Below are 243,841 nucleotides of genomic sequence, written 5' to 3' on the forward strand. Positions count from 1 at the left end.
CACATACGCCTGTGAAAGATTTCACCAGTTTGTGGCAGGACAAGCAATCAGTGTAGAGACTGACCATAAGCCCTTGATTGCATTGTTCCAAAAGCCACTGAATAGCTGTCCGCTTAGAATACAAAGAATGATGATCAGGCTGCAACGCTATACACTGAATGTTGCGTACACACCGGGTAAGCTGATGTATACAGCAGACACGTTGTCCAGAGCTGTTGACCCAAGTGAGCCCGCAAACACCACAATGGATGAAAAAGTGAACGCCTACGTGGACATGATCACAAGTGCACTGCCCATAGCAGATGCAAAAATGGAGCTCATAAACACTGAGACAAACAAAGATGAAACAATGAGACGACTGAGAAAAAGCATCTTGGATGGATGGCCCAACATGAAGCAAGACTGCTCACCTGATATAGCAGAGTACTGGAACTGCAGGGCGGAACTATCAGTGGTCGAAGACATCATCTACAAAGGAAGTAAAATAGTTATCCCAAAGAGTCTGAGAAGAGAGATGCTAAAAAAGATCCATGGAGGACATCTGGGAATCGAAAAGTGTAAGAAAAGAGCACGAGAGGTGATGTACTGGCCACGAATCAACCAAGATGTGACAAATGAGGTGTCAAACTGCACAATATGCCTGAAATATCGAGCAAGCAATCCGGTAGAACCACTAAAGCCACACCCAGCACCAGACAGACCTTACCAGAAGGTAGGCGCTGACCTATTCGTATGTCAAGGGAAGGACTATCTTGTCGTCACAGACTATTACTCCCTGTATCCAGAGGTTTGTAGACTGTACACCACCACTGCAGAAGCTGTGATAAGAAGTATGAAAGCCATATTCTCCAGACATGGCGTGGCAAGCGAGGTCTTCACAGACAACGGACCCCAGTTTAACAATGCAAATTTCCGACACTTTGCCAAAGAGTGGGACTTTGTCCACACAACGTCAAGTCCTCACTATCCACAGTCCAATGGACTAGTGGAAAAATCGGTCCAGACAGTGAAAAGACTGATGTACAAGGCAAAAGACAGTGGAACTGACTTCTACCAAAGCATGCTTGTATACCGCACAACGCCGCTCGAGTGTGGTATGTCACCAGCCCAACTCCTGATGGGACGTCGGCTAAGGTCAAACCTACCCATCCCGGAGAACCTCCTGAAAACAAAAGAGGGGGAGAAAGTGAGGAAGTTCAAAAAGCAACAGAAAGAAAAGCAAAAGTACTACTATGACAGAGGAACACAAAACCTACCTGAACTCCACACTGGTGACCAAGTAAGGTTGAAAGACAAAACAAACACATGGACTCAGAAGGGAACTGTCCTGAGTGAAGTTCAACCAAGATCATACACCATTCAGACAGATGAGGGTGCTGTTCTGAGAAGAAATCGTTGAGATCTTCTCATGGGACCAGCCACAGCAGGTCAAGAGACTGATACTGGTGAACAACCTGATCACACAGCTGAGAACCAATCATCTGAGGCAACAACTCAGATTCAAGGACAATCAATCAGAAAATCCTCAAGACACGTGAAGCCTCCTGAGAGACTCATTGAGCAAATTTAAGGACTATTGTTAAAGAAGGAAGTAATGTTATCTTATTCTTTCTTCAAGTTCTAGTGTATTGACATATTTCATGTGAACACACAAAGCAAGGGTAAAAAACCTTGATCATGATAATGATAATGTAAGTTCATTAAATGTTGTTAGTTAAAAGTAAAATACATTTGTTTTAAGAAAGGGAGATGTAATGATATCAGCAAATAGTGATGATATTTGTCTGTGTTTGATTACTTATGCCTTACAGCATATTTGTCTGTGTTTTTGATTACTTGTGCCTGACCAGCAGAGGTCATGTGAGAGACAAGCAGTCCAGAGGAGTTTTACTTTCAGTTTCATTCTAGATGCATCACAGCATAGTGTGTTCTGTAAAAAGCTGTAGAAAGTCTTGAACAAGACTTTAGATTAAACAACATTCTCTTTCAGAAATGAGTCTTTATTGAACCCAAAAAGAAAACAAAACAATAAGAATGGCTTCAACTGAAAGGGAGCAGTCCACTAGAAGGAAGCAGAAAAGAAGAGCACAAAACTTCACTGAGTCTGACCTTCAGACTCTCTTAGAAGAAATGCAGTAAAAGAGAGAAAGACTGCTGTGTACCCATAGGCGGAAAACTCAAAAAACTGCCTCATGAGTCACGTGAAAGGAGATGGCAGTTTCAGGACAGCAGACCAGTGTGGGAGAAAATGGATAGTGTACGTGAGGAAGTGGCACTGGGTGATTCACAGAGGACAATGGGATCGGTGAAGTTTGGATGTGTTAGCTTCCCAGCGAACGCTGCAGAGATGGCTGCCCTTGGCTAGGGAGTTGGTGCTTCCTCCTCCAAGAAGCACAGACTGGAGGCAGTAGGAGACCAGTTAGTCAGAATCCTGTATTATAATTTTCAGATATTTGGGGCCAGGTTACAGGCCACTGTCTCTTAAGGCTTTCCAGATCTATTAACAACAATTAGACCTGCCATCCTGCTGATCAGTGAACACATAGGTCCTGGACCCAGTTGAATGATGAGGGCTGGAGTTGACCTGCCAAGAGGCTGCCATTTCTCAGGACAGCGGCACATGCCAGGCATCCAGCCTATCTCCGCAGAGCTCCGCACAATGAGGCAAGACCAAGCTGCCGAGGTAGATACTCGAGATGAATTCCCAGCCGGTCCTTCCCTGAACCAAGCTGTTATGACAGGAGGGCCATCTCAGTTCCAAGAGTCTCTTGTACCATATAAGTAGTCAAGGACCTCTCATGATACTGGACCTCAAGTCACACCCAAGAATCAGAAAAGCGCATTTAGACACCCCAGGGAAGCATTGTATGAAGGAGTAGATTGTCTAAAAAATTGTTGCAATAAAAGGAAAGGATGTATTTATTTCATGCTCAGTTATATGCAACAGGAGGCAACAGAATTTATAATGTCTTGCAGGGTTTGGTAGGTGCAAAGAGGTTTGAGATGCTGTGAGGTTCTAAACTATGTCCTGTCATTGAAGGGGAGTAAAAGGATGTGGGAACAGTGTCGGCAAATGGGATTAAGACCACTGCTTATGTGGAGGAAAACAGCAGCATGGACTGGTTGGGCTAAACAGCCTGTTTCAGTGTTGTAATTTCTGTGTGAGGCCATCCACTTTGGATCCAAGAAAGATAAATCAGAGTATTTAGGAACTGTGAGGGACCAAATAGATTTGGGTGTCCATGTACACAAATTATGAAAAGCTAGTGCACACGTACAAAAAGCAATCAAAAAGGCTAATGGATTGTTGGCCTTTATCTCAAGCTGGAATACAATGAGGAGGGACTAATGCTACAGTTCTATAGGGCAATAGTCAGGCCCTTTCTGGAGTACTGTGTTCAGTTCTGGGCACCGCTCCTCAGGAAAGTCATCATGGCCTTGGAGGCGGTACAGTGCAGCTTCACCAGAATGAGACAGGGCTTAAAGGGTTAAATTATGTGGACAGGCTGCATAAATCTGCAGAGTAAACCTGGCTTATATTGGAGTGATTTAATCAAGGTGTGTAAAAAGATAAAATGATTTGATAGGGTAGATACAGAGGAACTATTTCCTCTGGTGGGGGAATCAAGAACAAAGGGGCAAAATCTTATAATTAGAGCCAAGCTATTCGGGAGTGGAATCAGGAAGCACTTCTTCACACAAAGGGTAGTGGAAATCTAGAACTCTCTTCCCCCAAAAGCTGTGGGCTCTGGGCCAATTGAAACTTTCTAGACTGAGATCGATAGATTTTTGTTAAGTAAGGGTTTCAAGGAATATAGAGCAAAGGAGGGTAAATGGAGTTGAGGTACAGATCAACCACTCTATGCATGTGAAATTGCTGAACTAATGTACCCAGCATACACCAATGTTAAAATGCATGTCAGTCTGATGGACTGTAATTCGCAGAATGAAATTAAGGCAGCTTCTTTCTCTCCTCTGTCTATGCTGGACAGTACCATACTGGACAAGTTTGGTGGGGTTTCATAGTTTCTGTGAATGGTTAATCTCTCTGTCAATCATACAAAAATTATAAAATAACAACAGAGAATGCTGGAAAAACTCAGCAGGTCAGGCAACATCCGTGGAGAGAAATTTGAGTTGACGTTTCGAGTTGAAACCCTTCTTCAAAACTGGAAAGAAAATAAAAAGATCGAAGGCAAAGCTGCGATCGAACAAAAGAAGAAAAGGAGACAATAAAAGGTATTAGAAGCCAGATGAGATGGTAATGGGCCCGTGGAGACAAAAGGCAGCTGAGATTAGGTGTGAAGTGTACTGGCAGGATAAGGACAGCTGCCAGGTGAGAGAGAGAAACAAAAGGAAAGGAGGTGGGGGGGGGGAAAGGAGGACCCAAAACAAAGGGGTGGAAAAATTTAAAAGGAAGAAAGTAATAGAGGCTGAGGTTATGATCTGAAATTATTGAACTCGATATTGAGTCCGGAAGGCTGCAAAGTGCCTAATCGGAAGATGAGGTGCTGTTCCTCGAGTTTACGTTGAGCTTCCGTGGAACAATACAAGAGGCCAAGGACGGTGAGGTCCGAGTGGGAATGGAGCGGTGAATTAAAATGACAGGCGACCGGAAGCTCGGGGTCACCCTTACGGACTGAACGGAGGTGTTCCGCAAAGCGGTCACCCAATCTGCGTTTGGTCTCCCCAATGTAGAGGAGACCACATCGTGAGCAGTGAATACAGTATACTAGGTTGCAAGAAGTACAAGTGAATCGCTGTTTCACCTGGAAGGGGTGTTTGGGGCCTTGGACAGTGGGAAGGGGGGAGGTATAGGGGCAGGTGTTACATCTCCTGCGCTTGCACGGGAAGGTGCCAGGCGAAGGGGAAGGGCTGTTGGGGGTGATAGAGGAGTGGACTAGGGTGTCTCGGAGGGAGCGGTCCCTACGGAATGCTGAAAGGGGAGGGGAAGATGTGTTTGGTGGTGGGATCACGTTGGAGGTAGCGGAAATGGCGGAGGATGATGCGTTGAATGTGGAGGCTGGTGGGGTGAAAGGTGAGGACAAGGGGAACCCTATTGTGGTTCTGGGAGGGAGGGGCAGGGGTGAGGGCAGAAGTGCGTGAGATAGAACAGACACGGTCGAGGGCTGTGTCGACCACGGTAGAGGGGAATCCTCGGTTGCGGAAAAAGGAAGACATGTCGGAAGCACTGGTGTGGAAGGTGGCACCGTCGGAGCAGATACGGCGGAGGCGGAGAAACTGGGAGAATGGAATAGAGTCCTTACAGGAGGCGGGGTGGGAGGAAGTGTAGTCCAGGTAGCTGTGGGAGTCAGTGGGCTTGTAGTGAATATTGGTCGATAACCTATCCCCAGAGATGGAGATGGAGAAGTCGAGGAAGGGAAGGGAGGAGTCAGAGATGGACCATGTGAAGGTGAGGGAAGGGTGGAAATTGGAGGCAAAGTGAATGAAATTGTCTAGTTCGGGGCGAGAGCAGGAAACGGCACCGATACAGTCATCAATGTATCGGAAAAAGAGGTGAGGGAGGGGACCTGAGTAGGACTGGAACAAAGATTGTTCCACATAGCCCACGAAAAGGCAGGCATAGCTAGGACCCATGCGGGTACCCATAGCAACACCTTTAATTTGGAGGAAATGAGTGGAGTTAAAGGAGAAGTTGTTCAATGTGAGAACAAGCTCAGCCAGGCGGAGGAGGGTCGTGGTGGATGGGGACTGGACGGGCCTCTGTTCAAGGAAGAAACGGAGCGCCCCCAGGCTATCCTGGTGGGGGATGGAGGTGTAGAGGGATTGTACATCCATGGTGAAAAGGAAGCGGTTGGGGCCAGGAAACTGGAAACTGTTAAAGTGGCGGAGGGCGTCCGAAGAGTCACGGATGTAGGTGGGAAGAGACTGGACAAGGGGAGAAAAGATAGAGTCGAGATAGGAAGAGATGAGTTCCGTGGGGCAAGAACAGGCTGAAATGATGGGTTTTCCCCCTCCCCCTCCTTTCCTTTTATTTCTCTCTCTCACCTGGCAGCTGTCCTTATCCTGCCAGTACACTTCACACCTAATCTCAGCTGCCTTTTGTCTCCACGGGCCCATTACCATCTCATCTGGCTTCTAATACCTTTTATTGTCTCCTTTTCTTCTTTTGTTCGATCGCAGCTTTGCCTTCGATCTTTTAATTTTCTTTCCAGTTTTGAAGAAGGGTTTCAACCCGAAACATCAACTCAAATTTCTCTCCACGGATGTTGCCTGACCTGCTGAGTTTTTCCAGCATTCTCTGTTGTTATTTTGGATTTCCAGCATCTGCAGTATTTTGCTATCATACAAAAATTATCGTCAATTAAAGGCATATCTGAATTTTCTGAATTGACATAAAATCTTTTCAATTGGATCTCAAATCCAGGACAAAAAATTCTTGACAGGTAATCTCCAACTTCTCACTTCTCCAACTCTGTTTGCAGAAGAAGACGGCCCATAACAATCGCGAGAGCACATGCAGGAGGAGGAATCTCTAACCTTAGATGCCATATGAGGAAAATGTGCCGGGAAGGATTTTCTTAATCATTTCTGGGCATGGGAAAGTGGAAGGTTTACTGCCAGCTCAGATTCATTATAAACTTCTGCTGCTCCTCTTTCTTATCCTATCCGCTAATTCACTTATTGCCAGCAAAACATATGCTTAAGCCCCTTAAAATACGGAATGTTTATTTGCACCCCATTTTTGACTCTCTCTGCGCATGCGTGCCTGTTTGGTACTGTGCATGTGCACTCAATCCGGTCGCACATGCGCAGTACCCAACGGTGGGGCGGCTGCAGCCTGCATCGCCACGCTTTCCTCGGCTCCGTGTGGAGAAGGTCAGGGGATCAGATATGGGGTGGGGAGAGAGAGGAGAGGGGATCGAAGTGGGGGAGAGAGGGGAGGGGATCGAAGGGGTAGCCTTGGGAAGCGTTCAAAATTGGTTCTAATTGCTGATGCCGATGGCACAACAAGCGGGCGGGAGTTCCGGGCCAGGGTGGCGGTGAGCCCGAACACTTGCAGAGGAAAATGATATTGGGAGGCAAAAACTTTGACTGCTGGAGGGGGGAGTGGAGAGGGGATCAAAGGGGAGAGGAGAGGAGAGGAGTTCGGAGAGGGGAGAGGAGAGGGATTGAACAGGAGATAGGAGAGGAGATCGGAGGGGGGAGAGGGAATCAAAGCGGGGAGAGGAGAGGGGATCGCAGGGGGGAAAGGAGGGCATCAGAGGGGAGGAAGGAGAGGGGACTGAAGAGGGAAGAGGAGAGTGGATCGGGGGGTGAAGGAGGGATTGGAGGGGAGGAAGGAGAGGGGATCGGAGGGGGGAGAGGAGAGGGGATCAGAGGGATCAGAGTTGCAGGAATCGAAGGGGGAGCAGAGAGGGGAAGGAGAAATGATCGGAGAGGGAAAGGAGAGGGGATTGGAGGGGGAGAGGAGAGAGGAGAGGGGGTGGTTGAGGAGAGGGGATCGGAGAGGGAGAGGGGAAGGGAGAGGATGGGGAATGGAAAGGGGATCGGAGGGGAAGCAGGGAGGAGCTCGGAGTGGAGAGGTCAGGAACTCGGGGGGAGGGAGAAGGTCAGGAACTTGAAGGGGAAGGAGGTCAGGAACCTAGTGGGAAGAAGAGCACAGAGAACAGTGGGGATGGGGGAAGAACTTGATACAGGTCTAAAGGGGAGGGAGGGGAAGGGTGGATGAGAGCGAGAACGTGATCTGGATGGGAAGACGGATCACGTTCTCCCCCTCTGTTAGACGTGGACCATGTTCTCCCTCTCCTCCCCCCAGACCTTGTTGATCTCTTGGAAAGCCTGGCGCATGTGCGGCAAGTGGCATTATTGGACTGGATGGAATCTGGAAGTCATGACATTGTCACTATTTACTTCATACCCAATAAACCTGTTACCAATCCATGACCCGCACACAATGCCCCATCTATGGTGGGGGCGAGGTCAGGAACTTGTTGGAGGGGAGAGACGTTCAGGAACTTATTGGGGGGGAGGTCAGGAACTTGTTGCGGGGGGAGAAGGTCAGGAACTTGTTGGGGGGGAGAAGGTCAGGAACTTTTTAGGGGGGGAGAAGGTCAGGAACTTGTTGGGGGGAGAAGGTCAGGAACTTGTTGGGGGGAGAAGATCAGGAGTTTATTGGGGGGAGAAGGTCAGGAACTTGTTGGGGGGAGGTCAGGAACTTGTTGGGGGGGAGAGACTTTCAGGAACTTGTTGGGGGGAGAAGGTCAGGAACTTGTTGGGGGGAGAAGGTCAGGAACTTGTTGGGGGGAGAAGATCAGGAGTTTATTGGGGGGAGAAGGTCAGGAACTTGTTGGGGGGAGAAGGTCAGGAACTTGTTGGGTGGGGGAGAAGGTCCTAACCCACAAGGGTGAGCCCTGTCTGTTCTCTGAAAGCAGTAGTGTTTGCACTGTGAGCTCTGCCTGGAGCCTGACTGTCATAATGAATGGATCAAATTACACATTGTAAAGATCTTGATTACTCAGGCAGGCAGGATCTAATTACACATTTTGGACAAATTGCTGGGTGTGCCTTGTCCTCCAAGGGGACCAATCAGAAATCTGTTCTTTTCATCCAAGGGGACCAATCAGAACTTTGGTGTTGCAAATACAGGCTGCCCTTAAAATATCACACATACTGAAAGCTGTATATGATGCTTGCTTATTAGGACACCATTGTAACCTGTCAACCTCCTCTCTTTTGGTAGGTGTATCACAAGAAGGCAAGTCAGGTCCCACTACTGCTGGCTATACCAGCGTTTCACACCCCACTACCTTTCTCTCTCACCACCCTCCATCTTGGAAGATTTAGAGAGTGAGCTAGAGATGAGTGCACTGGATGAGACACAGTACCAGTGAGGAGGAGCAGGTTAATAGTTTTGGCCTGTATGCATTTGTCTAACAACATGGTATTTTCTGTCTTTTGAGAGAAGCAGGAGGGCGGAAGGGGCATCTCACATGATCTCCAGTATAATGTGAAATACACAAATATGAGCATTAGTGACACTTTCATCTCTTCTCCTCTCCTGAAGGTGTTAATCTATAGTAAGTAATAGTTTCACAAGCAAAGGCAGTCCTCTGGTACGTCATTCAAGTACCCATTCTTCACCTATGGGCCTAGATAGTGAGTGTCAGCAGGCTATTCAGCTGAGTCAAATTGTATTTTCTCATGGCATTCAAACACATTTACACACACACACACTTTTCAGCAGCGGCCACTGGATAGCAATCAAGAGCATGGACTGATTTTTTTCCCCTTTAGCCACAGACACTGAAGCCAATTGTTGCATCATTATTGCTGCCCTGACTAAGACCAGCTCAACTCAAACTGGGGATCGCATCCGAGACCTTCCTGGCCTGTATAATGCCATTTTCAGATGAGTACATTTAATCAAACATAACTTTTATAACAATATACATACATGCTGTATAAACATGATGTAAAACTCAGGAGTGGTAGGCTACAGTGTTCACTAGATATTAGGCCTAACATCATATTGTTTAGTTCCCTGTAAAGTACTACTCAACAAACATACTAGTTGATACATGGTTATCTTTTGTGTTGGGTGAGGAAAATAAGATACTTCTGAGAAACCTGCATGACTATTAGTCAAACCACTTTTAAAGTTGACATATTTGGTTAGTTCAAAATAGCATCATTGTCTGTGAGAGAAAATAAGGTGACTGAAAATGCAAAATGTCAAATAACTTTAATAACCAGAGGATATTGATTATAGCAAGGCTAGAGAAGCATTGTAAAATGCCATCCACTGCCCCAGCAATCCTGTGCAGCACCATGTGGTCATCACTTAACAGTTCAATTGGTTCATATACGGAAAATGTTTCTTGCTTAAAAGTGCTTTAGATATTATTAATTAATATGTATTATCCCTCAGCCTCAAATGTGACTACCCTCCTCTATCCAGAGAGCTTGGACCTGTGGGAGAGCAGCAGCGCGACCGGCGGCACTTAAAACCGGCGGGTTCAGCAGAGGCGAGGTCAGAGAGCTTGGACCTGTGGGAGAGCAGCAGCGCGACCGGCGGCACTTAAAACCGGCGGGTTCAGCAGAGGCGAGGTCAGAGAGCTTGGACCTGTGGGAGAGCAGCAGCGCGACCGGCGGCACTTAGAACCGGCGGGTTCAGCAGAGGCGAGGTCAGAGAGCTTGGACCTGTGGGAGAGCAGCAGCGCGACCGGCGGCACTTAAAACCGGCGGGTTCAGCAGAGGCGAGGTCAGAGAGCTTGGACCTGTGGGAGAGCAGCAGCGCGACCGGCGGCACTTAAAACCGGCGGGTTCAGCAGAGGCGAGGTCAGAGAGCTTGGACCTGTGGGAGAGCAGCAGCGCGACCGGCGGCACTTAAAACCGGCGGGTTCAGCAGAGGCGAGGTCAGAGAGCTTGGACCTGTGGGAGAGCAGCAGCGCGACCGGCGGCACTTAAAACCGGCGGGTTCAGCAGAGGCGGGACCAAATCAACAGCAGAGCAGAGAGGCCCACAGCCCCGAGACCGGAGAAGCAGCGGACCTGCGCGGGAGCAGCCCGAGGCGGGAGAGCTTAAAAGGCTTGAGAGGGAGCAGTCAGAGGCACCGACCAATCCAGGTTCCAGGAGAGAGCTGGTGCAGTCGGGAGAGCAGGAGGCCAGTAACTGCTGGGGCAGTCGGGAGAGCAGGAGGCCAGTAACTGGTGAGTTTAAAAGCTCACCTTTCGCGGGCTTTTTCTTTCACAGCTGGTGCAGTCAGGAGAGCAGGAGGCCAGTAACTCTTATATAAGTGGAGCTGTTGCTAAACCCAAAACACTACAGTGTAGTGTCTCCCACCCTTCCACCTCCTCTAACCTTTTAGGGGTTAGGGGAAGTTGAAAAGGTAGGTTCAATTTATTTTATTTCAGGAGCCTAACCTAGGTGGAAAAGGTTCCAGGACAGGAGGCAGCAGTGAAAATACAACACCAGAAAACAGGTAGGTGACTGGTTGGTGAGTACTTTCACAAACTTATTCTAAGTAGAATTCAATAATTAAGCTAAATCGTAGTAAATAAAAGGGTCTTGTAAGGGTTAAGTCATGGAAGGGCAGCTCAGACCCGTGTCATGCTCCTCCTGTGCCATGTGGGAAATCAGGGACACTGTCCCTGACAACTATGTGTGCAGGAAGTGTGTCCAGCTGCAGCTCCTAGCAGACCGCATGGCGGCGCTGGAGCTGCGAATGGACTCACTCTGGAGCATACGCGATGCTGAGGATCTTGTGGATAGCACATTCAGTGAGTTGGTCACACCGCAGGTAAAGGCTAGCTCAGACAGTAAATGGGTGACCAAAAGGCAGGGTAAAAGCAGGAAGGTAGTGCAGGAGTCACCTGCGGTCATCTCCCTCCAAAACAGGTTTACCGTTTTGGGTACTGTTGGGGGAGATGACTTATCAGGGGAAGGCACCAGCAGCCAGGTTCAGGGCACCATGACTGGCTCTGCTGCACAGAAGGGCGGGAAAAAGAGGGATAGGGCTATAGTGATAGGGGATTCAATTGTAAGGGGGATAGACAGGAGTTTCTGTGGCCGAGACCGAGACTCCAAGATGGTATGTTGCCTCCCTGGTGCAAGGGTCAAGGATGTCTCGGAGCGGGTGCAGAGCATTCTGAAGGGGGAGGGGGATCAGCCAGTTGTCGTGGTACATGTAGGTACCAACGATGTAGGTAAAAAGAGGGAGGAGGTCCTACAAGCTGAATTTAGGGAGTTAGGAGCTAAATTGAAAAGTAGGACCTCAAAGGTAGTAATCTCTGGATTGCTACCAGTGCCACGAGCTAATAAGTTTAGAGAGAGTAAGATAGATAAGCTAAATACGTGGCTTGAGCAGTGGTGCAAGGGAGAGGGATTTAAATTCTTGAGGCATTGGAACCAGTTCTTGGGGAGGAGTGACCTGTACCAAGGGGACGGTCTACACCTGAACTGTGAGGGAGCTGATGTCCTCGGGGTAATATTTTCTAGGGCGGTTCGGGAGGATTTAAACTAATTTGGCAGGGGGATGGGAACCTAGGTAGTGGAAAAGAGGGAAGTCATATGAAGTCAGAAATAGATGGTAGAAAGGTGAGAAGCAATAAGCAAAGGAGAGAAACACAAAGGGCCAAACTAATTCATAATGAGAGTGTGAAAAAAGCAAGCCTGAAGGCTTTGTATCTTAATGCTAGAAGCATTAGGAACAAGGTGGATGAATTAGTTGTGGAAATAGAGGTAAACAAGTATGATTTGATTGGGATTACAGAAACGTGGCTGCAGGGTGGGCAAGGCTGGGAACTTAACATCCAGGGATATACAATATTTAGGAAGGATCGGCAAAAAGGTAGGGGAGGTGGGGTAGCATTGCTGGTAAAGGAGGGGATTAATGCAATGGAAAGGAAGGATATTAACTCGGATGAAACGGAATCTGTATGGGTAGAAATGAGAAATAGCAAGGGGAGGAAAACGTTAGTGGGTGTGATATATAGGCCTCCAAATAGTAATATGGAGGTGAGGGAAGGCATAAAAAGGGAAATTAGAGAAGCGTGCGATAAGAGCACAGCTGTCATCATGGGTGACTTTAATTTACATATTGATTGGACTACCCAAACTAGTAAAAATTCTGAGGAGGAGGAATTCCTGGAATGTTTTCGGGACGGTTATCTGGACCAATATGTCGAGGAGCCGACTCGAGATCAGGCCATTTTAGACTGGGTATTGTACAATGAGAAGGGACTTATCAGCAATCTTCTTGTACGAGGCCCCTTGGGTCAGAGCGATCATAATATGATCGAGCTCTCAGTCGAGATGGAGAGTGAGGAAATTGAATCAGAGACTAAGGTCCAGAACTTAAATAAAGGGAATTACGAGGGTATGAGACGGGAATTGGGTAAGATTGATTGGGTGGTGTTTCTGGGGGGATTGACAGTGGATAGACAATGGCAAGCATTCAAAGATAGAATGGAAGAATTCCAGAACATGTTTATACCGGTTTGGCACAAAAATAAACCTAAAAAGGTGACTCAACCGTGGATAACGAGGGAAATTAGGGACAGCATAAAATCAAAAAAAAGGGCATATCAACTGGCAAAAAAAAGCACCAGACCGGAAGATTGGGGGCAGTACAAGATACAGCAAAAGAGGACAAAGGGATTAATCAGGAAGGGGAAAATAGAATACGAAAGTAAACTTGCAGCAAACATAAAGACAGACTGCAAAAGCTTTTATCGGTATATCAGGAGGAAAAGACTGGTAAAATCCCAAGTCGGTCCCTTGCAGTCCGATTCGGGAGAATATATAATGGAGAATAAGGAAATGGCAGACCAATTAAACTCATACTTTGGTTCTGTATTCACAAAGGAGGACACAAATAACCTCCCAGGAATATCGGCAAACATAGGGACTAATGAGAGGGAGGAGCTGACAGAAATTAGTATCTCTAGGGATATGGTGCTGGGTAAGTTGAGGGGACTGAAGGCCGACAAATCCCCGGGGCCTGATAAACTACATCCTAGGGTACTTAAGGAGGTGGCCCTGGAGATAGCAGATGCTCTAAGGATCATCTTCCGGAACTCCATTGACTCGGGAACAGTACCCGTGGATTGGAGGGTAGCTAATGTTACCCCAATATTTAAAAAGGGGGGTAGAGAGAAAGCAGGGAATTATAGACCAGTAAGCCTTACATCGGTTGTGGGCAGAATGCTAGAGTCCATTATTAAGGATAAAATAGCGGAGCACTTGACAAATGGGGAAAGGATCGGACAGAGTCAACATGGATTTACAAAGGGTAAATCGTGTTTGACTAATCTGCTGGAATTTTTTGAGGAAGTAACTGGTAAAATAGATGGGGGAGAGCCAGTGGATGTGGTGTACCTTGACTTCCAGAAAGCCTTCGATAAGGTTCCACACAAAAGATTATCATGCAAAATTAAGGCTCATGGGATTGGGGGCAAAGTATTAACGTGGATAGAGAACTGGCTGGCGGATAGAAAACAGAGAGTTGGAATAAATGGCTCGTTTTCGGAGTGGCAGGCAGTGACCAGCGGGGTGCCGCAAGGATCTGTCCTGGGACCCCAGCTGTTCACAATATATATAAATGATCTGGATCAGGGAATTGGATGCAATATTTCCAAATTCGCTGACGACACTAAACTAGGAGGAGGGGTGGGCTCTGATGAGGATGTCAGGAGGCTACAGTGCGATTTGGACAGGTTGGGGGAATGGGCGGATACGTGGCAGATGCACTATAATGTGGATAAATGCGAGGTTATCCACTTTGGGGGTAAAAACAGGAGGGTAGATTATTATCTAAATGGCAATAGATTGGGAGATGGGGAAGTGCAGAGGGACCTGGGTGTTCTTGTGCACCAGTCACTGAAGGAGAGCATGCAGGTGCAACAGGCGATTAAGAAGGCAAATGGTATGTTGGCCTTCATATCAAGGGGGTTCGAGTATAGGAATAGGGATACCTTACTACAGCTGTACAAGGTGCTGGTGAGACCGCATCTGGAGTATTGTGTACAGTTTTGGTCGCCCCATCTGCGGAAGGATGTTCTTGCCATGGAAAGAGTGCAACGGCGATTCACCAGGCTGATACCTGGAATGGCGGGAATGACCTACGAAGAGAGATTAAATAGTTTGGGCTTGTACTCACTGGAGTTTAGAAGATTGAGAGGGGATCTCATCGAAACATATAAAATTATGGCAGGCCTGGACAGGCTGAATTCAGAGAGAATGTTTCCAATGGCCGGGGAGCACAGAACCAGGGGCCACAGTCTAAAAATAGCGGGCAAATCATTTAAAACAGAGATGAGGAAGAATTTCTTCACTCAAAGAGTGGTGAGCCTGTGGAATTCCCTGCCACAGAGGGCTGCGAAGGCTAATTCAATAAATATTTTCAAGAGAGAATTGGATATATTTCTGAAGGCTAAGGGGATTAAGGGTTACGGAGAAAAGACGGGGACGGGGTACTGAACTGGTAAGATCAGCTATGATCTCAGACGAAGATCAGCCATGATCTCATTGAATGGCGGAGCAGGCTCGAAGGGCCGAATGGCCTACTCCTGTTCCTATCTCTATGTTTCTATGTTTCTATCATACCATATTTACAACATGTTGTGTTGGCCATAGGATACTTACAGTATTTATCACATCTGGGCTCTTAATCCACATCCGTCCTTTGACCAATCATTTACACATTAATGATGGTGGCTTACTTTTGTTGAACTTCTTTCTGACTTCATCTGTGGTCTAGGGGTTAGATATGTAGGGGTTGAATTTTCACAAAGGCGCTCGCCACTGACCTCGAAGATCTCTGTGGCGAAAACTTGAGGTTTCTCGACGTGTAATTGCTTAGCAGCCAATCACATTGAAGAATTCTCACAGACGGCAAACTAGGAATTAATTTACTTCAAGATGTACCAATGAGAACACAGATACACAGAGACGATGATGTACGGAGCCCTCACCTCCAATCATCGTAAACTACAGTGTGGTTTCAGTTGCCCATCAACTATCCAGTCTAAAACCTGTATACTGGTAGGGGTACGAGGGTGGCTGGTAGATCTAGAAGGGGGTACACAATAAGTAAAGTATGGGAACCTCTGATCTAGGCTGATGCTTCAGTGCAAATTCTCATTCTCATGTTCAAATCCCTCCATGGGCTTACCTTTACCTACCTCTGTAACCTCCACCAACCCTACAATCCTCTGAGAACTCTGCATTCCTCTAACTCTGAAATCTTGTGCATCCTCACTTCCTTCACACCACCATCAACATCCTGGGGGGTCACCATTGACAAGAAACTTAACTGGACCAGCCACATAAATATTGTGGCAACAAGAGCAGGTCAGAGGCTAGGTATTCTGCGGCGTGTGTCTCACCTCCTGACTCCCCAAAGCCTTTCTACCATCTACAAGGCACAAGTAAGGAGTGTGATCGAATACTCTCCACTTGCCTGGATGAGTGCAGCTCCAACAACACTCAAGAAGCTCGACACCATCCAGGACAAAGCAGCCCACTTGATTGGCACCCCATCTACTATCTTAAACATTCACTCCCTCCACCACCAGTGTACCGTGGCTGCAGTGTGTACCATCTACAAGATGCACTGCAGCAACTCGCCAAAGCTTCTTAGGCAGCACCTCCCAAACCCGCAACCTCTTCCACCTAGAAAGACAAGGGCAGCAGGCGCATGGGAACACCACCACCTCCAAGTTCCCCTCCAAGTCACACACCATCCTGACTTAGAAGTAGATCACCGATCCTTCATCGTCGCTGGGTCAAAATCCTGGAACTCCCTACCTAACAGCACCACACGGACTGCAGCGGTTCAAGAAGACGGCTCACCACCACCTTCTCAAGGGCAATTAGGGATGGGCAATAAATGCTGCCCTTGCCAGCGATGCCCACATCCCATAAACGAATAAAAAATGTCTTTAAAAATTGGCAGCTATGCCTTCAGGCATCTAGGTCCTAAGATCTGGAATTCACTCCCTAAACTTCTCCAATATCCTTTAAGACACCCCTTTAAACCTATCTCTTTGTCCAAGCTTTAGGTCACCTGTCTTAACGTCTCCTTATTTGGTTTAGTGTCAATTTTTGTCTGATTATGATGCTGTGAAGCACCTTGGGACATTTTATTACATTAAAGCCATTATATAAATAAAACTTGTTGTTGTCACAGTAGTACATTGCTAGAGGTGCCACTTTTTTGAATGAGAAATTAAACCAAGGAATTTCTTCTCCCAGAGGGTCGTAAATTTGTGGAATTCTCTGCCCCAGAGAGCCATGGAGGCTGGGTCATTAAATACATTTACGGTGGAGATAGACAAATTTTTGCAAGATAAAGGAGTGAAGGGTTATGGGGAGCGGGCGGCGAAGTGGCTTTGAGCCCAAGATCAGCCATGATCTCATTGAATGGCGGAGCAGGCTTTAGGGGCCAAGTGGCCGATTCCTGCTCCTATTTCTTATAGATACATAGATACATAGATACATAGAAGATAGGAGCAGGAGTAGGCCATTCGGCCCTTCGTGCCTGCTCCGCCATTCGATGAGATCATGGCTGATCCTTTAATTCAGTATCCCGTCCCCGCCTTCTCTCCGTAACCCTTAACCCCTTTTGCCCGTAGAAATATATCTAATTCCCTCTTAAATATATTTAATGAGCTGGCGTACACTGCCCTCTGTGGCAATGAGTTCCACAGGTTCACCACTCTCTGAGTGAAGAAATTCCCCCTCATCTCTGTCCTAAATGGTTTAGCCCTTATCCTTAAATTATGTCCTCTAGTTCTGTTCTCACCCGCCAAGGGAAACATTCCTTCTGCATCCAGTCTGTCTAGACCTGTCAGAATTTTATACACTTCTATGAGGTCCCCTCTCAATCTTCTAAACTCCAGTGTGTACATCCCTAAACTACATAGTCTCTCCTCATAGGTCATTCCCGCCATTCCTGGTATCAGCCTGGTGAATCGCCGCTGCACCCCCTCCATGGCAAGAACATCCTTCCTCAGATGAGGCGACCAAAACTTATGTTCTTATGTCCCATCTGCTTGTTGAGGTGAAGTTAATAGATCCCATGGCACTTTTCCAGAGAACAGCAGGGAGTTGTCCTGGCCAACAATCTTCCTTAGATCACACTGCAAAAAACAGATTAATTGGTTATTCATCTCATTGCTGTTTATGTGACCTGCTGTGTGCTAATTGGCTGCCGAGTTTGTCTACATAACAATAGTAATTACATTCCAGAAGTAATTCATTGCCATGAAACGTTTTCTGAGTTTGTGAAATATGCTGTACAAATGCAAATTTGTTCTTTATATTCAGATTGATTGGCAATTTCAACCACATTATAACATGTTTTCATCAACCTTGTGATGAAAAGATTCTACCGTTTTGCTGGTAATTGTAAGTTATCCAGTTTCTTCTAAACCACCTAATGTTTTCACAGGCTTTGAGAGGTTGGACACTACTAGAGCCACACTTAATGCGGTGTGGCATTAGGTTTATCAGCCCTTGGAAATAAACTGCACTGTGCAAATTTCATGTCACATTAAATTGGAATTTCACTTGCGGCAGTATCTGCTTCTGTGATGATAGCACTAAGATCACATTAAGAGATCTCTGAATAGACATACATGAAGAAAATTAAATCAGTAATTGGGTGTCATGTTTATATACATTGCTATTTAAGATGAAAAGTTATTGCAACTGTAGTAAAGCCAAAGCAAATACACAAACACTCAAGATTATTATCTATTGCCATCTTTTATTGTCCATACAAAGTAGTCAGACACTCTAAAGGCAATAACAACTTACATTTATGTAGTGCCTTTAATGTAGAAAAACATCCTAAGGCGATTCATAGAGGTTTAAGCAAAAGAAGGAGATATTAGGAGGGGTGACCGAAAGCTTTATTGAAGAGGCGAGTTTAAAGGAGAGTTTTGAATTAGAGGAGAGGTGGAGTGGGAGCGGGGTTTAGGAAGGGAATTTCAGAGCGTCAGGTGTAGGCAGATGAAGGCATAGCTGCCAATGGTGGGGGAATAGAGGGGGGCTGCACAAGAGGCTAGATTCAGAGGAAGAGAGTTTGGTGGCGGGGGGGGGGGGCGGGAGGGTGTAAGGTTTGAGAAGGCTACAGAGATAGGGAAAGGTGAGGCCATGAAGGGATTTAAACACATGGATGAGAATTTTAAATTTGAGGCACTGAGGAACCGAGAGCCAATGGTAAGCGAGGACTGGGTGTGGGATGAGCTGAAGTTTATGGAGGGTAAAGGATGGGAGATTGCCCAGGAATGAAAAGAAAGAAAGACTTGCATTTATATAGCGACCACCTTTCACAACCACCGGACATCTCAAAGCGCTTTACAGCTGTTTTGAAATAACAGAAGCAGTCTCCGCTGTCAGTATCCTGATGTGAGAAAAATACTTTTGTGAGAGAGATAAATTTCATTTTATTCTCATTACCTTGTTTGTGAACTGTCCAGCTGTTCCACCCTAAAAAATATACTTATCATTTCTTTCTCCTCCCATACAGTACCCTTTGCTTATATGCAGTCTAAGACAGAGTTCACCAAATCACTTCTCTATAACCAGGCCCATTGCTTCATTCCTCATTTAAGGAAGGGTACACCCTCACAGCCATTATTAATGGTTCCAAGGTATTGATTATTTAGGTACAGAAATGTATTATTTCACTGGGGTACAGATGAAGAAGATATTATGAGTGAGGCCTGAGGGATTTCTGCCTCAGAACAAAGTCTCTGAAATTGAGGTGATAACTGTCCATGTCATTCTGTGCCAGCAGCTGGAATTCTAACTGAATTGGCCCGTGAGAGGGTGAATGAACGGTGAAGAGAACCAATCCAAACACTCGGAATACTTCGTTATTCTCTAAACAAACTTTATTTCCTGGTAACAATATTTTCTTTGGTTCTGGAAACTGGTGGGGGTGATGGCTCCTCTGGAGAGAGAAGGCCACGGCCACGGCACCATGAGTGGTTCAGCTGCACAGGGGGGGAGGAAGAAGAGTGGAAGAGCAATAGTGATAGGGGATTCATTGGTTAGGGGAACAGATAGGCGTTTCTGTGGACGCAGACGTGATTCCAGGATGGTATGTTGCCTCCCTGGTGCCAGGGTCAAGGATGTCAATGAGCATCAGCAGGACACTCTGAGGGGGGAGGGTGAACAGCCAGAGGTTGTTGTCCATACCGGTACCAACGACATAGGCAGAAAGAGGGATGAGGTCCTGCAGGCAGACTATAGGGAGCTAGGAAAGAGATTAAAAAGCAGGACCTCAAAGGTAGTAATCTCTGGATTACTCCCGGTGCCACATGCTAGTGAGTACAGGAATAGGAGGATAGAACAGATGAATGTGTGGCTGGAGAGATGGTGCAAGAGGGAGGGCTTTAATCCTGAGGCATTGGGACCATTTCTGGGAAAGGTGGGACATGTACGATGACGGGTTACACCTCAACAGAGCCGGGACCAATATTCTCGCGGGGAGGTTTGCTAGTGCTGTTGGGTAGGGTTTAAACTAGCTTGGCAGGGGGATGGGCACCAGCATATAGGAGTAGAAAAGAGGAATAAGGTGCATAAAAGAGTGAGTGTGTTGGATAGTACTAGAGAAGAAAGTAGTACTAGAGGCGGAAGTAAACATAGAAACATAGAAGATAGGAGCAGGAGTAGGCCATTCGGCCCCTCGAGCCTGCTCTGCCATTCAATGTGATCATGGCTGATCATCCAAATTCAGTACCCGGTCCCTGCTTTCTCCCCATACCCCTTGATCCCTTTAGCCTTAAGAAATATATCCAACTCCTTCTTGAATATATTTAATGAATTGGCCTCTACTGCCTTCTGTGATAGAGAATTCCACAGGTTCACCACTCTCTGGGTGAAGAAATTCATCCTCATTTCTGTCCTAAATGGCATACTCTTTATCCTTAGACTGTGACCCCTGGATCTGGACTCCCCGACCATCGGGAACATCCTTCCTGCATCTAGTCTGTCCAGTCCTGTCAGAATTTTATAAGTTTCAATGAGATCCCATCTCATTCTTCTAAACTCCTGCGAGTACAAGCCCAATCGACCCAATCTCTCCTCATACGTCATACCTGCCATCCCAGGTATCAGTCTGGTGAATCTTCGCTGAACTCCTTCCATGGCCAAGTAGTACCATATTAGATAGGAGCAGACTAAGAAAGACTATGAAAAATTCAAAAATGGGTTTAGAATGCATGTATGTAAAGGCATAAAGTGTGGTGAATAAGGTTGGTGAGCTACAAGCACAATTATCCATGTGGCAATATGATGTTGTAGCAATAACAGAAATGTGGCTTAAAAACAGTGAGGACTGGGCACTTAATATTCAAGGGTACAAGATGTTCAGAAAAGATAGGGAGGGAAAAAAGGGAGGTGGGGTGGCAGTGCTGATTAAGGAAGACATTCTAGTGTTGGAAAGGGAGGATGTTCTTGAGGGGACAAGGACAGAATCCGTTTGGTTAGAGCTGAGGAGAAAAAAGGGTATGATCACGCTATTGTGGGTATTCGACAGGCCTCCAAACAGTGAGAGGGAGGTAGAGGAGCAAATCTGCAGGGAAATCACAGAGATATGCAAGAGCTATAGAATTGTGATATTGGGGGACTTTAATTACTGAAATATCGATTGGGATAATGCTAGGGTAAAGGGAAAGGAGGGGGAGGAATTTCTGAAATGTGTTCAGGAGAATTTCCTTGACCAGTATGTTCTTGGCCCAACTAGGAAGGAGGCATTGCTGGATCTGGTGCTGGGGAATGAGGTGGGCCAGGTCAACCAAGTGTCTGTGGGAGAACACTTGGGTACGAGTGATCATCGTATCGTAAGATTTAGATTAGCAATGGAGAGGAGCAAGGAACAATCTAGAGTGAAACTTCTAAACTGGAATAGGGCTAACTTCAATGGGATGCGAAAGGATCTAGCCAGGGTAAAATGGAACCAAAGACTGACAGGAAAAACTGTAACGGAACAATGGGTGATCTTTAAGGAGGAGATGTTCCAAGTACAGGCTAGGTACATTCCAACAAGAGGGAAGGGTAAGGGAACCAAAGCAAGGGTTCCTTGGATGATGAGGGAGATAGAGAAGATGATGAAACAAAAAGAGGGTGTATGATGAATGTCAGGTGAGTTCTTCAACGGAGAACCAGACCAAATACAATAAGTTGAGAGGGAAAGTGAAGATGAAAATAAGGTTGGCAAAGAGAGAATATGAGAGTAGAATGGTGGTTAACATAAAAGAGAACCCAAAAATCTTCTACCGGCATATAAACATTAAGCGGGTAGTAAGAGGAGGGGTGGGGCCTATTAGGGACAAAGAAGGTGATATATGCTTAGAGGCGCAGGGCAAGGCTAGAATACTCAATGAGTACTTTGTATTGGTGTTTACTAAGGAGGTAGATGCTGACAAAATATCAGTAGAAGTGGAACAGGTAGAAGCAATGGAAGGGGTGAAAATTGATAGACAGGATGTACTAGAAATGCTGGGTATGCTTAGAGTGGACAAGTCACCTGGTCCAGATGGCTTGCAACCCAGGTTGCTAAGGGAATAGGGAGAGGAGATAGCAGAAGCGCTTGCCATAATTTTCCAATCTTCCCTAGATGCGGGGGAGGTGCCTAAGGATTGGAAAGTGGCAAATGTGACACCATTGTTCAAGAAAGGGTGTAAGGACAATCCTAGTAACTACAAGCCAGTCAGTTTAACATCAGTGGTGGGTAAAGTTTTAGAAACAATAATTAAGGAAAAAATTAACGTGCACTTGGTTTAAGCTAATTAAGGAGAGCCAACACGGATTTGTAAAAGGCAGATCATGTTTGACTAATCTAATTGAATTTTTTGATGACATAACAGGAAGGATTGATGAAGGGAATGCAATGGATGTTGTCTACATGGATTTTAGGAAGGCGTTTGACAAAGTACCACATAGAAGGCTGGTTAACAAAATTGAGGCTCGTGGAATAGGTGGGTCAGTGGCAGCTTGGATAAGGAATTGGTTGAAGGACAGAAAACAGCAAGTTGTGGTAAATGGCTGTTTTTCAGACTGGAGGATGGTAGACAGTGGTGTTCCCCAAGGGTCAGTGCTGGGGCCACTGCTTTTTTTGATATATATATAAATGATCTGGATATTGGAATACAGAGTAGAATTTCTAAATTTGCCGATGACACTAAACTTGGGTGGGTGGCAAACAATGAGGATGATACCAATCGACTGCAACAGGACATAGAAAGGCTAGCAGAATGGGCAGACAAGTGGCAGATAAAATTTAATAGAGAGAAGTGTAAGGTGATGCATTTTGGCAGAAGGAACAGGGAGAGGCAATATACACTTAATGGCACAGTTTTAGAGAGTGTTCAGAGGGACCTGGGAGTTAATGTGCATAGGTCCCTAAAGGTGGCGGGACATATTGAGAGAGTGATTAGCAAAGCATATGGGACCTTGGGCTTCATAAATAGAGGTATTGAGTACAAAAGTGGAGAAGTTATGCTGAACCTTTATAAAGCGCTGATTAGGCCACAGCTGGAGTATTGCATCCAGTTTTGGTCACCACACTTTAGGAAGGATGTGAAGGTACTTGAGAGGGTGCAGAGGAGATTTACCAGAATAGTTCCGGGGATGGGGGATCTTAGCTACAAGGACAGGTTGGAGAAACTGGATTTGTTTTCATTAGAGCAACAGGACTAGGGTCACAGATTTAAGGTTTTGGGAACGAGATATAGCGGGGATATGAGGAAAAACACTTTTATGCGGCGAGTGATGATGACCTGGAATACGCTGCCGACAGAAGTGGTGGAAGCGGAGACACTCAGGCCTAGAAATTCAGTTGGTTGCGCCAGCCGTTAGCGCCTTAGGAGGAGTAGATGTCGGGCGCTAGGCGGCTAGCGCCTGGGCGCAGTGCGATCTGCGCCTCGCCCCAACTTCACTAGAGATTTAGCGGCGGCGCAAAGTCTTTGTGCGCGCTCAGCTGCGCGCGCAGATCATGACGTCATTTCCTCGTGCAACGCCCTTTGTGCGCCCCCAACCGGAAATTCAGTGGCGACGCCCCATTGTGCGCCTGGTGCCCCTAGCGACTGTTAGAGTGGAACGGTGCTCAGCCGATGCGGGACGCGGGGGGCGCAAATTAAAGGGCACTCCTCCTGCACTATAAAAGGCTGCCATTTCGCAGCACTCCTTCGGATCTTTGGAGAGAGACCAAGGTAGAGAGCTTTCTGCTTTGGACCAACACTCGGATAGGTACTTCTGGCTTCAGGCCACAGCTTTCCACTAGTCTTTGCCTTCATTGACACCTCATTGTTTGCCAGCATATTATGGGGGCTGCAATGGGTGTCAACGCTGGCTTTCTCAATTACATCCAAAGGGCTCACAGACGCCGTGAGAGAGTGGCAGCCCTGGCTAGACGGAGAGGGGGCAACAGGCGTTGGGAAAGGAGGCCTTACCCACCCAGGGTATACCGCCAGCAGTTCTCCTATCTCAACATGTCTGAGGAGCAGTGTGTTCGGAGGCTGCGATTCAGAAGGGACGTGGTCACAGAGATCTGCCAGCTGCTTGGCGGTGATATGCAGCCACAGCTGAGGAGCAGGACGTCTCTGTCGGTGGCAGTGAAGGTGACGGTGGCTCTCAACTTCTATGCCACCGGCTCCTTCCAATCCGCTACTGGGGACATTGCCAACATCTCCCAGTTCGCCGTGCATTGCTGCATCCGCCAGGTGACCAATGCCCTTTTCAAAAGGAGACGTCAGTTCATCTCCTTCTCCATGGCCCTTGCCAAGCAGCAACAGCGTGCAATGGGCTTTGCAGCATTCGCGGGCTTCCCCATGGTGCAGGGCGCCATTGACTGCACGCATGTGGCTTTGCGGGCACCTCTGGAGAATGCCGAGGATTACCGCAACCGGAAGGGCTACCATTCGCTGAACGTCCAGCTGGTGTGTGACCACAGGCAGCTCATCCTAGCTGTCAATGCCCGCTTTCCAGGCAGCAGCCACGATGCCTTCATCCTGCGACAGACTTCTGTGGCAGACATGTTCCAGGCACAGCCTCACCCACGAGGATGGCTTATCGGGGACAAAGGCTATCCTTTGTGTACCTGGCTGATGACCCCGCTCCGTGCGCCCAGCACCCCTGCTGAAGAGGGATACAACGAGAGCCATCAAGCGACCAGGAACATCATCGAACAAACAATCGGCGTCCTGAAGCAACGGTTCCGCTGTCTGGATCGTTCCGGTGGAGCCCTACAGTATTCGCCGGAGCGAGTCTCCCATTTCGTGGTCGTTTGCTGCATGCTGCACAACCTGGCTGTCCGCAGGACTCAGGCACTGCCACCAGAGATTGGAGGACCACCTCAGGAGGAGGAGCAGGAGGAGGAGGAGGAGGACCAGCACAGGAGGGAGGCACAAAGTGCAAGGGCCGCCCGTCGCCGGCTTATTGAACGTCGGTTCTAGGCCCCCTCTCAGGGAATGGCTTGTGCCAATGTCAGCAGATGAATGTAGCCGCTCCACAAGCCCTCAGCCGAGCAGGGCAACCAGGACTTAACCAAAAAACCATGCACACTGCAATTTAATAACAATAATTTATTGAAAACCTCTGCCCTTCCCACATTACATGCTCATGTGGAGAAGCCCCCTCCAAAAACACAAAACTACCAGTCTCGGCCTTACAAAAAGAAAGAAAGACACCAGTCTCGGCCTTACAAAAACACAACTGCACCAGTCTCGGCCTTACAAAAAGAAAGAAAGACACCAGTCTCGGCCTTACAAAAACACAACAGGCATTTGAGCATACCTTCTACTTTTTGCCCTGCGAGGGCGATGCCTTGCGCATCCTTGCCTGGCCCCTGCCCGCCCTGCTGCTTCTCCTCAATGGGAGCCCAGTGGCTGCAGCAAGGCTGGGGGAAGGCTGCTGAGGGGCAGATGGCGAGACGGCAGATGCCCTTGGGGGTCGGCCTGCACCAGCTCTGGCTTTGGAGTGGCCGGCTGCTGACTGCTCCAACTCTGGCTGGGCGGCAGCAGTCTGTCCAGCAGCTCGTGGCAGCTGCAATGGCGGAGTGGCAGTGTCGGCTGCAGGAATGGTGGCAACGTGGCAGATCGCAGGTGCTCGCTGGTCGCCTGAGACATTGGCACTCGCACGGGCCAGCACTGCAGCATGCGCAGCAAACAGCTGAAGAACAGACTGCTGGGCTGCTGCTGCGCAACGAGTGCCCTGGCGATGCCTGGCTGATCCAGCGAGGGTGGCAGCAGTTAGTGCCCGTGTGGCCCTGGTCTGTGTCTGCATGACACCAGCCAGTGAATGGACGGCACGACTGAGCACTTGGCTAGAAGCCGACTGTGCTGCCGCGAAGTCCTGCAGACTCCTGGCCTGTGCTGCACTGAATTGTTCCAGACTCCTGGCCTGTGCTGCACTGAATTGTTGCAGACTCCCGGCCTGTGCTGCTCCGAATTGCTGCACACTCCTTGACAGAGACTCTATGGAGTCAGGCATCCTTGCCACTGCAGCCATGAGCTCAGTGTGCCTGCGCTCAGCCTGGACGGCCATTTCCTCTAGGAGGCGCACCTCCTCTGCGCTCACCGTCGCAGGACTGGAGGCCGCACTCACCCTCTGGGGAGAAGTCCGCCGAGCTTCCCCACCCCTCCTGCGTTGCTGCAGGCCGCTGGGCCCCGGAGCTTCACTCTCCTCCGACCCTTCCCCCCGGCTCCCCTCCAGGGAAGACGTGTCCCCTACATCGCCATGGGCTGGCGCGGCTGAGGGTGGCACTGATGGGCCGGCTTCCTCTTCCTCCTCCTCGTCTTCCGAAGGGCTGACAGTGGCAGCTTGAGGGCCCGCCTCCTCACCTGGCGATTCACCATCTGAAAGCAGGAAGGCACAAGAGTAGCTTTAGAGTGAGGACAGGGCGGCAGCGAGGGAGGCATGAGTGGTGCCATTCACCGCATTTGTCGGACAGTGGCAAAGGATGCTGATCTGATGCGCCAGTGGAACGAGAGAGGTCCAAAAGGTGATGCCCTTACCATTGGTGCCCAGAACAGGGTCGGCATCTCCACTGGCGACTGGGCCAATCAGCCGGCCTGCCATAATGCGCTCCACACGCTGGTCGAGGTCGGAGAGCCCTTTGAGGTCAGGACGGCCTCCCCCGGTCTCAGTTCGGTTGCGCCGGTTGTGCGCCACCTTGGCCTGCAAGAGAAAGGACGGCCTCTAAGTACAGTGTGAAGCCCTGATCTTGTCTGCACTGCCTCGCATGGTCGAATAGCTTGTGCAGTGTGTAGCCCTGATCTTGTCTGCAATGCCTCCCATGGTGGAATAGCTTGTACAGTGTGTAGCCCTGATCTTGTCTGCAATGCCTCCCATGGTGGAATAGCTTGTACAGTGTGTAAAGTGCTGAATGTGCAAGTGATTTTCATGCCAGTCCCATAGCTGCCGGATGAGGGCTGGCCATTAGGGCTTTCAGGTCCCTTTGCCCATAAAGTGAGGTGCACATGCAAGGATGAGGAGGGCACTGGAAAGGGTACTTACCCTGACAACCCGAGTGAGGTCGTTGAACTTCTTCCGGCATTGCACAGGAGTCCTGGCAACCACGCTGTTGGAAGACACCCTGTTGGAGACCTCCCTCCAGGCTTTCCGGTAGGCGCTGGGCAGCGGCCTCTTGCCACCTTCTGGGAACAGAACATGGTGCCTGCGCTCCACTCCACCAACCAGCAGCCTCAGGTCACCGTCGCTGAAGCACTGCGCTCTTTCCCTGGCCTTCTCCATAGCCCTGGGCGTTGTGCAGGTGAAGCTGAAGTGGTCAGGCCTAGGTTGAGGGCTGCAGTGTGCAGGGCGTGGCAGGTAAACAAATCCACCCTCCCCCTTTAAGAGCTGACCGGCGCCAGAGTGTCTGCCGTCAATCAAGAACTCGCCGCACCTGCGCTGCGCCCGGCCTCGGGGGTATCGCTCAGCACCGCCGGCTTAGCGCCTAAAGATAGTCGTGCATCGTCTGTTTTAGCGCAGCAGCAACCTCTTGGGGCGATGCGACTGATTATCGGCGAAGGGGGCGCGACTTTGCGCCGGGCGCAAACTTTAGCGGCCGCCCGACTTTACCGCCCCAAAAGTGGCTATACTGAATTTCTAGGCCTATGACTCTATGGGCTCGATTTTACCAGGCCCAAGGAGGCGGGAATGGAGGCGTGTGAGGTGTTAAAATCGCAAAAACTGGCGGGCGGGCCCGATCCCGCCTCCGAGCAATTTTCCCACATGCGAGTTTTCTGACACTGTCTCCATCCCGCCTCCAAGGGGCGGGATAGGCCCTTAAGGCCCTTAACAACCAGTTAAGTGCCTCTATAATCCAATTTTGAGAGGCCTTTCTGATTTTAACACATTCTCCACGCGCTTCACGCCTCCTCTGAAACACGCCAGTGAAACCTGGCGGCAGCACAAATAAATTGCTTACTAACAGCTGTAGCTCCACCATTAAAAAGGAGTTTTCAGCAATCTTCATTTGCAGGTGGCAGAACTTTGTTGTCTCAGGTCCAGGGGATCTTTTAACAGGCCTACTCATTGTTCTGGAAGCATGGAGCCTGACACCCATCTCCAGTGTAACCTCCTGGGAAACCCCTCTCTCTACCTTGACTGAGCGCTTCCTCAACTGAGGCATATACCAGAAGCATGGGAACCATTTATTTCCTTTCCTCCTGGACATCAGATTCGGACAAAGACCAGCCGTGGCAGCAGCAGAACCATGAACAACAGCACCACCAACAGCAGCAGCAACAACAGGAGTGCCAAGCCGCTGCTCACCCACCTGAAGCTGCACAGGCCAGAAGGGGCCAGCGCACAACCTCATTGCTGCCCGGGATGCAAGGGAGGCAATTGGCCAGATTTGCTTAGCCTGCACAATCAAACACTTTTGCCTCGCAGCTTCTTATCAGACCATCGACAATGGCCAAGAGCCTACGGATTCCTATCACTCTGACCACCATACTGACAATTGCAAGTCACCCTAAGCCCTCAATGTGGAAGTCCCATTTGTGAAATGACAGACGTCACAACTGCAACAGTTTCCCATTAGTATTTTTTATGCCAATATGCAACTGATGGCATGTTAAAAATAAACACAAAATTACACCCAAGTGACTACCCTTGTGACTACTTGTGCATTATCTTTCTTTTACGCATGCTCCTACGTGGTGCTTCCCCTGTGGCTTCAGGAGATGTGGAGGTCGCTTGCTCACTTTGTTGCTGCTCCTGCCTCGACACGTTTGGCGGGTGTCCTCCGGGGTTACGAGCCTGTGAGGGCTCGTCAACAGTCTGCTGCTCCTGTGGCTGTGCAGGGGTTGAGACGCCGATCTCAGTTGGGTGGGGACTCTGGTGGGGCTCTGACTGAGGGCTCTGCAGTGGCATGGAAGTGTGAGCACTTGGAGAGGAGCCCCCACTTCCTTGATGTCTGCCACCAACTTCCCTCTCATGGGTCATAGAGTCATAGAGTCATAGAGTTATACAGCACGGATAGAGGCCCTTCGGCCCATCGTGTCCGCGCCGGCCATCAAGCCCTGTCTAATCTAATCCCATATTCCAGCATTTGGTCCATAGCCTTGTATGCTATGGCATTTCAAGTGCTCATCCAAATGCTTCTTAAATGTTGTGAGGGTTCCTGCCTCCACAACCCTTTCAGGCAGTGAGTTCCAGACTCCAACCACCCTCTGGGTGAAAAAGTTCTTTCTCAAATCCCCTCTAAACCTCCTGCCCTTTACCTTGAATCTATGCCCCCTAGTTATTGACCCTTCTACTAAGGGAAAAAGCTCCTCAGCATCCATCCTATCTATGCCCCTCATAATTTTGTACACCTCAATCATGTCCCCCCTCAGCCTCCTCTGCTCCAAGGAAAACAAACCCAATCTGCCCAGTCTCTCTTCATAGCTGAAGCGCTCCAGCCCTGGTAACATCCTGGTGAGCCTCCTCTGCACCCTCTCCAACGCGATCACATCCTTCCTGTAGTGTGGTGACCAGAACTGCACACAGTATTCCAGCTGTGGCCTAACCAGTGTTTTATACAGCTCCATCATAACCTCCTTGCTCTTATATTCAATGCCTCGGCTAATGAAGGCAAGTATCCCATATGCCTTTTTTACCACCTTATCCACCTGTTCCGCCGCCTTCAGGGATCTGTGTACTTGCACACCCAGATCCCTCTGACCCTCCGTCTTGCCTAGGGTCTTTCCATTCATTGTGTATTCCTTTGCCTTGTTAGTCCCCCCAAAGTGCATCACCTCGCACTTTTCCGAGTTAAATTCCATTTGCCACTGTTCCGCCCACCTGACCAACCCATCTATATCGTCCTGCAGACTGAGGCTACCCTCCTCGCTATTTACCACCCTACCAATTTTTGTATCATCCGCGAATTTACTGATCATACCTTTTACATTCATATCCAAGTCATTAATGTAGACCACAAACAGCAAGGGACCCAGCACCGATCCCTGTGGTACCCCACTGGCCACAGGCTTCCAGTCACAAAAACAACCTTCGACCATTACCCTCTGCCTTCTGCCACTAAGCCAGTTTTGTATCCAATGTGCCAAGGCACCCTGGATTCCATGGGCTCTTACCTTCTTGACCAGTCTCCTGTGCGGGACTTTATCGAAGGTCTTACTGAAATCCATGTATACCACATCCACTGCGTTACCCTCATCCACACACCTAGTCACCCCCTCAAAAAATTCAATCAAATTAGTCAGACATGATCTTCCCTTGACAAAGCCATGTTGACTATCCCTGATTAATCCTTGCCTCTCCAAGTGGAGACAAATTTTGTCCCTCAGAATTTTTTCCAATAATTTTCCTACCACTGATGTTAGGCTCACTGGCCTGTAGTTCCCCGGTTTTTCCCTACTTCCCTTCTTGAATAATGGTACTACATTAGCGGTTCTCCAGTCCTCTGGCACATCCCCTGTGGCCAGAGAGGTCCTGAATATATGTGTTAGAGCCCCCGCAATCTCTTCCTTTGCCTCACACAGCAGCCTGGGATACATTTCATCCGGGCCTGGGGATTTATCCATTTTTAGGCCAGCTAAAACCGCCAATACCTCCTCCCTCTCGATGTTAATATGTTCGAGCATATCACAGTCCCCTCGCCCTATTTCTATGTCTACATCGTCCTTCTCCATAGTGAAAACAGATGCAAAAAATTCATTTAGAACCCCTCCTACATCTTCCGGCTCCACACACAGATTGCCACTTTTGTCCCTAATGGGCCCTATTTTTTCCCTAGTTATCCTCTTACCCTTAATATACTTATAAAACATCTTAGGATTTTCCTTTATTTTGCCCGCCAGTGTTATTTCATGGCCCCTCCTTGATCTCCTAATTTCTTTTTTAAGTATCCCCCTGCACTTTTTGTACTCCTCTAGGGCTTCCTCCGTCTTTAGCCTTTTGTATCTGCCAAAAGCCCTCCTTTTTTTCCTAATCCATTCTCGTATATCCCCTGACATCCAAGGTTCCCTGTGGTTTTTGGAACCACCCTTGACCTTTACGGGAACATGTTGCCATTGTATGATCTCAATCTCCCTTCTGAAAGCCTCCCATTGCTCCGATGCGGATTTTCCTACAAGTAGCTGATCCCAGTCCATTTTGGCCAGATCCTGCCTTATCCTATTAAAATCGGCCTTCCCCCAATTTAGAACCTTTATTTCCGGCCCATCCCTGTCCTTTTCCATGACCACCTTAAATCTCACCATATTATGGTCACTGTCACCAAAGTGCTCACCTACTAGCACTTTTTCCACTTGGCCGGCCACATTCCCTAGAATTAGGTCCAGTACCGCCCCCTCTCTTGTAGGACTTTCTACATGCTGGCTCAAAAAGCTTTCCTGGATGTACTTTAAGAATTCTACACCCTCTGAGCCTTTCACACTCTGACTATCCCAGTTAATATTGGGGAAGTTGAAATCCCCCATTATTAATAACTATTATTTGCACATTTCTCTGAGATTTGCCTACATATCTGTTCCTCTATCTCCCCCTGACTGTTTGGAGGCCTATAGTACACTCCCAGCAAAGTGCTTGCCCCCTTTTTGTTTTTAAGCTCCATCCATACGGCCTCATTAGAGGAACCTGCTAATATATCATCCCTCCTTACTGCAGTAATTGACTCCTTAATTAATATTGCGACACCCCCTCCTCTTATACCTCCCCCTCTGTCTCGCCTGAAGATTCTGTACCCCGGAATATTGAGCTGCCAGTCTTGCCCCTCCCTCAACCATGTCTCCGTGATAGCAACAATATCATACTCCCATGTGCTTATCAACACCTTCAGTTCATCCACCTTATTTGCAAGACTCCTTGCATTAAAATAGATGCCATCCAGCCTTGCCCTTATATGTTTGCCCTGTCTACCAAGCTGACTTGTTTTTTTCTCTATAATTGGCAGCACATCGCCCCCTATTTCAGCTCCCCTCTGTATCCCATCCCCCTGCCAAGTTAGTTTAAACCCCCCCCAACCGTGCTAGCAAACCTCCCCGCAAGGATATTTGTCCCGCTCTGGTTCAGGTGCAACCCGTCCAACTTGTACAAGTCCCACCTTTCCCAGAAGGAGGCCCAGTGATCCAGGAAAGTAAAACCCTCCCCCCTACACCAACTCTTTAGCCACGCATTCATCTGCTCTATCCTCCCATTCCTATACTCACTAGCACGTGGCACTGGGAGTAATCCAGAGGTTCCCCTTAGCGCTTGCAAATGGCTTGAGAGCACCTTGTTGCAGATCAGGGGGGCCATGGGGACCCATATCTGCACTGGCAGTCCTACTCAGAAGGACTTCCATGAAGCTCTGTTTTCTCTGTTCAATAGCTGACCATCGCTCCTCCAGAGATGTCAGTCTATTCTGAACACTCACCATGTTTTCCACACTCCGGTGACTTACTGCCTCCATGGCCATAGCCAGCCTTTCCACGGAGGTTGCCATCCTTTCCGTGCTGCTGCCTTCATGCGCCAACACCTCCACAAAGGCTCTGCTCATGTTAGCGAGGGACTCCTCCATTCGCTCCACACTCGCAGCTACCCTAGAGACAAAACCTGCCAGAGACTCCTGCACCTGTTCCTGGAGTTCCAGCACTGCTCTTCCTCTGGGTGGGCCCGTAGGTACAGGGTCGACATGCAGCTGAGCCGAGCTGGCAGAGTCCTGCGTCCTCCGACGAGAGCTCTCCACTGCTGTCCCTGTCTCCACCATCTGCTGATGCTCACTTGTGAGCTGTGATACACCAGGTGACAACACTGCACTATCTCGCGAGGGTCCCACCGAGGTGCGAGTGTCTGCGCTGGTGCTGGGTGCTTTGAATTATGCTGATGCTGCGCCCTATGAGATTGCAGCTTCCTCAGAGGAGTCTGGAAGCTCAGGCTCTTCCTCCTGGACAGTGGGGACGGGGGCTCTCGATGGTCCCGTGGGGGAGTAAAGGAAAGAGTCAGAGATGTGAGGCCAAGGTTACATGCACATTGAATATTGCAGATGATCAAAAGTCAATCTGTTAGAGCATCAGAATCATTATCAGTGACTCATGCAATGTCAATGAAAGAGATGATAAACTATTCTGTCACCAGCTTGCTCTGATGCACCCGTCTGTCCGTCCCCCACTTGCGCATCCTCCTCCACTCCCATGATCTCCAGGGCCCAGGGGGTGAGCTGGGCTACTGAGGTTGGCCCTCCTGCTGTCCTCGCTCTTTCCCTCTTATTGTGAGCTCTCTTTTCCTGCAATGAGGGAGACAAGTGGAGTTTGAGTGAGAATGAAGGAGTGAGTGTAGAGAATCTATATCATTGATGGTTAGAAGGAGACAAAGATGGAGTGAGGTGGCAAGACCAAGAGCCCTCCCTGTGTGTTGTAAGTTGTTTTCATGGCATCACAGCAATAGGGAGTGTGAGGGCTGCATAGTCGAATGGTTAGGTGAATGTGACCATAGAGAGAGAGGGAATGGGTAAGGGTGCAGGGATGTCAGTGTCAAGTGGGATGTGGAGGAAGAGGTTGTCAAAGCTGAGTGCTGGTGAGGAGAGGAGATGGGGATCAGATTGAGGGTGATGGGAAAGCCATACTCACTTTTCCAGTGCGCAGAAGGTCATGAAACCTCTTCCTGCACTGCAACCAGGTTCTGCAGCACATAGACATTGATCTCCTGGGCCACTTGCATCCACACAGCTTTAGTCTGCTGAGGAGGCTTTTTCCTCCCCGAGGAAGGGAAGAGCACCTCCTTATTGGAGCTGGCTCCCTCCACCAGAGCTAGCAGGGCAGCTTCATCAAAGTGTGGAGCAGACTTTGGCCTGCTGCTGGACATCGTGGCTGAAATAAGGGCTTACAGCAATGGGCATGAAGTTTGTAGTCTCCAGAAGAAGCAAGGCTGCTTGCAGGCCTTAAATCCAGCAGCATTGATGACGTCATCGGAAGCGACTTTCAGGATGGAAAGACTAATTGGGCCAGGGCTTCCTACATGCTGGGAATCAATTGGCCAATTAGGTGAAAATCGCATTTTTCCCCCACATCAAAGTGGAGTCGGGTGGATAACACGAAAACCGGCTGACACGCCCCAGCCCACCCCAATGACAAAATCGAGCCTTATGACTCTATCCACAGGGGCCAGGAGGCCCTCCAGAAAGAATGATGTGGGACTACATCACCGAGGCCATCACTGCCAGCCGTGTCACCCCCACCCCCTCCGCCCCCCGACCTGGCTCCAGTGCCCAAAGAAGCTTCATGACCTCAGACCAGTGGTTAAGGTCAGTCAATGCATCTTCAAAAGCCAACTCCTACCAACTGCACTACTAGCCTCACATACTTCTTAATGCACGACTCCCCCCCTCCCCAATCACCCACCTACAATCTGTACCAAACACGAGGTACACCTCCCATTCCTAACTTCACCTTACCCCCTTGGAGGAGACGGTGCAGGCCATTCTTGACAGGGGCACGGCTGAGCCCTTGGCCAGTGGAGGGGTTGCAAGGATACAAGATGTTGGTATCCTCATATGTTATCCTCCTTCTCGCATGCGCCTCTTGGTTTCCCGCCCTCCCCTCACCACAACTGCACCCTTGTGCCTTCCTCATTTCACACACCCAAGAAATGCAGCCTGCCCAGCCAGTGGATGACCAAGAAGAGGGAGAGGAGAGTGAAAAAGAAGAAACACCGTCACTCGATTTGACACTCACAGCGGCCAGCTCCTCAAGGTCGACCAGCAAGACCACTTGCAGTGTCCCCACTGAAAGTCAGCAGCCTTCCACTAGCCATGCTGCAGCCACTGGGGTAGCATTGCTTGGCATCAGTAGGATAGGCAAAGGCACACACAAGACAGTCACTAAGGGAATGCATAAGGGTGATGAGTTGATTTCTTGATGTCATATTGGATGGATAGATGTATAAAGTTGGATTGGAAAGTTTGCTTTATGTTGGGTTTTATTTCAGCATCGTGGCCAAGAGGACAGTGTGATGGTCAGTAACAGAGGGAAGGTAAGGTGTGGAACTAATATTGAAAGGGGAATTGGGTTGTGGTCACTGGTACCGCAGGTGGATGATTGCATCCCGGATATCCCGGCCAGAAAGGGGCTGTCTGGGTTGCAACCTTCCTTCTGCTTCTTGCTCTTTTGCTTCCTCCTCTTCTGTGTCGTCCTCTTCTGCATCTTCCTCGTCCATCTGTGAGCGGATGCTGTAAATCTAAAATAAAAGCATAAAATGTTGGAAATACTCAGCAGGTCAGGCAGCATCTGAACCTGAGATGTGAACTCTGTTTCTCTCTCCACAGGTGCTGCCTGACCTGCTGAGTGTTTCCAGCATTTTCTGTATTCTCAGAGGCCTTCCTTTACCATCCAAGGCCTTGCAAGGGTCCAGCAGCACTCCCTGCACTCTTAAAATCTTTTAACATGTATTGCACCAAGTCACTACTTCAATAAAATAAAAAAAATCCAGTCCAAAACCTTAAATGCAAACTTATCTGAAAGATGTGTGTGTCCCTTTAAGAGGGGCTGACAGCGTCTCTCAGTCTGCTGCACGCTGGGTTTTCATGGTGAGCTTAGGACCCAGCGCTGAACTCAGCGCTAAGGTTGAAGTTCGCTTAGGTGATGTTAAGAACATAAGAAATAGGAGCAGGAGTAGGCCAAACGGCCCCTCGAGCCTGCTCCGCCATTCAATAAGATAATGGCTGATCATCCACCTCAACTCCACTTTCCTGCTAGATCTCCATATCCCTTGATTCCTCTAAAGTCCAAAAATCTATCCATCCCAGCCTTGAATATACTCAAAGACTCAGCATCCACAGCTGTCTGGGACAGAGAATTCCAAAGAAATTCCTCCTCATCTCAGTCTTAAATGGCCGACCCCTTATCCTGAGACTATGCCCCCTAGTTCTAGACACTCCAGCCAGGGGAAACAACCTCTCAGCATCTACCCTGTCAAGCCCCTTCAGAATCTTGTATGTTTCAATGAGATCACCTCTCATTCTTCTAAACTCCAGAGAGTATAGGCCCATTCTACACAATCTCTCATCATAGGACAGCCCTCTCATCCCAGGAATCAATCTAGTGAACCTTCGCTGCACCACCTCCAAGGCAAGTATATCCTTCCTCAGATAAGGAGACCAAAACTGTGCACAGTACTCCAGGTGTGATCTCACCAAGGCCCTGTATAATTGTAGCAAGACTTCCTTACTCTTATAGTCTGACCCCCTTGCAATAAAGGCCGACATGCCATTGGCCTTCCTTATTGCTTGCTGTACCTGCATGCTTGCTTTCTGTGTTTCTTGCATGAGGACACCCAAATCTCTCTGAACACCAACATTTGAATGTTTCTCACCATTTAAAAAATATTCTGTTTTTCTATTCTTCCTACGAAAGTGAATAATTTCACATTTCCCTACATTATACTCCATCTGCCACCTTACTACCCAATCACTTAGTTTATCTATAACCTTTTACAGACTCTTTGGGGGCAATTTTGCCAGCTCTGGGGAGGCGGGTTTGGAGGCGGGACTGCCGGGAAAATGGCAGAATCTGGGGGTGGGTACCCATCCTGCCCCCAATCCGCCTCCGTGCCATCTTCCCAGGAAGCGGGTACCTGACCCGTGCTGGGTCCCATCTCCTCGAGCCGGGAAGGGGATTACAGCCACTTAACTGCCTGTTAACAGGTAGTTAACAGGCAGATAGAAGATAGGAGCAGGAGTAGGCCATTCGGCCCCTTGAGCCTGCTCCGCCATTCAATGCGATCATGGCTGATCATCCAAACTCAGTACCTGGTCCCTGCTTTCTCCCCATACCCCTTGATCCCTTTAGCCTTAAGAAATATATCCAACTCCTTCTTGAATATATTTAATGAATTGGCCTCTACTGCCTTCTGTGGTAGAGAATTCCACAGGTTCATCACTCTCTGGGTGAAGAAATTCCTCCTCATTTCTGTCCTAAATGGCTTACCCCTTATCCTTAGACTGTGACCCCTGGTTCTGGACTCCCCGACCATCGGGAACATCCTTCCTGCATCTAGTCTGTCCAGTCCTGTCAGAATTTTATAAGTTTCAATGAGATTCCCCTCTCATTCTTCTAAACGCCAGCGAGTACAAGCCCAATCTCTCCTCATACGTCATTCCCGCCATCCCAGGTATCAACCTGGTGAATCTTCGCTGAACTCCTTCCATGGCAAGAACATCCTTCCTCAGATAAAGTGACCAAAACTGCACATAATACTCAAGATGTGGTCTCACCAAGGCCCTGTACAACTGCAGCAAGACATCCTTGTTCCTGTACTCAAACCCTCTCGCTATGAAGGCCAACATACCATTTGCCTTCTTTAACCGCCTGCTGCACCTGCATGCTTACCTTCAGCGACTGGTGCACAAGGACACCCAGGCCTCGTTGCACTTCCCCTTCTCCCAATCTATTGCCATTCAGATAATAATCTGCCTTCCTGTTTTTGCTACCAAAGTGGATAACCTCACAATTATCCATGTTATATTGCATCTGCCATGCTTCTGCCCAATCACCCAACCTGTCCAAATCATCCTGGAGTTTCTCGGCATCCTCCTCACAGCACACATGCCCACCCAGCTTTGTGTCGTCAGCAAATTTGGAGATATTACATCTAGTTCCCTTGTCTAGATCATTAATATATATTGTGAATAGCTGGGGTCCAAGGACCGATCCCTGCGGTACCCCACTAGTCACTGCCTGCCACTCGGAAAAAGACCTGTTAATTCCAACTCTTTGCTTTCTGTCTGCCAACCAAGTCAATACCTTGCCCTCAATCACATGTGCCTTAACTTTACACGCTAATCTCTTATGCAGGACCTTATCGAAAGCCTTCTGAAAGTCCAAATACACCACATCCACTGGTTCTCCCTTATCTATTTTACCAGTTACATCCTCAAAAAATTCCAGTAGATTAGTCAAGCACGATTTACCTTTTGTCAATCCATGTTGACTTTGTCCGATCCTGTCACTGTTTTCCAAATGCTCTGCTATTACATCTTTTATAATGGACTCTAGCATTTTCCCCACTACCGATGTCAGGCTTACCGGTCTATAATTCCCCGTTTTCTCTCTACCAACTTTTTTAAATAGTGGGGTAATATTAGCTACCCTCCAATCCATGGGTACTGTTCCAGATTCCATCGAATGTTGGAAGATGATCAGCAATGCATCTACTATTTCTAGGGCCACTTCCTTAAGTACCCTAGGATGTAGATTATCAGGCCCTGGGGATTTATTGGCCTTCAATCCCATCAATTTCCTTAACACCATTTCCCTACAAATACTGATTTCTTTCAGTTCCTCCCTTTCATCAGACCGTATGTTCCCCAACATCTCTGGGAGGTTATTTGTGTCCTCCTTTGTGAAGACAGAACCAAAATATGTATTTAATTGGTCACCCATTTCTTTGTTCCCCATTATAAATTCCCCTGATCGCAAGGGACCTACGCTTGACTTCACCAATCTTTTTCTCTTCACATAGCTATAAAAGCTTTTACAGTCAGTTTTTATGTTCCCTGAAAGCTTACTCTCATATTCTATTTTCCCCTTCTTAATTAATCCCTTTGTCCTCCTTTGTTGAATCCTAAACTGCTCCCAACCCTCAGGTTTACTGCTTTTTCTGGCCAATTTATATGTCCTCTCCTTGGATCTTATGCTATCCCTAATTTCCCTTGTTAGCCACGGTTGAGTCACCTTTTTTGTTTTATTTTTATGCCAAACTGGGATGAACAAATTCTGTAGTTCATCCATGCAGTCTTTGAATGTTTACCATTGCCTATCCACCGTCAACCCTTTGAGTGACGTTCCCCAATCAATCCTACCCAACTCGTGCCTCAGACCATCGTAGTTTCCTTTATTTAAATTCAGGACCCTAGTCTCTGAGTCAACAACTTCATTCTCCATCTTAATGAAGAGTTCTATCATATTATGATCGCTCTGACCCAAGGGGCCTCGTACAACAAGATTGCTAATTAATCCTTTCTCGTTACATAATACCCAGTCTAAGATGGCCTGATCTCTGGTTGATTCCTCAACATATTGGTCCAGGAAACCATCCCAAAAACACTCCAGGAATTCCTCCTCCACAGTATTGTTACTAGTTTAGTTACCCCAATTTATATGTAGATTAAAGTCACCCATGATGACTGCTGTGCCCTTATTGCACGCTTCTCTAATTTCCCTTTTAATGCCATCCCCAGCCTCCACATTACTGTTTGGAGGTCTATATACCACTCCCACTAACGTTTTCTGCCCCTTAGTATTTCTCAGTTCTACCCATACAGATTCCACATCATCAGAGCTAATATCCTTCCTTACAATTGTGTTACTCCCTTCTTTAACCAGCAATGCTACCCCACCTCCCTTTCCTTTTTGCCTATCTTTCCTGAATATTGAATACCCCTGGATGTTGAGTTCCCAGCCTTGGCCACCCTGGAGCCATGTTTCCGTAATCCCAATCAAATCATAATCGTTTACCTCTATTTGTGCAGCTAATTCATCCACCTTATTACGAATGCTCCTCACATTAAGACACAAAGCCTTCAGGCTTGTTTTTTTAACGCTCTTAGACCTATTAGAATTATTATTTACTGTGGCCATGTTTGATTTAAACCGTTGATTTCTCTGACTGCCATTTTTGTTTTTCTCCTTCCTATCTTTTGCTTTTATCCTTGTTTCCCTTTCCTCTGTCCCCCTGCTCAGGTTCCCAACCCCCTGCCATTTTAGTTTAAACCCTCCCCCAGAGCACTAGCAAACACTCCCCCTAGGACATCGGTCCCGGCCCTGCCCAGGTGCAAACCATCCGGTTTGAACTGGTCCCACCTCCCCCAGAACCGGTTCCAATGTCCCAGGAATTTGAATCCCTCCCTCTCACACCATTCCTCTAGCCATGTATTCATCTGAAGTATCCTTCTATTTCTACTCTGACTAGCACTTGGCACTGGTAGCAATCCTGAGATTACTACCTTTGAGGTCCTATTTTTTAATTTACCTCCTAACTCCCTATATTCAGCTTTTAGGACCTCATCCCGTTTTTTACCTATATCGTTGGTACCTATATGCACCACGACAACTGGCTGTTCACCCACCCCCTTCAGAATGCCCTGCAGCCACTCTGAGACTTCCTTGAGTCTCGTTTGCGGCCGCAGAAATGCCTATCTATTCCCCTTACAGTAGAATCCCCTGTTACTATAGCTCTACCCTTCTTTTTCCTCCCATCCTGTGCAGCAGAGCCCTGGTGCCAGGAAGTTGACTGCTGCCGCCTTCCTCTGCTAAGCCACCCCCCCCAACAGTACTCAAAGTGGTGTATCTGTTTGAGAGGGGGATGTCCACAGGGGACCCCTGCACTACCTGCCTGTGCCTAGTACTCTGTCTGTTGGTCACCCCTTCCCTTTCTGCCTGTCCAACCTTTGCCTGCGGTGTGACCAACTGATTAAATGTGCTTTTCACGACGTCCTCAGCATTGCGAATGATCCAGTATGTATCCAATCGCAGCTCCAGCGCCGCAATGCGGTCTGCCAGTAGCTGCAGCTGGATACACTTCCTGCACACATAGTTGTCAGGGACACAGGAAGTGTCCCTGCGTTCCCACATACCACGTGGCCGGGCTGTTGTGCCATGACTTACCCTTTAATTAATTGAAATTAAATTAAATCAAATCAATCCCACCAATTACACTACAGTTAAATGGTATATTTAAGGGCCCTGGTTTACCAATAGTCCCCGCTACGCCACAGAGAGCTTAGAAACTATAAACCAGAGAGTTTAAGTTTAAAAAGAGAGAAATACTCACCAACCAATCACTTACCTGCTTTCTGGTGACGTCACACTTCAATTACTTTTTACTTCTCTCCCTCTCTCTGAGACTGGAGATTAGTACGCTCTGAGACCTACCTGGTCTCTGGGGCCTCTTTAAATACTCGCCACTCCGAGTTTTCCGCCGCCGCTCGCGCCGCTCTGAGGCCTACCTGGTCTCTTGGAGCCTCTTTTATACTCGCTCCGCCGCGATTCCCGCCGCCGCTCGCGCCGCTCTGAGGATTATCCTAATTTTTCCAACAGAAGTGCGGGCTTCCCGACGTTGGGAAACCCCGCCAGGGTCAGCGAGGTGAGCAGTGGGTCTGTGGGGGTGAGAGGGGTCCAAAAGCGCGCTATGGAGGTGAGTGATGGGTGCAAGTGTGGAGAGGTAAGTATGTGAGGTGAGTGAAAAATCTTAGAAAAAGTTTCATTACCTTTGTTTCTTCCTGCAGGCTTCAATCGTTGAGGATCCGGAGGCCTGGCATCTCCACGGCAGAGATGACAGAATGGCTGCTGTATTCTCTGATGCAACAGCCATCTGCTTTCTGCTCAGGAAATAGGTTCTTTGAGCCTTGAGTACAAGAACTCACCAAACAACAGAGACTGTCAGTGTTTGACAGCTTCTCAAAGCTGTCAAACGATGACAATTCATCTGTCAAAACATTTTGACAGATGAAACATCATGCGCTGACGTTCTCTGTCATTGGCTTTCCCTTAATTGGCCTGCTAAGCATGGGTTGGCCACAAGTTGATGGAGGCGGGACTAAAACCCGATAAGCAGCAGTCCCACCTCCAATGCGCCCCCATTGGCAAAATCACCCCCTTTGTGTTCTCCTCACAGCTTACTGTGCCACCTATTGTTTGGGGGCCTATAAACTACTCCCACCAGTGTTTTCTGCCCCTTGTTATTCCTTATCTCCACCCATACTGATTCTACTTCCTGATCTTCTGAGCTGAGATCCTTTCTCGCTACTGTCCTTATGTCATTCTTTATTATCAGGGCGACTCCCCCTCCTTTTCCATTCTGCCTGTCTTTTCGAAACGTCAAGTACCCTGGAACATTTAGTTCCCAACCTTGGTCACTTTACATTCACGTCTCTGTAATGGCTATTAGATCAAACCCAATTGTCTCTATTTGTGCCACTAGTTCATCTATCTTGTTACGAATGCTTCGTGCATTCAGATAAAAAGCCTTTAATTTAAATTTTTTACCATTATTCCCTGCTTTGACTTTATTCTCTGCTGCACTACTACCGTTAAACTATCTGTCCCTTCCTGTCACACTCTGCTTATACCCAAATCGCTACACTGCTCTATTGCCTTGACCACTCTCTTTAGAGTTCTAAATTTCCCCTCACCTGACCGCTCCATCCCTTTTTTTAAGTTTTAATGTTAAGTCGGCATGACGTCACCCTCCCTTCATTTACATTTCCAGGGCCAGCGCTGCTATCGGCAGCACTAAAGCTCTTACCAAAATGCCAGCCACTGAGTCCCGCCCACCATTTTTCAACAGATCGCGGGGGTATCTTGTGGCGGTAAATGGCCCAATTTCTAGGTCTAAGTCCTTTGACACCACTGGTGGAAGAAATAGTAGCACAGCAAAGAGAGACACAGGTTTAATCTTGCAAGCATTCATTGTCCAGCCTACACAACACTCAGTCATCCTTCAGTGGCTGCCAACACAGAACAGCACTTCTCAGCTGTACGAGCCTGAAACCTGTACTGTCTCCCTACTTACTCACACCTACTTCACACTCCACTCAAGTGGTTTTAGCCACATGCTGGTAGTCATTGCCCACAGTGAGTTGCAGGATAGTCTGTTACGCATATGTAGCTGCTGTCCTGGTGGAGATATTGACGTTGCTGCGTTAATTTTCATTATGTCCTTCTCTATTGTATCATGGTCTAATTCGCCAGGATGGGGTCCTGTTGTCTCATAATCTTGAGTATGTTAACCTATTATTAATTAACAAGATTATAAAGTGATAAATTTCAGGTAAAATAATAAATGGAAGTCATGATTACGATCTAGCTAACCTTACTGATAAAAATATTGAAATCCTGCCGATGCAATGTGAGACAGTAAAATAGCAAAATGCTGCAAAATCTAATGGAACTGAAGAAAATGCAAAAAATATTTTTTTAATGAATTAGAAGTGAGTAGTAGTTAATTTGTACTGAGATATAAATGCATACACATTTATATTAATTTATAACATTTAAAAAGAATGATATGTGGAGAAGTTATGTGGGGAATTAAGTCTTAAGAAATGATGAAAAAGCATTTAAATAAAAATATAATTCAGACTCTAAGATATACATGGGGGAAGGCGAACGAGGCAGCAGGAAAGGAACTTGGACCTAAGGAACTGATTTGGACCTAGACGCCCAATCTCAGGAGGAAGGGGAGGGGTGGGGTGAAGAGTAATCAAACAAGTTAAAAAACATATTTACATAAGTAAAATTAAAAACGTAATCCTGCCTCTAATATCCAAGCAGGGAAGCTGTAAGATTGATTGTGCCCTGGAGCTGTGAAGATTCTGACCTTGTACAATGGTGAGTTAGCAATGGGAATGTGGAGCGTCTGAAGCTCCACTTGTCGCTAGAGGTGTGACTGGAAAATCAAGACAACTACTGCGACACAGGTCGTGAACTTTTAGAGACTCGTATACTGTAACATTTAGGTCTCTCTCCTGCTCAACAGAACGCAGCATGATATACACATGCTTGGCATTAGCCCTACTCATATGCATAGTACTACGTTTATCTACATTAAAAGGAATAACCCCCCAAAAGAAATTGTGATATATTGTGTAATGGGATATATCTGAGCTAAGGTATTCATCTGGCGAGTAACAAAGAAATTGTCCTCCTCAACCTGACAACATACATCTTAACATTTCCTCAGTGCTGACAGCTCTGAGGAAGTTGTGCACGTCTCTTGTCCCAGACTGTAGAGGTAAACATTAGGGATTTGAGGTAAATTTTCATATAGATTATTAAATCCGTGTGTTAATGGAGATATAAGTCTTTACTGAATGGAGACAATCTGGAAACTGAAACTACAGAACCCTGCCAGGGCCTTTTATACAGGGATGGTCACTGCCGGTACTGCAGTCTGAGACCAGTTATTCCCTTAAAGGGACATACACAACAATTCCTCCCCTTTTAGATAAACAGTACATAACATTCATTTAACAACTAAATAATAATTAATTACAATTACAATTACGGTTGCTAGATACATTGGTTGAAGTTAAGCAATTATAAGTTCAGTCTTTGAGGAGGCTTCCTGATTCTGTCTGGATAACGCCTCTTTGGGATATCAGGTTCTTCTGGCAAGGTTGAGTCGGGATCAATGTTGTTGTTTGGTTCGTCTGCTTCCAATATCACCGATTCTGCGGTAGATGCAATTGGTACTTCGGTTTCATCGCCAGGTGTATCAGATCGTGGTGTGGAGTTGAGGTTTTCCAGTGACTCTAGAATCTGGTCAGCATGGCGTCTTACAATGCTTTCTCCAACGTCCACGGAATACATTAGAGGTCCTTGCCGTGTACAGATCGTTCCTGGCTGCCATTTCTCTGTGCGGTAGTCCTGGGCCAAAACTGGTTGACCTATCTTAAAACTCCTGGTCGGCCTTTCATTCATATTCTGAAACTGCCTGTTCTCCACATCTCTTCTGACGTTTGGCTTAACCAAATCCAAGCGGCATCGTAGTCTTCGATTGAAGAACATCATGGCTGGAGTTTGGTTGGTAACCGCATGTGTCACATTCCGGTAGGCAAACAAGAAGTTATCCACCTTGTGTTGTAGGAGTATATCTTCATTACACATTGCCTTGATAGCCTTCTTGAATGTTTGAACAAACCTCTTGGCCAATCCATTAGTGGCTGGATGATATGGGGCGGATGTGTAATGCTTAACACCATTGTTCTTTAAGAACCTCCGGAACTCTTCAGGCACAAACTGTGGTCCATTGTCAGAGCAAATCTGTTCAGGCAGCCCATTCCTGGCGAATATGGTTCATAAGACTGTGATAGTTTTTTCTGTGGTGGTTGAGGACATTTTTATTAACTCTGGCCACTTTGAATGTGCATCCACCGCAATTAAAAACATCGAGTCCATAAAGGGACCAGCAAAATCAATGTGCACCCTTTGCCATGGAGATGAGGGCCACTCCCATGGATGTAGAGGGGCTTGTGGTGGGGCGTTTTGGACCTTCTGGCATCCTGTACAGCTCTTGGTCATCTCTTCGATTTCTCTATCGATTCCCGGCCACCACACAAACGCTCTGGCTAAGTTCTTCATTTTTACCCCTCCCAGATGACCCTCATGAAGCTCATTGAGCACTCTATCCTTCAATTTGGGTGGAATTACTACTCTGGATCCACACATCAAGGTTCCTCTGCACACTGACAGCTGTTCTCTTCTCGGCGAGAATGCTGGCAGCAGTGGTTCGCCATGTGCTGGCCATCCCTTCACTGTTAAATCATAGACCCAGGAGAGTGTCGGGTCATTTCGTGTTTCCTTTTCTATGTTTGCATTCGTCACAGGGAGACATTCGACAATAGTCGAGTGGAATAACTCCACTGGATCCACTGCCAGCTCTTCTTCCACCGTCGGTAACGGTAGGCACGACAATCCATCAGCATTCCCATGCTGTTTAGTCCCTTTGTACTCGATGTCATATTGGTGTGCCCCTAGGAAAAGGGACCACCTCTGTAGCCGTTGTGCCGTCATTATCGGTACGCCCTTCTGAGGGTTGAAAATGGAGACGAGAGGTTGATGATCAGTTAGTAGAGTAAACTTCTGACCGTGCAGGTAGTGATTGAACTTCTTCACCCCCCACACCAGGCTGAGGGCCTCTCTGTCAATCTGGGCGTAGTTACGCTCGGCTGAAGTTAACGAGCATGACGCAAAAGCTATCGGCCTCTCAGAACCATCAAGGAATTTATGTGACAGTACCGCCCCAATGCCGTAGGGAGACGCATCACACGCCAGTCTTATCGGTAGTGATGGGTTGTAGTGAGCCAATACTTCTCTTGAAGTGATTAGGTCCTTACTCTTCTGAAAGGCCCGCTTACATTCATTGCTCCATTTCCATGCTACTCCCGTTCGTAGTAGGGCGTTCAGTGGATGCAGAATTGTGGACAAATTCGGCAAAAACTTATGGTAGTGTAATACCCACTGGAAATGTTATGTACGCTAAGTATGGTTATCAATCTTTAACTTAGACACTGTATTATCATTGTTATAAATCCCTGGGTTAAAGTTGCCATGTGAAGATACGGCAAGAACTTTTAAGGACACAATGTGACTAAGAGCAGACTTTCCATAATTCTGCACCAGTATCAACTGTTGCAGACAGTGAGGCTGCGCTGTCTCCAGGCAGAAACCCCAGGAGGAAGGGGTGGAGTTGGGTTTTTCGAGCGGGAAAAGCTGCGGAGAGCGACTGGAAGAGGAGAGGGCAGGAGCTCTGAAAAGAGGGCTCAGGAGGCAAATGGCTGCCGCATCCCGTCCCGGGCTTCCAAAATCGGCCGCCACCCTTCGTATTAGTAGCACTGCATCCTGAACTGGCTGGCTGCAAGTCACCAGTACCGGGGGATCGTCGTCTGAACCCAGATCTGCAAGGCAGAGGTCTGGGGAGAGCTGCTTGCCTCGTGCTGATGGGGAGCTACTTGGAAAAGCTGCAGAGAAAGAGAGTCACCAACTCCAGCGGCTGCTGTGTGCTCTGCATCCAGAACTCAAAGTGGGATTCAGTGATCGTGAAGAGAATTCAACGAAGGGGTTCGGAGTCGTAAGTCTTGCAGACATTATACATACCATGAGCTCCAACTTAAGCGCGCCAACGAAAGAGTGCACTTGAATTTGGACACAGGGACAGTCCTTTGAATCCATGTAAATGGAGAATGTATGTTTATTATGTCTAGAGTCATTCTAATGTATGCAAATGTCTAATTTAGTTCATTGACCTGTAATCTTCTTATACTGTCTGATGTTAAAACTATAAAGTAAGATAGTTAGAATTAAGCCATTGTAGTAGTGATCTCCTTACTGGACTATAGAATACTGTCTACAACAGAGACCACATCTCACATATATCTAAAGAACCGTGAAGGGGTTACATTTTGGGGGCTCGTCCGGGATTGTGGTCTATTTATGTCAGTAAACTAACAGTATTGAATGCTCATTGCTAAGAGAGTGGTTTGTGGTTTCTACTGGGCTGTTTGAGCATAAAAGATGGATGTTATTGAGATTGAAGCTTGGTGCAAACGGAAGCAGATAGCTACTACCCATGCCATTGTGCTGAATGGTGTTGCTAACGATGACCCTAATGATGTCTTGCTAAGGGCTCTGAATTGTGTCAAAGCCTTTGGAAAGGTTAGGATAGTTGAGCGCTGCCTGGATACAGCTACCAAGAAGCAGTTTGTGTTGATCCAGACATCAGAGAACCTGAGAGGTCATGGTTTACCTGAGGCAGTTGGGCTTTCTGAAGAGGCTGGTTCCTGGCCAGTTCAGTTTGTCCCTATTACTATTAAGGAAGAAGAAGGGTTTCAGACCAAGTTGTTGTCATTCTTGAGACAAGAAGGAAAGACTGTTGCTGATGTCAAAGGTCTGATAGGTCCTTCGGCCCTGGATATGAACACTCAGTTGGTCAGTGCCATTAGTTCTCTGGTGGATAAATGCACCAATCTGCCCTTCGAGGCTCAGGGATACCGTAAGCTCCGTATGTTCTCAGGAGTGAGACCAACTCCCAGTGGGGAAGAGGAGTACGACGCCTGGGCTGAGCAGACCCTGTCTCTGCTAGAGGAATGGCAGTGCAGTGACAATGTGAAGAGGCAGAGAATAGTAGAAAGCCTTAAGGGTCCTGCTGCTGACATTGTAAGATTCTTAAAGGCGCAGAACACCTCTGCTACTTCCTTTGACTACATGCAGGCTCTAGAAACTGCCTTTGGAACTACTGAAACCATTTCAGATTTGATGGTCAGATTCAGAAGCACATTCCAGTGTGAGGGAGAGAAGCTGTCCAGTTATCTGCTGAGAATAGACAAACTGCTACATTGTATGTTACGGAAAAGAGGGATTGAGTTGCCTGAAATGAATCGGTTCCGCATTGAACAGGTTGTGCGAGGTGCATTGCTCGAAGACGTGACTGCTCTTCGCATACGCATGACCCATAAGTTGCGAGATCCACCTACCTTCACTGAGCTGCTAAGGGAAGTCAGAGAGGAGGAGGATATGCTTCAGGCCCGGAATGTAGCAAAGAGTGCTGTGATGTCCAAGCTTGTGACTCCTGTTACAGTTCCTACTCCTAAGGGTGATGTCAACCTTGAGATGGAACAGCTGAAGAAGGAAATAAATGTCATGAGAGCCGAGATGGCATATTTTCGGTCTAAGCCCAACACAGAAAGGGATGACGCACAGGTGCAAAAGGTTGAACACCCTGCGAAGTCTAACAGCAAAATGAATGATTCCTCTAAAGGATATCCCCATGAAGGAGATAGACCTGGAGTCTTTTGTTATAACTGTGGAAAGGTTGAACACCCTGCGAAGTCTAACAGCAAAATGAATGATTCCTCTAAAGGATATCCCCATGAAGGAGATAGACCTGGAGTCTTTTGTTATAACTGTGGAAAGGATGGACATTTCAAGTGAGAATGTAGGTGAGGAAAATCTAAAAAAAGTAAATGACCGTCTCATAAAACTTACCAAGAAGTCGGGAAACTACAAAAGGGGCACAGTAACGGAATGGCCTGCTGTCCCTGTAGTTAAGACACGTTCCGCTAAGTGCAATAATAGACGAGGGGAGAAGAAAGTCATCGCAACAAAGGTTCTTGGAACAGTAAAGTGGTTCAACGTACGAAATGGCTATGGATTCATCAACAGGAATGATACAAAGGAAGATGTATTTGTACATCAGACTGCCATAAAGAAGAATAACCCACGGAAGTATCTACGCAGTGTTGGTGACGGTGAAACTGTGGAGTTTGACGTAGTGGAAGGTGAAAAGGGTGCAGAGGCGGCAAACGTCACTGGTCCAGGTGGAGTTCCAGTTCAAGGAAGCCGATATGCCGCGGACCGAAATCGTTGCCGTCGCTACAACCCTCGCCGCCGAGGGCCACCACGTAATTACCAACAGAACATTGACGCAGATGCTCTGTCTCGTCGCCCACACTACCAGAAACCAGAGTGGAAAGATGTTGCTTCAGCAGATGTGAAAGTAATGTGTCAGATGTCCGTGGTATCTGGACCAAAGAATTCATTTCATGCCCGAGAGATTGACCACTTGGGAGCGTCAATGCATGTTGTTCCCCAGGCATTTTGCAACCTTTCCAGTTTGGATGTACAAAACTTACCCATGTTGTGTTCATCTGAAATATCCAAAGTACAACAGGAGGATCCCTGTATTCATGAGGTGTTTTCAGCTCTCCATCTGGGTGATATTACACAGATCGACAAATCAAAACATCCTGACTGTCGTCTGCTCCTAAGAGAATGGGACCACTTGGAAATTAAAGAGGGAGTGTTGTGTAGAATCACTCACCCACCCACTAAACCATATCATTCACAGTTGGTCCTGCCTGAAAAGTACAGGGAAATAGTGATGAAGTCTTTGCATGATGACGCAGGTCATCTGGGAGTAGATAAGACCTATGGGATGGTCAAGGACAGATTCTATTGGCCACGTATGAAGTCTGCGGTTGAAGTCCTGTGCACGTTGTGTCCAGAGAAAGACTTTACCTAAAAGAGTTGCTCCTCTGTTTCACATGCAAAGTGACTAGGAGTGCCAAGTGTAATGATAGCCCTTACGGTTCGATATGTTACCTCCCTTTATACATGGTTGGGAAGCATGCAACCACTTATGTGTAAAGTTCATTAGTCATAGGGACATGCCTATATTTGGTAGGGGGGGAGTGTAATACCCACTGGAAATGTTATGTATGCTAAGTATGGTTATCAATCTTTAACTTAGACACTGTATTGTCATTGTTATAAATCCCTGGGTTAAAGTTGCCATGTGAAGGTACGGCAAGAACTTTTAAGGACACAATGTGACTAAGAGCAGACTTTCCATAATTCTGCACCAGTATCAACTGTTGCAGACAGTGAGGCTGCGCTGTCTCCAGGCAGAAACCCCAGGGGGAAGGGGTGGAGTCGGGTTTTTCGAGTGGGAAAAGCTGCGGAGAGCGACTGGAAGAGGAGAGGGCAGGAGCTCTGAAAAGAGGGCTCAGGAGGCAAATGGCTGCCGCATCCTGTCCCGGGCTTCCAAAATCGGCCGCCGCCCTTCATATTAGTAGCACTGCATCCTGAACTGGCTGGCTGCAAGTCACCAGTACCGGGGGATCGTCGTCTGAACCCAGATCTGCAAGGCAGAGGTCTGGGGAGAGCTGCTTGCCTCGTGCTGATGGGGAGCTACTTGGAAAAGCTGCAGAGAGAGAGAGAGTCACCAACTCCAGCGGCTGCTGTGTGCTCTGCATCCAGAACTCAAAGTGGGATTCAGTGATCGTGAAGAGAATTCAACGAAGGGGTTCGGAGTTGTAAGTCTTGCAGACATTATACATACCATGAGCTCCAACTTAAGCGCGCCAACGAAAGAGTGCACTCGAATTTGGACACAGGGACAGTCCTTTGAATCCATGCAAATGGAGAATGTATGTTTATTATGTCTAGAGTCATTCTAATGTATGCAAATGTCTAATTTAGTTCATTGACCTGTAATCTTCTTATACTGTCTGATGTTAAAACTATAAAGTAAGATAGTTAGAATTAAGCCATTGTAGTAGTGATCTCCTTACTGGACTATAGAATACTGTCTACAACAGAGACCACATCTCACATATATCTAAAGAACCGTGAAGGGGTTACAGTAGTAATTCACCAATCCGAGGGATGACCTCAGTTGTGACACATTTGCAGGTGCTGGAGCCTTAACTACCGCTTTAATTTTGTCAGGGGACTTATGCAACCCCTCTTCATCAATCACGTGGCCACAATACGATATCAGTTTCTTAAAAAACTCGCACTTGGGGCGATTGGCTCGTAGCCCATGTTCACGTAGTCTAGTGAGCACCTGCTCTAGGTTGGCAAGGTGTTCACTGTCATCTTCACCTGACACTAGGATGTCGTCCAAGTAACACTGAGTCCTCGGAATCCCTTGCAGGACTTGTTCCATCGCTCTTTGCCATATCGCCGGAGCTGATGCTACTCCGAATACCAGTCGATTATACTGGTAAAGACCTTTGTGAGTGTTAATCGTGAGATACTTCCAAGAGGATTCTTCAACCTCCATCTGCAAATATGCTTGCGCTAGGTCAATTTTTGTAAAACGCTTCCCTCCGGATAGTGAGGCAAAGATATCTTCTATCCTTGGAAGAGGATATTGTACTGTGTGAAGGACTGGGTTCACTGTCACCTTGAAGTCCCCACAGATGCGAACCTTCCTTGGCTCCACAGACTTATTGTTTAACATTTTCTTCATGACAGGGACGATGGGTGTCGCCCACTCGCTCCAGTCTACCTTAGATAACACGCCTGCATTCTCCAGATTCTCCAGCTCTGCCTCGATAGCTGGGCGAATTGCATATGGTACCGGTCTTGCTTTGAAAAACTTGGGAATTGCATTCTCTATTTTTATCGAGGCGGTTACGCCTTTAAGAGTGCCCAGTTCTTGTTGAAATACCTCTTTGGCGTCAGCTAAGATTGTTGACAATCGTCCAGGAGTGACGTCGTCATCCTTTTTACCAGCCACCGTCAGTGCCTGAATGGAGTGGCAGTCTAAACTTATCTTTCTGATCCATTCACGTCCCAATAACGGTGGTCCACCATCTTGCAGAATGTAGAGATACAATTTCCGTATTTTCTTGCCGTTGTATTCGACAGGCACCCTTATTTTTCCTCTGGGGTATACTTTTTGCCCCGTATACGTCCTCAAGACAATGGATATTGGCAGCACGGTGGCATAGTGGTTAGCACTGTTGCCTCACAGAGCCAGGGACCCAGGTTCGAATCCGGCCTCGGGTGACTGTCTGTGTGGAGTTTGCACATTCTCCCCGTGTTTGCGTGGGTTTTCTCCGGGTGCTCCGGTTTCCTCCCACAGTCCAAAGATGTGCGGGTTAGGTTGATTGGCTATGATAAATTGACCGTTAGGGGGATAGGGTGGGCTATGTGTTGGTGTAGGGGTTAGAGGGATCGGGTAGGATATGTGTCGGTGCAGGCTCGATGGGCCAAAATGGCCTCTATCTGCACTGTGGGGTTTCTGTGATTCTGATTCTGTGATTCTGTGATATCTCTCTCAAGGGTATGTGTGAGAATAGCCGCTCGTAGTCTCGTCGATTCATGACGGTTAGAGCTGATCCTGTATCCAATTCCATTTTGACTTGAGACCCTGCTATCGTGAGGGTGACCCAAATGGTTCGGTGATCCTCTTTTGCGATTACGTTGTGAAGTTTGAGACAGCTTAGTCTCTTGTTCCCGGATTCACTATCGCTCATCTGGTCTTCGGAACTACTGTCCGTCATCTTTTGTACTTTCCTGTATGGTTCCTTAGTAGCCTTTTTATTGTCATTGGTCTTCTTCTCAGACCTGCAAACTCGTGCAATGTGTCCCATCTTTCCGCATTGCCTGCATATTTTGTCCTTGGACCAGCAGTCCTTCTGGTCATGGTTTGTTCTGCCGCAGCGATAACATTTTGCAAATCCCCGTGTCATTTCGTGGGTGCCGTATTCCTGTGGCTTTTGTTGTATTTCTGCAGCTCCCCTTGCTGCTGCTTCGTACGATACTGCCACGCTGAAAGCCTTATCTAGCGTCAGTTCTTTCTCTGAGAGTAACCTCTTCTGGGTTCCTTCACTCAGGAGTCCACAGACAAATTTGTCCCGTAAGGTATCTGCCAGTCCTGCTCCGAACTGGCAGTGCTTTGATAGCTTGCGTAGTTCCGGAAGGTAATCAGCATTGCTCTCATTTTTATGCTGATTTCTCCTGTGGAATTTAAATCTTTCTGCTATCAGCAGCGGTGTAGGATTTAGGTGTTCCTGTAGGATAGCAACAATTTCGTTAAAACACTTCGCCTTCGGTTTGGCTGGGGTAATCAGGTCTCGCAATGGGCCGTACGTTCTTGCGCCCATTAAATTTAGCAATACCGATGCCTTTTTCCCCTTGGCTATTTCGTTTGCCTCGCAATATACCTCGACTCTTTCCACAGACATGGTCCAGTCTTCTATTGCATTATCGAAGGCAGTGATATCGCCAGTCTTTGGCATCTTGAAAATCTAAGATGGCGTCTCCCGCGCTTTTCCTTCGTCCCCGATGGATCAAAATGGCGCCTCCCGCACTTTTCCTTCTTCCCCGCCGAGTTAAGACGGTGCCTCCCGCGCTTTCCCGCCGCTGCCACTGCTGTCAACGCCGCTCTCCGCGGTATTTTTATTTTTAACCGTTCCCGTCGTGGAGCGGACCCTCTGGGACACTTCCCTCCCTCTTCTTAGGTCCGAACGCTGCCCGGCTGCGAAGCACCGGCCGCGCCCTGTGTGCTCCACCCTCTCTCTCTCTCTTTGCTTCCCGACTCGCTGCCCGGCCCCGTTGCAGAGCCACCCGATCGAGCTCTAGCCCGCTGCAGCCCAGGAACGATCAGTGCACTACCTGCCACCAGCCCGATTAGCTGGGAAACCACAGACTGGGGAACCAAGCCTGGCTCTTGACAGTCTCCCCTACAAGTTTTCAATCCGATGATTTGGAGGGCGGTTGCCCACGGTTGACCCCCGTTTCTCGAGTTTCTTTGGATTTTTTTTTTTTCTTTTCTGGCTTCGACCTTCAATAACGTCGTCTGTGGTGCTGCCGAGTTGCAGGTAAGTTCGTTTCTTACTCGTCGCCAGTATTAAATCCGTGTGTTAGTGGAGACACGGAATGCAGGAGTTGGTTTAACAAGTCTTTACTGAATGGAGACAATCTGGAAACTGAAACTACAGAAGCCTGCCAGGGCCTTTTATACAGGGATGGTCACTGCCGGTACTGCAGTCTGAGACCAGTTATTCCCTTAAAGGGACATACACAACATAGACAAACTGAGAATAATGAACATCTATTTATGCAAGAATATTAGTACAGAATAGCTTTTTGTGTATAGTTGAACTGCTCCACATTGTTGTGTATGTACCTTTAAGGGAATAACTAGTCTCAGACTGCAGTACCGGCAGTGACCACCCCTGTATAAAAGGCCCTAGCAGGCTTCTGTAGTTTCAGTTTCCAGGTTGTCTCCATTCAGTAAAGGCTTGTTATAATCAACTCCTGCAGTCCGTGTCTCAATTATACACGGACATAATACTGGTGACGAGTAAGAAACGAACTTACCTGCAACTCGGCAGCACCTCAGACGACATTATTGAAGGTCAGAGCCAGAAGAAAGAAAAAAAAATATTCCAAAGAAACTCGAGAAACGGGCGTCGACCGTGGGCAACCGCCCTCCAAATCATCGGATTGAAAAATTGCAGGAGAGACTGTCGAGAGCCAGGCTTGGTTCTCCAGTCTGTGGTTTCCCAGCTAATCGGGCTGGTGGCAGGTAGTGCACTGATCCTTCCTGGGCTGCGGCGGGCTAGAGCTCGATCGGGTGGCTCTGCAACGGGGCCGGGCAGCGAGTCGGGAAGCAAAGAGAGAGGGGGTGGAGCACACAGGGCGCAGCCGGTGTTTCGAAGCCGGGCAGCGTTCGGACCTAAGAAGAGGGAGGGAAGTGTCCCAGAGGGTCCGCTCCACGATGGGAATGGTTCTTCAATTAACGGAGCAAATACTGAAGCGCGATAGAAAAATAAAAATACCGCGGAGAGCGGCGTTGGCAGCAGCGATCGGGGAGGCGTGAAGACCATAGGGCGTCGCCATTACAGGATAGTAAAATAAATATAATCGCCAGCAACAGCGTTGGCAGCAGCGGCAGCGGCGGGAAAGCGCGGGAGGCGCCATCTTAACTCGGCGGGGAAGAAGGAAAAGTGCGGGAGGCACCATCTTAGATTTTCAAGGTGCCAAAGACTGGCGATATCACTGCCTTCGATAATGCAATAGAAGACTGGACCACGTATGTGGAAAGAGTTGAGGTGTATTGCGAGGCAAACGAAATTGCCGATGAGAAAAGGGCATCGGTATTGCTAAATTTAATGGGCGCAAGAACGTCCGGCCTATTGTGGGACCTGATTACTCCAGCCAAACCGAAGGCGAAGAGTTTTAACGAAATTGTTGCTATCCTACAGGAACACCTAAATCCTACACCGCTGCTGATAGCAGATTTAAATTCCACAGGAGAAATCAGCATAAAAATGAGAGCAATGCTGATTACCTTCCGGAACTACGCAAGCTATCAAAGCACTGCCAGTTCGGAGCAGGACTGGCAGATACCTTACGGGACAAATTTGTCTGTGGACTCCTGAGTGAAGGAACCCAGAAGAGGTTACTCTCAGAGAAAGAGCTGACGCTAGATAAGGCTTTCAGCGTGGCAGTATCGTACGAAGCAGCAGCAAGGGGAGCTGCAGAAATACAACAAAAGCCACAGGAATACGGCACCCACGAAATAACATGGGGATTTGCAAAATGTTATCACTGTGGCAGAACAAACCATGACCAGAAGGACTGCTGGTCCAAGGACAAAATATGCAGGCAATGCGGAAAGATGGGACACATTGCACGAGTTTGCAGGTCTGGGAAGAAGACCAACAACAACAAAAAGGCTACTAAGGAACCATACAGGAAAGTACAAAAGATGACGGACAGTAGTTCCGAAGACCAGATGAGCGATAGTGAATCCGGGAACAAGAGACTAAGCTGTCTCAAACTTCACAACGTAATTGCAAAAGAGGATCACCGAACCATTTGGGTCACCCTCACGATAGCAGGGTCTCAAGTCAAAATGGAATTGGATACAGGATCGGCTCTAACCGTCATGAATCGACGAGACTACGAGCGGCTATTCTCACACATACCCTTGAGAGAGACATCCATTGTCTTGAGGACGTATACGGGGCAAAAAGTATACCCCAGAGGAAAAATAAGGGTGCCTGTCGAATACAACGGCAAGAAAATACGGAAATTGTATCTCTACATTCTGCAAGATGGTGGACCACCGTTATTGGGACGTGAATGGATCAGAAAGATAAGTTTAGACTGCCACTCCATTCAGGCACTGACGGTGGCTGGTAAAAAGGATGACGACGTCACTCCTGGACGATTGTCAACAATCTTAGCTGACGCCAAAGAGGTATTTCAACAAGAACTGGGCACTCTTAAAGGCGTAACCGCCTCGATAAAAATAGAGGAGAATGCAATTCCTAAGTTTTTCAAAGCAAGACCGGTACCATATGCAATTCGCCCAGCCGTCGAGGCAGAGCTGGAGAATCTGGAGAATGCAGGCGTGTTATCTAAGGTAGACTGGAGCGAGTGGGCGACACCCATCGTTCCTGTCATGAAAAAAACGTTAAACAATAAGTCTGAGGAGCCAAGGAAGGTTCGCATCTGTGGGGACTTTAAGGTGATGGTGAACCCAGTCCTTCACACAGTACAATATCCTCATCCAAGGATAGAAGGTATCTTCGCCTCACTATCTGGAGGGAAGCGTTTTACAAAAATTGACCTAGCACAAGCATATTTGCAGATGGAGGTTGAAGAATCCTCTAGGAAGTATCTCACGATAAACACTCACAAAGGTCTTTACCAGTATAATCGACTGGTATTCGGAGTAGCATCAGCTCCGGCGATATGGCAAAGAGCGATGGAACAAGTCCTGCAAGGGATTCCGGGGACTCAGTGCTACTTGGACGACATCCTAGTGACAGGTGAAGGTGACAGTGAACACCTTGCCAACCTAGAGCAGGTGCTCACTAGACTACGTGAACATGGGCTACGAGCCAATCGCCCCAAGTGCGAGTCTTTTAAGAAACAGATATCGTATTGCGGCCACGTGATTGATGAAGAGGGGTTGCATAAGTCCCCTGACAAAATTGAAGCGGTAGTTAAGGCTCCAGTGCCTGCAAATGTGTCGCAACTGAGGTCATTCCTCGGATTGGTGAATTACTACCATAAGTTTTTGCCGAATTTGTCCACAATTCTGCATCCACTGAACGCCCTACTACGAACGGGAGTAGCATGGAAATGGAGCGATGAATGCAAGTGGGCCTTTCAGAAGAGTAAGGACCTAATCACTTCAAGAGAAGTATTGGCTCACTACAACCCATCACTACCGATAAGACTGGCGTGTGATGCGTCTCCCTACGGCATTGGGGCGGTACTGTCACATAAATTCCTTGATGGTTCTGAGAGGCCGATAGCTTTTGCGTCACGCTCGTTAACTTCAGCCGAGCGTAACTACGCCCAGATTGACAGAGAGGCCCTCAGCCTGGTGTGGGGGGTGAAGAAGTTCAATCACTACCTGCACGGTCAGAAATTTACTCTACTAACTGATCATCAACCTCTCGTCTCCATTTTCAACCCTCAGAAGGGCGTACCGATAATGACGGCACAATGGCTACAGAGGTGGTCCCTTTTCCTAGGGGCTCACCAATATGACATCGAGTACAAAGGAACTAAACAGCATGGGAATTCTGATGGATTTCGCGCCTACCGTTGCCGACGGTGGAAGAAGAACTGGCAGTGGATCCAGTGGAGTTATTCCACTCGACTATAGTCGAATGTCTCCCTGTGACGAATGCAAACATAGAAAAGGAAACACGAAATGACCGGACACTCTCCTGGGTCTATGATTTAACGGTGAAGGGATGGCCAGCACATGGCGAACCACTGCTGCCAGCATTCTTGCCGAGAAGAGAACAGCTGTCAGTGTGCAGAGGAACCTTGATGTGTGGATCCAGAGTAGTAATTCCACCCAAATTGAAGGATAGAGTGCTCAATGAGCTTCATGAGGGTCATCTGGGAGGGGTAAATATGAAGAACTTAGCCAGAGCGTTTGTGTGGTGGCCGGGAATCGATAGAGAAATTGAAGAGATGACCAAGAGCTGTACAGGATGCCAGAAGGTCCAAAACGCCCCACCACAAGCCCCTCTACATCCATGGGAGTGGCCCTCATCTCCATGGCAAAGGGTGCACATTGATTTTGCTGGTCCCTTTATGGACTCAATGTTTTTAATTGCGGTGGATGCACATTCAAAGTGGCCAGAGGTAATAAAAATGTCCTCAACCACCACAGAAAAAACTATCAGTCTTACGAACCATATTCGCCAGGAATGGGCTGCCTGAACAGATTTGCTCTGACAATGGACTACAGTTTGTGTCTGAAGAGTTCCGGAGGTTCTTAAAGAACAATGGTGTTAAGCATTACACATCCGCCCCATATCATCCAGCCACTAATGGATTGGCCGAGAGGTTTGTTCAAACATTCAAGAAGGCTATCAAGGCAATGTGTAATGAAGATATACTCCTACAACACAAGGTGGATAACTTCTTGTTTGCCTACCGGAATGCGACACATGCGGTTACCAACCAAACTCCAGCCATGATGTTCTTCAATCGAAGACTACGATGCCGCTTGGATTTGGTTAAGCCAAACGTCAGAAGAGATGTGGAGAACAGGCAGTTTCAGAATATGAATGAAAGGCCGACCAGGAGTTTTAAGATAGGTCAACCAGTTTTGGCCCGGGACTACCGCACAGAGAAATGGCAGCCAGGAACGATCTGCACACGGCAAGGGCCTCTAATGTATACCGTGGACGTTGGGGAGTGCATTGTAAGATGCCATGCTGACCAGATTCTAGAGTCACTGGAAAACGTCAACTCCACACCACGATCTGATACACCTGACGATGAAACCGAAGTACCAATTGCATCTACCGCAGAATCGGTGATATTGGAAGCAGACGAACCAAACAACGACATTGATCCCGACTCAACCTTACCAGAAGAACCTGATATCCCAAAGAGGCGCTATCCAGACAGAATCAGGAAGCCTCCTCAAAGACTGAACTTATAATTGCTTAACTTCAACCAATATATCTAGCAACCGTAATTGTAATTAGTTATTATTTAGTTGTTAAATGAATGTTATGTACTGTTTATCTAAAAGGGGAGGAATTGTTGTGTATGTACCTTTAAGGGAATAACTGGTCTCAGACTGCAGTACCGGCAGTGACCACCCCTGTATAAAAGGCCCTAGCATGCTTCTGTTGTTTCAGTTTCCAGGTTGTCTCCATTCAGTAAAGACTTGTTATAATCAACTCCTGCAGTCCGTGTCTCAATTATACACGGACATAATACACATGTTCCCACCATACAGACTGTCTGGAAATGTAAGAATGTGCTTATAAACATCCACTGACCTCTGCTCATCTTCTGTACAAAACTAATAGGAAACAGATCAACAGCTGTAGTTTTTATAAATTTGTTTATATGGAATTCTGCAATGCCCAATAAATTATTTATTTTTGATGTGTTTAGTTACGTTTGAAAAAATATACCAAACATTAAAGATAAATGCAGTCTATACATACATTCTGACATTACTAAGCATTCCCTGCAGATTAAATTTTACTGAGACAAGTACCGTCACCAGAATGGGATAAAATAACATTCACAAAGGCTAGTGAATCTCCTTGGGTATTGCTCAATGAATTGGGGATATGCTATTTTATAAGGAAAAGGACTATTATATCATGTAATATAAGATGCGTTTTCTCATTTTATTCAACTTTATTTTACAGATATGGTAAAATGTATGAAAACAGTCATTTAATTTTCTTCATACCTTTATTTATGAAATGCTGTCACGTGTTTGGCAGAACACACCGACAGTGAATCCTGCCTCACCATAAGAACATAAGAATTAGGAGCAGGAGTAGGCCATACGGCCCCTCGAGCCTGCTCCGCCATTCAATAAGATCATGGCTGATCTTTGACCTCAACTCACTTTCCCGCCTGAATCCCATATCCCTTGATTCCCCTAGAGTCCAGAAATCTATCTATCTCAGCCTTGAATATACTCAACGACTGAGCATCCCTTTGGGGTAGAGAATTCCAAAAATTCACAACCCTCTGAGGAAAGAAATTCCTCCTCATCTCAGTCTGACCCCTTATCCTGAGACTATGCCCCCTAGTTCTAGACTCTCCAGCCAGAGGAAACAACGTCTCAGCATTTACCCTGTCAATCCCCCTCAGAATCATAGGTTTCAATGAGATCACCTCTCATTCTTCTAAACTCCAGAGAGTATCGGCCCAATCTACTCAATCTCTCCTCATAGGACAACCCTCTCATCCCAGGGATCAATCTAGTGAACTTTCATTGCACTGCCTCTAAGGCATGTATGTCCTTTCTCAGATAAGGAGACCAAAACTCTGCACAAAAATGTAGTCCCACCAAAGCGCTGTACAATTGTTGTAAGACTTCCTTACTCTTGTTCTCCAAACCCCTTGCAATAAAGGCCAACTTGCCATTTGCTGTCCTAATTGCTTGCTGTACCTGCATGCTAACTTTCTGTGTTTCCTGTACAAGGACACCTAAATCTCTCTGAACACCAACATTTAATAGTTTCTCACCATTTAAAAAATATTCTGCTTTTCTATTCTTCCTACCAAAGTGAATAATCTCACATTTTCCCACATTATACTCTTATCTGAAGACACTTGATGAATCTAATTTTCATCCATTAATCACAAGTCTCTATAATTACATCATTTTTGGGCTTCAACATCATATTCCCATCAAACATAGAAAGCTTTCTTTTGGGAGTGGAGCAGTAAGCACCTGCAGAGCTCACTGACCCAGTCAGCATTCATATAGGTGATGCATCAGCATGATAGTCCATGTGATAAAACGGCAATGGCATGCACAGCACAGATGCTGCCAGAGTCTCTGCTGCCTGTATTTTTTCTGAGTCATCTGGATACAGGAGCATAGGTAATTTCTCAGGAGATTTGAGGAGGAATCCAGCTGGCATCTCATTGAACTTTATCATTGCTTTGTCCTGTCTTTGTTTAGTCTGTTTAAAAATTAAGTAAATAGCTTGGGAACTGGCTGTTGCACTCAAGGTCACTTGGGTAAGGAGCTAGCTGGCCAGTAGGGAAGTAACACTCCATGTGGACAGCTGAGGAAGTAACACTCCATGTGGAGATAGGGAGGTGACACGCCATGGGACGGATAGGGAAATAACACTCCATGTGTGCGGATAGGGAACTGATACTCCATGTGGGTGGATAGGGATGTAACACTCTCCATGTGGGTAGGTAGATAAGCCACACACCATGTGGGCAGGTAAGGAAGCAATTTTTTTAAAATTCATTCATGGGATGTGGGCATCGCTGGCAAGGCCAACATTTATTGCCCATCCCTAGTTGCCCTTGAGAAAGTGGTGGTGAGCTGCCTTCTTGAACCGCTGCAGTCCATGAGGCGAAGGTACTCCTACAGTGCTGTTAGGGAGGGAGTTCTAGGATTTTGACCCAGTAACGATGAAGGAATGGCGATAGATTTCAAAGTCAGGATGGTGGGTGACTTGGAGGTGATGATGTTCCCATGCGCCTACTGCCTTTGTCCTTCTAGGTGATGAGGTTGCGGGTTTGGGAGGTGCTGCAGTGCATCTTGCAGATAGTACACACTGCACCCACGTTTCGCCGGCAGTGGAGGGAGTGAATGGTTAAGGTGGTGGATGGGGTGTCAATCAAGTGAGCTGCTTTGTCCTGGATGGTGTCAAGCTTCTTGAGTGTTGTTGGAGCTGCACTCATCCAGGCAAGTGGAGAGTATTCCATCACATTCCTGACTTGTGCCTTGTAGATGGTGGAAAGGCTTTGGGGAGTCAGGAGGTGAGACACTCGCTGCAGAATACCCAGCCTGACCTGCTCTTGTAGCCACAGTATTTATGTGGCTGGTCCAGTTAAGTTTCTGGTCAATGGTGACCCCCAGGATGTTGATGGTGGGGGATTCGGCAATGATAATGCCATTGAATGACAAGGGGAGGGGGTTAGACTCCCTCTTGTTGGATATAGTCATTGCCTGTCACTTGTATGGTGTGGTGTGAATGTTACTTGCCACTTATCAGCCCATTAATTAGGTCCCTACAGCAATAATAAATTCAACGAACGAAAAATCAGTATTATTTAATAGTTATTTACAATGACTTAGCTTAGTTATTTTGTCCTCTCAAGGAGTTAGGTGGAAGGAGGTCTACTGTTAGTACACATGTATATTATATGTTTTATATAAAAATGAACTGGACTTGGGTATAGGGGTACAATTTTTAAGTTTGCGGATGATACAGAACTTGGCAATGTAGTAAATAGTGAGTAGGATAGTAGCAGAGTAGAGGTAGAATGGAACCAGTGAGCAGAGAGGTAGAATGGGATGTGAGCAAAGAGGTGGAATGGGATGTGAGTAGAGAGGTAGAATGGGATGTGAGAGAGTAGAGGTCGAATGGGATGCATGAGTAGAGGTAGCATTGGATGTGTGAGACTTTTCCCAGAATGTATGTTGAAGCAAGGTTACTTCTCACCAAACCTCCAGACCTTGATGTAATGGCCAATGGACAATTTAACCTGATGTTTCCTGTCTGAATTTACAAAAGAATAGGAGATGACCTGGACATTCACAGATAGTTAACGTGACCTTGCTAACAGTTGCTATGTGTTAGCTTCAGTGCCTCCATTGTTCTGGACGCCTCACTTGAGATGTTGCCGACCCATCTGCTTTTACTCCCCCATTGTCCCAACTAATCTCTAATATTAGCATATCATAATCAGACAATGACCCCAAGATGTTATGATTAACTTTGATGAGACACCTGACAGAGCAAATTCTAACGTGCAACATGTGTAATATAGCTTTTGTAAGAGCTGTGACTTGTTAGAGATTAAATAAAGCCACCAATGAGGTTTATAAACCAAAAAAAAACCTGATTTTAGGATTTTTAAGTGTTTGTCTAATTGTCTCATGATTTGAGAGGGTGGGGTGGCAATATGGCATTACCGTATACAGGAAACTTTGTGCTATCCGGAGGTGAGCTATCCGGCAATCTGGAGCCACCGGCAAAAATCAGCAGCCGTTTTTAATTCTTTTTGTTTGTTTTTTTTGCTTTGTTTGAACAGTCAAGCTGTGCAAGGTCTGTAGCTATAGCAACAGCTTCAGCTACAGAGCTTTAGGGCCACACCCGAGTGTTTAGAAGCTGTTGCTAAGCAACAGTGTTTGTTGTCAAATACGGAGATAAGAATCTCCGTATCTCTCAACATTAACTCTGGAGAGTACGGCACTTTTTAGGCAACGGCAGCAGCTCGGTCCTGTGGGTGCCGGATAGCACAAAGTTTCCTGTATATGCTTTTAAATGGTTGCTGTTGTCATTGTAAAAGTTGTTGTTGTAAAATGTGCCCACAGACAAAAAAGGTTGCACTCAAAGGAGTTTGTGGCATGGTCAGTACAAAAAAAATTAGAAGGAACATTGGTGGGGACCTCAGGAGGAGGCCGAGATGGATCATTCACTCGGCCCTTCTGGCTGAAGATGGTTTCAAACGCTTCAGCCTTGTCTTTTGCATTCATGTGCTGGACTTCGTCATCATTGAGGATGGGGACGTTCATGGAGCCTCCTCCTCCAGTTAGTTGTTTAATTGTCCACCATCATTCACGACTGGATGTGGCAGGACTGCAGAACTTTGATCTGATCCGTTGGTTGTGGGATCGCTTAGCTCTGTCTATAGCATGCAGCTTCCACTGTTTAGCATGCATGTAGTCCTATGTTTTAGCTTCACTAGGTTGGCACCTAATTTTTAGGTACACCTAGTGCTGCTCCTGGCATGCTCTTCTACACTCCTCATTGAACCAGGGTTGGTCCCCTGACTTGATGGTAATGGTAGAGTGAGGGATATGCCAGGCCATGAGGTTCCAGATTGTGGTGGAATACAATTCTGCTGCTGCTGATGGCCCACAGAACCTAATGGATGCCAAGTTTTGAGCTGCTAGATCTGTACTGAATTACAAGATTATGATGGGTTTGGATAGGCTAGACGGGGAAAGGCTGTTCCCACTAGTTGGTGGTACAAGGACTAGGGGACACAGATTTAAGGTTTTGGGCACGAGATACAGAGGGGACGTGAGGAAAAACTTTTTTACGCAGCGAATGGTGAGGACCTGGAACTTTCTGCCAACGAAGTGGTGGAAGCGGAGACACTCAATGTTTTCAAGGGGAGACTAGATAGGCACTTGACGAAAATAAACTTGCAGGGCTACGGGGATAGAGCAGGGGAATGGGACTGACTGGATTGCTCTGCAGAGAGCCAGCACGGACACGATGGGCTGAATGGCCTCCTTCTGTGCCATTATGACTCTATCCTATTTAACACGGTGGTAGTGCCACAAACACGATGGAGGGTGTCCTCAGTGTGAAGACGGGACTTTGTCTCCACAAGGACTGCGTGGTGATCACTCCTACCAATACTGTCATGGATAGATGCATCTGCGACAGGTAGATTGGTGAGGATAAGATCAAGTAGGTTTTTCCCTCATGTTGGCTCTTTCCTCATCTGTCGTAGACCCAGTCTGGCAGTTATGTCCTTTAGAACTCGGACAGCTCGGTCAGTAGTGGTGCTACCGAGCCACTCTTGGCGATGGACATTGAAGTCCCCCACCCAGAGTACATTCTGTGTTCTTGCTACCCTTAGTGCATCTTCCAAGTGGTGTTCAACATGGAGGAGTACTGATTCATCAGCTGAGGGAAGACAGTAGGTGGTAATCAGCAGGAGGCTTCCTTGCCCTTGAGACTTCATGGGGTCCAGAGTCAGTGTTGAAGACTCCCAGGGACACTCCTTCCCGACTGTATACCACTGTGCCACCACCTCTGGTGGGTCTGTACTGCTGGTGGGATAGGAGATACCCAAGGATAGTGATGGAGGAATCTGGGTTGTTGGCTGAAAGGTGTGATTCTGAGTATGACTATGTCAGGCTATTGCTTGACTAGTCTGTGGGACAGCTCTCCCAATTTTGGCACAAGTCCCCAGATGTTAGTGAGGAGGAATTTGCAGGGTTGACTGGGCTGGGTGTGCCTTTGCAATACTTCATGTGGGCAGGTAGGAAAGCAGCACATGAAGTCTCAAGGCAGACAGATGACTTAAAAAAAAAAAAATTGCATGCATCTTGCTGAAAGGTAATTAGCAGTGGCTTCTGGGAATTGTATTTCAGCTCTTTGGCACAATTCCCTAGCTCGAGAAAGAGATGTTTTAAATATTATAGGTCTAGCCTGAAGCAAATCTATGGCGATTGATAAGTTTTTTTCTTATGCTGTGTTTATTTTAGAAATATTTTTAAGGACTAGATGCTAGGGTCACTAAGAAATTGAGATGGCAGCAGAAATCACTGCTAAATGTTTTATGCAATTTAATTTGTTGGCTTTGCAGTGCTTCCTCATTGGTTGATTTTATTTTTGAAATTTGTCGTTTTGCTTGGGCCTCTCCCTGACCATATGCATGATGCAGCTACTGCTATGCAATATAGATTTTTCTTTTAAAGAAAAAGGGAAGGTGAAGGGAGAGGTCCTATGATATAACATTGATTGTTTTGAAAATTATAACCACACTTCATTGAAAGTACAACAGAGTTATGCTTATTATACTCATCACACAAAATTGGTAAAATACTATAACCTTACTCGCTCAACCCAAAATACCAATACTAAATTAATAACTCCATAGTGAAAGCCTCTGTGGATTATAGCTCGCTCTAGATTTTTGTAGGTATTTTCCATTTTTTTAAACACAACCCCATGCTAGTCAGTTGTCAGGAAGTCTGTGCACAGAATTTAATACCATCATGACTAAAAAAGTAAAAAAAGTTGTAACTTGCATTGTCTGGTTGAAGTAGTTTACAGGAAAACATTTTACACACCACGGTTCAAAGACAGGTTTCTTTTGTTACTGGGAAGGTTGTAATTTCCTTTCTGGCAGCGTGAATGACGAGTTATGAAATAGAAATTAAAAAGCAAGCATGGAAATGCAGTTAAAATTAAATAAGATCAACTCAAATGCCTACAGAAATAGAAAGTTGATCTTAAGGAAAGTAGTCATATTTCAGATGAAACAGAGTAAAGCCACAAAGTACGACACAATGCATACTCTAAAAAATGACAGATATAAATGCTGCTATTCTATATGCTTTTTAAAGTCACATCTCTGTGTCTGAAGTCCCAAGTTAGGACCGCTTGGGCCTTTGCATTCCCCACAGCCATCATTGCTGTTCCATAATAAGCCAACGGAAGGCAGACAGGCGTCTTCCCCAACAGTTTATCCTTGTATAGATGGAGTATTCCACCATGTCAGAAGATTCCAGCACAACTTGCTTACGGCAAATGGAGGACTTCAAACCCACTTTAAACTTGGATGTCTAGCATGGAGATCTAGAATTCAATCAGACCTTCTGTGTGACATGTCAAAACAATACCCACCTCTATTAATATTACTTATGAAAATGAATAAATGCATAAATGATGTGCTCTATTTCAGGCACTTTCAAAATCATAGTTTATTAACTGAAAGGTAAAAAGCTAGTATACAGATCAGGGATCCCTTTAATTTCAAGTCTACAGTTCTACACCATCTAGAATTTTTGCTTTGAATATTTAAACAAAAATAATTCACAAACACCTGTAAGCCCCATCATTAGTATGCAGTATATCTTGAATCACTGTATTTCTAATCATCTCCTTGTTATATATACAGATGGTGAAACCAGCAGCAGTGAAGCAAGCAGTGGAAAGAGCTCACAGGTTAAAAAAGCCAATAATTTCATATGATATGCTAAATCAAGTTATATGTAAAACTAATAATATCTGTGCCATAATTGGAATATTTGCTATCCCACAAAGGAACAACCGTAATAATTACAGTGGCTGTTATTGCTACAAACAATTCACATACCATGCCTATAAAGGAACATTTCCAAAGTTGGTATTAATTAAAAATTAGTAACAATATTTGCAGAAACCAAAAATTGTGATTTCACATCCTTTTTCAGTGTACAAAGAACAAAGAAATGAAAAAATTGCACTCAGCTTGCCATCAGTCACAAACGTTCTTTGACATGAAATATATTCTTTACAATGACATAGAATTAACTCGTACTGTACATTGAACAACATAATAAAAGGCTATGCATAGGTCAAAGTACCTGCAAGGTACTTTTCCACACACATCAAAATCACATACAAGAGTTTTGCACATGCTTTACAGAAGAAGCCCCTTTTCACCATATATCAGTGGCTAAGCACAGATGAGGCCAGGTGTAGAATTCATTGTGTCTTGCAAAAAACTAGGATGGGGTAGGTAAATATACAAGTCGAACTATATACATAATATACTGGAATGTTGGCTATCCCAGAATTGCTTCCATTTAAAATTGTGACTTGTTAGAAGGCCTCCTCTGCCAACTAAGTTGATGTAATAATTTAAAAAGAGAGATGCCTTACAAAAAAGTATATATGTAACAAAAACATATAAACTTACAAAAACTAACAGAAATCTTCAAACTTTAAAGAGACTGTTATTCTTCTGTTACAGGAGCAGGATTGAAAAGGGGGAGAAAAATGTACATACTCACAATCTAGTCCCAATGAAGGAGGATCTCTAAGTGAGAAAACACAACTAAATTGTGACTATAGAAATATTTTCCCATGTTTCTTTCAGACATGAACCAGAATGCCATTTCCTGACCATGTATTTTTAAGATTTATCAGATGTGCGCAAGTTTTTTGTATTTTATGGTTTTATTAATTTACGTGAGCATGCCTATTTTTCCAATGTTCATTGTGAGCAGTGCTGTCAATAGTTTCACTGCTGTCATTACAATGAATACTTACTTTTGCTGGAATGAAATTTTTGGTGGCACTTTACAGTTGATGCCACACACAAACAATAACGTAATACTGCAAAGCTGCACTTAAACTTCTAAAATGTAGTGTGCAAGAGCCCCCTAAATTTGAGTAACTGGCTTTAAAAGGATGGGGGGGGGGGAACAAAACACTACACACATTTTCTTACATATCATCTTTATAAGAAGATTGACATTATTTTAAACTGTAACAGAAAATACTGCAGTAAAAAGGCAGATCTTTAGTGTTTTACACTGCAGCACTTTGAATCTTTTCTTTTTAAAGGGCAACTGCATATGATGGTCGTTCTAAGTGGCAATGCAGTTTACAGTCCAGATAAATGCATACTTGATCCAAGTATAAAACCCACCATCCCCATTCACTCCTATTACATAAAAATTCTGACACAGACATAAAACATCTTGGCAGACTGGTTATGAATTTATCAAGAATAAACTGCATTTGCTTTTCTTTTGACACTATCAATCACTTAAATCTACCTGGGGGTAGAGAACTGGACAGGCCACAAAATAAAGTATACCGTATCTCTTTGGCTGTACTAACTGCAGCGTTTCATAGGCCATTTATGAATCAATCTTCCTGCATTAATTGCAAGAAAAGCCTTTAGCAGCTTTGAAAGGAAAGAACAAATTTCATGGAAAAAACTAGTTTAAGGAGGACATGAATAATAAGGAGGAAAAATGGGGAAAAAAATATACTTCATATAATTCAATAAATTTTACTTAGTAAAGGCTGCCACTACAGCCCAAAGCAATTCATTTGTATTAGACTTCATAGATTCAACTTCAGGATCCAAGTCCAGTAGCTGTCGTACTCTTTTCATGGCCAAGTCATAATGTTCATCCAAGAGTGGGGCAAAAGCATTCTCCAGTACATCCGAGGCATGGGCTAAGTAAATGAGGGCGAGCAGGCGCTTGTCCATCCGGTGAGGGTCATTCACCCACTTATCCAGCACTGCTTCCTGCACTTTTTTGATGAGGCGCTGCTTGATGACGTTGTTGGTAAGGGGGTGAGTTGTCATGTCGAACAGCAGGAAGTTCTGTTTCTCTGTAGTCAGTACACCTTTCTCCACCAGGTTTTTAGCCAATCGTTCACGGACATTTCGTAATTGATAGTGTAGTTTTAATGGATTCCATGTTTCACCTTAGGATGTGAAAGGAAAGAAAGAAGAAAAATGCATAATTAGTACTTCACCTTTGTGTATGATGGAGCTCGGACAAATTATGCAGCTTTCAGAAATTTCTAACAAACTTGAAGTCCAAATTCATTAAAAGTGATGTCTTCTGTAAATCTGAATAATGTCAGCGGACCCAACAATCCACTAACATTTCAAACATTTTTTCAAATATAACGTTTATAAAATAACTAAAGCAAAGCAGGAACAAGTTAACATTGAACATAGAGATTACTCTCTGAGATAGGCCCTTCTATTTATATAACAAATGCTTCAATCTTTGTCGGGAACCTTGAGTTGTGCAATGAAATAGCACATGGTCTTTTCAATTCATGGGGCTAGGTTTTAAAGCTGCCCCAACTAACAGAGCGAGTCTCCACACACTGCTGCTGCAAAGGTCTTCATGGAATGAGTTACACTGTCTCAAACAAGTGGCTGCAAGCACAAAAGAGGTTGGTTTGTATCAGCAACAGGAAAAATTAATATAAGTGTAGTGGGGTGTCCTTCCGAGATTAGAGTCAAGGCACACATTGGAGTAGATGCAGTTATTCTTTGCAACTAGCTGCATTATTCCACACCTGACAGCACTTGCTGTTAACAAAAGTGGAAAAGTGCTCCATTTGCCAGCACAAATACACGTCACCTTCAGCAAAAACAGAACTACAAAATTAAAAACTGCTCTGCACCGAATATTCAAAAGCAGGGTTCAGGAAATTAGAACCAATGTAAAACCTGGTGGAACTAAGCAAATTAATCAAGCATGTGATCATCACAATAATCAAACTTTATCTGTAGAAGCTTTAGAGTTCTCAAAAGAACTTTCAAAGCTTGAAGCAGTGAAATATATCACACAAGTTTTCAATGGCTATGGTTTCCAAAACTACTGTCCATTTTTAAACTGTAATGGTGAAAAACTTCATAGTTGTGAGGTGAAGCATGTTGGAATTCCAACAAGCTGAGACAAACTGCAGATTGCTGGCTTGTGCTTCCTGTTGACATAGCAAGCTACTTGTGTTTTCATGGAGAGGTGCCGGGCAAAGGCCAGTTTTCCTGCAAGGTGGGGCAGAAAATCAGCAGGAGGATCAATCCAAGTCACATTCACGCATTCTGGTGGGCACTGCCAGAGAGGCAGTCTGAGGCCTGGTGATAAATAACTTCATTTTATTAGTCTAGAACAACTATGAACCGTAAGAAAAATCAGGATGAGAATAGGAAAGTCAGGGTGGGAAAAGGCCATTTAGCCCAAAGCTCATTCCTCTACTTTGTGAATCTATTTTTTTTAATAGTTTCATCTCCTTGGTAGATTATTCCAAGCATTTATCATTCTTTATGTAAAGAACATTTTACTCAGATATCCATTCTAACTTTATATCCAGTAAGTCCAGGGGACATAAATGGAAATGAATGGAAAATAGTGTTACTAGGATTCAGTGAAACATTATGATAAGCACATGAATGTTCCCCACTACAGTCCCCACCTCTTACAGCGGGCACATTAGTGTCAATGCAATTTGCCTGCTATACACGGTGAACGCTGTAACCAACAAAGCCCATGTGAAAGCCAAGGGGCCATAGCCCTCACAATGACAAACCTCGTTTCTCATTAACAGCAAAGTTCAAAAAGGTTCAGCTTGTTATTATTCATGGTTTTAAAAATTGCAATTATTCCCACATTTGCTATCAGCAAATGTTAGACTCAGCACAATCAAAACTGCATTAACAGCGCCCCAGATTAAACAGATAACACGTAAAGTAGCCCCACGTATAAAACGGGCAACGGATTCGCTATGAGCACGTTTCATGCTACTGCTGCAGACCAATTTCACCCCCAAAATCTTTCACAAACTGACATGTGGTTTACTAAGTAACAATCTATTCCTGTCCAATAGTTTCAATATCAAGAAACAAACCTTTCACTTCAATGAGCACACATCAAGGCCAATTCTCAAGTGAAAGCAGAAAAACTAGAAACATTTTCTTAACAGCCTCAAAACAATCAGATTTTTTAACATATATTTGCTACAGTTTATATACAGTAAATCTTGTCAAATTGCTTTTCATTAGTATTTGATACAGTACAATGAAGGGAGTGGGCCTTTGGCGTAGCGGTAAGCATCCTCGCCGCTGGGCCAGAAGGTGTAGGGTTTCGAACCCCGCTCCAGACAGTCCCGGCAAGTAGAGTCGGAGCTCCGGCTCTAAATTCTGGGTTGACATCCAGCGGGATACTTGCGTCCGTGGGTGTGGGTGGCCCCCCTCGTATGGGTTGTGGGAGCCCGTAAAACCCTCCCACCATAGGACTAACCATCCTACTGGCTGGTATGAAGATGGTTACGGTCACGGAAGGAGCGTTTAACACGGCCAGAAATCCTTCTACTACTTCATACTGTTCCCCAAAGGGAACAGTGTGTAGACACGATAAGAAGAAGTACAATGAAACAGTTTCACCTTAAGCTGAAATTTCAATTTCACAGGGATACTTTCAACAAGTTACTCTGCCTCAGATCACCTCCTTTTTAACTTATAATATGTTGTACACCAAGGAAAGACCATTATAAACTTTCTGATATATAATTCAACAGAGGGATAGTTTATTTATGAGTAACAGCAAATTTCTCTTGGTGTGGTGCAGAGGAATCGTGCATAGGGCCACAGTTTTACTGTTAGAAATTCTTGCACAATAGAAAAATAGGTGCCTTGGTTTACTACTTTCCAGAGAAGGCGCATATAAACTACCAACAGTTAAAATTACAAACTAAATGGATTTGTAAATTCACGTTTGCAGTCCTGTATTACAAATAATAATTCACACCTCACTGAATTGCCAAGTACAAATACTAACTCAAAACAAGTTCTCTGTTTTCCCACATCCATCAGGGCTGTTGTCTTCCTGCCCCAATCCGGGTACAGGAAGTTTTCAAATGACATAATTGTTAAAGGAAGCCCCACCCCAATGCTGGATAACTAAAGGAGGGGCAGGTGACAAGTCAAAACAAGCATATATTCAATTTATTGCTCGATTCTGAATGAGTGCCGAGAATTGTGCCGAGAATCTGGATATTGTTACCCTCCCCCTGCTTTAAATGGGCGTCCCTTATATAGACATTTTAATTAACAAGGCAGTGGTGGTTTTGTACATGTGAAATTTCATTTTAAAACTAATAGCAAAGAAGCATTTCCGTTCATGATTGCAAAGCCTCAGCAGAGAGAAATGACCCATTTTTGAATGGATGGCTTAAGCTTATTGTTTAAAAATTAACTGTGTTTTGAATAAATTCAGTTCAAACCAGCAAGTATTTCAAAAGCCTCAAGAAATATCCAATTTATTTATTTTTTATTAATAGCTCTACTTATTCAGGTCTTTGTTAAATATCTCCCACAGTAAACTACTTATAAGCTAATGACTTTTAATTTTGTATAAAATTCTTATTTTATTCTCTTGCAGAATCTTGTTTTCAGTTGTAATATTTCAAAATTGGCATCTAACTAATGCAATTTCTAGATCAAACTTCATACATTTCAAGCAGAAATATTGCACAATTCTAACTTATCACATGAACACAAGGGGGGAGAAATTGAGTATAGCCTCGTTTGGGGCGCCAGCCTCGCCAGGGCGCTAAAAGTAGCGCCCCGGAAACATTCGCGCCCCCGCACCGGAAATTGAGTGGTTGCGCCCCAAAGGGAAGCGCGGCACTACTGGAAGCGCCCCGCATCCCTCTTGGGGCGCTGCGAGTGAATATCGTGGCGCAACGTGCCGCAGCGCCACACGCTGCGGCACGTCGCGCTGCGGTATTGCAGGCCTTCCTCCCCTTCTTAAAGGGGAGGGGCCTTGTGCAGCGCGATCTGGAGCCCAGCTGGGCCCCCGAGGATCGGGAGTGCAGGCAAAAGAGCCCGGCACCAAGGAGAAGTGCCGGGCTCTTGGAGCGCAGCCGGCACTCCGCGGGGGGCGAGGGTTCAGGAGGCCGGGGACGGGAGCGCAGGCAGGTGCCCAACAACAAAAATGGCCGCCCCGCACCTCGCCTTTAATTTGCGCCTCCCCGGCCGCAGGTACGCCACCCTGACCCTGTTGGACATAGCGTCTGGCGGTAAATCAGGGGGCGCTGCCGAATATCGCGGCCGGGGCGTCAGCTGGGCGCTGCGCACACCGATGACGTCATCGACAGCGGCGCAGCGCTAACGGTTAGTGCCACCACTAACGTCCCGCGGAATTTAGCGGGAGGCGTGGGCAGTGCCGCGTCCGGGCGCGAATTGGCTTGCGACCCACTTAGCGCCCTCTTAAGGTGCTAACGGGTGGCGCAGCCAACTGAATTTCTCCCCCAAGGAAACTATTGCTCTGATCAGAGCAATTTTCAGAATCTGCCCTAATCTTTCTCTGTACTTTCGTTAAAGTATATAATCCATCAGACTCCCACTAGCCACTTACGGAAAGCAAAACAAAAAGGTGTCTTCTTTCAGGTATTTTTTAATATCATGCAAGATGACCACTCCTACTGACGAGCGCAAAATCCCTTCAAACAACTGTAGATAACAGAAGGAGCCCGAACTTTAAACAGCACTAGATCAAACTTCAACTGGAATGTGGTGGAAGCTCTCACCATAACTCAAAGTTCTGGGAGTTTTTTGGGCAGCGAGAGGTTTATTTCATCCGTAGAATGCTACAAGGAATTATGGTCAGACCTCACATTGATAAACAAGGGAGACATTCAAGTGCTGGAGGCAGTGCAGAGACAAGCCACAAGGCTGATTGCAGTGGCAGAGGTCGGCATTACAAGGAAAGACTAAACCTGAACTTGTAAGCCTGGAAAGAAGGTGTCTGAGAGATGACCTTATAGAGCATTATTAGACAGTTACTGCTACGGAAAATGTTAATCCAGAATACTATTTTAAAATGAAACTGTGGGAGTAAGACACGGGTTCAAACTAGTAAAAAGTAATTTTAGCATTGATATTAGGAAGTTTTTGTACATGTGAAATTACATTTTAAACCTATTGGAAAGAAGCATTTCCGTTCAAACCGGCAAGTATTTCAAAAGCCTCAAGAGATATCCAATTTATTTTAGTGATTAACACAGAGTGGACTTCCAGGCAGAGTGGTGGGAGCAAAAACTGAGGAGACATTTAAGGAACAACTAGATGCAGTAGGAGAAGGCGGTCTGTTCAAGATGGATGCATTAAGAATGACCTTCGTCGTCCATAAATATCTTGTGAAACATAACTTAGATGGAGTCCATCAGAGGGCTATTTTTAAAAATTCATTCCTGGGATGTGGGCGTCGCTGGCAAGGCCAGCATTTATTGCCCATCCCTAATTGCCCTTGAGAAGGTGGCGGTGAGCAGCCTTCTTGAACTGCTGCAGGCTGTGTGGTGAAGGTACTCCCACAGTGCTGTGAGGGAGGGAGTTCCAGGATTTTGACTCAGCGACGATGAAGGAATGGCGATAAATTTCCAATTCAGGATGGTTTGTAACTTGGAAGGGAACTTGCAGGTGATGGTGTTCCCATGCGCCTGCTGCCCTTGTTCTTCTAGGTGGTAGAGGTCACGGGTTTGGGAGTTGCTGTCGAAGAAGCCTTGGCGAGTTGCTGCAGTGCATTTTGTCGATGGTACACACTGCAGCCACGGTGCGCCGGTGGTGGAATGTTTATGGTGGTGGATGGGGTGCCAATCAAGCAGGCTGATTTGTCCTGGTTGGTGTCAAGTTTCTTGAGTGTTGTTGGAGCTGCACTCATCCAGGCAAGTGGAGAGTATTCAATCACACTCCTGACTTCTACCTTGTAGATGGTGGAAAGGCTTTGGGGAGTCAGGAGGTAAGACACTTGCCGCAGAATACCTAGCCTCTGACCTGCGCTTGTAGCCACAGTACATATGTGGCTGTTCCAGCTAAGTTTCTGGTCAAAGGTGACCCCCAGGATGTTGATGGTGGGGGACTCGGCAATGGTAATGCTGTTGAATGTCAAGGGGTGGTGATTAGACTCTCTCTTGTTGGAGATAGTCATTGCCTGGCACTTGTGTGGCGCGAATGTTACTTGTCACTTATCTGCCCAAAGCTGAATGTTATCCAGGTCTTGCTGCATGCACTATTTTGGGAGTTGTGAATGGATCTGAACACTGCAATCATCAGCGAACATCCCCACTTGTGACGTTATGATGGAGGGAAGGTCATTGATGAAGCAGCTGAAGATGGTTAGGCCTAGGACTCTGCCCTGAAGAACTCCACTTGGGCGCTTGCGCACTGGAGTCCGCTCCAGGCCTGACCTTGAGGTAAAGCCCGTGAACGCTGATTATCCACACCGCCATTCCTGTGGCCTTCTGCGCATAAGCGCTGTGTCCCAGAGCCGCGCATCCACATTACCAACAGTTGTGGTTTTGCAGCGTGGCCACATTTTCTTCAGCTCCTTAGGAGAACTGGATTTGCTGGTGGCTGGGGGGGAGAGGAGAGGATCGAAAGGGGAGGGGGAGGAGAGAGGGCAAGCGTGGAGAGACTGGGCGAGAGAGGGCGAGCGAGAGACTGGGCGAGCGAGAGACTGGGCGAGAGAGAGACTGGGCGAGAGAGGGCGAGCGAGAGACTGGGCGAGAGAGGGCGAGCGAGAGACTGGGCGAGAGAGGGCGAGCGAGAGACTGGGCGAGAGAGGGCGAGCGAGAGACTGGGCGAGAGAGGGCGGGCGAGAGAGGGCGAGCGAGAGACTGGGCGAGAGAGGGCGAGCGAGAGCGAGCGAGAGACTGGGCGAGCGAGAGACTGGGCGAGAGAGGGCGAGCGAGAGACTGGGCGAGAGAGGGCGAGCGAGAGACTGGGTGAGAGAGGGCGAGCGGCTGGGCGAGAGAGGGCGAGCGGCTGGGCGAGAGAGGGCGAGAGGCTGGGCGAGAGAGGGCGTGAGGCTGGGCGAGAGAGGGCGCGAGGCTGGGCGAGAGAGAGCGCGAGGCTGGGCGAGAGAGAGCGCGAGACTGGGCGAGAGAGAGCGCGAGGCTGGGCGAGAGAGAGCGCGAGACTGGGCGAGAGAGAGCGAGACTGGGCTAGAGAGAGCGAGACTGGGCGAGAGAGAGAGAGACTTGGCGAGAGAGAGAGACTGGGTGAGAGAGAGAGAGAGACAGGGTGAGAGAGAGAGAGAGACACGGTGAGAGAGAGAGAGACAGGGTGAGAGAGAGAGACAGGGTGAGAGAGAGAGAGACTGGGTGAGAGAGAAACAGGGTGAGAGAGAGAGAGACTGGGTGAGAGAGAGAGACTGGGTGAGAGAGAGAGAGACGGTGAGAGAGAGAGAGACTGAGTGAGAGAGAGAGAGAGACTGAGTGAGAGAGAGAGACTGGGTGAGAGAGAGAGACTGGGTGAGAGAGAAAGACTGGATGAGAGAGAGACCGGGTGAGAGAGAGACTGGGTGAGAGAGACTGGGTGAGAGAGACTGGGTGAGAGAGAGACTGGGTGAGAGAGGAGAGAGAGAGAGAGACAGAGAGAGAGAGACAGAGACAGACAGAGAGAGACAGACAGCGAGAGAGACAGAGAGAGAGAGACAGAGAGAGAGACAGAGAGCCCATCACACACCCTATGAGTTCAGGTGAAAGCCACCAGACAGTAAACACCAACAAGGCTGACATCATAATACTCATAGACTCAAATGGGAAATTTCTATGGGAGAAAAAGCTCTTCCCTAGACATATAGTAAAAATGATCCGGTGCCCAACAACAGACAGAGCCCTGGAATGGCTGACCAAAACCCGATTAGGCTCCCCCCAACACATAATAATACACACTGGCACAAATGACCTAAAGGCCCAGCAGAAAGGGGTAGCAACATCGCTCAGAGCAGTGATTGAGAAGGCAAGCAATACATTCCCAAACACTAGAATCACTGTTTCCACAATATTGCCGAGAACAGACTTTAACAGCAAAACAATTCATGAGATAAATGCCAGCATAGCAAAAGACTGCGAATTAAAACACAACGTGCACCTGGCCCAACACCCCACCCTCGATGTGGAATGTCTTCACGACCGCGTCCACATCCACAAGAAACTAATATCGATCTTTGCTAAAGCCCTGAAGGACGTCGCTTTTAACCGGGTCCATACCCAGACTCCAGGAGGACCCCCCCTCGACCACCAGAGATCAGCGGGGTACATACCAGGACTACTACAGAGACCACCACCACACCAACCGGGACCAGAGAGGATCCCCATGCACAACAACATCAGACCTGCACCACTCCTGTCCTACAGGGGAACAGGACCGCCCCCAGCCAGACAGAGGGAGAGATGCACAGGGCGTACACAATACCTCAGGCAGAGACAATCCATTAAGAGACACTAAGCAGACGTGCAGCAGCATATACTTCCGCCTTATGGATCAGAAAATGAAAAAAAAAATCAAGGACTAATTACTAGAATGAATTGTAACCAAGTAGTATTAGCATTTATAGACAATTGAGATGATCTTTTTTTCCCCCATTTAGACACGACAAACACATATCATTCTTTAACCTATCATAGTAAAAGATCAAACTTAACATGAAATCCTTATATATTTCGACCTGGAATATCCAAGGTCTACGCTCTTCGGTGCTCGACGTGAAGAGTAGGACCCCAGAGTTCATAGATGAAACTAAAGATCTGGATATCATCATTTTACAGGAAACTTAGTATAGAGGAGAAGGACACACTGGCCGTCCCCAAGGGTACACAGAGCTGGTGGTCCCCTCCAATAAATTGCCAGGAGTAACCCAAGGCAGAGACTCCGGAGGCATACTGATTTGGTTTAAAACAGAGCTTAAGAATTGCATCAAATTTATAAAAAAGGGCGAAAACCACATGTGGCTCAAAATTGAGAGGGGGATTATCTCTAACCCCCAAGATGTTTTCATTTGCACACTCTATATCCCCCCAATGGAATCCCCGTACTTTAAAGAGGACACCTTCTCCAACATGGAGAGGGAGATTATCCAATTCCAGGCCCAGGGGAACGTGTTGATCTGTGGTGACCTCAATTCAAGAACTGGCGAAGAACCAGACTTCACCAATAATCAGGGAAACAATTACATATTCGGGAATAACCACTTCGATATCCCTTCCCATCCATACAGGCATAACTGCAACAAGCAGACAAATACCAACGGAAAACAGCTCCTGCAGCTCTGTCGAAGCCTGGGTCTGTACATTGTCAATGGTAGGTTCATGGGAGACCTCCTAGGAAGATCGACCTATTGCTCACCTCCTGGCTGTAGCACCGTAGACTATATGATTACGGATTTGGACCCATCCTCTTTCAGAGCATTCACAGTCAAACCACAAACAACACTGTCAGACCACAGTCAAATTACTATGTATCTTAAAAAGACAGAAACAACCAACACAGAAACACAACCCAGTAAGCTGTACAACACCAAAAAATCGTACAGATGGGCCAAAAACAGCACTGAAAAATACCAGAAAGCAATTAGCAATGAATCAACTCAAGCTCTATTGGACACCTTTCTGGATAACATATACACTCACAATAAAGAAGGCGTAAACTGGGCAGTGAATAACCTAAACAATATTTTTGATAATTTGGCAACAAGGTCAAACTTGAAAGCTCGCAAGAACAAACCCAAAACAAAAAACTATGAAAAATGGTTTGACTCATTGCCATAACATGAGGAAAAAACTTAGAAAAATATCAAACCAAAAACACAGACAGCCAGAAAACGAGGAATTACGCCTTACTTATTGTCAGACACTAACACAATACAGAAACACACTCAGAACCAAAAAAGAGCAGTATATTAAGAATACACACAGCTCCATTGAGGAATCCATTGATTCCAATTGTTTCTGGGACAACTGGAATACATTACACAAAAAACAACACGACGAATTGGCCATTCAAAATGGAGACACATGGGAAAACCACTTTGAAAAATTATACCAGAAAAACACACTAAGGCCAGAGCAACACCAAATATGCAAAAAACTGGAAAAGCTCGAAATGGCCATAAAAGATAACCAAAACCCGCTAGACTCCATAATAACAGAAAAAGAACTAGTTGAAAAACTCAAGGACCTGCGACCAGGAAAAGCTTGCGGTGCAGACGGCATACTAAGCGAGATGATTAAACACACAGACGATAAAATGAAACTGGCTATCCTAAAACTCTTCAACTTGGTTCTGAGTGTCGGTTACTTCCCTGATATCTGGAACAAAGGACTCATAACGCCCATATACAAAAGTGGGGACAAAGTCGACCCAAATAACTATCGAGGCATCTGTGTAAACAGTAACCTGGGGAAGGTATTCTGTAGTATCATAAACAAAAGACTTATAAACTTCTTTGAGGAGCACAATGTCTTGAGTAAAAGCCAAATTGGATTCCTGCCAAACTATAGAACATCAGATCATATCTTCACCCTACAGACCCTAATTGACAAACACGTTCATCAAAACAAAAGCAAAATCTACGCATGCTTTATAGATTTCCAGAAGGCTTGCGATTCCATCTGGCACGACAGTTTATTCCTGAAACTTATCGAAAGCGGGGTAGGGGGAAAAACATATGATGTAATTAAATCAATGTATACAAACAACAAATGTGCAGTTAAAATTGGAGACAAACAAACAAAATACTTCCCACAGGGGCGGGGGGTGACGCAGGGCTCGCCCATCTCACCGACACTCTTTAATATTTACATAAATGAACTGGCAAAACTACTTGAACAATCTACAGCACCCGGCCTCACCCTATATGAATCCAAGGTTAAATTCCTCCTCTATGCAGATGACCTGGTTCTGCTGTCACCAACTAAGGAGGGTCTACAGCAGAACCTGGATCTGCTGGAGTCGTTCTGCCAGACCTGGGCCCTGACAATAAATCCCCAAAAAACCAAAGTCCCATCAGGGACCCAAAATAAATTTCACACTAGGAACAACCAAAATTGAACAAACCACTAACTACACATACTTGGGCTTAAAAATCAGTTCTACGGGAAATTTTCATCTGGCTGTGAATGAACTGAAAGAGAAAGCAAGAAGGGCTTTCTATGCCATTAAAAAAACAATCCAAATAGAAATCCCAATTAGCATTTGGCTCAAAATTTTTAAATCAGTAATTGAACCAATTGCACTCTATGGCAGTGAGGTGTGGGGACCGCTAACACAACAAGAATTTGCAAAATGGGACAAACACCCAATTGAGATCCTATATGCAGAATTCTGTAAAAGTATCCTCCGGACTCAAAGGAAAACCATAAACAGTGCATGCAGGGCAGAACTAGGCCAATATCCATTAATAATCACTATCCAAAAAAGAGCCACCAAATTTTGGAAACACCTAGAAATGAGCAACCCCCAATGCTATCATTACGAAGCCCTGAACTGCCAAGAGAGGACCATAAAGAAGAATACCCTCAGTCAACTAGTCCTGGGACTCAGTGAAGTAACTACTAACACTACTAACAATAACCAGCCCCAGGACAGTGACAGCGTAACACAAAGAATTCGACCCAACACAATCGTCGCTAAGCAAAAGGAAAAATATCTGTCATATTGGACAGAAACAACAAAAACCCAAAGCAAACTCAATTGCTACTTGGCCCTAAACAGACAATACAACATGGCTGATTACCTGACCTTGGTAAAGGATAGCAAACTGAGAAAAACTTGACAATGTACAGACTTAGTGAACATAGCCTGGCGATCGAAAAAGGTAGACACAGGCAGACCCGGCTACCAAGAGAGGACAGGATATGCTCTCACTGCAGTCAGGGAGTGGTGGAGACAGAGATGCACTTCCTCACAGGTTGTAGAAAATATCAGGGCATAAGGGAGAATTTCTACCCAAAATTCACAAAAATATGCCCGGAATTCAGAAATTTGAATGACGACCAAAAACTCCCATACCTACTAGGGGAAGAGAGAAATTGTGTAACCTTAGCGGCACACTATGTTACAGCTTGCCATAAACAGAGGGACAACCACTAAATATAAGAAAAGAGTATATACAAATTATATGAATGTATATTTATACACTCAGGGATATATCTGTTTATACACTGTATGGATAGATCTGTATTTTTGTGTACAACCATGAATGTTTTTCGATGCTTTGGCAACATAAGATGTACCCTGTCATGCCAATAAAGCAATTCGAATTGAATTGAATTGAATTGAGAGAGACAGGAAATTTTCATTTGGCTGTGAATGAACTGAAAGAGAAAGCAAAAAGGGCTTTCTATGCCATTAAAAAGTCAACCCAAATAGAAATTCCAATTGACATTTGGCTCAAAATTTTTAAAGCAGTAATTGAACCAATTGCACTCTATGGCAGTGAGGTGTGGGGCCCGCTAACAGAACAAGAATTTGCAAAATGGGACAAACACCCAATTGAGATCCTACATGCAGAATTCTGTAAAAGTATCCTCCGGACTCAGAGGAAAACCGCAAACAATGCATGCAGGGCAGAGCTAGGCCAATATCCACTACTAATTAATATCCAAAAAAGAGCCATCAAATTTTGGAAACACCTAAAAATGAGCAACCCCCACTGCTATCATTACTAAGCCCTGAAATGCCAAGAGATGATCATAGAGAAGAGTCCCCTCAGTCAACTGGTCCTGGGACTTAGTGAAGTAACTACTAACACTACTAATAATAACCAGCTCCAGGACCGTGACATCCTAGCACAGAGAATTCGACCCAACACAATTGTCACTAAACAAGAGGAAAAATATTTGACCTATTGGACAGAAACGACAAAAACCCAAAACAAACTCGATTGCTATTTGGCCCTAAACAGACAATACACCATGGCTGAATACCTGACCATGGTAAAAGATAGCAAACTGAGAAAAACCTTGACAATGTACAGACTTAGTGAGCATATCCTGGCCATCGAAAAAGGCAGACACAGGCAGACCTGGCTGCCAAGAGAGGTCAGGATATGCTCTCACTGCAGTCAGGGAGTGGTGGAGACAGAGATGCACTTCCTCACAACTTGTGGAAACTATCAGGACATAAGGGGGAATTTCTACCCAAAATTCATAAAAATATGCCCTGAATTCAAAAATTTGAATGACCACCAAAAACTCCCATATCTATTAGGGGAACAGAGAAATTGCGTAACTTTAGCGGCAAACTATGTTACAGCTTGCCATAAGCAGAGGGACAACCATTAAATCTAAGAAAAGATTATATGCATATTATAGGTGTGTATATTTATATATACAGGGATATATCTGTCTATACACTGTATGTCTAGATCTGCATTTACGTGTTCAATCATACATGTTTTTCTGTGCTTTGGCAACATAAGATGTACCTTGTCATGCCAATAAAGCAATTTGAATTGAATTGAATTGAATTGAGAGACAGAGAGGGTGAGAGAGAGAAACAGGGTGAGAGAGAGACAGGGTGAGAGAGAGACAGGGTGAGAGAGAGAGAGACAGGGTGAGAGAGAGAGAGACAGGGTGAGAGAGAGAGAGAGACAGGGTGAGAGAGAGAGAGACAGGGTGAGAGAGAGAGACAGGGTGAGAGAGAGAGACAGGGTGAGAGAAAGAGAGAGTGACGGTGAGAGAGAGAGAGACAGGGTGAGAGAGAGAGAGAGACAGGGTGAGAGAGAGAGAGACAGGGTGAGAGAGAGAGACGGTGAGAGAGAGAGAGACAGGGTGAGAGAGAGAGACAGGGTGAGAGAGAGAGACAGGGTGAGAGAAAGAGAGAGTGACGGTGAGAGAGAGAGAGACAGGGCGAGAGAGAGACAGGGTGAGAGAGAGAGAGACAGGGTGAGAGAGAGAGAGACAGGGTGAGAGAGAGAGACAGGGTGAGAGAGAGAGAGACAGAGTGAGAGAGAGAGACAGGGTGAGAGAGAGAGACAGGGTGAGAGAGAGAGACAGGGTGAGAGAAAGAGAGAGTGACGGTGAGAGAGTGAGAGACAGGGTGAGAGAGAGAGAGAGACAGGGTGAGAGAGAGAGAGACAGGGTGAGAGAGAGAGACAGGGTGAGAGAGAGAGACAGGGTGAGAGAAAGAGAGAGTGACAGTGAGAGAGAGAGAGAGACAGGGTGAGAGAGAGAGAGAGACAGGGTGAGAGAGAGAGAGACAGGGTGAGAGAGAGAGAGACAGGGTGAGAGAGAGACAGGGTGAGAGAGAGAGACAGGGTGAGAGAGAGAGAGTGAGGGAGACAGGGTGAGAGAGAGAGAGAGAGAAACGGTGAGAGAGAGAGAGAGACTGAGTGAGAGAGAGAGAGCGAGACTGGGTGAGAGAGAGCGAGACAGGGTGAGAGAGAGAGAGACAGGGTGAGAGAGAGAGAGAGAAACGGTGAGAGAGAGAGAGCGAGACTGGGTGAGAGAGAGAGAGTGAGACTGGGTGAGAGAGAGCGAGACTGGGTGAGAGAGAGCGAGAGTGGGTGAGAGAGAGCGAGACTGGGTGAGAGAGAGCGAGAGACTGGGTGAGAGAGAGAGAGAGACTGGGTGAGAGAGAGAGAGACTGGGTGAGAGAGAGAGAGACTGGATAACATATACACAGGCTTCACCAATAATCAGGGAAACAATTACATATTCGGGAATAACCACTTCGATATCCCTTCCCATCCATACAGGCATAACTGCGACAAGCAGACAATACCAACGGAAAACAGCTACTGCAGCTCTGTCGAAGCCTGGGTCTGTACATTGTCAATGGTAGGTTCATGGGAGACCTCCTAGGAAGATCGACCTATTGCTCACCTCTTGACTGTAGCACTGTAAACTATATGATTACGGATTTGGACCCATCCTCTTTCAGAGCATTCACAGTCAAACCACAAACAACACTGTCAGACCACAGTCAAATTACTATGTATCTTAACAAGACAGAAACAACCAACACAGAAACACAACCCAGTAAACTGTACAACACCAAAAAATCGTACAGATGGGCCAAAAACAGCACGGAAAAATATCATAAAGCAATTAGCCATGAATCAACTCAAGCTCTCTTGGACACCTTTCTGGATAACATATACACTCACAATAAAGAAGGCGTAAACCAGGCAGTGAATAACCTAAACAATATTTTTGATAATTTGGCAACAAGGTCAAACTTGAAAGCTCGCAAGAACAAACCCAAAACAAAAAACTATGAAAAATGGTTTGACCCAGATTGCCATAACATGAGGAAAAAACTTAGAAAAATATCAAACCAAAAACAGACAGCCAGAAAACGAGGAATTACGCCTTACTTATTGTCAGACACTAACACAATACAGAAACACACTCAGAACCAAAAAAGAGCAGTATATTAAGAATACACTCAGCTCCATTGAGGAATCCATTGATTCCAACTGTTTCTGGGACAACTGGAATACATTACACAAAAAACAACACGACGAATTGGCCATTCAAAATGGAGACACATGGGAAAACCACTTGAAAAATTATACCAGAAAAACACACTAAGGCCAGAGCAACACCAAATATGCAAAAAACTGGAAAAGCTCGAAATGGCCATAAAAGATAACCAAAACCCGCTAGACTCCATAATAACAGAAAAAGAACTATTTGAAAAACTCAAGGACCTGCGACCAGGAAAAGCTTGCGGTGCAGACGGCATACTAAGCGAGATGATTAAACACACAGACGATAAAATGAAACTGGCTATCCTAAAACTCTTCAACTTGGTTCTGAGTGTCGGTTACTTCCCTGATATCTGGAACAAAGGACTCATAACGCCCATATACAAAAGTGGGGACAAAGTCGACCCAAATAACTATCGAGGCATCTGTGTAAACAGTAACCTGGGGAAGGTATTCTGTAGTATCATAAACAAAAGACTTATAAACTTCCTTGAGGAGCACAATGTCTTGAGTAAAAGCCAAATTGGATTCCTGCCAAACTATAGAACATCAGATCATATCTTCACCCTACAGACCCTAATTGACAAACACGTTCATCAAAACAAAAGCAAAATCTACGCATGCTTTATACATTTCCAGAAGGCTTTCGACTCCATCTGGCATGACGGTTTATTCCTGAAACTTATCGAAAGCGGGGTAGGGGGAAAAACATATGATGTAATTAAATCAATGTATACAAACAACAAATGTGCAGTTAAAATTGGAGACAAACAAACAAAATACTTCCCACAGGGGTGGGGGGTGACGCAGGGCTCGCCCATCTCACCGACACTCTTTAATATTTACATAAATGAACTGGCAAAACTACTTGAACAATCTACAGCACCCAGCCTCACCCTATATGAATCCAAGGTTAAATTCCTCCTCTATGCAGATGACCTGGTTCTGCTGTCACCAACTAAGGAAGGTCTACAGCAGAACCTGGATCTGCTGGAGTCGTTCTGCCAGACCTGGGCCCTGACAATAAATCCCCAAAAAACCAAAATCCTTGTGTTCCAGCAAAGATCCAGACATCAGGGACCCAAAATAAATTTCACACTAGGAACAACCAAAATTGAACAAACCACTAACTACACATACTTGGGCCTAAAAATCAGTTCTACGGGAAATTTTCATCTGGCTGTGAATGAACTGAAAGAGAAAGCAAGAAGGGCTTTCTATGCCATTAAAAAAACAATCCAAATAGAAATCCCAATTAGCATTTGGCTCAAAATTTTTAAATCAGTAATTGAACCAATTGCACTCTATGGCAGTGAGGTGTGGAGACCTCAACAAGAATTTGCAAAATGGGACAAACACCCAATTGAGATCCTACATGCAGAATTCTGTAAAAGCATCCTCCGGACTCAAAGGAAAACCGTAAACAATGCATGCAGGGCAGAACTAGGCCAATATCCATTAATAATCACTATCCAAAAAAGAGCCACCAAATTTTGGAAACACCTAGAAATGAGCAACCCCCAATGTTATCATTACAAAGCCCTGAAATGCCAAGAGAGGACCATAAAGAAGAATACCCTCAGTCAACTAGTCCTGGGACTCAGTGAAGTAACTACTAACACTACTAACAATAACCAGCCCCAGGGCAGTGACAGCGTAACACAAAGAATTCGACCCAACACAATCGTCGCTAAGCAAAAGGAAAAATATCTGTCATATTGGACAGAAACAACAAAAACCCAAAGCAAACTCAATTGCTACTTGGCCCTAAACAGACAATACAACATGGCTGATTACCTGACCATGGTAAAGGATAGCAAACTGAGAAAAACCTTGACAATGTACAGACTTAGTGAACATAGCCTGGCGATCGAAAAAGGTAGACACAGGCAGACCCGGCTACCAAGAGAGGACAGGGTATGCTGCTACGGAAACTAAGTACTCAGCCGGACCCTGACCAGCCCCAGACCAACACAGCCGCCCAAACACCAATCCGAGTGAACCAAATCATTAAAAAATGCAAAGAAACCTACCTGGAACATTGGAACAAAATAACCGAAAGCCAAAGCAGATTAGAATGTTACCGGGCCCTAAAAAGAGAATATAAACTGGCAGACTACCTCACGACCATCAGAGACACAAAACAGAGACAGACCCTCACCAGGTACAGACTAAGCGACCACCAACTGGAAATTGAAAAAGGCAGATACAAGAAATCCTGGCAGCCTAGAGAGAATAGAATATGCGATCAATGTCTGGCTGGCGAGGTTGAAACAGAAATGCATTTCCTCCTAAAATGCGAAAAATTCAACACATCAAGAAACATATTATTCAACAAGCTAAGCCAAACAACCCCAGATTTCAAGGAATTGGATGATCTGTCAAAATTGAGATTAGTCCTAGGAGAAGGAGACAGACCATACCTTGGGGCCAAATATGTAACAACATGTCACAACCTGAGGACTGTTTAAAATTAAGACTGTTTAAAATTAATATTGAACGTACCAAATGAAGTACAAAGACTGTTTAAAATTAATATTGTTTAAAAGTAATATTGTATGTACCCAACAAATGTCAAATCGATTGACACCTACAGAATGTTGGAAAACTGTACCTTTTTGCTATGTAAGCTTTGGCAATATGGTTCTCTGTAAACTTTCATGCCAATAAAGCATTTTAATTGGAATTGGAATTGGAATTGGTATGCTCTCACTGCAGTCAGGGAGTGGTGGAGACAGAGATGCACTTCCTCACAGGTTGTAGAAAATATCAGGGCATAAGGGAGAATTTCTACCCAAAATTCACAAAAATATGCCCGGAATTCAGAAATTTGAATGACGACCAAAAACTCCCATACCTACTAGGGGAAGAGAGAAATTGTGTAGCCTTAGCGGCACACTATGTTACAGCTTGCCATAAACAGAGGGACAACCACTAAATATAAGAAAAGAGTATATACAAATTATATGAATGTATATTTATACACTCAGAGATATATCTGTTTATACACTGTATGGATAGATCTGTATTTTTGTGTACAACCATGAATGTATTTCGATGCTTTGGCAACATAAGATGTACCTTGTCATGCCAATAAAGCGATTTGAATTAAATTGACTTGAATTGAGAGAGAGACTGGGTGAGAGAGAGAGAGACTGGGTGAGAGAGAGAGACTGGGTGAGAGAGAGAGAGACTGGGTGAGAGAGAGGCTGGGTGAGAGAGAGAGACTGGGTGAGAGAGAGAGAGACTGGGTGAGAGAGAGAGACTGGGTGAGAGAGAGAGAGACAGGGTGAGAGAGAGAGACTGGTTGAGAGAGAGAGACTGGTTGAGAGAGAGAGAGAGAGAGAGACAGGGATGGAGAGAGAGAGACAGGGATGGTGAGAGAGAGAGGGGGAGAGAGACAGGGACAGAGACAGAAACGGAGAGCGAGAGAGAGGGACAGAGAGTGATGGATAGAGCGAGAGAGGAGAGAGAGAGGGACAGAGAGAGGGACAGAGAGAGAGAGAGACAGGGACAAAGAGACAGGGACAGAGAGATAGGGACAGAGAGATAGGGACAGAGAGAGGGAGAGAGACGAGAGAGAGGGACAGAGTGATCGATAGAGCGAGAGAGGAGAGAGAGGGACAGAGAGAGAGAGGGAGACAGGGACAGAGAGACAGGGACAGAGAAACAGGGACAGAGAGATAGGGACAGAGAGATAGGGACAGAGAGAGAGAGAGAGACGAGAGAGAGGGACAGAGTGATGGATAGAGCGAGAGAGGGACAGAGAGAGAGAGGGACAGAGAGAGGGAGACAGGGACAGAGAGACAGGGACAGAGAGACAGGGACAGAGAGAGGGAGAGAGAGGGACAGAGTGATGGATAGAGCGAGAGAGGAAAGAGAGAGAGAGAGGAGAGAGAGAGAGAGAGGGACAGAGAGAGAGAGGGACAGAGAGAGAGAGAGGGAGACAGGGACAGAGAGACAGGGACAGAGAGAGGGACAGAGAGAGAGAGACGAGAGAGAGGGTCAGAGGGAGGGAGAGAGCCAGCGAGATAGAGAGCGAGAAGGGCGATGGTCCAGGCGGTGCGTGTAGTCCGTTCCCAGGGACTGAGCAGCGGCCGCACTTTGGAACAACACAGATGGAGGCGCAGCACATGTACAATGGCTGCTGGAAGGAGGCTAATGCAATTTTTAGGTCCGTGATGAAATATTTTTTTTTTTTAATTGTAGAAAATTATTTAAAGCTGGAAAAAAATATAGGAAAGTGATATTGAATGTCCCGCGGTAAGTTCCAGTTAAATTTTGCCAGGCATTGTCCCCTTTTTGAAAGAGTTTATCAGGGTTATTTAAATCATGTTATGAAAGAGGGGGAAAAGTTTGTGCCCCCGTTTGTACTTCAGAGTCTGTGAGAGACGGAGGGAACGGGAGCAGAAAAAGAGGAAACAACTTCTCCAAAACTGATCCCAGCTCATCGCCAAGTCTGGGGATAGATAACCTCACCGCCTTCTTAAGAAGTTTAACCACTTTATTCACTTTCTCATTTGAGCTTCGTTTGGAATCAGAGTATATTTTATTATTTTTTGTTGTATGTTTAATGACAGCGTTGAAGAGGGAAAGAAAAACTTGGCGCAAAGCTGCAATGAGACTTGAAAAGAATTTAAAGATTTTTCATGAACTTTTCACAAAAAATGAGTGTTAAACACTTTTTTTCGCCCCCTAAGTTTCGATTTTGGAAGAAGCACTGAGAGTAGCAAGCGCACAGAATGTACTCTGGGTGGGGGACTTCAGGCCTAGAAATTCAGTATAGCCACTTTTGGGGCGCTAAAGTCGGGCGGCCGCTAAAGTTTGCGCCCGGCGCAAAGTCGCGCCACCTTCGCCGATATTCAGTCGCATCGCCCCAAGAGGTTGCTGCTGCGCTAAAACAGGTGATGCACGACTATCTTTAGGCGCTAAGCCAGCGGTGCTGAGCGATACCCCCGAGGCCGGGCGCAGCGCCGGTGCGGCGAGTTGTTGATTGACGGCAGACACTCTGGCGCCGGTCAGCTCTTAAAGGGGGAGGGTGGATTTGCCTGCCACGCCCTGCACACTGCAGCCCTCAACCTAGGCCTGACCACTTCAGCTTCATCTGCACAACGCCCAGGGCTATGGAGAAGGCCAGGGAAAGAGCGCAGCGCTTCAGCGACGGTGACCTGAGGGTGCTGGTTGGCGGAGTGGAGCGCAGGCGCCATGTTCTATTCCCAGAAGGTGGCAAGAGGCCGCTGCCCAGCGCCTACCGGAAAGCCTGGAGGGAGGTCTCAAACAGGGTGTCTTCCAACAGCGTGGTTGCCAGGACTCCTGTGCAATGCCGGAAAAAGTTCAACGACCTCACTCGGCTTGTCAGGGTGAGTACCCTTTCCAGTGTCCTCCTCATCCCTGCATGTGCACCTAACTTTATGGGCAAAGGGGCCTGAAAGCCCTAATGGCCAGCCCTCATCCAGCAGCTATGGGACTGGCATGAAAATCACTTGCACATTCAGCACTTTACACACTGTACAAGCTATTCGACCATGGGAGGCATTGCAGACAAGATCAGGGCTTCACACTGTACAAGCTATTCGACCATGGGAGGCATTGCAGACAAGATCAGGGCTTCACACTGTACAAGCTATTCGACCATGGGAGGCATTGCAGACAAGATCAGGGCTTCACACTGTACTTAGAGGCCGTCCTTTCTCTTGCAGGCCAAGGTGGCGCACAACCGGCGGAAACGAACTGAGACCGGGGGAGGCCGTCCTGACGTCAAAGAGCTCTCCGACCTCGACCAGCGTGTGGAGCGCATTATGGCAGGACGGCTGATTGGCCCCGTCGCCAGTGGAGATGCCGACCCTGTTCTGGGCACCAATGGTAAGGGCATCTCCTTTTTGACCTCTCTCGTTCCACTTGCACCTCAGATCAGCATCCTTTGCCACTGTCCGACCAATGCAGTGAATGGCAGCACTCATGCCTCCCTCGCTGCCGCCCTGTCCTCACTCTAAAGCTACTCTTGTGCCTTCCTGCTTTCAGATGGTGAATCGCCAGGTGAGGAGGCGGGCCCTCAAGCTGCCACTGTCAGCGCTTCCGAATTAGAGGAGGAGGAAGAGGAAGCCGGCCCATCAGTGCCACCCTCAGCCGCGCCAGCCCATGGCGATGAAGGGGACACGTCTTCCCTGGAGGGGAGCCAGGGGGAAGGGTCGGAGGAGAGTGAAGCTCTGGGGCCCAGCGGCCTGCAGCAACGCGGGAGGGGTGGGGAAGCTCGGCGGACTTCTCCCCAGAGGGTGAGTGCGGCCTCCAGTCCTGCGACGGTCAGCGCAGAGGAGGTGCGGCTCCTGGAGGAAATGGCCGTCCAGGCTGAGCGCAGGCACAATGAGCTCATGGCTGCAGTGGCAAGGATGCCTGACTCCATTGAGTCTTTGTCAAGGAGTGTGCAGCAATTTGGAGCAGCACAGGCCAGGAGTCTGGATCAATTCAGTGCAGCACAGGCCAGGAGTCTACAGGACTTCGCGGCAGCACAGGCGGCTTCGAGCCAAGTGCTCAGTCGTGCCGTCCATTCACTGGCTGTTGTCATGCGGACACAGACCAGGGCCACACGGGCACTAACTGCTGCCACCCTCGCTGGATCAGCCAGGCATCGCCAGGGCACTCGCCGCGCAGCAGCAGCCCAGCAGTCTGTCCTTCAGCTGTTTGCTGCGCATGCTGCAGTGCTGGCCCGTGTGAGTGCCACTGTATCAGGCGACCAGCGAGCACCTGCGATCTGTCAGGTTGGCACCATTCCTGCAGCCGACACTGCCACTCCGCCATTGCAGCTGCCACGAGCCGCTGGACAGACTGCTGCCGCCCAAGCAGAGTTGCAGCCAGCCCCTCCAGGGCCAGAGCTGGTGCAGGCCGACCCCCAAGGGCATCTGCCGTCTCGCCATCTGACCCTCAGCAGCCTTCCCCCAGCCTTGCTGCAGCCACTGGGCTCCCATTGAGGAGGAGCTGCAGGGCGGGCAGGGGCCAGGCAAGGATGCGAAAGGCATCGCCCTCGCAGGGCAAAAAGTAGAAGGTCTGCACAAATGCTTTGTGGTTGTTGAAAGGCCGAGACTGGTGTAGTTGTGTTTTTGTAAGGCCGAGACTGGTGTAGTTGTGTTTTTGTAAGGCCGAGACTGGTGTCTTTCTTTGTTTTTGTAAGGCCGAGACCGGTGTCTTTCTTTGTTTGTGTAAGGCCGAGACTGGTGTAGTTGTGTTTTTGTAAGGCCGAGATTGGTGTCTTTCTTTGTTTTTGTAAGGCCGAGACTGGTGTCTTTCTTTGTTTTTGTAAGGCCGAGACTGGTGTCTTTCTTTGTTTTTGTAAGACCGAGACTGGTGTAGTTGTGTTTTTGTAAGGCCGAGACTGGTGTCTTTTTGTTTTTGTAAGGCCGAGACTGGTGTCTTTCTTTGTTTTTGTAAGGCCGAGACTGGTGTCTTTTTTAGTTTTTGTAAGGCCGAGACTGGTGTCTTTCTTTGTTTTTGTAAGGCCGAGACTGGTGTCTTTCTTTGTTTTTGTAAGGCCGAGACTGGTGTCTTTTTTAGTTTTTGTAAGACCGAGACTGTTAGTTTTGTGTTTTTGGAGGAGGCTTCTCCACATGAGGTTGTAATGTGGGAAGGGCAGAGGTTTGCAATAAATTAATGTTCTTGAATTGCACTGTGCATGGTTTTTTTGTCAAGTCCTGGTTGCCCTGCTCGGCTGAGGGCTTGTGGAGCGGCTACATTCATCTGCTGACATTGGCACAAGCCATTCCCTGAGAGGGGGCCAAGAACCGACGTTCAATAAGCCGCCGACGGGCGGCCCTTGCACTTTCTGCCTCCCTCCTGTGCTGGTCCTCCTCCTCCTCCTCAGGTGGTCCTCCAATCTCTGGTGGCAGTGGCTGAGTCCTGCGGATAGCCAGGTTGTGCAGCATGCAGCACACGACCACGAAATGCGAGACTCACTCCGGCGAATATTGTAGGGCTCCACCGGAACGATCCAGACAGCGGAACCATTGCTTCAGGACGCCGATTGTATGCTCGATGATGTTCCTGGTCGCTTGATGGCTGTCGTTGTATCCCTCTTCAGCAGGGGTGCTGGGCGCACGGAGCGGGGTCATCAGCCAGGTACACAAAGGATAGCCTTTGTCCCCGATAAGCCATCCTCGTGGGTGAGGCTGGGCCTGGAACATGTCTGCCACAGAAGTCTGGCGCAGGATGAAGGCATCGTGGCTGCTGCCTGGAAAGCGGGCATTGACAGCTAGGATGAGCTGCCTGTGGTCACACACCAGCTGGACGTTGAGCGAATGGTAGCCCTTCCGGTTGCGGTAATCCTCGGCATTCTCCAGAGGTGCCCGCAAAGCCACATGCATGCAGTCAATGGCGCCCTGCACCATGGGGAAGCCCGCGAATGCTGCAAAGCCCATTGCATGCTGTTGCTGCTTGGCAAGGGCCATGGAGAAGGAGATGAACTGACGTCTCCTTTTGAAAAGGGCATTGGTCACCTGGCGGATGCAGCAATGCACGGCGAACTGGGAGATGTTGGAAATGTCCCCAGTAGCGGATTGGAAGGAGCCGGTGGCATAGAAGTTGAGAGCCACCGTCACCTTCACTGCCACCGACAGAGACGTCCTGCACCTCAGCTGTGGCTGCAGATCACCGCCAAGCAGGTGGCAGATCTCTGTGACCACCTCCTTTCGGAATCGCAGCCTCCGAACACACTGCTCGTCAGACATGTTGAGATAGGAGAACTGCTGGCGGTATACCCTGGGTGGGTAAGGCCTCCTTTCCCGACGCCTGTTGCCCCCTCTCCGTCTAGCCAGGGCTGCCACTCTCTCACGGCGTCTGTGAGCCCTTTGGATGCAATGCAGAAAGCCAGCGTTTGCACCCATTGCAGCCCCCATAATATGTTAGCAAACAATGATATGTCAATGAAGACAAAGACAAGTGGAAAGCTGTGGCCTGAAGCCACAAGTACCGGTCCGAGTGTTGAGCCAAAGCAGAAAGCTCTCTACCTTGGTCTCTCTGCAAAGATCCATCTCTCAAGAAGGAGTGCTGCGAAATGGCAGCCTTTTATAGTGCAGGAGGAGTGCCCTTTAATTTGCGCCCCCCGCGCCCCGCATCGACTGAGCACCGTTCCACTCTACCAGTCGCTAGGGGCGCCAGGCGCACAATAGGGCATCGCGACTGAATTTCCAGTTTGGGGTGCACAAAGGGCGTTGCACGAGGAAATGACGTCAGGATCTGCGCGCGCAGCTGAGCGCGCGCAAAGACTTTGCGCCGCCGCTAAATCGTGAGTGAAGTTGGGGAGAGGCGCAGATCGCGCCGCGCCCGGCCGCTAGCCGCCTAGCGCCCGACATCTACTCCTCCTAAGGCGCTACCGGCTGGCGCAACCAACTGAATTTCTAGGCCTCAATGTCCATCACCAAGAGTGGTTCGGTAGCACCACTACTGACCGAGCTGGCCGAGTCCTGAAGGACATAACTGCCAGAGTGGGACTGCGACAGGTGGTGAGAGAACCAACACGAGGGAAAAACCTACTTGACCTTGTCCTCCCCAATCTACCTGTCGTAGATGCATCTGTCCACGACAGTATTGGTAACGGTGACCACCGCACAGTCATTGTGAAGACGAAGTCCCGTCTTCACACTGAGGACACCCTCCATCGTGTTGTGTGGCACTACCACCATGCTAAATGGGATAGATTCAGAACAGATCTAGCAGCTCAAAACTGGGCATCCATGAGGCACTGTGGGCCATCAACAGCAGCAGAATTGTATTACACCACAATCTGTAACCTCATGGCCCGGCATATCCCTCACTCTACCATTACCACCAAGTCAGGGGACCAACCCTGGTTCAACGACGAGTGTAGAAGAACATGCCAGGAGCAGCACCAGGCGTACCTAAAAATGAGGAGCCAACCTGGGGAAGCTGCAACACAGGACTACATGCATGCTAAAAAGCGGAAGCAGCATGCTATAGACAAGGCTAAGCGATCCCACAATCAACGGATCAGATCAAAGCTCTGCAGTCCTGCCACATCCAGTCGTGAATGGTGGTGGATCATTAGACAACTAATGGGAGGAGGAGGCTCCAAGAATATCCCCATCCTCAATGATGGTGGAGCCCAGCACATGAGTGCAAAAGACAAAGCTGAAGCGTTTGCAACAAACTTCAGCCAGAAGTGCCGAGTGGATGATCCATATCGGCCTACCCCTGAGGTCCCCACCATCACAGAAGCCAGTCTTCAGCCAATTCGATTCACTCCACGTGATATCAAGAAACGGCTGAGCGCACTGGATACAGCAAAGGCTGTGGGCCCCGACAACATCCCGGCTATCGTGCTGAAGACTTGTACGCCAGGATTAGCTGCGCCTCTAGCCAAGTTGTTCCAGTACAGCTACAACACTGGCATCTATCCGACAATGTAGAAAACTGCCCAGGTATGTCCTGTCCACAAAATGCAGGACAAATCCAACCCGGCCAATTACCGCCCATCAGTCTACTCTCAATCATCAGCAAAGTGATGGAAGGTGTCATTGACAGTGCTATCAAGTGGCACTTACTCACCAATAACCTGCTCACTGATGCCCAGTTTGGGTTCCGCCAAGACCACTCGGCTCCCGCCCTCATTACAGCCTTGGTCCAAACATGGACAAAGGAGCTGAATTCCAGAGGTGAGGTGAGGTGAGGTGAGTGACTGCCCTTGACATCAAGGCAGCATTTGACCGAGCCTGGCATCAAGAAGCCCTAGTAAAACTGAAGTCAATGGGAATCAGGGGGAAAACGCTCCACTGGCTGGAGTCATATCTAGCACAAAGGAAGATGGTCATGGTGGTTGAAGGTCAATCATCACAGCCCCAGGACATCGCTGCAGGAGTTCCTCAGGGCAGTGTCCTAGGCCCAATCATCTTCAGCTGCTTCATCAATGGCTTTCCCTCCAACATAACGTCAGAAATGGGGATGTTCGCTGATGACTGCACAGTGTTCAGCGCCATTCACTACTCCACAGATAATGAAGCAGTCCATGCCCACATGCACCAAGACCTGGACGACGGTCAGGCTTGGGCTGATAAGTGGCAGGTAACATTCGCGCCACAGAAGTGCCAGGCAATGACTATCTCCAACATGTGAGACCACCTCCCCTTGACATTCAATGGCATTACCATAGCCGAATCCCACACTATCAACATCCTGGGGGTCACCATTAACCGGAAACTTAACTGGACCAGCCACATAAATACTGTGACAACAAGAGCAGGTCAGAGGCTGGGTATTCTACGGCGAGTGTCTCACCTCCTAACTCCCCAAAGCCTTTCCACCATCTACAAGGCACAAGTAAGGAGTGTGATGGAATATGCGCCACTTGCCTGGACGAGTGCAGCTCCAACAACACTCAAGAAGCTCGACACTATCCAGGACAAAGCAGCCCGCTTGATTGGCACCCCATCCACCACCTTAAACATTCACTCCCTCCACCACCGGCATACCGTGGCTGCAGTGTGTACCATCTACAAGATGCACTGCAGCAACTCACCAAGGCTTCTTCGGCAGCACCTCCCAAACCCGCGACCTCTTCCACCTAGAATGACGAGAGCAGCAGGCGCATGGGAACACCACTACCTCCAAGCTCCCCTCCAAGTCACACACCATCCTGACCTAGAAGTATATTGCCGATCCTTCATCGTCGCTGGGTCAAAATCCTGGAACTCCCTACCTAACAGCACTGTGGGAGTACCATCACCACACGGACTGCAGCAGTTTAAGAAGGCGGCTCACCACCACCTTCTCAAGGGCAACTAGGGATGGGCGATAAATGCTGTCATTGCCAGCGACGCCCTGATCCCATAAACGAATAAAAAAAAAAGCAAAAATCAATTTTCCCCTCATCTAAACAAGTTTCAACCTGGTCTTGCAGTCCAAACGCTTTTAAAGATGCTCTGAATTGCTTAAAATGTTTTCAAATTGAAATTTCTCAATATTTGATTTTGAACAATCGACGGAAGTGAGTAGCTTGACACAAACATCCAACCATGCTTTTGAAGAGGGGGAGGGCAGGGGAGGGGAGGATTTGTAGTAGTTACATATTACTTTTTATTGACTTTTAAAAAAAATACTAAGACGTTTAGGAAGTGAACCAAAAAAGGGAAAACACACAAACCATTTTATTTTTTCTGTCATTCTATAGTCCGAACAAGTCCCAGGAATAATGTAAATATAGATTTCCTCTTAAATGTTTAGTGGAGTGTTAATAGTAACAAGGGTTATGTAATGATGTATAAAAATTGCAGGAAGCTACTTTAGAAGAAACCACTATTTGTTTATTGAGAAAGACACCATAATGTACAACTTTGGTTTGGTATAAATGTTTGAAATAGGAGTTTAAAAATTGAGAGTACAATGAAGTTTGTTACCTGCTATTTAATTGCGAAGTACCTAAAATAATTCAACACTTTTCGTGATAAGAGCAGGGATTAATATTGTGGAGAATGTTTGAGAGAAAAATATTAGAAACGAAATTCGTAAATTAACATCTTTACGTCACCATATTAGTAAACATTTCCAAGTCAGCCTGATTGATGCTCCTGTCCCGGAAGAAAGATGAATGTTTATTTCTGTTAAATCATAGCTTTTCCTGCTTTTTTTTCAGTGACGCAAATTGTGTATGTGTTTTTCTGCACTTGTGAATAAGTGCTGCATTTCTGACATGTTACATGGGGGTGTGCTGGTTCAAGAAGACAATGTTTATTAATGGAAGTGATTGCAGATGAAAATACAGATACCCGTTCTTGTTCAATTATTCAATTCTTTTTAATAGTGTGAACTAAAAAACTACAGCACTTTATATTTGGTTGCCTGGTTACATTGTGATTAATATTCTAATCACTTAAGTGGACGTACAGCACGTCAGCACCATAGGAAAGCCACTATTCCTTGCTACAGTGACATGAAGGATGGGCTAACACATTGAAAACTTTAAAATTAATACTAATTGCATGAATAGATATGCCTCTTTCAGCTCACCTTGGGTTTCTGGATTGTTTGTCGATGCATAACCGTGTAACTAAGTGACGTTTCTGAAGTGTTAATGCATTATTATGCAATTCCTTTATATCCCAGTCATTTCTGACAATTAAAAAAAAGAGTTTGTATATGATGAACTAAAAGCTTTTAATTAATTCTACCATAAACAAACTTGCAGAATGGGCATGTAAATGACAAATGAATTTCAATAATAGTTATAATAGCAAAATACTGCAGATGCTGGAAATCTGAAATAACAGAAAATGCTGGAAGCACTCAGCAGGCCAGGCAGCATCCGTGGAGAGAGAAACAGAGTTAACGTTTCAGGTCTGGGACCCTTCATCAGAACTGGAAAAGGTTAGAGATGTAATAATAGATAAGTGTGAGATGGTACATTTTGGTCGGAGGAATAAGGAGGCTACCTACTCGTTGGAAAATAAGAATCTAAATGGGGTAGAGGTGCAAAGAGATCTAGAGATATAGATTCACAAATCATCAAAAGTAGCAACTCGGGTTAAAGAAGCCATAAAAGTGCAAATAAAGCACTGAGGTTCATTTCTAGAATTCAAAAGCAGAGAAGTTATGTTAAACCTGTATCGAACCTTGAGATGGTGGGGGGCAATATGGCATACTGCTTTTAAGTGGTAGCTGTTGCTGTTGTAAATTTTGTTGTCGTAAAATTTGCCCACAGACGCAAAGGTCGCGCTCAAAGGAATTCATGGCCCGCTCTGTACCCTTTCCAAAGCCTCAATATCACCCACCATGCGAGGAGACCAAAACTGGACACAGTATTCCAAGTGCAGCCTGACCAAGGTCTTGTACAAGGACAAAACAGTATGCCTCATCTTGTACTCAACTGTCCTATGGATACACCCCAACACCCTATTTGCTCGAGCTATCGCTTCCTGGCACTGTTCATGTAACTTTAAAGATGCATGCACTAGAATGCCCAAATTTCTTTCTATCTCCACCTTCTTTAACACTTTTTCCTGAAGGGTGTATGAATGTTGAGCATTTGTCCAGCCCACATGCATAACACTGCACTTATCCAAGTTATACATCATTTGCCAGTCACGAGCCCAATCTCCCAACACATTAAGATCCGCCTGATGCAGACAAGTATTGTCTACAGTCATAACACTCGCACAGATCTTAGTATCATCTACAAATTTGCAGATCGTGCCCCCAAAACCTATATCCAGATCATTAATAAAAATAGTAAAGAGCAACGGTCCCAACACCGATCCCTGCAGGACACCACTGGTGACCGGTCTCCCAGCAGATCCAAATCCATCTATAACTACTTGTTGCCTACGCTTGCCAGCCAGTTCTCAATCCAGCTCAATATATTACCACTAATACCAGAAGCTTCGATCTTATAGAGAAGCCTCTTGTGCGGTACCTTATCAAAAGCTTTTTGGAAGTCTAAGTAGACTACGTTGGCATTCCAATATACTGTGCCTCTATGCCACCCAACTTTTTAAGTATACGGATGACGCTGGCAAGGCCACATTTATTGTCTATCCCTGGTTGACCGGAGATGGTGTAGTGGTACTACGCTTTCTCAAATGAACGTTGCACACTTAGGGCTCCCACAATGGCGTTAGGTAGGGAACTACAGGATATTGACCCAGCAAAAAAAGGAACGTCAGTAGATGTCCGTCGGGAAGATGTGTGACTTGGAGGGGAACTTTGCGGTGATGATGTTCGCATGACAGTCTGCTCTTGCCCTCTTGGTAGTAGAGGTTGCAGGAAAGGGTGGTGCCATCACAGTAACCTTGCTGAGTTGCTGCAGTGCATTCTGCAAATCATAGTTACAGTGCACCAGTGATGGTGGAGTTAGATATTGAGTTCAGTGGCAGAGGCATTGATCAAGCAAACTGCTTTGTGCTGGATGGTGTTGAGCTTGAATGCCGTTGTGGTGCACTCAGACAAGTGGCGAGTATTCCAACATGCTCCTGGCTTGAGCCTTGTAGATGGCGGAGCGGCTTTGAAGACTCAGGAAGTGAGCTACGCATAGCACAGTACCCAGTCCCACTCCTGTAACTAAGTTGCTGATATGGCTGGTCCAGTTTAGCTTCTAGTCTCTGGTGACCCCCAAGACGCTGATGGTGAGGAACTTGAGAAATGATTGTTCTAGTGAAGTTCAAAGGGAGATAGCTGGGCTTTCTCTTGTTCAAAAGGATCACAAACAGAAACAAAGGTGGTGTGACTGTTATCTGCCACTTGTCATCACATGCTTGAATGTTAGCCAGGTCCAACTGTAGGCTGGCATGGGCTGCTTCATTATTGGAGGTGTTGTGAATGAAGCTGAACACTCGAATCATCAGTAAACAGCCCTAAACCTGACCTATGACAGGAGCGAAGTCATTGATGAAGCAGCAGAAGATGGTTGTGCTAATGCTGCTTCCCTAAGAAACTCCTGTAGTAATGTATGTGGGCTGTGATGATTTGGTCTCCGACAACCACAACCATCTTCATTTGCATCAGGTATGACTCCAGCCACTGGAGGATTTTCCCTTTGACCCTCAGTTTTGCCAGGGCTCCTTAGTGTGAGGGTGCCGGTCAGTTCCTTCAGTAACCTCTAGATGGCACCTTCACTTGTTTGTTTCCCTTTGTTAATTGGTTCTAGTCTCCTCTCTTTTGGTAGGGCCAAATTTAAATTAAACAAATAAACTGTAAATAAACCTCTAAAAAGACTTTAAATAAACCTTAGTAAATCAAATTAAAATTTGGTTGTCCAATCCAATTATGCACTCCAGTCCCCGCTGCGCCCACCGGTCACGGAAGTGCTCGAGCGCGCCGGCGGACACCGCGTGCTCCATCTCCAGGGCCACCCGGGCGCGAACATGGCCGCGGAAGAGAGGGAGGCAATCTGGCTGGACGACCCCCTCGACCGCCCGCTGCCTGGACCAATTGATGGCTTTTTTTGCCAGGCCCAGGAGCAGACCCACGAGGAGGTCCTCCAACCTGCCCGCTCCCCTCCGCACCGGGTGACCGTAGATCAAGAGCGTGGGACTGAAGTGTAACCAAAAATCGAGGAGCAGCCCCTTCAAATAATGGAAGAGGGACTGCAACCGCACACATTCGACATATACATGAAAAACGGACTCCTCCAGACCGCAGAACAAACAGGCGGTCTGGGAGTCCGTGAACCTACTTAAAAATATATTGCACGGGACTGCCCTGTGCAACACCCTCCAGGCCAAGTCCCCAATAGAACAAGGGAGGACTCCCGCATAGAGAGCCCTCCATTGGGGACCTCGGCCTCCGCCGGAAGGCAAGACGGCACGCCACGGCGTGTCCGGATGGCAGGCGAAGATGACAAAGTGGAAAGTGTGCAGGAGCAGCCCGTACAGGAAACCCCTCCGTGCGGAATGAAAAGGCACGGAGGGTATCTCCTCGAGACGGCTCAAGTTGTGAGGCGCCGGTTCCCGAGGGGGGGTTCGGGGCTGGGCGCCGATAAGGAATTCCGTCCGAACGGGGGAAAGCTCGGACGGGATCGCCCCACGCGCCTGAGCCGCCTCGATGCACCTAGTGGCGCCGGGGCGCAGTTTCGCTTTTACCGACTCGATGGCATTGACCGAGAGCCGGACGTTGGCCCAAGACATGCGCCGCGCCAACTCCTCCGGCGCCATCCAGCCCGCTCCTCCGCCATCGAGCAGGTCCCCGACTCTAGTCACCTTACCAGGCACAGCCCTGCGTTCCGCCAGCCACCCGAACCCGCGGACGTGGAGGTGCGGATTCCTGAACAGCAGCTCCCGAAGGACAGCCGCCATTCCTGACGGGGGAGAGCTCCGCCTGGAAGCGACGTAGTTCCAAACCCATAGCAGTTCCTGGTAGAAGACAGGCAGCTCCCGCAGGCTGGCACGCGTGCCGCCCACTTTCACAAACAGGAGCTGCATGTCGTAATTGAGGCCGTGCAGCTGGCGGAAAAAATACGTCGCCAGCGCACACCATCTCGGAGGATTCTCGACGTACAGGTATCTCTGCAGCGTCTGAAGACGGAAAGTCGCAGCCTGGGTGCGAAGGCACACCAGCGCCTGACCGCCCTCTTTAAGCGGGAGACTCAGAACCGCGGCAGAGACCCAGTGCATCCTTTTGTCCCAGAAGAAGTCGACGAGCTTCTTCTGTATCTTGGCGACAAACGCAGGGGGAGGGATCAGAGTGACCAACCGGTACCACAACATGGCGGCCACCAGTTGGTTTATGACCAACGCTCGACCCCTGTAGGACAACACTCGGAGCAGTCCTGTCCAGCGCCCTAAGCGAGCGGTGACTTTGGCCTCCAACTCGTGCCAGTTCGCCGGCCAGGCGTCCTCGGCAGGGCTGAGGTAGACTCCCAAGTAGAGGAGGTGCGTGGTGCTCCAGGCGAAGGGCCTGAACTCCTCCGGCAGGGAGTCCACCCGCCACTGACCCAGCAGGAGTCCGGAACATTTCTCCCAGTTGATCTTGGCGGAGGATGCGTCCGAGTAAATCTGCTGGCATTCCCGCATCCTCCGCAAGTCAGCGGGATCCGTGACCGTGAGGAGCACGTCATCGGCGTAAGCCGAGAGGACAACCTCCATGCCCAGCCCTTGCAGAGCCAGTCCCGCCAACCTCTTCCGCAAGAGGCGCAGGAAAGGCTCTACGCAAATGGCGTATAACTGACCGGACATGGGGCATCCCTGACGCACCCCCCTCCCGAAGCGAAGGGGCGCCGTCAAGGACCCGTTGACTTTAATCAGACACTCTGCGGCAGCGTACAGAAGTCGGATCTGGGCGACAAAATGCGTCCCGAACCCGAATGCGCGCAGAGTCCCGAAAAGATACTCGTGATCCACCCTGTCGAACGCCTTCTCCTGATCCAGGGAAAGGAAGGCGACCGACAGACCAGCCCTCTGGGAATGGTGGACCAGGTCCTGGACCAGATAGATGTTATCGTGGATAGTCCGGCCCGGGACCGTGTAGGACTGGTCGGGGTGGATCATGTGGGCCAGCACGGCGCCAAGGCGAGCAGACATGGCCCTGGCAAAAATTTTGTAGTCCGTGCTAAGGAGGGAGACCGGGCGCCAGTTCTTAAGGAAGCGGAGATCGCCCTTCTTAGGCAGCAGGACAATAACCGCCCTGCGCCAAGAGAGGGGCATCTCCCCGGTCGCCAAACTTTCCCCCAGGACCCGCGCGTAGTCGCCCCCCAAGACGTCCCAGAACGCCCTGTGGAACTCCACGGTCAGCCCGTCCAGCCCCGGGGACTTTCCCCTGGAGAGCTGGCGGAGGGCGCCGGTCAGCTCCTCCAGACTTAGAGGAGCATCCAATTTTTCGGCGCCCTCCAGGCCGACCCTCGGCAGGTCCTCCCACAAAACTCTGCGCGCATCCTCGCTGGACGGATCCGGAGAGAACAGAGCCCCGTAATAGGCACGGGTCTCCGCGCTGATTCCCTCCGGATCCGAGACCGGACATCCGGCGTCGGCCAGCAGCCCCAAGAGCTGCTTACGGACCCCCCCATCTTTTTTCCAGCGAGTAGAAGAAGGGGGAGCCGCGGTCCAGGTCCCGCAGGAACTGGATCCGCGACCTCACGTACGCGCCTCGGGACCCGACGAGCTGCAGGTCCTTCAGCGCGCCCTTCTTCTCTTCGTACACCTTCCGCAGGGCCGGGTCCTCAACGACTCGACCGAGACGGGACTCCAGGTCAAGCACCTCCTTCTCCAACCGCCCGACCCGGGCCTCCCGCCTCTTGGTCGACCCCTTCGCATACTCCTGACAGAAGAGACGGACGTGAGCCTTGCCCACGTCCCACCATAGCCTCAAGGAGGGGAAGCCCCCCTGCTTCCTTCTCCAGTCGGCCCAGAACCGACTAAACGAATCCCGGAACCGTGCGTCCTCCAGCAGCAGGTTGTTAAAATGCCAGTACGCGGACCCCGCCCCCCCGCGCGCAGCGGAACGAGCTCCGCCCACACCAGGTGGTGGTCCGTGCACGGCACCGGCCGCATGGAAGCTGCCAGAACGCAGGAGACGTACGCCCGGGAAATGTAGAGGCCGTCGATTCTGGACCCTCCTCCTCCAGACCTCACGCAAGTGAAGGCGCTGGAGTCGGGATGGAGATTTCGCCAGACGTCCACCAAGTCGAAGGACCCGACCAGGTCCCTCAACTTCTCCATCGCCGCCAGGCATCGCGGGGGACCGTTACGGTCCCTCGCCTCGAGGGTGCAGTTAAAATCCCCCCCGAGGATGACGCACTCGCCTGCGTCGATGGAGCCCAGAAGAGCGGACACTTCCTCAAAGAAGCGCACTTGCTGCGCACCGCCCTGAGGGGCGTACACGTTCACTAGATGGAGCGGCACGCCCCCCAGGCGAACAGTGACCTGGAGCAAGCGGCCCAGCATGTGCTCCTTGACCCCCAAGATCTCCGGCTGAAAATGCGGGGCCAGCAAGATAGCCACCCCGCTGGAAATGCTGGAGAGGTGACTCATGCTGACCCCTCCTTGCCACTCCAGCAGCCACGTGGCCTCGTCTCGCGGAACGGTGTGGGTTTCTTGCAGGAAGCACACCGCATACTTCCCGTCCCGAAGGACCGAAAGGTTATTAAATCTGCGGCGAGCCTCCCTGCTGCTGTTGATATTGAGGCTGGCTATGGTTATCTTCATCTCAGAAGCATAGTGCAACCTCTACCTACAACTAACGGGGGGAGGGAGCGCAGCCGCTAGTCGACCGCCACTCCCTCAGCAGCCCAGTGAGGAACGACCTGAGCTGACACAGCTCGAGCGGGCTCACGTCCGCGCCCACGGCCTTGATGGCGGCGCGGACCGACCCGATGAGCAGCGCCAGCTCCGACCACCTGGCGAGGGCCAGCTGGGTCTTATTCTGACGACCGTGGCGCACGGCCACAAAATCCCGGAGTTCCCCGACGGGAATGAGGGGAGACCCGGCGAGGGGCACGAGGTCATCCACCGCCTCGTCGGCGATGGAATCCAACTCGTCCTCTGCGCCCATCACCGAGTCCCCGTCCTCCTCCGGGGAGTCGTCACCGGCGGCCGACCCGTCCGTCGCGCAGTGCGCAGCGAACGGCTCAGCCGCAACAGCTGGCCCGCCTCCGCCCGGATCCCACCCCCAGGATCGGTGGCAGAGGAATCCTCCCTGGGCTCCTCTGGGGGCGCCGGGCCAGAAGACGGCAGCGGTTCGGAGCCCCCCTCCGCCTCAGACGCCGGAACGACCGGAGGAATCGGAGAAAATACAAAACCGAACTCCTCCAAGTCGTCCGGCGCCGGAGACACAGTCAGAGGGCCTTCCTCTTCCGCGCCACCGGCCTCCGACCCAGCAGATGGGGTGACCTCGGCTAAAACCTCGACCAGGTCGAGCAGCCCCTGGGAAATGCCCGGGTCGCTTTGGGCAAGCTCACTTTCATCGAACTCGCCCGACCCAAACCCCAGGCCGCCCGACCCGTCGAGGGGTAACGGCACCGAAAGATAATCTATTTCAGCCGCGGGTTGTTCCGCGACCCCCCCCATGGGCAGGGTCTCGTCCCCATCCCCGGGAGGCGCGTGCTGGACGGACACATCTGCCTCAGCCTCCCGAGGGACAGGCGACCCCTGCCGAACGCCGGAGATGGTGACAGCGGGGGGGGGGCGGGGGGTGGACGCAGTACCCACGGTGGGCGATGACTCCCCCTGTTCGGAGGGACCTTCCTCCTCCCGGTCCTCCTCCTCATCCAGGGGGTCACGCCTTCTTTTTAGCGCGGTGGGAGCGAGGGAGACCTCCATGCCTGCAGGGGCCTCCTCCTCTGCTCCCTCCGACGGGGCAGGTTCGTCGGGTCCCTCGGGCCCAAGCCCGGCCGCAGGCAATAACATTTCCACCACGGCGGCGGCGGCCACAGGCTCGGGCACGAGGCCCCTCCCACCCCCGTCTACCCCGACCAGCTCCGCGATGAGTGCGGGTGTCAGGGGCTCTAGATCCAGGGGTTCGCCCTCCGCGGGGGGACCCACCCTGAGGTGTTTGACTTTCCCCCGCGCCTTTTTTCCGCCCGGACGCACTCCCTCCCCCCCGCCGGAGGCCTTGATGGCATCGGCCTCCGACGACGACCGCACATCAGTTGTTTGGGGGGCGCGGCCAGACCCGGGGAGAGGAGCGGTGGCGGCGCCAGCCTCGGCCACGCCAGACGATCTGGCGGCCTTGGAGGCGGGGCAGTTCTTTCTAATGTGCCCCACCTCCTTGCAGGCGTGGCACCGCACACCGTCCGACGTCCAAAAGGCGCGGTAAGCGGTCCCCTCGTGGAGGACGACAAATGCCCCGTCGGTGTCCTCCTCCCGCGCCAGCTGGATGTAGACCTGGCGCCGGAAGGAGAAAACGTGCCGAAGGCTGGCTTCCCGGCAGCCGAGCAGGATAGGCGCAATCCCCGACCTCACCTCCCCAAGTTGGCGCAGGTGGGGGAGGAGGAGCTCGCCAGAAATGTAGGGCGGGACGTTGGAGATCACGATCCTCTGCGTGGTGGCCTCAAGAGGATCCACCGGCAGGAAGGTCCCGCCCATGGCGAGCCCCTTGGCGATGGCCAGGGACATCGCCCGCTCCGACCCCAGGAAGAACACAGCCTTCCCGTACATTTTTGAGGCGGCGAGGATGGCTGAAGGGCCGACAACCCCATCCATGGCCTTAACGCACGCCTCAATTGTCATGTTGGGGTGGGTGTAGCTCTTCACCCCAAGCTTTTTGGTAATAAGCTTAAAAGGTGACGGGGCAGCAGAAGAAGCGGGAGCGGCTGTGGCTGCCACTCTCGCATAGGTCCTGGCTGACCCCGCCACCGGCGAAGATGTACTCGCCATTATGGGGTGGTTCTTTTTTTTTTAAAGAAAAAGCTACACTCACCCCAAGTCACAGGCCTGAAGGTGTTAAAAGGCCTCCAGAAAATTAAAGTCTTCCCTTGAGCAGAGGCAGCTGTTAAACTAAAGGCCCGCCTCTCCCCTTGTTGGAAGTAATTGGGAGAGGGGCCTTCTCCTCTCTGCTCAAGTGGCAATTAGTAAAAGGTTTTGAGAAAGGGGTGCCTCCTGAGAGACAGAGAGAGAGACAAAGAGAGGGCGAGGGGGGTGGGAAGGAGGGAGGCCGCAAAGGCAGGGGCGCCACTCAGGATGGTAGGTAGGTGGGTGGGTGTCGGCAGGGGGTGCACTCCCCGATGGAAAAATAAATAAAGTCTCTGTGGGTGGTCTTCAGGCAGGGGGAGAAGACGTCTTCGCCTGGGAAAGCTGCAGAAAAGCCCAGGCTCAGCCCCACACCAGGTCTTTGCGATGTACTGAAAAGGCTTCACCTGGGCAGCTCCAGCTAACCCAGGCCAGGCAATGGAAGGGGCTTTTGACACCCCTTGGTCTTCCGGCCTGGTCTTCTTTCCTCCCCCTACCCACAATACAAAGTCTTTGGGGAATGCACCGAATGACACCCCCCTGCAGAAGTTCAATAGAAAAGAAGTTGTTCCTACCCTCCTTCCAAGCAGCTGATGTTGAGTGCTGCTCCTCTGCCCTCTCTCCCTCTCCTGGAATGGAGGCCAATTTGGGGAGGCAGTGATGGAAAGGCCTCTCCTGTTGTAAATACTGGCCTCCTTTTTCCCTCTCCTCCTCCCCAGGCACCTCGGTAGAAGATGTTGCTGCCGGTTGATGGTAGTGGTGGCCTGGGGTCTCTCCTTCCCCTCCACTCCCTGGTCAAGGCGACCACCACTTCCCACTCTGCTGCAGCACAACCAGCTCCACAGAGAGCAAGGTCTGGAATGAGTGTGAGGGTGCCAGTCAGTTCCTTCAGTAACCTCTAGATGGCACCTTCACTTGTTTGTTTCCCTTTGTTAATCGGTTCTAGTCTCCTGTGTTTATTACTTAACTGCCTTTTATTAGGTTTATTGGGTTCACCTGTTTTTGCTTGTATTTAAGTTTTGTGGTTTCTCCCCTCTGTGCTCAGTCCTGACAAGGTGCTTGGTTTTGACAAGCCATTTGCCTATGTGGTAGCTTGCCTTGAGCTCCTATGTCTATAACTGTTTATTTGTGATATGTTTTGCTTGTATTAAGTTCTGTGGTTTTTCCCTTTGTTCTCGGTCTTGACAAGGTGCTGACAAGTTGCTCTGTCTTGACTAGGTGCTCAGTTTTGGACAAGCTGATTGCCATGTGGTAGCTTGTCTTGAGCTCAGTTTGGACAAGCCGGTTGCCTCACGGTAGCTTGTCTTGAGTTCCTATCTTGACAAGCCGGTTGCCCTGAGGTAGCTTGTCTTGAGCTCAGTCTGGACAAGCTGGTTGCCTCACGGTAGCTTGTCTTGAGTTCCTATCTTGACTAGCCATTTGCCTATGTGGTAGCTTGTCTTGAGCTCCTATGTTTTGTAACTGTTTACCTGTGTGATTCTAGTAAAGTACTGTTATTTAAGACTGCATAGCTGCTTCTCGCCTCGTCTGTCTGCACTTGGGTCCAGAACCAGCCTTGCCTGGACAGCACGACCCTGTTTCTACACGGCCCCGTGACACCCGCCCTGACACTTAGTGCCATACTCTGTCAAATGATGCCTTGATAGAGGGCACCTACTCTCCTCTGGCATTCAGCTCTTGGGTTTATGTCTGGATCAAGGCATAGATTAGGTCAGGAATCCAAACAAAGCTGTGTCAGCAGGTTATTGGTAAGTCAATGTTATTTGATGGCTCTATTGATGACTCCTTCCAGTACTCCCAGTGCTGTTACGTAGGGAGTTCCAGGATTTTGACCCAGTGACTATGAAGGAGAGTGATATTTGTCCAAGTCTGGATGGTGTGTGATTTGTAGGGGAACTTCGAGGTGGTGGTGTTCCAATGCAACTGCTGCCCTCGTCCTTCTAGGCAGTGGAGGTTGTGGGTTTGGGAGGTGGTGTCGAATAAGTCTTGACGAGTTGCTGCAGTGCATCCTGTGGATAGTACACACTGCAGCCACAGTGAGATGGTGGTAAAGGGGATGTTTAGACCAGTGGGTGAAGTGCTGATCAAGCAAAATACTTTATCTTGGATGGTGTCCAGCTTCTTGGGTGTTGGTGCAGCTGCCCCATCCAGGCAAATGAAGAGTACTCCATCACACTCCTGACATGTGCCTTGTGGATGGTGCAGTGGCTTTGGGGAGTCAGGTGAGCCACCCGCCACAGAATACCCAGCCTCTGACCTGCTCTAGTAGCCATGGCATTTGTGTGGTTGGTCCAGTTGATCATCTTGTCAATGGCAACCCCCAGGACATTCATGGTGAGAGATTTGGTGATGGCAATGCCATTGAATGTCACGGGGAAGGCAGCAATGTCCTGGGGTGGAGAAGATTGGTCTCCAATAACCACAACCATTTTCCTTTGTGCTAGGTATATCTCAAACCACTGGATATTTCCTCCCCCCCCCCCCCCCCAAATCCCCATTTATTTCAGTTTTACTAGGCCTCTTTAGTGCCACGCTTGGTAGAATGTTATTTTGATGTCAAAGGCAGTCACTCCCCTCTCACCTCTGGAATTCAGCTCTTCTGTCCATGTTTGGACCAAGGCTGTAATGAGGTCTGGAGCCGAGTAGTCCTTGGAACCCAAACTGAACATCGGTGAGCAAGTTATTGGTAAGTAAGTGGCACTTGATAGCACTGTTGATGACTCCTTCCATCATTTTACTGATGATTTAATTGCCCAGGTTGGATTTGTCCTGCTTTTTGTGGATAGGACATAGCTAGGTATTTTTCCACATTGTCGAATCGATGCCAGTGTTGTAGCTGTACTGGAACAGCTTGGCTAGAAACGTGGCTAGTTCTGGAGCACAGCTCTTCAGTACTACAGCAGAGATGTTGTTGGGTCCCGTAGCCTTTGCGGTGTCCAGTGCACTTAGTCGTTTCTTGACATCATGTGGAGTGAATCGAATTGGCTGACGACTGACATTAGTGATGGTGAGGATCTCCGGAGGAGGCAGAGAAGGATTATCCACTCAGCACTTCTGGCTGAGACCAGGATGGGAAAACAGAAGGGTAATAGAGAGATTAGGATGAGGAATCAAAGGCACTGCCAATGAGGGTATTTAGGTTTTGGAAGCAGAGTGAAGTGTGACAAGGCAGAAGGAGCTGCTTCTGAATTTCAGAGGGTAGCAGCATAGTGACTGACCATGCAGTCACTGAAAGCAGAGGGAGCAAGGGGTGAGGAAAATTAGTGTTAGAGGAGCAGGATGTGTGTGCAGGAGGATAGAATTAAGGTAGGCAAGGATATGGAGAGATTGGAAAAGGAGAATTCTTTCTAAAATCAAAATATTGAGTCACAGGGAGCCAATATTACTTGGAAAGAATGGAAGTGGGACTTAATATTATCAATCCTCTTGATTTTAGGAATCGGTTTCTGCACCACTTTGAAGGCTTGGAGGTTTCCCTACTGCCTCGGTGACTAGAACGGTAACATTCAAGATCTGGCCTGTCCAGGGTCCTACATGCCTCTACTGTTTTGGCAATGTCGCTCTGCATTCTGTTTGCTTTGTTGATTGCTGGACTGGGCATGATCAGTGCTGAATCGACTATCACGCGCAGATCCCCTTTAACTAATTTAATGCCATTAAGCATGATCCCCATTTCTTTTTCCAATGTGAAAGACCTTGCACTTCTCTGTACTGAATTTTGATCCATCTGCTCTGTGCTTCAGACTACTGTCTGCCCCAGTTTGGCATCATATCCAAATCTGACCATATTCTGGGATTCTGAATCTAGTTTATTTGTATTTAGATCATAAATGGTAGCAGGCCACGTAGGGATTCTTGGTCATGTGCATCAAAGCAGCATTGTCTGCCCGTTGATTGCATCCCAGAGGTAAAAATAGAGACTACTGATCAAAACAAAAACAAGAAATATATAGTGTGGCCATCAAATGGCAAGTTCACCAATATGCTGCTGAAGAGTTCCTGCCAGATGACCAGGTTTTTAAGGGTTAAACCCCTTTACACTTCAAAATAAGAAACTCTCTCACGAAAGGACTTAACGGATCCTTTTTTTTGTGTCACCAATATCAACATTGAAACTACTACCACTAAATGAGATTATAATAGCCATTATTTCTGCCAGGAGAGCGTGTTCTTCTTTGGTGATTAACCTACTTAAATATGTCCACTTCCAGGACAAAGTAACCATAAAATTACCCACCAGAAGAGTTACCCTGATTATTAAATATATTGTATAGTGCAATATTGATCCATAAAGACTAGCAAAGTCCCAAGTTTGTCCTGAGTTTGTCAATCTCAGCTAAGACAGCGGCGGAAGCACTATATCATCAATCTCAATCTCATAGGAGGAAAATTGGGCAGATTTGGCACCTCTGATCATTATCAAATGACCACTTGCTTGAAAAGTACACTAGGACCAGATCGCAGTCAGTTGTGATACACCCCACATTCAAATAGTCTATCAACTTTCATGCCTAACTCACATGAATTGTCACTTGCGAGAAGTACCCCAGCATGAGTCAGTTCCTTCAGAAGAGCAAGAGGAAGGAAATAAAAGAACTACAACAGTAGTACCAAGTGATAAAACATAACATTTTACATGGTTACTCCAGTGAATCATGCTCTGCATACATACGTCTGCTTCAGTGAACAGCAAGTGTTCTTCAGTCTGGTGGAAGAAAAATAAATATTCAAGTAACACTAGTACCACAGAAAAGGGCCAGCGATCAGCACAAGGATCTGATAATGTTTGCATATGATTCACCCCAAGACTTGTGGGATGAGAGGTTGTGCACGCATATTCAATTTAGCACAAAGAAAAGTGAAGGGTCACATGATGAGAATCAGAGGCAGGTCATGTTAAGTCACTCCTGCTTCATAGAATTAGAAATTTACAGCACAGAAAGAGGCCATTCGGCCCATCGTGTCTGTGCCAGCCAAAAAAGAGCTATCCAGCCCAATTCCACTTACCAGCTTTTGGTCCGTAGCCTTGTAGGTTACGGTACTTCAGGTGCACATCCAAGTACTTTTAAAATGCGATGAGGGTCTCTGCCTCTACCACCCTTTCAGGCAGTGAGGTCCAGACCCCCACCACCCTCTGGGTGAAAAAAGTTCTCCTCAACTCCCCTCTAATCCTTCTACCAATTACTTTAAATCTATGCTCCCTGGTTATTGACCTCTCTGCTAAGGGAAATAGGTCCTTCCTATCCACTCTATCTAAGCCCCTCATAATGTTATACACCTCAATTAAGTCGCCCCTCAGCCTCGCCTCCTCTGTTCTAAAGAAAACAACCCCAGCCTATCCAATCTTTCCTCAGAGCTAAAACTCTCCAGTACTGGCAACACTCTTGTAAATCTCCTCCGTACCCTCTCTAGTGCAATCACATGTAATGTGGTGGCCAGAACTGTACGCAATACTCTAGCTGTGGCCTAACTAGCGTTTTCTATAGTTCAAGCATAACCTCTCTGCTCTTATATTCTATACCTCGGCTAATAAAGGAAAGTATCCCGTATGTCTTCTTAACCACCTTATCTACCTGTCCTGCTACTTTCAGGGATCAGTGGACATGCACTCCAAGGTCTCTCTGTTCCTTTACACTTTTCAGTTTCCTACCATTTATTGTGTATTCGCTTGCCCAGTTAGCCATCCCCAAATGCATTACCTCACACTTCTCTGGATTGAATTCCATTTGCCACTTTTCTGCCCACCTGACCAGTCCATTGATATCTTCCTGCAGTCTACAGCTTTCTTCCTCACTATCAACCACACGGCCAATTTTTGTATTATCTGCAAACTTCTTAATCATGCCCCTACATTCAAGTCTAAATCATTGATATATACCACAAAACGCAAAGGACCGAGTACTGAGCCCTGCGGAACCCCACTGGAAACTGCCTTCCAGTCACAAAAACACCGGTCGACCATTACCCTTTGCTTCCTGCCACTGAGCCAATTTTGGATCCAACTTGCCACTTAGACCCCATGGGCTTTTACTTTTCACAGAAATCACAGAAACCCCACAGTGCAGATAGAGGCCATTTTGGCCCATCGAGCCTGCACCGACACATATCCCACCCAATCCCCGTAACCCCTACACCAACACATATCCCACCCATCCCCGTAACCCCAAGTATTTAATCCCCCTAACACTAAGGGTCAATTTATCATAGCCAATCAACCTAACCCGCACATCTTTGGACTGTGGGAGGAAACCGGAGCACCCGGAGGAAACCCACGCAAACACGGGGAGAATGTGCAAACTCCACACAGTCACCCGAGGCCGGATTCGAACCCGGGTCCCTGGCGCTGTGAGGCAACAGTGCTAACCACTATGCCACCGTGCCAGTCTGTCATGTGGGCCCTTGTCAAAAGCCTTGCTAAAATCCATGTAGACTACATCAAATGCGCTACCCTTATCGACCCTGCTTGTTACCTCCTCAAAAAATTCAATCAAGTTAGTCAGACATGACCTTCCCTTAACAAATCCATGCTGACTGTCCTTGATTAATCCGTGCCTTTCTAAATGACGATTAATACTGTCCCTCAGAATCTTTTCCAATAATTTTCCCACCACCGAGGTTAGGATCACAGGCCTGTAATTATTCGGTCTATCATTTTCTCCCTTATCAAACAACGGTACAACGTTAGAAGTGCTCCAGTCCTCTGGCACCACACCTGTAGCCAGAGATGATTGGAAAATGATGGTCAGAGCCTCCCCTTTCTCCTCCCTTACTTCACATGCCATTATACATGCATTCTCAGAATTTCACACTTCAATGTGAGAAAATCAAAATCTCTGACACTAACCAGACGTGATGACATGACGATAAGTTGACTTATAGGAGCCATTGGGTACTTAGCAATGAACAACAGCCACAATATGTTTTATGGCTATCACTAGACTGTACCAGTTCACGTGCTGCCTCTGTGGAAGTATCAGTAATCACACTAAAATTTAACTTTAAAAAGACAAAACAAGCCCAATGCAATTGTTGAGTGTGTTCAGCGCTTAGTTACTGTCTAGTAAAGTAGTGGTCTGCTATACAGACAGCAAAATGAGTGCTAGATATAATTTTCTCAACTCAAAGCAAAAACTGGGAGATGGGGATGGAAGAAAGATTTCTCTGGTCGTGTTATTCAACTACCCCCCCCCCCCCACAACCAATTTTTTCTCATTAAGGCACTTACATGCTGAGATATGGTTCCACAGGTGCCAGTTCAGTACCTTGCCTAAGTGGCCATTTTTAATGGATAAGCTAGAGAAAAATATGAGTACGCAAGTTATTCAATCTTGAGGGAATTACAGTTGAGCCCAAGTATCCTCTCCAGGTATCCACACATGATCACTTTGCAGCAGCGGTCACTGTATGTGATTAAGAATGAGGATCTTGGCTGGCTGTTCATCCCCTAGCCCAGAGGCACTATGGCCAATGCCAACACAGCTCATCACACACAGATAAGGAATTAAACTTCAGATCTTGCTTTTTCCTGTGGTTTAGCCCAACACTGAGTCATTATTATACAGATAGAACCATAGAAATTTACAGCACAGAAGGAAGCCATTCAGCTCATCTTGTCTGTGCCAGCTGGTTACTAGAGCAACCCAAAGCCAAACTGGTTGCCCTGCTCTCTCACAGCTCTGTATCTTTCTCTGCTTCAAATATTTATCCAACATTCCCTTAAACGATGCAATGGTCTCGGCCTTAACCACTCCCTGTAGCAAAGCATTCCATGCTCCTACATCTCTGCATAAATAAATTTGATCTAACGTCTCTTCTCACTCTCAATGACAATTTTAACTCAATGACCCCCCTCCCCACCCCACCAATCACTAACTTCCCAACTAGAGGAAAATCTTGAGAACATGCTATTTCAGTGCTAAGTCCATCTAGACACTTCCAGGTATAGTTAAATTACTTTCCAAACAGCAATTTAGAGTTTGTCTAATACATTTCACTATTAAAGATCACAACACTGCAGGATCTTGGAAGATTTCTATGCAAGAGTGATCCCGCAGCACAGCCTCTGTGGAATCTTTTTTAAATCCCAAAAGCAGTATTATCTGTAGGATATATCTTTCAATATGAAAATTTTAATTCAACTTTTCTACATCAAAATTAGTTTGTCTTTTTTTTTTATATATAATATATATATATACAGAAGAATATACAGAATCAAATCCTTCATTTCCTGTACAAGTAAGTAGCATTTCAGAACTCCAGGCCTATCTTTAGGAGTATTTTATTGCTATCAAAACTATTCACTTACATCATATTTTTAGCTGTAGCTTGCTGCATAACATTACTATTGAGAAATATTACGGTGATATTTTACAAACAGTAACAAAGACAAAAACAAATCCCATTTGAGACGCAATTATAAAAATAGTCCCTGTGTCACCAGCACACTGGATTGAAGCAAAAACCTCACAGTGTCAGAGGTCTTCAAAAGATTCACACAAGAACAAAACTGGTGCAGAACGTGAAATACAACCTTGTATAATTAGAAAACATTTCTTGCAGCAGCATAACAGGATGCAGGTACAATTCTTTCAAAGTCCCAATCTCAACTCTGTTGTCAATTAGAGGCGACCAGGATAGAGAATCAACAAAGAGTCATCACTAGGATGGACTCAAACAGACTACTGATGGAGGTCTCAGATGAGCTGGACAGAACACATCATACTTTTCCGAGTAATTGACCAATTCAAATAAAACACATCGTCTTGAATTAAACTCAAATTTTGCCTTTTATAACTTCCCAAGAAGCATACTTAAAAGCTTAAAGTAAGATTTCATAAAACCAGAGGATTCTAGGATACTTCGACTAATATAAACAATAATGTATAAAGCAGATTGTTGTGATTCATGACAGAATTTCCCAAAGTCAAGCGGCTGTAAAGCATAATACACGTAACCAATCACAAGGTAATGAATTTCAAAGATCTGCCGGTTAAGGTACTAGTAACAGTTATTGTCAATGCACTGCACCAACCATTGGAATGTCTTAACTGCAGTTTGTAATATTTCTGTTAAAAAGGATTTTTACAATTGTACAAAATAACATTTCTTATGCGGCAAGTTGCACTACATTCAGAACAGTACCTTCAATACATTTGGAGACAGAATCTGGAAACCTAGGAGATGGGGAGGCTTCAATAAGGGGCAAAGTGTCACACGCCACTTGTGTGCCAAGTTTCAGTCCAAGCCAGGATGTCAATGCAATCATCCCATATAAAGCTGTGGGTGGCAAGGGTCTTGTTCATGAATGGACATTCTGGAGGGAAACGTGCTGAACGACTGTGATTGTTAATATGCTGGCATTGACCAAGGGGCAGTGGTGGGTGAAGTGAGGTGAGCAGGGTGAGAAGGAGGTAAGAGTGTTAAAAGTGCAACAGCGAGTGCAACTAGTACGGCTAGTTTACAGTGGAATAAAAGTGCAACTGAAACAATGTGAAACCATACAGTATTTTTTTTTTGAAAACAGATGACACAAGTCCAAATTGTAGTTATAATGCATCTCAGTTCTTCTAATTAACAAATAAGGGCCTAGAAATTCAGTTGCGTTCGCCAGCCGTTAGCGCCATAAGAGGAGTAGATCTCGAGCGCTAGGCACTTAGCGGCCGGGCGCAGAACGATCTGCGCCTACGCCCAACTTCAGTAGACATTTAGCGCCAGCGCAAAGTGTTTGCGCGCGCTCAGCTGCGCGCGCAACTTATGACGTCATTTCGTCGAGCAACGCCGTTTGTGCGCCCCAAACCGGAACTTCAGTGGCGCCCGCCCAATGTGGGCGTGGCGCTGTTAAGAACTGTGAAGTGGAACGCAGCAGAGGCCCTGCGGGCCTCAGGGAGCGCTAATTAAAGGGCACTTAGACTGAACTATAAAGGCCAGCCATTTTGCTGCAATGACTTTAGTGCAACGGATTTCTGGACAGAGACCAAGGAAGAGACCTTACTGATTTGGGCCAACATAGGAGGTATTTTTGGCTTCTGGCCAGAGCTTGGAAATTTGACTCATTGTGATTTCACTGTTTGCAAGTATATTATGGGGGCTGCATGGGGTTCCAACCCTCAGTTCCAGCATTATGTGCGAAGGGCTCGCAGATGCTGTGTGAGAGGGGCAGCCATGCCTAGACGCAGAGGGGCCATCAGGCGTCGGCAACGTAGGCCTTACCCACTCAGGGAATACCGGCAGCAGGTGTCCTATCTCACCATGACTGCCGCGCAGTGTGTTAAGAGGCTGCGCTTCAGAAGGGAGGTGGTTGCAGAGATCTGCCAGCTGCTTCACAGAGATCTGCGTCCACAGCTGATGTCCAGGACGTCTCTGTCGGTGGAAGTGAAGGTCACGGTGGCTCTGAACTTTTATGCAAGCGGCTCCTTCCAAGCCGCTGCTGGGGACATAGCTAACATCTCCCAGTTCGCCGTGCATCGCTGCATCCGGCAGGTCACCGATGCCCTTTTCACAAGGAGACACCAATTCATCTCCTTCCCCATGACCCTAGAGAGGCAGGAGCAGCGTGCAGTCGGATTTGCGAGGATCGCCGACTTCCCCATGGTGCAGGGCGCCATTGACTGCACGCATGTGGCTTTGCGGGCACCTATCGACAATGCCGAGGATTACCGCAACCGGAAGGGCTACCATTCCCTCAATGTACAGCTGGTGTGTGACCACAGGCAGCGCATCCAAGCTGTCAATGCCCGCTTTCCAGGCAGCAGCCACGATGCATTTATCCTGCGCCAGACTACTGTGGCTGACATGTTCCAGGCACAGCCTCCCCCAAGAGGATGGCTTATCGGGGACAAAGGCTATCCTTTGTGTACATGGCTCATGACCCCGCTCCGCGCGCCCAGGACCCCTGCTGAGGAGGCATACAACGAAAGCCATCAAGCCACAAGGAACATCATAGAGCAAACGATTGGCGTCCTCAAGCAACGGTTCCGCTGCCTGGATCGCTCCGGCGGATCTCTGCAGTATTCGCCGGATAGAGTCTCCCAGTTCGTCGTCGTTTGCTGCATGCTGCACAACCTGGCTATCCGCAGGACTCAGGCACTGCCACCTCACGTTGGACCACCACCTCAGGAGGACGAGCAGGAGGACCATGAGGAGGAGGAGGAGGAGGAGGAGTACCAGCCCAGGAGGGAGCCACAAGGTCCAAGGGCCGTCCGTCGGCGGCTTATTGAATGACACTTCTAGGCCCCCTGTCAGGGAATGGCTTGTGGCAATGAAGGCACATGAATGCAGCCGCTCCGCAAGCCCTCAGCCGGTTAACGCAACAACCACTTGAAACATCACACATGGACAAGCTGAATAAAGAAAAAGCTTTATTGAACAAACTCAGGGCCCTTCCCACATGAAACCCAAAAACACACAACACCCCCAAAAAACAGTCAAAAACATATCTCACTCCCACAACCTGGGGAGGAATAACAAAACTTGTCCATCCAAATGGCCTTCATCCTCGGCCTTACCAAAAGAACCCCCCCCATAGACAGCACAAGCACCCCCATATAAAAAAACATTTGCCTTCATCCTCGGCCTTACCAAAAGAACCCCCCCCATAGACAGCACAAGCACCCCCATATAAAAAAACATTTGCCAACACACTCTACTTTGTGTGCCGAGAGGGCGAGTCCTTGTCCAGCCTTTTCCGGCCCCTGGCCGACCTGCTGCTCCGCCTCAACCTGGGCCCTGTGGGTGTTGCAAGGCTGGGGGAAGGCTCCTGAGGGGCACATTGCGTGACGGCAGATGCCCTTGGGGGTCGGCCTAGACGAGCTCTGGCCCTCGAGGGGCCGGCTGCTGACTGCTGCAGCTGGGCAGCATCAGTCTCTCCAGCAGCTCGTCGCAGCTTTGCTGGGGGAGTGGCAGCTGCAGCAATGGGGGCAAGCTGGCTGATGCCAGGCGCTCGCTGGTCGCCAGAGACACTGGCACTCGGCCGGGCTGGCACTGCAGCAAGCGCAGCAATCTGGTGAAGGCCAGACCGCTGTGCTGCAGCAGCGCGGCGGGTGCCCTGGCGATGCATGCGTGACACAGCGAGTGTGGCAGCAGTGAGTGCCCGTACTGCCCTGGTCTGTGCCCGCATCAGACCAGCCAGTGACTGCACGGCACCACTGATCAACTGTCCACTCGCTGCCTGTGCTGCCCTGAAGTCGTCCCGACTCGCGTCCTGTGCTGCCCTGAATTCGGCCCGACTCGCGTCCTGTGATGCCCCGAATTCGGCCCGACTCGCGTCCTGTGATGCCCCGAATTGTGCCCGACTCGCGTCCTGTGATGCCCCGAATTGTTCGAGACCCCTGGCCTGTGCTGCCGCGAGTTGTTCGAAACCCCTGGCCTGTGAGGCCCCGAAATCGGACACACTATGAGCCAGGGACTCAATGGCCTCAGGCAACCGTGCCACAACCCCCATGAACTCGGTGTGCCGACGATCCGAGTCCGCGGACATTTGATCAAGGAGGCGCACCTCCTGGGCGAGGACCGTCTCCGGACTGGAGGCCGGACTCTCCCTCTGGGGAGAAGGCCGCCGAGCTGGCCGACCCTTCCCGCGTGGCTGCACGCCACTGGGCCCAGCAACTACACTCCCCTGCAACACTTCCCCCCTCTGGGGAGAAGGCCGCCGAGCTGCCCGACCCTTCCCACGTGGCTGGACGCCACTGGGCACAGGAGCTACACTCCCCTGCAACACTTCCCCCCTCTGGGGAGAAGGCAGCCGAGCTGCCCGACCCTTCCCGCGTGGCTGGACGCCACTGGGCACAGGAGCTACACTCCCCTGCAACACTTCCCCCTGGCTCTCCTCCAGGGAAGACGTGTCCCCTCCATTGCCATCCCCTGGCACGGATGAGGGTTCCCCCGATGTGCCGCCTTCCTCTTGCTCCTCCTCGTCCTCCTCTTCTGAGGGACTGACACTCACAGCTTCAGGGACCTCCTCCTCACCAGCTGAAAGCAGGAAGGCACAAGAGTAGCTTTAGAGTGAGGACAGGGCGTCAGCGAGGGAGGCATGAGTGGTGGCATTCTGCGCATTGGTCGGACAGTGGCAAAGGATGTAGATCTGAAGCGCAAGGGGAACGAGAGAGGTCCAAACGGTCATGTCCTTACCATTGGGGCCCAGCACAGGGTCGGCATCTCCAATTGCAACGGGGCCAATCACCCGGGCACCCATGACTCGACCCACGCGCTCCTCCAGGTCACTGAGCTGCTGGAACTGGGCAGGGCCTCCCCCGGTGACAGTCCGGCTCTTCAGATTCTGGGCCAGCTTGGCCTGCAAGAGAAAGGACGGCCTCTAAGTACAGTGTGGTGCCCTGTTGTTGTGTGCACTGCCTCCCATGGTCGAATAGCTTGGCCAGTGTGGTGCCCTGTTGTTGTGTGCACTGCCTCCCATGGTCGAATAGCTTGGCCAGTGTGTAAAGTGCAGAAAGTGCAATTGATGTTCATGCCAGTGCCATAGCTGCTGGATGAGGGCTGGCCATTAGGCCTTTGAGGTCCCTTTGCCCATAATGTGAGGTCCACATGCAAGGATGAGAAGGACACTGGAAAGGGTACTCACCCTGACAATCCGAGTGAGGTCGTTAAACTTTTTCCGGCATTGGACACCAGTCCTGGGGACATCGCTGTTGGCTGTGACGCTCTGGGCGATTTCCCTCCAGGCTCTCCTGTACACCCTCTTGGGAGGCTTCTTGCCACTGTCCGGGAACAAGATATGGCTTCTCTTCTCCAAAGCCCTAACCAGCACCTTTAAATCATGGGCAGAGAAGCGCTGCGCTCGCTCACGGGCCCTCTGCATCCTTCCTGGCGCTATTTCTCTCCAGCAGCAGTGTTTAGGCCTAGCTGGAGGGCTGCAGTATCCAGGGCGTGGCAGCAGACCAAGTCGACCCTTCCCCCTTTAAGAGCTGGCCGGCGCCAGGGTGTCTGCTGTCAATCAAAACATGACCGCACCTGCGCTGCGCCCAGCCTCGGCGGTATCAGTCTGCACCGCCGGCTTAGCGCCTAAAGATAGCCGTGCAACGCCAGTTTTAGCGCTCGAGCAAACTCCTTGGCCAAAGCTACTGAATATCGACGAAGTGGCCTCCACTTTCCGGCGGGCGCAAACTTTAGCGGCCGCCCGACTTTACCGCCCCAAAAGTGGCTATACTGAATTTGTAGGCCAAGATCTCCATCTGAACATCTTCTGCTAGTCATAATAGCTGGGTTATACTGACACCGTGTGGACACAACTGCAAAGTGCAGAGCACAGTGCAAAAAAAAAAAGTCAAGTCACTTAATTCTTATCCACAAACAAAAGCAGTGATGGAGGAAGGAAAGCACTTCAAAAACACATAGCCTCCAGTTCTAATTTGCAAGATGCTGCATTTTTATTATTTTGGGGAGCTGGTTATAGAAATTCTGCTCTGAAAGGAAAATAGCTCTGGATAAAAAAAAACAAGATTTCCTATTTTGCAACAGCAAAAGTTTCTGCTATATCTCTCTCCCATGTAGGCTTTAGGTTTGGGGGAGTGGGAAAAGGGATTGGAAAAGCCCAGCAACTGTTTTTGTCACCAGTAGCAAGAACTATCATAAGAGATAACTTAATTTTAATAGGGATAATCATGCATAAAGGACACAGTGTATTATTATACCCCGTTTAAACAGGTGAGATGATGTTCAGGCAAAATTAGGTGGAAACCAGTTCTGCCTGATTCCCCAATTTCCAGTCCAACCTGGGTCATGCGTTGGAAGCTCTCAAGCATGTAGACGATTCATTTCAATATACAATATGATGCAGAAACCATCTGCTCAATTGACCAGCATACCACATGGCAAGTTCAATGCACGCTTAGGAAATTATTGTACAGGGGTACTGACGCCAAGTTCAATGCATGCTCAGGAAATTATTGTGCAGGGATACTGGGGCAGAGAGTTCAGGCAGGAGATAAATTAAAGTTGACAGTTTTTTTAAAAGATAAGTGATTTGGGGTCATTTCTGTTTTTTTTTTACTGCTCTCTTGAGCCTTTGTTTTCTCTCCCAGCCCCCTTTACTGGTACCAAGGGCTTCCCAGTGGGAATCCCTCCAAGCTGATGTTTGGAAGAAGAGGACCAATGGAGGAATGCCAGGCTACCTAAGAGGTGCTCCATGACCTCCAACCAGCACCCCTGTCTGAATAGAGAGGTGACATTCGCTCACTCTGACAGATGTACTGGTGGAAGCTCCTTTTCCCAGCAGCAAACCCTTGATGGTGTCATTACAATACATGACTGCCTGACAACAACTTGTATTTATATAGCACCTTTAATGCAGTAAAACATTGCAAGGGGCTTCACAGGAGCATTACCAAACAAAATTTGAGACCGAGCCACATAAGGAGATATTAGGACAGATAACCAAAAGCTTGATCAAAGAGGTAGGATTTAAGGAGCGTCTTAAAAGGAGGAGAGAAAGGCAGAGAGGTTTAGGGAGGGAATTCCAGAGTTTAGGGCCTAGACAGCTGAAGGAACAGTCACCAATAGTGAAACAAACAAAATCGGGGATGCGCAAGAGGCCAGAATTGCATTGTGCTGGATAGTTCTTCAGAAGCACCTCAATCACAGTGGCCCAGTAATTCCGTTCCAAACGCGTGAGTACGGTCGGGGTACTCACGCGTCTGGCCGGAGGAAATGCCGGTTTTCAGCATGCACAACGCATGCGGAGAAAACCGGCATTTCCTGTCCTCTGAACGAAGGGGTTCAGAGGCACAGTGCGTGCGACTGCACAGGCAGCGCGTGCGCAGTGAACTTCGTCGATTTCATTCATGGATTCAGTGAGGTTAAGTCCTTACAACTTACACATGAAAAAAGCATGTGTAAAGTTGCTCCAGAGGCTGCGGAGGAAGATATATTTTATCGTGGAGCTTCTGAAAGGCAATATTTTTGTTTGGGAAAGGGAGGAAAGTTATTTTAAGAAATGATGAGGTAAGTTTTAAAGTTTAATTTTTTTTTTTAAGCGGGTTTTCAGTAGTGTAGGTAGAAGGAGCAATTGTGGCTGTGTGAATTGAATTTGCTGTGTTTATTAAATGTGAAAATGACTGTTCTAAAATGAGTAATGTAACATTTCCAACATTTTTAAGAAAGAAACTTTTCATCAGTAATATATTCTTTTAAGTAATTATGTATGTATGTCCGTATATATTCCTTTACGTATATGTATATATTCCTTTACTTATGTGTATGAATGTATGTATTTAATTATGATTTTCCAATAAGTTACTTTCTCTGAAAGTCATAATTAAATACATACATTCATACACATAAGTAAAGGAATATATACATACATATACGCAAAGGAATATATACAGACATACATACATAATTACTTAAAAGAATATATTACTGATGAAAAGTTTCTTTCTTAAAAATGTTGGAGTCATTTTCACATTTAATAAACACAGCAAATTCAATTCACATAGCCACAATTGCTCCTTCTACCTACAGTACTGAAAACCCGTTTTAAAAAACAAAAATAAACTTTAAAGCTTACCTCAGCATTTCTTAAAATAACTTTCCTCCCTTTCCCAAACAAAAATATTGCCTTTCAGAAGCTCCACGATAAAATATATCTTCCTCCGCAGCCTCTGGAGCAACTGTACTCATGCTTTTTTCATGTGTAAGTTGTAAGGACTTAACCTCACTGAAAGCATGAATGAAACCGGCGAATTTTACTGCGCACGCGCTGCCTGTGTAGTCGACCGCGTTCTGCCTCTGAACCCCTTTGTTCAGAGGACAGGAAATGCCGGTTTTCCCCGCATGCGCTGTGCATGCTGAAAACCGGCATTTCCTCCGGCCAGACGCGTGAGTACCCCAACCGTACTCACGCGTTTGGAACGGAATTACTGGGCCAACATTTTACATGTCAATAAAATGAAAAATTTAACAATTGCACGATTTGCCCCCTCGCATCTGCGACTGAGGGTCCAAGGAGGTCCATTGCGCAAGAGGTCATCATCGTACGTATCCTCACACTGTTCCCTTTTGGGAACTGTATGAAGTGGTGGAAGGATTTCTGGCCACGTTAACGCTCCTTCCGTGACCATAACCATCTTCATACCAGCCATTAGGGTGGTTAGTCCTATGGCGTGAGGGTTTTACGGGCTCCCACAACCCATCTGAGGGGGGTGGCCACCCACACCCGCGGACGCAAGTATCCCGCTGGATGTCCACCCAGAATTTATAGTTGGAGCTCCGACTCCACTTGCCGGGACTGTCTGGAGCGGGGTTCGAAACCCTACTCCTTCTGGCCCAGCGGCGGGGATGCTTACCGCTACGCAAAAGGCCCACTCTGCGCAAAAGGTGACACCCATACGTTTCCTGCACCTTTTCCCTCCCCGTGACTGGAGCCCTATGCTGCCACTTGAAAGACCAAGCTATCATCTGTCCTTTTTGCGGCGCCTTTGACTTCTCATTACCAATGATGAGCAGGCGCTGCGCCTCCACCTCGTTGAGGAGATTGCTGAGGTCATCATCAGTTGTGAGTTCTTTTAATGCCGTGAATTGTGCTCATTCCAGCCATTTCACGTTGCTAATCGGAGTGGGTCTTTGGCGTAGCGGTAGGATCCCCACCGCTGGGCCAGACGGGGTAGGGTTTCGAACCCCGCTCCAGACAGTCCCGGCAAGTGGAGTCGGAGCTCCGGCTCTAAATTCTGGGTTGACATCCAGTGGGATATTTGCGTCCGTGGGTGTGGGTGGCCCCCCCTCCTCGTATAGCTTGTGGGAGCCCGTAAAACCCTCCCGCCATCGGACTAACCACCCTAATGGCTGGTTCAAAGATGGTTACGGTCACGGAATGAGCGTTAATCACGGCCATAAATCCTTCCACCACTTCATACAGTTCCCCAAAGGGAACAGTGTGAAGACACGTATGACGACGACGTTGCTAAATAAATAAATGGAATGAAAAAAATTCTTTCAGGGCTTTTAAAAGTCTTTAAATTGCTTTAATTCTGTTTAAAACTACTTCAGATTCTTCAAAATAATGTAAACGTTTTTAAAAGTTTATAAAAGTTACCAAAAGCTTCATAAAAATACCAAAAACCTATTTGAAATGCTGCTCTGCATGTAAAAATGCTTTTCAGCTTGTGAGAAACATTGGGGGCGTGTCCTATTAAACTGAGACCTCAAGGGGCGTGTCTCACTTGCACTGCGCGCTACAGGCTTCGCGCTGGCTGCACTCCTGGGCGGCGTGACGTCAGACGCTGCCCGGGATTCTTCTCTTTCAAACAGGAATTCCAGGCGTCCCTGGAGGTGAACGGCAGGCGCGTCGGGTAAGTGCAGATCGGGGGCTTGCACGCGCGGCAAGCCCCCGACCCGAATTTCTGCCCCAGTATGTCATGCTTTAGGCAATACTGCATGAAACAAGACTGCCAGGGTGATCATGAGCCAGTGTTCCCTGAATGATCACACCCTCTTCTGCATGTCCTTGCACACCTAGCTAGGGAACTGTCTTTTCAGGGTCTGGGTCAGAGGCAGATGCAGAGCTGTTTCATTTGCGGCAAAGACATCTGCAGCTACTGTGCCATATGGGGCTGGCACATGCAGGTACATTAGTGGTTAACTGGTGACACGCCCCTTTAATATTTTTTTATTTGTTTATAGGATGTGGACGTATGGACGTCGCTGGCAAGGCCAGCATTTATTGCCCATCCCTAATTGCCCTTGAGAAGGCGGTGATGAGCTGCCTTCTTGAACTGCTGCAGTCCATGTGGTGAAGGTACTCCCACTGTGCTGTTGGGTAGGGAGTTCCAGGATTTTGACCCAGCGACGATGAAGGATTGTTGATATACTTCTAAGTCAGGATGGTGTGTGACTTGGAGGGGTACTTGGAGGTGGTGGTATTCCCATGCGCCTGCTGCCCTTGTCCTTCTAGGTGGAAGAGGTCGTGAGTTTGGGAGGTGCTGCCGAAGAAGCCTTGGCGAGTTTCTGCTGTGCATCTTGTAGATGGTACACACTGCAGCCACGGTACGCCGGTGGTGGAGGGAATGAATGTTTAAGGTGGTGGATGGGGTGCCAATCAAGCAGGCTGCTTTGTCCTGGATAGTGTCGAGCTTCTTGAGTGTTGTTGGAGCTGCACTCATCCAGGCAAGTGGAGAGTATTCCATCACACTCCTGACTTGTACCTTGTAGATGATGGAAAGGCTTTGGGGAGTCAGGAGGTGAGACACTCACTGCAGAATACCTAGCCTCTGACCTGCTCTTGTTGCCACAGTATTTATGTGGCTGGTCCAGTTAAGTTTCTGGTCAATGGTGACCCCCAGGATGTTGATAGTGGGGGATTCGGCGATGGTAATGCCGTTGAATGTCATGGGGAGGTGGTTAGACTTCACTTGTTGGAGATAGTCATTGCCTGGCACTTCTGTGGCGCGAATGTTACCTGCCACTTATCAGCCCAAGGCTGAACGTCGTCCAGGTCTTGTTGCATGCAGGCATGGACTGCAAAGGAATTGTCTCCATTTCTTTAAATTGGACTTGCATTCAATCTTGCTCTCCCATTGCTAGTGTGCTACCTAAACTTTGAATCTGTACCTGGCGCTGTGAATAATTACGCAATTGAGCTTACACCAGAGGTGTAATTACCACTTATTTACGCTTGACCTTTTGAGGAGGATTTGCACCAGTTCTTAACTATTTAGAACGGACTTAAACCTGCAGCCAACAATTGGCTGAATTACATTTTTTGCAACATTTTTTAAACACAATTTATATTGGTAAGTTATATTATTTGCCAAATACTTTTTAGTGAAGACTCTGACTCTTAACAATTACAAAGTAGTGAGGTATATTCTCACATTTCTAATAGAATCACCAAAAACGAGGGGCACAATTTCAACAAGGGTTCCCTGATCACCCGCTGTAACTTGGAGACTCCACAGAGACAGCGTAAACAGCCGTTTACCCCATTTCTCCGGAGTCTCTGCCGATCTTCAGAAGTTGTGGCGGATAATCAAGAATACCCATGGAAATACTGCTGTTTTTTTAAAAATAATACTGCTGCATTAATAAAAGGTACATATTAAAAACAATTCAACTTTAGCTGTCTATCTTGTGCAATGTTTGAAATGATTGGTTTGCATTTCTATCAATTTTGTTTTACATTAGAGCGCTTGTCCATTGTACCATAAGAACATAAGAAATAGGAGCAGGAGTAGGCCATTCGGCCCCTCGAGCCTGCTCCACCATTCAATAAGATCATGGTTGATCTTCTACCTCAACTCCACTTTCCTGCACTATCCCCATATCCCTTGATTCCCTTAATATCCCAAAATTGATCAATCTCTGTCTTCACCGACTGAGCCTCCACAGCCCTCTGGGGTAGAGAATTCCAAAGATTCACCACCCTCCGAGTGAAGAAATTTCTCCTCATCTCAATCCTAAATGGCCGACCCCTTATTCTGAGAATGTGACCCCTGGTTCTAGACTCCCCAGCCAGGGGAAACATCCTCCCTGCATCTATCATTCTGGGCTCTTTTGCTCACTCACCACTAAGAAGTTCAATCCAGCTTTGCACCGCTTCTGGAGGCTGTGTTTCCTTAATATGTTTCAAGGCTTCATCAAGCAAAACGTCTCCAGTAGGAGTATCCGACTTATAGATGACCTAAGAAAGACAAGAGGAAAACAGCTTAAAAAAATTTAATTAATTTCCAAAGCTTTTACATAGCTTGTTAATCATTTATATCTGCTACCACAAATGATGGGGTTTTTTTGTAGTTTTTCTACCCTTCTCTTCTGAAGATGCTGATTCATGTTGGGGGATGGTTCCAGAGATGATGACTGTCCTGTGGCACTGAGAGACCAATTTTTACTTATGAGCATAGGTGTTGACTGCTGGCTGACTATGACATTGCAGGGGCTTCACAGGCAAATCTATTATGGCCTCAACAAATATCCATATATGGACACATCCCAGCAGTGTCACTGGTAAGCAAACAGCAGCAGGATGCCTGTCTGATTTTTCCACTCTATGGTACAGAGGCACTGAGGCTGGAGTAGCATTCCAGCAATCAGCTAACATGGCACAGACCAGACATTGAACTTTACACCTTCTTGGCCTATATGGTTTAGTACTGCACTAGGCAATATTTTTACCCATTGAGCCATCAGGAGAGTAAGAGGGACCACCTTAATGAAAAAAAATTTGAAATAACTGAAAGGTTTGCCACACAATGCGGTGACAAATCACATGTTCACAAATGAGGCAAAGATGTGAGTGAATATAAGGATCTTAGACTGAGAAAAATAGATTGCAGGCAGATCTAGATGTGATGAGGGAATGAGCCCATATCTGGCAGATGTCTTTTAATATAGGTAAATGGATTATGCACTTGCTAGGGGCAACAACAAGCATGTTTACACTGTGAGGGGTTGCATGTTCAAGACTGCTGAATGGGAGAAGGACCTGGGTATTATAGTGCATGGATCATTGAAGATCCATGACTGCGAGGCTATTTCAAAAACAAGTGAAGCATTAGGATGTATTGCCAGGACGATTAAATACAAAACAATAAATGCTATTCTCTCACTGTCAGACTTGATCTAGATTACTGTGTCCTATTTTTGTCCCCTCATGGTGGGTACTATAGAGGGGAAAGTTTCAGAAGCAGGCCACTAGATTGATGCTCAACAAAATTGGCTTAGAGAGCTGAGGCTTTCTACTCTGGAAAAGCATAAACTTCAAAGAGATTAAATTGAGTTCTTTAAAATAATGAGAGAATTAAATTCTGTCATAGACAGGTCAAGAAAGATCAAGCGACATGAGTACAAGTTATGCAAGTATATAAATAACTAGGTTAGATGTTTACACTGGATTACATAGGATATACAGCACAGAAACAGGCCATTCGGCCCAACCAGTCCATGCCAGCGTTTATGCTCCACTCGAGCCTCCTCCCGTCTTTCCTCATCTAACTCCATCAGTATAACCCTCTATTCCCTTTTCCCTCATATGCTTATCTAACCGCCACTTAAATGCATCTCTACTATTCGCTTCAACCACTCCCTGTGGTAGCGAGTTCCACATTCTCACCACTCTCTGGGTAAAGAAGGTTCTTCTGAATTCCCTATTTGATTTCTTGGTGACTATCTTATATTGATGGCCTCTAGTTTTGCTCTTCCCCACAAGTGGAAACACTCTCTCTGTATCTACTCTATCAAAACCTGTCATGATTTTAAAGACCCCTATTAGGTCACCCCTCAGCCTTCTCTTTTCAAGAGAAAAGAGACCCAGCCTGTTCCTCCTTTCCTGACAGGTATAACCTCACATTTCTGGAGGTATGGGGACCCAGGATGTAGTGATGGAGGAGCAGCGGCAGCGGCGAGAGGATAAAGAGCAGCCCGGGAACGGACCTGAATTAAAGCAGCGGCAGCGCAAGGCTCCAATTCAAAAACAACAACAAAGAGTGACGTCACAGGAGAGCAGGTAGGTGATTGGTTGGTGAGTATTACAGCTCTTTTTTGCTCCCTAAGTTAGGGAAGGGGGTTAAATTAAGAGCTGAGAAACTATAACTTGCTAGTACTTATTAAATTAATAACTTAAACTAAATAAAATAATCAAACAATAAACCTAAAATATCGATTGAATAAAATCTTTAACTAATTAATTAATAAATAAAACAAGGTTAGAGATGGCAGGGCAGGTAGTGCGTCATAACTGCAGTATGTGGAAGTCTGTGGAGAGCATCGTGATCCCGAGCAACCACATCTGCAGTAAGTGTCTGCAACTCGAGGAACTTTGGCTCAGAATTGTTGAGCTGGAGTACGAGCTGCAGACATTGCGATGCATCAGGGAGGGGGAAAGTTACCTGGACACTTTGTTCCAGGAGGCAGTCACACCCTTTAGGTTAAGTAGTCCTTTAGAGTTTGTCAGTGGTATGGGGCAGGAGGGTGTGACTGCGAGTCAGGAAGGTATGGGGACCCAGGATGTAGTGATGGAGGAGCCTCAGCCCTGGACCATGTCCAACAGGTATGAGGTACTTTCTACCTGTATGGATGAGGAAAAGGACTGCAGGAAGGATGGGCAAACTGACCACAGCACTGTGGTACAGGGAGCCATCCAAGTGGGGGGAGAAGGAAGGAATGTGGTAGTAGTAGGGGACATTATAGTCAGGGGGATAGATACTGTTCTCTGCAGCCGTGAAAGAGAGTCCCGAAGGCTGTGTTGCCTGCCTGGTGCCAGGGTTACGGATATCTCCTCGCGGCTGGAGAAGAACTTGGAGTGGGAGGGGGAGGATCCAGTTGTCGTGGTCCATGTAGGAACCAACAACATAAGTAGAACTAAGAATGAGCTTCTGCTGAGGGAGTTTGAGGAGCTAGGGTCTAAATTAATAAGCAGAACCGCAAGGGTAATAATCTCTGGATTACTACCTGAGCCACATGCAAATTGTGGTCAGAGTTAATTGCATGGCTCAAAGAGTGGTGTGGGAAAAAGGGGTTTCCAATTCATAGGGCACTGGCACCAGTACTGGGAAAAGAGGGAGCTGTTCCGTTGGAACGGCCTCCACTTAAACCGGGCTGGGACCAGCGTCCTGGCAAATCGAATAACTAGGGCTGTAGATAGGGCTTTAAACTAAAAAAAGGGGGGTTGGGGAGGGGTCAGGTGAGGGGAAATTTAGAAATCTAAAGAGAATGGTCAAGGCAATAGAGCAGTGTAGCGATTTGGGTAAAAATAAGCAGAGTGTGACAGGCAGGGACAGAGTTTAATAGTAGCAGTGCAGCAGAGAATAAAGTCAAAGCAGGGAATAATGGTAAAATTTTTTTAATTAAAGGCTCTTTATCTGAATGCATGAAGCATTCGTAACAAGATAGATGAACTAGTCGCACAAATAGAGACAAATGGGTTTGATCTAATAGCCATTACAGAGACATGGTTGCAAGGTGGCCATGGTTGGGAGCTAAATGTTCCAGGGTACTTGACGTTTCGAAAAGACAGGCAGAATGGAAAAGGAGGGGGGAGTAGCCCTGATAATAAAGGATGACATAAGGACAATAGCGAGAAAGGATCTTGGCTCGGAAGATCCGGAAGTAGAATCAGTATGGGCGGAGATAAGGAATAACATGGGGCAGGAAACACTGGTAGTAGTAGTATATAGGCCCCCTAACAGTAGCTATACCGTTGGACAGAATATTAATCAAGAAATAGTAGGAGCTTGCAACAAAGGTAGTGCAATAATCGTGGGGGACTTTAATCTTCATATAGACTGGACAAATCAAATTGGCAAAGGTAGCCTGGAGGACGAGTTCATGGTATGCATTCGGGACAGTTTCCTAGAACAATATGTCATGGAACCAACCAGGGAACAGGTTATTTTAGATCTTGTATTGTGTAATGAGACAGGGTTAATTAGCAATCTCATAGTAAAGGATCCTCTGGGGCAGAGTGATCATAATATGTGACTTGCCTAAGTCCGAAACTAGAGTCTTAAACTTAAATAAAGCCAATTACATAGGTATGAGGGGCGAGTCAGCTAAGGTAGATTGGAAAAATAGATTAAAGGGTATGGCGTTAGATAAGCAGTGGCTAGCGTTTAAAGAAATATTTCATAATTCTCAACAAAAATATATTCCATTGAGAAACAAAAACTCCACGGGAAAAGTGATCCAACCGTGGCTAACTAAAGAAGTTAAGGATAGCATTAGATTGAAAGAAGCTTATAATGTTGCAAAGAATAATAGTAAGCCTGAGGATTGGCAGAGTTTCAAAAACCAGCAAAGGTTGATCAAAAAATTGATAAAAAGGGAAAAAATAGGAGAGAAAACTAGCAAGAAATACAAAAACAGATTGTAAGAGTTTGTAAAAAGGAAAAGAGTACCAAAAGTAAACGTTAGTAGTCCCTCAGAGGCTGAGACAAGAGAAATTATGATGGGGAATAAGGAAATGGCAGAAACGTTAAACAAATATTTTGTACCTGTCTTCACAGTAGAAGACACAAAAAGCATAACAAAAATGGTGGGGAACCAAGGGTCTAATGAGGGTGAGGAACTTAATGTAATTAATATAAGTAGAGAAAAAGTACGAGAGAAACTAATGGGACTAAAAGCCGACAAATCCCCTGGACCTGACGGCCTACATCCTAGGGTTCTAAAAGAGATGGCTGAAGAGATAGTGGATGCATTGGTTTTGATCTTCCAAACTTCCCTAGATTCTGGAGAGGTCCCAGTGGATTGGAAGGTCACAAATGTAACACCGCTGTTCAAGAAAGGAGGGAGAGAAAAAACAGGGAACTACAGGCCAGTTAGCCTGACAACAGTCGTCGGGAAAATGCTGGAATCCATTGTTAAGGAAGTGGAATCAAGTCACTTAGAAAATCATAACATGATTAGGCAGAGTCAACATGGTTTTATGAAAGGGAAATCATGTTTGACAAATTTATTAGAGTTTTTTGAAGATGTAGCTAGCAGGGTAGATAAAGGGGAACCAGTGGATGTAGTATATTTGGATTTCCAAAAGGCAGTTGATGAGGTGCCACATAAAAGATTATTACGCAAGATTAAGTATCATGGGGTTGGGCGTAATATAGTAGCATTTGTTAGAGGATTGGTTAACGGACAGAAAACTGATAGTAGGGATAAACGGATCTTTTTCAGGTTGCCAGGCTGTAACTAGTGGGGTGCCGCAAGGATCAGTGTTGGGGCCTCAGCTATTTACAATCTACATTAATGACCTAGATGAAGGGACCAAGTATAATGTATCCAAGATTGCTAATGATACAAAGCTAGATGGGACAGTAAGCGAGGAGAATACAAAGAATCTGCAAAGGGATATAGTGAGTGGGCAGTAAGGTAGCAGATGGAGTATAATATAGGGAAATGTGAGGTTATTCACTTTGGTAGGAAGAATAGGAAAACAGAATATTTTTAAATGGTGAGAAACTTTCAAATGTTGGTGTTCAGAGAGATTTGGGTGTCCTCATGCAAGAAACACAGAAAGCTAGCATACAGATACAGCAAGCAATAAGGAAGGCAAATGGCATGTTGGCCTTTATTGCAAGGGGGTTGGAGTATAGGAGTAAGGAAGTCTTACTACAATTGTACAGGGCCTTGGTGAGACCACACCTGGAGTACTGTGCACAGTTCTGGTCTCCTTATCTAAGGAAGGATATACTTGCTTTGGAGGTGGTGCAGCGAAGGTTCACTAGATTTATTCCTGGGATGAGAGGGCTGTCCTATGATGAGAGATTTTGTAGAATGGGCCTATACTCTGGCGTTTAGAAGAATGAGAGGTGATCTCATTGAAATATACAAGATTCTGAAGGGGATTGACAGGGTAGAGGCTGAGAGGTTGTTTCCCCTGGCTGGGACTAGGGTGCATAGTCTCAGGATAAGGGGTAGATCATTTAAGACTGAGATGAGGAGGAATTTCTTCACTCAGAAGATTGTGAATCTTTGGAATTCTCTGCCCCAAAGGGCTGTGAATGCTGAGTCTTTGAGTATATTCAAGGCTAGATAGATAGATTTTTGGACTCTAGGTGAATCGAGGGATATGGAGATCAGGCGGGAAAGTGGAGTTGAGGTCGATGATCAGCCATGATCTTATTGAATGGCGGAGCAGGCTCGAGGGGCCGTATGGCCTACTCCTGCTCTTACTACTTATGTTCTTATGTACTGTGATCTAACCAAGGTTCGATACAAGTTTAGCATAACTTCACTACTTTTCAATTCTATCCTTCTAGAAATAAACCCTTGTGCTTGGTTTGCTTTTTTTATGGCCTTGTTAACCTGTGTCAATACTTTGTGATTTTTGTACTTGTACTCCAAGATCCCTTTGCTCCTCTACCCCATTTAGATTCTTATTTTCCAAGTAATATGTGACCTCCCTATTTTTCTTACCAAAATCTAATACCTCACATTTATCTGTGTTGAATTTCATTTGCCAATTATATATCCATTCTGCAAGTTTATTAATGTCTTCTTGTAATTTGTTGCAGTCCTCCTCAGTATTGACTAACCCCATCCCCCACCCCGCAAATTTGGTGTCGTCCGCAAATTTAGAAATTGTGTTTTTGATTCCAAAGTCTAAATCGTTAATATAAATTGTGAACAACAGTGGTCCTAGCACTGATCCTTGTGGAACACCACTTCCTACCTTCTGCCACTCTGAACAGCTACCTTTTACTCCTACTCTCTGCTTTCTGTCTTGAAGCCAGCCAACTATCCATTCTGCTACTTGTCCCCGACTCTGCATTCCTTGACCTTATTCATTGGTCTATTATGTGGTACCTTATTGAAGGCCTTTTGAAAATCTAGATAAATTACATCTACTACATTACCCTTGTCTATTCTCTCTGTTACTGCTTCAAAAAATTCAATTATATTAACTAACAATAAAATGTTTTAATTAATTACATAGAATGGAGCAGGTGATGTGTTACTGTTGCGAGATGTGGGAGCCGGTGAACCCCATTGAGGCTCACGGTGATTACGTCTGTGACAAGTGTCTGCTGCTACAGGAACTCCAGCTCCGTGTTGATGAGCTGGAGTCTGAGCTTCAGACACTGCGACACATCAGGGAGGGGGAGAAGTACCTGGACTCTGTGTATCAGGAGGTGGTCACACCTATGAAGTTAAGTAATTCAGATAAGAACATAAGAACATAAGAAATAGGAGCAGGAGTAGGCCAATCGGCCCCTCGAGCCTGCTCCACCATTCAATAAGATCATGGCTGATCTGATCCTAACCTCAAATCTTCTATCACTCTGCATCCACCCGAACCCATGTGATCTCCCGGGAGAGGCGAAAAACCAGATAAAGACCCAATGGCCAATTTGGGAGAAAAAAATCTGGGAAATTCCTCTCCGACCCATCTAGGCGATCGAAATTCTTCCAGGAGATCACTCTGTCCCTATATTTTCTACAGTACTTACCTTCTGTAAAGGCGATCTCCACCCCAGCCAGGAACAGGAATAAAACCATCTCCTGAAATCTAACAGAATTAGAACACAGTAGGAGCAGAACAAGGCTACACGGCCCCTGGGCCCACTCCACTACCCACAGGGCCATGATCATTCCGAACCTAGACTCATGCCCAATTTCCTGCCCGCTCCCCGTAACCCTTAATTCCCTTTACTTCTAGGAAACTATCTATTTCTGTTTTAAATTTATTTAATGATGTAGCTTCCACAGCTTTCTGGGGCAGCAAATTCCACAAACCTACCACCCTCTGAGTGAAGAAGTTTCTCCTCATCTCAGTTTTGAATGAGCAGCCCCTTATTTTAAGATTATGCCCCCTAGTTCTAGTTTCACCCATCATTGGGAACATCCTCACCGCATCCACCCGATCAAGCCCCTTCACAATCTTATATGTTTCAATAAGATCGCCTCTCATTCTTCTGAACTCCAATGAGTAGAGTCCCAATCTACTCAACCTCTCCTCATATGACCACCCCCTCATCCCAGGGATGTAGCCCATGGTCAGGGACAGGACGGTGTGACTGCGAGTGAGGCAGGTACGGGGATCCAGGAGGTAGAGCTGGAGGAGCCGCAGCCCTTGCTCTTGACCAACAGGTTCGAGGTTCTTACTCCCTGTGGGGACAGGAGCAGGGACTGCAGGGAGGATGAGCAACCTGGCCACAGCACCGTGGAACGGGGGGCCATTCAAGAGGGGGGAGTAAATAGAAATGTTGTAGTGGTAGGGGATAGTATTATTAGGGGGATAGATAGAGTTCTCTGCAGCCAAGAGCGTGAGTCCCGAAGGCTGTGTTGCCTACCCGGTGCCAGCGTTAAGGACATCTCCTCTGGGCTGGAAAGAAACTTGTAGTGGGAGGGGGTAGATCCAGTTGTCGTGGTCCATGTTGGTGCAAACGACGTAGATAGGACTAGGAAGCCGGTTCTGTTAAAGGAGTATGAGCAGCTAGGGGTCAAATTAAAAAACAGAACCTCAAGGGTGGATTATTACCTGAGCCACGAGCAAATTTGGCTAGGACAAATAAAATTAGAGAGTTAAATGCGTGGCTCAAAGACTGGTGTGGGAGAAATGGGTTTTGCTTCCTGGGACACTGGCACCAGTACTGGGGCAGGAGGGAGCTGTTCCGTTGGGACGGGCTTCACTTGGCCAGTGCTGGGACTAGAGTCCTGGCGGATCATATAACTAGGGCTGTAGAGAGGGCTTTAAACTAACTAGTGGGGGGGAGGTTCCTAGAGAGCAAATAATAAAAATGACAACAGAGAAGGTCACAGACTTAGGTAGCAGTGGGGAAATTAAAAACCAGAGCGTGTCAGGAAGGGGCAGAAGGTATGGAGTAAAAGGTAAAGTAATAAAAAGGGCAAAAGCAGGAACTAAGTGTCACAAAACATATTTGAAAGTTCTCTATCTGAATGCATGTAGCATTCGTAACAAAATAGACGAGTTAATGGCACAAATAGCTACATATGGGTATGATCTTGTGGCCATTACAGAAACATGGCTGCAGGGTGACAATGCCTGGGAATTAAACATACCAGGTTATTTAACGATCAGGAAGGACAGGCAGGAAGGAAGGGGAGGTAGGGTGGCTATGTTAATAAAGGAAGGAATCACTGTAATACAGATAAATGATATTGGGTCAAAAGATCAGGATAATGAAACAGTTTGGGTGGAGGTAAGGAATAATAAGGGGAAGAAAACACTAGTGGGCGTAGTCTATAGGCCTCCGAACAGTTGCAACTCTGTTGGACGGAGTATCAATCAGGAAATAGTTGAGGCTTGTAATAAGGGAGCATCTATAATTATGGGGGATTTTAACTATCATATTAATTGGACAAATCAAATTGGGCAGGGCTGCCTTGAGGATGAGTTCATTGAGTGTATTAGGGATGGGTTTCTTGAGCAGTATGTAACTGAACCGACCAGGGGGCAAGCAACCTTAGATCTGGTCCTGTGTAACGAGACAGGATTAATTAAAAATGTCCTAGTAAAGGATCCCCTTGGAATGAGTGACCATAACATGGTTGAATTCCATATTCAATTAGAGGGTGAGAAGGTTGGATCTCAAACAAGCGTGCTAAGCTTGAATAAAGGAGACTATGAAGGTATGAGAGCGGAATTGAGTAGAGTGGATTGGGAAAATAGATTAAAGGGTAAAACGATACATGATCAGTGGTGTACATTTAAGGAGTTATTTTACAACTTCCAAAAAATATATATTCCACTGAGAAGAAAAGGGTGTAAAAGAAAAGACAGCCATCCGTGGCTAAGTAAAGAAATTAAGGATAGTATTCGACTAAAAACAAGGGCATATAAGGTAGCCAAATCTAGTGGGAGGATAGAGGATTGGGAAAACTTTAAAAGACAGCAAAAAATAACAGAAAGATTGAGTAAGAAAGGGAAGATAGATTATGAAAGTAAATTAGCAAAAAATATAAAAACAGATAGTAAGAGTTTTTATAGTTATATAAAAAGAAAAAGGGTGGCTAAAGTAAATGTTGGTCCCTTAGAGGATGAGACCGGGAAATTAATGGTGGGAAATATGGAGATGGCAAAAACACTGAATGAATATTTTGTATCAGTCTTTACAGTAGAAGACACTAAGAATATCCCAACACTGGACAAACAGGGGGCTATAGGGGGGGAGGAGCTAAACACGATCAAAATCACTAAGGAAGTGGTACTCGGTAAAATAATGGGACTCAAGGCGGATAAATCACCTGGACCTGATGGCTTACATCCTAGGGTCTTGAGGGAAGTGGCGGTAGGGATTGTGGATGCATTGGTAATAATTTTCCAAAACTCCCTGGACTCAGCAAAGATCCCGGCAGACTGGAAAACTGCTAACGTAACGCCCTTATTTAAAAAGGGCAGTAGACAGAAGGCTGGAAACTATAGACCGGTTAGCCTAACATCTGTGGTAGGTAAAATATTGGAGTCCATTATTAAGGAGACAGTAACAGGACATTTGGATAATCATAATTTAATAGGACAAAGTCAGCATGGTTTTATGAAGGGGAAGTCATGTTTGACAAATTTGCTGGAGTTCTTTGAGGAAGTAACATATAGGGTGGATAAAGGGGAACCAGTGGACGTAGTGTATTTAGACTTCCAAAAGGCATTTGACAAGGTGCCACACAAAAGATTATTGCTTAAGATAAAAAATCACGGGATTGGGGGTAATATTCTGGCATGGATAGAGGATTGGCTATCTAACAGAAGGCAGAGAGTTGGGATAAATGGTTCATTCTCAGACTGGCAATCAGTAACTAGTGGTGTTCCACAGGGGTCAGTGCTGGGTCCCCAACTCTTTACAATCTATATTAACGATTTGGAGGAGGGGACCGAGTGTAACATATCAAAGTTTGCAGATGATACTAAGATGGGAGGGAAAGTAGTGAGTGAGGAGGACATAAAAAACCTGCAAGGGGACATAGACAGGCTAAGTAAGTGGGCAGAGATTTGGCAGATGGAATACAATACTGGAAAGTGTGAGGTTATGCACTTTGGCAGGAAAAATCGTAGAGCAAGTTATTATCTTAATGGCAAGAAACTGGAAAGTACTGAAGTACAAAGGGATCTGGGGGTCCTGGTGCACGAAACTCAAAAGGTTAGTATACAGGTGCAGCAAGTGATTAAGAAGGCCAATGGAATGTTGGCTTTCATTGCTAGGGGGATAGAATATAAAAATAGGGAGGTATTGCTTCAGTTGTACAAGGTATTGGTGAGACCGCACCTGGAATACTGCATACAGTTTTGGTGTCCATACTTAAGAAAAGACATACTTGCTCTCGAGTCAGTACAAAGAAGGTTCACTCGGTTAATCCCGGGGATGAGGGGATGGACATATGAGGAGAGGTTGAGTAGATTGGGACTCTACTCATTGGAGTTCAGAAGAATGAGAGGCGATCTTATTGAAACATATAAGATTGTGAAGGGGTTGGATCGGGTGGATGCGGGGAGGATGTTCCCGATGATGGGTGAAACTAGAACTAGGGGGCATAGTCTTAGAATAAGGGCCTGCTCTTTCAAAACTGAGATGAGGAGGAACTACTTCACTCAGAGGGTGGTAGGTCCATGGAATATGCTGCCCCAAAAAGCTGTAGAAGCTACATCATTACATAAATTTAAAACAGAAATAGACAGTTTCCTAGAAGTAAAGGGAATAAAGGGTTATGGGGAGCGGGCAGGAATTTGGACATGAGTCTAGGTTCGGATTAGTCATGGCCCTGTGGGTAGCGGAGCGGGCCCAGGGGCCGTGTAGCCTGATCCTGCTCCTATTTCGTGTGTCTAATTCTGTTAGATTCAGGAGATGGTTCTGTGATAGCAGATTGGCGGTTAGGATCAGATCAGCCATGATCTTATTGAATGGCGGAGCAGACTCGAGGGGCCGATTGGCCTACTCCTGCTCCTATTTCTTATGTTCTTATGTTCTTATGCTATAAATTGGTCCGCAATGGGAACACCCCCATCTCAGCTTTTTGGAGAAAGAGTACAGCCAACAAAGGGAAGCCATCCAGGTCGTGCTGCACCAGAATTGTTCTGTGCACTTGCTAATATCCTCACACACCTGTAGGCAGAGGTGCATGTCTGTCAATTTGGTAAAGAATGAATGCAGCAGAGGCTTCTTTTTCCAAAGGAAGCTGGAACACCAGACTGAAATGGCACAAATAAAACATGTGAATTCCTGACTAACCATAATGCTGGATGATTCCTTGGAAGCAGATTTCAATACCCCATGCAATCAATAGTACTGCATGAAAGAAGCCATACCAAGGTAATCAACAGCCAATGTATCCTGACTGGCCATACCTGTCAAGACACTAGTAAACCATATGCAGGCATTGTATCCTCACAGCAACCGGGTTAAATGCAGAGATGTGCCACCTGCCACTCAGACACCTGCAGCCATCATGCAGCAAAGTTGGGCACAGTCAGTGACAGTAATGGTCAGCTGTAGACTCAAACCCGACTCCATCTCCTTCCAGGCACACTGCAATTATTACATTTGGTAATGGTGATATGGAATAGCAAACAGGATCAACCCTTTTTCCAACTATCGCATGACAAATCACCCCCTTTTCAGCAGCCAGAATGCTGAGCTGTTCTGTAATTTGCGTGCAGACTCATGCCTACAATTGGATTTATTTTCCTCTTTCCCCATTACATCCTTGTCTATTGATAGGGTTGAGATGCCTTTTGAGCTTTTTCAAACATGGTTAGAATTTTTGTCCCCTATTCTGCCACTTCCTTGCAATTGCTTGCATCCCTTTACATTTCACCTATATGCAATTTTCCACTGCCACTAGTGTGCTCCCTGCATCCAGCGAGGTGAATAATTAGGCAAATTGACCACCCACAAAATTGAATGCTATTATCACAAACATTTCGACAAAGTTTGCATTCATTCTCAGCCATTTAGAACCGACATACGAGTAAATAAAAATAAGCATCAGCATCTTCTAGGCAAGAGCTCCTCTAAATAACTTAAGAACTCTTGAATTTTGAGGCAGCTATACAGAAGTGTATAAGTCCTTCCAGTTTTTTAAAACCTTCAAATCATATTTGATTAGAAAAGTATCAGACTCAACAACCTCCAATTCCTTCAGTTACTACATCGATGTGGTGGCAAGACCTTTATTTTGTAAGCTTCCTGTTTGTTTTTCTGCATGGGTTTCTTAAATTCATGTTTGGATAAACCATTATCTTGAAAGGAACCTTGTTTCTATTTTGAATGGTGGAAAAGACAAACCTGCTCAATTTAGAAATGGTATACCTTCTTAGTTTTTAATAGCTTAATCCTTTTAAGCCATCAAATGAACACTATGGAAAAACTGTTTGAATAACAATTTCACTTGTGTATGGGAGAATTTTAGAAGCTAATCTGTACTCAGCTCTGTACAGCACAAAGGTGAAAATATCATGTAATCCTCTCAGTTACATCAAGGTTGATTTAAGGGACAATGAACACAAAGATATGAAAGAAAAAAATATATTTATATAGTGTCTTACAATACTTTAAAAACATCTCAAGGTGCTTCACACAATAAAAAAATTTGGGGAGTAAACTAACATGTAGGCAAACTCAGCAGTCATTCCGCTATCCTGAGGTGAATAACTAGCTAATAGTTTTTTTTGGTGGTACTGGTGAAGGAGGAATATTGGCTAGCACACAGAGAACTCCCCATTTTTCAATGAATAATGCCATGGCATTTTGGACACCTATGTGAACAGAGAACCTCAGTTTCAGACTAAGACTTTTTCTGAAGGACAGACCTACAGGCTGGCAGACAGTGTGACTCTGATATGCCGTGAAGGCACCTTGCACATGCCCTAGATATACAGCTACAGCGATACTACTACAGCAATGCTGGTATGCTCATTGATATGTTGGTTTTATGGGTCCAATGTAAATATGGTATGTCTTTTTACTTAAAAGATGGAATACTTCAACTCAAGATAGACTCAGTTTTTTTTTTAATAGACTTGATTTTGTTAGAGTACTATTCATCTTTACAAAAAGAAAATTCAAACTTAGCTTCAGGTAGATAGTAGCTACACAATAGAAATGGAACCAACACCTGTACATGTAATGAGACTCAGAGCTGAAAAGATGCATAGATCAAAAGACTTGGTTGTTAAATATGCTGGAAACGTGTGCCTGCATGATTATATCTCCTTGCGAAACAAACTCTACATAACTTGCAATGCCACCGATACTGTTCTTACCTTCCTCGTTAGTAAACTTTTGCGTCTCATCCCAAAAGATTCCAGTTGCAAACGTCCTCTTAGTGCCAATTCAATCAGCATGCATCCACGCAACCCAGATGAGATGCAATCATTCCAAAATGACGTGTAACCCTGTTGCACATGGAAAAATCTTAAAGTTAGCTTTCTGTTAAGAAACTTAGTGTATATATATGCATATTCCACAGCAATGTATATTGTTCCATATATCCACAAACTTGAAGGAGAAAAAAAGTCAGTTTTGAGGCTTTTAAACTTTAAACATGTATCCTCCAGCTCTGCAGTCACAATCCAAGTAAAACGGGTAGCTTACACCTAAATTCTTTATGCCCCTCGGCATTTTAAAAATCTGGATCATACATCTCCTCATTGTTCTTTTCTCCAATGCAAACAAGTTCAGATCTGAAAATTTCTCCATGCTAAATGAGAGCTCTATTTTTTGAAGGCATTTGATCAATAAACCCATTCATTTGTGACTACCAAAATTTGCTTCTACCTGCACTCAAAATGACCCCTCCTTCACTGTGCACACATTTCATGTATATTGGAACAGGAGACATTACCATTTATCTATCTATTTATGTTGAAGTCCATCTGCAATTCGTTGGGTCATCTGCATAATAAGTTCAGAGCTCTTCAATGTCATTTATCCTGACCATGCAATGTGGTATCAGCAAATTTTATATTACAAGTACTAATTATGAATAGCATGAACAGCATGGGACCCAGGACAGATCTTTGCCAAACTAAACTCAATCACTTTTGTTTTGCAGTCATTAAGTGTGTACTTTTTCACAGCTGCATAGATTTCATGCAATTGGGAAGGCCCCTTATAAAATGTGAATAATCATGCCTGTGCCAGCAATTTTGAACTGATGCAGCAGGATTTCAGATAAAAGTAGTAAGAGTTCAACTTCAGCTGGATTTGGATTCTGTTAAGTCTGTGTGTTATAGTGAGAATTACTACACAGACCACAAGAGTAAATTCAACAGGTCTTTACTGGTTGGAGGTCGGACTATACTGAATACAATATTATTACACTGTGCTTATATACCGGTGTGGTCACCACCGGTATTATGTATACAGCAGCCAAAGAAAAGTAGTACCTTTCTTAAGGTGGACCAGGCTTAAGTTCTCTTAAGGTGGAACAGGTTACATACACCACAATCCTCCCTTTTTAGCTTAACAGTCATATCCCCAAATAAACATAACATATATATATATATAACTTCAGGTATAACAGTTCAAAGGTTCAGTCTCTCAGGAGGCTTTCTGACTCGGCTTGGATAACGCCTTTCAGTGGTCTCTGATTCTTGTTGTTGAGGTGCCTCCTCTAGTTGGTTGCCAATGTATTGGGTGTCATCATCATCAAATACATTCTCGGCCGAGGTAGATGCTTCAGGTTCATGAACGTCTTCCACAGCTGTCTCTGTCACAACCATGGGTTCGACCCTTGCTCTCGACTCTACCAGTTGATCCGCATGACGCCTTATCACATTATGACCAATATCTACGGTGTACATCAGAGGTCCTTGTCTGGCCCGGATTGTTCCGGACTGCCATTTGTCGTTTCCATAGCCCCTTGCCATCACTGGTTGTCCTATGTCGAAAGTTCGAGTGGTCTTGCTGTTAATATGCCGAAACTGTTTGTTTTCCACTTCCCTCCGCACATTTGGTTTTAACAAGTCCAACTTGGACCGCAACCTCCTGTTATAAAACATCATAGCAGGACTTTGGTTAGTCACGGCATGATCGGCGTTTCTATATGACATCAGGAACTTATCGACCTTGTGTTGCAGCGGAATCTGATCATCATTCATGGCCTTAATAGCCTTTTTGAATGTCTGGACAAATCTTTCAGCCAACCCGTTTGTCGCCGGATGATATGGGGCAGAGGTATAATGTTTAACTCCATTCTTCTTTAAGAATTGTTGGAATTCTTCCAATACAAACTGTGGTCCGTTGTCCGAACAGATCTGTTCTGGCAATCCGTTTCTTGCGAATATTGTTCTTAACACCGCAATTGTCTTTTCTGGAGTAGTGGTATTCATCTTGATGACTTCTGGCCATTTGGAATGTGCGTCCACCGCGATTAGGAACATGGAGTCCATGAATGGACCAGCAAAGTCAATGTGTACGCGTTGCCATGGGGCTGAAGGCCATTCCCATGGGTGTAGCGGTGCTATCGGAGGTGCATTTTGCACTTTTTGACACCCAGCGCAGCTTTTCGTTAACTCCTCAATCTGTTGGTCAATACCCGGCCACCATACGTAAGCCCTAGCAAGACTTTTCATTTTAACTCCCCCCAGATGACCTTCATGTAGTTCTTTTAAAACTCTTTCCCTTAACTTGGGAGGAATAATCACTCTTGTCCCGTACATCAAAGTACCATGGCAGACGGACAGCTGGTCTCGCCTTGCCGAGAATGCCGGTAACAGAGGATCACCCCGTGTTGGCCATCCTTTCACTGTCACCTCGTAGACTCTGGACAGTGTCGGGTCGTTCCTGGTTTCTCTTTCAATACTTGCGTTGGTGACAGGTAAACACTCGATAATGGTCGAATGAAATAACTCAACAGGGTCAACTTCCGTCGTGTCTTCATCTTCAGGTAGTGGCAGGCGCGACAGGCCATCAGCATTGCCATGCTGTTTCGTACCTTTGAATTCTATCTGATATTGATGTGCCCCTAAGAAAAGAGACCATCTCTGGAGACGCTGTGCTGTCATCACCGAAACACCCTTCTTAGGGTTAAAAATGGACACCAACGGTTGATGGTCCGTCAGAAGTGTGAATTTTTGGCCCTGTAGGTAATGATTAAACTTCTTCACTCCCCATACAAGGCTAAGGGCCTCCCTATCGATCTGCGCATAGTTGCGCTCAGCGGAGGTCAATGATCTGGATGCAAACGCGACTGGCCTTTCCGTGCCATTTGGCAATTTATGTGAGAGTACTGCCCCAATACCATATGGAGAAGCATCACAAGCCAACCGAATAGGCAGTGTCGGGTTGAAGTGAGCCAACACTTCCTCTGAGGTGATCAATTCTTTGCTTTTGCGAAATGCCTTCTTACAGTTTTCGCCCCAGTCCCATGGTACCCCTTTCTGTAAAAGAGCGTTCAACGGATGCAGCACCGTGGATAGATTTGGCAGAAATTTATGGTAGTAGTTAATTAATCCTAGAAACGACCTCAACTGAGAGACATTCTCCGGAGCGGGAGCCTTTACAACTGCCGCTATCTTGTCAGGAGACTTATGAAGCCCCTCCCGGTCAATGACATGACCACAGTACGAGATCCGCTTCTGGAAGAACTCACATTTCTGCCGATTTACCCTAAGTCCATACTTTTTCAGTCTGTTGAGCACCAGTTCCAAGTTAGCGAGATGCTGTTCATCACCATCACCTGTGATCAGAATGTCGTCCAGGTAACATTGTGTGCCTGGAATTCCCTGTAATACCTGCTCCATGGCCCTCTGCCAAATTGCTGGAGCCGATGCCACACCAAAAACCAGCCTATTGTACTGGTACAACCCTCGATGTGTGTTGATCGTGAGGTATTGGCGTGACTCTTCTTCAACCTCCATCTGCAAGTACGCCTGCGCCAGGTCTATCTTGGTGAAGTGCTTCCCGCCAGACAGTGAAGCGAAAATATCCTCAATCCGTGGAAGCGGATACTGCACCGTGTGAAGCACCGGATTAACGGTGATCTTGAAATCTCCACAGATGCGAACCTTCCCTGGATCTCCTGGCTTATTGTTCGCAGGACGTTTCATAACGGGAACAATGGGCAGAGCCCACTCACTCCAATCTACTTTAGACAGTACCCCTGAACGTTCTAGTGCTTCCAGCTCCGCTTCAACCGCAGGTCGTATTGCATAGGGTACCGGTCTGGCTTTAAAAAATTTTGGTTGTGCATGTTCATCAATCTTGATGTTTGCCGTAATTCCTCTCAGTGTTCCCAGTCCCGGCTGGAACACCTCTTTAGCCTCATCCAATATTCTGGACAATCGTTTAGGTTTGACAGCTGTTTCCCCGGAATCTACCGTTAGTGCTTTCAAGGAGTGCCAGTCCATATTCATTTTCCTAATCCACTCCCGTCCTAGTAGTGGTGGACCTCCTTCAGGTAGCACATATAAGTCCATTACTTGGCTTCCTTCGCCCTTGTGGACCACTTCTACCTCTATTTTTCCGATGGGGTACACTCTTTGCCCCGTGTACGTTTTCAATATAATCTCCGTATCCTGTAAGGGAATATGTTGGAATAACCTTCTGTAATCTTTCTTATTCATGACCGTCAATGCCGATCCAGTGTCCAATTCCATTTTTACTTGGACTCCTGCTGTCTTAAGAGTGACCCAAATTGTCTGGAGGTCTGTATCCTTACCAACGTTGTGTATTCTTAAGCTATCCAGTTCATTACTGCTAGCGTCTGAATCTGACTTCTGTTCAGTCAAACTGTTCTTTGTCACCTTGTGTACCTTTGCATATTTTCCTTGCAGTGACTTATTATTGCTGGTCTTCTTTCCTGACCGGCATACTTTAGCTATGTGGCCAAACCTGCCACATGTTCTGCATTCTTGGTTTTTAAACCAACACTGGTTCTGATCGTGCGTTGTCTTTCCACAACGATAACATTTGACAGAACTCAAACCCAATTTGTTTGTACCGAGTTCCGGTGGCCGTAGCTGCATTACTGCCGTGCCTCTCGCTGCGGCCTCGTGTGCTGCTGCCATAGTGACCGCCTTCTCGAGAGACAGCTCATTCTCTTCGAGCAGTCGCCTTTGTGTATCGTTTAAATAAACCACACACAAATCTATCTCGAAGTGCCTCTGTCAGTCCCGTTCCAAACTGACAATATTTTGCTAGCTTACGTAATTCCATCAAATATTCAGCATTGCTTTCATTTTGCCGCTGTCTTCTATCGTAAAATTTAAATCGTTCCGCTAGCATCAGTGGCGTGGGGCTAAGATGATTTTTTAGGACAGTAACAATCTGTTCGAACGTCTTATCCGCCGGTTCATCTGGTGATAACAGGTGTTTCAATTGCCCGTATGTCTTCGCACCCATTAAGTTTAGTAATGTTAGTGCTTTATCTGTCTCAGGAATTTTATTTGCCTTACAATAGTTTTGTATGCGTTCTACATACATAGCCCAGTCTTCTATATCACTGTCGAAGGCATTAATGTTCCCATGTTTAGGCATCGTAGCAATTTATCGTATTTTTAATGTTATCTAAGATGGCGGCTTCCCGCTCTTGCCGTCGTCCTCCGCCCACAAAATGGCGGTTTTCCCGCGCTTGGCGGTCTTCACCCGTCCCCCGACGCTGTCTCCGCTTCACCGCGGCTCTCGCGCCTTCAGTTTCCCCAGACGCTGCGCCTTTAGCCCGAATGCGGCCCTTATCTCCGGTCGCGATCGATGTCCCGCACTGCGCCTCTCGCTCGAAAGCGGCCCGGCCCTTATCTCTGGTCGCGATCGACCTCACCGCCCTTATTCCTCCGTCTTCCCAGCCCCGTCTGTACAGCCAACGCGGTTGACTTTCTGTCGCGTCGCTGCCCGGCTTACCCACCACGAGGTAGTAGAAGAAGCTGACAGTCGCTGATGGAGGCTTCGAGGTCAGGATGTCTTCTGCACTCCGGTTGCTCGATGCCTGCCGCTCGACGTGTCTTCCCGTAGGTGATGAGGGTGGAAACCTCTCTTCGACGTCCTGTCTGTGGACGAAGTCGCCGTGGAAATTACTGCAGCAGGGTAAGAATCGGACTCGTCGCCACTGTTAAGTCTGTGTGTTATAGTGAGAATTACCATACAGACCACAAGAGTGAATTCAACAGGTCTTTACTGGTTGGAGGTCGGACTATACTGAATACAATATTATTACACTGTGCTTATATACCGGTGTGGTCACCACCGGTATTACGTATACAGCAGCCAAAGAAAAGTAGTACCTTTCTTAAGGTGGACCAGGCTTAAGTTCTCTTAAGGTGGAACAGGTTACATACACCACAGATTCCATTTCTAAATGGTGTAGACACTCAGCCAAAAATGAATTACTGAGCTAAATAATTAAAATCCATAAAAATAACAGGCTGATTAAAGAACTCGACAATGAGTTTTAGGTACATTCTCCTGGGCTCCTCTCCTCAACAAGGCTGCTAGACTTCGCTCTCTCCAATGTTGCCAGTTCCCAGCAACTACCATTACTGCCAGACTCTGGCATTTTGGGGAGAGGTGGGAAATTTAACGGACATCACTTTACCTGACAGTTTTGACAGTCGCAAAGGTAAACTGGATCAGCGGGCGTCAAACCTTTCTATTGGGGAGGGCAATTTTCTGGCAATATTGACACATTCCTGGGGCAGGGGCTCTTAAATTTTGAAAGACTGTTTTAGCTAACTAAAGGAACAGTGCTATTAATTCAAAAAGCTCTTTTTATTACTACACAATGATAGAAACAATGGGGGTAATTTTAACCTAAAATGGGTGAGTTTGAGTTATGTGGGAAGTTAAAAAATTTTAAATTTCAAATCCGAACCCAACTTGCCTCAAACCTGCCCATTTCCGGTTTTAGTGGAGGCAGGACAGGCAACCAACCTGCTCTCAGGAGACGGGTCCCTCATTTAAATATTTTAATTAAGCTGCATGCCTAAGATTTTATCTCTGTTCCCAGTTTAACGCTGGCCGACCGGGCCTCGGGAAACCCGGCAGCCGAAGGGACGTGAGGACTGCTGGATGGAACAGGCAAGTATCTTTCCAGCACTGTTTGTGGGCCAGGTGTAGCAGGAGTTCATCCCCCCCACCCACCCGGCCCACAAGCTACCCAGTTAATCTCCCTGGCAATCAGAAGAACATAAGCAATAGGAGCAGGAGTAGGCCATTTGGCCCTTCGAACCTGCTCCGTCATTCAATAAGATCATGGCTGATCTTCTACCTCATCTCCACTTTCCTGCACTATCCCCATATCCCTTGATTCCCGATCTCTGTCTTGAATATACTCAACGACTGAGCCTCACAGCCCTCTGGGGTAGAGAATTCCAAAGATTCACCACCCTCTGACTGAAGAAATTTCTCCTCATCTCAGTCCTAAATGGCTGACCCCTTATTCTGAGACTGTGACCCCTGGTTCTAGACTCCCCAGCCAGGGGAAACATCCTCCCTGCATCTACCCTGTCAAGCCCTGTAAGAATTTTGTATGTTTCAATGAGATCACCTCTTATTCTTCTAAACTCTAGAGAATATAGGCCTAGTCTACTCAATCTGTCCTCATAGGACAATCCCCCCCCCCCATCCCAGGAATCAGTCTGGTAAACCTTAGTTGCACTCCCTCTATGGCAAGTATATCCTTCCTTAGGTAAGGAGACCAAAACTGTACACAGTACTCCAGGTGTGGTTTCACCAGGGCCCTATGTAATTGCAGTAAGATGTCTTTACTCTTATACTCAAATCCTCTTGTAATAAAGGCCAACATACCATTTGTTTTCCTAATTGCTTGCTGTACCTGCATGTTAACTTTCAGTGATTCGTGTACAAGGACACCCAGGTCCCTCTGAACACCAACATTTCCCAATCTCTCACCAATTAAAAAATACTCTGCTTTTCTATTTTTTCTACCAAAGTGGATAACTTCACATTCTCCACATTATATTCCATTTGCCATGTTCTTGCTCACTCACTTTGCCTGTCTATATCCCCTTGAAGCCTCCTTGCATCCTCCTCACAACTTACATTCTCACCTAGCTTTGTATCATCAGCAAACTTGGATATACTACATTTGGTCCCCTCATCCAAATCATTGATGTAGATTGTGAATAGCTGAGGCCCAAGCACTGATCCTTGCAGTACCCCACTAGTTACAGCCTGCCAACCCGAAAATGACCTGTTTATTCCTACTCTCTGTTTTCTGTCCATTAACCAATCCTCAATCCATGCTGGTATATTACCCCCAATCCAATGAGCCCTAATTTTGTTTAATAATCTCTTGTGTGGCACCTTATCGAATGCCTTCTGAAAATCCCCTCATCTATGCTGCTAGTTACAACCTCAAAAAATTCTCTCAGATTTATCAAACACAATTTCCCTTTCATAAATCCAAGACAGTGATCAGGAGCGGGATCCCAGGCGGATTATCACCATCCCTACTGTAAGATCTTAATGATCTCTGAGTTCTTGGACAAGACACCAATAGGCAGCAGCCAGTATGTTTGAGCAATAGATCAAGATTTATTAAGCATACAGCATAATATACTTAATATTAGGCATACAGCATAATATACTTAATATTAGGCGATAGTTTTAACGAGTAGCTCGCAACCCTTGGTCTCTGGAACCTCTCGGACACAGATGACGTCGTCTTAAGTCTGTTCCTTTGTTCTCGCAGTACGTCTGTGTAAAATAGTTCTTTGGGTATCGAGATTTTAACCTTTTTTTTAATCAAAAGTTGGTTGGCCAATGTCCATATATGGTCTTTAACAAAATCTCCTTTTATAATTGGTTCCAATGGTCAAAATACCATTGTCACTCAGACTAAGGTAGCATCCCGCCTTTCCAGTATTTTTCCACCAACTTTGCCATGTTCAGTGTTATCTTGTTTATAGTTTTTCACCCCATTGGAATTTACTTTATCTCTTTCATTTCTAGCTTCCCTGGTACAAGGCCTTTATACCAAGGGCCCTTTTCATTCTGCTGTCTCACTTGTCTTGAGGTATCCAGACTATCTCACTTTAATCTACCATATAAATACTTTATCTCCATGATCTCTCTCATTTTATGTCCTTATACTAATTATTTTTTTAAATATCAGTGCAATTAGTTTTGTTAAGCGAAATCTAAGTTCTACTTAGCATCATAGTATGTTATTTAATGATTTGACCTTCACTAGCTGCCTGTGACTGTTTGTTATCAAAACTTAGTCAAAACTGCTTTTGACCGTCTTTTGCAGCTGCATTTTGAACAAGTCTTAGCTTTTTAGTTACCCAGGAGTAATTATGGGTACAGGAAACTTTGTGATATCCGGCATCGACGGGACCGGCGTGTTGCCGATCTATCAAAATTGCCAGACATACAAAGTTAATGTTGAAGCATACGGAGGTTTTCATCTCCGTATCTGACAACAAACACTGTTGCTTAGCAACAGCTTCTAAAGAGTCGGCTGCAGCTACAAGCGTCTGTAGCTGAAGCTGTTGCTATAGCTACAGACCTTGCAGTGGCTGACTGGGGAAAAAAAAGAACGAGATCCAAAAAAACTTACAGAAAACGGCTCCTGATTTTTGCCGTAAGATCGAGTATTCCGGACATACAACCTCCGGATAAACCAAAGTTTCCTGTAATATTATTTGTTCAATGGCTACACTTGAATTTATACATATATGATTCTCGTCTACAAAATATCTCTAAATATCAGCCTTGCGTACACTACTCCCCAACCCTGTGAGTGTAAAAAGAGAGAAAGAATTGCATTTATATAGCGCCTCGCACAACCTCAGGATGTCCCAGAGCGCTTTACAGCCAATAAAGTACTTTTGAAGTGTAGTCACTGTTGTAATGTGGGAAACGCGGCAGCCAATTTGCGCACAGCAAGCTCCCACAAACAGCAATGTGATAATGAACCGGATACTCTTTTTTTTAAAGTGATGTTGACCAGGACACCGGGGACAACTCCCCTGCTCTTCTTTGAAAGAGTGCCGTGGGGTCTTTTACATCCACCCAAAAGGGCAAACACGGCTTCGGTTTAACATCTCAACTGAAAGACGGCACCTCCGACATCGGAGCACCCCCTTCAGTACCGCACTGGAGTGTCAACCTAGATTTTTGTGCTCAAAGTCTCTGGAGTGGGACTATGAACCCACAACCTTCTGATTCAGAGTCGAGGGTGCTACCCACTGAGCCACGGCTGACTAAGGCCAATTGTACCCTCCCCACAAGAGCACCAGCTGAGATTGGCTAACTTCAGTATGGACCTGGATTTGGACCTGGGGTCGTCCCGTTGTGCGTCGCTCAACTTAAACTTGCCGAGACACTGAGGAGCTGGGAAAACATTTTAAAAGCCTTTGACAGAAAATACATCTTTCATTCAAATAGGTTTCACCAAACATATTTCTTCTGTTCACCAATTACATATCATTTAACAACTTAATTGGGTCATTTATATGGGACATCACTGGGGTTAAAAAAATACTTTCTTCCTTCCCAAACAAAAAAGATTTGCCAAACACTTCCTTCATGAAGACAGTGACTTCTCTAAAGTGACTTAATCTCTGCAACCATTCATCTCGCTTCACTCCATCTAATCATCCACTCAAAGATACTGCGTGTTTCACTCCGAAGTGAATGTAGCTCACAGTTACTATGAAGATCACTGAAGCATATGCTGTCTGTGTGATAGGTAATTTGGTAGACTTTGCCAGACTCTTCACAAGTCTGCCCTTGAATTGACTTCAGATTAATTAAAAATATCTTTTTGAGAAGAGGGAATACAGGCTGAACTTGATTACAAGGGATTTACTCAAATATTTTATTACTTCAATTTTCTTTTCTGATTGATCTTAATAGGCCGTATTTCAAAGTACTAAAAGATCAAGGGGGAGAAATTCGGTATCATAGAAGCATAGAAGATAGGAGCAGGAGTAGGCCATTCGGCCCCTCGAGCCTGCTCCGCCATTCGATGAGATCATGGCTGATCATCCAAACTCAGTACCCCGTACCTGCCTTCTCCCCATAGCCCTTGATACCTTTAGCTCTAAGAAATATATCTAACTCCTTCTTGAATATATTTAAAGACTTGGCCTCAACCGCCTTCTGTGGTAGAGAATTCCACAGGTTCACCACTCTCTGGGTGAAGAAATTCTTCCTCATCTCTGTCCTAAATGGCTTACCCCTTATCCTTAGACTATGACCCCTGGTTCTGGACTCTCCGACCATCGGGAACATTCTACCTGCATCTAGTTTGTCCAGACCTGTCAGGATTTTATAAGTTTCGATGAGATCCCCTCTCATTCTTCTAAACTCCAGCGAGTATAAGCCCAATCGACCCAATCTCTCCTCATACGTCATTCCTGCCATCCCAGGGATCAGCCTTGTGAATCTTCGCTGAACTCCTTCCATGGCAAGAATATCCTTCCTCAGATAAGGCGACCAAAACTGCACACAGTACTCATTTGGGGCGCTAACTTTTAAAAGTTGAAAAAATTAGCGCCAGGCGCTAAATTAAACGCTTCACTTCCTTCCTGGAGCGCAACAGGCAACGGGTGGGGCAGGAGGTGAGCAGGCAGGGCAGGTGGTGAGCAGGCAGGGCGGGAGGTGAGCAGGTGGGAGGTGAGCAGGCGGAACCATTCTAGAATCTATGGAATTTTGGAAAATGACAACCAATGCATCCACTATCTCTATAGCCAACTCTTTCAAAACCTTAGGATGTAGGCCATCAGGTCCAGGGGATTTATCAGCTTTCAGTCCCATTAATTTCTCCAGTACTCCTTTTTTACTAATACTAATTTCTTTCAGATCCTCATTCTCACTAGTAGTTGGTTGTCCACTATTTCCGGGAAGTTTTTTGCGTCTTCTTCCGTGAAGACAGACACAAAGGGAGGAATTTCACCAGCCCTGAGGAGGTGGGTTTGGAGGCGGGACTGCCAGGAGAATGGCAGAAACTGGGAGCAGGTACTGACCCCGCTCCCAACCCGCCTCCGTGCCATCTTCCCAGGAGGCGGGACCCCGAGTCGTGCAGGGACCAGTCTCTTCAAGGCGGGAAGGGAATTAGAGCCAATTAACTGCCTGTTAACAGGCAGTTTTGAGGCTTTTCCCCATTTTACCCCTGCAATTGCGGGCCTCCCGACAGCTGCGAACCTCGCCAGGGTCAGCGAGGTGAGCAGTGGGTCTGCGGGGGTGAGAGCTATCGAAATGTCAGCTGTAGAGTTGAGTGATGGGTGCTGTAGTGTATGTACCCGTCTACCTTTAAGGGAACTATTGAATGTAACCGTTCACCTTTAAGAGAACTACTTTAGGTGTGGCACTATTTGTTTGGCTTCTGTATACTTGTGGTAAACCACTGTAGTTCACTGTGTTCACTGTTGTTGTTGTTGTTGTTGTCGTTCACTCTTGTTTCACTGTTGTGCCTGACTATGCCTCAGCTGACTCCGCCCCTGGGCTACCGAGTATAAGAGCGGCCGCATGGCAGCTCCTGGCATTCGGTCGTCCACTAGAGGCATAGTCCTGATCTGTCTGAAGTGCAATTCAGTAGTTAATAAAAGCCTGTTGTTCTGAACTCTGCCTAGCCTTTTATTAGAATTGATAGCGCATCAATACTGTAATACCGATAGTGACCACACCAGTATATAAGTGTTGTGGCAGGATTGCTGGAGCAGATTCGCCCGGACCTTCGAATAGTAAAGACCTGTTTGTTTGTTACTTCTGAAGTCTGTGTATTTATTAACTGCACAACCCACAGACTTTACAGTGGCGACGAGTCCGATCGTACCCTGCGGCAAGACTACCAAAGCAAGAAGAGCGTCGAAGAGAGGCAACCGCCCTCGTCGTGCTGCTGGAAGAAAACACGAGGCTGCAGCAGGAGAAAGGTGGAAGACTTTAGCAACAAAAGCTTCCATTAGCAACAGGCACTGACTACCCTTCTACCACGGTGTGGAGTGAGCCGATCAGCAGGGAACAAGGCGGCCGAAGAGACTGTGAGTAGGGGAAGGTGTAGAAGTATCCGGAGGATAAGGGCAGAGCACTCGACCTCGGTCGAGGGGGAGCTGTGCCGGCCAAAAGTCGGGTCCAACGGCGTCGGGTGACAGCCGGACCGCGATCGGCGGGAAAAATCCGGGCAGCGACCGCAGCCACGAAGCGCTGAGCCTGCGAGTAGGCGCGGGAGGAGAAACCCAGCCGCAGCCGGGGAGGGAAACACCGGTCTGCGAGAGGGCTGGGGAGGCGAACGGGAACCGTGCGGGTGAGAGCCGGGTGCGGAGAGAGAGACTGCGAGGAGCCAGTCCAGCGGCTGAGCTGTTCTCCACCAACGGGGTACTCAGAGCCGGCAAAACCGAACGTGCGGGAGTGGGTGAGAGACACAGCCGAAAACGGGGTGAGAGACTGCGCGAGAGCCAGTCCAGCGGCTGAACTGTTCTCCACCAACGGGGTACCCAGGGCCAGTAGCACCGAACGTGCGGGTGAGAGAGCGACAGAGCCGGGTACGGAGAGAGAGACTGCGCGAGAGCCAGTCCAGCGGCTGAACTGTCCTCCGTTAACGGGGTGTACCCAGCGCCGGTAGAGCCGTGCGGGCGGGAGGAAAAGACATAGCCGAGTAAGGGGAGCTGTGCGGAAGCCAGCCAGCGGCTGAACCTGTCCACTGTGGGGGAAGCGTACCCCTTCCACCGGGAAGAAACGCGGGAAGCCGCCATTAGGCGAAGAAGACGCCAGAAGCGGGAAACCGCCATTGAAGTGGGCGGGGCGAGAAAGGAAGAGCGGGAAACCGCCATTTTCGCGGGGAAACCGCCATCTTGATTGACATACCGCCATTGAAGTGGGCGGGGAGAGAAGGAAAGAGCGGGAAACCGCCGATTTCGCGGGAAAACCGCCATCTTAGAAACAAACAAATAAATAAGAATACTTAAAGAAATACTGGTGCTGCTCCCAAGGGAAGAAAAATGCCTAAGCGAGGGAATATTAACGACTTTAATTCTGAAATAGAAGACTGGGCCACGTACGTGGAACGCATAGAGATCTATTGCGAAGCCAGCAAAATAGAGGAAGACGACAAGGCGATAACATTGTTAAACTCGATGGGCGCAAAGACATACGGGCTCTTGAAGGATTCACTAGCACCAGCTAAACCGGCGGATCAGTCTTTCGAAGAGATTGTGGTTGTTCTGAAGGACCACTTGAACCCCACACCGTTGATGTTGGCTGAACGATTCAAATTCTATGCAAGAACGCAACGGAAAGACGAAAACAACGCAGAATACTTGGTCGAACTGCGTAGGCTAGCGAAATACTGCCAGTTCGGAGGGAATCTGACAGAGGCACTGCGAGACAAGTTCGTAGGCGGATTGTCCAAGGAAGGGACGCAAAAGCGCCTACTAGAAGAGAACGACCTTACACTTGACAGGGCAGTCCTTATAGCCGCATCACACGAAGCCGCAGCGAAAGGAACGGCGGAAATGCAACTAAAGGCGGCGGCGCTCGGGGTGGACCAAATTACCTCGAGTACAACAAAATGCTATCGTTGTGGGAAGACAACACATGACCAGAATCAATGCTGGTTTAAGAACCAAGAATGTAGGAAATGTGGCAAACTGGGTCACATCGCTAAGGTATGCCGGTCAGGGAAGAAGACCAACAACCAAAGGAAGCCATCACAAGAAAAGTACAACAAGGTATACAAGGGGGCTGAGAAGAGTTCAGACGAACAGAATCCAGACTCAGATCCAAGCGGCCAGGAGCTGGGTAGTCTGAGTATCCACCATGTGAGTAAGGAAGCTGACCTACAAACTATCTGGGTCATGCTAAAAATAGCTGGAGTCCAAGTGAAAATGGAGTTGGACACTGGATCAGCTGTATCAGTCATAAATCGAGGGGATTACCACCGGCTATTCTCACACATACCCTTAAGAGATACCAAGTTCGTATTGCAGACATACACGGGGCATAAAGTATACCCCATGGGAAAAATAAGAGTCAAGGTGAGAGATAGGGGTAAAGAACACCCAAGAATGAACTTGTATGTACTACATGAGGGAGGACCACCACTTCTAGGACGGGAGTGGATCAAGAAAATAGACATGGAATGGCACTACCTACAAGCAATGACGAGTGAGGACTCGGTGCAGACAAGCAGCTCAGACTCTCAGCCGGAAGACGATAAGTCCAGCCCACGTATGAAAAACAAGGTTAACATGAACTCACTGACTAAGGTTGGAAAAACGAGGGCGTGCATAAAGACAGAGAATTCTGAGCCTGTTCAAGTCACAGACATATGCATTACGGAGGAACACCGAGCTCGAACTCAACGTTATTTCAAAGTACGACAACAATTCGAACAATTAAGTTACCGTCTCGTACAAGAGATGAAAACAATGAAAAAGTTCTATGACACCGAATGGGAGAGTCTGGAAAGACGACAGAACCTGCTGGCTCAAGCAGAGAGCGACCATAGAGCCATCGTGGCCAATTACCGATCACACCTCCCTTATGATGTTCAGGAGTTAGAATATTTGCATGATCTAGAGATACAGCATAAAGGCAAACCACGCTACACTGAGGATTTTGTTCTGCAATTGGAGATGGAGCTAGTGCAGGCAAGGTTAAGAGAAGCTGAATCGCAGTGTGCACTTAAAGAGATGCAGAAAAAAATCTTGGACATGGAAAAGAGAAACGCTTCTTTACCTGATGTGAATAATGTGGCCATGTTGCAAGAGGAGCTTATCACTCAGTTAAATGAAAATAAAGGGAAAATGACTGAGATAGACTGCAAGAATAAAGAAGATTTGATGGCAGTGAGACTTCAAGAGGCAGATAGCATAGCAGCCTTGGCTGAACTCCAACAGGAAATTGCGAAAGAAGCAAATGAAGAGGAATCTTCAGGAAGCCGGGATTTTATTCCAGTTCTTCTCTACGACTCCTTACAAGCAGAGTGTGAGAAGTGGAAAGAACAGTATGAACAGGCCCAGGCTACAATTCTGGAGGGGATTAATTCGGCAACCTCCGAAAAGCTAGTTTCAGTAGAAGCATATGAACAACTAAAGGTTGAACATGAGCAAGAAGTCCAAAGGCTGCAGGAAATTCTTGATGAGCTCAAGGCCAAGACAGACTCATCGGTAGAAGTTCCATCCATAGATGAGAATTTAGCGGTGAAAGACATGGCAGAACATGAAAGACAAGATGTCCAAGAACTCATAAAAATATTGGAGGAAACCCAAGACAAATATGAGGCGGCAATGACCGAGGTTCAACGACTTGAAGAGCAGAGTCAACTGGGAATCCTTTCAGTGGAAGGGAAGGAAACTGTAAGAAACACAGGGACTGTAAGAATGGGCTCTGAACATGAGCTTGGGAGCATCAAGGCGCAACTTCTTCGAGCGCTTGAAACCAAAGTACAAGAGGAAAGGAAGGTGAAAGCATTGGAGGGGAAGGTGGATGAAATGGTGAAGACTCTGATCCACAGAGTCCCCGCGGAAGAGTTAACGGTCAGCCAACTCCTTCACATGCTGAGAGACAAGACTCCACAATGGGAACACGAGCTTCAATCTGCAAAGGGAAGGAATTCGGAGCTCCCAAAAGTTACAGAAGTAACTGAGGTGGCAACACAGATTTTGTGTTACAGTTTACTCTATGAAGAGTTCGATGAATCACGTCAATGTGAACAGAAGAATGTTGAAACAGCTGCTTCAGTAGAAGGATTAAATAGCCTGATACCGCAATCCCCGGTGGAAGGGAAGGTATTGAACTCACAAATGAGGTCAGTAGTGAAGGAATGGCAGACAACCCAGGAAGAGCGGGATGAATATGAATGCATGAAGAAGTCTTTTCAAGAAAGATGTCTAGGGAAGGAACCACCGTCAGCTAACGTCCAGACGGGTGAGGAGGAAGAAGAAGGCTCTCTCGCTGGCCTAACTCAGGACGAACCCGAATATTACCATGACCTGTTGAGTGACACTGAATATTACGAGGATGTGGTCTGCCCAGCTTGTGATGAAAACTCCCAAAGTGCTGAAATCCGGAGGAAGCACTTAAGGTCTAAGGAACATAGAGAGTTGGTGGCGCTACAGCTGGCAGCCGAGAAAGGAGCTCCGAGAGTTTCAAAAAGGCAGAAAAGAAAAAGAAGAAGCAGAAGATAATAACTGTCTAAAATATTAGCACTTCTACCATCTCAGGCGGAACACTACGAAAGGAGCTAAATTAGTTGAAAAACTGGAAAATGTCAAGACAGCCAGTTGGTTGTAAAAGTCCGCACTGCTGGTTCAACAGGACGAAAGTTCAAGCTGTTACGTCAAGAAAAAGGCTATGGAGGAGTCACACTAGCCAGGTGAACCGGCTACACCAAAGAAATGTTGTTCGGAATGAGTCAAGATCAGAGACTGAATCTATGAACTGTTTCCGCAGAGACTGAACCTGTGAACTGTTCCCACCGAGATTATATCTGTAAATTGTTTTATATGACATTGACTCCACCGAGATTATATCTGTAATTTGTTTATAGGAAGTTGAAGATATGGATGTTTAACGGAGACTCTGTAAGTAATAAGCTAAAAAGGGAGGATTGTAGTGTATGTACCCGTCTACCTTTAAGGGAACTATTGAATGTAACCGTTCACCTTTAAGAGAACTACTTTAGGTGTGGCACTATTTGTTTGGCTTCTGTATACTGTAATACCGATAGTGACCACACCAGTATATAAGTGTTGTGGCAGGATTGCTGGAGCAGATTCGCCCGGACCTTCGAATAGTAAAGACCTGTTTGTTTGTTACTTCTGAAGTCTGTGTATTTATTAACTGCACAACCCACAGACTTTACAGGTGCAAGTGTGGACAGGTAAGTATGAGAGGTGAGTGTAAAGTGTTGGAAAAAGTTTCCTTAACTTTGCTTCTTTCTGCAGGCTTCAACCGTTGAGGATCCGGGGGTGCCTCATCTCAACGGCAGAGATGACAGAATGGCTGCTGCACTCTCAGATGCAGCAGCCATCTGCTTTCTGCTGAGAAGAGAGGTCTTGGTGGGCCTTCTCAAAGCTGTCAAATGCTGACAATTCATCTGTCAAAATATTTTTGACAGATGAAGCGTCATACGCTGACATTATCACCAGCTTTCCCTTAATTGGCCGGAGGGTGGGTTTAACAAGGCCAATCAAGGGAAAACAGCGTGGGTTCATCAGATGTCACTGGGGGCGGGACTAGAACCCGGAAGGCAGCAGTCCTGCCCCCAACTCGTCTCGGCTGGCAAAATCCAGCCCAAAGTATTTGTTAATTTCTCTGCCGTTTCCTTATTCCCCATTATAATTTCTCCTGTCTCAGCCTGCAAGGGACCCACATTTACTTTCGCTAATCTTTTCCTCTTTACATACCTATAGAAGCTTTTATAGTCTGTTTTTATGTCTCTCGCTAGTTTACTCTCATATTCTATTTTCCCGTTCTTTATCAATTTCTTGGTCCTCCTTTGCTGAATTCTAAAATCTTCCCAATCCTCAGGCTTACTACTCTTTTTGGCAACATTATAAACCTCTTCCTTTGATCTAATACTATCTTTAACTTCTCTTGTTAGCCACAGTTGGACCACTTTTCCTGTGGGGTTTTTGTGCCTTAAAGGAATGAATATTTGTTGTAAATTATGTATTAATTCTTTAAATGCTAGCCATTGCTCGTCCACTGTCATACCTTTTAATGTAGTTTCCCAATCTACCGTAGCAAACTCGCCCCTCATACCTACGTAGTTTGCTTTGTTTAGATTTAAGACCCTAGTTTTGGATTTAACCAAGTCACTTTTAGCTCTTTGTTGGCTGGCGCGGACACGATGAGCCGAAATGGCCTCCTTCCGTGCTGTAACTTTCTATGATTTTCAAACTCAATATAAAATTCTATCATATTATGGTCACTCTTCCCTAAAGGCCCTTTTACTACAAGGTTATTAATGAAGCCTTTCTCATTGCACAATACTAGATCTAAAATAGCCTGTTCCCTAGTTAGTTCCTCAACATACTGATCTAGAAAACTATCTTGCATACATTCCATGAATTCGTCCTCCACACTATTACTGTAAATTTGGTTTGCCCAGTCTATATGTAGATTAAAGTCCCCCATGATTACTGTATTACACTTGTTACATGCGTCTCTAATTTCCTGATTTATACTCTGCCCTACATTACAACTACTGTTGGGGGCCTATAAACAATTCCCACCAATGTTTTCTGCCCCTTGCTGTTTCTTAGCTCCACCCAAACTGATTCTACTTCTTGATTTTCGGAGCTAAGATCCTTTCTCTCTACTGTTTTTATCTCATCTTTTATTATCAGGGCTACCCCTCCTCCTTTTCTATTTTGCCTATCCCTTCTAAAAGTTATGTATCCTGGAATATTTAGTTCCCAACCTTGGCCACTTTGCAACCACGTCTCCGTTATGGTTATTAGATCAAACCTGTTCATTTCTATCTGCGCTATTAATTGATCTATTTTGTTGCAAATGCTTCGCGCATTCAGATATAGTACCTTTAGCTTTGACTTATTTCTATTTTTTCCTGATGTCACCTTCGTCACTGATGCCTTATTACCTTTGTTACTCTCTCTCCCTTCCTGACCCACTCTGCTTATTTTTACCCAAAACTCTGCTCTGGAGCTTTGACATTTCTCTCGCTGCTTTTAAATTTACGCTTTCCTGAATCCTCTCGCCCCCCACCCCCTTCATTAGTTTAAAGCCCTGTCTACTGCCCTAGTTATTCAGTTCGCCAGGACACTGGTCCCAGCCCAGTTTAAGTGGCGCCCGTCCAAACGGAACAGCTCCCTCTTTCCCCAGTACTAGTGCTAGTGCCTCATGAACTGAAACCCCTTCCTCCCACACCATTCTTTGAGCCACACATTTAAACCTCTAATCTGTTTGTCCCTATGCCAATTGGCGTGTGGCTCAGGTAATAATCCAGAGATTATTACCTTTGAGGTTCTGCTTTTTAATTTGGATCCTAGCTCCTCAACTCCCTCAGCAGAACCTCATTCCTAGTTTTACCTAGGTCATTGGTTCCTACATGGACCACGACAACTGGATCCTCCCCCTCCCATTCCAAGTTGTTCTCCAGCCGTGAGGAGATGTCTTTAACCCTGGCACCGGGCAGACAACACAACCTTCGGAACTCTCGGTTGCGGCTGCAGTGAACAGTATCTATCCCCCTGACTATACTGTCCCCTACCACAACTACATTCCCTTTCACTTCCCCCACTTGAATGGCCTCTTGCACCATGGTGCCATGGTCAACCTGCTCATCCATCCTGCAGGCTTTTCCCTCATCCACACAGGCAGCAAGAACCTCATCCCTGTTGGATAAGAGCAAAGGCTCCTCCAGCATTGCACTTGGGGTCCCCTTACCTGCCTGAGTTGCAGTCACACCCTCCTGTCCCTGACCACTAACCAGACCTGTACCACTGCCTAACCTATGGGGTGTGACTGCCTCCTGGATCAAAGTGTCCAGGTAACTCTCCCCATCCCTGATGCCCCGCAATGTCTGCACCTCAGACTCCAGCGCAAAAACTCTGAGCTGAAGTTCCTCAAGATGCAGGCACTTACTGCAAACGTGGTTGTCCGGGATCACAATGCTCGCCACAAACTCCCACATGTTGCAGTTGTGGCATATCGCCTGCACTGTCATCCCTATATAACCTTGATTTATTTAATTACATTTGTAATTAGGTAACTTAGTTTACAGTGTAGTTTCCTGACTATTTATTTGATTTAGATTAAGTTAAGGGTATTGTAATTAAATATCTACCTGTAACACAAAGCACTACAAGTAGTGTAGGCAAAAAGCAACAACTCCGTCCCTCTCTTCTCCGAATTCCCACTCTTTCCAAATTCCCAACCAAAGCACTCTGTTCAAGTCCACTCTGTTTAATTCTGTTCTGTGCAGACCGCTCCCCCCCGCACCCCCACCTGTGATCAGACCCTTCCCCGAACTTGCCGATCCCTGACCTACCTCTCCAGCCCCTTCAATGTCTCAGAGGCCCGATCTGACTGGGACCCCCTCCCCCCATCAACAATGTCCCCCCACAACACCATCTCTCTAGACCCTCCCCACCGATGACCCCTCCCCACCCCACGATCTCTCCCTCCCTCCCAAGGGATCTTATCTCTATTTCAGAGGCCACTTTAAACCTCCATTTTCTTGTTGGAGATGGTCATTAGCTGGTTCTTATACGATGCAAATATTACCTCAAGCCTGGATGTTGGTTACACCCTACTGTAGGCTGGCATCGGTCTACTTTATCAGAGTTGTGAATGGAGCTCAGTATTGTAGAACTGTCAGTGAACAGTCCCACTCCTGACCTTATGACAGGGGGAAGGTCATTGATGAAGCAGCTGAAGATTGTTTGGCCACAGGATGCCTTGTGACTTCTACATGATCCTCAGTCTTTGCCACTGCTGAGTGGCAGTGGACTCCACTCAATGTGGCGATGGTCCAATTAAGCTCTACACTATAGCTCCAGATTTCATATCTGCAACCCTGGATCTCCTTTAAGCAAGCACATCACAGCTACAGTTAGAAAAACAGAGGAACCGTAGGTTCTACATCAGGGTTGATAACCAACCCAGAGATGCTAACAGTGAAGTTACCCAGAGTGTGGAAAACAACTGCCAGAGAGAAGCCGAGTGTGGACTGTTGCAGTTGCTTATTAATCTAGTTTCTCATTTTTGGAGCAAGTATTTACTGAAGTCCTCATAGAAAGCAGCTTGCATTAACAGGTCAAAGTTTGAGATTTTGCAGCTAGACTATCAAAAGAACAATGAAAGCGTTAATTTATATCAATACTAGGAGGAACTTTAAATCAGTTTCAATGTTTTAAGCAGTAACAAATCTAGTGTCAGGAGGATAAAGTACATTAACCATATGCAATGAAACTCCACATTAGGAGTCCAAAGGGACTTAAGAATCAATAGCATGCCTGTACAACACAAAACTCTCAAGCTGGTTTTCAAACCAATTAATAGTTTGACTTAAATGCTACAATTTGCACCAAAGATCTATTCATACGTTTGTTAACCCAGAGTTAATATGGTACCTCAGGTTGTCACAAAGAAACCTTTATATACCAAAACACAGCAGCATCTAGTTCCCGTTTCTGTCACCTGGAATTTAACAGTGCAGAACTGTAATCTTATTTCTGTGCAGAACACAACTAGAGCATTGATAAATCCCCATCCCAATCTACTCAGAAAATGTCTGAATTAAGATGTACAACCACCAAGGTTTCTTCTATTTCAACAATTTTACTTTGCTGTATTCAGTACTACAAATTGCTGAAAGCATGACACAGCAAATTGGGAAAGTTTCAAGGAGATTGATAATGTTCTAGCAAAAGGCCTTAATAAGCCTGTAATATCAGTTACAAAATTATTTTTTCTTTACACTTCAATTTAGCACTACATATTAAAGATATATTTCAGAATTTATGTTCTATGGTTCAAAGTTACAGTAACAAAGTCTGTATTATTTGTTTTCCTGACTTTGAACACAGGACAAAAGGGCCAAACACTTGAGCTAGATGCCACAGTCCTACAGATATCAAAGGGACGACTCCATGCAAGTTCCAACTTCAATAAGTTGGGACACGAAGTAAGTAAATGTTGGTTGAAGAGGCAGTCCGAGACGTATTCGGGAAGACTGAGTGCCACCTGATACCCACATCACTATCCAGCACATCAGAACTGTACTCATACAAAAGCAAAATAATGCGGTTGCTGGAAATCTGAAATAAAAACAGAAAATGCTGGAAATACTCAGCAGGTCAGGCAGCATCTGTGGAGAGAGAAACAGAGTTAACATTTTAGGTCAATGACCTTTCGTCAGAACTGGAAAAAGAGAGATGCAACAGATTCTAAGCAAGTGCAGGGGCAGGGAAAGGGGGGAGGGGAGGAAGGTCTGTGATAGGGTGGAAGGCAGGAGTGATTAAATGACAAAAGGTATGATTGTACAAAGCAAAGCAAAACTGTACTCAGTAGAATACAATGTCGTATTTACACCAGCTATACTGACTGGTTAGGCCTGTTTGATATAGAATGTAATCTCACACTAGTATGCCCACACATATGGTCCAGGAAATTCAGTACCAGAAGGCAGCAAGGATATAAGAGAGAAAGAAAAAGAAAAAGTGAGAAAAACAAAGACAGAAAGAAAGAATTGCATTTATATAGCGCCTTTCACGACCCATGAACGTCCCAAAGTGTTTTACAGCCAATGAAGCACTTTTTTGAATGTTGCAATGTAGGAAATGTGGCAGCCAATTTGCACACAGCAAGATTCCACACACAGCAATATTGGCCTGGACACCAGGGAGAACTCGCCTGTTGTTCTTCAAATAGTGCCATGGGATTTTTATGTTTATTCGAGGGGGCCGACGGGGCCTCGGTTTAACATTTCATCTGAAAGATGGCATATCCCTGGAAGTATAATTAACAGTGAGGAGGATAGTGATAGACTTCAAGAGGACCTAGACAGGCTGGTGGAATGGGTGGACACCTGGCAGATGAAATTTAACGCAGAAAAATGCGAAGTGATATATTTTGGTAGGAAGAATGAGGAGAGGCAATATAAAGGGGGTACATGAACAGAGAGATCTGGGGGGTATATGTGCACAAATCGTTGAAGGTGGCAGGGCAGGTTCAGAAAGCAGTTAAAAAAACATACGGGATCCTGGGCTTCATAAATAGAGACATAGGGCTGGATTTTGATACTGGAGGCGGGACGACAACTTTTGGGGTTGGAGTCCCGCCTCCATTGAGTTGTGACCAACCCACTCGATTTTCCCTTGATTGATCTTGTTGAGCCCGCCCAGCGGCAAAAGTGAAAGAGAAAGACAAATGGGGAGAGAAATAAAGAGAGTTAAGTTGGAGGGTGGGCAGGGAGAGAGGACACAGATGGAGAAAAGGAAAAAATGCGAAAGAAAAGAGGTAAAGAATAACAGAGGAAGAGACAAGCAGAGAAAGGAGAGCAACAGAAAGAAGGCAGAAAGAGCTAGGAGAATGATGCAGAGAGAATGGGATAAAAGGAAGGAGACCCCGAAAAAGACAAACAAGAGGGTTGGGAGAGAAAAGAAAACAAAAGAATGAGAAACTGAAAAAGAGAATGAAAGAAAAAAACTGAATACATCACTCCTTGCAGATTCATTTGTTTAGAACCTTTTCACCTGGGTGATGGCCTCCATCAATTTGGTTAGAATGAGTATCAAATGTCTTTAGAGGGTGGGTGTAATGTGGAATTTTCTGCTACAAATTACTGTTGAGGCAAAGGCCACAAATCCTTAGTTAAAATTAAACTTTGCTTGAAAAAGAGACATTAAAGGATTTTTTTTAAATTCATTCCTGACTATTCCAATGCACTCCTGGCTGGCCTCCCACATTCTACCCTACGTAAACTTGAGGTCATCCAAAACTCAGCTGCCCGTGTCCTAACTCGCACCAAGTCTCGTTCGCCCATCACCCTTGTGCTCACTGACCTACATTGGCTCCCAGTTAAGTAATGCCTCGATTTCAAAATTTTCATCCTTGTTTTCAAATCCCTCCATGGCCTCGCCCCTCCCTATCTCTGTAATCTCCTTCAGCCCTACAACCACCAACCCCCTGCCCCGCGAGATATCTGCGCTCCTCTAATTCTGCCCTCTCGAGCATCCCTGATTATAATCGCTCATCCATTGGTGGCCGTGCCTTCTGTTGCCTAGGCCCTAAGCTCTGGAATTCCCTCCCTAAACCTCTCTGCCTCCTTTAAGACACTCCTTAAAACCTACCTCTGTGACCAAGCTTTTGGTCACCCTAATTTCTCCTTATGTGGCTCGGTGTCAAATTTTGTGTCTTATAATACTCCTGTGAAGCACCTTGGGACGTTTTACTACGCTAAAGGCACTATATAAATACAAGTTGTTTTTGTTGTTGTTGGATGTGGGCACCGCTGGCAAGACCAGCATTTATTGCCCATCCGTAATTGAAAGACTTGCATTTATATAGCCTTTCACAACCACCGGACGTCTCAAAGCACTTCACAGCCAATGAAGTACTTTTGAAGTGGAGTTACTGTTGTAATGTGGGAAATTGCCCTCGAGAAGGTGGTGGTGAGCCACCTTCTTGAACCGCTGCAGTCCGTGTGGTGAAGGTACTCCCATGGCGCTGTTAGGGAGGGAGTTCCAGGATTTTGACCCAGCGACGATGAAGGAACGCCGATATATTTCCAAGTCAGTACAGTGTGCAACTTGCAGGTGAAGGTGTTTCCATGCGCCTGCTGCCCTTGTCCTTCTAGGTGGTGAAGGTCGCAGGTTTGGGTGGTGCTGCCAAAGAAGCCTTGGCGAGTTGCTGCAGTGCATCGTGTAGATGGTACACTCTGCAGACACACTGTGCCGGTGCTGGAGGGAATGAATGTTTAAGGTGGTGGATGGGGTGCCAATCAAGCGGGCTGCTTTGTCCCGGATGGTGTCGAGCTTCTTGAGTGTTGTTGGAGCTGCACTTATCCAAGCAAGTGGAGAGTATTCCATCACATCCTGACTTGTGTCTTGTAGATGGTGGAAAAGCTTTGGGGAGTCAGGAGGTGAGACACTCGCAGCAGAATACCCAGCCTCTGACCTAACAAATCTCCTGTGACATTCACAGAATCACAGAAACCCCACAGTGCAGATCGAGGCCATTTCGGCCCATCAAGCCTGCACCGACACATATCCCACCCGATCCCCGTAACCCCTACACCAACACATATCCCACCCTATCCCCGTAACCCCACGTATTTAATCCCCCTAACACTAAGGGTCAATTTATCATAGCCAATCAACCTAACCCGCACATCTTTGGATCAAAGTGTGCTGGGGAAAGCAGTACAGCAGGGAAATAGGTGTGGCACTATATGCATGAATTTTAATATATTGCTTGCAGATCTCCTGTGATGTTGTTCGCTGCAGGGTGTAACATTAGAGCCACTGACATATCATGACCAAATAATTCAAATAATGTTTAATTTCATGGTAGTCTGGGCCTTTTATTAGTGCTTTTGGAATTTAATTCCACACCTCTATCCACTATTCTATGAAAACCATAAATGAGTAGCCTTTATCAATATACAGTAAACTCTTGTTTAAATGGCACCTAATCAACCGGAATTCTTTAATAACCGGCAAAATAGATAACCGGTAATCTTGCTGAATCCATACATTTTTCGTTTTTCCAAGTCCGAGTTTCCCACGGTGGCCGAGTTAGTCACTGGTTTTTATTTTTTTTGTGTTAAAAATTGCCTACCTCTCTATTATTCGGAATTTTTAATCAACCGGCACCATCTCGGTCCCGTCGGTGCCGGATACGAAAGAGTTTACTGTAATATACTAAAACTCTTGACATCTGCACACATTTCTCGAACATATTCCCAGCTTACATAGGCCCTTTCTATTATAACCGTGGGCTTAGGAATTTTACTGAGAATATAAAAATAAGGACATAATGCACAAGTTCAAAATGGGGACTGAATGACATTTGTGCACTTTAGTCCACTTACCTCCCTGCCTCTAACCCCACGTCACCTGAAACTACACATGGTCTTGTCTCCCACATGCAGCTCCACAGGGGATCGATTGGTTTTCCATTATATATATTTCTTTACTTCTGTATTTAATGGTTATCCATTACCATTTTTAAAACTAAGGGTACACAAGATGGTATGAAACACACTAGCTGTAGATAGCTATCTGGTATTTAGAAGTACTTGTATGTATAAGTTTGTAGGAGTATGCAGTTTGTGCTTTGGCAGAACTGGATTGTGGTGTGGGGTTTGGTTCATTGTGTCTGTTAGCAGAGGGGAGAGGAAAGCATGGACCTGCCAGCAATGGGAAGAGGGAGAGAAAGCGGGGACAGAATGAGCACGAGATACAGAGCGGGTAATTGGGAGAGGGAGAGAGAGCGCAAGAGTGTGAGTGCAATAAAGCACGACTAAGGATCCTGGGTCTGGCTCAGAAGTTTCTACAAGAGGTCTGCAAACATTGATTTCAGTATTTTGTGACTGATTACTGGGCAAGTGTCGGAGGAAAACTCCAACGCAGACTTTGTGTGCCGAGCAGCCTGTTTCTGTGAGGTAATATTCTAAGATTCCATATTGAGATGTTAATCCTACTTAGTTTTTTTTCTAGTAAAAATATTTGCAGAAATTAATCATAGTATTTCATATTCATTCTCAGTTTTGACCCATTAGCATCTTTAGGATTCTCACCTGCCTGACTAACCTTTTTGTTACAAGAATATCTTACTGTATGAACGTTTGAATATTGTCCTATTCATCCTTGTGGGCCCCCTCCCCTTCCTACATATTTGTAAAATTTGTTTTCTTCCTTATATCCTTATTTCTAGTTGATCTATTTATGGTCAGGCTTGTTTAGACTAAATGAGCTAATCCTAGGTATGTATTTATCATGTATGCTCAGCAATATGCTTTAAAGCTATTCCATTTGTCCTTTGCTCAAGTGTTGCTAAACAACTCTCCACAACTTCCTTAAGCTCTTCCCTCACTGCTGGTCCTCAGTTTGGCTGAGGCAAATTTATTTAGTTGCAATGGGCAAATTTTAGAGAGGTGAAGAGCTTTACCCTACGTCTAAACCCACACTCAACTGGGGAAGGCTTCTAAACATGGAGAAACAGAAATTGGTAATGAACTGGTCTTCAGAAAACCCACAGTACTTCCTGGGACTAGGGACAGGGTCACTGGCAAGGCTTAGGAAGCTAAGCAGAACCAGGCCTGGTTAGTATCCTGGAGGGGTGACCATCAGGGAAGACCAGGTACAGAAGGAGCCCCGAGGAGGGGCGGTTGGTGAGAAGGTCACGGAAAGAGCCATGGGAGGAGCGGCTGGCGAGCAGGCCTGGGCGGTGGGCTGAAGATTGTCGGACAGGAGGAATGGTGGAAATGGAATGGCGGCGCGCACCGACGCAGTGGCTTTGCTTCTCCCAGTCATGGGACCTTGCAAAATCATATTTTGTTGTTCATGTACTTGTGCAATGACAATAAAGTTGAATTATTATTATAAGAAACTGTACCAGATTAAAAATACTAATGAAATTGGGGCAGAAGTAGGGAAAGTTGTGGATAACACTTTTAGGGTTTATAAAATGAAGGTAAGTATAGGAGATGCCACCTGTGAATATTCTGTCCCATTGTGGTCACAGTACTTACTGAAAGACACAGTGCAAAGGACAAGGATGATTTGGGATTTTAGATCACCAAGCTAAATCTATCATTAAAAAACAATAATGGAGCTCCCCAATGGCTTAGCTACTCACAAAAATGTCCCAGGATAGAATGTCAGTCTGTACCAAGTTATCTGATCACAATTTGGACAACAGTTGGCGCTATAAATCAGCCTCCGCACTCCCAGTTTAAGGAGAAGAAAATCAGTCAGGATGAGGTGAAAATCAGGCTCGGCTGTAATGCTTCCATAGTGGAACAGCTTGCTTATGCTCATCGTTAAGGCACATACAGGATTAATGACTATTTAAGTCAGGTAACAGAGGGTGTCTACCACCTTTAAAACTGCAACCCACCAAGGATTCAGGAGATGAGGTGAGTGGTGAAGAAAAAATGGGCATAATAAAGAAAGAACAGGTGTCTACTGATTAGCCCAAATTTTATTTGGTTTTGCAACTGTTGCCTTGGAGTGTGCTCATTTCAATATTTGGTAAACTACTGTAACTTACAGGAACAGTATGCTGAACTCCTGTAATTTCCTGACATTTCTTTTATAAAAGCTAGATTTTACTGTGAAGTTGCAAGATTGTATTTAATGCTTTCATTAAGGTAGAGGCTAATACAGTATATACCATTTTAATATACATATTTAATCACTTATTCAGCACTTATATATTACAGTTTAAATGTTTTAAAGTTCCTACCACTATATGGATTAAAATAATTAAAGCTCTAACACTAGCTCAGATCTTGTACAATAAAGCATTAAGAGTGTCAGCAGTTGCTAACTTGTAACCTGATTCTGTACTCTCCATTACAACATACAAAATGCAGACCTCCACAGCACTGCCGAATGGAAAAACAGTTGGCAGGAGATTTACTTAGCAAGCGGTACTATTTCCAAAATAAACTAACACTTGTAAAGATCAATAGTCCATTTTGAAACGCATTTAAAAACAATTAGATGTACAAATTTGCCTTCCACTGTACTAACACCTAGCCTGCATTGTGCTGTGAAGTGAATATCTAAGTGCTTATGTAACACAATGAATCATACAAATTAGAAAGGTTACTTTTTAGGCTAAAACCACAACTACAGAATTCAGTGTGTGCTTTTGGTAGGGCAACATGAGGCTGGCAAGACTGCCTTCTCTGTGGGACTCGGCACACAATGTTACTGGACAAGTTTATTAGCTGCTGTGCCTGCTAAGGTTATGTTCATGTGCTTAAAAACAGAAAAGTATTTGAATCAGATGGCTAAAGTGAGTTTTCTTTTTGACTCATACCTGGATGCAACACATTCAGAGGGTACACATCATTTGATATTTCATTCAGTGCTCTCATTCCCATGAATAACTTCAATTCAACATGCATTAAGAGGAGAGGGAAGTTATGGACAGGACAGTAATAGAGAAGACGTACTAAAAAAAAAATCGAAAGTTGATAAGTCACCTGAGCCGGATGGAATGCATCCTCGGTTGCTGAAAGAAGCAAAGGTAGAAATAGCAGAGGCATTGGTCACAATCCTCATTTGATAGAGGAGTAGTGCCAGAGGACTGGAGGGTTGCTAATGTTATATCACTATACAAGAAAGGGGAGAGGGATAAAGCAAGAAACTACAGCCTAACATCGGTGGTGGGGAAGTAATTGGAAACCATTTTCAGGGACAAAATAAACTTTAAATCAAGGAGAACCAGCATGGATTTGTTAAAGGCAAATCATGTCTGACTAACTTGATTAGGCAACAGAGAATTTCAGAAGGCACTCGACAAGACATAGGAGACTTATTAAGAAGATGGCAGCACATGGAATTAAGGGGAAAGTGGCAGTATGGATACAAAATTGGCTCAGTGGCAGGAAGCAAAAGGTGGTGGTGGATGGATGTTTTTCAGACTGGGAGGGAGGTGGTTTGTAGTGGTGTTCCCCAAGGTTCAATTTTGGGTTCATTACTCTTTTCAATTTTTATAAACGCACTAGACTCGGGTGCAGGGAGCAGCATTATAAAGTTTGCAGAGGATACGAAACTTGGCAACATAGTAGATAGTGATGAGGATAGTTATAGGCTTCAGGATGGTGAAATGGGCAGAAGCATGGCAGATGCAGTTCAATGCCGAGAAGTGTGAAGTGATGCACTTTGGGAGGAAAAAAAAATATGGAAAGACAGTATATATACTATAAATGGCACGATTTTGAAAAGTGTAGATGATTAGAGACACCTTGGTGTCCATATACACAAATCCTTAAACATGGCACGGCAAGTTGATAAGGTGGTTAAAAAAGCATATGGGTTACTTGGGTTTATAGAGGAATAGAATATAAAAGCTCAAAGAGATCATGCTAAAACTTTATAAATCACTGGCTAGGCCTCAGCTGGCGTACTGTGGATAATTCTGAGCACCACACTTCAGGACAGAAATAAAGGAGAAAAGAAATAAAGAAAGAAAGACTTGCATTTATATAGCACCTTTCACAACCTCAGGATGTCCAAAAGCACTTCACAGCCAATGAAGTACTTTTGAAGTGTAGTCACTGTTGTAATGTAGGAATGCGGCAGCCAATTTGCACACAGCAACGTTCCACAAACAGCAATACGATAATGACCAGATCATCTGTTTTTAGTGATGTTGATTGAGGGATAAATATTGGCCAGGACAGCAGGGATAACTCCCCTGCTCTTCTTTGAAATAGTGCCATGGGATCTTTTACATCCAACTGAGAGAGCAGACGGTGCACCAGGATGTTACCAGGGCTGAGGGACTTCAATTATGAGAGACTGGAAAAGTTAGGATTGTTCTCCTTGGAACAGAGATGGTTAAAGGTGACCTAACAGAGCTTTTAAGGATGATGAGAGATTTTGATAGAGTAGATAGAGAAAAACTATTCCCTCTGGTGAGTAGGTCAATAACTCGAGGTCATAGATTCAAAAATCACTGGAAAAAGATCTAGAGGGGAGATGAGGAGAAACTTTTTCCACTGAGTTGTCGGGATCTGGAAAGCTCGACCTGAAAAGGTGGTGGAAGCCAATTCCTAAATAATTTTAAAAGTGAGTTGGACAGATACTTGAGGATGAGGAACTTACAGGGTTACGGACAAAAAGCAGGGATGTGGGACTAAACACAACTGCTCTTTCAAAGAGCCAGCACAGGCATGACAGGCCGAATGGCCTCCTTCTGTGATGTAATTTCTATAATTCTATGAAGAGGCACTTGAATAATTTAATTCAGAATACGAGAGAGACTATTTGGCCCATCAAGACTGCTCTATCCAGAGTCCATGTATGATTATTATATCAGGAATCCTTTCCCACCCATCTGTTAATCCATTGCTTTAGAGAATGCCACCTAGCTGATGATTCCCCAAGTTTAGGGAACACCAAATTACTTCTCCTAGCTTCCTAAAACAGAATCAAGTAGACCAATTACTATCTCAATAAACCCTCAATCCCCCATTCCATAAATATCCATTCAGCTCCTTTAAACAGGCTCAAGTGACCCCAAATCAACTAGCTTCTTTTGGGAAATAACAGAAAATGCCGGAAAAACTCAGCAGGCCAGGCAACATCCGTGGAGAGAAATTAGAGTCGACATTTCGGGTCAAAACCCTTTATCAAGACTAAAGAGGCACAGGGAATGAAATAGATTAAGAGGCCGGGCTGGGAGAGAACAAAAGGGAAGAGACATTAAGAGGTATTCAAAACGAGACGAGATGGTGATAGGACTAGTGGAGACAAAAGACAGCTCTAGATTAGGTGTGAAATGTACTGGCAGAATGGGAGACAGCTGCCATGTGGGAGAGAAAAAAAAAGGAAAGGGGGTGGGGGGGGGGGGGAGGGAAAAACCAAAACAAAGGCGTGGATAAAAAATAAAAGTAAAAATGTCATAGGGGCCGAGGTTATGATCTGAAATTGTTGAACTCGATATTTTTTTTTCTCTCTCCCACATGGCAGCTGTCTCCCATTCTGCCAGCACATTTCACACCTAATCTGAGCCGTCTTTTGTCTCCACTAGTCCTATTACCATCTCGTCTCGTTTTGAATACCTCTTAATGTCTCTTCTCTTTTGTTCTCTCCCAGCCCGGCCTCTTAATCTATTTCATTCCCTGTGCCTCTTTAGTCTTGATAAAAGGTTTTGACCCGAAACGTCAACTCTAATTTCTCTCCACGGATGTTGCCTGGCCTGCTGAGTTTTTCCAGCATTTTCTGTTGTTATTTCGGATTTCCAGCATCTGCAGTATTTTGCTATCGTACTAGCTTCTTTTTGGGAATCTGTTCCAAACTTCCATTATCCCATGGGGAAAAAGTTTTTTTTTACTAATCTCCTGTGCTTATGAAATGTTGTACTTTGTGCCCTCTGATCCAAGTTAAATAGCTTGCTTACTTCAACTGCATTGTTTTTGAAGGCCTATTATCATGCCAGCACTCAATTCTCATTTGTCCAGTTAAAAGAAATCGAATCTACATAATTTAGTTCCCCAAGGCCTGAATTCACCTTGGTCATTGTTCATAGAATCATACAGTACAGAAGGAGGCCAGTGAGCCCATCATACCTGTGCCAGCTCTTTGAACGAGCTATCCAATTAGTCCCACTCCCCTGTTCCTTCCACATAATCCTGCAAATTTTTCCTTTTCAAGTATATACCAAATCCCCTTTTGAAAGTTACTACTGAATCTGCTTCCACCACCCCTGCGGGCAGTGCATTCCAGATCATAACTTGCTACATAAAGAATCATCTCCCCTCTGGTTCTTTTGCCAATTACCTTAAATCTGTCCCCTCTGGTTACTGACCCTCCTGCTAGTGGAAATAGTTTCTCCTTATTCACTATCAAAACCCTTCATAATTTTGAACACCTCTTAACTCTCCCCTTAACCTGCTGTTACTTGCCTTAATTCCATATGCTATTATATTTACCATAACTCTCTTATGTGGTATCTTATCAAATACTTTATGAAAACCCATTGAAATCATATTCATTGCATTTCCCTTATCTACCTTCTATTATTTCTTCAAAGCATTCTATTAAGGTTGATTAAGCGTTATCTGCCTTTTAGAAATCCATGCTCACTGATCTCAATCTATGACTCTATGACTCTATAACTAATGTTTTATGAGGAAAGCATCCTCAACTGTCTCTGAATTTATTTATATTCTTACCTCCACTCTTCAGCTTATCACTGATATGTTCATTCAACCCATGGGGTGGTTTAAAAATTAATTCTTGGGATGTGGGCATCACTGGCAAGGCCAGCATTTATTGCCCATCCCTAGTTGCCCTTGAGAAGGTGGTGGTGAGCCGTCTTCCTTATCTACTGCTATATCCAGACTTTCTATAGCTACTACATCCATAAAACAACTTCTCCAACTCTCTTGATAAACATTTTGAAAAACATTTTATACCCTCAGCTCCAGCTTTCGGCCATCTTCTGCTGTTAGCCATGTTTCTGAGATAGTAATATTCTACTTGCAGAGACTTCTAACTTTAGTATTTTATTGCTGATATTACCTGAATTTGTGTAAAAACATTTAAACTTAGCCATCAAAACATTCCCGTTTGTATTTAATTGCTCTGCAATTGTTATTAACCTCCTTTCTTTTTGGACTGTTTGTTTGTCCCTCTCCCATACTTGCTAGTTTTAAATCTTCCTCCATTGCCTTATTTATTTCTCTGCAATGACATTGATACTAGTGCAGTTTAGGTGAACCCCATCCCTGTATTTCATTCAATCTCAAAAATACCTGTGAATGGTAAAAAAGCAGTATATTGTAGAAATTTAGAATAGCTTTGTAACAAACCATTGACAAGACTCACTGACACTTTAGAAAAGTTTGATCCAGAACACTACTTCAAACTATACCGTGAGTGGGAAAAAGGGACACAGCTTCAAAAAAGTAAAAGCAGGTGGTTCTTACACAGTGATCAGCACATGGAATGGACTTGCAGGTAGAGCAATGGAAGTTAAAATTCGGAATCGTTTAAGGAAACGCTGAACACTGCAATCGGAGACTGAAGTATCTTTCTAAATGGAGTTAAAATGAGCCAAATGACTTTCTTCATCTGTATCTCTCGTGATCTTGTAAACATAGTTATTGGTTGGGACTGGTGTGAATGGGATAGGCATGGGGGAAGTGGGCGAAACATGAGAACTACAACTGGACTCAATCTCCAGACTGAAAAGAATGATGATACAAAGATAGGTGGGAAAGCAAATTGTGTGGAGGACGCAAAGAATCTCCAAAGGGATATAGATAGGCTAAGTGAGTGGGCAAAAATCTGGCAGATGGAGTTTAATGTGGAAAAATGCGAGGTTATCCACTTTTGGTAGGAAAAATAAAAAAAGCAAATTATTTAAATGGGGAGAGATTACAAAATGCTGAGGTACAGAGGGATCTGGGGGTCCTTGTACATGAATCACAAAAAGTTAGCATGCAGGTACAGCAAGTAATTAGGAAGGCAAATGGAATGTTGGCCTTTATTACAAAGGGAATGGAGTATAAAAGTAGGGAAGTCCTGTTACAACTGTACAGGGCGTTGGTGAGACCACACCTGGAACACTGCGTAGTTTTGGTCTCCTTATTTAAGGACAGATATACTTGCATTGGAGGCAGTTCAGAGAAGGTTCACAAGGTTGATTCCGGAGATGAAGGGGTTGTCTTATGAAGAAAGGTTGAGCAGGTTGAGCCTATACGCATTGGAGTTTAGTAAAATAAGAGGGGATCTTATTGAAACATATAAGATATACTGAAGGGGCTTGGCAGGGTAGATGCAGAGAGGATGTTTCCCCTCGTGGGGGAATCTAGAACTAGGGGGCATAATTTCAGAATAAGGAGGCACCCTTTTCAATTAGAAATGAGGAGGAATTTCTTCTCTCAGAGGGTCGTGAATCTTTGGAATTCTCTTCCCCAGAGAGCTGTGGAGGCTGGGTCATTGAATATATTTAAGGTGTAGACAGATTTTTGAATGATAAGGGAGTCGACGGTTATGGGGAGTGGGCAGGGAAATGGAGTTGAGGCCAAGATCAGATCAGCCATGATCTTATTGAATGGCGGAGCAGGCTCGAGGGGCCAAATGACCTACTCCTGCTCCTATGTCTTATGTTCTTATGTTCTAAAAAAAATTGGCCAGGATTCTCACTCTGATCATTACTACCAACTCCCTACTGGAATGATGTGCGTAGGCATCATGCCAGGACAAGATTGGGTTTAGATCTGATGCCTATATGGTCCAATGGCCTGTTAACACTCACTATCTAGGTGCAGGTATAGAAATGGGCATTTCAGTATGGCATTAAAGGACTACCATTACTTGTGGAACTATACCACATCATAAGTTGCCACCATTAGGACACATTTGTGCAACACGTTTTTTGATCATTGAGTGCTTTATTTCCTTGGTTACTGAATGGTGGTAGATGCTGTTGAGTAAATATACACGTGAAGTACATTTAATTGTATTGTGAGTGTATGCAAGGCATTTTCTACTAAAATTAGTGCATGTAGCTAAAACGGTGTCGCTGTAGCCACACTTGCAGCTCGACAGCAATTTCTATTGGACATTTCATTAAGATAAATGGAGAGTTAGAAGAGAGATGAGAAACCAAAGCTATGCATGATGAGTTCAATGTCAATTAACAACAGCAGTAATGTTAGAAGACTATTAAGCGAGTAACAGGACAAGTACACAGACAGAAGCCATTTTGCTACTACAATTTATTAGCAGAGTGAGATTGGTGATATATGGAAAAGACAATATAATGACATCAGTGTACTAAAATGTGCATTTTGTTTATTTAAAGTGACAAGTCTGTAAGGTAAATTTAAAAATATACAATAGTTAAATAATGTTCCCCTTGAGAAAGGCTGTTGTGCAGATTGTGTCAAATTCACCTTCACTGCTGCAAGAATGGCAGATTCAACTATGCAGCTCCTGCTGTAGGTGATTTACATTTCAAATATTGTTGCCTAATCAAATTTTAACTCTTCAATCAATAACTTGAAATAAAACCATTAGATAGGCATTGGTATCAGTTCCTTTGCAAAAAGGAATTTTATTAGTTTTCATATTTACTATCTGACTGCACTGCAGGAGAACCAACTCCTGTGACAGGATTTGTACATCATCAGGTGGTTACTCCATAATCTTAGGACTGTCAATATTAAAGCAATGAAGTGTACTAAGGGAGTGCCATCTTTCAGATGATATGTTAAACCGAGGCTCTCTCTGCCTCTTGGGTGGACATTAATGATCCCACACCACTATTCGAAGAGCAGAGGCGTTCTCCAGGTGTCCTGGCCAAGATTTATCTCACATCCAACACCAAAAGCAGATCATCTCGTCACTTATCTCATTGCTGTTTGGACCTTGCTGTACACATATTGGCTGTTGTTTCCTCACATTACAACACTGACTACGCTTCACAAAAGTACACCCATTGGCTGTGAAGTGATGGGACATTTTGATTTTGTGAAAGGCACTATTTAATTCAAGTTCTTTCTTCTTTCTTAATCTTGCATAATGTGAAAACTGCACATGTACAAAACATCAATTTATCATGTCACTGTACAAATCTAGATCTGCAATAAAGGTTTATGGTCCCCATGCTTCATTGAGTACTCCACAATCCAAAAGTCTGAGGGCAGATTTGACCTGCTGATATATAAACTCCCACCAGTAGTTTTAGTGTGATTGTCAGAACCGCGACATCACTGCAGGAGTTCCTCAGAGCCACGTCCTAGGCCCAACTATCTTCACGTCCTTCAATGACCTTCCCTCCATAAGGTCAGAAGTGGGTCTGTTCACTGATGATTGCCGTGTTCAGCACTGCAGCAACTTGCCATGTCCAAAACCCGTGATCTCCACCAGCTAGAAGGACATGGGCAACATGTTCATGAGAACTCGATCACCTCCAAATTCCCTCAAAGTTACACACCACCCTGACTTGGATATACATCGCCATTCCTTCATAGTCACTGGGTCAAATTCCTAGAACTCCCTACCTAACAGTATTGTTGGAGCACCACTAACCTTCTCATGGGCAACTTGCAATGGGCAATAAATTGTCAGGGACACCCACATCCCAAGATTTAAAAAAAAAGTGAGAATTTACTTCAATGCAATCTTTTAAAATTTTAAACATCTGAAACAAAAGTCCAACAAGATACTGCGAGAAAAAGACAGACTTGTACAGACTACAAGCAATGTCATACTCTGTTTGGTAACAGCCTTGATTACTCAGTTTTACCAACGGCCAGAAAATATTAACATATTATCTACCTAAATGGTGATTATGAATGAATTCAGTGAAGTCCCTGGCACCCCAAAACAAATCTACATCTCTCTGCAGATGTACTCTGTGTCTTGAAACAAAAAAAAATTCCTCTAACAGAATTCTTGAAAGTAGTTTAAAAAAGGGCTTAGAATATAAAACATATACTAGGATCCCTATCCGGCTATTTATAAAAAGACATCTGTGGAACATTCTTTCCTCCAACATGTATCAATTCACAGGTGCATCCAAGAGAGAATTAATGTCAGTATTAAAACCCTCTGCTATCGGGGTCATGTTAGGACAACAGATCATCTTCCGGCATCTCCAACATGATTCCAGCACTAAACTCCATTTCCCCTCCCTTCCCCTTTCAGCAATCTGTAATGACCATGACCTCCATGGCACCCAGGTCCACTCTTCCATGACTTACAACACCTGCCCCCCTTTCCCTGGCATCTTCCCAAATGAGTGTAAAAGATGCAACATCAGCCCATTCAGCTCCTACCACATATTTTGTTCCAATGTTAGGTCTCTTGTTTTCGTGTTTCTTAGAGCAAGTCAATACAATTATGAATTGTCCATCTCTATCCAAGATTACTCGCGTTTCTCCAACACTTGGATACATTCTTTAAGAGGGGAAACAATGATGCACAATGATGTCATGGAAACAACTTAAAAGGATTATTCCATTACACCCAAGTGAAACTGTATTCTTAAACAACAACCAGCACATTCACCAGCAAACTCCTGAAAATAAAATGAGACGACAAAGGTAGCCACTTTTATCCTCAATATATGAAGACAGCACAGAAGTAGTGCACAGTTGCCATATTTCTGGAAGAACGTAGTCTGTTTTTACAGGATAGGATCACAGGATAGGATCACACATTAATAAGACCATGGTTCTTCCCAGAAAGCAAATTAAAAACTTTGGATCCCATTTACTATAAGCCAGAGTATTAAGAAAGACATACTACTACAGTAAACTCTGCAAAAACATACTCATTACTCCCTATTTTATTCTAAAAATTATGTATTCTGGTTAATTTTTGTACTTGGATAGATTTTTAATCTGAAAAATAGAAAAATATTGTGACACTTGGTTTTTCAGCAGACCAACCAAGCCATCATTTCGCCCAGAAGTTACCTCATCACTTTCGTGCAAATGCTCCTCTTGTCCAAGTTCACAGAGGCATTTGACCTCAGACCCAGTCCACAGAAACACTGTAACTGAACCAAGTCCCCATCCTTTCACAGATTCTCTCTCCTCCTCAAACACTCCCAGTTCATTATAGCATCTTCTCACCCCTGGCATTCTTCACCTTGAACCTAGCTAAGTCAGTACTCTTCTGCAATCCCACCCCTAGTTTATGCTGGAACTCCTTCCCTCCCAATCCCCAGTTGATGCTGGCACTCTCCTTCCTCCTCCATCCCAAAACACTGATTCCACCTTATCCCCTCTTTCCGCCCCAAAGTAACAATCCCAGTTTCATGCATCTCCCCTTCATTGGCATCCTGAGGGGGGAGGGTGAACAGCCAGAGCTTGTGGTTCATATTGGTACCAACAACATAGATAAAAAGAGGGATGAGGTCCTGCAGACAGATTTTAGGGAGGTGGGAAAGAGATTAAAAAGCAGGAACTCAAAAGGTAGTAAGCTCTAGATTACTCCCAGTGCCACATGCGAGTGAGTATAGAAATAGGAGGATAGAGCAAATGAATGCGTGGCTGGAGAGATGGTGCAGGAGGGAGGGCTTCAGATTCCTGGGGCATTGGGACCAGTTCTGGAGGAGGTGGGACCTGTACAGGCCGGACGGGTTGCACCTCAACAGGGCCGGAACCAACATCCTTGCCGGGAGGTTTGCTAGTGCTGTTGGGGAGGGTTTAAACTAATTTGGCAAGGGGGTGGGCACCAGGTTGTAACATTAGAAAGGGGAAATAAAGTGCTCAAAGAATTGGGAGAGGTAGAGAGCACTAAAGTAAGAAATAGTGAGGTATTAGGTGGGGTCAAACTAAGAGAATACAGGAGTGTCTCACCTCCTGACTCCCCAAAGCCTTTCCACCATCTACAAGGCACAAGTCAGGAGTGTGATTGTTCTGGACTTATTACATGCAGATAGCACCCTCTAGTGGTAGTTATTGTCTTCCTGTCTGCCCCGGAAGTAGTATTCCAGGGAGTGTTTTGTTGAGTTGTGAGCAAAGCCCACGAGGCAGCCATCCTCCTCCATCCTTCCTTATACGCTAGGCAAGACGCAATGTCTGTGAGTATCCTTGTTTAGTAACATGATAACAACCATGTCGGTATAGTATTTTGACAAGTTTATTAGCTGTTAGCTACCGAGGTTTAGCTTCAGTGCTATTTACCTATACAGTTAGTCTATTCTGTTTTCATAAACATGTTTGTATCTTATGTAACATCTAATGTATAGTACTCAGCTCTGTGTACAAAACATACTTTGTCTTTGTTTACAGTTTCACAATTTTATTCAAGTAAAGCTTCAAAACCGCACCCTGCTTCTCGAGGAGTTATTTGAATGAGTGTTTAGCTGACTGGATAACTGGATAGGAGTACATCTAGCGAGACCAGTACAGTGAAAAGACAGCAATACGGCTAGCTGTGAAGAGAGGAGATCCTCCACGTGGAGCAGCAAGGACTCAAGAGTTAAGTGGCCGTCATCTAGGCCCAGAGTAAGCCATCACGACACAGCCAGCTTAAGCCTTCACCTTGTACACCACACTTACCTCACATCATCATGGCAGGAGGTAATACCGAAAACGCTACTCAGCAAGTAGAAGACCTTAAACAGTTAGACGAAACTGAAGAATGTGACAATCTGTCTATAAGCTCTCGTTACTACAGATCATCAGCTGGTTCACGGTCATCAGCTGATTCTAGGGTTAGTATGGCCATCGCCAGAGCACGGGCCAATGCAGAAGCAGCGTATGACAAGAAAGAAATGGAAATAGAAGTTGAACGGGCCTGTCACCAAGCCAAATTAGACGCCCTGCAGGAAGAAAGAGAGATAAAAGTTGAACGGGCCCGTCTCCAAGCCACATTAGACGCCCTGCAGGAAGAAAAAGAGAGATGTTGCATTAGCTGAGGCACAAATATTGGAGGTACTTTTAATGGAAGCTGATCTTGAGTCAGCTAGCAAAGTTCCAATTCCCGTTCCGCGTCAGAGTCGACTACAGTGCACCAAAGACTATGTGAGCAACCAAGCTGACGCACAGTTTACAAGAGACAGAGATGAAGACCCACACATCTCTACAGACTCAAGCACACCACACCATATAACATGCCCCATGTCACCAACCAAGTTCAAAATGGACTGTGTGCCCCAAGTCACAGGATCCTCCCCCACAAAACAGAGGACACCGTGCAGAGGAATGGAGCGCTGGAGAGAGAAAGTCAGCAGCAAACCCCCTCTTGTTTCCTTGAGACACCCAGCAGAGCCTCTACTCAAGGCGACCATAGCATAGGCCCCACCACCTACGACCTTGCCAAATACCTTGCACGCAGCCAGCTGGTGACTACAGGGTTAACCACGTTTGATGATAAACCAGAGAACTATTGGGCCTGGAAGTCCTCCTTCCACGGTGCCATATCGGGCTTAGACCTGTCGGCAGGAGAAGAGCTCGACCTCCTTATCAAATGGCTCGGCCCAGAGTCTGCCAGACAGGCACGCAGGATAAAAGCAGTCAATGTGAGCTGGGTTGATGATGGCTTGGGCGAGGCTGGAAGAAAGCTACGGCTCACCTGAAGCCATTGAAAGGGCTCTCTTTGCCAGGTTGGAGAACTTTCCGAAGTTGACAAATAAGGAACCCCAGAAGCTCCGCGACCTTTGAGATCTGCTGTCGGAACTCGAAGCTGCAAAGCAGGACGGCTACCTACCTGGCCTATCATACTTAGACACTTCCAGAGGGGTAAGTCCCATCGTTGAGAAGCTTCCATTCAATCTGCAGGAGAAGTGGACATCATTCGGGTCAAGGTTCAAGCTAAAGCACAACATTACCTTCCCCCCATTCTCTGTGTTTGCCAACTTCATTCGTAGAGAAGCCAAAGCCAGGACAGACCCCAGCTTCAACAACTTCTCCTCCCACACAGCACTTGCCAGAAGAGACAAGTTCGACAGACATGGAAGGACACCAATATCTGTCCACAAAACGCAAGTGTCTTCAACCAAGAACGCAAGGGATCAGAAGAAATCCGAGGATATGAGCAAACAATGTCCCATCCACAACAAGCCCCATCCATTAAAGAAGTGCAGAGGCTTCAGAGAGAAGTCCCTGGAAGACCGCAAACAGTACCTCAAAGAGAACTCTATGTTTCAAGTGCTGCTCTTCCACGAACCATCTCGCAAAGAACTGCAAGGTAGATGTAAAATGCACAGAATGTGAAAGTGATCAGCACATTTCAGCACTCCACCCAGGCCCAGCTCCTTGGAAGTCAGAGTCATCTCCTCCTGCCTCAGAGCACGGCGGGGAGAGAGAGGGAGCCGCCTATCCGGAGGTTACATCCAAGTGCACCGAGGTGTGTGGAGAAGGAGTGAGCGCAAGAGCATGCTCCAAGATATGCCTCGTTAATGTCTACCCTGTAGGACGTCGCCAGGAATCTGAAAAGATGTATGCCATACTAGACGAACAAAGCAATCGTTCTCTAGCAAGATCCGAGTTCTTCGACATCTTCAAGGTCAAAGGAAGTCCGTTGCCTTACACGTTGAAGACGTGTGCTGGACTTTCAGAGACAGCCGGCAGGAGGGCCTGTGGTTATGTTGTTGAGTCAGCCGACGGAAAGATTAGTCTCCCCCTTCCTACACTCATCGAATGTAATCAAGTCCCCGACAACCGTTCTGAGATTCCCACTCCGAATGCAGCTCGTCATCAGAGTCATCTGAGACACATTGCAGACGAGATCCCACCTCTTGATCCAGACACAGACATACTCCTGTTGTTGGGCAGGGACATTGAGGGTACATAAGGCAAGGAAACAGATCAACGGTCCACATGACGCCCCTTTCGCCCAAAAGCTAGATCTCGGCTGGGTCGTTGTTGGAGACGTGTGCCTCAGGGGTGCTCACAAGCCATCTCAGGTGAGCACACTCAAGACTTCCATCTTGGAGAATGGTCGTCCAAGCTACCTTACCCCATGCAGTAGTCAGATCCGAGTGACAGAGAAATTCAGTCATATGGCCCAGCCTCAGAATCCCCCAGTGCTGATCTCCACAGACAGCACACAGAGATAGAAACATAGAAGATAGGAGCAGGAGTAGGCCATTCGGCCCTTCGAGCCTGCTCCGCCATTCAATGAGATCATGGCTGATCATCGAAATTCAGTACCCTGTCCCTGCCTTCTCCCCATATCCCTTGATCCCTTTAGCCTTAAGAAATATATCCAACTCCGTCTTGAATATATTTAATAAACTGGCCTCCACCGCCCTCTGTGGCAGAGAATTCCACAGGTTCACCACTCTCTGGGTGAAGAAATTCCTCCTCATTTCAGTCCTAAATGGCTTACCCCTTATCCTTAGACTACGACCCCTGGTTCTGGACTCCCCGGCCATCAGAAACATCCTTCCTGCATCTAGTCTGACCAGGCCTGACAGAATTTTATAGGTTTCGATGAGATCCCCTCTCAATCTTCTAAACTCCAGTGAGTATAAGCCCAATCGACACGATCTCTCCTCATACGTCATTCCTGCCATCCCAGGTATCAGCCTGGTGAATCTTCGCTGCACTCCTTCCATGGCAAGAACGTCCTTCCTCAGGTAAGGCGACCAAAACTGCACACGATACTCAAGGTGCGGTCTCACCAAGGCCCTGCACAACTGTAGCAAGACATCCTTGTTCCTGTACTCGAACCCTCTTGCTACGAAGGCCAACATACCATTTGCCATCTTAACCGCCTGCTGCACCTGCATGCTTACCTTCAGCGACTGGTGCACAAGAACACCCAGGTCTCTTTGCACTTCCCCTTCTCCCAATCTATTGCCATTCAAATAATAATCTGCCTTCCTGTTTTTGCCACCAAAGTGGATAACCTCACATTTATCCACATTATAGTGCATTTGACATGTTTCTGCCCAATCACCCAACCTGTCCAAATCATACTGAGTTTCACGACATCCTCCTCACAGCATACCCTCCCACCCAGCTTTGTGTCAGCTGCAAATTTGGAGATATTACATCAATTCCCTCGTCCAGATCATTAATATATATTGTGAACAGCTGGGGTCCTAGGACCGATCCTTGCGGTACCCCACTAGTCACTGCCTGCCACTCGGAAAACGACCCGTTTATTCCAACTCTTTGCTTTCTGTCCGCCAACCAGTTCTCTATCCAAGTCAATACCTTGCCCCCAATCCCATGTGCCTTAATTTTGCATGCTAATCTCTTATGTGGGACCTTATCGAAAGCCTTCTGAAAGTCCAAATACACCACATCCACTGATTCTCCCTTACCTATTTTACCAGTTACATCCTCAAAAAATTCCAGTAGATTAGTCAAGCATGATTTACCGTTTGTAAATCCATGTTGACTTTGTCCGATCCTGTCACTGCTTTCCAAGTGCTCTGCTATTACATCTTTTATAATGGACTCTAGCATTTTCCCCACTATCGATGTCAGGCTTACTGGTCTATAATTCCCCGCTTTTTCTCTACCACCTTTTTTGAATAGTGGGGTAACATTAGCTACCCTCCAATCCATGGGTACTGTTCCAGTGTCTATCGAGTTCTGAAAGATGACCAGCAATGCATCTACTATTTCTAGGGCCACTTCCTTAAGTACCCTGAGATGTAGATTATCAGGCCCTGGGGATTTATCGGCCTTCAGTCCCATCAATTTTCCTAACACCATTTCCCTACAAATACTGATTTCTTTCAGTTCCACCCTTTCATCAGACCCTATGTTCCCCGGCATCTCTGGGAGGTTCACTGGAGAGAACCGGGGTCAGTCAGTCTTCTGTCGCACCGCCAATGACCACAAACTTGCTCCATCGATCGACATGAGATTCCTCCAGATTATGGACAATGAGGTCTCTCGTGACAGCTCTAACAGCTGGGTTGCACCCTTACCCTTCCAGAACCCCAGACGGCGGCTGCCGAACAACAGGGTCCAACGTATCCGACAGTCCACATCCCCCGACCAGTGGCGGTACGTCCCCACAGACCTGAACCCAGCTGACCATGGGTCTAGATCTGTAACAGCGTCCCTTCTCAGCAGCACGACATGGCTGTCAGGACCTGCTTTTCTTCAGGATCTGTCCCTGCACTCCTCTGAACTCAATGAGTCATTCGACCTCCTCAACCCTGTTTCTGACACCGAGATACACCCACAAGTCACAGCAAACGTCACTCAAATCTCTAAGGACCTGATGAGCACCAAATCCTTTGAGCGTTTCTCCAAATGGAACACTCTCAAAGACAGTAGCATGCCTAACCCACATAGCTCATACCTTCTCCCAGCCTACACAAGAGAGTAGCTGCCATGGGTGGCACATCTGTCGTAAGGGTCCCTCTGAAGAGGAGCTCAAGAGAGCCAAAATCCTTGTGAAGAGCAGCGTCCAACACGAGTGTTACTCAGAAGAGTTGAAGTGCATAGCAGCAGAACGCAACCTACCCCCTCACAGCAGTCTACGGAAGCTGCATCCTATCGTCGACACCGACGGACTTCTCAGAGTTGGGGGACGCATATCGCAGTCTCAACTAGGAACAAATGAAACCAACCCCATCCTCATTCCAGGTCGTCATCACCTGGCTACTCTGCTTGTGCGCCATCATCATGAGGCTGTGAAGCACCAGGGAAGACATTTCACTGAAGGTGCCATCAGAGCAGACGGACTCTGGTTGGTTGGAGCTAAGAGATGCATCAGCGGCACGCTTTTCAAATGTGTCACCTGCAAGAAACTCCGTGGGAAGACAGAGCACCAACAGATGGCAGATCTGCCACCCGAGCGGCTACAAGTAGCACCACCTTTCACCTACGTAGGTGTGGACGTCTTCGGGCCATGGGACGTGGTCTCACACCGCACCAGAGGAGGACACGCCAATGGCAAAAGGTGGGCGGTGATGTTCTCATGTATGTCCACAAGAGTTGTACACATCGAAGTTATTGAAACAATGAGCGCCTTCAGCTTCATAAACGCTCTGAGAAGGTTTTTCTCAATCAGAGGCCCGGCAAAGCAGATACGCTCGGATTGCGGCACAAACTTTGTTGGCGCTTGCAGAGAGCTGAAGATGGATCGATCAAGTTCCAGCTCAGAGTGTGGAGAAGTATCTCCAAGAGCAGAAATGTACCTGGGTATTCAACCCACCTCACTCATCCCACATGGGTGGCGCATGGGAGCGCATGATCGGCATTGCCCGCCGCATCCTCGACTGCATGCTTCTCCAAGGTAGATCGTCGTGCCTCACACATGAGGTCTTGACCACACTGATGGCTGCGGTCACCGCCATGATGAATGCAAGGCCCCTCATTCCTGTATCTTCAGACCCAGAATCGCCCCTCACCCTCACTCTGGCTATGCTTTTGACCCAGAAGACAGGTGTTTCCCCATGTCCTCCAGGGGAGTTTGGGAAAAGAAAACTCTTCAAGCAAGAATGGAAACGGGTTCAGAGTCTAGCAGACACGTTTTGGGGCAGGTGGCGATGGGAGTACCTCAACACACTGCAGAGCCGACGCAAGTGGCAGGACAAGAGGCCAGATCTCAAAGAAGGAGATGTTGTCTTGATGAAGGGCAGTCAGGCAAAAAGGAATGAATGCCCTATGGCTATCATCGTGAAGTCCCTTCCCAGCCAGGACGGGAGAGTGAGAAAGGTGGACTGGAGAGTCGTCAAAGAAGGAACAGCCAAGGTCTTCTCTCGGCCTGTCTGAGGTGGTCCTTCTTTTGTCGCCAGAGGACTCCAGTGACAAGTAGAGTTAGGATTATGTGGGGTCGTTAACGACCCCAGACGGGGAGTGTTCTGGACTTATTACATGCAGATAGCACCCTCGAGTGGTAGTTATTGTATAGCATTGTGTTATGTGACCTTCTTCCTGTCTGCCCCGGAAGTAGTATTCCAGGGAGTGTTTTGCTGAGTTGTGAACAAAGCCCACGAGGCAGCCATCCTCCTCCATCCTTCCTTATACGCTAGGCAAGACGCAATGTCTGAGTATCCTTGTTCAGTAACATGATAACAACCTTGTCGGTATAGTATTTTGACAATACTTTGTCCATAACAAGTTTATTAGCTGTTAGCTACCGAGGTTTAGCTTCAGTGCTATTTACCTATACAGTTAGTCTATTCGGTTTTCATAAACATGTTTGTATCTTATGTAACATCTAATGTATAGTACTCAGCTCTGTGTACAAAACATACTTTGTCTTTGTTTACAGTTTCACAATTTTATTCAAGTAAAGCTTCAAAACCGCACCCTGCTTCTCGAGGAGTTATTTGAATGAGTGTTTAGCTGACTGGATAACTGGATAGGAGTACATCTAGCGAGACCAGTACACTGATGGAATACAGCTCCAAAAACACTCAAGAAGCTCAACACCATCCAGGACAAAGAACCCCGCTTAATTGGTACCCCATCCACCACCTTAAACATTCACTCCCTTGACCACCGACGTACCGTGGCTGCAGTGTGCACCATCTACAAGATGCACTGCAGCAACTCGCCAAGGCTTCTTCGACAGCACCTCCCAAACCCGCGACCTCTTCCACCTAGAAGGACAAGGGCAGCAGGCGCATGGGAACACCAGCACCTCCAAGTTCCCCTCCAAGTCACACACCATCCTGACTTGGATGTATATCGCCGTTCCTAAATCCTGGAACTTCCTCCCTAACAGCACTGTGGGAGTACCTTCACCACATGGACTGCAGCAGTTCAAGAAGGCAGCTCACCACCACCTTCTCAAGGGCAACTAGGGATGGTCAATAAATGTTGACTTGCCAGCGACGCCCACATCCCATGAACGAATTTTTAAAAATGGGTTTACAGTGTATGTATGTGAACACAAGATGCGTAGTAAACAAGGTAAGTGAGCTGCAGGCACAAATAACCACACGGGAACATGATGTGGCAATAGCAGACCTGGCTCAAAAAAGGGCAGGATTGTGTATTAAATATTCCTAGATATAAGGTGTTCAGGAAAGATTGGGAAGGAAAGATAGGAAGTGGTGTGGCAGTTTTGGTTAAGGAGAATGTTAGTGCTGGAGAGGGAGGATGGTCTGGAGGGGTCAAGGACAGAATCTATATGGCTGGAGTTAAGAAATAATAGAGGTGCCACTACACTACTAGGTGTATTCTATAGACCACCAAATAGTGGGAAACATATGGAGGAGCAAATTTGCAAAGAAATTACAGAGAGGTGCAAGAACTATAGAGTAGTAATAGTGGGGGACTTCAACTGTCCCAATATAGACTGGGATCGAAATAGTGTAAAGGGCATCGAAATAGTGTAAAGGGCAGAGAAGGGGAAGAATTTCTTAAGTGTGTTCAGAAGAACTTTCTTGATCAGTATGTTTCCAGCCCGACGAGGGAGGAGGCATTGCTGGATCTGGTTCTGGAAAATGAGGTAGGTCAAGTGGAGTAAATATCAGTAGGTGAACATTTTGGGAACAGTGATCATAGTATCATAAGGTTTAGATTAGCTATGGAAAAGGACAGGGAGCAATCTAGAGTAAAAATGTTTAACCGGGGGGGGGGGGGGGCAATATCAGTGGGATGAGAATGGATTTGGCCCAGGTAAACTGGAATCAAAGATTGGCAGGCAAAACTGTAATGGAACAATAAGCTGCCTTTAAAGCAGAAATAATTCAGGTACAGTTGAGGTACATTTCCACTAGAGGGAAAGGCAGGGCAACTAAAGTCAGGGCTCCCTGGATGACAAAAGAGAGAGAGAATATGATGAAGCGGAAAAAGAGCGCGTATGACAGATGTCAGGTTGCAAATACATCTGAGAATCAGGCTATATATAGAAACGTCAGAGGAGAAGTGAAAAAGAAAGTAAGAGCAAAGAGAGGGTATGAGAAAAGAATGGCAGCCAACATAGAAGGTAATCCAAAAGTCTTCTATAGGCAAATAAATAGTAAAAGGGTAGAGGAGGGGTGGGGCCAAATAGGGACCAAAAAGGAGACCTATGTGTAGTGTATGTAACCTGTACCACCTTAAGAGGATACCTTAAGGTGATGGACTACTTTTTGATGGCTCCTGTACATTGTAGTACCGGTGGTGACCACATCGGTATATAAACCCTGTGGAGCAAAGTGTATTCCAGTTCAGCCCTGACCCTCAATTACTAAAGACCTGTTTAATTATTTCTGTAGTCTGTGTCCAGTTATTCAGCATAACTACATTTGGAAACACAGACTCAACAGTGGCGACGAGTCTGATCTTACCTAGCGGCAGTTGCATCAAAGGAAGCTTCGCCTCTGAAACGGGCGTCGATCAAGGACATCCACCCTCAACATCCTGCTGGGCACTGCATAGCACGGGAGGCAATTGGGGACCCGGGTTGGTTTCTGGCCACGAAGTCAAACATCAGTGAACATCCCTTCGACGACAGCGGCGGGTAAGCCCGATCGAGCGGCACGGGGGGGAAGTCGGCCAAGTTGTCAGTAAGAGAAGGGGAGGGAAACGACGAAAAGGGCGGAGAACACGACCGCAGCCGGTGTCAGGGGCCGGACTGCAATCGGGGCAGAGACGCGCAGCAGCCAGAAAAGCGTTTATGTCCACAAGGGCCGCGGGAGCGGCGGGGAACAAGAGCAGCAGCGTAGGGGAAAATAAAGGACCGCTGGGAGGCGAGAACGGCAACAGCGCGGTAATCGCCATTTTGAGTCGGCGGGGGAAGAAGACAAGCGTGGGAAAAGCCGCGAAGCCGCCATTTTGAAAAAAATAAAATAAAATAATAATCATATCCGAAAGGAAACTCAACAAGGATGCCAAAAACGGGTAACATCACTGCTTTTGATAGCGATGTGGAAGATTGGGCCACTTATGTGGAACGCGTCGAAGTTTACTGTACAACGAATGAGGTACCGGAGGATAAGAAAGCACTAACCCTATTAAACTCGATGGGTGCGAAGACGTACGGGTTATTAAGGAACCTTGTAACACCAGATAAACCGGTAGGAAAGAGTTTCGCGGATATTGTTACTATCCTGCAAGAGCATTTAAACCCCACACCGCTGCTGATAGCGGAACGATTTAAATTCTACAAAAGAATTCAACTTAAAGAGGAAAGCAACGCTGAATTCTTAATCGAACTGCGCAAGTTATCAAAGTACTGTCAGTTCGGTGCAGGACTAGCAGACGCACTGAGAGATAAGTTTGTGTGTGGGCTCCTAAGGGAAGGAACCCAGAAGCGACTGCTAGAGGAAAAGGATCTTACGCTGGACAAAGCTTTCAGCATTGCAGCATCGCACGAGGCAGCAGCACGAGGCGCTGCAGAGATACAGCAAAGGCCATTGGAATTCAGCACCAATGAAATGGCATTGGGCACAGTAAAGTGCTATCGTTGCGGAAGGACAACGCATGACCAGAACCAGTGCTGGTTCAAAGATAAAGAATGCAGGCAATGTGGCAAACTTGGTCACATAGCGAGAGTATGCCGGTCAGGAAAGAAGACCAGCAGCAAAAAGTCGCCGCAGGAGAAGTACAAAAAAGTACACAAGGTGACAGAGAACAGTTCGGATGAACAGAAGATGGATTCAGACTCCAGCAGTAAGGAACTGGGTTGTCTAAAAATACATAATGTGGGTAACACAGCAGACCACCAAACTATCTGGGTCATGCTTCGGATAGCAGGAGTCCAAGTGAAGATGGAATTGGACACTGGATCGGCATTGACGGTCATGAATAAGCAAGATTACAAAAGGTTATTCTCGCACATTCCCCTGAGGGATACGGAGATTGTATTGAAAACATACACGGGGCAAATAGTATACCCCATCGGAAAGATAAAAGTAAATGTGGTCTACAATGGTAAAGAAAGTCAGGAAATGGACTTGTATGTGTTACCTGATGGAGGTCCGCCACTACTGGGACGGGAATGGATCCGGAGAATAAATGTGGACTGGCATTCCATACAAGCACTGACTGTAGATTCCTGTAAAGAGGACGACGTCAAACCTAAACGACTGTCCAAAATATTGGACGATGCTAAGGAGGTGTTCCAACAGGGACTGGGAACACTGAAAGGAATTACGGCAAACATCAAGGTTGAAGAACATGCAAACCCAAAATTTTTCAAAGCCAGACCGGTACCTTATGCGATACGACCTGCTGTGGAAGCAGAGCTGGAAGGGCTAGAACGTTCAGGAGTACTGTCAAAGGTGGACTGGAGCGAATGGGCCACACCCATTGTTCCTGTCATGAAGCGTTCGTTGAGCAACAAGCCGGGGGAACCTGGGAAGGTTCGCATCTGTGGCGATTTCAAGATCACTGTTAATCCGGTTCTTCACACGATGCAATATCCGCTTCCGCGGATTGAAGATATCTTCGCTTCGCTGTCTGGCAGGAAACACTTCACCAAGATAGACCTGGCGCAGGCGTACCTACAGATGGAAGTTGATGAAGCGTCACGCCAGTATCTCACGATGAACACACATAAGGGCTTATATCGGTATAATAGACTGGTTTTTGGAGTGGCATCGGCTCCAGCGATTTGGCAAAGGGCCATGGAGCAGGTATTGCAGGGAATTCCAGGCACACAATGCTACCTGGATGACATTCTGATTACAGGAGATGATAAGGATCACCTCGCGAATTTGGAGCAGGTGCTCACCAGATTGAAAGAATATGGGCTCAGAGTTAATCGCCAGAAATGTGAGTTCTTTCAAAAGCGAATCTCGTACTGCGGCCACGTCATTGACCAGGAGGGGCTCCATAAGTCACCTGACAAGATCGAAGCTGTTGTGAAAGCTCCTGCTCCGGAAAATGTATCCCAGTTGAGGTCGTTCCTTGGGTTGGCTAACTATTACCACAAGTTTCTTCCAAATTTATCCACGGTGTTACACCCGCTGAACACTCTTTTGCAAATGGGAATACCATGGAAGTGGAGCGATGATTGTAAGCGGGTTTTTCAAAAAAGCAAGGCACTGATCACCTCTAAGGAAGTGTTGGCTCACTTTAACCCAACGCTGCCTATTCGCTTTGCTTGTGATGCTTCTCCATATGGTATCGGGGCAGTGCTCTCACATAAGTTTCCAAATGGCTTGGAAAGGCCAGTCGCGTTCGCATCCAGATCATTGACCTCCGCAGAGCGCAACTATGCTCAGATAGATAGGGAGGCTCTCAGCCTCGTGTGGGGAGTTAAGAAATTTAACCATTACCTGCAAGGCCAAAAGTTTACGCTGCTGACAGGTCACCAGCCGTTGGTTTCCATTTTGAACTCTAAGAAGGGTGTTCCGGTTATGACGGCGCAGAGGCTTCAGAGATGGTCCCTTTTCCTAGGGGCACATCAATATGATATCGAATTCAAAGGTACAAAGCAACATGGTAATGCTGATGGGCTGTCGCGCCTGCCACTACCTACAGCGGAAGAGGCACCAGCAGTTGACCCTGTCAAGATATTTCACTCGACCATCATCGAATGCTTACCAGTCACCAATGCGGGTATTGAGAGAGAGACCCGAAACGACCCGACACTGTCTCGGGTCTACGATTTGACAGTGAAGGGATGGCCAGCACATGGCGACCCACTGTTACCAGCATTCTCAGCCAGACGAGAACAGCTGTCCGTCTGTCAAGGAACATTGATGTATGGAACAAGGGTGATTATTCCTCCTAAATTAAGGGAGAGAGTTCTGAAGGAATTGCATGAAGGTCATCTGCGGGGGAGTCAAGATGAAAAGCCTTGCTAGGGCTTATGTGTGGTGGCCAGGTATCGACAAATAGAGGATCTGACTAAAAGCTGCTCAGGGTGCCAAAAAGTTCAAAACGCACCTCCAATTGCACCGCTGCATCCGTGGGAATGGCCTTCAACCCCATGGCAACGTGTGCATATCGACTTTGCAGGTCCATTCATGGATTCCATGTTTTTGATAGCAGTAGACGCACATTCTAAATGGCCAGAAGTGATTAAGATGTCGACCACTACCTCTGAAAAGACGATCGCAGTTCTAAGAACCATATTTGCAAGGAATGGGTTGCCGGAACAAATATGTTCAGACAACGGACCACAGTTCGTGTCAGAAGAATTCCAGAAATTCATGAAAAAGAATGGGGTGAAACACTATACATCTGCCCCATATCATCCGGCTACAAATGGGTTGGCCGAGAGATTTGTACAAACGTTCATAAAGGCGATAAAGGCCATGAGCGAAGACCATATTCCACTACAACACAAGGTGGACAATTTCCTGATGGCATATCGAAACGCCACACATGCAGTGACAAATCAAAGCCCTGCCATAATGTTCTATAACAGGAGGTTGCGGTCCCGGTTGGATTTGTTAAAACCCAATGTGCGTAGGGAAGTCGAAAACAAGCAATTCCAGCACGTAAATAATAAGGCCACTCGGAGTTTCGAAATAGGACAACCAGTGTTGGCCAGGGACTATAGGAATGATAAATGGCAATCCAGAACAATTCGTGCCCAACAAGGACCCTTGATGTACACGGTAGGCGTTGGAGAGAACGTAATACGACGTCATGCTGACCAACTTGTGGAATCGAGAACAAGGGTCGACCCCATGTCTACGGCAGAGACACCAGTTGAAGAAGTTATTGAGCCTGTAGCATCTACCTCAGACTCGAACGTACACGATGATGTTCAATCCATAGGAGATCAAATGGATGAGTCACCCCAGCAACGAGAACCAGAGACCCCTGAAAGGCGTTATCCGGTCCGGATCAGGAGGCCTCCTCAGAGACTGAATCTTTGAACAGTTTTGTGTGAAAGTTGTATATATGTTATCCATGTAATGTTTAAATTGGGGTGTACACTGTTAAGCTAAAAGGGGAGGAATTGTAGTGTATGTAACCTGTACCACCTTAAGAGGATACCTTAAGGTGATGGACTACTTTTTGATGGCTCCTGTACATTGTAGTACCGGTGGTGACCACACCGGTATATAAACCCTGTGGAGCAAAGTGTATTCCAGTTCAGCCCTGACCCTCAATTACTAAAGACCTGTTTAATTATTTCTGTAGTCTGTGTCCAGTTATTCAGCATAACTACATTTGGAAACACAGACTCAACACTATGCATGGAAGCAGAGGGTATGGCTGAGGTACTAAATGAGTACATTGCATCTGTCTTCACCAAGGAAGAGGATGCTGCCATAGACATAGGGAAGGAAGAGGTAGTGGAGACATTTGATAGGATAAAAATTGAAAAAGGTATTAGAAAGGCTGGCTAGACTTAAAAGTAGATAAGTCACCAGGAGCGAATGGGATGCATCCTAGGATGCTGAGGGAATGGAGGGCGGAAATCGCGGAGGTACTGGCCACAATAGATACGGGTGTGGTGCCAGAGGACTGGAGAATTGCAAATGTTATACCATTGTTCAAAAAAGGGTGCAAAGATAAACCCATCAACTACAGGCCAGTCAGTTTAACCTTGTTAAGTGGGGAAGCTTTTACAAACAGTAATCAGGGATAAAATTAACAGTCACTTGGATAAGTGTGGATTAATTAAGGAAAGCCAGCACAAATTTGTTAAAGGCAAATCGTGTTTAACCAACTTGATCAAGTTTTTTGATGAGGCAACAGAGAGGGCTGATGAGGGTAATGCGGTTGACGTGGTGTACATGGATTTCCAAAAGGCTTTCGACAAAGTGCCACATAATAGGCTTCCCAGCAAAGTCGAAGCCCATGGAATAAAGGACAGTGCCAGCATGGATATGGAATTGGCTAAGTGATAAGAGTAGTGGTGAACGGTTGTTTTTTGGACTGGAGGAAGGTATACAGTGGTGTTCCCCAGGGGTCAGTTCTAGGACAACTGCTTTTCTTGATATATATTAATGACTTGGATATGGGTGTACAGGGCACAATTTCAAAATTTGCAGATGACACAAAACTTGGAAGTATAGTGAACAGTGATGAGGCGAATTATAGACTTCAGGAAGACAGACAGGCTGGTGAAATGGACGGACAGGTGGCAGATGAAATTTAACTCAGAAAAGTGTGAAGTGATACATTTTGGTAGGAAGAATGAGGAGAGGACATATAAACTAAATGGTACAATCCTAAAGCGGGTGCATGAACAGACAGACCTGGGGGTACATGTGCACAAATCGTTGAAGGTGGCAGGGCAGGTTGAGAAAGCGGTTAAAAAGGCTTACGGGATCCTGGGCTTCATAAATAGAGGTAGAGAGTACAAAAGTGTAGAAATTATGATGAACCTGTATAAAACACTGGTTTGGCCCCAACTGGAGTATTGTGTCCAATTCTGGGCACCACACTTTAGGAAGGATGTGAAGGCCTTAGAGAAGGTGCAGAAAAGATTTACAAGAATGGTTCCAGGGATGAGGGACTTCAGTTACGTTGATAGGTTGGGGTTGTTCTCCTTGGAGCAGAGAAGATTGAGAGGAGATTTGATAGAGGTGTTCAAAATCATGAGCAGTCTGGACAGAGTAGATAGAGACTGTTCCCATTACAGAAGGGTCAAGAACCAGAGGACACAGATTTAAGGTGATTGGCAAAAGAACCAAAGGCAACACAAGAAAAAACTTTTTTACTCAGCGAGTCATTAGGATCTGGAATGCACTGCCTAAAAGGGTGGTGGAGGCAGATTCAATTGTGACTTTCATAAGTATCTGAAAGTAAAAAATGTGCAGGGCTATGGGGAAAGGGCGGGGGAGTGGGACCAGCTGAGAGCCGACATGGGCACGACGGGCCGAATGACCTTCTTCCGTGCTGTAACCATTCTATGATTCTATCCATTTCCCCCTTCCCTCTCCTCAACACCCATTTCCCCCCTTCCCTTTGTTGCCACCCACTTCCCCTGTCCTCCACCTTTAGCAGCCACCCATTTCCTGCTCAACTTCAATCCCCCTTCCTGCACTGCTATCTATTTCCCTCAGTCTTGCTCCTACCTCACTAGTTCACTCTTTTCAATGTGCTTAGAATCTCAAGAATTCCTGTCCATAGTACACGGCAGTCAGAATCTTTTCCATACAGTATGCAGAACCCAGTATCCCTTCTATTAATGGCAGAAGCAGAGATCCTAGTTTTGTCCATTAAAGTCAGGATTCAGGCGAGTGAGAGTTGGGGGTTAGAGGCCTGGTCAGCAACAGCTAACATGCTCAAACTCGCAAAATGCTGTCAGAAATTTGGGTGATTGAGGCAGAGAACATAATTTTAAAAAAGTTTAATTTCACATAGCTTAATATTCAGGCATTCAGAAAATAATCCTCATGCTGCAAGATAATAGTCACATGCATACAGTTCATTTTAGCAACACCCAAGTGGCTAATCTGGATTTGTATTGTGTCCACATGGGATGCATAGCAACATATGTCCCCAGAGACAGTGTGCATTACAGAAAGACATGCAAAGCTTCCTTGGTAGGTAAACATCAATAATGCTGGCGAAAAGTTAAAACTGAACTAATTCAGGAGTATTACCAGTAAAAATAAGCCTGGCTAGCTTCCCTCATAAATAACTTCCTCTGTGCTGCTAAATAACTTTCCTTCTACTCTATAGATCATGCGCCTTTAAACGACTTGCTTAAAATATCATGACGAATTAACATGTCAACGCCTTTCAGCTACCTCTGATATCTGGGAAACTGATAAAGGCACTGATATTTTGAGCACAATATTTCAGGTCAAATTTATTTTAATTGTACTAGTGCAAGCCACTTAAAACAAGCTCATTTTCTATGTAGATAGTGTGTCTGTGAGAATATTGTTAGAGACTGCAAAAAGCAGGTTTAAACATTATAGAGGTTACTATGTGCCAATTATTGCAGCCTCCTGATGCAGCAGAGACCTGCCTATTTAAACATGTCCTTGTGCCAGTGAGTGGAACACGTGTTAAATGCTGATCACAGTCAACACTTGCTTTGCTCCACTCATTGGCACTTTAATTTTTAAAAGTGCTGGTGAGCACAGTGGAGTGAGTGAATGCTGACTTTACTACCTAGGCCCGAAGCTCTGGAAATCCCTTCCTGAACCTCTTACCTCTCTCTCCTCCTTTAAGACACTCCTTAAAACCTACCTCTTTGATCAAGATTTTTGTCACCCATCCCACTATCTCATATGGCTCAGTGTCAAATTTTATCTGAATGCTCCCGTGAAGCACCTTGGGACATTTACTATGTTAAAGGCGCTATATAAATGCAAGTTGTTGTTGTTGATGACGAAATGCTACAGTACCAAGCTGGTGTTACATATAAGAAGCACTCCACTCACCTGGCAAAAGAGCATATTTAAATAGGCAGGTTTTGCCTACACTCGGAGGCTCCTTAATGATTTTAAAACAAAGCACAACTAAGGTAGCAAAACTCACATTTGAAATTGCAACAACAAGATGTTAATGAGGTGACAAATGTTTATACGGCATTGAATGCATTTCTGTCAGGGCTGAAACCCTGGTTACTAAAGTACTATCAATTTAACCCAATTTCTGTTCAAAAAAATATTTAACATTTGTTAAACTGGCAAATTGGTTTTCAGGACTAGTCCACTATATATACTGTAATTATCATTATACAAGTACAGTACATCTACTGTACTGTTATAGCTTGGCTCAGTGGTAGCACTTTTGCCTCAGTGGTAGCACTTTTGCCTCAGTGGTAGCACTTTTGCCTCAGTGGTAGCACTCTTGCCTCAGTGGTAGCACTCTTGCCTCAGTGGTAGCACTCTTGCCTCAGTGGTAGCACTCTTGCCTCAGTGGTAGCACTCTTGCCTCAGTGGTAGCACTCTTGCCTCAGCATCAGAAGGTTGGGGCCAAGCCTCACTAGAATTTTGAGCATGTAATCTAAACTAATATATAGGGGAGACTCTATGCCATAAACATCAGTAATCTCCCCTGTATATTGATGGGACAAACCAACTGACGGACCCCTGAAACCTTCTCACGGATTAGTTGAAAACCGCTGCTGTAATCCATCCAGATAAATACTCCAATGGATAGAGTATGTAGAAGGAAAACAGAGTCATATTTTGGGGATTTTTACACTAGATCCTTTCTAGAGTTCAGCATCTTTTCTCCAGTCCTCGTGTCCCATATGATCCAGGGTGTGTTTTTTTCTGCCCAATATCTAAATAAATAGCGAGATTGAGGGATCATAAGAGAACCTTTACTTTGTACAGTAGCTACTAGAAAGTATTACATGGCATCATATAAATTCCCCTTTCTTCAAAACTGAGCATAAACACTTACCAGACCGATGACATTCAAGCTCTGAACCCACAAGCGCTTTTATTTTCATAAGACAAGTACTGTAAATGACCAGGTTTTAATTGAGATTTTTTTTTAAATAAAATTTTAAAAAAATTCTTTGCCTCTCTTTTCTCTCTCTCAATTTCGTTATCTTTCTTTCCCTTTCTGTACCTGATTTGACATTAAATTCACCATTACACTTCCTTGTTCAGCCCCTGCGCTGTTAATTTCACAATCCTTCAATCTGATTGGTTAAGGAGATACACCGTTGCTCACCCTGTTCCCTCAGATCCCAGATGCCCTGTAGAAGGTGCCGCACCGTTTCCATCTCGTACTTCCAACAACTTGCAAGGCAAAATATCACAGAGATTAAATGGGCAAGGGAAAGTCTAATCAACGACAGGCACCGTTTATTGACCTGCCACAGCAATTTATAGACCATTGTTGCTAAACAGATAGATATATCTATTAGATGGTTAGAACTACCCACGGCTATAATCAGTACAGCCTTGGAGATTGGAACTGATTTGTTGATATTCTACAGATAGTGCCTAGTTCAACAGATTCTGCAAAATTGTCTCAACTATAAATGGAGTCTTTAATAAAACTTTTCCTGCTAGCATTCCTAACACTGCCCGTCAAAGAGGACTGTAGCCAATCAATGACCCTGTTGCCTACGCAAAGGTCTCAGATACAGCCGTCAATCAAATCTGGGCCTAACTCTTTGACCCATGTCAAAGAAGACAGCAGACCGCCTCTTCAGTTACACTAAAATAAACAGCAGTAGATGACTGCATCGCTCATAACTACATTAGAATCAACAGCCATTCATCAATATTGAACGGAAAGCCAAACTTTGGCAATGGTAAAGATGTTCAGTGAATCGACTGGAGTCATTCAATCACAATGTATGGCTGGAAAAGATCGCTCAGATGAGGAGTTTAAGTTCATGAAGTGATTTGAAGACAAAGACAAGGAGGGACGCAAGGACCAAATGAAACTTGCTTGCTAAGACTTGGGCTGAAGTTTCTGAATGGCGGTGACAATGAGAGCACCAAATCAATCCTTAAGGTGAAAGAGGTGTGGATTCGAATTTCAGTTGGGTAAGCAACGGCCCTTACGATCTTCCAACCTTATTTTCCCACTCATCCCCACCAAGAGAACCTTGAAAATAAAAAACATAAAACATTGGCTTCTTGGTGTTTTCATTAAATATCATAGAATTATGGAATGATATAGCACAAAAGGAGGCCATTCGGCCCATCATGCCTGTACTATCTGTGAGCTATCCAACTAGTCCCAGTCCCTTGCTCAATCCCCATACCTCTGCAAATATTTTCCCCCTTCAAGTATTTACCCAATTCCCTTTTGAAAGTTACTATTCAATCTGCTTCCACCATCGTTTCAGGTTGCATTCCAGATCACAAAAACTCGCTGTGTAAAAAAAAAAAAATGTTCTTTCACGTTGCCTCTGGTTCTTTTGCCAATCACCTTAAATCTGTGTCCTCTGATATTAGGTGCCCAAAATGGAAAGTGTTCCATTACCTAGTACCAACATCCCTCACCTATTGAGCACAAAAATACAGAAACAAAAAAAAGTTAAATAAAATGAATAGCTCCTCCAAATTATGGATTTCCTGGACTTCATGAGAAGCTTTAACAAAACACATTTGCTCACATAAATGCACTGAAGTTTAGGTCCTATATTTACATAGTTTGAATTACACAATCCATGACATTTTTGAAAAGTTATTGACTTAACTCTACTAGCCTTGGGCTTGTTTGGTCAAATGCAACAGCACTTTACAAGGTAAAGATAAGCTATGATTTCACAATAACTGTACCACTGAGTTACCTACTGTATTAACCCTAACAAGCCAAAAATCAAAGCTATCTATTTATTAGTATGATGGCATTGCTCTCAAAGTCTGGGAGAGATTGACTTTTCCACACCGCACATTAGCCGAGTTAAAAAGAATCAACTAACCTATTAAATAATGCAACATTGATTTAAATAATCTGTCAATAACAATCAATTTCACCACAAAGCTAGTGTTAGCACTTGGCAAGTAGCTACAGATTGCTGCAATGAGTAAAATGGGGTTTGCACTGAAGTAATCATACACAGCTACAACAGTATTAAAACAAATAATTTCTAACACCTTTAGCTCAGCTGACCAGGGCAAAACGTGTCATTTTTTTCTTTCATTCCACAACCCGATATCAAAAATGTTACACAGGCTTGGCAAAGTCCAAATACTATCTACAGAATTTGGTCACAATCCATTTCAATCCTCAACGCAAGTCTTCTAAAGAGCTTGAGAGATTGCAAAATCAATACTGAAGGACCATGACCAAACCCAAACCCAGATCTCACCAGTCTCACAGGTGACCAAAAATGCACAACATAATATGCATAATATATTTATTATCTGCAGCTAATATATTAAAAGCCTTGTATACAATAAACACCTCCTATAATATTCTCTCTGTCACACTTTGTTGATTGCTGCTGTTTACTTGGAGCCAAATCAGAACTGATGGGATAAGGAACATACAAATCAAAATCAAGGAAAATGGTGAGAAAATTGCCAATAAAAACTAAGGACTTATAAAAACAAGTAACCCTGAATGACCAGTCAGGAGACCCTATCAAAAATATGTTTAATTTAAAAAAAGTAAACCAAATTAAAAAAATTGTCCATTTTTTTCCTCAGTAGCTGAAATTTATAATGTCCCAAATAAGGTTATAAACAAAATAAAATCAAAATTACACATTTCATAACATAACTAAATTTACATATTAAATTATATTTTGTGTTTTTTAACACCTTCTCTAAGGTTTTTAAATTGAAGGTCTCCACCATTTGGACTTGATATTTCACTCACACAAATTGCTGTTGATTTGGGTTGACTCTCAGACTATGGAGGTGGTCTGGGATATTTCCCAGCGACTGGAGTGAGGTCCATGCCGTGCCTATATTTAAATGGCCAGAACCGGGAAATTACTGGCACATTCGTTTAACTTCAGTTATACCCAAATTGCTAAAAGAGATCATTAGAGATACACTGTACGACCACCCTTACAGAGGAGGGGTTATTAGAGAATTTCAATATTGCTTCTGGAAAAGGTAGCCCTGTCTCACTAACCTGGTTGAATTTTTGAGGAATTTATTCGGTTGGTGGATGTTGGTAGCCTGGTCGACATTGTACATCTTGATTTGCAAAAAGCCTTTAATGAGGTGCTGCACAAAAGCTACTAAATAAAAGGCAACTTCTGTGGGCTTAGTGGGCAGATTTTGGGTTGGATAGATTTTGGGTTGGATAAAGGAACAGGTTGCATTCGGATAGACAGAAGTTAGTTATTAATATTAGTAATTCTGCAAGACTATCCAGAACACGGTCCAGTTTCGGCTCGTTCACATGACAGTTGCTAGAGGCCCTGGAAAAGGTTCAGAGGAAGGCCACTAGATTGATACTTGGTTTAAAGGCCCTTAGTTACTACAATAGGCTTAGAGAGCTACAGCTCTTTACTCTAGTTAAACTTTAAAAAAGAGATTTGACAGAGTTCTTTAAAATAATGAAAGGATTAGACAGTCCATGTGCATAGGCTATTTGAGCTGGATAGGTAAGGATCAGGAGACATGCATTCAAGTTAAGCAAGCATAGAAGTGTTAGATTTAAGAAGTACTTATTTTTGCAGAGATCAAACTTCTGGAACAAGTTGTGGGTACATGCAGTGAGTACAAATTCACTGCAAGTAGTCAAAGGGGAGCTGGATGAGTTCCTGAGTTGGCCAACATAAGCAAATATAAAACTTAGGTAGGTATTAGGGGTGGAAGTGGGAGGTGTGACTCCTAGAACTTGTTGGGTTGGAGAGTTGGTTCCTAAATTAGCATGAAGATTTTTCTTTTTGTCTCTCCCAAATTACGTGGTTGATATGTGGTGGGGTGAGGAGGGAGAATGGAGATGATACAGTGCAGAAGTCACACGATTAAAGCATAAAACAGGCTTGATGGGCCAGCTGGTGCGTTCCTGCCTTTCATTTTCATGTTGTCAAGAAAACAAGCAGGATGTGTGGTGGCAAAAAAAAATTAAGAGTGTAGATAAATTTTGGCCCTCCATTCGCCACAACACCTCTACAGCTGGCAATCTGCGCATGCCCCCAGTAGAACTCTTACTCTCTCCCAGCCCATTGTTCCCCCTGGCATGGCTCCCATACTCACTTCCTTAAGTTCAAGGGGCACAGATTTGAATGTAAATGGCGCACGACTAGTTTAGCCAATCATCGCCAAATCTGGCTGGACCACATCAAGAACTGTCGGACCCTGCTCTCCTCTCCTCCTACATTACAACAGTGACTACAATTCAAAAGTATTTCATTGGCCCGAAAATGCTTTGGTACATCCGGTGGTCGTGAAAGGCGCTATATAAATGCAAGTCTTTCTTTTCTTTTTCTGCCAAAACTGCTCCAGGATCATCCTGGAATAGAAAGATAACCCCGGCTTCATTTCTCCACTACCAGCTATCTCCTTCAACCTCTCTCCCCTGCTCCCTCCGATAACAAATGCAAGAAGCTCATGGACGTCCTCGTCACTAAGATAGAGACCATCTATTCAGCAGCCTCTTCCGCTTCCCTTTTGTCCATCATGGCAAACATACCAAGATTCCCCACTGACTTAGCCCTGGATCCACATCTTTCTCTAGTTTCTCTCCTATCTTCAGTCATGCCCACTCCATGCACATCTTGTCCATGATGCCCACCTCCACCTCTCTCAATCCTATGCTCACTAAACTGCTGACCACCCAACCTGCAGGCCCCCATGGTGCCTTACATTGTTCCCTCTCCTTAGGTATTGCGCTGTTCCCTTTCAAATCTGCCATCATCACAATCTCCTCAAAAAACCCACCTGTGAAACCTCTGTGCTTGCAAATTACTGCCCCATCTCCAACCTCCCTGTCCTCTCCAAAGTCTTGAACATGCTGTCACCTCCCAAATCCATGCCCATCTTTCCCCCAGCTCCATATCTGAATCTCTTCAATTAAGTTTCAGCCCTAATCAAAGTCACAAGTTACATAGTCTGTGGACCATGGTGCACTATCCCTCCTCATCCTTTTCAACCTCTGCAGCCTTTGACACGGTCAACCATACCTTCCTCCTCAAACGTCTCTCCTCCATTGCCCAGCTGAGTGACACTGCCTTTGTCTGGTTCTATACTTACCTACCCAGTCGTAACCAGGGATCTCCTGCAATGCCTTTCGAGTTGCCCCCAAGGATCTATCTTTGGCGTGCTCCTATTTCTCATTTACATGCCATTGGGATAGTGGACGCATTGGTTGTCATCTTCCAAAATTCTATAGATTCGGGAACGGTTCCTGCAGATGGGAGGATAGCAAATGTAACCCCGCTATTTAAGAAAGGAAGGAGAGAGAAAATGTGGAACTACAGACCTGTTAGCCTCACATCAGTAATTGGGAAAATGCTGGAATCTATTATAAAGGATGCAATAACTGGGCACTTAGAAACTAATAGTAAGATTGGGCAGAGTCAACATGGATTCATGAAAGGGAAGTCCTGTTTGACAAACCTATTGGAGTTCTTTGAGGATGTAACTAGTGGAGTAGACAAAGGGGAACCGGTAGAGGTGGTGTATTTGGATTTTCAGAAGGCCTTCGATAAGGTCCCACACAAGATGTAGGTGAACAAAATTAGGGCACATGGAATTGGGGGTAATATACTAGCATGGATTGAGAATTGGTTAACAGACAGAAAACAAATAGTAGGGATAAACGGGTCTCTTTCAGGATGGCAGGCTGTGACTCGTGGGGTACCGCAAGGATGGGTGCTTGGGCCCCAGCTATTCACAATCTGTATCAATGATTTGGATGAGGGGACTAAATGTAACATTTCCAAATTTGCTGATGACACAAAGCTAGGTGGCAGTGGCAGTTGCGAAGAGGATGTGAAGAGGCTTCAAGGGGATCTCGACAGGCTCAGTGAGTGGGCGAGAACATGGTAGATGGATTATAATGTGGAGAAGTGTGAAGTTATCCACTTTGGTAGAAAAAACAGAAAGGCAGAGTATTTCCTAAATGGTGAAAGATTGGGGAATGCAGATGCTCAAAGGGACCTGGGTGTTCTTGTACATGAGTCACTGAAAGCGAATGTGCAGGTGCAGCAAGCCATTAGGAAGGCAAATGGTACGCTGGCCTTCATTACAAGAGGATTTGAGTACAGGAGTAAAGAAGTCTTACTCCAATTATATAGGGCCTTGGTGAGACCACACCTGGAGTACTGTGTACAATTTTGGTCTCCTTACCCAAGGAAGGATAGACTTGCCATAGAGGGAGTGCAACGAAGGTTCACGAGATTGATTCCTGGGATGGCGGGACAGTCGTATGAGAAGAGATTGAGTAAACTAGGCCTGTATTCTCTTGAATTCAGAAGAATGAGAGGGGAATCTCATTGAAGCATACAAAATTATTACAGGGCTTGATAGGGTGGATGCTGAGAATGTTTCCCTTGGCTGGGGAGTCTAGAACCAGGGGCCACAGCCTCAGGATAAAGGGTAGGCCATTCAGGACTGAGATGAGAAGAAATTTCTTCACACAGAGGGTGGTGAATCTTTGGAATTCTCTACCCCAGAGGGCGGTGGAGGCTCAGTCATTGGGTATATTCAAAACAGAAGTCGATAGATTTCTGACTAGCAAGGGCATCAAGGGATATGGCGATAAGGCTGGTGAATGGAACTGAGGCAGAAGATCAGCCATGATCTCATTGAATAGCGGAGCAGGCTCGAAGGGCCAAATGGCCTGCTCCTGCTCCTATTTCTTATGTTCTTACATAAATGGAAGTAGTTGTTGTACATCAAAGGAAGTTGTCCTGCCATGGTATAGAGCATTGGTCATGTTCCACCCAAGAGTACTGGGTGCAGTTAGAGAATTGTTACAACAGGAAGCATGTAGGGACAAAAAAAAAGATAAACTCACAAAAGTAGAACTCATCTTAGACAGGAGAAAACTGGGAAGGGACACAGGCTGAGTCATGCAAAAAGCATTATTGCTCCAAGAGGGTGGTCAGTTTTTAGAATACCTTATCAAGAGAGATTTTGGGAGTACGTAGCTTCGATCTAATTAAGAAAAGCCGTGGTCCTAATACCGACCACTGGGGAACACCACTGTGTACCTCCCTCCAGTCTGAAAAACAACCGTTCACCACTACTCTCAGTTTCCCGTCACTTAGCCAATTTCATATCCATGCTGCCACGGTCCCTTTTATTCCATGGGCTTCAACTTTGCTGGCAAGCCTATTATGTGGCACCTCATCAAACGCCTTTTGGAAGTCCATATACACGTCAACCGCATTGCCCTGATCAACCTTCTGTTACCTCATCAAAAAACTCGATCAAGTTAGTTAAACACGATTTGCCTTTAACAAATCCATGCTGGCTTTCCTTAATTAATCCACACTTGTCCAAGTGACTGTTAACTTTGTCCCTGATTATCGTAGCAGATAGAAAAACTACCAATGAAGAACAAGCAAGCAGCAGAAAACCCAGCAATCAAATCTCTATTTTTTGAAAGCTACCAAAAACTGTCATGTAACAGAAAGCACTAAGGAAATCATGACAAAAATTCTAAATTTGGTTTGAATACCATGTTCAACTTTTCCCTAGATAAAAATGTACTGGTATATGGTGTTTTCAGCACAAGGAATTCATGAAAAGTTAAATGCTTCTTAATTAAAATATTTATTCTTACTTGGTTGTTTTGTGGTGTTGTAAATCCCTTGTATCTGGAGTTTTAGGCTTAATTTGATGTACTTGGCTGGTGCTTGGATTACACTCTGCAGGCACAAGTGAGAAAAGTGTGCAACAGCCAGAGAGCAACAGAGGGGAAAAGGGTGGACGACCAAGTCAGAGAGAGTGCCATAAAAAGAATCTGAGCATGAGAAAGCAGAAACAGTTACAGAAAGAGATGGCATTGTTTTGTCCATGCGCAATGCTGCAGGGGATGAACAATAATACATTGTAGTTCAATAATTGATGGGATATGTCAAATAAAAGAACAGCATATCCTCTAACTGACCAATGCCATGGGAGATATGTTAGTAATCATAAATATAGAAACATAGAAGATAGCAGCAGGAGTAGGCCATTCGGCCCCTCGAGCCTGCTCCGCCATTCAATGCGATCATGGCTGATCATCCAAATTCAGTACCCTGTCCCTGCTTTCTCCCCATATCCCTTTAGTCTTAAGAAATATATCTAACTCCTTCTTGAATATATTTAATGAATTGGCCTCTACTGCCTTCTGTGGTAGAGAATTCCACAGGTTCACCACTCTCGGTGAAGAAATTCCTCCTCATTTCGGTCCTAAATGGCTTACCCCTTATCCTTAGACTGTGACCCCTGGTTCTGAACTCCCCGACCATCGGGAACATCCTTCCTGCATCTAGTCTGTCCAATCCTGTCAGAATTTTATAAGTTTCAATGAGATCCCCTCTCATTCTTCTAAACTCCAGCGAGCATAAGCCTAATCAACCCAATCTCTCCTCATACGTCATTCCTGCCATCCCAGGTATCAGCCTGGTGAATCTTCGCTGAACTCCTTCCATGGCAAGAACATCCTTCCTCAGATAAAGTGACCAAAACTGCACACAATACTCAAGATGTGGTCTCACCAAGGCCCTGTACAACTGCAGCAAGACATCCTTGTTCCTGTACTCAAACCCTCTCGCTACGAAGGCCAACATACCATTTGCCTTCTTAACCGCCTGCTGCACCTGCATGCTTACCTTCAGCGACTGGTGCAGAAGGACACCCAGGTCTCGTTGCACTTCCCCTTCTCCCAATCTATTGCCATTCAGATAATAATCTGCCTTCCTGTTTTTGACACCAAAGTGGATAACCTCGCATTTATCCACGTTATATTGCATCTGCCATGCTTCTGCCCAATCACCCAACCTGTCCAAATCATCCTGGAGTTTCTCGGCATCCTCCTCACAGCACACACGCCCACCCAGCTTTGTGTCATCTGCAAACTTGGAGATATTACATCTAGTTCCCTTGTCTAGATCATTAATATATATTGTGAATAGCTGGGGTTCAAGGACCGATCCCTGCGGTACCCCACTAGTCACTGCCTGCCACTCGGAAAAAGACCTGTTTATTCCAACTCTTTGCTTTCTGTCTGCCAACCAGTTCTCTATCCAAGTCAATACCTTGCCCCCAATCCCATGTGCCTTAACTTTACACGCTAACCTCTTATGCGGGACCTTATCGAAAGCCTTTTGAAAGTCCAAATACACCACATCCACTGGTTCTCCCTTATCTATTTTATCAGTTACATCCTCAAAAAATTCCAGATTATAGTCAAGCACGATTTACCTTTTGTAAATCCATGTTGACTTTGTCCGATTCGGTCACTGTTTTCCAAGTGCTCTGCTATTACATCTTTTATAATGGACTCTAGCATTTTCCCCACTACCAATGTCAGGCTTACCAGTCTGTAATTCCCCGTTTTCTCTCTACCACCTTTTTTGAATAGTGGGGTAACATTAGCTACCCTCCAATCCATGGGTACTGTTCCGAATTCCATCGAATGTTGGAAGATGATCAGCAATGCATCTACTACTTCTAGGGCCACTTCCTTAAGTACCCTAGGATGTAGATTATCAGGCCCTGGGGATTTATCGGCCTTCAATCCCATCAATTTCCCTAACACCATTTCCCTACAAATACTGATTTCTTTCAGTTACTCCCTTTCATCAGACCCTATGTTTCCCGACATCTCTGGGAGGTTATTTGTGTCCTCCTTTGTGAAGACAGAACCAAAATATGTATTTGATTGGTCCGCCATTTCTTTGTTCCCCATTATAAATTCCCCTGATTCTGAATGCAAGGGACCTACACTTGACTTCACCAATCTTTTTCTCTTCACATATCTATAAATGCTTTTACAGTCAGTTCATGGGCTAGATTTTCAGTTGCTTGCGCCAGCAGTTAGCGCCTTAAGAGAAGTGATTTCCGGGCGCTATGCGTGTAGCGCCCGGGCGCAGCGCAGTTTGCGCCCCGCCCCAAATTAAGTTGCCCGTTAGCGCCGGCGCAAAGTTTAGCGCCCGCCCGGATGCGCGCGCAGAAAATGACGTCACATCCTCGTGCAACGCCCTTTGGCCGCCCCGATTGCAAACTTCAGTCGGACCGCCCCATTGTGCGGCGGGCGGCCGGAGCGTTTGGAAAAAGGAACGCAACACAACCAGCGCGGGCCCCGGGGGGCGCTAATTAAAGGGAACGTCCTCTCCAGTATAAAGGCCATCCATTATTTCAGAAAACAGTCTTGTGCAACGCATTTCTGGAGACACAACAAGGAGGATAGCTAACTGGTTTCAAGCAGCAAGAGCCAGGTATTTTTGGACTCAGGCAACAGCGCTGCAAGTGTCCATTTGGAAATTAGAGTGTTTGCCAGGATTTGATGGGGGTTGCATGGGGTGCCAACGCGGAGCTGCAGCTCCATGTCCGTAGGGCTCGCAGACGTATTGTCAGAGGGGCAGCCCTGGCTAGAGGCAGAGGGGGCTACAGGCGTCGGCCACGTAGGCCTTACCCAGTCAGGCTATACCGCCAGCAGCGCTCCTACCTAAACATGAGTGCCGCGCGATGTGTTAAAAGGCTCCGATTCCGGAAGGGGGTGATTGCAGAGATCTGCCACCTGCTTCGCCGAGATCTGCGGCCAAAGCTCAGGTGCAGGACGTCTCTGTCGGTGGAAGTGAAGGTGACAGTGGCATTGAACTTCTATGCCACCGGCTCCTTCCAATACGCTGCTGGGGACATCGCAAACATCTCCCAGTACGGCGCGCATCGCTGCATCCGCCAGGTGACCGAAGCACTGTTCAGAAGGAGAAGCCAATTCATCTCCTTCCCCATGGCCCTGGAGAGCCAGCATCAGCGCGCATTGGGATTTTCCAGACTCGGGGAATTCCCCTTGGTGCAGGGCGCCATTGACTGTACGCATGTGGCTTTGCGGGCCCCTCTGGAGCATGGCGAGCAGTATCGCAACAGGAAGGGCTACCATTCTCTGAATGTGCAGCTGGTCTGTGACCACAAGCAGCGCATCATGGCAGTCAATGCCAGCTTCCCAGGCAGCAGCCACGATGCCTTTATCCTGCGGCAGAGTACTGTGCATGACATGTTCCAGGCACAGCCTCCCCCAAGAGGATGGCTACTCGGGGACAAAGGCTATCCTTTGTGCACCTGGCTCATGACCCCGCTCCGCGCGCCCAGGACCGCTGCTGAAGAGGCCTACAACGAGAGCCATCAAACCACCCGCAACATCATCGAGCTAACTATTGGGGTCCTCAAGCAGCGGTTCCGCTGCCTTGATCGCTCCGGAGGAGCTCTCCAGTATTCGCCGGACCGGGTCTCCCAATTTGTGGTGGTTTGCTGCATGCTACACAACCTGGCTATCCGCAGGACTCAGGCACTGCCACCTGACGTTGGACCAGCACCTCAGGAGGAGGAGCAGGAGGAGCATGAGGAGGAGGAGGAGGAGGAGGAGCAGGAGTACATTCCCAGGAGGGAGCGACCAGGGCCAAGGGCCGCACGACGCCACCTTATTACACGGTACTTCTAAGCCCCCTGTCAGGGAATGGCCAGGGGCCATGAGGGAAGATGAATGCAGCCGCTCCGCAAGCCCTCAGCCGGCGAAGCCAACAAACACTAAGAAGAACAACCATGGAGACTGCATGAATAAAGATAATTTTTTATTAAACAAAAATGAAAAGCCCTTCCCACATGAATCCCCAAAAACAATAAACGGGCCCCACAAAAAGCCCAACAAACGACTCACTCCCACAAACTGGGGAGGAGCCACTCCACCTTTATTGAAACCGGGCCTCAACGTCGGCCTAACGCAAAAAAAAAGCCCTCCAAAAGCACAACCATGGGCAAAATAAAGATGGCCACCGCCATATTAAAGGAAAGCTGGCCACACCCTCTACTGAGTGGCCCGCGAGGGCGAGACCTTGGCCAGCATTTTGCCTCCCCTGCCCTGCCTGCTGCTCCTTCGCAAGCTCTGCCCAGTGGCTGCTGCGAGGCTGGGGGAAGGCGCCTGAGGCTCAGATGCCCTTCCGCCAGATGCCGCTGGGGGGCGGCCTACACGGCGTTTGGGCCTCGAGGGGCCGTCTCCTGAGTGGCGCGCCTGAGCCTGGCCACCATCAGCTGCAGCCGCTTGCCCTTGACGCCCCAGAGGGGGAATGGCGGCGACGGATGGTGCAATGTGGGCCAGCTGGCGTCTGGGATGCGCTGGCTGGTGCTGTGGCGCGGTGGCACTCGGCCGGGCCCGCACTGCAGGATCCGCAGCAATCAGCCGACGGCCGGCTTGCTGGGATGGTCCAGCGCGGCGCCTGCCCTGGCGATGCCTGCCTGAGACAGCGCGTGTGGCAGCAGTGAGTGGCCCTGTGGTCCTGGTGTGCGCGTGCATCACATCCGCCAGGGTCTTGACGGCATCAGTTAGCATGCGGCCAGTCGCGGCAGTTGCTGCCCCGAACTCGCGCACACTGGTCGCCAGCGACTCGATGGCCTCAGGCATGCGCCCCACCACGCTCATGAGCTCCGTGTGGCGCCGGTCCGAGTCGTCGGCCATCTGATCGAGCTTCCGCACCTCCTCCGAAGTGAAGGTGTCCGGACTGGAGTCGCGACTCTCCCGCTGGGGAGGAGGGGGCCGAACTAGGGGACCCTTGCCGCGTTGGTGACGGCGAGTGTGCCGAGCAGCAGCACTCCCCTCTGATCCTTCCCCCCTTTGGGGGGGAAGGCCGCGGGCCACGCGCACGGCTGCTGGGTGGCTGGACGCCACTGGTCCCAGAAGCTGCATTGCCCTGCGACAGTTCCTCCAGGCACTCGTCCAGTGAGGAGGTGTCGAGCATTTCCTCCTCTCCTGCGGGACGTGACTGTTCCCCCGAAGGTCCGGCTTGCTCCTCCTCCTCCTCCTGGTTGGAGGTGCTGTCACTGGCAGCCTCAGGGTCCTGGTCGTCACCAGCTGAAAGCAGGAATGCACAAGAGTAGCTTCAGAGTGAGGAGACGGCGTCAGCGAGGGAGTTAGGACTGGTGGGATTCAGCGCATTGGTGGGACAGTGGCAAAGGAGGTAGCTCGGATGGGCCAGTGCGACGCGAGAGGGCCAAAAGGCGAGGTCCTTACCATTGCCGGGCAGTGGAGGGTCGGATACACCGCACGCTGTGGGGACAATCACACGTGCTCCCATGAGCACACACACGCGCTCCTCCAGCCGAGTGAGCTTCTGCAGCTTGGCGCGGCCACCCCTGGCACGGGCCTGGCGATTAAACGCTACTTTAGCCTGCAAGAGAAAGGACGGGCTGTAAGTGCGCAGTGAAGCCCTGATGTAGTGTGCACTGCCTCCCATGGTGGAATAGCTTGGACAGAGTGAAGCCCTGATGTAGTGTGCACTGCCTCCCATGGTGGAATAGCTTGGACAGAGTGAAGCCCTGATGTAGTGTGCACTGCCTCCCATGGTGGAATAGCTTGGCCAAAGTGTAGAGTGCCGAATGGCCATTTGATGCTCATGACTGTCCCAATGCTGCTGGCTGAGGGCTGGCCAAAAGGACTTTCAGGTCCCTTTGCCCATCATGTCAGGTGTACATGCAAGAATGAGGAGGAGACTGGAAAGGCTACTCACCCTCACAATCCTGGTCAGATCGTTGTACTTCTTACGGCATTGTGTGTGGGTCCTGGGGGCCTCGCCGGTGAACGTCACCCTCTGGGCGATCTGCTTCCAGGCTTTGGTGTAGTCGTGGTGGGTTGGATTCCTCCCACTGTCTGGAAACAAGATCTTGCGCCTCACCTCCAGAGCTGTGAGCATGATGTCCAGATCACCCTCTGAGAAGCGCAGGGCACGCTGACGGGCCTTCTCTGGCGTTGCCATGACTCCCTGGGGCTGAGCAGTAGTGTTGAGGCCTCTTTGCAAGGCTGCAGTGTGCAGGGCGTGGCAGCAGACCAATTCGTCCCTTCCCCCTTTAAGAGCTGGTCGGCACCACGGGGTCTGCTGTCAGTGCAAAAATGACCGCACCCGTGCTGCGCCCCGCCTGGGCGCTATCCCTCTGGACCGCCGGCTTAGCGCCTAAAGAGAGTAGTGGAACGCCTCTTTTAGCGCTCCACCAACCTCTTAGGGCGAAGCCACTGAATTCCCGGCAACGGGGCGCTACTTTGGGGCGGGCGCTAACTTCGGGCGGGCGCTAAGGTTAGCGCCCCAAAACTGCCTATACTGAAAATCTAGCCCTTTATGTTTCCTGCAAGCTTACTCTCATATTCTATTTTCCCCTTCTTAATTAATCCTTTTGTCCTCCTTTGTTGAATCCTAAACTGCTCCCAATCTTCAGGTTTACTGTTTTTTCCGGCCAATTTATATGTCCTCTCCTTGGATCTTATGCTGTCCCTAATTTCCCTTGTTAGCCACAGTTGAGTCACCTTTTGTGTTTTATTTTTTGTTAAGTCTGTGTGTTATAATGCGAATTACTACACAGACCACAAGAGTAAATTTTAACAGGTCTTTACTAGTCGAAGGTCCGGGCTGAACTGCCCAATAAATCATTACACAGCACTTATATACCGGTGTGGTCACCGCCGGTATTACAGTATACAGCAGCCAAGATAAAGTAGTGCAACTCTTAAAATAGTTCTCTTAAAGGTGGAACGGTTACATACACTACAATCCTCCCTTTTTAGCTTAACAGTATATATATTCCCCATTAAACATAACATCATAACATATATACACAACTTCATGTAAAAACAGTTCACAGATTCAGTCTCTGCGGAGGCGCCTCCTGCGCTTCCTGACTCGGTCCGGATAACGCCTCGGTGGTGTAGTAGGTTCTCGTTGCTGGGGTGACTCATGTAATAGTCCTTCACTGGACTTAACAGCTTGAACTTTCGTAACTGCAGAACCAGCATTGCTGACTTCTAAAGGCTCGAGTACCTTGGGAAGTTTTTCTACTTCCAGACTGATTTGGCTCAGCTCGGAGGGACCACGTGCGTGACCTGGTAGGGTTGATAAAGGTTCAGATGAGTCGAGTCATCATCTTCTGCTTCTTCTCTATTGTCTTCTATTTCCTCCATCACTTCAGCTTTTGCCTCTGTCACCAATTCCCTGAGTGGCTTATTACTGCTGACACTGCTCACAAAAGGGTGCTCTTTCTTCTTAGCTTTCAACTGATCGATGAATTTGACATATTCCCTTTCTTGCTCAGCTTTGATTCGTTTGGCCTCATCGCGCAGACGGTTTGTGTGTTCCTGTTCCATTTTCTCAATCAGCTGCTTCTGCTGTCTTTCCAGAATCTCCCACTCTGTGTCAAAGAACTTTTTCGTTGCATTCATCTCTTGCTCAAAACGGCGAATCATTTGTTCTAATTGCTGTTGTAGTTTGAAATGGAGTTGAGTTCGAGCCCGGTGTTCCTCAGGAATGTGCATGTCTGTAGACTGGACAGACTCAGAATTCTCTGTCAAACTATGTTGTTGTTGTTCAGTGGAATTCTGTTCTGATACTTTGTTCTCTTCTGAAGCATTTATGCACTCCTTCGTTTTTCCATCATTAGTCTGCAAGTCCATTTTAGACTTGTCTTTTGCACATGGGCTGGTCTTACCATCATCAGTTCCAGAGTCTGAGCTGATTGTCTTCACCGAGTTCTCACTCTCTGCTTTGTCACTGTCACTGCTGCATATGCCCTCATCCAGTACTCTGGACAATCGTTCAGGTTTGACATCTTTTCTTTTTCCGGAATCTACCGTCATTGCTTTTAGAGGGTGCCAGTCCATATTTATTTTCCTGATCCACTCCCGTCCCAGAAGTGGTGGACCTCCCTCAGGTAGTACATATAAGTCCATTCCTTGGTGTTCTTTGCCCTTGTGTCTCACCTTGACTTTTATCTTTCCGATGGGGTATACTCTTTGCCCCGTGTATGTCTGCAATACTATCTCCGTATCCCGTAGGGGAATATGTGTGAATAACTTTTTGTAATCTTGCTTATTCATGACCGTCAACGCCGATCTGGTGTCCAATTCCATCTTCACGTGGACTCCTGCTATCTGCAGTGTGACCCAGATAGTTTGTCGGTCAGCTTCCTTACTCACATTGTGAATTCTCAGACTACCCAGTTCCTCGCTGTTGGAGTCTGAATCCGAATTCTGTTCATCCGAACTCTTCTCAGCCACCTTATGTACCTTTCTGCACTTTTCCTGTGGTGACTTTTTGTTGCTGGTCTTCTTTCCTGACCGGCATACTTTAGCTATGTGACCAAGCTTGCCACATTTTCTACATTCCTGGTTTTTAAACCAGCATTGGTTCTGCTCGTGTGTTGTCTTTCCACAACGATAACATTTCGTTGTACCCAAAGCCATTTGATCTACGCTGAGTACCGCTGCCTTCAGCTGCATTTCCGCAGTGCCTCTCGCTGCGGCTTCGTGCGATGCTGCAATAGAGACAGCCTTATCAAGTGTAAGATCATTCTCTTCAAGCAGCCACTTTTGTGTTCCTTCTTTCGACAATCCACACACGAATTTGTCTCTCAGTGCCTCTGTCAGGCTTTCCCCAAACTGGCAGTATTTCGCTAGCTTACGCAGTTCAATTAAATACTCCGCGTTGCTTTCCTCTTTCAGTTGCGTTCTCGCATAAAATTTAAATCGTTCCGCTGACATCAGCGGTGTGGGGTTCAAATGATTCTTCAGGACAGCAACAATATTAGCGAAGGTCTGATCCGCCGGTTTAGCTGGTGATAGAAGATGCTTCAATAGCCCGTATGTCTTCGCACCCATTGAGTTTAGTCAGGTTAGTGCTTTATCTTCATTTGATATTTTATTTGCCTTACAATATATCTCTATGCGTTCTACATACGTGGCCCAATCTTCAACATCGGGATCGAAATCATTGATGTTACCACGCTTAGGCATCCTCGCAATCTTCTTGAGAAACAAAAAGAAATTTTTCTTTTATTTTTTTTTCAAAATGGCGGTTTCCCGCGCTCGTCTTCTTCCCCCGCCTGCGAAAATGGCGGCTTCCCGCGTTTGCCTTTCTCCCCCGCTGGCTGTAATGGCGATTGCCGTATTGCTGCGTTCGCCCTCCCCAGCGGTTTTCAAATCGTGCTTCCCAGCCCCTCTTGCAGTCCGGTCCTTTCCCCCCCCCGGCTGCGGCTGAGTTCTCCGCGGTTTTTTTATTTTCTCCCGCGCTTACGCTGTCCCGGTCGCTGCGCCTCGCGGCCTCGGTAGCTGCCCGGCCTTTTTCACCGGTCGCGGTCGAGCTCTCTCTCGACGCTGTTGCGTCTCCCAGCCCGCTATTTTCTCCCGCGCCTTACGCTGTCCCGGTCGCTGCGCCTCGCGGCCTCGGTAGCTGCCCGGCCTTTTTCACCGGTCGCGGTCGAGCTCTCTCTCGATGCTGTTGCGTCTCCCAGCCCGCTTGTAGCCCGGTCTCTCACACCGGCTGCGTTTGCATTCACCGCGGCTTCCGTGCCTTACGCTGCCCCAGTCTCAGCGCCTCTGGCCCCGACTTCTGTCCGGCTCTTTTCCCCGGCCGTGGTCGAGTTCTCCGCCCTTATATCCTCCGTTTTTTTTTATTTTCTCCCCTACTCACAGTCAACGTGGCCGACTTGCTGCTCGTCGCTGATCGGCTTACCCACCACCGTGATAGAAGGGATGATCACTGCCTGTTGCTGATGGAAGGCTTCGTGTCAGAATTCTTCCTTTGCTCTGCAGACCCGAGTCTTTTCTCAGCAGAATGATGAGGGCGGATGCCTCTTCTCGACGCCCGTTAAACTGCCTTGGATGTATCTCTGCCGCAGGGTAAGATCGTACTCGTCGCCACTGTTAAGTCTGTGTGTTATAATGCGAAGTACTACACAGACCACAAGAGTAAATTTTAACAGGTCTTTACTAGTCGAAGGTCCGGGCTGAACTGCCCAATAAATCATTACACAGCACTTATATACCGGTGTGGTCACCGCCGGTATTACAGTATACAGCAGCCAAGATAAAGTAGTGCAACTCTTAAAATAGTTCTCTTAAAGGTGGAACAGTTACTAAAATAGTTCTCTTAAAGGTGGAACGGTTACATACACTACATTTTTATATCCCTTTTACTGCACTCAATGTCTTCAAATGAAGCACCATTACAATTATAGCCTTTGAAAATACTTAGGCCTAGAAATTCGGTGGAGCCCCAAACGGGGCGCCAAGCTTGCCTGGGCGCCGGAATTACCGCTGCGAACGAAGCCGTTGTGCCCGCCGGAAATTCAGTTTGAGCACCCCAAGAGGGACGCTCAAACTGAATATCGCAGCGCAATGTGCCGCAGCGCCACACGCTTCTGCACGGCGCACTGCGGTACCGCAGGCTTTCCTCCCCTTCTTAAGGGGGAGGGGCCTGCACCAGCACGATGACCGATCGCGAGTGCCGGCAAAAGAGCCTGGCCGAGAAGTGCCGGGCTCTCGGGACACAGCCGGCACTGCCCGGTGGGGGGGGGGGGGGGCGGGGGAAGATCAGGAGGCCGGGGATGGAGGTGCTGGCAGGCGGCCACCGAAAAAAATGGCCGCCCCGCACCTCCACCTTAATTTGCGCCACTACCGCCACAGGTAGGCCCCGTGAACCGGGCGTGATTTGCGACCGGCGTTAGGGGCGGGCACGACCAAATATCGCGATCGAGGCGGTAGCGGGGCGCTGCGTACACCGATGACATCATCGGTGGCGGCGCAGCGCTACAGGCTAACGCCGCCATTAGCGCCCCGCTAAATAACGCGGGAGGCATGGCCAGTGGCGCTAAAGCCACTGAGTGCCCTCTTTAGGCGCTAACTGGTGGCGCAGCCCACCGAATTTCTAGGCCATAGTACCTTAAAGAAAAGAAAGACTTGCATTTATATAGCGCCTTTCAGGGAGTCCCTGGAGTGGAACTTGAACCCACAACCTTCTGACTCAGAAGCGAGTGTGCTACCAACTGAGCCACAGCTGACACTTGTTTAAGTACAGTTTTTTTGTAAAAGTCATTTTTAGTCATTTTAAATCAGGTAGAGGACGACTGGACACTTATTAAAAATGCTTATTTTTTTTTGTGATAAACCCATTTTCAGCTGTATTAATAAAACTGGGCCAGGTTACCAGACATAAATACATCAATAAATAGATTTTAATGGAAAGTAAACAAAAATGATTACATTTTATTAAGCTGCCCGATTGCGCTGGTTATAGAGTCATAGAGTTATACAGCATAGAAAGAGGCCCTGCGGCCCATCGTGTCTGCGCCGACCATCAATCCCTGTCCAGTCTAATCCCATTTTCCAGCATTTGGTCCATAGCCTTGTATGCAATGGCATTTCAAGTGCTCATCCAAATGCTTCTTGAATGTTATGAGGGTTCCTGCCTCTACCACCCTTTCAGGCAGTGAGTTCCAGATTCCAACCACCCTCTGGGTGAAAAAGTTCCTCCTCAAATCCCCTCCAAACCTCCTGCCCCTTACCTTGAATCTATGCCCCCTTGTCATTGACCCCCCTACTAAGGGGAAAAGTTCCTCTTTATCTACCCTATCTATGCCCCTCATCATTTTGTACACCTCAATCAGGTCCCCCCTCAGCCTTCATTGCTCCAAGGAAAACAACCCCAGCCTGTTTAGTCTTTCTTCATAGCTGAGGCGCTCCATCCCAGGTAACATCCTGGTGAATCTTCTCTGCACCCTCTCCAAAGCATGGAAGATTTTACATTTGCGTTTATGTAAATGAGTTTTATCAGAAACTTGAACTGTAATCTAACCAGCACAATTCGGAGCACATTTTGGGCGCAATTTCCCGATTGTGCCCAAAGCTGAAACTTTACTGTAGTGTATGTGCCTTTAAGAGCCCCAGGTGTGCTGTAATGCCGGTAATGGCCACTCGGGCTATATAAGCCTGTATATTGTGTTATATCCATTAGAACCCCCCCCAGACTTTGCTTAGTAAAAACCTATGAACCAACTCCTGTCTCCAGTGTCTCTATCAACACACGGACACTACAGTGGCGACGAAGTGGAAACGGACTTACCTGCAATTCGGCAGCACCTCAAGGACATCGATTCCTCAGGCGTCCAGAAGACTCAAGAAAGTGAGAGAAGCTGTGGTTTCACCAGCTGGCCAAGCTGGTGGCAGGTACTGCGCTAATCCTTCCTGGGCGTCAGGCTGGGGCTCCAGCGGCTGGCTCTACAGCGGAGACAGGCAGCGAAATCGGAGGCAAGCAATAACGGACGGGGAGGGGGCACTCGGGAGACGGCCGGCGCTGCAAGCAGGTCGGCGTTCAGACCTGGAGAGAAAGTCCGGCGGGAACGAGTCTCCAACTGTAAATAAATTTTTTAAAAAGAAAAAGAACGGAAACCGCGGGAAACAGCGTTATCATCGGCAGCAGCGGCGGGAAAAGCGCGGGAAGCACCATATCTTTTCTAAGATGCCTAAGTCTGGCAATATTGATGCTTTTGATAGCGGATTAGAGGATTGGACCACATATGTGGAAAGAGTAGAGGTATATTGCACTGCAAATGGAATAGAAGATGAAAAAAAAGCTTCAGTACTGCTGAACCTAATGGGCGCAAAGGCATACGGGCTGTTACGAAATTTAATCACTCCAGCCAAACCAAAGGACAAGAATTTTAAAGAAATTGTTGATACCCTGCAGGAGCACTTAAACCCAACACCGCTGCTGATAGCGGAACGATTCAAATTCTTCAAGAGAAATCAACACAAGAATGAAAGTAACGCTGATTACCTCACCAAGTTAAGAAAGCTATTAAAGTACTGCCAATTCGGGGCAGGACTAGCAGATTATCTTCGAGACAAATTCGGCTGCGGTCTCTTAAGTGAAGGAACACAAAAAAGGCTGCTTTCTGAAAAAGATTTAACACTGGACAAGGCTTTCAGTACGGCTGTATCATACGAAGCAGCAGCAAGAGGAGCTGCAGATATACAACAAAAGACACAGGACTTCGGCACCCATGAAATGACACAGGGTTTCGAAAGATGTTATCGCTGCGGCAGATCCACCCATAACCAAAGGGACTGCTGGTTCAAGGACAAAGCATGCAGGCAATGCGGAAAGATTGGACACATTGCACGGGTATGCCGATCTGGACAAAATAAATCCACAGACAGAAAAAAAAAATCAATAAAGAAAAGTACAGAAAGGTACAAATGATGACGGACAGTAGCTCCGAAGACCAGAAGAGCGATAGCGACTCCGAAAACAAGAGACTAAGCTGTCTCAAATTACATAATGTGCTTGCCAAAGATGACTACCAAACCATTTGGGTTACCCTCACGATAGCAGGGTTCCCAGTTAAAATGGAGCTAGATACAGGATCAGCTCTAACCGTAATAAATCGACGGGATTACGAGAGGCTATTTCCGCATATACCTTTAAAAGACACATCCATTATCTTAAAAACATATACGGGGCAGAAAGTATACCCCAAAGGAAAAATAAGGGTGCCTGTTGTATACAACGGCAAAGAAATACAAAAGTTGTATTTATACATTCTACAAGATGGTGGTCCACCGTTGTTGGGACGTGAATGGATCAGAAAGATACGTTTAGACTGGCACTCCATTCAGGCACTGACGGTGACCAGTAAGGAAAAAAACGATGATGACATCATAACTGAACGATTAAAAGACATCTTGGCCAACGCCAAAGAAGTGTTTCAAGAGAAACTAGGAACCTTGAAAGGCATCACCGCCTCAATAAAAGTGGAAGATGCAGCAATTCCCAAGTTTTTTAAGGCAAGACCGGTGCCATACGCAATTCGTCCAGCAGTCGAGGCAAAGCTGGAGAATTTGGAAAAGGCAGGCGTATTATCCAAAATAGATTGGAGCGAGTGGGCAACACCCATCGTTCCAGTCATGAAGAAAGCATTGAATAATGATAAATCTGAAGAACAGAGAAAAATTCGCATCTGTGGAGACTTCAAGGTGACTGTAAACCCGGTCCTTCACACGGTACAGTATCCTCTTCCGAGGATAGAAGATATTTTCGCCTCACTATCCGGGGGGAAACGTTTCACCAAAATTGACTTGGCACAGGCATATCTACAGATGGAGGTTGAAGAGGCCTCTAAAAAATATCTCACGATAAATACACACAAAGGTCTGTACCAGTACAATCGACTGGTTTTCGGAGTAGCATCCGCTCCAGCTATCTGGCAAAGAGCTATGGAGCAAGTCCTCCAAGGGATTCCGGGTACTCAATGCTACCTAGACGACATCCTTGTAACAGGAGAAAACGACAACGAGCACCTTGCCAATTTGGAGCAGGTGCTCACTAGACTGAGAGAACGGGGCCTACGAGCAAATCGCCCCAAGTGCGAATTTTTCCAAAATTAAATATCATATTGTGGCCACATAATTAATAAGGAAGGGTTGCATAAGTCACCTGAAAAAATTGAAGCGGTCATAAAAGCCCCAGCACCTGAAAATGTTTCACAATTAAGGTCGTTCCTGGGATTAATAAATTACTATCATAAATTTTTACCGAACTTATCAACTCTTCTACACCCTCTTAATGAACTGCTACAAACAGGAGTAATTTGGAAATGGAACGAAGACTGTAAACGTGCCTTCCATAAATGCAAAGACTTAATCACATCCAAAGAAGTTTTGGCTCATTACAACCCATCACTGCCAATCAGACTGGCGTGCGATGCATCCCCTTACGGCATAGGAGCAGTATTATCGCATAAATTCCCTGATGGCTCAGAACGGCCGATAGCTTTTGCGTCACGCTCATTAAACTCAGCTGAGCGTAACTATGCCCAAATCGACAGGGAAGCACTCAGCCTGGTATGGGGAGTGAAGAAATTCAACCATTACCTACACGGACAAAAATTTACCTTGTTGACTGACCATCAACCCCTCATCTTCATATTCAACCCTAAAAAGGGTGTTCCCATTATGACAGCGCAAAGGCTACAGAGGTGGTCCCTTTTTCTAGGGGCACACCAATACAACATAGAATACAAAGGATCAAAACAGCATGGGAATGCTAACGGTTTATCGCGCCTACCATTGCCAACGGTAGAAGAAGCACCTACAGTAGACCCAGTGGAGATGTTCCACTCTACCACAGTGGAATGTCTACTAGTAACAAATTCTGCCATTGAAAGGGAGACGAGAAATGACCCGACTCTCTCACGGGTCTACGATTTAACAGTGAAGGGATGGCCAGCACATGGCGAACCACTGTTGCCAGCATTCTCGCAAAGAAGAGTATGCCGAGGAACCTTGCTGTGTGGATCCAGAGTGGTGATTCCACCCAAACTCCAGGATAAAGTGCTAAAGGAGCTTCACGAGGGGCATCTGGGTGGAGTGAAAATGAAGAACCTAGCCAGGGCGTTTGTATGGTGGCCAGGTATCGATGGAGACATCGAAGGAATGACCAAGAGCTGCCTAGGATGCCAGAAGGTCCAGGGCTCCACCACAAGCCCCTCTACATCCACGGGAGTGGCCCTCAGCTCCCTGGCAAAGAGTACACATCGACTTTGCTGGTCCATTTATGGACTCAATGTTCTTAATCGCGGTTGATGCACACTCCAAGTGGCCGGAGGTAATAAAGATGTCCTCCACCACCACGGAAAAAACCATCACAGTATTAAGGACCATATTTGCCAGGAATGGGCTGCCGGAACAGATCTGTTCTGATAATGGACCGCAATTTGTGTCCGAAGAATTCAGGAAGTTCTTAAAAAACAATGGGGTTAAGCACTACAAGTCCGCCCCATACCATCCCGCCACCAATGGATTGGCTGAAAGGTTTGTCCAGACCTTCAAGAAGGCCATAAAGGCCATGGGTAATGAAGACACAAAACTTCAGCACAAGGTGGATAACTTCTTATTCGCATACAGGAATGAAACACATATGGTTACCAACCAAACTCCCGCCATGATGTTCTTCAATAGAAACCTAAGATGCCGGCTGGATTTGGTCAAGCCCAACATCAGAAGGGACGTGGAGAACCGGCAGTTTCAAGGCATGAATGAAAGGCCAACTAGAAACTTCCAGATAGGTCAACAAGTTTTGGCCCGGGACTACCGTACCGAGAAATGGCAGCCTGGAACTATCTGCACACGACTAGGACCACTGATGTATACCGTGGACATCGGAGAAAGCATAATAAGGCGCCATGCTGACCAAATCATAGAGTCATCCGAAAAGGGACAACCTACACCACAACTCTATACGTCTAACGATGAAGTAGAGATACCCATATCTACCTCCGATCCGGTGATACTGGAACCCGATGAACCCGACACTGGCATTCAAGCCGAATCAGCCTTTCCAAAAGAACCTACTACACCACCAGAAACTACTACACCACCGAGGCGTTATCCGGACCGAATCAGGAAGCCTCCTGAGAGACTGACTTATAATTAATTAACTACAGCAATGTGTATATTATTTTTCTTAACATGTAATTAATAATTACTTAAAATATGATGTACTGGTTAGCTAAAAGGGGAGGAATTGTAGTGTATGCCTTTAAGAGCCCCAGGTGTGCTGTAATGCCGGTAATGGCCACTCGGGCTATATAAGCCTGTATATTGTGTTATATCCGTTAGAACCCCCCCCAGACTTTGCTTAGTAAAAACCTATGAACCAACTCCTGTCTCCAGTGTCTCTATCAACACACGGACACTACATTTACCCTATAGCATTTTGTACCTCAATTGAATATAAAAAGTCATGTCCCATGTACATAGATACATAGATACATAGAAGATAGGAGCAGGAGTAGGCCATTCGGCCCTTCGTGCCTGCTCCGCCATTTAATGAGATCATGGCTGATCCTTTAATTCAGTATCCCGTCCCCGCCTTCTCTCCGTAACCCTTAACCCCTTTTGCCCGTAGAAATATATCTAATTCCCTCTTAAATATATTTAATGAGCTGGCGTACACTGCCCTCTGTGGCAATGAGTTCCACAGGTTCACCACTCTCTGAGTGAAGAAATTCCCCCTCATCTCTGTCCTAAATGGTTTAGCCCTTATCCTTAAATTATGTCCTCTAGTTCTGTTTTCACCCGCCAAGGGAAACATTCCTTCTGCATCCAGTCTGTCTAGACCTGTCAGAATTTTATACACTTCTATGAGGTCCCCTCTCAATCTTCTAAACTCCAGTGTGTACATCCCTAAACTACATAGTCTCTCCTCATAGGTCATTCCCGCCATTCCTGGTATCAGCCTGGTGAATCGCCGCTGCACCCCCTCCATGGCAAGAACATCCTTCCTCAGATGAGGCGACCAAAACTGTACACAGTACTCGAGGTGTGGTCTCACCAGTGCCCTGTACAGCTGCAGCAAGGTATCCCTGTTCCTGTATTCTAACCCTTTTGCTATGAAGGCCAGCATACCGTTTGCCTTCTTGACCGCCTGTTGCACCTGCATGCTCGCCTTCAGTGACTGGTGTACAAGAACACCCAGGTCTCTCTGTACTTCCCCCTCTCCCAATCTATTGCCATTTAAATAATAATTTGCCCTCCCGTTCCTGCACCCAAGGTGGATAACTTCGCACTTGTCCACATTATAGTGCATCTGCCATTTATCCGCCCAATCGCCCAGTCTGTCCAAATCGCTCTGGAGCTTCCTGGTCTCTTCCTCTGAGCCCACCCCACCTCCTAGTTTAGTGTCGTCTGCAAATTTGGAAATGCTGCATCCGACTCCCTGATCCAGGTCATTAATGTAAATTGTGAACAGCTGGGGGCCCAGGACAGATCCCTGTGGTACCCCACTTGTTACTGCCTGCCATTCAGAAAATGAGCCGTTTATTCCAACTCTCTGTTTTCTATCTGACAGCCAGTTCCCTATCCACGCCAAAACTTTCCCCTTTATCCCATGAGCCTCAATTTTCCATGCTAATCTTTTATGTGGGACCTTATCGAAGGCCTTTTGGAAGTCCAGGTACACCACATCTACTGGCTCTCCCCCATCTATTCTACCAGTTACTCCCTCAAAAAATTCCAATAGATTAGTCAAGCACGATTTACCCTTTGTAAATCCATGTTGACTCTGTCCTATCCTGTCCCCATTTGCTAAGTGCTCCGCTATTTCATCCTTAATGATGGACTCCAGCATTTTGCCCACAACTGATGTAAGGCTTACAGGTCTGTAATTACCTGCTTTTTCCCTACCCCCCTTTTTGAATAGTGGGGTAACGTTAGCTACCCTCCAATCCATCGGCACTGTTCCCGAGTCTAATGAATTCTGAAAAATCATCCTTAGTGCATCCGCTATCTCTAGGGCCACCTCCTTCAGTACCCTAGGATGCATGTTATCAGGCCCTGGGGATTTGTCCACCTTCAATCCCTTTATTCACTTTTTTCACATTGCGCTTTCTATTCAGCATCGTGCTTCTGTAGATTATAGTAAAATTGCAAAATGAATACTCTGAAAACAAAAAACTTTAAAATGTAAATAGTATATCGGGAGATACTGATTACAATGGGTGAAGTAAAACCATTTGGATTTGGCTTCCGCCTTTATAGTACATTATTTGATGTGCAATAACCAGCTTTCTTTAAAAAAAAAGTAGGACTTTTTTTTAAACCAACACTATTGTTCCATTTTCAGACAACTTTTTAAAATTGTCTTCCTTTTCGGGAACTCCACACTAAGACGAAAACGGGGAATTTGTTCCAAGCCACTGGGAACACTGTACAGTAACTGGCCCTGCAAGATGTATCAGTAATCAGGATGACCCCCGGCTCTCATCCCCATCTGTTCCTTGTATTGTACCAGGTGACTTGGTTATAATCAGGAATTCACCATGTAAGAATTGCAGGTAATATCCCAAATCTCAACATATTTTACTTCACAGTAAGTTTTCAATTCAGTCTTATTCACAAAACAAGGAAAGTCTATACAAGAAAACGATTGAACAAAATCTCAACAGTACACCCACACTCATTTTTTTTTGTATTTAACATTCCAAGACTGGTTTGAAGGAGCAGTTTCCATGGAAGCACTCATGTGCAGCTGCTACACTAAAAACAGAGATGGGGACATATGTTTGGCTCAGCTTCATGGCTCTGCCTTTGACTTACTCTACAAGTACAATATTGAAGCTGGAACAATCCAAATGTTTCAGCACATTCATTACAACTGTTCTGCAATACTACCAAACAATTTTCCTATTTACTAACTTCTTTCAGCACCAAAGCAAGACCATCATTCTTCAACATGCAATAGATGATATTGTTTGTTTAGTTTGCAGCAACTTTGGGTAGCAAAATTGTAGTATTACTGCCAATTACATATGTTCTATGCCCATTCTTTGCTTAAAGCAGTGTCTTATAAGCCAGATTCATTCAAAGAACTGTGCTAGATCAGCTGATTCATCAGCAATCAGTTGGTGTAGGGCAGGGAGAAGAAAACACACCTGGCTGACTCCTCCTGGAAACATACATCATTGGATGTCATGTCATATCAGGACAGAATCAGGCGGAGCTTCAATACCTGACAGTTAAATATCCTGACACTTGCAGTCTATGTTCACAAATGAAAAATGGTCACTTGAACAAAATAACAGAGGGTGACCACGGACAAGACTTTACCCCAGCAAGGCATCAATGGCTTCAGCTCAGGAGCAAGAAAATTAGTTGGAAGGGAAAAATGTGAATCCTGTAAAATGGATCAGAGCAACTACAAATACCCAACATGGCCATATTAGCAAAACAGTTGCATCAATTTATTTTTGATCTTATTTATCAGCAGCACAATTGCCTTCTTTTAAAATTCACTCAGGACATGGGCATCGCTGGCATGGTCAGCATTTATTGCCCATCTCTAATTGCCCTTCAGATAGTGGTGGTGAGTTACCTTCTTGAACCACTGCAGTCTGTATGGTGAAGGTACTCCCACAATGCTGTTAGGTAGGGAGTTCCAAGATTTTGACCCAGCGACGAAGAAGGAACGGCATCAGGATCATGTGTGACTTGGGGGTGGTGCTGATCCCATGTAATTGCTGCCCTTGTCCTTCTAGGTAGTGGAGGTCATGAGTTTGGGAGGTGCTGTCAAAGTGTTGGCAAGTTACTGCAGTGTATCCTATGTTGACTATATAAACCCAGACTAAACAGACTAAGGTTTTATTCAGCATTAATGTTAACATTATTGTACCACTGTAGGACATAATGAACTGTTCCCATTTTATTAAAATCATAAAATTATTGCTATTTTAGTTACACATATACTGCAACTTTTTAGACTAGGTACAGGAAACTTTGGTTTATCCGGAGGTTGTATGTCCGGAATACTCGATCTAACGGCAAAAATCAGGAGCCGTTTTTTTTAGATCTCGTTCTTTTTTTCCCCCCCAGTCAGCCACTGCAAGGTCTGTAGCTATAGCAACAGCTTCAGCTAGAGACGCTTGCAGCTGCAGCCGACTCTTTAGAAGCTGTTGCTAAGCAACAGTGTTTGTTGTCAGATACGGAGATGAAAACCTCCGTATGCTTCAACATTAACTTTGTATGTCCGGCAGTTTTGATAGATCGGCAACACGCCGGTCCCGGATATCACAAAGTTTCCTGTATTTCTTTTTTTTTTTAAATTTCTAACAATGGTAAATTTGAACTGCATTATAATAAATATAATATTCTGCTAGATTGTAATTAGTTAATAAATGATCTGAACCGACAAATGAAAGCTTTTGCACAGATGAAACCATAAAGAAACAAATAAACTTGTATTTATATATAGCACCATATCACATCCTCAGGAAGTCCCAATGCACATTACATCCAACAACAACAACTACTATTTATATAGCACCTTTAATGTAGTAAAATGTCCCAAGGCGCTTCACAGGAGTATTAAAAGATAAAAAACTTGACACCTAGCCACATAAGGAGAAATTAGGGCAGGTGATCAAAAGCTTGGTTTTAAACATAGAAACATAGAAACATAGAGATAGGAACAGGAGTAGGCCATTCGGCCCTTCGAGCCTGCTCCGCCATTCAATGAGATCATGGCTGATCTTCGTCTGAGATCATAGCTGATCTTACCAGTTCAGTACCCCGTCCCCGCCTTTTCTCCGTAACCCTTAATCCCCTTAGCCTTCAGAAATATATCCAATTCTCTCTTGAAAATATTTATTGAATTAGCCTTCACAGCCCTCTGTGGCAGGGAATTCCACAGGCTCACCACTCTTTGAGTGAAGAAATTCTTCCTCATCTCTGTTTTAAATGATTTGCCCGCTATTTTTAGACTGTGGCCCCTGGTTCTGTGCTCCCCTGCCATTGGAAACATTCTCTCTGAATTCAGCCTGTCCAGGCCTGCCATAATTTTATATGTTTCGATGAGATCCCCTCTCAATCTTCTAAACTCCAGTGAGTACAAGCCCAAACTATTTAATCTCTCTTCGTAGGTCATTCCCGCCATTCCAGGTATCAGCCTGGTGAATCGCCGTTGCACTCTTTCCATGGCAAGAACATCCTTCCGCAGATGGGGCGACCAAAACTGTACACAATACTCCAGATGCGGTCTCACCAGCACCTTGTACAGCTGTAGTAAGGTATCCCTATTCCTATACTCGAACCCCCTTGATATGAAGGCCAACATACCATTTGCCCTCTTAATCGCCTGTTGCACCTGCATGCTCTCCTTCAGTGACTGGTGCACAAGAACACCCAGGTCCCTCTGCACTTCCCCATCTCCCAATCTATTGCCATTTAGATAATAATCTACCCTCCTGTTTTTACCCCCAAAGTGGATAACCTCGCATTTATCCACATTATAGTGCATCTGCCACGTATCCGCCCATTCCCCCAACCTGTCCAAATCGCACTGTAGCCTCCTGACATCCTCATCAGAGCCCACCCCTCCTCCTAGTTTAGTGTCGTCAGCGAATTTGGAAATATTGCATCCAATTCCCTGATCCAGATCATTTATATATATTGTGAACAGCTGGGGTCCCAGGACAGATCCTTGCGGCACCCCGCTGGTCACTGCCTGCCACTCCGAAAACGAGCCGTTTATTCCAACTCTCTGTTTTCTATCCGCCAGCCAGTTCTCTATCCACGTTAATACTTTGCCCCCAATCCCATGAGCCTTAATTTTGCATGATAATCTTTTGTGTGGAACCTTATCGAAGGCTTTCTGGAAGTCAAGGTACACCACATCCACTGGCTCTCCCCCATCTATTTTACCAGTTACTTCCTCAAAAAATTCCAGCAGATTAGTCAAACACGATTTACCCTTTGTAAATCCATGTTGACTCTGTCCGATCCTTTCCCCATTTGTCAAGTGCTCCGCTATTTTATCCTTAATAATGGACTCTAGCATTTTGCCCACAACCGATGTAAGGCTTACTGGTCTATAATTCCCTGCTTTCTCTCTACCCCCCTTTTTAAATATTGGGGTAACATTAGCTACCCTCCAATCCACGGGTACTGTTCCCGAGTCAATGGAGTTCCGGAAGATGATCCTTAGAGCATCTGCTATCTCCAGGGCCACCTCCTTAAGTACCCTAGGATGTAGTTTATCAGGCCCCGGGGATTTGTCGGCCTTCAGTCCCCTCAACTTACCCAACACCATATCCCTAGAGATACTAATTTCTGTCAGCTCCTCCCTCTCATTAGTTCCTATGTTTGCCGATATTCCTGGGAGGTTATTTGTGTCCTCCTTTGTGAATACAGAACCAAAGTATGAGTTTAATTGGTCTGCCATTTCCTTATTCTCCATTATATATTCTCCCGAATCGGACTGCAAGGGACCGACTTGGGATTTTACCAGTCTTTTCCTCCTGATATACCGATAAAAGCTTTTGCAGTCTGTCTTTATGTTTGCTGCAAGTTTACTTTCGTATTCTATTTTCCCCTTCCTGATTAATCCCTTTGTCCTCTTTTGCTGTATCCTGTACTGCCCCCAATCTTCCGGTCTGGTGCTTTTTTTTGCCAGTTTGAGAATATAGAATGCAAAAATAAGGTAACAACTCGCTCCGCATGGCCAAGGACCCTGCCAACCTAAAATGGAGGACCCTGTTAGCCTAAAATGGTGGTGCAATGTCGACATCGCTGAGTCACTTGCATATTGTAAGAGATGATCATGTTAACTCGGGAAAAGCTAAACTGATCTGTGGCTGCTAATATGGCTGGCACCCACGATGTCACACCTTGCTGGTGGAAACAGTGTAGGGCGGAGTGCAGAGGATATACAGACAATAGGCGATCAGAAAACACATTACCATTATTGAAAACGCATTACCATACTGATTAGGTGATCGTGAAACCATTACCCGCATATTTCCTAAACTATAAACCATTCAATGAAATGTGACTTCTTTATTTCAAACTGCCAGGCCAGGAAATCAATTTAAATGTGTACGTGCCCAGCTCGGGATTGGTGCAGACTGTAAGATGTGTTAATGTCTTTTCAAAAGTAAAGTATAATAATGTGACCCACAGTATGAAAGATTGCTTGCTCTGGTGGAACCTGTCGAGACTCTGCTGGAGTCAGAACTGTGCTGTATCAGAGTAAGTCTCCCGGGACAACAGAATAAAACAACTGTTGAACTAAACCAGTATTCCGACTCAGTGTTTGTACTGAACCAGATTGAGGACCAAAAAAATCCGTTTCAACATTTGGTGTCAGAAGTGGGATCTCAACGGACGATCACCGAGAATTCGCGAAATTAAGAGCCGAACTAGTTTTGGACGTGAGAGGAGGAAATGGGCCCCCGGAGTGAGTATGTTTAAATTTACCACTTCGGTTTTCCTCTGATCCGTAAGTCCGATAAAAGTTTTGCCACTCGCTAATTCTTGTGTGGTGTCCCGACGAGATCTGGGTCAATCTGGCGAATACTGTGTAAACTTAGGAAATAAGTATCCAAGTCGGGTAAAGCGCCGGCCTCGTATTTCACTTGGCCCGCTCAGGCTCCGATTGGACTAAAAAGTAGATAAGTGATTTTAAAGAAAGAGAAAAGGAATACTTGAAAGAAAGTAAAAAGAGAGTCGGGGACTCTAGAGCTATAGCAACTTGTACTCGGGGAGTGCAAGATAAGGGTCGTATAAGTAGAATAATTAGGCTAAGAATACCTGTACCAGGTGGTGACAGAGGCTAAGAATACCTGTACCAGGCGGTGACAGAGGCTAAATTTACGATTTGAATAATTAGGCTAAGAATACCTGTACCAGGCGGTGACAGAGGCTAAATTTACGATTTGAATAATTAGGCTAAGAATACCTGTACCAGGCGGTGACAGAGGCTAAAATTACTATTTGACTATAGACGACTCACTGTGTTTTTGTTAAGTCTAAGTGTTGTACTGTGTTTTTGTTAAGTCTAAGTATTGTAAGTATTGTAGTGTTGCGTTTCATTTTGTGTGCCGGTATCCGTGAAATATATAAGACACGTGCAAAAAGTAACTCGAATCCTGAAAAAGAACCCTTAGTGTAAGAGAACCATGGGTAATTACCTAGATACCACAAGTGATGAGGGCAGTGCCTTACAAACCTTATGTGACAAATACCCGGACAAAGCCCAACAATTGAGACAACTCTCAGGGGGTTTAAATAAAAAGTTAGGCAGCGAACAATGGCCACTAGGGGGTCCCAAAAGCTTAGAAACGGTTAAACAAGCTCAAGAAGTGATTTGGAAAAAGAATATGGGAAGTAAGACTAAGAAACTAATTGGACTCTGGCGACAGTACTGCCAAGAAATTAAAGACAGTTCCCTATTAGCCAGCTGGCAAGAGAACGCTGTTAAGTTAGGAATAAAGCTAACTGAAGGAGGGAATCCTAAACCCATTGAAATACTTAAGAAAGAATGTGCACATGAGAAAAGGTCTAAATCTGAAATGGCGCCAGATAAAAAGGATAAAAATGAACTACGTAGTTCAATGGTTGGCCTTAGGTTGAAAGAGGGAGACGGAACAGATGAGGACTTAAACAATTGGACAATTAGAACTCCTACCGCGCCACCTCCTCAGCCACCCCAATATAATAACATTTATCCCGACCAACCTCTTACAAATCAGACTGGCTTGATCCCTATTACGTCCGTTACCAGTCCACCGACACCCTCCCTTACTGTCCCAAGTCACTCCCCAATCACGCCGATTTCTGATGTTTATATAGACCCTGTTGCTTGTCGAACCCGATCGAAAGATCCAACAAATCCCAAGAAAGACGTGAAACCGGGGAATACCCCTAGTCTGAATTGGCAGAAGAAGAAACGTAGACCCAGACAATTAGTACAACATAAACCAGCAAAAGCAGATGACACTGACTCATGTAGTGACCTTACTGATTCTGAAGACAACCTTTCACCCTTAAACAGTTCCGACTCAGAACCCGAAATTAGCCTTACTAAACCAAAATGAACGCCCAGAAATCTGCCGGTAAGAACAATGCCAAACCCGAATGCAGCGGCTGCCGCAGCCAACCCCACCATAGATGTATTTTTCCCTTGGAAACCTAATGAGATAATGGCTATCCTAACCGGTATGCCAGACAGGAAAAAGGCGCCGGCTAGGTTTGTGGACTTTCTTCGAACCACGATACAGGTGTACAATGCAGACTCCCGAGATCTATGGGCTTTGATTCAACAAGTTTTAACTCCTTCCGAACACACTAGATTTTTGGAACGCCTGACTCACCCTAATCATGCCGCTTTAGAGGCCGTCCACGCCCTCACAGCTGATAGGGAGCGACGCATGTTTGCAGCACTCAATGCTACACTCCAAAAACCTATCAATATATCTAATGTCCTAGATACTAAGCCAAAGAAAGATGAGGGACCTGAGGAATTTTTGGAAAGATTCTGTGAGGTTTATCAGGGACAGTCAGGGGACACCAATTACCAAGCAGGAGCCAATTCACCCCAATTCTGCGCCATTCTGATGAACTGTCTCCCGGCTGCTGTGGCGACAGCCGTTAAAACCAATAATATGAACTGGGCAGAAAATACTCCAACTCAAATGGCTAGAGCCGTAAAGTATCATTGGCAAGAGAGTAAAGGTTCGGAGAACCAACCCCAGAAGACAGTAAAAACAGAATATGTCGTGAAGGAAGTCCCAATTCAACCACACACGATAGACAAAACAGGGTATCAGATGGAACCTCAATACTGTAACCCTGGAGGGGTAGACTCTCAGAATTATGGATATTACCCTCATCCAAACGGCTTCAATGCTACTGCATACGGCCAACCCTACGCCACTCCACAACAGAATTACGGAGGTAGAGGAAGGGGTAGAGGACAAGGACGGGGATACCAAGGTCAAAGACAAGGGCAGTGTTATAACTGTGGAAAGGATGGACATTGGGTCAGAGACTGCCCATCCTTAGCCTCTGGAGACCCACCTAGGAGAGGCAGGGGAGGATGGAGAAGAAACGGAGGAGGACCTAGAGGCAGGGGAGGATATACCAATTTCTCCCAGAACAATCCATTCCCACAGAATTGACTAGCTAATCTAGTGGTCAGCACTTTACATTCGGACCGAGAACCCTTATTAATGTTGCAAATCCAGGATCAATGGTACCCCTTTTTAGTAGACACTGGAGCCGCCATGTCCTCTGTCCAATCGGACCTTAAACTTCCCCGATCCAACAAGACCCAGGAATTATCAGGCTTCCAAGGTCAAAGGACCAAGTATGCTATGTCAGAACCAGTTCAGGTGACCTACAAAAATCAATCTGCAACCCACCAATTTGTAATCACTACCGGCTTGGACTGCAATTTAATGGCCAGAGACTTACTATGTGCATTCCAACTCAAACTTGATTGTGGTGATGAAGGAATAGCAATCGGACATTGGGCAAATAAAAGGCAATGTTATGTTTCGACTACACCTCAATGGTGGTCACTCGACCTCAATGCATCCTCCTATCATGTGACACTGGCATATGATCGAAGTGGAAAGGATAGGACCCTTGAGGAGTATTTTAAAAATCTGGAAGGTACGGAATGGACAATCTACCTCAAGGCTGTAGTAACTGGACCTGAGGGAAAAGCAGAGTTTGTGCAGGTCCCCTTACACTTGTGGAAGCAGCCTTCGACAGTGGCCCCTCATATCACGCGGGAAGTTAACCAGTCTTTCCACGCCAAAGATTTGGGGCCCATGGTAAAACGAGCGATCGATCAGGCAAACCCTGAATGCCACCAGCCGCAACAGTTACCCGGAGGTCTGATGGTCCAATTTTACCAAAACCCTGAGCCTAGCCTGACAGTGGTGCACCGTCATGTAGGGAAAGATATACTGGAGTATGTGAATCCCCAGGTATGGGCCGAAGACCCAACGCATGTAGGTCTAACCGGCATACAACCCATTGAGATCCCAGTGAAGGAAAATGTGACCTTGCCAACGGTACGACAATACCCTTTGAAGCAGCAAGCTATTCCGAGTATAGATAGACTCATTAAGGGATTGTTGGAGCAGGGGATTTTGGTAACATGCCAATCCAGTTGTAATACACCCATCCTAGCTGTTCCGAAAACTGGTAAGCCTGACCAGTATCGCCTAGTGCAGGATTTACGAACAATAAATGCAATTGTTCAGCCACTTCATGCACTGGTACCTAATCCAGCACACATCTTGGCCTCGATACCTGCTGATGCTAAAGTTTTTGCGGTAGTCGACCTCCAGCATGCCTTTTTCTCCCTGCCACTGGCCGCTACTAGCCAATACCTTTTTGCCTTCACGTACAATGGCCAGCAGTATACGTGGACTCGATTACCCCAGGGCTTTGTGAATTCACCCACCCTGTTTTCGCGGTGCCTTCAACAGCAATTACAGACACTGACATTAAATCGTGGCTCTAATCTGATCCAGTATGTGGATGACCTTCTCATTGCCAGCCCTGATGAGCTAAGTAACAGAGAGGACACTATTCAGTTGTTGAACTATCTCTCAGAATTGGGATATGTGGTATCTCCAGCTAAAGTACTAGTGGCTAAGAAGACAGTTAAATTTCTTGGAGTTATGTTATCAGCAGAGAACCGCAGTCTGGAAACCAGTAGAATACAGCCAATATGCGAGACACCAGCCCCTAAAACGGCCAAACAAGTCAGACAGTGGCTGGGAATGGTTAATTATTGTCGACAGTGGATACCTAATATTGCAGTATTAACCAAACATCTGACTCCCTACACGGCTAAAGAGGGAGAGTTTGAGCTGGAACTAGAGGCACAGCAGGCATTTGAGGAATTAAAACAGGATCTGGTCCAAGCACCAGCCCTGGGACGACCCCTGTACGATAGACCATTCCAGTTATACTGCACAGTAATAAACGATTGCTCAACAGCAGTCCTGACCCAGAAGCATGGAGATAAGCATCGACCGGTAGCTTATTATTCATCAAAAATGGATCCGGTAGCTTTAGGACATCCCTATTGCACCCAGATCCTTACAGCCGTCTACAACAGTCTACAGTCAGCCGCTAACATGACACTTCAGCAGGATATTACTGTGTATAGCTGTCACTCAGTCACTGCGTTACTGGGGCAATTGCAGACCCAACACCTGACTACCGCCAGGCAAAATAAGTATGAAATATACTTACTGAACAATCCTAGGCTTACATTTAAACACTGTAGCACTATCAACCCTGCCAGTTTCATTGCAAACCCGCCTTCCGAGAGTGACGAACCAAGCCATGATTGCTTACACCTCATTAAGGATGATACCTCAGTCCGACCTGATTTGTTTGACACTCCTATTACGGATCCCGGTATTACCATGTATACGGATGGCAGTTCTTCAATTGATGACATGGGAAAACGAATTTCTGGTTATGCAATTGTAAATCAGGAAGGTGTCACCTTAGAATCAGCAGCCTTTGAATCCCCTTTTTCTGCCCAGCAAGCCGAACTGTTTGCACTCATACGAGCTTGTACTTTGGGAGAAGGATTACGAATCAATGTATATACAGACTCTAGATATGCCTTTGGAGTAGTTCACGACTTTGGACAATTGTGGAAAAATAGAGGATTTCTAACCTCCTTGGGCAGTCCGATCTCACACCGTCAGTTAGTTTCAGACCTCCTGCAAGCCCTTTTACTCCCCAAACAGATAGCTGTGATTAAATGCTCTGCCCATACCACTGGCCAAAACCCGGTAGATATAGGAAACCGCCGCGCTGATGAGGCGGCCAAAATTGCTTCTAGGAGTCACCAAATGATTGTGCCCCGAATTATGAGGCAGACTAAAAATTCCAACAAGAATCAGTCTACCTCGGAAAAACTAATGCCAACCATCCAAGAGGTGATTAAGTTGCAGGAGGACGCTCCTGATAGTGATAAGCATTTGTGGGGAGAATTGGGATGTGTATATAACCCTTTATCAAAACTCTGGACTACTCCCGCGGAACAGGCTTGCATGTCTGATGAGCTAGCTGTTTGGGTTATTGAATGTGTACACTTTGCAACTCATTGTGGTGCCAGGGCAGTGAGTGATGTGCTTCTAAGTACTTGGTGGCATCCAAGGCTTCAAGCAATAGCACAGAACATTAGCGATCGATGCCTGACTTGTCAACAACACAACCCTGGAAAGGGAGTGTCTTGCGAATGGGGAAAAACCCCTTTACCGGAGGGTCCCTTTGAGACCCTGCAAATGGACTACATTGAGTTGGAAAGATGTCAGTGTTACAAATACGTACTTGTCATTGTAGATGTATTTAGTAAATGGATCGAGGCATATCCAACCACAGACAATAAAGCCTCTACTGTTGTTAAGGTATTGCTGAGAGAGATCATACCTCGGTATGGTATTCCAACTCGGTTAAGTTCTGACAACGGTCCTCACTTCACTGCCGAAGTGAACAAGGAACTTTGTAGCCAGTTGAACATTCATCAGCAATTGCATTGTGCTTATCGACCACAGGCTGCAGGACTTGTCGAAAGAACCAATCAGACTCTGAAGAACAAACTTGCTAAACTGGTAGCCGAAACCGGCTTAACCTGGTTGAAATTGCTTCCTGTGGCTCTCTTTCAGATCCACACCACACCCGCGGGTAAAGCACGACTTACCCCTGCTGAGATTATCTATGGTAAACCACTCAAGACTCCCTGGAACCAAAATGCTGCTACAACGGTGCATTTTCACCATATGACTGAAGAAATGACGACCTATGTCTTGGCTCTTACTAAGGTTTTGCGTGGGCTGCATTCACAAGTCCGTGCTGCATATGGTGAACTTCCTGACTTATCTGGTTCTCTAAAAATTGAACCAGGTTCGTATGTGATGGTTAAGAACTGGACTCGTAAAAGTCTAGATCCAAGGTGGGAAGGTCCATATCAGGTCTTACTAACAACCCCGACTGCAGCTAAGGTCGAGGGAAGAAGCGCATGGGTGCACTTCCACCATTGTAAATTGATTGGAGAAACCAATCAAAAGGGGGGGAGATAATCAGTAGATTTCAGTACAGTATAGAGTAGATTTTACGAACAATCATTAGTTTTATTTTAATTGATAAGAGACTACAGAACTCATGCTCGGCCTTGATAAAGGTGACTGCAGTTTTACGAGGTCTGGTGTTGTGTTTGGATTGTTTTGGCCTGCCAAAATCCTACTTTTATTATACTTATTATACGATTTTTAATTTTTAATTTTTAAAATTTTAGCTTTAAGTTTTTAACTTTGGATCTTGTGTAAGCAGTTTGTTTTCCAGATTAATAACTAATAAGTCGCATTGATTGATCACGGAGGATCAAGATGAGGACCTTATTACTGCTTCTGAGCGTTATCCTGCTCGTGGGCGGGGCGTTCAATCAACTGAAGAAATGCAAGAAAATCACACCTGGAAAAACCGTCCACCTGTGCCGAAGAGATATTCTCCAGTACAAAGACAAGAATCTTAAAGCTTTCGGATCCTGGACCGTGACTAAATGGGAATTCTGTAATGGACTATTAAAACAGGAACATCGGGAAGTACATTTGGACAATAGAAACAGATGGGGTTTGCCATGCTGGCACCAAAAATGTACTTGTAGGACCAACAAAGAAAAGGGAAAGGAATCATGGATGATGTATAATGGAGGATGTTACAGAGAGGCATTAGTTAAAGAACCATGGTTGCAGGAAAGGGATCCACCGAGATGCTTAGGGTTTAGAAAGAAAAGGGAAGTTAGGAGAAAGAGGGAATTACATATCAACACCTTTTTGTACATGTCCTATGAATACGCCAAAAGCTGTAACTTAACAAACTGTTGGGTCTGTAGCCATATACCAATCCACTCCAGAGGGGGAATCCCTCTTAGACCCATACCATTGAATATAATTCAAATGGCTGAGTGGGTAGTTAGTAGAAACAATACGAGCAGTAGTACTAATGGTAAGGACACCCAGAGCAGAAACCGGGAGGAACAAAGAGTACAGTTCAGGAGTGCCGGATATCCCTTAAACATGTTTGAAGGATGGTACAAACCCATGCATAATACAAGCAAAAAGCCACCGTACCTTATCCTCACAAACACAACTGGGGTAGGAAGACCCGTTGGGGCGATATGTTGGATAAGGAATGTAAGCAAGGGAGAAGAGGGGAATCTGGAAGCCGGAAACAGTCATTGTAAACATAATTGGACAATCCTCAAACAAGGTTCACCCTTAGAGGTTTGGTGGTTTAACACAACTGGTTTAACAAACCTCACTAGTGGGGGGAAATGGAACGAAAGCACAAGGAGTAACGGCGAGTCTGGCTTTTCCACATTTACAACGAATATGAACCTAACTGCGGGACCTATTTTATTTGCGGACATAAGGCATACCCATGGCTTCCACGAAATTGGACTGGGTCCTGCTATTTGGGATATGTAGTACCATACATTCACCACTTGAATAAGATTGGGGAACACCACGAATTTAAGAAATACAGGACTAAAAGAGAGCTAGGAGCTTTTCAAAGATTTTTTGGCATAATAAACCCTCCCTATGGAATAATGAATTTGATGGATGAAACAAGGAATTTGGCAAGGCTACTAGAGATAGTTGCCAATGACACTGAGGAAGCTCTAGCAAACATGAGTGCCGAAATGGTAGCCATTAGAACAGTTACCCTCCAGAATCGAATGGCCTTAGATTACCTCCTTGCTGCAAAAGGAGGAACCTGTGCCTTGATAGGAAGTGAGTGCTGTACTTATATCCCTGATAGTTCGGAAAACATAACCAACATTGTCAAACATATCCGGGATGCAGTAAGCCAGTATAAGAAACCTAAGCCGGGGGATGGCTGGTTTGATTGGATCAGTGGAGGATGGCTAGGATCAATGGGACAGACTCTGCTACATGGGCTGGTGGTGGTACTTGCCGTTATTATGTGCATTTTTCTAGTTTTCACGCTGATTAAGTGTGGCTGCAATAGATTAGGAGCAACTGTAATTCCAAGTCAATTGGTACAAAGGAAATCAGCATCAGAGGAAATTGAACTACCAAGTATAGAGGGTGAAGCGAGTGAGATGTTAAAGGAGCAAGTCGAGAAGGAATTAATGGAGGAGGAGTATAATAGACTCAATAAAGTAGAGATGAACCAGTAGGATGAAGCCCAGAATCACAGGGTACCTTAGATGGTTATCATGGAATGATAAAAGGGGGGAATGAGAATATAGAATGCAAAAATAAGGTAACAACTCGCTCCGCATGGCCAAGGACCCTGCCAACCTAAAATGGAGGACCCTGTTAGCCTAAAATGGTGGTGCAATGTCGACATCGCTGAGTCACTTGCATATTGTAAGAGATGATCATGTTAACTCGGGAAAAGCTAAACTGATCTGTGGCTGCTAATATGGCTGGCACCCACGATGTCACACCTTGCTGGTGGAAACAGTGTAGGGCGGAGTGCAGAGGATATACAGACAATAGGCGATCAGAAAACACATTACCATTATTGAAAACGCATTACCATACTGATTAGGTGATCGTGAAACCATTACCCGCATATTTCCTAAACTATAAACCATTCAATGAAATGTGACTTCTTTATTTCAAACTGCCAGGCCAGGAAATCAATTTAAATGTGTACGTGCCCAGCTCGGGATTGGTGCAGACTGTAAGATGTGTTAATGTCTTTTCAAAAGTAAAGTATAATAATGTGACCCACAGTATGAAAGATTGCTTGCTCTGGTGGAACCTGTCGAGACTCTGCTGGAGTCAGAACTGTGCTGTATCAGAGTAAGTCTCCCGGGACAACAGAATAAAACAACTGTTGAACTAAACCAGTATTCCGACTCAGTGTTTGTACTGAACCAGATTGAGGACCAAAAAAATCCGTTTCAACAAGTTGATATGCCCTTTTTTTTGATTTTATGCTGTCCCTAATTTCCCTCGTTATCCACGGTTGAGTCACCTTTTTAGGTTTATTTTTATGCCAAACCGGTATAAACATGTTCTGGAATTCTTCCATTCTATCTTTGAATGCTTGCCATTGTCTATCCACTGTCAATCCCCCCAGAAACACCACCCAATCAATCTTACCCAATTCCCGTCTCATACCCTCGTAATTCCCTTTATTTAAGTTCTGGACCTTAGTCTCTGATTCAATTTCCTCACTCTCCATCTCGACTGAGAGCTCGATCATATTATGATCGCTCTGACCCAAGGGGCCTCGTACAAGAAGATTGCTGATAAGTCCCTTCTCATTGCACAATACCCAGTCTAAAATGGCCTGATCTCGAGTCGGCTCCTCGACATATTGGTCCAGATAACCGTCCCGAAAACATTCCAGGAATTCCTCCTCCTCAGAATTTTTACTAATTTGGGTAGTCCAATCAATATGTAAATTAAAGTCACCCATGATGACAGCTGTGCTCTTATCGCACGCTTCTCTAATTTCCCTTTTTATGCCTTCCCTCACCTCCATATTACTATTTGGAGGCCTATATATCACACCCACTAACGTTTTCCTCCCCTTGCTATTTCTCATTTCTACCCATACAGATTCCGTTTCATCCGAGTTAATATCCTTCCTTTCCATTGCATTAATCCCCTCCTTTACCAGCAATGCTACCCCACCTCCCCTACCTTTTTGCCGATCCTTCCTAAATATTGTATATCCCTGGATGTTAAGTTCCCAGCCTTGCCCACCCTGCAGCCACGTTTCTGTAATCCCAATCAAATCATACTTGTTTACCTCTATTTCCACAACTAATTCATCCACCTTGTTCCTAATGCTTCTAGCATTAAGATACAAAGCCTTCAGGCTTGCTTTTTTCACACTCTCATTATGAATTAGTTTGGCCCTTTGTGTTTCTCTCCTTTGCTTATTGCTTCTCACCTTTCTACCATCTATTTCTGACTTCATATGACTTCCCTCTTTTCCACTACCTAGGTTCCCATCCCCCTGCCAAATTAGTTTAAATCCTCCCGAACCGCCCTAGAAAATATTACCCCGAGGACATCGGCTCCCTCACAGTTCAGGTGTAGACCGTCCCCTTGGTACAGGTCACTCCTCCCCAAGAACTGGTTCCAATGCCTCAAGAATTTAAATCCCTCTCCCTTGCACCAAGGAGCGTCTAAAGGAGGAAAGAGAGGTAGAGAGGTTTAGGGAAGGAATTCCAAGATCTTAAGGCCAAGGCAACAGAAGGCGTACATGTGGAAACTGACGCTGTGTTTTCGGATGATGTCACCAAGGGGCAACATGTAGATGAGAAATAGGAGGGGGCCAAGGATAGATCCTTGCGGGACACCAGAGGCAACGATGCGGGAGCGAGAAGAGAAGCCATTGCAGGTGATTCTCTGGCTACGAATAGAAAGATAAGAATGGAACCAGGTGAGTGCAGTCCTACCCAGCTGGACCACAGTGGAGAGATATTGGAGAAGGATGGAGTGATCAACCGTGTCAAAGGCTGCAGACAAGTCAAGTCCAATTACTTTTGAAGTAGTCACAGAAGTCAGTTTGCATACAGCAAGGTCCCAGAAAAAGAACAAATCACCTGTTTTTGGTAGTGTTGGTTGAGAGAAGAATGTTGGCCAAGACAACAGAAAAACTCCTTGCTCCTCTTAAAAAAAAAAAAAAAAAAATACTGCCATGGGATAATTTGCATCCGGGGAGCTTAGTTTAATATAAAAGACAATACCTTCCAATCTGCAGTACTCTCTGCACAAGAGTAAAAATGGGAAATGTGAACCTTCCCTTTAACAGTTCAAACACCTAAATGTGAGATACACTTCTAATGGAAGACAACCTGAATCTTCATTAAAGATGTACTTGACCAAATACACAACAAACATTGAATCATTGCTACAACACACAAAATTGCCTGAACCAGTTAATTTAATTCCTATTTTAACAGTTCAAGCGCAGCTCAGTTTTGCAGCAACAACTGGTTTCAAGTAACCGCAAACCTACATTAGTTTGCCCCCAAAACTCAAGAGTAAAGAACTTGCAGATGAGGTTTTCTAAATTTGTACATGAAAGATCTGCAAGGTACTCAAAAAATGGAGAAAAATATAAATACCATTTAAATCAAACATCTCCATATGCAAAATTTGCTATGAGCATGTCCTTTATTGAAGTACTGCAACCACAAATCAAGGGGCAAAAAACATTATTTTTTAATGGAAAAATCAATAAGCACACTTTTTATACTGTGCATGGAAAATTTGAAAAGTCTCGATGTGCTTTTGGATTTAGATCAGGACTATTCTGAAAATTCCGTTTATAACAAATAAGCATCCTGGCCTAAAAAATTCTACTATACTTTTACTTAAAAATACAATACCAACAGGCTTCACAAGCATTTTTAAAGTAATGGCAAGCCATACAGACACGTTTAGCAAATCCAGAAGCCCAACTGTCAGAAGTATTTTAAACTCCTGTTATCAAGGTTCAGAGTTTTTACAAAATAAATGTAAAGGCAAACTCTACAAACATTAAGATTTCAGCAACAAAGCTGTTAGACTAAGTATATATTTTAGTAATTATTATGCATCCCTTCCTTGGCACCAAACTTCAGACATTTCTAAAATAGCAGGCATTAAATAATTAACATACTGGAAGTGCACAGCAGGTCCATCAGTATCTGAAAAGAAAAAAAAGTTAGGCTAATGTTTCATGAAAAGACCCTTTATGTTAGCTTTGTTCACACGGTCTCTACCCAAAACATTAACCCCTCATGTTTTCAGCAGTTGGTGGTCATGAATTTTTTGTTTTAATTTCAGATTTGCAGTTCTTTCTTTTTATCTCATATCCAGATCAGTGCCCCGCCAAAAAAAATGGCACGGTCTGTCCATTTAACGACTCCACAAGGCCAGCTACAGCAAGTATATTTGTTGCATTATTATTCCTATCACCAACACCAAGCCTTCAAAGGCAGCTTGCAACTGGAAGTGAGCTGGTGTTGAGTTAAAGTGGGGGGCATTGTGTACTTTTACAACCAACCGCACTTGATGCGCGGAAAACCCACCCTCCTTTCAGTCCTATTGGACCGATTCCATCCCACACTCTTTTTGAACAGCTGTTTCCTTTACCATTGGTCAACAAGTACGTCAATCATCTCTAAAAACCCGCCTCTGCCCTGAAGTCCTTCCGTTTAATGAGGTTAGGTTGACTAATACAATACTGGAGGCCTACACTTTTATATCAATCAGACCGCGTACTTAAAAAAAAACATAAATGTTGTTGCATCTAACGGAAACCCAATAAAACAAATCAGACCTCCCGGTCCTTCAGCCCAAGAGGAGGACCTCCTCCATCAGAGTCAGGCGAGTTTCTTTGGAGTCGCATTTCTCGTCTTCCTCGTCCTGCTCATCCCTCCGGTCCTCGTCGTCGTCGGAGATTTTTTCCGCGTTCCTGGAAGCGTCGGTTTTCCTCTGGACGAGGCCGGAGCTCCTCTGGGTCAGAGTCGACATGGCTCGAGGAGGGTCGGGGCGGCTACTGCTGCTGCTTCTCTCTTGTCAGCAGTGAGGCTTCATAAATTTAACACGGAGGAGAGCGGTTGTTTTCGCTCAACGACGGGGGTGTGTGGGTGAAAACTCCGGGGGAGCCGAGAAGCCTGAAAATGGGTTACTTTCTACTAATATGGCGGCGGAGGCGGCGAGTCGGCCCGCGTGACGTCACAGTGGGATGTGGCAGACGCCGCCGATCCCCGAAGCTGCTGCCGGAGGCCGCGGGGGGAGGGAGCTGGAATAGGGGTGGGGTGGGGACTGGAATAGGGGTGGGGTGGGGAGGGGACTGGAATAGGGGGGGGTGGGGAGGGGACTGGAATAGGGGTGGGGTGGGGAGGGGACTGGAATAGGGGTGGGGAGGGGAGGGGACTGGAATAGGGGTGGGGTGGGGAGGGGACTGGAATAGGGGTGGGGTGGGGAGGGGACTGGAATAGGGGTGGGGTGGGGAGGGGACTGGAATAGGGGTGGGGTGGGGAGGGACTGGAATAGGGGTGGGGAGGGGAGGGGACTGGAATAGGGGTGGGGTGGGGAGGGGACTGGAATAGGGGTGGGGTGGGGAGGGGACTGGAATAGGGGTGGGGAGGGGACTGGAATAGGGGTGGGGAGGGGACTGGAATAGGGGTGGGGAGGGGAGGGGATTGGAATAGGGGGTGGGGAGGGGAGGGGATTGGAATAGGGGAGGGGAGGGGACTGGAAGAGGGGAGGGGACTGGAATAGGGGTGGGGAGGGGACTGGAATAGGGGGTGGGGTGGGGAGGGGACTGGAATAGGGGTGGGGTGGGGAGGGGACTGGAATAGGGTGGGGAGGGGACTGGAATAGGGGTGGGGAGGGGACTGGAATAGGGGTGGGGAGGGGACTGGAATAGGGGTGGGGAGGGGAGGGGGCTGGAATAGGGGTGGGGACTGGAATAGGGGTGGGGAGGGGAGGGGACTGGAATAGGGGTGGGGAGGGGAGGGGACTGGAATAGGGGAGGGGACTGGAATAGGG

General features: G+C 46.3%; 1 protein-coding gene and 1 long non-coding RNA gene across 2 annotated transcripts; both read right to left on the bottom strand.

The window, feature by feature from the left end:
• Positions 1-66,180: 66,180 nt before the first annotated feature.
• On the bottom strand, positions 66,181-243,110 carry golph3a (golgi phosphoprotein 3a). Its single transcript, XM_085973688.1, is given in 5 exon segments — positions 66,181-68,707; positions 126,393-126,507; positions 140,536-140,667; positions 242,625-242,647; positions 242,650-243,110. Coding segments are annotated over 5 exon segments (864 nt in total). The 5' UTR covers positions 242,819-243,110; the 3' UTR covers positions 66,181-68,282.
• On the bottom strand, positions 174,146-206,126 carry LOC147123488 (uncharacterized). Its single transcript, XR_015074576.1, has 3 exons — positions 199,485-206,126; positions 198,270-198,337; positions 174,146-177,273 (listed from the first exon to the last, which is right to left on the bottom strand). It is a non-coding gene; the product is annotated as an uncharacterized LOC147123488 (long non-coding RNA).
• Positions 243,111-243,841: the final 731 nt, after the last annotated feature.

The sequence above is a fragment of the Somniosus microcephalus genome, chromosome 2 (assembly GCF_052327205.1).
Source record: "Somniosus microcephalus isolate GS21.2 chromosome 2, FLI_Smic_1.0, whole genome shotgun sequence".
NCBI lineage: Eukaryota > Metazoa > Chordata > Chondrichthyes > Squaliformes > Somniosidae > Somniosus > Somniosus microcephalus.